The sequence below is a fragment of the Lithobates pipiens genome, unplaced genomic scaffold, assembly GCF_037356315.1.
Source record: "Lithobates pipiens isolate NorthernLeopardFrog02 unplaced genomic scaffold, aLitPip1_a1.2 Scaffold_35, whole genome shotgun sequence".
In the NCBI taxonomy this organism is placed as follows: Eukaryota; Metazoa; Chordata; class Amphibia; order Anura; family Ranidae; genus Lithobates; species Lithobates pipiens.
The window spans coordinates 3122468-3362500 of record NW_027507811.1 but is presented as its reverse complement, the minus strand read 5'-3'; the positions used below and the strand labels follow the sequence as shown (position 1 = coordinate 3362500).

Genomic DNA, 240033 nt, shown 5'->3' with positions numbered 1-240033 from the left:
TGTCCCCGGAGTCTCTATGATCGTTCGGAGGCCGGGCGCGATCTTATGACGTCACGCCCGGCCTCGGTATTCAAATTAACGGCGCCGATCTGGCTAGGAAGCCATGATCGTTTTTTGTTTTTTTTTTATTCTTCCCAGCCTAGAGGTGAGATGTGGGTCTTATTGACCTCCCATATCTCACTGTAAATAGGTCCGATCGTGCCTTATTTCTATTACAAGGGATGTTTACATTCCTTCTAATAGGAATAAAAGTCATCAATTTTTTTTTTTTTTTTTTTTTAAGTGTAAAACTAAAAAAATAAAATAAAATTAACAATAAAAAAAAAAAAAAAAAATTTTTTAAGCGTCCCCTGTCCCCGTGAGCTCGCACACAGAAGCGAACGCATACGTAAGTCCCGCCCACACATGAAAACGGTGTTCAAACCACACATGTGAGGTATCGCCGCGAACGTTAGAGCGAGAGCAATAATTCTAGCCCTAGACCTCCTCTGTAACCCAAAACATGTAACCAGTAAAAAAAAAATTTAAAGCGTCGCCTATGGGGATTTTTAAATACCAAAGTTTGGCGCCATTCCACGAGCGCGTGCAATTTTGAAGCGTGACATGTTGGGTATCTATTTACTCGGCGTATCCTCCTCTTTCACAATATGCCAAAAAAATTGGGCTAACTTTACTGTTTTTTTTTTTTTTTTTTTTTCAAGCATGAAACTGTTTTTTTTTTCTGAAAAAAACGCGTTCGAAAAATTGCTTGCGCAAATACCGTGCGAGATAAAAAGTTGCAATGACCGCCATTGTATTCTCCGGGGTCTTTGCTAAAAAAACATATATATATATATATATATATAATGTTTGGGGGGTTCTATGTAATTTTCTAGCAAAAAAATTAGGAATTTTACATGTAGGATAGAAATGTCAGAATTGGCCTGGGTGCGAAGTGGTTTAACCACTTGCCGCCCGCCCTATAGGCAATTGACGGTGGCAAAGCGGTTTCATAATCCTGACCGGACGTCATATGACGTCCTCAGGATTATGAGCCGCTGCGTGCCCCCGGGGGCGCGCATCGCGGCGATCGTTGTTGCGGGGTGTCAGTCTGACACCCGGCAACTACGATCTCGGTAAAGAGTCTCCGACGGAGACTCTTTACCATGTGATCAGCCGTGTCCAATCACGGCTGATCACAGTGTAAATGGGAAGAGCCGGTGATCGGCTTTTCCTCACTCGTGTCTGTCAGACGCGAGTAGAGGAGAGCCGATCGGCTGCTCCTCTGACAGGGGGGGTCTGTGCTGATCGATTATCAGCACAGCCCCCCCGAGGATGCCCCCACTGGACCACCAGGGACGCCACCAGACCACCAGGGTAAAGGTAATAAAGGTCATAATCCTCCCTAGACCACCAGGGATGCCAGTCAGCACAATGGGTGCCAATCAGTGCCCATAATGGATGCCAATCAGTGCCCACAATGGGCATCACTGATTGGCATGCATTATTGTTTGGCACTGATTGGCATCCATTACTATAGTATAACACCGATGCCGCCTATGAGTGCCCACCTGTGCCGCCTATGAGTGCCCACCTGTGCCGCCTATCCATGCCCACCTGTGCCGCCTATCCATGCCCATCCGTGCCGCCCATCCGTGCCAGCTATCAGTGCCAATTTGTGCCACCTTTCAGTGTCCGTCCGTGTCGCCCATCCGTGCCGCCCATCAGTGCCACATTGGTGCCCATCAGTGCCGCCTTATCAGTGCCCATCAGTGTAACCCCATCAGTGCCCATCAGTGAAGGAGAAAACTTACTTATTTACAAAGTTTTGAAACTGAAACAAAAAAAAACATTTTTTTTTTTCAAAATTTTCGGTATTTTTTTATTTGTAGCGCAAAAAATAAAAACCGCAGAGGTGATCAAATACCACCAAAAGAAAGCTCTATTTGTGGGAAAAAAATGATAAAAATTTCATTTGGGTACAGTGTAGCACGACCGCGCAATTGTCATTCAAAGTGCGACAGCGCTGAAAGCTCAAAATTGGTCTGGGCAGGAAGGTGTTTAAGTGCCCGGTATTGAAGTGGTTAAATATGTTTGTGCGCTCGGCCAATCGGGAAGATGTCGAGGAGCATTGGCCGCACACTGGTCTGCAGGGCGACAGGTCCATATGCTGACGAAAATAAGCGATTCGGGTTTTCGCTGTCAACATTCCCCAGCTTTCATTGTGGAATAAATATGCAAAATAATAATAACGGGTTTTAGTAAATACAGTACATTACACTAGTTCATAATAAAAAAATAAAACGTTCATTTATTTGCATATTTTTTTAAAATATGAAATGTTACAAAAATGTTTCAGATTTACCATTTCCAGCCAGCAGGTGGCCCTCTCCATGGAAATGCATGCTGGCGGCACTACCACTACACTAAAATAGTCATGCCGCGTGGTCTGATCTGCCCTGTTCTTCACCCACAAGGGATTTTCTCCTTGTTAAACCCCCGATTTCCTTATGTGGCGTGCTCAGCCATGCGTTTTTCTGAGGCCCACATCGAGGTGTGCTCCCCATAGAAGACGTGTCCCGCACTTGGGGCACCACTACGCCTCCAGGGTTGCATGGCATCTCTTGTAATGTACAGAAAGATTGGACTTCTGTGAAAAACACTTCCCGCACTCGGGGCAGGAGTACGGCTTCTCCCCCGTGTGACATATCTGATGTTTCACCATATCTGCCTTCCACAGGAAACGTTTGCCGCAGTCCGGGCAGGAATACGGCCGCTCCCCGGAGTGATACCTTTGATGCGTGACGAGCTCCGATCTCAGCAGGAAACGTCTTCTGCAATCGGGGCAGGAGAACGGCTTCTCCCCCGTGTGAGTTCTTACGTGTCTGTAAAGCTGGGACCTCCATGGGTAGCACTTCCCGCACTCGGGGCAGGAGAAAGGCTTCTCCCCGGTGTGAGACCTCAGGTGAGCCGTCAGATCGGGTTTACGCACAAAGTTTTTCCCGCACTCGGGGCAACAATATGGTTTCTCCCCCGTGTGGAATCTTCTATGGACATCAAGAGCGCGTTTGACGCTAAAATCTTTCCCGCATTCTGTGCAGGGAAACCTCTCTGTTTGGGGGAGGGTATGATGCCTCGCTGTCTGAGGTTCCCCGGGATAAGAGGAGTGCGATGGTCCATCTACACTGTGTGGGAACCGGTGGACATTTTTGGTTGAGGGTTCATCTCCTGGGCAATATTGGGAGGTAGCAATGTTTCTAACTGGATGGTTTTGGGAGGTAGTGTGGCTTCCTCTTGGACGATATTGGGGGATAGTGTGACTTCCTCTTGGATGATATTGGGCGGTAGTGGGGCTTCCTCTTGGACGATATTGGGCGGTAGTGTGACTTCCTCTTGGATGATATTGGGCGGTAGTGGGGCTTCCTCTTGGACGGTATTGGGCAGTAGTGTGGCTTCCTCTTGGATGATATTGGGCGGTAGTGGGGCTTCCTCTTGGACGGTATTGGGCGGTAGTGGGGTTTCCTCTTGGATGATATTGGGGGGTAGTGTGGTTTCCTCTTGGATGGTATTGGGCAGTAGTGGGGTTTCCTCTTGGACGATATTGGGAGGTAGTGGGGCTTCCTCTTGGACAATATTGGGATGTAGTGGGGCTTCCTCTTGGACAATATTGGGATGTAGTGGGGCTTCCTTTTGGATGAGATTGGGAGGTAGTGGGGCTTCCTCTTGGACAAGATTGGGAGGTAGCGGTGTTTTCTCCTGGATGAGATTGGGAGGTAGCGGTGTCTTCTCCTGGACGGTATTGGGAGGTAGTGGGGCTTCCTCCTGGACTATATTGGGAGGTAGTGGGGCTTCCTCTTGGAAAAGATTGGGAGGTAGCTGTGTCTTCTCCTGGACGGTATTGGGAGGTAGTGGGGCTTCCTCCTGGACTATATTGGGAGGTAGTGGGGCTTCCTCTTGGAAAAGATTGGGAGGTAGCTGTGTCTTCTCCTGGACGGTATTGGGCGGTAGTGGGGCTTCCTCTTGGATGATATTGGGAGGTAGTGGGGCTTCCTCTTGGAGGATATTGGGCGGTAGTGGGGCTTCCTCTTGGATGATATTGGGAGGTAGTGGGGCTTCCTCTTGGAGGATATTGGGCGGTAGTGGGGCTTCCTCTTGGAGGATATTGGGCGGTAGTGGGGCTTCCTCTTGGAGGATATTGGGCGGTAGTGGGGCTTCCTCTTGGAGGATATTGGGCGGTAGTGGGGCTTTCTCTTGGATGATATTGGGAGGTAGTGGGGCTTCCTCCTGGACTATATTGGGAGGTAGTGGGGCTTCCTCTTGGACAATAATCGGAGGTAGCGGTGTCTTCTCCTGGACGGTATCGGGAGGTAGTGGGGCTTCCTCTTGGATGAGATTGGGAGGTAGTGGGGCTTCCTCTTGGATGAGATTGGGCGGTAGTGGGGCTTCCTCTTGGATGATATTGGGAGGTAGTGGGGCTTCCTCCTGGACTATATTGGGAGGTAGTGGGGCTTCCTCTTGGAAAAGATTGGGAGGTAGCGGTGTCTTCTCCTGGATGAGATTGGGAGGTAGTGGACCTTCCTCTTGGATGATATTGGGAGGTAGTGGGGCTTCCTCTTGGAGGAGATTGGGAAGTGATGGGGCTTCCTCTTGGACAATATTGGGAAGTGATGGGGTTTCCCCTTGGGCAATATTGGGAGGTAGCGGGATCTTCTCCTGGACGATATTGGGAGGTAGCGGGGTCTTCTCCTGGACGATATTGGGAGGTAGCGGGGTCTTCTCCTGGACGATATTGGGAGGTAGCGGGGTCTTCTCCTGGACAATAGTGGGAGGTAGCGGGGTCTTCTCCTGGATGATATTGGGAGGTAGCGGGATCTTCTCCTGGACGATAGTGGGAGGTAGCGGGGTCTTCTCCTGGACGATAGTGGGAGGTAGCGGGGCTTCCTCTTGGACAATATTGGGAGGTAGTCGGGTTTTCTCCTGGACTATACTGTGTGATGTCCTCATCTTCTACTTTACAGTCTGGAGACAAAGTGAGACAATCCTCTGTGATGTCCACTCCATGTACTAAATATAAAAATGATAAAAATGATGGTTAGACACGAGTGGGTTGGTTCACCTACACCGAGGGATGTATTTTTAAAGTGGAACAAAATGAAGGCAATTTTCTCTACAGGTCCCACGTACTTCATTCATTAAGAATAGAGTGAATTAGACAAAGACCGCATTGTAAAGTCTGTGGTTTAGTTATGATTAACAGCCAGGCTGAGCCCCACCAATGGTTGGGGAGTGAGGATGGGGGGGAAGGTGCCCAACCAAGATGAAGACTGGACTGATCCTGAAGACCATCATTGGGTTTATGGCACCTCCATCATTATCACTTTCTATCAAAGCATCCAAAGCATTTCTCATTTTAAACATCATGATGTAAACCTTCCGACCAACATAAGGTGAGGGAATAACCTATGAAAGGTGAAATCTGATTTTCTGTATCTGAGTTATTGTAATAAAGACCAAATTACATTTTACTGCCAGGTGAGCCCCGCCCTACTCTGGACCAATCAGTGAGCAGTATGGGTGGAGGAATGTATTTAGTGTTAATGACCCACCTGTGCTGATCTCTGTAGGAGTGTCCTCCTCTATAAATGTCCCCGTTATTCCATCCTCCTCCATAGACTGCTGATCATCCTCAACATCCTCCTCTTCTGTTTTAACCTCAACTTTTATATCTATCAGATCTTCATCCTAAACCATGAGAAGGATAGAAAATAACATCTTGTAAGGTCCATAGATCTTCTTCACGAGTCACTTTCATATTCTAGATGTTCCGTCCCACCTACCTGATGATGGTGGGGGATGGTGTGACCTTCCTGTGTGGAATCCCGGGAATACAGAGGACGGGGACATCTCTCTGGTGGGTTCCCATTACTGGATCCATCTGTAGGAAACACACACACTGACTGAATACATTGTTTCTATGTGTTTATCAGATGATGGGGGATCTAGGTGGAGCCTCCGTACTGCTCTCTCCTTTACAATAAAGTCTCCTCTTACCCGGTGATGTGAGGGGCGGCTGATTGTCCATCATGACGTCCTTGTAGAGATCCTTGTGTCCTTCTAAATACTCCCACTCCTCCATGGAGAAATAGACAGTGACATCCTGACACCTTATAGGAACCTGACACACACAATGATACAGTCACCATCCAGACACATTCCTTGTCTGTTACTGGATAATGTCCCAGAATTCCCAGAATCCTCCTCACCTCTCCTGTCAGCAGCTCCATCATCTTCTTGGTGACTTCTAGAATCTTCTCCATGTTGTGTCTCTCAGGTTTTAGGGAGTCACATGGAGGCACTGTGATGGTCATATGATCACCGGACTTCACCAGAGGAAATCTCTGTATTGGGGAACCAATAGGAACATCATGTTAGACTCCCAGAATCCTCCTCTCCTCTCCGGTCAGGTCTGTGTTTTATTAATAGGGATAAGAGTGATGTCATGTGACCTCCCAGAATCCTCCTCACCTCTCCGGTCAGGTCTGTGTTTTATTAATAGAGATAAGAGTGATGTCATGTGACCTCCCAGAATCCTCCTCACCTCTCCGGTCAGGTCTGTGTTTTATTAATAGAGATAAGAGTGATGTCATGTGACCTCCCAGAATCCTCCTCACCTCTCCGGTCAGGTCTGTGTTTTATTAATAGAGATAAGAGTGATGTCATGTGACCTCCCAGAATCCTCCTCACCTCTCCGGTCAGGTCTGTGTTTTTATTAATAGAGATAAGAGTGATGTCATGTGACCTCCCAGAATCCTCCTCACCTCTCCGGTCAGGTCTGTGTTTTTATTAATAGAGATAAGAGTGATGTCATGTGACCTCCTCCCAGAATCCTCCTCACCTCTCCGGTCAGCAGGTAGATGATCTCCAGGGTGAGGTTTAGTATCTTCTCAGTCATGTGACTCTCATTCTTCTCCATCCTCATTTGAGCATTGAATAATCTTTAAAATTGTGTAATATATGGGAGGTGAGGCATATATATCATGATTTTCTGTAAAAAGACAGATTTCATACTCAGATTAGGCTCTGCTCTCTTGTCAAAGTTTCTCTTAGACTATGTTAGCTGGACTCTTTGCCTCCTTTATCAACTGAGGTTCTGGAGGTATCTGTGAAGTGTGGTGCCATCAGCCTGAAAACCAGCAACATAACAACCAAGGATGCCCTGGGGCAGTATGCATGGTGTCATTAGTTGCTATGGTGTTAGCGGTCAGATCACTTGCACCATGGCAACTCATTGTGCTGACCCAGGGCAGGCGACACGCAGCTCACAGCATTCAGGAGAGGACGGAAGTCTGGCTCCTCCAGACCTGCTCCACCTCCCTCCCTCTACTGTGCTACTGGAGATAAAAGATAGGACTCTGTTGTGAAGAAGGGATTGTATGATTGGGGGCTCTGTGATGGGATGGGGTGCCTCTGATAAGAAGGAGGCTCTGATGTGATAGGGGTCCTCTCATGTGATGGGGGACCGCTGGTGTGGTGATTGGATCATAGATGTGATGAGGGAACCTCTGATGTGATGGTAGGACCCCTGATGTTATGGGGGACCTCTCATGTATTGGGGTAACCTCTGATGTGATGGGGACCTCTATTGTGATGGGGGGGGGGCTCTGATGTGATGGGCAGACCCCTGATGTGATGGTAGGACCCCTGATGTGATGGGGGACCTCTGATGTATTGGGGTAACCTCTGATGTGATGGAGGGACGTCTGATGTGATGGGGGGGGACCTCTGATGTGATGTTGGGACCTCTGATAAGATGGTGGGCCTCTGATAAGAAGGGGGCTCTGATGTGATAGGGGTCTTCTCATGTTATGGTCGTATGACCTCTGGTGTGGTGATTGGATCTTAGATGTGCTGAGGGAACCTTTGATGCATTGGGTGGGGCCTCTGATGTGATGGGAGGACCTCTGATGTTATGGGAGGGGCATGTGATGTGATGGGAGAGGCATCTGTGATGAGAGGGGCCACTGATGTGACGGGAGGGGCCTCTGATGTGACGGGAGGAATTGTGATGTGATGGGAGGACCTCTGATGTGATGGGGGGACCTCTGATGTGATGGGGGGACCTCTGATGTGATGGGGGGACCTCTGATGTGATGGGGGGACCTCTGATGTGATGGGGGGACCTCTGATGTGATGGGGGGACCTCTGATGTGATGGGGGGGACCTCTGATGTGATGGGGGGACCTCTGATGTGATGGGGGGACCTCTGATGAGATGGGAGGACCTCTGATGAGATGGGAGGACCTCTGATGAGATAGGTGGACCTCTGATGTGATGGGAGTACCTCTCATGAGATGGGGGGACCTCTCATGAGATAGGGGGACCTCTGATGAGATGGGAGGACCTCTGATGAGATGGGAGGACCTCTGATGTGATGGGAGGGGCTTCTGATGTGACGGGAGGGGCCTCTGATGTGACGGGAGGGGCCTCTGATGTGACGGGAGGGGCCTCTGATGTGATGGGAGGGGCCTCTGATGTGACGGGAGGACCTCTGATGAGATGGGAGAACCTCTAATGTGATGAGGGGACCTCTGATGTGATGGGGGTGCCTCTAATGTGATGGGGGTGCCTCTAATGTGATGGGGGTGCCTCTAATGTGATGAGGGGACCTTTGATGTGATGGAGGGGCCTCTGATGTGATAACCTCTAATGTGATGAGGGGACCTTTGATGTGATGGAGGGGCCTCTGATGTGATGGAGGGGCCTCTGATGTGATGGGGGTGCCTCTGATGTGATGGGGGTGCCTCTGATGTGATGGGGGGACCTCTGATGTGATGGGGGGACCTCTGATGTGATGGGGGGACCTCTGTTGTGATAACCTCTAATGTGATGGGGGGACCTTTGATGTGATGGAGGGGCCTCTGATGTGATGGGGGTGCCTCTGATGTGATGGGGAGACCTCTGATGTGATGGGGGGACCTCTGATGTGATGGGGGGACCTCTGATGTGATGGGGGGACCTCTGATGTGATGGGGGGACCTCTGATGTAATAACCTCTAATGTGATGAGGGGACCTTTGATGTGATGAAGGGGCCTCTGATGTGATGGGGGTGCCTCTGATGTGATGGGGGGACCTCTAATGTGATGGGGGGGACCTCTGACATGATGGGGGGGACCTCTGACATGATGGGGGGGACCTCTGACATGATGGGGGGGACCTCTGACATGATGGGGGGGACCTCTGACATGATGGGGGGGACCTCTGACATGATGGGAGGACCTTTGATGTAATGAGGGGACCTTTGATGTGATAACCTCTAATGTGATGAGGGGACATTTGATGTGATGGGGGGACCTCTGACGTGATGGGGACCTCTGACGTGATGGGGACCTCTGACGTGATGGGGGGACCTCTGACGTGATGGGGGGACCTCTGACGTGATGGGGGGACCTCTGACGTGATGGGGGGACCTCTGACGTGATGGGGGGACCTCTGATGAGAAGGGGGGCTCTGATGGGGGATTTCTGATGTTATAGGGGGGCCTCTGATGTGATGGGGGGACCTCTGACGTGATGGGGGGGACCTCTGATGAGATGGGAGAACCTCTAATGTGATGGGAGGACCTTTGATGTGATGAGGGGACCTTTGATGTGATGAGGGGACCTTTGATGTGATGAGGGGACCTTTGACGTGATGGGGGGACCTTTGACGTGATGGGGGGACCTCTGATGTGATGGGCGGACCTCTGATGTGATGGGCGGACCTCTGATGAGATGGGGGGACCTCTGATGAGATGGGGGGACCTCTGATGAGATGGGGGGACCTCTGACGAGATGGGGGGACCTCTGATGAGATGGGGGGACCTCTGACGTGATGGGGGACCTCTGACGTGATGGGGGGACCTCTGATGAGATGGGGGGACCTCTGATGAGATGGGGGGACCTCTGATGAGATGGGGGGACCTCTGACGAGATGGGGGGACCTCTGATGAGATGGGGGGACCTCTGACGTGATGGGGGACCTCTGACGTGATGGGGGGACCTCTAATGTGATGGGAGGACCTCTAATGTGATGAGGGGACCTCTGATGTGATGGGGGATTTCTGATGTTATAGGGGGGCCTCTGATGTGATGGGGGTGCCTCTGATGTGATGGGGGGACCTCTGACGTGATGGGGCACCTCTGATGAGATGGGCGGACCTCTGATGAGATGGGGGGACCTCTGATGAGATGGGGGACCTCTGATGAGATGGGGGGACCTCTGATGAGATGGGGGGACCTCTGATGTGATGGGGGACCTCTGATGAGATGGGGGACCTCTGATGAGATGGGGGGACCTCTGACGTGATGGGGGACCGCTGATGAGATGGGGGGACCTCTGACGAGATGGGGGGACCTCTGATGTGATGGGGGATCTCTGATGAGATGGGAGGACTTCTAATGTGATGGGAGGACCTCTAATGTGATGAGGGGACCTCTGATGTTATAGGGGGCCTCTGATGTGATGGGGAGACCTCTGATGAGAAGGGGGGCTCTGATGGGGGATTTCTGATGTTATAGGGGGGCCTCTGATGTGATGGGGGACCTCTGATGTGATGGGGGGACCTCTGATGTGATGGGGGGACCTCTGATGTGATGGGGGGGACCTCTGATGAGATGGGAGGACCTTTGATGTAATGAGGGGACCTTTGATGTGATGGGGGGGACCTTTGATGTGATAACCTCTAATGTGATGAGGGGACCTTTGATGTGATGGGGGGACCTCTGATGTGATGGGGGACCTCTGACGTGATGGGGGGACCTCTGACGTGATGGGGGGACCTCTGATGTGATGGGGGGACCTCTGACGTGATGGGGGGACCTCTGATGTGATGGGCGGACCTCTGATGTGATGGGGGATCTCTGATGAGATGGGAGGACTTCTAATGTGATGGGAGGACCTCTAATGTGATGAGGGGACCTCTGATGTTATAGGGGGCCTCTGATGAGAAGGGGGGCTCTGATGGGGGATTTCTGATGTTATAGGGGGGCCTCTGATGTGATGGGGAGACCTCTGATGAGAAGGGGGGCTCTGATGGGGGATTTCTGATGTTATAGGGGGGCCTCTGATGTGATGGGGGGACCTCTGATGTGATGGGGGGACCTCTGACGTGATGGGGGGGGACCTCTGATGAGATGGGAGGACCTTTGATGTGATGGGGGGACCTTTGATGTGATGGGGGGACCTTTGATGTGATAACCTCTAATGTGATGAGGGGACCTTTGACGTGATGGGGGGACCTCTGACGTGATGGGGGACCTCTGACGTGATGGGGGACCTCTGACGTGATGGGGGACCTCTGACGTGATGGGGGACCTCTGACGTGATGGGGGGACCTCTGATGTGATGGGCGGACCTCTGATGAGATGGGGGGACCTCTGACAAGATGGGGGGACCTCTGACGAGATGGGAGGACCTCTAATGTGATGGGAGGACCTCTAATGTGATGGGAGGACCTCTAATGTGATGAGGGGACCTCTGATGTGATGGGGGATTTCTGATGTTATAGGGGGGCCTCTGATGTGATGGGGAGACCTTTGATGAGAAGGTGGGGCTCTGATGTGATGGGGGGGGCTCTGATGTGATGGGGAGACCTCTGATGAGAAGGGGGGGCTCTGATGTGATGGGGAGACCTCTGATGAGATGGGGGGGGCTCTGATGTGATGGGGGGGGCTCTGATGTGATGGGGGGGGGCTCTGATGTGATGGGGAGACCTCTGATGTGAAGAGGGGCTTTTGATGTGAAGCTAATTTCATCAAGGCGATTGTGCGCATCGTTTTTTTTTTTTTTTTATGTATTTTAGTCTGGGGGGGCCTAGAGATTTTACTTTTAAAAAAGGTTGAGGAACGCGGCTCTAGGCTCTCCTCAGTTCCCGCCAGTTGGGGTAGAGCTGAGCTGACTACAGCCCACCGCTGGCAACAGAACCGCAATAATACAAACATCCCCTACACCAGCTATCCATATGCAAGACCCATTTATGGGCCTCTGGTGAAGTCATACTGGTACCCAATTGGACTGGTTGGTGAAGTTTCGGATTGGTATGATGAAGGGGGTACCGAGGAGTTTTTTTAGGAAAATCACTGGGGGTCTAGAATCGTAAACAGTTTAGGTAGGAGCTCCTCAATTAATTAAACCCCCCAATCATCCGTTAGTATAAACCAGTGGTGGCGAACCTCGGCACCCCAATGGAACTACATTTCCCGGGATGCTCATGGACTCTAGTGGAGCATCATGGGACATGTAGTTCCAAAACATCTGAGGTGCCGAGGTTCACCATCTCTGGTCTAGACTGATGAGGTGAGAAGGTGATTGGTGGGAAAGGTGACACGTCTCTAAAATTAAGAGAATGTTCCGGCCCCATAAGTGGGGGAATGTTCTGCCCCTGAAGGGGGTAATCTAGGTCTCCACACTATATATGTGTGTATCATCATCTGCTGGAGATAAAAGACGTCACAGTGACTATGGAGGAAGAGGACGGACATGACGGAGGGGGGTTACTGGGTGTAAATAGAAAATAAGATCTTATTACCTCCTCTGTTGCCACTTTCAGCGATGTCTCCGCTCTACTTCCTCCCGACTCACCCGGAACTTCCTGTCTGTAGTTGACATCACTTCCTGTCTTCCATAGAGACTTCCTGTCTGGGTAGAAGTGAGATCCCCACCGTGTGGAGCTCAGAGGAACTGCAGCCCCCGAGAAACGTCTCGTAGTGTGAACACGGCCTTGTGCTGTGTGTGTATGTACTGTATATCCTTATAGATGGGGGTCATCTCCACTCCCACCAAGGGGGGAGAGAAATATATTACTACATACCTGAAGCCTCTCCAAAAAAAAAAAAAAAACTGCAAATGTCCCTCCCCCTCAAGCGTCAAGCTGAACTCAGTTCAACCCAAACCCACAGTCAAGTTGTCACATGATAGCAGGCCATTGGTCCAATCAGCTACAACTTTGGAAGTCTCCTCATGTAACAAAGGGGCAGAGATGTTGGTGACATCATTAACCCAATTTGACCACTTGGCCATTTTCGGTGAATGACATGGTCTAAGACTTGATGTTGTCATTGTCCAAGGTTCAGCCTGGACCCTAGCTTATCCTTAATGCCTTGAGTAAACTGTTTATTTTCTTGGGGGTGGTGGTTCAAAGCCGTTCAGAAGGGTTGAGGTCAGGGCTCTGTGCAGGACATTCCAGTTGAACAGTTTGCTGGGTGGTCTTCAGTTAGTTCCTGATTTTCCGGTGACCTGATCTGCTATAAGACCAATATGACCTGGCTTGCCATTGACCTGTCTTTGGATTCCTGTCTACCTTGGCTTGTGTTTGGACGCATTATCCTACTTCCTGATTCTGTACCTCACTGCCTGGGCTGTTAACTGACGGCTTGCATCCTGACTCAGCCTCTACCCCTTTGCTAATAGCAGGTTGGACCCCCTTAAGCTCCCCCTTGCTAGTAGCGGTTTGGATCCCCTTTATTAGATCCCCCTTGCTAGTAGCAGGTTGGACCCCCTTTATTAGGTCCCCTTTGCTGGTAGCAGGTTGGACCCCCTTTATTAGGTTTCCCTTGCTAGTAGTGAGTTGGACCCCCTTTATTAGTTCCCCCTTGCTAGTAGCGGATTGGACCCCCTTTATTAGTTCCCCCTTGCTAGTAGCGGGTTGGACCCCCTTTATTAGGTCCCCCTTGCTAGTAGCGGATTGGACCCCCTTTATTAGTTCCCCCTTGCTAGTAGCGGGTTGGACCCCCTTTATTAGGTCCCCCTTGCTAGTAGCGGTTTGGACCCCCTTTATTAGTTCCCCCTTGCTAGTAGCGGATTGGACCCCCTTTATTAGTTCCCCCTTGCTAGTAGGGGGTTGGACCCCCTTTATTAGATCCCCCTTGCTAGTAGCGGGTTGGGCCCCCATTATTATGTCCCCCTTGCTAGTAGGGGGATGGACTCCTTTTATTAGGTCCCCCTTGCTAGTAGTGGTTTGGACCACCTTTATTAGGTCCTCCTTGCTAGTAGTGAGTTGGACCCCCTTTATTCGTTTCCCCTTGCTAGTAGCGGGTTGGACCCCCTTTATTAGGCCCTCCTTGCTAGTAGCGGGTTGGACCCCCTTTATTAGCATACTTGCCAATAGTCACGAATTTGCTGGGAAAATCCCGTAAATCCGACCTATGTCCCGATTTTTTATTGTCCCGGCATTTTTCCCAAAAATTGGCTCTTGTCCCATCCCGGGCCGCTGCCGCCATTTTCAAATTTTCCTTATGCCACACCTACAAACGCATGCCCCGCCCCCTAATTATAATATAACCCCCCGCCTACAGCCTAAAAGGTGTCCCAGATTTTTTTTTACAATGTTGGCAACTATGTATTAGGTCCTCCTTGCTAGTAGCGGGTTGGACCCCCTTTATTAGGTCCTCCTTGCTAGTAGCGGATTGGACCCCCTTTATTAGTTCCCCCTTGCTAGTAGCGGGTTGGACCCCCTTTATTAGGTCCCCCTTGCTAGTAGCGGATTGGACCCCCTTTATTAGTTCCCCCTTGCTAGTAGCGGGTTGGACCCCCTTTATTAGGTCCCCCTTGCTAGTAGCGGTTTGGACCCCCTTTATTAGTTCCCCCTTGCTAGTAGCGGATTGGACCCCCTTTATTAGTTCCCCCTTGCTAGTAGGGGGTTGGACCCCCTTTATTAGATCCCCCTTGCTAGTAGCGGGTTGGGCCCCCATTATTATGTCCACCTTGCTAGTAGGGGGATGGACTCCTTTTATTAGGTCCCCCTTGCTAGTAGTGGTTTGGACCACCTTTATTAGGTTCCCCTTGCTAGTAGTGAGTTGGACCCCCTTTATTCGTTTCCCCTTGCTAGTAGCGGGTTGGACCCCCTTTATTAGGCCCCCCTTGCTAGTAGCGGGTTGGACCCCCTTTATTAGCATACTTGCCAATAGTCACGAATTTGCTGGGAAAATCCCGTAAATCCGACCTATGTCCCGATTTTTTATTGTCCCGGCATTTTTCCCAAAAATTGGCTCTTGTCCCATCCCGGGCCGCTGCCGCCATTTTCAAATTTTCCTTATGCCACACCTACAAATGCATGCCCCGCCCCCTACTTATAATATAACCCCGCCTACAGCCCAAAAAGTGTCCCGGATTTTTTTTTACAATGTTGGCAACTATGTATTAGGTCCTCCTTGCTAGTAGCGGGTTGGACCCCCTTTATTAGGTCCTCCTTGCTAGTAGCGGGTTGGACCCCCTTTATTAGGTCCTCCTTGCTAGTAGCGGGTTGGACCCCCTTTATTAGGTCCTCCTTGCTAGTAGCGGGTTGGACCCCCTTTATTAGGTTCTCCTTGCTAGTAGCGGGTTGGACCCCCTTTATTAGGTCCCCCTTGCTAGTAGCGGGTTGAACCCACTTTGGCCTTCATTCTTTATGGTGTAGATACAACAAGGTGTTGGAAACATTCCTCAGAGATTTTGCTCCATAGTGACATGATAACATCACACAGTTGCTGCAGACTTGTCTCCCTTTCCACCACATCCCAAAGGCGCTCTATTGTATGAGATCTGGTGAGTGTGGAGGGCATTGGAGTGCAGTGACCTCATTGTCCAGTGGTGAGATGATTGGAGCTTTGTGACATGCTGCATTATCCTGCTGGAAGGAGCCATCAGAAGATGGGGACACTGTAGTCATAAAGGGATGGACATGGTCAACAACAATACTCAGGTAGGTCGTGGTATTTAAACCATGCTCAATTGGTACTAAGGGGCCCAAAGTGTGCCAAGATCCCCCACTCTATGACACCACCCCCACCAGCCTGGACTGGTGATACAAGGCAGGATAGATCCATATGCCAAATTCTGACCCCACCATCTGAATGTCGCATGGTCCAGGCATCAGACCAGCCAACATTTTTTCCAATCTTCTATTGTCCAATTTTGGTGATCCTGTGCCAATTGTAGCCTCAGTTTCCTGTTCTTAGCTGACAGTAGGGATGGGCCGAACACCCCCCGGGTCGGTTCGCAGCAGAACATGCGAACAGGTAAAAAATTTGTCCGAACATGCAAACACCGTTAAAGACTATGGGACGCGAACGCGAAAAAATTAAAAATGCTCATTTTAAAGGCTTATATGCAAGTTATTGCCATAAAAAGTGTTTGGGGACCCGGGTCCTGCCCCAGGGGACATTTATCAATGCAAAAAAGTCATTTAAAACTACTCACGGCTGTAAAGTATTGCTGGATCCTGGCAATATAGATAAAAATCATTGAAAAAAAAAACAACGGCTTGGGTCCCCCCCCCCCCCCCCCCAGTTCATTACCAGGGCCTTCAGGTCTGGTATGGATATTAAGGGGAACCCTGCACCAAATTTTGTTTAAAAATGGCATGAGGGTCCCCCAGGCACTATATACTCTGAACAACAGTATATATCATTTATGGACTGCGCTATATACTCTGCAGAAAAACTGGGCCTTAGGTGTTGGTGGTGCCAGAACAATGTAACCCCTCACAGTTACTCTTGTTGGGCGCAAGAACAGGCCCTGCTGTTAAATTTTGTATCAAAAATTGCAATAACATGCCCCTGTTAAACAGGGGCCAAAAAATTGGGCATTGGGTGGTGGTGCCCTAAACCAAAAATATTGTTGGATGCTAGCATCATCAAGATTGAGGAGCAATAGGATAGGCAGCATAGGCAGTCTTCAAGGGATCCCAGATCTATAGCAAATTCAATCAGTTACATCAGCATCAGGTGTTTGATAGCTGCCGATCCAGGACTGATTAATTTTTATAAATGTGAGCCTATCAACGGAGTCTGTGGACAGGCAAACGCTTTGATCCATTACAAACCCTCCAGCAGCACTGAATGTGCATTCAGAAAGCATGCTGGATGCAGGAAAGGCCAGGAGCTTGATTCCATATTGAGCACGTTCTGGCCAGTGGCCCATCCTCAAGAGCCAGCAACCCAGTGGATGCTCTGTTGGAAAGGTCTATAATGCAGATGTTGGCGATGGTTGCTTGAACCAATCAGACCTTGACGCTGAGGATTAAAAAATTCTTTAAAGGCATCAGTCAGCAGGCCACCTTCTTCACCGCTCTTCCCCTGACTGAACGAAGCCTCAAGCAACACATTGTCCAGCACCAGGAAATGGTAACCTAACAGGGTCTCGAAATGCGTTACACAAACCTTTCTTCAAGGCCTCCTGAAGATGTTTCATCCTCTGCTCTCTCTGCAAAGGCAGGATGAGTTCTGCAACCTTACCCTTGTAACGTGGATCAAGAAGGGTTGCCAAAAAGAGGCCAAGCTCCCCTGACCCTGTCCTGGTGCCATAATCACACAGGTACTCATTGATGGCCCTCTGCTGTGTGTGCAGCCACTGCAGCATTCCCAATGTTGAGTTCCACCTGGTGGACATGTCACAAATGAGGCGGTTGGTGGGCAGGTTGCATTCCATTTGAATGTCAGCCAGCTGAGCACTGGCATTGTATGACCTGCGGAAATGACCACAGACTTTTCTGGCCTGCCTCAGGAGATCTTGTAAGCCTGGGTACCTGGTCAAGAACCGCTGCACCACCAAATTCAGGACATGTGCCAAACATGGAACACGGTCAAGTGTCCCTGTCGGAAGGCAGAGAGGTTGGTGCCATTGTCACATACAACCATTCCTGGCTGAAGCTGGCATGGCGTCAACCACCCCTGAAGAATATTTGCCCCAGTGTGGCTCCTGTCCCCTGGGAATCTTTTAGCCTGACAGCTTGCTTAGCCCCTTGAACGCTTATGTAGCACTGCTGGTTCAGAGGACAAATCTGCAGAAGAGGCCATAGAGGAAGAAGAAGAAGAGGAGGGGGTGGAAGAGAGAGATGTAGCAGAATCACCACTAGCTTTTTGGAGGTGTGGTGGGGGAACAAGCTCCAACAACACTGAACCATGTCTTGCATCCTTTCCAGCTGCCAGCAGTTACCCAGCACGCTGTGAAGGAAAAGTAATGTCCCTGACCATGCCTGCTGGACCATGAGTCAGCGGTAAAATGCACATTACTGCTCACCGTCCTGTCCAACGAGGCCAAAAAATTGCCTTCCACATGCCGGTAGAGAGCCGGAATGGCCTTCCGTGAAAAGAAATGGCGTTTTGGAACCTGCCACTGAGGTACAGCACATTCCACAGATTCATGAAAGGGGGCAGAGTCTACCAGCTGAAAAGGCAGCAGTTGCAGTGCTAGCAATTTGGCCAAGCTAACATTTAAATGCTGAGCATGTGGATGGCTGGGACCAAATTTATTTTTATAGTTCAGCTTGGCTAGGGAAATTTGCCTGCTAAAATCAATTGGTGGTGTACTGATAGCAGACTGGCTGCAAGTACTTGGGACACCTATTTCTATACCTTCTTTCCTCTCAGTGCAGGTTTTTGAGAGGACTGGAGGTATAGTAGCATTGGAGATCCCAGCTGATGAGGAGCAAGGAGAAGTCCGCCTTTTTCTATGATGTGGTTCTTTCAAGTGCTGTTGCCAATGGATTGCATGGCAGGTCGTCATATGTCTGGTCAAGCATGTGGTGCCCAAGCGGCTGCTGTTCTGGCCACGATTTATCTGCTTCAGACATAGGTTGCAAACAGCAACGGCACACGTTTCGAAAAAGGTCCACACCAGGGGAACTTTTAAAAGTCAGCAGCGCCTTGCACCTGCGGAGCTCTGCGGTGTGATGCAATAGGGTGGCTGCCCTTAAGAGGACAACCTGCCATTTTGGAGTTGTGCCTCCTCCTCGCTTTGCTCCTTTCTTTTCTCAGACACTCAAGTAGAGTCAGTGACCTCATCATCCCCTCCTAGTCACTGGAGAAAACTTGGCAGTATGCTGCGGCTGGGGGAACATGACTGCCAATTTCTTATCCTTCTCGGGCACCCCCTCTCTCTCGGCTCACGTTACTCCCTTCCTCAACCTGGGAACCAACATCAAAAGCCTTCAAATTGCTGTGCATCCTCCGGCAGCATGTAACCGACACTGTGGTCAAATAATTCTGGGGACTCCTCCCTGTATGATGGTGGGGCTACGGAAGGAGTGACTGTGGACAAGGAGGTGGTGGAATAGGCCGCTTTGGTAGCTGCGTTGGAAGGCAAACTACTCTGAGCCTGGGTGACAGAGGATGAGGACAGCTTTGTTATCCATTCCACCAACTCTTCTGCATGTTGTGGCTCAATAACACGGCCAGCAGAATAAAAAAAGGACAAGCTTGCCCCACGGCCACCTGCAGAGGATGCACCATGTCCACGACCAGCACTGTTGACTGTAGACACAAAGCCTGCTTGCCCTCTTTTAGTGGCCTGCGAGCGTCTGCCTCTCCTTGGTGGCCTTCCGGACATGACGTATATTTTTGTTTTGCAACACCGCACTACACTGTATTGTGTACACCACCTGAAAAGTAGTTGCAACTGTACACCACTGAATGCACCGTACAGTGTATATAGGCTACAAAGAATGCAGAGTATATATATGTATGTATGTATGTATGTATATATATATATATATATATATTTTTTTTTTTTTATATATACCGCCTGAAGTATATTAGAAACAGTAAAGTACCGAATGCACGGTATATATAGGCTACGCTGGATATATATATATATATATATATATATATATATATATATATATATATATATATATATATATATATTCAAGCTAACTCAAGCTATCGCTCTGTCCACGCCAACAACACTACAAACGGACGCTATGTAAGCAGCCTTATATAGTGCGGGGTGTAGACTTAGCCCCCTTGAGCCATGATTGGCCAAAGGCACCCCCTGCCTTTGGCCAATTATTTCTCTTTCAGCAGAGCGTGCTGTGATTGGCCTAAGCATGCAGGTCAGGTGCATGCTTTGGCCAATCATCCTACAGCAATGCACTGCGATCTCGCAGTGCATTATGGGGCGTTCCGCGGCGCTCGAATTCCCCCGCGAACGCCCCATAACGCCACTCGCTGGATATTTTCTCTCCCCCCCCCACCCCCCATCATTCTCTGTAATCCTGAGAGATGGTTGCGCGTGAAAATCCCAGAAATCCTCAGACCAGCCCGCCTGCCACCGACAACCACGCCACGTTCAAAGTCCCTTAAAATTCCCTTTTCTTCCCCATTCTGATGCTCGGTGTGAACTTCAGCAAGTCATCTTCACCTCGTCTAGGTGCCTAAATGCATTGAGTTGCTGCCATGTGATTGGCTGATTAGCAATTGGTGTTACCGAGCAACTGAACAGGTGTACCCAATAAGGTGGCCGGTGAGTGTATATAAAGGGAGGCCAGACTTTAGAAGAGGGTGACGGAAGATGGTGGAAGGAGGAGGAGGAGAAACAAATATACAAAGACAGACAATAACGCATTTATTTTGATCCTCATTTATTGGATAGAGAAAAAAAAAAAATTAACTCCGTCCATAATTTAAATGTGAAAGGGTACATCAGAAACTAACATTGTCACGTTTACCATTTTCAGCCAGCAGGCGGCACTCTCCAAGCACATGCATCTGCCTGTGGAAGCTCATAGCACATCTGCTGCACAGAGTTATCACAGCTGCTACATCGTCTGATCTCCCCCTGCTCTTCACCTGCAAGACATAATTAGCTCCTCCCCCCCCCAATAATATTTTCCTTTGAATCTTCTGCTGAAGAGCAGGGAAGATCAGACTACACCTCAGGAGGGACAGCGACGTGTCACCTCAAATAGAGACCAAATTCAGGACCCTCTTCAAGAGGTTGCGTGGGATCCCTGATGTCTGAGAAGATGGCCCCTCTGAGAAAAACTTTTCCCGCACTCGGGGCAGGAGTACGGCTTCTCCCCCGTGTGAGACCTCTGATGTGCGTCAAGATCTTGCTGCCGTACGAAACATTTGCCGCAATCGGGGCAGGAATACGGCTTCTCGGTGGCGTGATATTTTCGATGTATGAGAAGCGTGGACTTCCGCGGATAGCTTTTCCCGCAGTCGGGGCAGGAAAACGGCTTCTCGCCCGTGTGGCACCTCTGATGCTCCGCAAGGCTGGACTTCCGTGAATAACACTTCCCGCAGTCGGGGCAGGAATACGGCTTCTCCCCCGTGTGAGACCTCTCGTGTATCAGAAGCTCTCTTTTGACAAGGTAGCACTTCCCGCACTCGGCGCAGGAGAAGGGCATCTTGCCCGCGTGGATGACTCGATGTTTTAAAATTTGGGACTGCCACTTGAAACGTTCCCCGCACACGGGGCAGGAGTACGGCTTCTCTCCGTTGTGAAATTTCTGGTGCCTGATCAGGTAGGACTTATCCGAAAAACATTTCCCGCACTCGGGGCAGCAATACGGCTTCTCGCCCGTGTGACACCTCCGATGTCTCTCCACGTGATGCTTTGAGATGAAGCATTTCTCACAGTCGGGGCAGAAATACAACCGGTCGTCCTTTACAATCACAGTGTAGGAGGAACTCGATGGTCCATCCACACCATCGGGAACTGGATGGACATTTCCATTAAGGACGTCTTCTCCTGGACTATACTGTGTGATGCCGTCTTCTTCTACTTTACACTCTGGAGACAAAGTGAGACAACGTCAGGATTTTGCTCATCTCCCGTCCATACACAACAACAATACAACTCTTGTACTTGCCGTAAAACATTTTTCTTAGAGGCCACGGAGAGACACAAAAATTTAGAAACAGTTGGGTTATACTGCCAACTAGAGGAGGTCGGGACACTGGCAAACAGCATAATGGCCTCCAATAGGGCTGTGGATAAGAGGGTACCACCAGTCCTCATGTACAGGGCCCAGGCAGCTGAGTGAATTTGATGTGGGCAGGGAGGTTGATTGGCATAGAGGGGGAGCAGTTACTGGAACCAATCCCCTATACGTTTCCCTCTGCAGCAGCTGAAAGCTGGCCTCTTCTCCTCTCCCTCCTTTTGACTTTCAGCTGTTGCAAAGAGCTATACAGGGGCTTGGTTCTAGTAATTGCCAGCCCGCTGTGCCAATCACCTGCCCACATCTGATTCACCCAGCTCAGCATGGCGGGGGGGGGGGCAACTACTAGAACCGATCACCTGTATGGCTCCCTCTGCAGTGGCTGAAAGCTGGCTTCTTCTCCTCTCCCTCCCGCTGGCTTTCAGCTGCTGCACAGAGCCATACAAGGGTTATACTGCCACCTACAGGAGAGTGGGACACTGGCAAACAGCACAGTGTGTGGGGCTTCCAACAGGGCTGTGGATAAGGGAGTACCACCAGTCCTCCCGTACAGGGCCTAGGCAGCTGGGTGACTTTGATGTGGGCAGGGAGGTTGATTGGCATAGAGGGGGAGCAGTTACTGGAACCAATCCCCTATACGTTTCCCTCTGCAGCAGCTGAAAGCTGGCCTCTTCTCCTCTCCCTCCTTTTGACTTTCAGCTGTTGCAAAGAGCTTTACAGGGGCTTGGTTCTAGTAATTGCCTGCCCACTGTGCCGATCACCCTCCCTGCCCACATCTGATTCATCCAGCTCAGCACGGCTGGGGGGGGGGGGGGCAACTACTGGAACCAATCACCTGTATGGCTCCCTCTGCAGCAGCTGAAAGCTGGCTTCTTCTCATCTCCCTCCTGCTGGCTTTCAGCTGCTGCACAGAGCCATACAATGGTTATACTGCCACCTAGAGGAGGTTGGGACTGTGTCCCTCAATGGCTTTGAACAGGGGTGTGGATAAGGGGTTACCACCAGTCCTTCTGTACAGGGCCCAGGCAGCTGGGTGAATTTGATGTGGGCAGGGAGGTTGATTGGCATGGGGGGGGGGCAATTACTGGAACCAATCCTTTGTCCGGCTCCCTCTGCAGCATCTGGAAGCTGGCTTCTTCTCTCCCACCTGCTGGCTTTCAACTGATGCAGAGAGGGCCATAAAGGGGATCAGTTCCAATATTTGCCCCCCCCCCCCCCACACCGTGCCAATCACCCTCCCTGCCCACATCCGAAACATGATATAGCTTGGTTGGGGGGGGGGGGGGGGGTGTTGAATTACCGAAACAGATCCCTTCCACAGCTCCCTCTGCAGCAGCTGAAAGCCGGCGGCTTCTCCTCTCCCTCCTGCTGGCTTTTAGCTGCTGCTATGACAGCCATACAAGGGATGGGTTCCAGTAATTGCCCCCCCCCCCCCAGCCACCACACCCATCACCCTCCCTGTGAACCATAAACTCCCCCCTGCTGCCCAGGCCCCCCTGTTATCCCCCCACCCCGCAGTGCATTGGCTTCACTCCTCTCCTTTCCACCGGCAGCTGCAAGCACACAATAGGATCCTTCAGGATGGAGAGTGGGGCAAGGTTCTGGTAACTATGTCCCATTTACCAGCCCCTTCCTTTCCTAAATGAACACAGTGAGTGATCGGTACCGACAACAGCCAGTGGCCGACCCAGGAGAATGTGGGGAACAGTCTGTAAAGCAGGAGTACCTGAAAGACCGATGCTCAAGTCTACGCAGGATGAGGTGTAACTCTTGCCCAACCAAGGTGAGGCCTCGTGAGGATCAACTTGGTGAGCCAGACCAGGACGGGGGGGAATCAGTTTCAGGCAATGGCTCCCCCTCTTGCTGCTCCAATCACTCCCTCTCCGAACCAGGATCCCCATCATTTGCAGCTTTGAGCCCCCCCTCATGTTTACTATGCTTTAGTTTGTGAATGAACAGGGAGCCTCTGTATAGAATGCTCCCTGTCCATTCATTCTGTAGCAGCTTAGGCTGCAGAGAAAGGGTTGGGGATTTGTCGGTTTCAGGCAATGGCTCCCCCTCTTGCTGCTCCAAACACTCCCTCTCCTAACCAGGATCCCCATCATTTGCAGCTTTGAGCCCCCCCCTCATGTTTACTATGTTTCAGTTTGTGAATGAACAAGGAGCCTCTGTATAGAATGCTCCCTGTTCATTCATTCTGTAGCAGCTGAGGCTGCAGAGAAAGGATTGGGGATTTGTGTCCTCAATCCCTTTCTCTGTCTCAAAAGTGAGAAATCTGGGATCTGTTTAGACCCCTGATATTTCACCAAAATACCCCCCCCCCCCCCCATGGCTATTAATAATGTGAGCCCCCCCCCCCTCATGTTTACTATGCTTTAGTTTGTGAATGAACAGGGAGCCTCTGTATAGAATGCTCCCTGTCCATTCATTCTGTAGCAGCTTAGGCTGCAGAGAAAGGGTTGGGGATTTGTCGGTTTCAGGCAATGGCTCCCCCTCTTGCTGCTCGGATCACTCCCTCTCCTAACCAGGATCCCCACCATTTGTAGCTTTGAGCCCCCCCCCCCTCATGTTTACTATGCTTTCGTTTGTGAATGAACAGGGAGCCTCTGTATAGAATGCTCCCTGTTCATTCATTCTGTAGCAGCTGAGGCTGCAGAGAAAGGATTGGGGATTTGTGTCCTCAATCCCTTTCTCTGTCTCAAAAGTGAGAAATCTGGGATCTGTTTAGACCCCTGATATTTCACCAAAATAACCCCCCCCCCCCATGGCTATTAATAATGTAAAAAAAAACAACAAAAAAAAACAACATCATTTAAAGCTCATCCACACTGTGGTACTTTTGACACATGAATAAAGCATGGAGCCATGTTCGGGGGTCATACACCTGCACGTAGGCTGGGGAGGGGAGGGCCCTATCAGGTAGGCTGTACGGGGCCCCATGATTTCTGATTCTGAGCTTCCCTGGTCCAGAGAAGAACCCTCAGCCTGAGGAGGGAGGGGCAGGAATCTTAGTTACGCCGTTAAAAAAGAAAATTCACCTGATGGGGATCAGGAATGAGGAAGATGTTTGAAGGAACGTCCTCAAGAAGCTACAAATCAGAATGGAGCACCTATCTCCAGGGGATAAGGTCCTGCAAAGACCTCTGGACATTCTCTATCCCATACAGGGGGTACTTGCAGAGGTCTCCCAGCCGACACTCCGGGGAAAGGCAGGGCCCTCCAGCGATAGTCATTTCCTGCAATGCTGGAGATGAGGAGCACTCAGGTGCAGATCTCCCCCGATCTTCAGTGTGGAGGCCACCCATTGAGGAGAACATGATGGTGATACCTTGGCTCTATGGAAGACATTGCGGTCAAGGAGTAGCACACATCCAGTTAAGGGAATCTGGTAGGAGGAAACCTCCCAACCCTTCCCAAGAAGAGAAGATCCGCCAACACCTGAGTGATGTCCAGCAGAGACCAGATCAGAACCCACAACTCAGAGAGAGAGGACGGGGACATCTCTCTGGTGGGTTCCCATTACTGGATCCATCTGTAGGAAACACACACACTGACTGAATACATTGTTTCTATGTGTTTATCAGATGATGGGGGATCTAGGTGGAGCCTCCGTACTGCTCTCTCCTTTACAATAAAGTCTCCTCTTACCCGGTGGATCCCCTGAAGGAGTGGAAACACTCTGTTCGGGGGAAAACCAGACTGAAGCCTCAGCCACTGGGGAACATCAGCATGTGGGGTCCCACCAGGGTGGGGGTGAGACCATCCAATATACCTCAAGAGACTGACAGGTTGCATCAGAGACTTCCCGGTCTGGAGAGATGATTTTGAGGTCTTTCCTTCCTCCAATCCAGGCCCCTAGACCCAGAAGGGGTGGGGGGCTGAAAGTCAACGAGAAAAGAAAGGAGGGGGGTGGGAGCTAAACACCCTACAATAGGGATCTTCAAACTATGGCCCTCCAGCTGTTGAAGAACTACCCACCCATGAGGCATTGTAAAACTCTGACATTCACAGACATGACTAGGCATGATGGGAATTGTAGTTCCTGAACAACTGGAGGCCCGTAGTTTGAAGACCCCCCTGTCCTACAAGCTCTAGAACGGGAGTTTTTTTTTTTTGACAGAGAAAAAAAGGAATCAATGGCCCACAGCCTTCTTTAGTAGGGATGTGAGCTGACCAGCCTCACACATTGGTGATCCACAGTTACCAACACTAAACATACGCGCCAGTCAAAGTTCTCAGGTATTAGGGCCTTCAGAAGGGTTCCGATTGGAAGAGTGCAGAAAACTGGCGCTCTTCGGGGGTGGTCGCCTCGGTATTCCATAATGTGGGTGCCAGGTAAAGGCACTAGGATGGACCTAGGATCCAGGGGTCACAGAAATGCCAGGTCCCGCTGGAGATCCTTATTAGGAGAAGGTGAGTGGAAAAGAACAAAAGAATGGGTACTCTTACCAGAACCAGTGGACCTGTGTATATACACTAGGTCATACGAGGATGTATAGATGGATCATCAGCTCTACGAGGGTTGTACGGCAAATCCCAACAGGTCCATCAGCCCCCTCCACTGGCTGACGGACCTGTGCCGTACAACCCTCATAGAGCTGATGATCCATCTATACATGCTCGTATGACCTAGTGTATATACACAGGTCCACTGGTTCCGGTAAGAGTACCCATTCTTTTGTTCTTTTCCACTCACCTTGATGTCATTGACGTGAAATGCCTTTGGGATCACCTCTTGGTTCATACACTGTGTGAAATACTACATCCGAGTTGCATGTAGGATGACACAAAGTCAAGAGTGAATGAACTGTATCTGCAGCATAGAGAACGAAGATTATTCGAGAAAAAAGGAGAACAGGAAACGCAGTTCGGGATACTGCGTTTCGGGAAACTGCGTTTGGGAAAGTCACCATTCTCAGCCAATATGGTTCCCCACCCTACACTGGACTAGGGATGGGCTCAGGCGTGTTCACATGGAACACGTGCAGAGCCCGATAGGAAGTCGGCGCAGCGCTGCGCTAATCACACGCAGTGAGACATTGCCCGATCTCTGCAGCCACACACCGGGCAATGTCTCACTGCCTGTGATTAGCGCAGCGCTGCGCCGACTTCCTGGCGGGCTCTGCACGTGTTCCATGCGAACATGCCTGAGCTCATCCCTACTCTGGACCAATCAGTGAGCAGTATGGGTGGAGGGGATGGACCAATCAGTGAGCAGTATGGGTGGAGGAATGTATTTAGTGTTAATGACCCACCTGTGCTGACCTCTGTAGGAGTGTCCTCCTCTATAAATGTCCCCGTTATTCCATCCTCCTCCATAGACTGCTGATCATCCCTCACATACCTCTCTTCTTCTTCTGATTTATCCTTCACTTTCATATCTGTCAGATCTTCACCCTAAACCAAGTGAAGGATCAACAATAACATCTATAAATATAAGGTCAACAATGTGAGATCACATAAACACAATGACATCTTGCAGGCTCCACACATCATCCCCGTGATGTCATTTTCATGTTCTAGATGCTTCGTCCCACCAACCTGATAAAGGCGCGAGTAGCTGTGATCTTCCCATCTGGAACTCCGGGAACTCTGGGAATGCAGAGGACGGGCAGATCTCTCTGTTGGGGGGAATATGGTAAGGTGTACGGTGTTAGGTGGTTCCATCATGGGGTCCTTGTGGAGGTCTTTCTGTCCTTCTGAACACTCCTCCATCACCCCATCCTCATCATCCTCCTCTTTTATCTCTTCTTTAACATCAACTTTAGGATCTCTCAGGTTTCCACTCTGAATATATAATAAAAATGACATCAATGGTAACAATGCAGATAATGTACAGATCCTAATGATACTATCAGTGATTGTTCCTCACCTACCTGATGATGGTGGGGGATGGTGTGACCTTCCTGTGTGGAATCCCGGGAATACAGAGGACGGGGACATCTCTCTGGTGGGTTCCTGGTATTTGGTGGCTCCATCATATCCTTGTGTCCTTCTGAAAACTCCTCCATCACTCCATACTCCTCATCCTCCTCTTTATACTCTTCTTTTACAACAATATTAAAATACTCGAAGTTTCCACTCTAAATATTTAATAAAACATTCATTGTAAACAAAATAAAAAAAAAGGCTTGTGTATAAATCATAACTATTAGTGATTATTAATCAACAACCTCTGGTGGGTTCCTAGTATTGGATGTCTCCATCATATCCTCGAGATTCTCTGAAAACTCCTCCATCACTCCATACTCCTCTTTATACTCTTCTTTAACATCAACATTATCATCCCCGAGGTTTCCACTCTGAATATATAATAAAATATTCATTGTAACAATCATGCTGTGTAATAATCAGAACTACCAATAATTGTTCCTCATCTACCTGATGATGGTGGGGGATGGTGTGACCTTCCTGTGTGGAATCCCGGGAATACAGAGGACGGGGACATCTCTCTGGTGGGTTCCTGTATCTGGATGACTCCCCCATGGTGTCCTGGTACAGATCTTTGTGTTCTTCCTCCTTCACCCCATCCTCATCATCCTCCTCTTTTAACTCTTCTTTAACCTCAACTTTAGGATCTCTCAGGTTTCCACTCTGAATATATAATAAAAATGACATCAATGGTAACAATGCAGATAATGTACAGATCCTAATGATACTATCAGTGATTGTTCCTCATCTACCTGATGATGGTGGGGGATGGTGTGATCTTCCTGTGTGGAATCCCGGGAATACAGAGGACGGGGACATCTCTCTGGTGGGTTCCCATTACTGGATCCATCTGTAGGAAACACACACACTGACTGAATACATTGTTTCTATGTGTTTATCAGATGATGGGGGATGGGTGGAGCCTCCGTACTGCTCTCTCCTTTACAATAAAGTCTCCTCTTACCCGGTGATGTGAGGGGCGGCTGATTGTCCATCATGACGTCCTTGTAGAGATCCTTGTGTCCTTCTAAATACTCCCACTCCTCCATGGAGAAATAGACAGTGACATCCTGACACCTTATAGGAACCTGACACACACAATGATACAGTCACCATCCAGACACATCCCTTGTCTGTTACTGGATAATGTCCCAGAATTCCCAGAATCCTCCTCACCTCTCCTGTCAGCAGCTCCATCATCTTCTTGGTGACTTCTAGAATCTTCTCCATGTTGTGTCTCTCAGGTTTTAGGGAGTCACATGGAGGCACTGTGATGGTCATGTGATCACCGGACTTCACAAGAGGAAATCTCTGTATTGGGGAACCAATAGGAACATCATGTTAGATCCCAGAATCCTCCTCACCTCTCCGGTCAGGTCTGTGTTTTATTAATAGAGATAAGAGTGATGTCATGTGACCTCCCAGAATCCTCCTCACCTCTCCGGTCAGGTCTGTGTTTTATTAATAGAGATAAGAGTGATGTCATGTGACCTCCCAGAATCCTCCTCACCTCTCCGGTCAGGTCTGTGTTTTATTAATAGAGATAAGAGTGATGTCATGTGACCTCCCAGAATCCTCCTCACCTCTCCGGTCAGGTCTGTGTTTTATTAATAGAGATAAGAGTGATGTCATGTGACCTCCCAGAATCCTCCTCACCTCTCCGGTCAGGTCTGTGTTTTATTAATAGAGATAAGAGTGATGTCATGTGACCTCCCAGAATCCTCCTCACCTCTCCGGTCAGGTCTGTGTTTTATTAATAGAGATAAGAGTGATGTCATGTGACCTCCCAGAATCCTCCTCACCTCTCCGGTCAGGTCTGTGTTTTATTAATAGAGATAAGAGTGATGTCATGTGACCTCCTCCCAGAATCCTCCTCACCTCTCCGGTCAGGTCTGTGTATTATTAATAGAGATAAGAGTGATGTCATGTGACCTCCCAGAATCCTCCTCACCTCTCCGGTCAGGTCTGTGTTTTATTAATAGAGATAAGAGTGATGTCATGTGACCTCCCAGAATCCTCCTCACCTCTCCGGTCAGCAGGTAGATGATCTCCAGGGTGAGGTTTAGTATCTCCTCAGTCATGTGACTCCGGTCCTCCTCCATCCTCATTCCTGCCGTCATCTATGAAGGTTTCTCTGTAGACAGATAAGATTGACAGGGAATTATCTGGATTGGTATTTGGTTGTACAATATTAGGATGAAGATATCAGGAATTAATATGAAGATATGTACTTTAGAACTATGGCCAGGAGTGGGAACATTCCTAAGATGGATTATTAAACGTTTGCCATGACTTATGTTAGATGCCTCAAAGGCCAAGACCATGTCTATCAGGCCTGTGTGATCTCCTTATACTCCAGAGACTCTACTGATCACATTTCGGGTTAATATCGGGGACTGGGATCATTATGAGAAAATTAACATTCGATCACGGGGCCGGAACATTCTCTTCATATTGGAGACGTGTCACCTTTCCCACCAATCACCTTCTCACCTCATCAGTCTGTACTAATGGGTTATACCACTTTTATCGCATGCAAGTGACGGGAGGGACCATTGTAGATGTGACTTTGGATTCGTATGTCTTTAATGTGACTAGAAACAAAGAGGGAAACATACTCCCCCTTTATTCTATATATGTATCATCATCTACTGGAGATAAAAGACGTCACAGTGACTATGGAGGAAGAGGACGGACATGACGGGGGGTTACTGGGTGTAAATAGAAAATAAGATCTTATTACCTCCTCTACTGCCACTTCCAGCAATGCCTCCTCTCTATTTCCTCCCGACTCACCTCTCACTTGGAACTTCCTATTTATACCTGACATCACTTCCTGTCTTCCATAGAGACTTCCTGTCTGGGTAAGAAGGGAGATCATCACCTTGTGGAGCTCAGAGGAACCTCAGCCTGGGGGGAGCGTCTCGAATACCAGTTTTAACCCTTTACGTTCTTGCATCTTTTAAACATTCCAATTAACCATCCCGAATACATCTGCTAACTAACTACCCAAGTAGACGAGGCAGTGCTTAACTGCCTTTGATGATTTCAAAATCGAGAAAACAGACAGTGAGGTCATCATGTTAGCAGAGAGGTTAGGACGTAGTAAGGGCAGAAGCCCCTTAGCAGATCTGGACGCACCTTCAGACCAGTGATGATACGCTATGATGGAGGACCTAGTAAGGGCAGAAGCCCCTTAGCAGATCTGGACGCACCTTCAGACCAGTGATGATACGCTATGATGGAGGACGTAATAAGGGCAGAAGCCCCTTAGCAGATCTGGACGCCCCTTCAGACCAGTGATGATACGCTATGATGGAGGACGTAGTAAGGGCAGAAGCCCCTTAGCAGATCTGGACACCTCTTCAGACCAGTGATGATACGCTATGATGGAGGACGTAGTAAGGGCAGAAGCCCCTTAGAAGATCTGGACGCCCCTTCAGACCAGTGATGATAGGCTATGATGGAGGACGTAGTAAGGGCAGAAGCCCCTTAGCAGATCTGGACGCCCCTTCAGACCAGTGATGATACGCTATGATGGAGGACGTAGTAAGGGCAGAAGCCCCTTAGCAGATCTGGACGCACCTTCAGACCAGTGATGATACGCTATGATGGAGGACGTAGTAAGGGCAGAAGCCCCTTAGCAGATCTGGACGCACCTTCAGACCAGTGATGATACGCTATGATGGAGGACATAGTAAGGGCAGAAGCCTCTTAGCAGATCTGGATGCACCTTCAGACCAGTGATGATACGCTATGATGGAGGACGTAGTAAGGGCAGAAGCCTCTTAGCAGATCTGGATGCACCTTCAGACCAGTGATGATACGCTATGATGGAGGACCTAGTAAGGACAGAAGCCCCTTAGCAGATCTGGACGCACCTTCAGACCAGTGATGATACGCTATGATGGAGGACGTAGTAAGCGCAGAAGCCCCTTAGCAGATCTGGACGCCCCTTCAGACCAGTGATGATACGCTATGATGGAGGACGTAGTAAGGGCAGAAGCCCCTTAGCAGATCTGGACGCCCCTTCAGACCAGTGATGATACGCTATGATGGAGGACGTAGTAAGGGCAGAAGCCCCTTAGCAGATCTGGACACCTCTTCAGACCAGTGATGATACGCTATGATGGAGGACGTAGTAAGGGCAGAAGCCCCTTAGCAGATCTGGACGCACCTTCAGACCAGTGATGATACGCTATGATGGAGGACGTAGTAAGGGCAGAAGCCCCTTAGCGGATCTGGACACACCTTCAGACCAGTGATGATACACTATGATGGAGGACGTAGTAAGGGCAGAAGCCCCTTAGCAGATCTGGACGCCCCTTCAGACCAGTGATGATACGCTATGATGGAGGACGTAGTAAGGGCAGAAGCCCCTTAGCAGATCTGGAGGCACCTTCAGACCAGTGATGATACACTATGATGGAGGACGTAGTAAGAGGAGAAGCCCCTTAGCGGATCTGGACGCCCCTTCAGACCAGTGATGATACGCTATGATGGAGGACATAGTAAGGGCAGAAGCCCCTTAGCGGATCTGGAGGCACCTTCAGACCAGTGATGATACGCTATGATGGAGGACGTAGTAAGGGCAGAAGCCCCTTAGCGGATCTGGACACCCCTTCAGACCAGTGATGATACGCTATGATGGAGGACGTAGTAAGGGCAGAAGCCCCTTAGCAGATCTGGACACACCTTCAGACCAGTGATGATACGCTATGATGGAGGACGTAGTAAGGGCAGAAGCCTCTTAGCGGATCTGGAGGCACCTTCAGACCAGTGATGATACGCTATGATGGAGGACGTAGTAAGGGCAGAAGCCTCTTAGCGGATCTGGACGCACCTTCAGACCAGTGATGATACGCTATGATGGAAGACGTAGTAAGGGCAGAAGCCCCTTAGCAGATCTGGACGCACCTTCAGACCAGTGATGATACGCTATGATGGAGGACGTAGTAAGGGCAGAAGCCCCTTAGCAGATCTGGACACACCTTCAGACCAGTGATGATACACTATGATGGAGGACGTAGTAAGGGCAGAAGCCCCTTAGCAGATCTGGACGCCCCTTCAGACCAGTGATGATACGCTATGATGGAGGACGTAGTAAGGGCAGAAGCCCCTTAGCAGATCTGGAGGCACCTTCAGACCAGTGATGATACGCTATGATGGAGGACGTAGTAAGAGGAGAAGCCCCTTAGCGGATCTGGACGCCCCTTCAGACCAGTGATGATACGCTATGATGGAGGACATAGTAAGGGCAGAAGCCCCTTAGCAGATCTGGAGGCACCTCCAGACCAGTGATGATACGCTATGATGGAGGACATAGTAAGGGCAGAAGCCCCTTAGCAGACCTGGACGCCCCTTCAGACCAGTGATGATACGCTATGATGGAAGACGTAGTAAGGGCAGAAGCCCCTTAGCAGATCTGGACGCACCTTCAGACCAGTAATGATACGCTATGATGGATCCTCCTTTTTTGGTTCCATATGTCATCCTTGAGAGGTGCTGGTTGGTGGTCATCATCCGTCTCAGGAGATAAATGAGTTTGTAAAATAGATAAATTGAGTTCATTTCCAGCAAGGTGTGTGCACAGATTTGAAGTTGTCCATTAAGTGACTTTGAACGTGGCGTGGTTGTAGGCGCCAGGCAAGCTGGTTCCGAGTATTTCTGGGATTTTCATGCACAACCATCTCTCGGGTTTACAGAGAATGGTGGGAAAAAGAGAAAATATCTGGTGAAAGTCCACCAAACTTTACACTTGCAGTAAGGCAAGTACCGTTCTCCTGGCAACCGCCAAACCCAGACACGTCCATCGTATCGCCAGACAGGGAAGTGTGATTCATCACTCAAAAGAACGCATCTCCACTGCTCTAGAGTCCATCGGCGGCGTGCATTACACCACTGAATCAGAGGCTTCGCGTTGCACTTGGTGATGGAAGGCTTGGATGGAGTTGCTCGGCCATGGAAACCCATTCCATGAAGCTCTCTATGCACTGTTGTTGTGCTAATCTGAAGGCCACACCAAGTTTGAAGGTCTGCAGCTACTGGCTCTGGAAAAAGTTGGCGACTTCTGCGCACTGTGAGCTTCAGCAGGTGCTGACCCCGCTCTATCATTTTACGTGGCCTACCACTTCGTGGCTGAGTTGCTGTTGTTCCCAGTTGCTTCCACTTTGTTATAATACCACTAATGCTCCGTACACACACGATAGGATTTTCCGACGGAAAATGTTCGATGGGAGCTTGTTGTCGGAAATTCCGAACCGTGTGTGGGCTCCATCGGACATTTTCCATCGAAATTTCCGTCACACAAAATTTGCGATCTGATTCTCAAATTTTCCGACAACAAAATCCGTTCTCGTAAATTCCGATCTCGTGTGTACACAATTCCGACGCACAAAGTCCCGCACGTGCTCGGAATCAAACAGAAGAGCCGCACTGGCTATTGAACTTCCTTTTTCTCGTCCCGTCGTAGGTGCTGTACGTCACAGCGTTCTCGCCGTTCGTAATTTTCGACCAACTTTGTGTGACCGCGTGTATGCAAGACAAGTTTGAGCCAACATCCGTCGTAAAAAAAAAAAAAAAAAACATGGGTTTTGTTGTCGGAAAATCCTATCGTGTGTACGGGGCAGCATAACAGTTGACCATGGCATATTTAGTAGCAAGGAAATTTCAAGGATGGACTTATTGCATAGGTGGCCACCTATCACGGTACCACGCTTGAATTCACTGAGCTCCTGAGAACGACCCGTCCTTTCACAAATGTTTGTAGAAGCCGTCTGCATGCCGAGGTGCTTCATTCTATACATCTGTGGCCGTGGAGGTGATTGGAACATCTGAATACAATGATTTAGAGTGGTGTCCCAATACTTTTGACAATATAAGGTGTATATACTATATATATATATATATATATATAATCTCACAAAGGTGAGTATACCCCTCAGTGACATTTGTGTAAATCTTTTCTTCTATCTTTTCATAAGGGAAAATCTCCAAATTGGGGCCCAATTAGCCATTTTCCCTCCCCCGGTGTCATGTGACTCGTTAGTGTTACAAGGTCTCAGGTGTGAATGGGGAGCAGGTGTGTTAAATTTGGTGTTATCGCTCTCACTCTCTCATACTGGTCACTGGAAGTACAACATGGCACCTCATGGCAAAGAACTCTCTGAGGATCTGAAGATAAGAATTGTTGCTCTACATAAAGATGGCCTAGGCTATAATAAGGTTGCCAAGACCCTGAAACTGAGCTGCAGCACGGTGGCCAAGACTATACAGCGGTATAACAGGACAGGTTCCCCTCAGAACAGGCCTCGCCATGGTCCACCAAAGAAGTTGAGGTCACGTGCTCAGCGTCATATCCAGAGGTTGTCTTTGGGAAATAGACGTATGAGTGCTGCCAGCATTGCTGCAGAGGTTGTAGGGGTGGGGGGGGGGGGGTCAGCCTGTCAGTGCTCAGACCATACACCGCACACTGCATCAAATTGGTCTGCATGGCTGTCGTCCCAGAAGGAAGCCTCTTCTAAAGATGATGCACAAGAAAGTCCACAAACAGTTTGCTGAAGACAAGCAGACTAAGGAGATGGATTACTGGAACCATGTCCTGTGGTGTGATGAGACCAAGATAAAGGTATTTGGTGTCAGATGGTGACAAGCGTGTGTGGGGGCAACCAGGTGAGGAGGACAAAGACAAGTGTGTCTTGTCTACAGTCAGGCATGGTGGTGGGGGTGTCATGGTCTGGGGCTGCATGAGTGCTGCCGGCACTGGGGGGCTACAGATCAATCATTGAGGGGACCATGAATGCCAACATGTACTGTGACATACTGAAGCAGAGGATGATCCCCTCCCTTCAGAGACTGGACCGCAGGGAAGTATTCCAACATGATAACCACCCCAAACACACCTCCAACACCACCACTGCCTTGCTAAAGAAGCTGAGGGTAAAGGTGATGGACTGGCCAAGCATGTCTCCAGACCTAAACCCTATTGATCATCTGTGGGGGATCCTCAGACGGAAGGTGGAGGAGCGCAAGGTCTCTAACATCCACCAGATCTGTGATGTCATCATGGGGGAGGGGAAGAGGACTCCAGTGACAACCTGTGAAGCTCTGGTGAACTCCGTGCCCAAGAGGGTTAAGGCAGTGCTGGAAAATAATGGCGGCCACACAAAATATTGACACTTTGGGCCCAATTTGGACATTTTCCCTTAGGGGTGTAAAAGGGTTAAGCTCAGCGCTGTCTTTTAGAAAGCTTGCACCATGTGGCAGTCTCTCCCCTTGTGAATCCCTAGGTGTGCTGATGTAGTCGCTCTCTCCTCCTTGCTCCCACTGCTCATAGGCAAGATTTTTTTTTCTCAAACCATTCTGCTGATACGATCTTCCTAAGCCAGCCTGGGGGTAAAGGCCCCCCCCCCCCCCGAGACCTAGGCCACCGACAGCCTCCTCAGCACTCCATCTTCCACCCCCACTCCCCCTACTAGCCTGAGTCCTCCATATTTAAGGGTTGAACTAGCCACCCTGCCAGGACATTCTGCCTGGGGATTGGGCAAGTTCCCTCAAGTATACAGATCAGTCCCTCCTGGCCCCTGCCCACTAACTTCCAGAAGCTTCTTCAAACTTCTAGATCCAGGGGAAGGTACCAGAGACCTGCATCCGTGAAGCCATCCAGCCTGATCTAGATTCAGAGTCGCATAACCTACTATGAGTCATAGACATAAATATAGACAAAAAAATGTGTAGCGCTAAGGCTTGTAATAACCATAAAAATCAGAAGATGAACAATACAGTGCAATGTGCATATAAAAGTCCAATGACTAGTAAAAACTAGAAAAGTAAGTCAATGTGAGGAACTGAATCCAGATGTGAATCAACCACGGTGTCTCAGAAGTGATGACTGCACAAGGGATTGGTGCAAATGACACGGAGAAGATCAATAATGTGGATACTTAACGAGCTACTCTTACCAGCAGAGGTGGACACACATACCGTCTGGCAGTGGGTCAAATGCGCATAAAGGGTGGTCTTTTGGGTGTGGTACCAAGGTGCCGAGTGGTTGCCTTCGAATGCAATGACACGGTCCCCGATCCCAGGGATATGTTCATGGCCACAAGTGGTCTCTACACACGTCCAAAACTTCAGAATCCACCTAGTCAGTGCTCACCAGTATCGAAAATACCACAAAAAAGGAGGAAAAAAGTGCTCCATATAGTGCAGATCAGCCAATAATGTTTTATTGGAAAATTTCTCGCAAGGGAGGAGACATGAATAAGAACACAAAAATATAATAAAAATGGCATAAAATCGTAAAAAAAAAATAAAGCAGTATGGGACTCTCAGATAGCCATCCCTACGCGTTTCAAATATACCATTTTATTAATCTCCGGTTAGGGCAAAGCCCCGCAATACAGGCTGGAAAACAATCAGAGCCATGAGTACACAGAACAGTATGGTACATAAGAGAGGAAAAAAGAAAAAAACAGAAAACCCATAACAATATGAAAATAACCAGAACAGAGCAATGAAGAAGTCATGGTACATTAGGCGGGTATGTAGTGGAACATCGCTTCCGTAAGCCGTAAAAACAGTGGGTGTTAAAGCTCATTCAAGTGGTACAGGAGCGGGGTTCAATCTCTGTACTCCCTCCCTCCAATTGAGGGGAAGAAACTCAGAGTTGCCGGAGGAGTATGAGGAGTAGGGGAGAGGATTTAGGAGGAAGGGGACAGGGAAGGGAAAAAAAAAGAGGAGGGGGGGAAGGGGTAGAAGAAAGGCAGAGAAAGAATAGGCAGATAGACATGGCGGTGGTTCAGTTTGTCCTCTCCACTGAGGGGATGGGGAGGAGTCAGGGCCTCAGTAACTGTTGGCCTTTAGCGGAGAATATATACAGGCACCAAATGTTCCAGGTCTTTTTAAAGACCTCCTGTTTGTGTTGTGCAGTGAGGATTAGGTCCTCCATTTTCCTTACATCTTCTATTTTTCGCAAGCCAATGCGCCACGGTCGGGGGGGGGGTACGTTGTTTCCAGTATAGGGGGATACACGCTTTAGCTGCATTAAGGAGGTGGCATACAAGTGATCTCCTATATTTTTTAATGGGGGTTCATCCCTACGCGTTTCGACTCAAACGGTCATCTACAGGGGGTGCTGGTAAGAGTACCTCATTAAGTATCCACATTATTGATGTTTTCCGTGTCAAATGCACCACTCCCTTGTGCAGTCATCACTTCTGAGACACCGTGGTTGATTCACATCTGGATACAGGAGTTAACAATATGTATGAGGTACACTGAGGTGCACAGGGGGGTCCTAGAGGATGCAGATACACAGGAACCAGGTGAGCTACACGGGGAGTCTAGGACTGGAAGAATACCTATTGTTACTGGCTGAGGAGAACCCAGCCTGTCCACATGCAGACCAAAGGTGAGGGCCCTTGGGAGGGCCGAGGTGCAGAGTCTAAAAGGAACCACCTGGTCGTCTCCAGTGCTCCTGAAGTTGGAGATGGGTTGCACTACAGACGAACCACCTGAGCAGGCAGCTACTGGGAACTACAGGGATTGCAGGACAGTAGGGAGTACAGCCCAAGCCGGCAGGTATGTATGGAAAGACACGGACAATGGGAACAGGTATACAGAGATAGACACCTGTAGCGCCTTGCTCCTAATGGGCAGACGCTATTATTCTTCAAATTTTGTTGTCTGAAGCTGTAGTTGGGCTCAGGCTAATTTTTCCTAAAAGTTCTGGTTTGTGTGCCAGTCCAGCTGGGTTGCACTGGTTTCCACTTGGCCGTAGGTGTCGCTGTCACCGCCGGTGAGTGTGGAAATGTATTGAATACCACCTCTTGCTCAGAAATAGCTCAGTGAGAGTGGCTTCCCTGCTGCGCATTCTGGGAGAGAATATTTAAGGTACCGAAGCCATTTTTGGTGGTTCTTTTTCCGGGGTCCACTGTCATGACCTCATGGCCCTCCTGGCCTGGGGTCTGTGGTCCTGTGCCCCCGAGGCTTTGCAACTGAGAGGGTAGGCCCAGAGAAGTCTTGGGGCCCTACTGATCCAGGGGTGGTCCTGTGCTGTCTCGCCTGCGGGGAGAAGCCAAGAAAACTGGGAGGATCCAGGGGAGGACTTTTCTAGTAGAGGACCGAGCGCAAGGCTGGTGTCTCTGAAGGAGCCGGGAAACTCAGAGGACGCAACCCGGATCAACACCCGTACAGTATCGTCGGGTCGGCTGAAAGAATCTGTTACTGTATGGTAGTTCTTCTAAACTCTCAAGATTTCTTAGTTTAATTGACAAGTCTGTGGCAGGGACTTTGTTGAGCATCAGGTCAAGTGAGAGGGGCCTATCCGGTGGTTGCCGGATCCAGTCTGTGGAGCTGTTTGTCCTCTGGAACTGACCAATACCTCTAACCCGCAATTACTAGGTGCCTGAACTCCCCCTTTATCCTTCGACCCTCTATTGAAGGACTTTTGTGCTTATCTTGAATAAAGGTTCAAAAAAGGACTAAGTGTCGGATTCAACATAATTTGGGCTACTTTCCAATGGGACCCCTGTGACCGGGTTGCGAGCAGGTGAGGTAACGGTAAGCCCAAATAAAACCAGCAGCTCCTTCGGGGGTCAGTGCTCCACACAGGACAACTGTGAGTGAATTCAAAAGAGACAAACTGGAGTCTCTAGGTGCACCGGGACACAGAGATGGAAACAGACCCTACTGTCAGTACTCCAGCAGTTTACCACCAGTATTTTGACTGCTGATGCAGATGATGCTGTCCAGGAATTGTAATCCAGCAATCAGCTTTCCTGCACCGATTCAAATAGAAAAAAAGCTTTACTTTGGGTCCACTCAAGGTTCTCACATTTAACCGAAGCCCTGATGAAGAGGGACCCCCCCGAAACGCGTTGGCCGCCTTTTAACACAAATATCAAAAAATGAACTTGGGCTCTTATCGCGCCTTCCATATATGCAGGAATTCAGAGGTGAATCACAAACGGGCTGAAAGCTGGCAAAGACAAACAGAGGCACTGTAATGCCGCGCACACGCGATCGCACACTCCGGCAACAAAATCCATGTTTTTTTTGGCTGTTGGCTCAAACTTGTCTTGCATACACACACGGTCACACAAATCTTTTTTCGGAAATTCCGAACGTTAAGAACACGGTGATGTACAAGACGTACGATGAGTCCAATAGCCAGTGCGGCTCTTCTGCTTGATTTCCGAGCATGCACGGAATTTTGTGCGTCGGAATTGTGTACACGCGATCGGAATTTGTTGTGGGAAAATTTGAGATCCAGATCTCAAATTTTGTTTGTCGGAAATTCCAACGGAAAATGTCTGACGGAGCCTACACGCTGTCGGAATTTCTGACAACAAGCTCCAATCGAACATTTCCCATCCGGAAAATCCGAGCATGTGTACGCGCCATTAGAGTCCAGAGCTTACTACGCATGCACCAGTGGCGCGTTGCCGCAAGAGGAAATCCGTGCCAACTGAGCATGCGCCAAAGACGCCTCAGTGCGCCAACCCGCACCTTGTGCAGTAGACTTGATGCAAAAGGGCAGGAAAAACCCCAGGAGGCACACAGGAAGTGACTTCAACCTGATGGGAAAAGGCGGGAAAATGCCCAGGACATGCACATGAAGTGACCTCAACCTGGTGGGAAAGGTGGGTAAATGCCCGGGACGTGCACAGGAAGTGACCTCAACCTGATGGAAAAGGCGGGAAAATGCCCAGGACGTGCACAGGAAGTGACCTCAACCTGATGGGAAAGGTGGGAAGATGCCCAGGACGTGCACAGGAAGTGACCTCAACCTGATGGGAAAATGCCAAGGACGTGCACAGGAAGTGACCTCAACCTGATGGGAAAAGGCGGGAAAATGCCAAGGACATGCACAGGAAGTGACCTTAACCTGATGGAAAAAGTCAGGAAAATGCCCAGGAGGCGCACAGGAAGTGACCTCAAACTTCCCTATATAAGCCCAGCCCAGACACTGCTAAATTACTGGATTATCTTCACTCCCCCCTTGTTCCTGTGTGTAGTGTGTGATCCGTCTAAACTTGTTGTGACCTGGAAACCTATCTGACTACTCTTGATTGCTGCCTGCCATTGACCTTGGATTTGTACCTTGACCATTCTACTTCTTTGCCCCTTTTGTACTCAGCTGCCAGACTGGAACCGACCCCGGCTTGGTTCTCGACCATTCTTCTTCTGATTAACCCTTTTATACTACGTTACCCAACTGGACTTGACCTCGACTCGGATCTCCGACTAAGGCTTGCACGGTGCTCCACACCCCTGGCACCCATGCCACTCGGTGTCCACCAAGTCTCTGTCTCCATCTCCAGAGGCTTCAAGGACCCGAGGTGCAAGGGAGGCCTCCCCACTACTTTGGTCTCACATCAGGTACGTGCCTCTCGTGACAGGCACAAGGACACTTAAATGCTCAGAGGTCACAACAACAGGTACAAGGATACTGGTTGCAAGCAGAAACACATTGAGAGTCACTGGGGACAAATTGGGAGGCACTGGGTACATCATTGGAGTATCCGACTCAAGTAACCCTTAGGGGTGGTTGTCTCTTCCGCCCTGCTTTTGATCCCATGATTACAATGCCACGGCCTCAGAAGGTCCATTGAGGGGGTCAGAGGGATCCCACCCTTCTTCATGTATTTCGGCAGAAGTTGCTCATAGGCTTTTAGAGTCTGATTCCCTTTCAGGCTGTAAGACTCAAATCTAAAGGTCATCTAACCCCTTCTGCATGAAGGTGCTCCAACATCTACATATTTAGGGGGCTAATTGTGCATCTGGATGGGCACACCAGCATCTTGGGTGCAGCAGACAACCCCTTAAGCCCACCGGCTAACCCTTTGTCTCCTTCAGTTGCCCCCTTACTATCTATTTTATGCTACTGCACAAAACAATGCACCTTCCCTGGTCTCCCTGGATTTTACACACCCCTTGCCTCTATACTCCATCTGAGTACTCAGCTCCCTCCAGAGTAGAATTCAGTCCTTACCGTACTGTTAAAATGCCTCATGATGCGTAGTACCCTGCTTCATCCTTGCTCTCCAGAGGGACCCCTTGCCCTACAATGTTGGCCAGAACCAGCTCTGGCAGTCCCCTACCAATAAAAGGGCTGTGCCTCCCAGCATTCTTCGGAGGCACCCGTTACTGGGTGTTGACCCTGATCCTAGTACCCTTTTCTGGCATCCCCATTGTGAGATGCTCAGGAGACCTTCCATGAAGAGGGTCAGCCTTCTGGACCCTTGTACTCTGCTCCCTTCTGAAGGGCCTAACACCTGCAAGATTCACTTAGATAGGGCCTAGGAGGTGTTCAGTGTTGGTAGCTACCTGTCTATGGTGAGCAAGTCTGTCCAGATTAAACCCTCACTAAAGAAGCCTACATCCTGTGTGCCAATGATCTTTTTCCCAAAAGTAAAGAGGTCCACACTTTTCTCCCCGTAGGGCACTGGGGGAACTATCTCTCAGGAGAGCTTTCCTGTCTTCTTAGTCCTTCTCAGCTTCCCCTTCTAATGGATCTAGGCTCTGAGCCAAATATTGTCTTATTAGACTGGGTAGTTCCTGGCCTTACCCATCAGTCTTGCTGTGGCAGGGACCCTTCCTACCACAGATTACCAATACCCAGGGCTTCAGTTTGGCTCTCCGGAACCCCAACTTGGACATAAACTCGGTTCCACTGTGTCTTTGCCCTTTCCGGGAAGATATGGGCGTACTTCCTGCAACAGGACGACACTAAGGGTACTTTTCTCAACCACACTATCTTCCTTAAAGACAATGGATGCTGGCCGCTGAGCGGGTATTTAGCTCCACCTCAGAAGGCTCACGGTGCAGCTTCTTGGGTTCTTGTTTTAGACATAGACTCGGTTCCACTGTGTCTTTGCCCTTTCCGGGATGATATGGGCGTACTTCCTGCAACAGGACGTCACTAAGCGTACTATTCTCAACCACACTATCTTCCTTAAAGACAATGGATGCTGGCCGCTGAGCGGGTATTTAGCTCCACCTCAGAAGGCTCACGGTGCAGCTTCTTGGGTTCTTGTTTTAGACATAGACTCGGTTCCACTGTGTCTTTGCCCTTTCCGGGATGATATGGGCGTACTTCCTGCAAAAGGACGACACTAAGCGTACTATTCTCAACCACACTATCTTCCTTAAAGACAATGGATGCTGGCCGCTGAGCGAGTATTTAGCTCCACCTCAGAAGGCTCACGGTGCAGCTTCTTGGGTTCTTGTTTTAGACATAGACTCGGTTCCACTGTGTCTTTGCCCTTTCCGGGAAGATATGGGCGTACTTCCTGCAACAGGACGACACTAAGCGTACTATTCTCAACCACACTATCTTCCTTAAAGACAATGGATGCTGGCCGCTGAGCGGGTATTTAGCTCCACCTCAGAAGGCTCACAGTGCCCATGTGTTTTTACCTGTGTGCCCATGCTCTCTGTCCGGTGTATCTTGAAACCCGTGATCCTGCCGCTGTACCTGCTACCTGTGAATCTGCCCCCTTCCCCCATTCTGGCCCTTTTGCAGACCCATTTTACCTGCTGTTCTTTGTGCCTCTACCCTGCCCTACTTTTACCTGATCCTGCCTGCTGCTTTGGTCATGTAGCGTAAGAAACTGGGTTCTAGGCTCCCCTTGGACTAACAGAGAATACTATCCAATGCAATGGTCCCAGAAATACAGATAGCTGGTTGACTTACACTGGTCCTGCAAGGAGAAGGTCCTACAGGTAGGTGTCCCTCAGAGAACATTGGAGGGACCTCTGGTTTCAGAGTGACTGCTATGTTTTGTCTATAATTAAATATGAATTTCATGTATGTTTTTTTTGCACAGTTACATTGGTCCAGCTTGAACCAATCAAATATGCACATTCCATACCCGGCTTATAGCCGTGGAGAAGGAGAATTACTGTAGTACCACTATTAGTACACCGATCCTCACTGTCTTTTGGGTCCCATGCCAAGCTGCTGCCCATAATTGTAAATATGGGTAGTTCTAAGTTCCGGGGTGTGCCATTTGATACCACAAACAAGTACAAACTGGTAAACTAAAACTACGAAGACACAAGATTAAGACTAAAACTAAGACCTATGGCAGAGCTCTCCAAGCCCTTTGCTTGCTTTTATCCGGCCCTTGGGGCACTATTCCATCCACTGACTCCAACAATTGGGCATAGGTCCTCCTGCTGACACCAGTAAAGGGGCACAATATCTCCTAAAGACACCAATAGGGCACAACTCTTCCCACTGACACCAATGATGGGGTACTATTCCTCCCATGGACACCAACAATTGGGCATATTTCTTCCCACTGACACCAATGAAAGGGCCCAATTCCTCCCAATGACACCAACAATGGGGTACAATTCTTCCCAATGACACCAACAATGGGGTACTATTCCACCTGTTTGCACCAACAATTGGGCTTAGGTCCTCCCACTGACACCAATGAAGGGGCACAATTCCTCCAAATGACACCAACAATGGGGTAAGTTCTTCCCAATGACGGGGTACTGTTCCTCCCATTGACACCAACAATTGGGCCTATTTCCTCCCACCAACACCAATGAGGGGGCGCTATTCCATCCACTGACGCCAAAAATTGGGCATACTGTATGTCCTCCCACTTACACCAATGAAGGGGCACAATTCCTCCCAATGACGCCAACAATGGGGTACAAATCTTCCCAATGACACCAATGATGGGGTACTATTCCTCCCCCTAACACCAATGAATGGGGCTTGATTCCTCACAATGACACCAACGATGGGGTACTATTCCTCCCAATAACACCAACAATCGGGCATGTGTCTTTCCACTGACACCAATGAAGGGACACGATTCCTCCCAATGATGCCAACAATGGGGTACAATTCTTCCCAATGACACCAATGATGGGGTACTATTCCTCCCACTAACACCAACAATTGGGCATGGGTCCTCCCACCGACACCAATGAATGGGGCTTGATTCCTCCCAATGACACCAACGATGGGGTACTATTCCTCCCACTAACACCAACAATTGGGCATATGTTCTCCCCCTGACACCAATGAAGGGACACGATTCCTCCCAATGACACCAACAATGTGGTACAATTCTTCCCAATGACACCAATGATGGGGTACTATTCCTCCCGTTGGCACCAACAATTGGGCTTATGTCCTCCTACTGACACCAATGAATGGGGCTTGATTCCTCCCAATGGCACCTATGATGGGGCACTATTCCTCCCGTTGGCACCAACAATTGGGCTTATTTCCTCCCACCGACACCAATGAAGGGACACGATTCCTCCCAATGACACCAACAATGGGGTACAATTCTTCCCAATGACAGGTTACTATTCCTCCAGTTGGCACCAACAATTGGGCTTATGTCCTCCTACTGACACCAATTAATGGGGCTTGATTCCTCCCAATGACACCTATGATGGGGCACTATTCCTCCCGTTGGCACCAACAATTGGGCTTATTTCCTCCCACCCACACCAATGAAGGGACATGATTCCTCCCAATGACACCAACAATGGGGTACAAATCTTCCCAATGACACCAATGATGGGGTACTATTCCTCCCACTAACACCAATGATGGGGTACTATTCCTCCCACTAACACCAATGAATGGGGCTTGATTCCTCACAATGACACCAACGATGGGGTACTATTCCTCCCAATAACACCAACAATTGGGCTTATTTCCTCCCACCGACACCAATGAAGGGACATGATTCCTCCCAATGACACCAACAATGGGGTACAAATCTTCCCAATGACACCAATGATGGGGTACTATTCCTCCCACTAACACCAATGAATGGGGCTTGATTCCTCACAATGACACCAACAATGGGGTACTATTCCTCCCAATAACACCAACAATCGGGCATGTGTCTTTCCACTGACACCAATGAAGGGACATGATTCCTCCCAATGACGCCAACAATGGGGTACAATTCTTCCCACTGACACCAATGAATGGGGCTTGATTCCTCCCAATGACACCAACGATGGGGTACTATTCCTCCCACTAACACCAACAATTGGGCTTATGTCCTTCCACTGACACCAATGAAGGGGCACGATTCCTCCCAATGACACCAAAAATGTGGTACAATTCTTCCCAATGACACCACTGATGGGGTACTATTCCTCCCATTGGCACCAACAATTGGGCTTATGTCCTCCTACTGACACCAATGAATGGGGCTTGATTCCTCCCAATGAAACCAACGATGGGGTACTAATCCTCCCACTAACACCAACAATTGGGCATATGTCCTCCCACTGACACCAATGAATGGGGCTTGATTCCTCCCAATGACACCAACAATGGAGTACAATTCTTCCCAATGACACCAATGATGGGGCACTATTCCCTCCCGTTGGCCCCAACAATTGGGCTTATGTCCTCCCACTGACACCAATGAATGGGGCTTGATTCCTCCCACTGACACCTACGATGGGGTACTATTCCTCCCAATGACACCTACGATGGGGTACTATTCCCCCTACTGACACCTACGATGGGGCACTATTCCTCCCAATGACACCTACGATGGGGTACTATTCCTCCCAATGACACCTACGATGGGGTACTATTCCCCCTACTGACACCTACGATGGGGCACTATTCCTCCTACTGACACCCACGATGGGGCACTATTCCTCCTACTGACACCTACGATGGGGTACTATTCCCCCTACTGACACCTAGGATGGGGCACTATTCCTCCTACTGACACCCACGATGGGGCACTATTCCTCCTACTGACACCTACGATGGGGTACTATTCCTCCCACTGACACCAATGATGGGGCATGGTTTACTCCCGCTGGTCTCAGCCTGGCGCCCCCTTGGTCTGAAGGACAGTATACTGCTCCTTTGCTTAGAAAGTTTGGAGAGCCTTGACCTAAAAGAAACAAAGACATAATAATAATAGAAATCTAAAAGGTGGACTTCTCAATCAGCTTATTGAAAGAACACCAAGAACATCTTCATCTTTATTTTATGTCAACAGGGAAACATAAAACCTTTTTTAATCAGGAATTGTCATATTTTTCCACTTTCAACCAGCAGGGGGCTCTCTAAAACAAAGGAAGCTGGCTGGCTGCAGGCTGGTAACTACCACACCTAAGAAGCTTCTGCTGAAGATCAGACTGCACTGAGTACTCTGGTCCGAGTGAGATCCCTGATGTGTGGAAAGATCGGACTTCCCTGAAAAACATTTCCCACACTCAGGACGGGAATAGGGCTTCTCCCCCACCCCCGTGTGAGCTCTTTGACGTGTGGAAAGATCGGACTTCCCTGAAAAACATTTCCCACACTCAGGACGGGAATAGGGCTTCTCCCCCACCCCCGTGTGAACTCTTTGACGTGTGGAAAGATCGGACTTCCCTGAAAAACATTTCCCACACTCAGGACGGGAATAGGGCTTCTCCCCCACCCCGTGTGAACTCTTTGATGTGTGGAAAGATCGGACTTCCCTGAAAAACATTTCCCGCACTCAGGACGGGAATAGGGCTTCTCCCCACCCCTGTGTGAGCTCTTTGACGTGTGGAAAGATCGGACTTCCCTGAAAAACATTTCCCACACTCAGGACGGGAATAGGGCTTCTCCCCCACCCCGTGTGAACTCTTTGATGTGTGGAAAGATCGGACTTCCCTGAAAAACATTTCCCGCACTCAGGACGGGAATAGGGCTTCTCCCCACCCCCGTGTGAGCTCTTTGATGTGTGGAAAGATCGGACTTCCCTGAAAAACATTTCCCGCACTCAGCACGGGAATATGGCTTCTCCCCCACCCCAGTGTGAGATCTTTGATATGTGGAAAGATCGGACTTCCCTGAAAAACATTTCCCGCACTCAGCTCGGGAATAGGGCTTCTCCTCCACCCCCGTGTGAGCTCTTTGATGTGTGAAAAGATCAGACTTCCCTGAAAAACATTTCCCGCACTCAGGACAGGAATAGGGCTTCTCCCCACCCCCGTGTGAGCTCTTTGATGTGTCGAAAGATCAGACTTCCCTGAAAAACATTTCCTGCAGTCAGAGCAAGAAAACAGCTTCTCCCCCCCCCATGGGAGAACTTTGATGTATAACAATCTCCGAGTTTCTTCTATAACGTTTTCCACACTCAGGACAGGAATATGGCTTCTCCCCATACGCCCCCCCCCCCCCCCCCCCCCGCTCTGATGTCTGGAAAGACTGGACTTCTGTGAAAAACATTTCCCGCACTCAGGGCGTGAAAACGGTTTCCCCCCCAGTGTGAGATCTCTGATGTATAAGAACTTCTGGAATTCTTCTACAACATTTCCCGCACTCAGGACAGGAATACAGCCTTCTCACCCGTGTGAGTTCTTTGATGACTAACAAGTTCTGACTTCCCTCGCAAATATTTTCCCGCACTTATGGCAGCAATTCAACTTCTCGCCCCTGTGTGAGATCTCTGATGTCTGGAAAGATGGGGCCTCTGTGAAAAACATTTCCCGCACTCAGGGCAGGAATACGGCTTCTCCCCTGTGTGAGACCTTTTATGTACCAGAAGTTCTGAATTTCGCGCATAACCTTTTCCGCACTCTGGGCAGACATACGGCTTCTCTTCCGTGTGAGATCTCTGATGCCTGGCAAGGTTGGGCTTCTGTGAAAAACATTTCCCGCACTCGGGGCAGAAAAACGGCTTCTCTCCTGTGTGGGTTCTTTGATGTATCAGAAGTTCTGAATTTCGCGCATAACCTTTTCCGCACTCTGGGCAGACATGCGGCTTCTCGCCCGTGTGAGATCTCTGATGTCTGGAAAGACTTGGCTTCTGTGAAAAGCATTTCCCGCACTCAGGGCAGGAATACGGCTTCTTCTTTTTGTGAGATCTTCGATGTCTGGAAAGATTGGACGTATTTGCGAAACATTTCCCGCAATCAGGGCAGGAATATGGCTTCTCGCCTGTGTGAGATCGGTAATGTATGGCCAGTTCCGATTTGTGAAGGAAACATTTCCCGCACTCGGGACAGGGAAAAAGCCTCTTTCCCGTGTGGGATCTCTGATGTACGGCAAGACTTAACGCCGAGATGAAACTTTCCGCACATTCAGGACAGGAAAACGTCTTCTTCCCCTGAGTTCTGGCACCAACTCTCCTAGTACGAGGTTGCTCGGAGTCGGAGGGACTCCATGGTCTATCCACACTGTGAAGTCCACCATTCATAGAGGAGATCATTGTCTTCTCTCCTCCACAATCTCCTGTGATGTCCTCATCTCCCATTCTACAACCTGGAGATAAAGTGAGGAGATCCTTTGAGGGTTTCTCCATGGCGTGTCCTGGAAAAATAGAAAAACATCATCAATAGATATCAGGCCCTACGAGTGAGGAGATGTTCTCTGTGGAGGTCCCAACCAGCCAGGACTCTTCTCCTCTTCAGTCATAGGGCCTGATCTGGATCAGGTAGATATGAGTGAGGAGATGTTCTCTATGGAGCTCCCAACCAGCCGGGACTTTTCCCCCCTCTTCAGTCCTTTGGTCCTCCTCCCCCAACCAGCCGGGACTTTTCCCCCCTCTTCAGTCCTTTGGTCCTCCTCCCCCAACCAGCCGGGACTCTTCCCCCCTCTTCAGTCCTTTGGTCCTCCTCCCCCAACCAGCCGGGACTCTTCCCCCCTCTTCAGTCCTTTGGTCCTCCTCCCCCAACCAGCTGGGACTCTTCTCCTCTTCAGTCATAGGGCCTGATCTGGATCAGGTAGATATGAGTGAGGAGATGTTCTCTGTGGAGGTCCCAACCAGCTGGGACTCTTCTCCTCTTCAGTCATAGGGCCTGATCTGGATCAGGTAGATATGAGTGAGAAGATGTTCTGTGTGGAGGTCCCAACCAGCCGGGACTCTTCTCCTCTTCAGTCATAGGACCTGATCTGGATCAGGTAGATATGAGTGAGGAGATGTTCTCTGTGGAGGTCCCAACCAGCCGGGACTCTTCTCCTCTTCAGTCATAGGACCTGATCTGGATCAGGTAGATATGAGTGAGAAGATGTTCTGTGTGGAGGTCCCAACCAGCCGGGACTCTTCTCCTCTTCAGTCATAGGACCTGATCTGGATCAGGTAGATATGAGTGAGGAGATGTTCTCTGTGGAGGTCCCAACCAGCCGGGGCTCTTCTCCTCTTCAGTCATAGGGCCTGATCTGGATCAGGTAGATATGAGTGAGAAGATGTTCTGTGTGGAGGTCCCAACCAGCCGGGGCTCTTCTCCTCTTCAGTCATAGGGCCTGATCTGGATCAGGTAGATATGAGTGAGAAGATGTTCTCTGTGGAGGTCCCAACCAGCCGGGACTCTTCTCCTCTTCAGTCATAGGACCTGATCTGGATCAGGTAGATATGAGTGAAAGCCAAAGTCTGAACAAGCTGAGAACGTTCCTCTCTTTAATCAAAAGGGCCTTGTGTCCTCATAACTCTCACAATCTCCGCCGGGACCTCTAGAACACCGGGACTTACGGAGTTCCCTCAAACAAAGCCTTTGGTCCTCCTCCCAGATCACTTCTACATTTTACGCAGCCTTGTCAGAGGAGCAGGAACCAATGGGAACTGTGCTCTTTACCACAAGTCATGCTCTCAACCACAAGGCTAGGCACTAGGTCATGGGACAAACAAGAGGTTAAAGTTTAGACTTGTAAACTCTTCACCATAGAACAAACAAGACCATAGGCCTAGGCTTCTGGTGATGGGCAGCAATGGAGGAAGCTTGGAGCCGTATTTTCACCTGGAAAGAGATAAACCTAAGAAAGGCTCAATCTGTGTTATCATATCTGTGCTACTGTAACTAGGAGTGACCCACAACCTAATACTGCCAGCTGAACCACAAATAGGGTATCAGTACAGGGAGGGGACCATCATCAACCTATTATTGGCTGATATCACCCAGCTCCCGCCCTACTCTGGACCAATCAGTGAGCAGTATGGGTGGAGGAATGTATTTAGTGTTAATGACCCACCTGTGCTGATCTCTGTAGGAGTGTCCTCCTCTATAAATGTCCCCGTTATTCCATCCTCCTCCATCGACTGCTGATCATCCCTCACATACCTCTCTTCTTCTTCATCCTCAACTTCACTCATAATCAGATCTTCACCCTAAGCCAACAGAATGGCAGCAGAAATAAGATTGTTGCGCTTAACGTAAAGTCCATTTCTTGGAGTCCATTGAGGAACACAAGAATACAAAAACAGTTGGGTTATACTGCCACCTATGGGATACCGGCACAGAGAAAAATTGTGACCTCTACCCAGCATGCCTCAGTTTTGTGGAGAAGCCACACCAAGGGCAAGAGCACAACACAAAAAGGGGTAGGGCATGTGGCGCTCAATAGGCTCCCAAAAGTAGACTTTACAGTAAGTATAAAAATCGATTCTCTTTCCTCATCTTTTGAGGGACGCAGGAACTCAGTTACAGCCAGAAAGCCCCAAACAGCCTGAATGAAAGGGGTGATCAATAGCCACTAACAGGCCAAAAGGGAACTGGGAACTGTCTGAAGCTCTGAAATATCTGAAGGACCGACTCCTGACTTGGAATCAGATGAGAAGAACCCTCGTGCAAGACATTAGAACATTCCAATAACCATTGGAATCAGATGAGAAGAACCCTCGTGCAAGACATTAGAACATTCCAATAACCATTGGAATCAGATGAGAAGAACCCTCGTTCAAGACATTAGAACATGCCAATAACCATTGGAATCAGATGAGAAGAACCCTCGTTCAAGACATTAGAACATGTCAATAACCATTGGAATCAGATGAGAAGAACCCTCGTTCAAGACATTAGAACATTCCAATAACCATTGGAATCAGAGGAGAAGAACCCTCCTGCAAGACATTACAACATGCCAATAACCATTGGAATCAGAGGAGAAGAACCCTCCTGCAAGACATTACAACATGTCAATAACCATTGGAATCAGATGAGAAGAACCCTCGTTCAAGACATTAGAACATGTCAATAACCATTGGAATCAGAGGAGAAGAACCCTCCTGCAAGACATTATAACATGCCAATAACCATTGGAATCAGAGGAGAAGAACCCTCCTGCAAGACATTACAACATGTCAATAACCATTGGAATCAGATGAGAAGAACCCTCGTTCAAGACATTACAACATGTCAATACCCATTGGAATCAGATGAGAAGAACCCTCGTTCAAGACATTAGAACATGTCAATAACCATTGGAATCAGATGAGAAGAACCCTCGTTCAAGACATTAGAACATGCCAATAACCATTGGAATCAGATGAGAAGAACCCTCGTTCAAGACATTAGAACATGCCAGTAACCATTGGAATCAGATGAGAAGAACCCTCATTCGAGACATTAGAACATGCCAATAACCATTGGAATCAGATGAGAAGAACCCTCGTTCAAGACATTAGAACATGTCAATAACCATTGGAATCAGCTGAGAAAAACCTTCGTTCAAGACATGAGAACATGTCAATAACCATTGGAATCAGATGAGAAGAACCCTCGTTCAAGACATTAGAACATGCCAATACCCATTGGAATCAGATGAGAAGAACCCTCATTCAAGACATTAGAACATGCCAATAACCATTGGAATCAGATGAGAAGAACCCTCGTTCAAGACATTAGAACATGTCAATACCCATTGGAATCAGATGAGAAGAACCCTCGTTCAAGACATTAGAACATGCCAATACCCATTGGAATCAGATGAGAAGAACCCTCGTTCAAGACATTAGAACATGCCAATAACCATTGGAATCAGATGAGAAGAACCCTCGTTCAAGACATTAGAACATGCCAATAACCATTGGAATCAGATGAGAAGAACCCTCGTTCAAGACATTAGAACATGCCAATACCCATTGGAATCAGATGAGAAGAACCCTCGTTCAAGACATTAGAACATGCCAATAACCATTGGAATCAGATGAGAAGAACCCTAGTTCAAGACATTAGAACATGCCAATAACCATTGGAATCAGATGAGAAGAACCCTCGTTCAAGACATTAGAACATGCCAATAACCATTGGAATCAGATGATAAGAACCCTCGTTCAAGACATTAGAACATGCCAATAACCATTGGAATCAGATGAGAAGAACCCTCGTTCAATACATTAGAACATGCCAATACCCATTGGAATCAGATGAGAAGAACCCTCGTTCAAGACATTAGAACATGTCAATAACCATTGGAATCAGATGAGAAGAACCCTCGTTCAAGACATTAGAACATGCCAATAACCATTGGAATCAGATGAGAAGAACCCTCGTTCAAGACATTAGAACATGCCAATAACCATTGGAATCAGATGAGAAGAACCCTCGTTCAAGACATTAGAACATGCCAATAACCATTGGAATCAGATGAGAAGAACCCTCGTTCAAGACATTAGAACATGCCAATAACCATTGGAATCAGATGAGAAGAACCCTCGTTCAAGACATTAGAACATGTCAATAACCATTGGAATCAGATGAGAAGAACCCTCGTTCAAGGCATTAGAACATGCCAATAACCATTGGAATCATATGAGAAGAACCCTCGTTCAAGACATTAGAACATGTCAATAACCATTGGAATCAGCTGAGAAAAACCTTCGTTCAAGACATGAGAACATGTCAATAACCATTGGAATCAGATGAGAAGAACCCTCGTTCAAGACATTAGAACATGTCAATACCCATTGGAATCAGATGAGAAGAACCCTCGTTCAAGACATTAGAACATGCCAATAACCATTGGAATCAGATGAGAAGAACCCTCGTTCAAGACATTAGAACATGTCAATACCCATTGGAATCAGATGAGAAGAACCCTCGTTCAAGACATTAGAACATGTCAATAACCATTGGAATCAGATGAGAAGAACCCTCGTTCAAGACATTAGAACATGCCAATAACCATTGGAATCAGATGAGAAGAACCCTCGTTCAAGACATTAGAACATGTCAATAACCATTGGAATCAGATGAGAAGAACCCTCGTTCAAGACATTAGAACATGTCAATAACCATTGGAATCAGATGAGAAGAACCCTCGTTCAAGACATTAGAACATGCCAATAACCATTGGAATCAGATGAGAAGAACCCTCGTTCAAGACATTAGAACATGCCAATAACCATTGGAATCAGATGAGAAGAACCCTCGTTCAAGCCATTAGAACATGTCAATAACCATTGGAATCAGATGAGAAGAACCCTCGTTCAAGACATTAGAACATGCCAATAACCATTGGAATCGGATGAGAAGAACCCTCGTTCAAGACATTAGAACATGTCAATAACCATTGGAATCAGATGAGAAGAACCCTCGTTCAAGACATTAGAACATGCCAATAACCATTGGAATCAGATGAGAAGAACCCTCGTTCAAGACATTAGAACATGCCAATAACCATTGGAATCAGATGAGAAGAACCCTCGTTCAAGACATTAGAACATGCCAATAACCATTGGAATCAGATGAGAAGAACCCTCGTTCAAGACATTAGAACATGCCAATAACCATTGGAATCAGATGAGAAGAACCCTCGTTCAAGACATTAGAACATGTCAATACCCATTGGAATCAGATGAGAAGAACCCTCGTTCAAGACATTAGAACATGTCAATAACCATTGGAATCAGATGAGAAGAACCCTCGTGCAAGGCATTAGAACATGCCAATAACCATTGGAATCATATGAGAAGAACCCTCGTTCAAGACATTAGAACATGCCAATAACCATTGGAATCAGATGAGAAGAACCCTCGTTCAAGACATTAGAACATGTCAATAACCATTGGAATCAGATGAGAAGAACCCTCGTTCAAGACATTAGAACATGCCAATACCCATTGGAATCAGATGAGAAGAACCCTCGTTCAAGACATTAGAACATGCCAATAACCATTGGAATCAGATGAGAAGAACCCTCGTTCAAGACATTAGAACATGCCAATAACCATTGGAATCAGATGAGAAGAACCCTCGTTCAAGACATTAGAACATGTCAATAACCATTGGAATCAGATGAGAAGAACCCTCGTTCAAGACATTAGAACATGTCAATACCCATTGGAATCAGATGAGAAGAACCCTCGTTCAAGACATTAGAACATGTCAATAACCATTGGAATCAGATGAGAAGAACCCTCGTTCAAGACATTAGAACATGCCAATAACCATTGGAATCAGATGAGAAGAACCCTCGTTCAAGACATTAGAACATGTCAATACCCATTGGAATCAGATGAGAAGAACCCTCGTTCAAGACATTAGAACATGCCAATAACCATTGGAATCAGATGAGAAGAACCCTCGTTCAAGACATTAGAACATGTCAATACCCATTGGAATCAGATGAGAAGAACCCTCGTTCAAGACATTAGAACATGTCAATAACCATTGGAATCAGATGAGAAGAACCCTCGTTCAAGACATTAGAACATGTCAATAACCATTGGAATCAGATGAGAAGAACCCTCGTTCAAGACATTAGAACATGCCAATAACCATTGGAATCAGATGAGAAGAACCCTCGTTCAAGACATTAGAACATGCCAATAACCATTGGAATCAGATGAGAAGAACCCTCGTTCAAGACATTAGAACATGTCAATACCCATTGGAATCAGATGAGAAGAACCCTCGTTCAAGACATTAGAACATGTCAATAACCATTGGAATCAGATGAGAAGAACCCTCGTGCAAGACATTAGAACATGTCAATAACCATTGGAATCAGATGAGAAGAACCCTCGTTCAAGACATTAGAACATGTCAATAACCATTGGAATCAGATGAGAAGAACCCTCGTTCAAGACATTAGAACATGTCAATACCCATTGGAATCAGATGAGAAGAACCCTCGTTCAAGACATTAGAACATGTCAATAACCATTGGAATCAGATGAGAAGAACCCTCGTGCAAGACATTAGAACATGTCAATAACCATTGGAATCAGATGAGAAGAACCCTCGTTCAAGACATTAGAACATGCCAATAACCATTGGAATCAGATGAGAAGAACCCTCGTTCAAGACATTAGAACATGTCAATAACCATTGGAATCAGATGAGAAGAACCCTCCTCGTTCAAGACATTAGAACATGCCAATACCCATTGGAATCAGATGAGAAGAACCCTCGTTCAAGACATTAGAACATGCCAATAACCATTGGAATCAGATGAGAAGAACCCTCGTTCAAGACATTAGAACATGTCAATAACCATTGGAATCAGATGAGAAGAACCCTCCTCGTTCAAGACATTAGAACATGTCAATAACCATTGGAATCAGATGAGAAGAACCCTCGTTCAAGACATTAGAACATGTCAATAACCATTGGAATCAGATGAGAAGAACCCTCCTCGTTCAAGACATTAGAACATGCTAATAACCAAGGGAAGGACACGGAGCCTCAACCTGATGTTCAGACCGAGACAAAAGAGATTACCACCGAGGGGCAGCTACTCCACCTAAAGGAGTGCTGAGAATAAACCAGCCAGAGGCTGAAAAACCAAAAACCCACTGAGACAGGTGGAGCCACATAACTACCCAACAGGGAAGAAATAGACCAATAACGTGGGCAACAGGAAGAAACATCGGGGCAAGTTCCCAAGTAAAAAGGTCACCAGAAGGAACCTTCGGCAAAAAAAAACAAGTCCACAAGAAAAGACCAGCCAATCTACATTGTAGATGTGAAGGCCCAAGCCTCACATTCAAACCCTTAAAATTCAGGGAAGGAAGATGTCAGGAAACGAATACAGCCAATGCTCATTTCCATGCAGCTAATGCTCATACATGTACCAGCACACCGACGAGCTCAGGATGTTCTTTAGCCTTCCATGACCTGTGTTCCTGCTTATGTGGACAGATTTTCAGCTGCTGAACCGGCTAGTTCCGGACCTCACTCAGTGGATTTTGAATACTGAACTCGGCTTGTCTGGCTACTCCCTGCTTACTTCCCTGGTGCTGACCTTGGCCTGCTACTGGACCTTGCTCTCCCTGTTTGCTTGGTACTGACCCCGGCCTGCTACTGACCTCACTCTCTTTGCTTTCCTGGTAGTGACCTCAGCCTGCTACTGGACCTCTCTCTCTGTTTCCTTGGTACTGACCCTGGCCTGCTACTGGACCTCACTCTCTTTGCTTTCCTGGTACTGACCTTGGCTTGCTACTGGACCTCGCTATCCCTGTTTCCTTGGTACTGACCTCAGCCTGCTTCCGGACCCCGCTCTCCCTGCTTACCTAGTACAGACCTAGGCCTGTTACTGGACCTCACTGTGCCCGCTTCCCTGCTACTAACCCCAGCCAGCTACTGGACCTCACTGTGCCTGCTTCCCTGGTACCGACCTCGGCCTGCTACTGGATCTCGTGCTCCGTGCTTCCCTGGTACTGACCTTGGACTGCTACTGGACCTCGCTCTCCCTTCTTCCCTGGTACTGACCTCGGCCTACTACTGGACCTCGCTCTCCCTGCTTCCCTTGTACTGACCTCGGCCTGCTACTGGACCTCGCTCTCCCTGCTTCCCTTATACTGATGACGGCCTGCTACTGGACCTCACTCTCCCTGCTTCCCTGGTACTGACCTCGGCCTGCTACTGGACCTCGCTCTCTTTGCTTTCCTGGTACTGACCTCAGCCTGCTACTGGACCTTGCTCTCCCTGCTTCCCTAATACTGAACTCGGCCTGCTACTGAGCTCCGCTCTCGCTGCTTCCCTTGTACTGACCTTGGCCTGCTACTGGACCTTGCTCTCCCTGCTTCCCTGGTACTGACCTCGGCCTGCTACTGGACCTCACTCTCCCTGCTTCCCTGGTACTGACCTCGGCCTGCTACTGGACCTCGCTCTCCCTGCTTCCCTTGTACTGACCACGGCCTGCTACTGGACCTCGCTCTCCCTGCTTCCCTGGTACTGACCTCAGCCTGCTACTTGACCATGCTTCTGCCTGCTTCCCTGGTACTGACCTCAACCTGCTACTGGGCATCGCTCTCCTTGCTTCCCTGGTACTGACCTCAGCCTGCTACTTGACCAAGCTTGTCTTAGTGTGTATGACCCTGGCTCATCCTGACTATGTCTCTGATCCTGACAGTCACCTACTACCCAGCTACCAGCACCTGTGCCTTTTTAGGCCTTGTATCTCTGTCACCACCTTCAGGGGTGCTCAGACCAGACCTGTAAGGAAAGCCCTCTCGTCAACCTTCGTCGTCGGCCTCCAACCAAGATACATGGCAGAAGATTCCATAGGAAAGATGAGGTTGTCTGGCCAGATATCATACTAAGGATTGCTAAGTGACCTAAAAACTGGTAGAGAACTCAAGGGTACAATTTCTGAAGCCATCCTGACTGAAAAGGACCCTACAAGAACCCTTACCTGACTCTAAATCAGAGATGGTAATGGAGCCAAAGCCTAGCTTGATTTAAGGACTCAGGGCTAGAGAAACACTCTGCAGGCAATGGTGAGGGCTCTATGAGTAGAATGCCCCTGAATGCAATCATCTATGAAGTTCTGAGTGGATGTGAAGGTCCCTGAGGACATAGAGACCAACAGAGCTGAGGAATCCTCTGATGATGATGATGATGACAGCATTACAATAAGGCTTGTCCATGTCAACCAGATTAAAAGGTTCCATTTAATTTTGGGAATACCAGGGAAACACTCCCAGAACGGCTAGGGGAGTTTGGGCTGAAGTCCCCCATGGCAGCAGGACTGTCCTCTTTGTGTTCTTAGTAAAGACTGTGCAGATGTAATGTAACTAGGTAGGAAGACCTAAGGGTACTCCGAAACCTGGGCAGCTGGTGCTGATTGGGGGGGGGGTTTAGGCAGCTGGATACCATACCAGTACCATACCTGCAACCATACCAGTGCTGGTGGAATATTTGAAAATGAGCTTAACGGTGATTGGCTACACTCACCTCTGGAGCTGTACCATGGCTCTGGATCCAAAGAACGCACTGCGGCTAATTAACACAGTACAATAAAGGTCTATAAAAAGTGCCACAATGGAAAGCCCAGAACTCAAAAGGTCTCATTCCAGGGTAGCCCCAACACATCCCATCCAGTAGGGTCGGGTATGACTTCCAAAGCTGTTTCTGAGAAAACGCCGATCCTCAAAGCCACTATACGGGGAGCAGCTCAAGCAACAATGTTAGCGAAGAATCTTTAAAAGTAAAGAAGACTAAAAAGAGTGGAGCTCAAAAGGCGTCTGGCCTCAAGACGCTCGCAAAAAACATAGGCATGCTGTGTACTGAGGGGTCTTATGGGGTACAATTTTTGTTTGCTAATCTCCCACCCTCCTGGAGGTGGCAGTATTAGGGTCAAGGTGGCTCTAATTGTGAGTGGATTCCCCCAGATATTCAATATTTTTTTTTTCTGCAGGTGGCAGCATTACGTACATTTCTGAATTCCTGTAATCTCTCTCAATGGCCAAGAAAGAAAATAATCTGTAACATAGAAGTATTTATGATGTGAGATCACATAGAAAATATCATCTTGTAGAGTCCACACATCATCTCCACATGTCAGAGTGTTCAATCACTTTATGTTCCCGACCCTCAACTCCACCTACCTGATGATGGTGGGGGATGGTGTGACCTTCCTGTGTGGAATCCCGGGAATACAGAGGACGGGGACATCTCTCTGGTGGGTTCCCATTACTGGATCCATCTGTAGGAAACACACACACTGACTGAATACATTGTTTCTATGTGTTTATCAGATGATGGGGGATCTAGGTGGAGCCTCCGTACTGCTCTCGCCTTTACAATAAAGTCTCCTCTTACCCGGTGATGTGAGGGGCGGCTGATTGGCCATCATGACGTCCTTGTAGAGATCCTTGTGTCCTTCTAAATACTCCCACTCCTCCATGGAGAAATAGACAGTGACATCCTGACACCTTATAGGAACCTGACACACACAATGATACAGTCACCATCCAGACACATCCCTTGTCTGTTACTGGATAATGTCCCAGAATTCCCAGAATCCTCCTCACCTCTCCTGTCAGCAGCTCCATCATCTTCTTGGTGACTTCTAGAATCTTCTCCATGTTGTGTCTCTCAGGTTTTAGGGAGTCACATGGAGGCACTGTGATGGTCATATGATCACCGGACTTCACAAGAGGAAATCTCTGTATTGGGGAACCAATAGGAACATCATGTTAGAATCCCAGAATCCTCCTCACCTCTCCGGTCAGGTCTGTGTTTTATTAATAGAGATAAGAGTGATGTCATGTGACCTCCTCCCAGAATCCTCCTCACCTCTCCGGTCAGGTCTGTGTTTTATTAATAGAGATATGAGTGATGTCATGTGACCTCCCAGAATCCTCCTCACCTCTCCGGTCAGGTCTGTGTTTTATTAATAGAGATAAGAGTGATGTCATGTGACCTCCCAGAATCCTCCTCTCCTCTCCGGTCAGGTCTGTGTTGTATTAATAGAGATAAGAGTGATGTCATGTGACCTCCCAGAATCCTCCTCTCCTCTCCGGTCAGGTCTGTGTTTTATTAATAGAGATAAGAGTGATGTCATGTGACCTCCCAGAATCCTCCTCACCTCTCCGGTCAGGTCTGTGTTTTATTAATAGAGATAAGAGTGACGTCATGTGACCTCCCAGAATCCTCCTCACCTCTCCGGTCAGGTCTGTGTTTTATTAATAGAGATAAGAGTGATGTCATGTGACCTCCCAGAATCCTCCTCTCCTCTCCGGTCAGGTCTGTGTTTTATTAATAGAGATAAGAGTGATGTCATGTGACCTCCCAGAATCCTCCTCACCTCTCCGGTCAGGTCTGTGTTTTATTAATAGAGATAAGAGTGATGTCATGTGACCTCCCAGAATCCTCCTCACCTCTCCGGTCAGGTCTGTGTTTTTATTAATAGAGATAAGAGTGATGTCATGTGACCTCCGAGAATCCTCCTCACCTCTCCGGTCAGGTCTGTGTTTTATTAATAGAGATAAGAGTGATGTCATGTGACCTCCCAGAATCCTCCTCACCTCTCCGGTCAGCAGGTAGATCATCTCCAGGGTGAGGTTTAGTATCTTCTCAGTCATGTGACTCCGGTCCTCCTCCATCCTCATTTGATCTATACAGGTCTCCTGTAGACCAATAATTGATGAGAGAATGATCTGGACTGTACAATATTAGGATGGGGGTGTATGGGGGGGACAATATGAGGGTTTCTATCATGGGAGAACAAGGCCCGGAGAGATTGCACACAGAGGAACATTCACTTTAGTGTTTGATAAGGCTTTGGGGAACGGCCCTTCATGTCCAAATAAGACCCCCTATCCTCCGCACATGTTCAAAATGAAGAGAATGCTGTTGCGGCCCCATAAGTGGGGGAATGTTCTGCCCCTTAAGGGGTTAATCTAGGTTCCCACACAAAATTGTTATTATTATTATACAGGATTTATATATCACTGACAGTTTACGTAGCACATTACAACATGAGGGCAGACAGTACCGTTAGAATACAATATAATACAGGAGGAATCAGTAGACATGTGCAGAGTAAAACATTTCGTTTCAGAATTTCGTTTTCGTCCGAAAAATTAATTTATTTAGTTACTCCCGAAATTCGTTTTTATTTATTTTGTTTTTAATCTAAAGTGCTAAATTTAAAGACTAATTTGCAAGTTACTGTCCTAAAAAGTGTTTGGGGACCCGGGTCCTGCCCCAGGGGACATGGATCAATGCAAAAAAAAGTTGTAAAAACTGCAGTTTTTTCGGGAGCACTGATTTTAATAATGATTAAAGTGAAACAATAAAAGTGTAATATTCCTTTAAATTTCGTACCTGGGGGGTGTCTATAGTATGCCTGTGAAGGGGCGCATGTTTCTGGTGCTTAGAACTGTCCCTGCACAAAGTGTAATTTATGCAGGAAAAAAAGTCCTTTAAAATCACTCGCGGCTATTATGAATTGTCGGCTCCGTAATACAGAGAACACTCATTGAAAGTCATTGATAAAAAAATAAATAAATACATTTAAAAAAAAGTGTGGGGGTCCCCCAAATTCAATTACCAGGCCCTTCAGGTCTGGTATGGATATTAAGGGGAACCCTGCCTCAAATTTAAGAAAAAATTTGAACGTGGGGGTCCCCCTAAAAAAAAATACCAGACCCTTTATCCGAGCACGCAACCTGGCAGGCCGCAGGAAAAGAGGGGGGGGGACGAGAGAGCACCCCCCCTTCTGAACCGTACCAGGCCACATGCCCTCAACATTGGGAGGATGCTTTGGGGGTCTGTGACCCCTCAAAGCACCTTGTCCCCATGTTGATGAGGACAAGGGCTTCATCCCCACAACCCTGGCCGGTGGTTGTGGGGGTCTGCGGGCGGGGGGCTTATCAGAATCTGGAAGCCCCCTTTAACAAGGGGACCCCCAGATCCCGGCCCCCCCCCCGTTTGAAATGGTAAGGGGGTACAAAAGTACCCCTACCATTTCACAAAGAAAGTGTAAAAAATAGTTAAATAAGACAAACACACTTTTGAAAAATTCCTTTATTAAAAATAAATAAAAATAAAAAAAAAAGATTCCAGCGGTGCTAATCCACTCTTGCTATCCAGCGACGGACGATCATCTCTCCGGGATCTGAATCAGCGCAGCAAATCCATCCTTCTTCTGTCTCCACGGAGGAGACACTGCGGGGATTCCGGCGGCCTGACGTTTCTTATATAGGGAGGGGGGGGCACCCGTCACCTGACCCTGCCCCCCTCTGATGCAAGGGGAAACCCGGGGTTCCCCGTGACGTATGGGTGACCCCGCACCCCTCTGATGTAACACAGGCAGGTTTCCGTTACATCTGTCGAATATTTTCTCTATATAATCTTGGACTAATAGAGGTAAGGTTAGGCACATTCGACCACAGGTTCTATAGACACAGATTGTTATTGTCAGAGTCACGTCGAATCTCCTATTCTATATCGAACTGTTGTAACAATGAAAACGAAAATAAAGCATTTATTTATGTCGGATCTTTCGTTTTTCGGATTCTGTGCTTTCGTTATCGTTTGTTAAAACGAAAACGAAAATAGCTGAAATTCAGACGAAAATGCATTCGGACGAAAACGAATGTCTAGTGCTGCGTGAAGATAGAAGGATACCTACTCCACCTCCCTTCCATCCACGGAGTCTTGGGGGAGTGGGTCTAGAGAAGGCCACCACGGGAGAGGGAAATCGGAGAAGCAGTGTCGGATTCATGAAGCCAGGTTTCAGTAATGGTGAGTAGGTTTAGGGAATTTGTGATAAAGAGGTCGTGGAGGGCGGTGAGTTTGTTACAGACAGAGCGGGGCATTTTCAGAGGGCACAGGAGAAGAGGAGGCTGGTTTTGGGAAGAAGAGGGGTGGAAACTAAGTTCTGTGGATTGCGGTTGATGCTGCCAGAGGGCATGGGGGTGATGGGAGATTTGGGCACAGTTAAACGATGGAGGTTTGGGGTTTAATCTCCAGAGGTTAGGAGAAGCAAAAGGGTGGGGGAGGTAATATGGGAGTGTGATTTATATGAAGGGACATCCTGGAGATTTTATTAGTATGTGGGTTTAATATTATCAGGCGTCGGTGAGTGCAGGAATAGGGAGAGGACAGAAGTGAGGGGAAAGAACCTCTTTAGTGTGTATATATATGTGTGTATCGTCATCTGCTGGACATAAAAGACGTCACAGTGACTATGGAGGAAGAGGACGGACATAACGGGGGTTACTGGGTGTAAATAGAAAATAATATACAAGGTAATACTGACATATAATCACATACATAGGTTGGAGTTGATGGACTTGCGTCTTTTTTCGACCTCACCTACTAAGCAACATCTCCTCCCGACTTCCCTCTCACCTGTAACTTCCTGTCTGTACCCAACATCACTTCCTGTCTACACTGACATCACTTCCTGTCTTCCATAGAGACTTCCTGTCTGGGTAGAAGTGAGATCACCACCTTGTGGAGCTCAGAGGAACTGCAGCCCCCCGAGAAACGTCTCGTAGTGTGAACACAGCTTTGTGCTGTGTGTGTGTGTGTGTACTGTATATCCTTATAGATGTATGATACGAGTCAGGAACAGCCAGGAACTAGAGCACCTTCTGGTGGCACTGCGGTCCTTGGAACTTGAATGGCGTAGTTCCAATTAGAGCTGCCACCTCATCCCTTTAGACCCCGAATACCTTTGAATTACACGGGTTCTGAGGCTAATTAAATGCAGATAGGGCACCAAGTGAGTTTAACCACTTCCCACCCGGCCAATGCATATATACGGCCGGGTGGGAGCCGTCTACTCCTGATAGGCCGTTTAGGAACGTCCTTCAGAAGTAGCGGGATCGTACGCACATCTCAGATCGGCAGGAGGGCTCTGTGATTGGCCCTCCTGATCACATGACGGCCGTGTCCAATCACGGCCGTCATGTGATGTAAACAAACAGCCGGGTTGCTAGGCAATCGGCTCTCCTCTCCTCACACGGAAGTCATCGCTGAGGAGAGGAGAGCAGATCGCTGCAGCCGGCTGATGATCAGTGAGTATGAGCTGTTTTTTACAGCTTTTTACTCACTGATCACCAGTCTAGTGTCAACACACAACACACCACACAGTACAAACACAGTCCCCACATATGTCCCCAAAACACACATGTCCCCAAATAATAAAAACACATGTCCCCAATAATAAAAACATGTCCCCCACATATGTCCCACTAAAATCACATGTCCCAATGATTATGTGCACACATATGTACGTGATCACCTGCACACATATGTACATGATCATTTGCGTACATATGTCCGTAATCACACAAACCAATTATTATAGACTTAACGGATTTTTTTTTACCAAAAACATGTAGCAGAATACATTTTGGCTTAAATTTATGACAAAATTAGATTTTATTGGATTTCTTTTCAAATAGAAAAAAGAAAATATTGTTTTTTTTCCAAATTTCCGCTTTTTTTGCGCTTATATCGCAAAAAAATAAAAAACGGAGTCGTGAATAAATAACACCAAAATAAATCTCTATTTGTGCGAACAAAATGATAACCATTTCATTTGGGTGCAGTGTAGCACGACCGCGCAATTGTTATTGAAAGCGCTAGAGCGATGAAAGCTGAAAATTGGGCTGGGAAGGAAGGGGGTGAAAGTGCCCCCCGGTATTGTAGTGGTTAATTATCACCTTCATCAGCCACAGAATCCGTGTAATTAAGATGCGCTCGGACTTAATGGGATGGGGTGGCAACCCTCGTTCCAATGTCCACCAGTGGATCTTCTAGCTGGGTCCAGAAATTGATCTTTACCCGATGCTGTTTGCTGGGAGGGTATTTAGCTCCATCACATTGCCCATGCGTTTTTGCGCATGCGTGACCAGTCTGGCCCTATTCTAGACCCATGTGATTGGCTGTTTATAGTAGGTTTGCTTTAACTGAATCTTCCTGTTGCTTTGTATATAACTTAGGTAATAGGTTGTTTATTTTATTTTTATTTTTTTTGTGCCATCTCAGTGAAACCAATAATATCCGTAAGGACCCAAATCAGCTTGTCGCTCAGAATCCCGCTCATACCTTCACATCATTGTGGCAGTTTCTCTTTTATTTTATTTTTTATTTTTTTTATTTCAAATATATTATTTGGGTTATTTTCCATATCAAATTTCAATGTGCTTACCTAACCCAACTATTCTAGTAACATAACATTTCCCCCCATCCTAGTCCCTACATACCCAACCCCCATACCCAACCCCCTCCCTCCTACCCTGTAGACCACCTCTTCAAAAGCTGTTAATCAACACACGTTTGTACCCGTGGGGGGTAGGGTGCCCACTTGTCCCGGATTGCCCGGGACTGTCCCGCAATTCGCATTTGTGTCCCGTGTCCCGGGCATCTTCATTCCGGGACAATACAGTGTCCCGGAATGAAATGAGGACACATAGTCACCCTAATAGAAGATTGCTAAACTGGTTGCTAGGGCCACCCCGCCTGGTGTCTAGCAACCAGTGACCTCACATTTGCAGAGTCTCAGAGCAAGGCAGAGGGGAGCAAGGCCTTTATCCAGAGCTGCCCTTAAAAGGCGAGCAAATGGAACCTGATTGGAGCAGGTCAGATGACAAGTCGGGGCACTGGGGCTGGGGACAGTATGATAAATGAGGCTGACAAAGTGGCCCTGCCTGGGGGGCAATAAAAAATGAGGCTGACAAGTTGGGGGGGACAATAAAAAAATGAGGCTGACAAGTGTGGGGGGGGGGGGGGCAATAAAAAAAATGAGGCTGACAAATGGGGGCAATAAAAAATTAAGCTGACAAATGAGGGCATTAAAATGAGGCTGACAAGTGGGGGCAATACAAAATATATATGTAGAGAATGTATACCATCTGTCTAAACTGGTGACCACTGTTTGCTTTTATTTTTCCAAAAATTGTCAAAAAAAAAGTATCAAAAATCAGCTTTTTTTCGGCTGGCACGAGGGCGTGCGTGCTGGGGGGGGGGGGGGTGTCCCTGAATAGCAGTTTGGAAATGTGGTCACCCTAGTGGGGAGGGGGGGGTTTATGCCCTTAACCCTTCTGCGCTACACCATTTCTTTTTGAATTCTTGCCGGCTCTTCCATTTCACGATCGTATATTTGTTACTCCTCTCTATCCAGGCTATCACATTCCATTTTATAGGTCTCTTCTACAGCGTCGACCCAGTCTCATATTGAAGGCGCCTCCAAACTCCTGCCATTTTTTTGGGATTCGTTTTTTCCCCCCGCATTTACCCCGCCTTCTATACCATGAAACAAAGCTACCCAGGGATCGGCAGGCACCGCGATTTTAGTTATCTTTTTTAATATAGGATAAGATCTTATTCCAGTAATTCTTTATCTTCGGACAGCCCCACCGTAGGTGTGCCACCGTGCCTGCCTCCTTACATCCGCGCCAACATTCCCTAGAACTATCAGGTTGAAATTTGCTATTCTTATCAGGGGTGTAATACCATCTCGTCTAGGGTTGCCAACATGTCCAGGATTCACCCGGACAGTTCGGGTTTGGAATCATGCGTCCGGGTTTCAGACTGCCTGAAACCCGGACACATTATTCAGGCTGGACTATGGCTTCCCAGCAAGGCTGCTGGCTGCAGTTGTCTAAGCCGATAGTGTCTGTTACACCCTCTTTCACACTTCTCAAAGCCAACACTAACAGTCCCCCCCCCCCCCCAACACACACATAGACAGGAGAGAGGGCTCAATCTGCACATCTCCCTCCCGCCCCTACCCCTCTGTGTCTGCCCACACTCAATTCCTCAGCGCTGTGCCTCAGAAAAAGAAAGTGGAGGCCAGAAATTTGAAGTCCAGCAGCCTCAGAAACATCTGGATGAGAGGTGCTGATTGCTAAGGGTTGAGTGAGCTCACCATCCATCCCTGTCTCTGACGGAAGTCTCCCCTCTGCTCTCTCCTGCCTCTGAGTGAGTACACTAAGGTATATCAGGGTTCTCAGAGCACCGCTTACATCAGAGTTCCCCTTTACGCCAAAGGGCGCAGTGTTCCCCCTTACATCAGAGTCCTCTCCATACATCAGAGTTATCAGGGTTCACAGAGCATCCCTTATGTTAGAGTCCCCAGAGTTCTCCCTTACATCAGAGTCTGCAGAGTCCCCCCTTACAGTGAAAGGGAACTCAGATCTAAAAGGGCAACTCTGAGTATTCAGATGTAAAAGTGGAACTCTGTGGACTCTGACGTAAAAGGGAACTCCTGTGATTAAATTCATATGATTAGATATGCTATTTAATAGCAAAATATATGTATAGTTTATACTATAAAAACAAAAATTGCTGTGCGCCGCAAAAGTGTTCGGGTTTGACTTGAAGAAAAGGTGGCAACCCTAATCTCGTCAGACATTTATAACTCATCTCTGCCGTTTTAGAATCCGTGGCCCCGAGCTATGAACCAGTTTAAATATTTTACACGTTACGTTACATTATCCTTTTGTGTACCTAGTTTCCCTTTCCCATCTTTTGATGAATGGGGGGTACTCCCGACCAGGGCCGTCTTTAGGGCAGGGGCAAAAGGGGCAGCTGCCCTGGGCCCTGTCATTGTTGTGGGGCCCCAAAGCAGCTGCCTCATACTTGCCAACTATCCCAGTTTACATTCTCTTGTCCCTTGAAGTTTTAGTCCTGTGCTGTGTCCTGATATCTCAGTGTGAAGTGCTACTACTAATGCTGCCCAGCTTTGCCCTATTGTTGTGTACAGATGACTCACCTGCAGACCCTGTGTTTACATGTAAATACTGGCATTCATATGTAAATAGCTGAGGCCAACTGCATTGATATGTAAATAAAGGCAGCATTCATAGGTATATCATGCCCCCCTGCAGTGAGGAGAAGATGTACTGTAACCTATAGCAACCAGTGAGCAGTATTACAGTACAGCAATCTCTAGCAGCCAATCAACAAGCAGAAATGTGCTGTAACCTCTAGCAACTAATCAGCGATCCTTAAGGAGTGTTGTAACCTCTAGCAACAAGTCAGTGAGCTGTAATGTGTGCTGTAACCTCTAGCAACAAGTCAGTGAGCTGTAATGATATGCTGTAACCTCTGGCAACCAATCACAATCGCTGCCCGATCTGATACAGTAAACTGATTTTAAGTCTAGCTGCTATTTATTGTATGTCTCAGAGCAGGTGGAGAGCGAAATTGCATGGGGGGAGGAGGGGGGCCCTAAGAAAATTTTTGCCCAGGGCCCAATCAATATTAAAGACGGCCCTGCTCCCGACCCCCCCTCCCGATAGCAAGAACTTATACCACCTTGAGACAATCCCCTTGGAGTTCTTTGATATACATAATTGTTCCGATGGGGTCAATTCATCTGCCGCTCGAATCGGCTGCGGTCGTTTTTTTTTACAAAATGGGAGAGCCGAGAGTATCTCCATCCATCAATCACCATGTTTGTTTTATTTCGTGAAATGGTGCTATAGCTCCATTCCTAATTACATCTTTTAAAGAGGAAGTAAACCCTGATGGGTTTACTTCCTCTTTCATTCCCTGCAAAGGCAAAGCATAATGGACTACTATACATCGCATCGCATCACATAGCATCGCATAGTAGCCCATTATGTGTCACTTACCTGACACAGGAGCAAGCGAAGTCGCCGCTGTCCCCTGTAGTCCGCCGCATCCATCTTGCTGGTGGCGTCTCGCAGCTCCGGCGCTGTCATTCGGCGGAGCCGCGATGACGTCACTCCCGCGCATGCGCACGGGGGGAGCCGACACGCGCGGCAGATCCATTGTTGGAAATGCCGTCTTCAGGCAAATATCTCCTAAACCGTATAGGTTTAGGAGATATTTCTTGGACCTACAGGTAAGCCTTAATCTAGGCTTTACCTGTAGGTCAAAGTGGTTTGTAAGGGTTTACAACCACTTTAACTGTGCTTCGTCCTTCACCCAATTGCCACCTATCTCTTTACACCCTAATAAAAAGTACTCATTATCCTTTAGTGCTATAAGAGATGAATTATATTTCCCGTTAACTTGCCTATATACTTTATCCCAAATTCGAAAAAGTGTTACGTGTTATATTGTTTCCTTCTAAGGGCCGGTTCACACCGCAGGCGATGCGAGGCGACACCGACTTGCCTCGCCGCGACCTGCCGCGACCTCAGCGGCAACTTGCAGATGACTTCTGTATAGAAGTCAATGCAAGTCGCCCCGAGGTCGCCCGAAAGTAGTACAGGAACCTTTTTTCTGAGTCGGAGCGACTCGAGTCGCTCCTCTCAGAACGGTTCCATTGTACAGAACGGGGGCGACTTGTCAGATTGCGGCGAGGCGAGTCGTGTCGCCTCGCATCGCCCGCAGTGTGAACCGGCTCTTAAGGAGATTCTCCTCTTTTGTGGTGGGGGGGTTCCATATTTGCTTTCCTAATTGTGCTCCACAACTTACGTGCTCAAGATTTACCCACCTCTTTTATCCATATTAAACCCTCTTAGTCCATTCGCTCACCCTGGATAAGACAACTGCGTTGTAGTAGGTCTGTATGTCTGGGATCGCCAACCCACCCCTGTTTTTTGGTTGTCGCAAACTGGCGAAAGGCTAGTCTTGCTTTTTTATTCTTCCATATAAATTTCATTAGCACCGATTTTAATTTTCCCCAAATAAACATTGGGAAGTGCTATCGGTAGCATCTGAAACCTGTACAGTATTTTAGGAAATGTTGTCATCTTCACTGTATTAATACGCCCTAACCATGATAATGGTCTATTACTACATCTTTTGCATTCCGCCTGAATTTCATCAAGTAAAGATAAGTAATTAATGTGATACAGTGTCTTCTCGGACTTTACCAGCTTTATTCCTAGGTATTTAACCAGTTGAGACCCGCGCTATAGCCAAATGACGGCTACAGCGCGGACCTCCTTTGCCGGGACTACGTCTATTGACGTCGTCCCATGCACGAGCGGCCTGCGCGCCCCCTGAGGGGCGCGCGCGGCGTGCTCTGTGATCGGCGAGTCTGTGAGACTCGCCTGATCACGGATCCGAGCAAGGGGTCGATCCCGACCCCTTGTAAGGTAAGTGCCCATCAGTGCCGGTAATCGGCTATTATTTCCTCCTCGCGCTAAGAGCGCGAGGAGAGAAAATAAAAAGCCGATCACCGGCGGCCGTGATCGGGACATCAGTTCCGATCATGGCCAGCCCTGCCAGTGCCCACCTGCCCGCTGCCAGTGCCACCCATCAATAAATAAGTGCCCCCCGTCAGTGCCACCCAGCAGTGCCCATAGTGCCACCCAGCAGTGCCCACAGTGCCACCCAGCAGTGCCCACAGTGCCACCCAGCAGGGCCCGCAATCTGCCTCAACAACGGTGCTGCACCCCAGTGCCACATATCTGTGCCCATCAGTGTCATCTACCAGTGCCCATCAGTGCCGCCCATCAGTGCCCAGCAGTGCCACCTATCAGAGCCACCTATCAGTGCCCATCAGTCCCATCTATCAGTGGTACCTATCAGTGCCCCTTAGTGCCACCCATCTGTGCCACCCATTCGTGCCACCCATCCGTGCCATCTTATCTGTGCCCATCTGTGCCCATCAGTGCCGCCTTATCTGTGCCCATCAGTACTACCTTATCTGTGCCTATCAGTGCCACCTTTTCTGTGCCTATTGGTGCCACCTTAACTATGCCTATCAGTGCCCACCAGTGCAGCCTATCAGTGCCCACCAGTGCAGCCTATCAGTGCCCACCAGTGCCGCCTCATCAGTGCACTTCAATGAAGGAGAAAAATGACCCGTTTGCAAAATTTTATAACAAACTATTAAACATGATTTTTTTTTGCATCTTTTTTTGTTTGTTTAGCAAAAAATAAAACTCCGAGCTGTAATTAAATACCACCAAAAGAAAGCTCTATTTGTGGGAAAAAAATGATAAAAATTTAATTAGGGTACAGTGTTGTATGACCGCGTAATTGTCATTCAAAGTGCATCAGCGCTGAAAGCTGAAAATTGCTCTGGGCAGGAGGGGGGTTTAAGTGCCCGGTAAGCAAGTGGTTAAGTTCCTTCCGCCACGGGAAGCTCCATTCCCCGCTGGCATATTTGCGCCTCTACTCTGTTAACATTGATGTTCAGTATCTCAGATTTGAGCCGATTTATTTTGAAATTGGATACTTCCCCATATTGTTCCAGCATCCTTATTAAATTTGGCACGGTTATCTTAGGGTTATTTATGTAAAATAGTACGTCGCCTGCGAATGCGGATAGTTTATGTTCTTCTTTCCCGATTTTTACACCTGCTACCCTGTTTCCCCCTAAAATAAGACCTAGCATGAGTGTTGGTGATGGCTGCAATATAAGCCCTACCCCCCCAAATAAACCCCATCCTCTTTCCCCAAAAATAAGCCCTACCCTGAGAATAAGACATAGAAGTACTTTAACTAGGGCTTATTTGGGGGGTAGGGCTTATATTGCAGCCATCGTCGACAATCACGCTAGGTCTTATTTTAGGGGAAAACAGGGTATATCTGGGCTTTCCCGAATTGACGCAAGGAGGGGGTTCCAACGACAACACAAACAGGAGTGGCGACAATGGGCACCCCTGTCTTGTACCCCTTTTCATTTCGAACAGGGCTGACTCCTGTCCGTTAACTTTTATCCGAGCCGTTGGCTGATTATATAGGACTCTCACCTTCTGAATCATTTTCGGGCCTATCCCCATCTTTTCTATTGTATGGAACATGAACCCCCCAGTCTACTCTGTCAAAGGCCTTCTGCGCGTCCGTTGACAAGAGCAGGCTGGGGGTCCCCCCTCCTCCCCGTCGCATCTGTTGGAGCAGGAGGAGTGTTCTTACACCGTTGTCTCTTCCCTCCCGTCCTGGTACCAAACCCACCTGGTCTGGATGAACTAAAATCGTCATCAGATCCCTCACCCGCTCTGCTAAGACCTTGGCGTATAATTTTGTATCTGTATTTAGCAACGAAATCGGCCTGTAACTAGTGCATGGTGTTGGATCTTTCCCCTCTTTCTGGATGAAGGTAATTGTAGCCGTTAACCCTTCACTACTCATTTTGTACTGCGGGTTGTTTCATTGGTCATGTTTTACTGGTGTTTGGAGGTGTACAAGTGTGTGTATATTGTACTGTATATATTAGGGTTGCACAGATACCAGATTTTTATCGATAAGTACTAGAGCTGCAACTAACGATTAATTTGTCTGTCAACTAATCTATCGATTATTTTTTCGATTAGTCAATGACTATCCGATTATTATTTTTTATTTAGATTTTTTAATGAATCTAGTGTTTGTTTTTGATTAGCTAATTAATCCTTTGGTTAACCTTGAGAGTATTGTATTGCAGAGTATTGCATTGCAGAGTATTGTATTGCAGAGTATTGTATTGTATTGGCGGGCAGAGTATTGTATTGTATTGACTGGCAGAGTATTGGCGGGCAGAGTATTGTATTGTATTGACTGGCAGAGTATTGACGGGCAGAGTATTGTATTGTATTGGCTGGCAGAGTATTGGCGGGCAGAGTATTGTATTGTATTGGCTGGCAGAGTATTGGCGGGCAGAGTATTGTATTGGCTGGCAGAGTATTGACGGGCAGAGTATTGTACTGTATTGGCTGGCAGAGTATTGTATTGTATTGTATTGGCGGGCAGGGTATTGTATTGTTTTGCATTGCAGAGTATTGCATTGCAGAGGCTGGCAGAGTATCGGGCTGGCAGACTCGAGTATCGGCTGGGTATGGAGGGATGGCTGCTTCCATCTGACCTCTCCCCTCCACTGCACAGATCAGTACAGAGAGGGGAGAGAGAAACCGGCGTCATGTCATGACGCCGGTTTGTTTACAAGTGATCGCTCCGTCAGAGTGATCACATTGTAAACGCCTGGGTGTAGAAAGATGGCCGCCGCTTCGGAGCTAGGCCGAAGCCGCGGCCTCTCCTAAGGCCGAGACCGCGGAGCGCTCCGCGGATTGCAGCATGTGCGCAAGGATCGGTGACGATCCGTTGCACCCCTAGGGACGGCGGCACAGCGGGGGAGAAGAGAGGGGGATGGCGGCACGGAGGGCAGCGCTAGATACTAAGCACTGCCACCAATGTGACGCATCGACGCATAGAACGCACGTCGACGTATTTTCTTAATCGATTACGTCGACGCGTCGTGGCAGCTCTAATAAGTACGAGTATGGATACTTTCTGTTAAGAAATTACCAAAACCGAGTACCAATACCTTTTTCTGGTAGGAATTGTAACTGGAGTCCTCTTCCCCTCCCCCATGATGACATCACAGAGCTGGTGGATGTTGGAGACCTTCCCCTCCTCCACCTTCCCTCTGAGGATGCCCCACAGATGATCAATAGGGTTTAGGTCTAGAGACATGCTTGGCCGGTCCATCACCTTTACCCTCAGCTTCTTTAGCAAGGCAGTGGTCATCTTGGAGGTGTGTTTGGGGTGGTTATCATGGTGGAATACTTCCCTGCAGCCCAGTCTCTGAAGGGAGGGGATCATGCTCTGCTTCAGTATGTCACAGTACATGTTGGCATTCATGGTCCCCTCAATGATCTGTAGCCCCCCAGTGCCGGCAGCACTCATGCAGCCCCAGACCATGACACCCCCACCACCATGCCTGACTGTAGACAAGACACACTTGTCTTTGTCCTCCTCACCTGGTTGCCCCCACACACGCCTGACACCATCTGACACCAAATACCTTTATCTTGGTCTCATCAGACCACAGGACATGGTTCCAGTAATCCATCTCCTTAGCCTGCTTGTCTTCAGCAAACTGTTTGTGGTCTTTCTTGTGCATCATCTTTAGAAGAGGCTTCCTTCTGGGATGACAGCCATGCAGACCAATTTGACTGTGCAGGCCAGTCAAGTTCCTCCACCCCAAACTCGCTCATCCATGTCTTTATGGACCTTGCTTTGTACACTGGTGGGCAGTCATGTTGGAACAGGAAGGGGCCGTCCCCAAACTGTTCCCACACAGTTGAGAGCATGAAATTGTCCAAAATGTCTTGGTATGCCGACGCCTTAAGAGTTCCCTTCACTGGAACTAAGGGGCCAAGCCCAACCCCTGAAAAACTACCCCCACACCATAATCCCCCCTCCACCAAATGATTTGGACCAGTGCACAAAGCAAGGTCCATAAAGACATGGATGAGCGAGTTTGGGGTGAAGGAACTTGACTGTCCTGCACAGAGTCCTGATCTCACCCCGATAGAACATCTTTGGGATGAATTAGAGCGTAAACTGTGAGCCAGGCCTTCTCGTTCCTCTATCGGGTTGAGGTCAGGACTCTGTGCAGGCCAGTAAAGTTCCTCCACCCCAAACTCGCTCATCCATGTCTTAATGGACCTTGCTGAAATCAAAAATTCCTTTAAATATAGTGCCGGGGGGGGGTTTTGTAAAGAAGTGTCACACCTGTACAGTGTATAGAACCTGCTGCAGTAAAACTGAAATTTATAATGAAAAAAAAATGACATTTAAATTGCCGGCAATATAAATATGTTAAATAAAAATGGCTTTTTGGGTCTGGTATAGATTTTAAAGGAAACCCCACACCAAAAAAAAAATAAAAATGACGTGGTCCCCCTAAAATCTATACAAGACCCTTATTCGAGCATGGAGCCTGGCAGGCTAGGAAAGGGGGGGGAATACCCCGAACCATACCAAGCCACATGCCCTCAACATGGGGGGGTGTTTTGTCCCCCCACCTCAAAGCACCTTGTCCTAGGGTTGTCACTTTTTCATCAAGCCAAACCCCAACACTTTAGCTGCGCACAGTAAATATTTTGTCTTTAACCACTTGCTTACCGGGCACTTAAACCCCCCTCCCGCCCAGACCAATTTTCAGCTTTCAGCGCTGATGCACTTTGAGTGACAATTGCGCGGGCATACAACACTGTACCCAAATGACATTTTTATCATTTTTTTCCCACAAATAGAGCTTTCTTTTGGTGGTATTTAATTGCAGCTCGGAGTTTTATTTTTTGCTAAATAAACAAAAAAAGATGCAAAATAAAAAAATAAAAAAATCATGTTTAATAGTTTGTTATAAAATTTTGCAAATGGGTAATTTTTCTCATTCATTGAAGTGCGCTGATTAGGCGGCACTGATAGGCTGCATTGGTGGGCACTGATGGGCTGCATTGGTGGGCACTGATAGGCTGCATTGGTGGGCACTGATGGGCTGCATTGGTGGGCACTGATAGGCTGCACTGGTGGGCACTGATAGGCATAGTTAAGGCGGCACTAATAGGCACAGATAAGGCGGCACCGATGGGCACAGATAAGGCGGCACTGATGGGCAAAGATGGGCACAGATAAGATGGCACGGATGGGTGGCACGGATAAGTGGCACGGATGGGTGGCACGGATGGGCACTGATAGGTACCACTGATAGATGGGACTGATGGGCACTGATAGGTGGCACTGATAGGTGGCTCTGATAGGTGGCACTGCTGGGCACTGATGGGCGGCACTGCTGGGCACTGATGGGCGGCTCTGGGGTGCAGCACCTTTGAGGCAGATTGTGGGCACTGTGGGTGGCACTGCTGGGTGGCACTGTGGGTGGCACTGTGGGTGGCACTGTGGGCACTATGGGCACTGCTGGGTGGCACTGACGGGGGGCACTTACTTTTATTCAGGATGGCACTGCAGGCGGCATGTGGGCACTGGCAGGGGGCAGGTGGTCGCTTGTATTGCTGGCCGTGATCGGGACTGATGTGATTTTTTTTTCTCCTCGCGCTGTCAGCTCGAGGAGGAATAATAGCCGATTACCGGCTCCGTTCTATCACATGATCAGCTGTCATTGGCTGACAGCTGATCACGTGATAAGGGGTCGGGATTGACCCCTTGCACGGATCGGTGATCAGGCGAGTCTCATGGACTCGCCGATCACAGAGCACGCCGCGCGCGCCCCTCAGGGGGCGCGCAGGCCGCTCGTACACGGGACGACGTCAATAGACGTAGTCCCGGAAAAGTAGGTCCGCGCTAATGCCGTCATTTGGCTATAGTGCGGATCTCAAGTGGTTAATATACACTATAGGATTGTAACAGACCTGGGACACCTTTGGGTGCTCCAAAGAGAATAGTAATGCAGCGCACATAGTGCCCCCTCACCCTTCTGTCAAGCTCTGTTCCAAGTCACATTCCTGTCTGAATAATGTGTCTGGGTTTCAGGGGGACTGAAACCCAGGCACATGCCTCAAAAGCCGGACTGTCCGGGTGAATCCTGGACAGGTGGCAACCCTACCTTGTCCCCATGTTGATGAGGACAAGGACCTCTTCCCGACAAACCTAGACGGTGGTTGTTGGGGGCTTATCGGAATCTGGAAGTCCCCTTTAACAAGGGGGCTCCCCCTATGTGAAAGAGTATGGGGTACCCTATTTGAAAGAGTATGGGGTACGCTTTTTTTGGTGAATCGGTAGGGGTACACATTGTACCCCTACCGATTCACCAAAAAAGCGTAAAAAATTATTTAAAACAATCCCTCCAATCCATACCAGGCCTCATGCCCTCAACAGCACCTTGTCCATATATGTTGATAGGTACAAGGGCCTCTTCCCCACAACCCTGGACCACAACACTTTGGGGGACAGAGTTTTTGACAATTCCTTTGTTAAAAAGGAAAAAAAAATAAAACCAATGTCTCCTGATGTAGCTCCATCTTCAAAAAAGAAAAAAAAGCTGTGCCCGTGACGAAGGCTGACTGCCAAATGCCTGCTCCACCATTTGACAGTTCTTCGATGGGTAAGGGGCAGACGTCGCCTGGTGGCACCGCCCAGCCGGGTGACATCACCAATCGTTGCATGCTGTTTCGGGTTGATGTCACGCGTAGGCGGTGCCACCAGGTGGCTCTGCCCCTTACCCATTTAAGAACTGTCAAACAGCAGAGCAGGCAGTCGGCGATAAGCCCTTTTTTTCCTCCTTTTTTTCGGGTGTGGCGGGCCTTGTGATTGACGATGGATCTACATTGGGGGAAATCGTTTTTATTTAAGGAATTCTCAAAAACTGTGTCCCCCAAGTGTTGTGGTCCAGGGTCGTGGAGAAGGGGCCCTTGTCACCATCAACATGTGGACAAGGTGCTGTTGAGGGCATGAGGCCTGGTAAGGATTGGGGGAGACCCCTACGCAATTTTTTTGCCGGAATTTTTTTTCTCCACTCAGCTGTCAGCGGGGTAGCCCTTTGACGGCTGATGACTCATCCGGTTGTTAAGGATGCAACGGCCAGCTTCCCAACTCCGTTCCTCAACAACCAGCTATGCAGCACGCAGTGCATTGTGGGGCGCTCGGTGGGGCAAACATCCCGCACATTCAGGTGTTCGCCGAACGGGCGATGTTCAGGTCAAACTTATTCTCGGTCCGAACCGCTCGCCCAACACTATTTTGATAAAGACAAGGACCTCTTCCCCATAACCAATGGCTAAAAAAATAAGGGGACACCCAGATACTAGAAATGTGCAATTCGTTTAGTTCCAAATTCGCTTAACGAATTTTGATAAATTTGTTAATTCTGAAATGTCCGAAAATTCGAAATTTCGAAAATTTGGAACTTCAAAATTGCCGAATTTCGGACTTCTGAAAGTTCAGAAACTTGAAAACTCTGAACTTCGGAAACTTGAAAACTAAAAAATTCGGAAACTTGAAAACTCTAAAGTTAGGAAACTTGAAAACTCTGAAGTTCGGAAACTTGAAAACTCTAAAGTTAGGAAACTTGAAAACTCTAAAGTTCGGAAATTTGAAAACTCCGAAGAATTTTTTTTCTCCATTCAGCTGTCAGCGGGGTAGCCCTTTGACGGCTGATGACTCATCCGGTTGTTAAGGATGCAACGGCCAGCTTCCCGGCCCCGTTCCTCAACAACCAGCTATGCAGCACGCAGTGCATTGTGGGGCGCTCGGTGGGGCAAACATCCCGCACATTCAGGTGTTCGCCGAACGGGCGATGTTCAGGTCAAACTTATTCTTGGTCCGAACCGTTCGCCCAACACTATTTTGATAAAGACAAGGACCTCTTCCCCATAACCAATGGCTAAAAAAATAAGGGGACACCCAGATACTAGAAATGTGCAATTCGTTTAGTTCCAAATTCGCTTAACGAATTTTGATAAATTAGTTAATTCTGAAATGTCCGAAAATTCGAAATTTCGAAAATTTGGAACTTCAAAATTGCCGAATTTCGGACTTCTGAAAGTTCAGAAACTTGAAAACTCCGAACTTCGGAAACTTGAAAACTCCGAACTTCGGAGACTTGAAAACTGCGAACTTCGGAAACTTGAAAACTCAGAAGTTCAGAGACTTGAAAACTCAGAAGTTCGGAGACTTGAAAACTCTGAAGTTCGGAGACTTGAAAGCTCCACCCCAAACTCGCTCATCCGTGTCTTTATGGACCTTGCTTTTTGCACTGGTGGGCAGTCATGTTGGAACAGGAAGGGGCCGTCCCCAAACTGTTCCCACAAAGTTGGGAGCATGAAATTGTCCAAAATGTCTTTGTATGCTGACGCCTTAAGAGTTCCCTTCACTGGAACTAAGGGGCCAAGCCCAACCCCTGAAAAACTACCCCACACCATAATCCCCCCTCCACCAAATGATTTGGACCAGTGCACAAAAGCAAGGTCCATAAAGACATGGATGAGCGAGTTTGGGGTGAAGGAACTTGATTGGCCTGCACAGAGTCCTGATCTCACCCCGACAGAACATCTTTGGGATGAATTAGAGCGTAAACTGTGAGCCAGGCCTTCTTGTTCTTCTATCGGGTTGAGGTCAGGACTCTGTGCAGGCCAGTAAATTTCCTCCACCCCAAACTCGCTCATCCATGTCTTAATGGACCTTGCTGAAATCAAAAATTCCTTTAAATATAGTGCCGGTGGGGGGGAGGGGGGTCCCCTTAGTCTTTCTGTAAAGTGTCACACCTGTACAGTGTATAGAACCTGCTGCAGTAAAACTGAAATTTATAATGAAAGAAAAATTACATTTAAATTGCCGGCAATATAAATATGTTAAATAAAAAACGGCTTTTTGGGTCTGGTAGAGATTTTAAGGGAAACCCCACACCAAAAAAAAATTAAAAATGACGTGGTTCCCCCCAAAAACTATTTTGATAAAGACAAGGACCTCTTCCCCATAACCAATGGCTAAAAAAATAAGGGGACACCCAGATACTAGAAATGTGCAATTCGTTCAGTTCAAAATTTTTACAAATTTGTTAATTCTGAAATGTCCGAAAATTCAAAATTTTGAAAATTTGGAACTTCAAAATTGCCGAATTTCGGACTTCTGAAAGTTCGGAAACTTGAAAACTCCGAAGTTCGGAAACTTGAAAACTAAAAAATTCGGAGACTTGAAAACTCTGAAGTTTGGAGACTTGAAAACTCCGAAGTTCGGAGACTTGAAAACTCCGAAGTTCGGAGACTTGAAAACTCCGAAGTTCGGAGACTTGAAAACTCAGAAGTCCGGAAACTTGAAAACTCCGAAGTCCGGAAACTTGAAAACTCCGAAGTTCGGAAACTTGAAAACTCCGAAGTCCGGAAACTTGAAAACTCAGAAGTCCGGAAACTTGAAAACTCAGAAGTTCGGAAACTTGAAAACTCAGAAGTTCGGAAACTTGAAAACTCTAAAGTTCGGAAACTTGAAAACTCTAAAGTTCGGAAACTTGAAAACTCTAAAGTTAGGAAACTTGAAAACTCTGAAGTTCGGAGACTTGAAAACTCTAAAGTTCGGAGACTTGAAAACTCTAAAGTTCGGAAACTTGAAAACTCTAAAGTTCGGAAACTTGAAAACTCTAAAGTTCGGAAACTTGAAAACTCTAAAGTTAGGAAACTTGAAAACTCTAAAGTTAGGAAACTTGAAAACTCTAAAGTTAGGAAACTTGAAAACTCTAAAGTTCGGAAACTTGAAAACTCCGAAGTTCGGAAATTTGAACATTTCAGAAGTTTGGAAATTTCGGAAGTTTGGAAATTTGAAAACCCAAAAATAAGAATGAAAGAATGAAAATGCGAAAACCTGAAATAATTAACTAATAACTATTAAATTATAGGTATTGGAATTTCCTTTCAAACTAGTGAACGTAATGAGTACGAATTTATCCAAAGTTACGAATTATCTGAAATAACAGATGCCGTATCTAAACGAATGGAACGATCCAATAATAATAACAATAATAAAACCTTTTTATTATTATTATTTATTATTAATTTGTTCCATTCCATTTGTTTAGGTGCGGCATTCGTTTTTTCGGATAATTCGTAAACTTCGGATAAATTCGTATTCGTTACGTTCACTAACAGCCAAATTTGACATGAAATTCCCATACCTATAATTTAATAGTTAGTTATTATTATTAGTTAGTTATTATTTCGAATTTTACTGATTTTCTTTCAGATTTTTACATTTTCGGATTTTCGAATTTTTCTAATTCCGAAAATTTCGAAAATCCGAAAATCCAAATTTTCGGATTTCCTAATTCTGAATTTCCGAATTTCCAAAAAAAAAAGCAAAAAAAAACAATGAAACGAAAACAAACACATTTTTTTTGTTAGTGCACCAGATACCTCGCCACATGTCAATGAGCACTCACCAAAGAAAGTGAAAGTAAATAAAAACACACAAAACTTTTGAAGTAAGTTTAATATATTAAAAAAAAAAAGTCCAACAAAGTAAATTCACCGTACATCACATTTTCCATCTACCGTATATACTAGAGTATAAGCCGAGATTTTCAGCCTCTTTTTTGAGGCTGAAAGTGCCCCCCTCGGCTTATACTCGAGTCATCGCTGTCTGCCTGCTCGATCAGCGTGTCGAGCAGACAGACAGCGGCCATTCTATTCAAAAGCCGCGCCTCCGGCTCCGCCTTCGCCTGTGATAGGCGGAACACTGAATTTCCCAGCAGCCTGTGTTCCGCCTATCACGGACATCGTATCATCCTCGTACTACGGACGAGGATGATACGACGTCTGTGATAGGCGGAACACAGGCTGCTGGGAAATTCAGTGTTCCGCCTATCACAGGCGAAGGCGGCGGCGCAGCTTTTGAACTTTACAATGGCCGCCGACGAAGAGGGCACGGGACGGAGGCAAGGGAAGGCACGGCACGGGACGGGACGGGACGGCGGCGGCAAGGCAAGGCAAGGCACGACACGGGACGGATGCAAGGAGGCAAGTCACGGCACGGGACGGAGGCAAGGAGGCAAGGCACGGGATGGAGGCTCGGGACAAAGGTAGGCTGGACACACACACACACACACACACACACACACACACACACACACACACACACACACGGATGGAGACACACACAGGGATGGATGGATGGATGGAGACACACACACAGGGATGGATGGATGGATGGATGGAGACACACACACACACAGGGATGGATGGATGGATGGATGGAGACACACACACACAGGGATGGATGGATGGATGGACACACACACACACAGGGATGGATGGACGGACACACAGGGATGGACGGACACACAGGGATGGACGGACACACAGGGATGGACGGACACACACACAGGGATGGACAGGCATGTCTCACCCTCGGCTTATACACGAGTCAATAAGTTTGCCAGTTTTTTTGGGGGTAAATTGGGGGCCTCGGCTTATATTCGGGTCGGCCTATACTCGAGTATATACGGTATACTGATCCACATCAATCATTATGAACGAGGAGCACCGACCTGCCAACCGTCAGCCTCGTCCTCTCCTGACAATGGATGACAGCTGAGTATGAAGAGAAGGAACGGGGGTCTACTGGGTGACCTCTTTGACCAAATGTGGACATGACCATATCTGGTCAGTGATGTCATGGGAATTCTGCAAGTGGATCCCAAAAGAGTCGAGTTTAGAATTTTGGGGGGAGCCCCCACTTAATAAGCAAAATTCCAAACACAAGTTTGGACTGGACCAGGAGCTCAGCACAGCGTTACCTAATAGAGAAACGCAATTGTTGTTTTTGATACAAGCGTTAATGTATATACACTATATTACCAAAAGTATTGGGACACCTGCCTTTACACGCACAAAAACTTTATTGGCATCCCAGTCTTAGTCCGTAGGGTTCAATATTGAGTTGGCCCACCAGTAGGAGGTGTACACAGTGCTGTGGTCTCTACGATGGTCAATCATTAGCCAATCCTCATGGTAATGAGCCATAATAGAGGTGAAATAAAATAATACAGGTGGGGGTAATCTAGAGATAAGAGGTCCAATTATATATCTAATCTAATATGCACTATATTACCAAAAGTGCTACCCAGTCTTAGTCCGGAGGGTTCAATATTGAGTTGGCCCACCATTTGCAGCTGTAACAGCTCCAACTCTTCTGGGAAGGCCGTCCACAAGGTTTAGGAGGTGCGTCTACGGGAATGTTTGGCCATTCTTCCAGAAGCGCATTTGTGAGGTCAAGCACTGATGTTGGAGGAGAAGGCCTGGCTCGTAGTCTCCTCTCTAATTCATCCCCAAAGGTGTTTTATGGGGTTGAGGTCAGGACTGAGTTCCTGAACAACTGGAGGGCCATAGTTTGGAGACCCCCCGGTCTATGTTTTGACCATTCTTGGACAAGAAGGCCTGACCTGCAGTCTCCGCTCTAATTCACCCCAAAGGTGTTTTATGGGGTTGAGGTCAGGACTGAGTTCCTGAACAACTGGAGGGCCATAGTTTGGAGACCTCCCGGTCTATGTTTTGACCATTCTTGGACAAGAAGGCCTGACCTGCAGTCTCTAATTCACCCCAAAGGTGTTTTATGGTGTTGAGGTCAGGACTCTCTGCAGGCCAGTCAAGTTCTTCCACCCCAAACTCGCTCATCCATGTCTTTATGGACCTTGCTTTGTGCACTGGCCCAAATCTTTTGCTGGAGGGGGGGGGGGGGTTATGATGTGGGGTTGTTTTCCAGGGGTTGGTCTTGGCCCCTTAGTTCCAGTGAAGGGAACTCTTAAGGCGTCAGCATACCAAGACTGCAGACCAGGCCTTCTCGTCCAAGAATGGTCAAACATGGACCCCATAGACCGGGGGTCTCCAAACTACGGCCCTCCAGTTGTTCAGGAACTACAGTTCCCATCATGCTTAGTCTTGTCTGTGAATGTCTGAGTTTTTACAACCCCTCGTGGGACGTGTAGTTCCGCAACAGCTTGAGGGCCTTCGTTTGAAGATCCCTCCCATAGACACACTCCTAAACATTGTGGACAGCCTTCCTGGAAAAGAGTTGAAGCTGTTCCTTTAGAGATTCTCCCTCCCGGGGGAGATCAGACTACACTGCTAGAGGGACTCAACCAGCAGCGACACCCCCTCCCCCTTCTCTCTCCCAGGACAGTCAACCAGACAGAACTTTGAAGTCTTTTATTGTCTCTTATTAAAGGATTCCTTCAACGATGAAGATCAGAGGAGCGCTCAGCCACGTGTTTTCTGAGGTGTCTATCAAGGCGTGCTTCTTCCCAACCAAACGCGATCCGTTTAGAAGACATTTCCCTGGACCCAGGACACTAATGCACCTCGGGGGGTGTGTGGGTTCTCTGGTGTTTGGTAAGAGAAGACTTTTGTGAGTAACTTTTCCCGCACTCTGAGCAGAAATACGGCTTCTCTCCCGTGTGAGATCTTTTATGCCTGAAAAGTTGGGACTTGTCGGTGAAACATTTATCGCACTCAAGGCAGGGAAACGGCTTTTCCCCCGTGTGAGACCTGAGATGTACAACGAGTTGCGAATTCCTCGCAAAACCTTTCCCGCACTCGGGGCAGGGATGCGGCTTCTCCCCCGTGTGACACCTCTGATGCCTGAAAAGGCTGCACTTCTCTGTAAAACATTTCCCGCACTCGGGGCAGAAAAATGGCCTTTCCCCCATGTGAGATCTTTGATGTCTGACAAGTTCTGATTTGTGTGAAAAACTTCTCCCGCACTCGGGACAGGAATGACGGTCCTCCCCCGTGTGGGATCTCTGATGTAAGATGAGACTTAATGCAGAGCTAAATCTGTACCCACACCGAGGACAGGAAAATCTCTTCTCCCCCTGAATCCCGGCGCCATCCCTGACAGTACAAGGTTGCTCGGAGTCGGAGGGACTCCATGGTCTATCCACACTGTGAAGTCCACCATCCATAGTGGAGATCGTTGTCTTCTCTCCTCCACAATCTCCTGTGATGTCCTCATTTCCCATTCTACAACCTGGAGATAAAGTGAGGAGATCCTTTGAGGGTTTCTCCATGGCGTGTCCTAGAAAAAATAGAAAAACATCATCAATAGATATGAGAGGGTTAGTTCACTTCCATCAAGATCCCATCTGGATCAGGTAGATATGAGAGAGGAGATGTTCTCTGTGGAGGTCCCAACCAGCCGGGACTCTTCTCCTCTTCAGTCATAGGACCTGATCTGGATCAGGTAGATATGAGTGAGAAGATGTTCTCTGTGGAGGTCCCAACCAGCCGGGGCTCTTCTCCTCTTCAGTCATAGGGCCTGATCTGGATCAGGTAGATATGAGTGAGAAGATGTTCTCTGTGGAGGTCCCAACCAGCCGGGACTCTTCTCCTCTTCAGTCATAGGACCTGATCTGGATCAGGTAGATATGAGTGAGAAGATGTTCTCTGTGGAGGTCCCAACCAGCCGGGACTCTTCTCCTCTTCAGTCATAGGGCCTGATCTGGATCAGGTAGATATGAGTGAGGAGATGTTCTCTGTGGAGGTCCCAACCAGCCGGGACTCTTCTCCCCTTCAGTCATAGGACCTGATCTGGATCAGGTAGATATGAGTGAGAAGATGTTCTCTGTGGAGGTCCCAACCAGCTGGGGCTCTTCTCCTCTTCAGTCATAGGGCCTGATCTGGATCAGGTAGATATGAGTGAGAAGATGTTCTCTGTGGAGGTCCCAACCAGCCGGGACTCTTCTCCTTCTTCAGTCATAGGGCCTGATCTGGATCAGGTAGATATGAGTGAGGAGATGTTCTCTGTGGAGGTCCCAACCAGCCGGGGCTCTTCTCCTCTTCAGTCATAGGGCCTGATCTGGATCAGGTAGATATGAGTGAGAAGATGTTCTCTGTGGAGGTCCCAACCAGCCGGGACTCTTCTCCTCTTCAGTAATAGGGCCTGATCTGGATCAGGTAGATATGAGTGAGGAGATGTTCTCTGTGGAGGTCCCAACCAGCCGGGACTCTTCTCCTTCTTCAGTCATAGGACCTGATCTGGATCAGATAGATATGAGTGAGGAGATGTTCTCTGTGGAGGTCCCAACCAGCTGGGACTCGTCTCCCCTCTTCAGTCAAAGGGCCTGATCTGGATCAGGTAGATATGAGTGAAAGCCAAAGTCCGAACAAGCTGGTAATGTTCCTCTTCCTAATGAAAGGGCCTTGTGTCTTCATACCCGTTACCGTACTCTCACAATCTCTGTCACGACCTCTAGAACACCTACTTTCGAAATCCCTACCAGAACTTACAGAGTTCCCTCAAACAACATTGGTCTAGTCCTAGAGGACTTTGAACCCCATTGTCTATCAGAGATCACATCGCCCAGTGCCTAGGCTTGTGGTTGGGTAAAGAGCATGCAGCCCCCACCAGAAGTCTCGGCCTATGGTTTTTCCATGGGGAATGTTTTTCAGGATTTCAGGATGTTTTCAGGATTTCCCTCAAATGAAATGGCTGTGGTAATTACTAAGGCAGTGGAACTGATCAAATCACCGGTGCAAAATAATGGAGAGCCTGAAAACATGACCTGTTGGGGGCTCCTTGAGGACTGGAGTTGAGAAACACTGCTCTAGAACACCAACTTTCACAGTCCCTGCCAGGACTTACAGGGTTCCCTCATACTTTGGGCTAGTCCTCTAGGACCTAGGTCCTCAGCTCTTAGGTTTCAACATCGATCTGTCACGAGCGGCTCTGCTTGTGACCCATTGATGGGGAAAACCTAAGGGCTGCAACCTGGCGTCAGCTAGCAGCAAAGACAGTCAAGAGAACTGGGGTTCCAGCCTGTCTCCAGCATCAGGAGCTCTGGTGAAGACCAAACTCAAACTTAGACTCTATGCCTTGGGGGGAGCCAAAGCCACCTGCCAGACAATTCTCCCCAAAAAAATTTCCAGATCACGTCTACATTTACACAGCCTTGTCAGAAGAGCAGGAACCGCAAGCCTAGGCACTGGGTCATGTGATCTCTGATAAACAAGAGGTTCAAAGTTCAGACTTGCAGACCCTTCCCCATGGAACAACCATAGGCCGAGACTTCTGGTGATATGTACCACTGGAGTGACACACAACCTGAAACTGCCAGCTGAACCCCAGGATGGGTATCAGTACAGGGAGGTGACCCTTATCATCCCATTATTGGCTGATATCACTGAGCTCCTGCCCTCTGGACCAATCAGTGAGCAGCATGGGTGGAGGAATGTATTTAGTGTTAATGACCCACCTGTGCTGATCTCTGTAGGAGTGTCCTCCTCTATAAATGTCCCCGTTATTCCATCCTCCTCCATAGACTGCCGATCATCCCTCACATACTTCTCTTCGTCTTCACCCTCAACTTTCATGTTCATCAGACCTTCACCCTAAACCAACAAGATGGCAGCAATTACATCTATTACTTGGAGTCCATGGAGGGACACAGAAATTCAGAAACAGTTGGGTTTTACTGCCACCTACAGGAAGCCGGGACAATTGCAAACAGAAAAAAATTGTAAGCCAGGCCTCAAATAACCCCTTCTCTACCCAGCATGCCTCAGTTTAAAGAAAACCAGTACCAAGGGCAAGAGCAAAAACAGAAACGGGCGTGAGAGCGGTGTCCCTCAATGAACTCCAAGAAATAGATTTTTAAGTACAAAAATCTTTTCTTTGTCGTCCCTTGAAGGACATATAGAAATTGAGACTTCCTGCCCATCAGAAGCAGTCTGAGGAGTAGGAAGCAGCTGCTGAAAAGGACCAAAAGGGACTGGAAACTATCTGCAGGTCAGAACTACCTGAAGGACTAATGCATGAATGAATTTAAACCAGATGAGAAGAAGCCCCATACAATACAGAGCATGAGGCCAACAACCCAGGAAAGACCACAGATGATCAACCTGATGCTTAGACCAGGACAGAAGAGATTTCTGCCAAAAGGGGTAATGACTCCACCTGAAGGAACACAGAACCAGAACCAGCAAGAGGCTATGAAACCAAAAACACACCAAAAACAGATGGAACTACATAACTACCCAATGAGGAAGAAACAAACCACCAACGTGATGTGGTCAATGGAAAAAAAAAAAACACTGGGACGTGTCCTAAAGTAAACAGATCCCCAGAAAACACCTTGGAAAAAACCAGATCCACAAGAAAAGACTACGTGTGATGGTCCAAGCCTCCCACTCCCAACTCCTTCAGGATTCAGGGAAGGAAGTTTCCACAATAAAGGATGAGGTTGTCAGACCAGACAACTAATCCCGCAAATAAGATATGTGATCATGTTTCTCACATCCTTGGATAATATCCCATTACTGACTGGTAGTAAACTCGAGGTTCCCAACCGGTCCCAACCGTAAAGTCAGCCTGATTGAAAAAGGATTCAACAAGCAGTACCCCTACATAGCCAGCAATAACCCCGGCGCATTAATATACCTTGGGCACCACACAATAGGAGACCCTTTAGCACAACACAAAAAATGTCGACCAGAACGGCACACTAAGTAAACCTCAGCACAGCAAAATAATTATGCCCCAGCATGGTAAAATATTTAACCCCAGCATTGTACAATAGTTAACCACCAGCACGGAACAATAATTCACTCCCAGCACAGAACAATAATTCACTCCCAGCACAGAACAATAATTCACTCCCAGCACAGCACAATAATTCACTCCCAGCACTGCACAATAATTCACTTCCAGCGCAGTACAATAATTCACTCCCAGCACAGCTTAAAACTAATAGAACTAATAACTCTCAACATTTCAAAACAATTAACCCCCAGAACTGCACAACAATTTTGGAATGTGAGGGTGAGGACTATGTACAATATTATTTGCTTACCTTGATCATCAGTGCTCGGTGCTCCCATTTACAGTGGTGATGAGTGCTTAGTGGGCCTCCTTACATTAGTGGCCAGTACTTGGCGCTCCTCTTTACAATGGTGGTTGGTTCTCAGTGTGCGCCCTTTACAATGGTGGTCAGTACTCAGTGGGTTCCCTTTACATTTTGGTCAGTGTGTTCCTCCTACATTGGTGGTTAGTGATCTCCTCTACATTGATGGTCAGCATTCAAAAATACTAAGTGCAGTGCTAGACCTTCAACTGCACCTACCTGATGATGGTGGGGGATGGTGTGACCTTCCTGTGTGGAATCCCGGGAATACAGAGGACGGGGACATCTCTCTGGTGGGTTCCTGGTATTTGGTGGCTCCATCATATCCTTGTGTCCTTCTGAAAACTCCTCCATCACTCCATACTCCTCATCCTCCTCTTTATACTCTTCTTTAACATCAATATTATCATCCCCGAGGTTTCCACTCTGAAAGATCTAATAAAACATTCATTGTAATAAACACTGTGTAATAATCAGAACTACCAATAATTGTTCCTCACCCACCTGATGATGGTGGGGGATGGTGTGACCTTCCTGTGTGGAATCCCGGGAATACAGAGGACGGGGACATCTCTCTGGTGGGTTCCCATTACTGGATCCATCTGTAGGAAACACACACACTGACTGAATACATTGTTTCTATGTGTTTATCAGATGATGGGGGATCTAGGTGGAGCCTCCGTACTGCTCTCTCCTTTACAATAAAGTCTCCTCTTACCCGGTGATGTGAGGGGCGGCTGATTGTCCATCATGACGTCCTTGTAGAGATCCTTGTGTCCTTCTAAATACTCCCACTCCTCCATGGAGAAATAGACAGTGACATCCTGACACCTTATAGGAACCTGACACACACAATGATACAGTCACCATCCAGACACATCCCTTGTCTGTTACTGGATAAGCTCCCAGAATTCCCAGAATCCTCCTCACCTCTCCTGTCAGCAGCTCCATCATCTTCTTGGTGACTTCTAGAATCTTCTCCATGTTGTGTCTCTCAGGTTTTAGGGAGTCACATGGAGGCACTGTGATGGTCATATGATCACCGGACTTCACAAGAGGAAATCTCTGTATTGGGGAACCAATAGGAACATCATGTTAGAATCCCAGAATCCTCCTCACCTCTCCGGTCAGGTCTGTGTTTTATGAATAGAGATAAGAGTGATGTCATGTGACCTCCCAGAATCCTCCTCACCTCTCCGGTCAGGTCTGTGTTTTATTAATAGAGATAAGAGTGATGTCATGTGACCTCCCAGAATCCTCCTCACCTCTCCGGTCAGGTCTGTGTTTTATTAATAGAGATAAGAGTGATGTCATGTGACCTCCCAGAATCCTCCTCACCTCTCCGGTCAGGTCTGTGTTTTATTAATAGAGATAAGAGTGATGTCATGTGACCTCCCAGAATCCTCCTCACCTCTCCGGTCAGGTCTGTGTTTTATTAATAGAGATAAGAGTGATGTCATGTGACCTCCCAGAATCCTCCTCACCTCTCCGGTCAGGTCTGTGTTTTATTAATAGAGATAAGAGTGATGTCATGTGACCTCCCAGAATCCTCCTCACCTCTCCGGTCAGGTCTGTGTTTTATTAATAGAGATAAGAGTGATGTCATGTGACCTCCCAGAATCCTCCTCACCTCTCCGGTCAGGTCTGTGTTTTATTAATAGAGATAAGAATGATGTCATGTGACCTCCCAGAATCCTCCTCACCTCTCCGGTCAGGTCTGTGTTTTATTAATAGAGATAAGAGTGATGTCATGTGTCCTCCCAGAATCCTCCTCACCTCTCCGGTCAGGTCTGTGTTTTATTAATAGAGATAAGAGTGATGTCATGTGACCTCCCAGAATCCTCCTCACCTCTCCGGTCAGGTCTGTGTTTTATTAATAGAGATAAGAGTGATGTCATGTGTCCTCCCAGAATCCTCCTCACCTCTCCGGTCAGGTCTGTGTTTTATTAATAGAGATAAGAGTGATGTCATGTGACCTCCCAGAATCCTCCTCACCTCTCCGGTCAGGTCTGTGTTTTATTAATAGAGATAAGAGTGATGTCATGTGATCTCCCAGAATCCTCCTCACCTCTCCGGTCAGGTCTGTGTTTTATTAATAGAGATAAGAGTGATGTCATGTGACCTCCCAGAATCCTCCTCACCTCTCCGGTCAGCAGGTAGATGATCTCCAGGGTGAGGTTTAGTATCTTCTCAGTCATGTGACTCCGGTCCTCCTCCATCCTCATTGGTGCCGTCATTTGATCTATACAGGTCTCCTTGTAGACGGATAACTTTGGGAAATGAAAGTAAGAATTATTTGGATGGTGTTGGTCACACAATAATTGGATGTTGGGGGAGGGGTAATAGGAGGGTTGCTGTACATTTAAGCACTACTACCCCCCATGGGAACACATTTATTCTGTACAGTTTAGCTACATTTTCGAGGTCTCGGGACCTTCTTGACCTGTTGGATTAGAAATTCCCTTCTTTCTGTTGGATTTGTTTTCATCTTGACAACTCTCTCTCTTATCCAGTCCTTATCAACTCTTTTCTACCTTTAAGTATCATCCACGACTCCCACCACCCACTAATCCATTCCCTGCCCAAGACTTAGCACTTCAAAAACATTTTTGACCGTTTCCACAGAGGAGGTTGCTAAACCTTTCTCTGAAGCCCACGCAACACCCCCCCCCCCCAGCGACCCCATTCCCTCACACCTACTCCAGTCTACCTCTTTAATGGTCTCTTCCCCAACACTCTAAAACATGCTCTGGTCACCCCCTGTACTTAAAGTGGAAGTAAACGCATGGATTTAAACAGTTAAAAAAAAAAAAGGCATGCCGGGAATGCTAACTGCACATTGGCCGTGCTCTCAGCCAAACTATCAAACCATCCAATGGCTGGTGTCATAACGAATCACATGTGCAGCACCATAGCAGTTGAAGATTAAACAGAGGCAAAGATGGCAGCTTCCTTGGCTGAAAACGATAGGGGAGTTTACTTCCACTTAAAAAAAAAGCTCTAATTAGATCCCACGAGTCGGAACAACTTAAGGTCCATCTCATTGTTCCCGTTGACCTCCAAACTCCTAGATAGTGATGGGCCGAAGACACCCCTGGGTTCAGTTCTACACCAGAACGTTTCGACCAGAACCCTATTAAAGTCTATGGGACCAGAAAGACTATGGGGGTCCGGGTACTGCTCTGGGAGACACGTATCAATGCAAAAAAAAAAAAAACTTTAAAAAAAAGATTGTTTTTAAAGGAGCTTTCACTTTTAATGATGCCTGAAATTAAACAATACAAATGAAAAATTCATTTAGATATAGTATAGTATATATTTTTTTCTTTATATAAATGTCAGTTTTGCTGCAGCAGGTTCTATACATGGTACAGATGTGCCACTTTACAGGCAGACCCACCGCGTGCACCGCCAGTGGCGCGCACGCCGATCGGGACCCCCGTGAGTCCGGTCACAGGTCCCGTGGACTTGATCGCCGCGGGGATACCTGCGATCGTCTCACGGGGAGGCTGAACGGGGAGATGCCGATGTAAACAGCATCTCCCCGTTCTGCCTAGCAACAAGTGACACTGATCTCGGCTCCCTGTGATTGGAGCAGAGATCAGTGTTCACTAACACACAGCCACACCCCCCACAGTTAGTAACACACCCCTAGGACACACTTAACCCCTACACTGCCACCCCTGGTTAACCCTTTCACTGCCAGTGTCATTTGCACAGGAATTACTGCATTTGTATATAGCACTGATTGCTGTATAAATGACAATGGTCCCAAAAATGTGTCAAAAATGTCCGATGTGTCCGCCATAATGTCGCAGTCACAATAAAAAAAAATCTCTGATCGCCGCCATTACTAGTAAAAAAAAAAATTATTAATAAAAATGCCATAAAACTATCCCCTATTTTGTAAACGCTATAAATTTTGCGCAAACCAATCAATAATCGATTATTGCGATTTTTTTAATCCAAAATTATGTAGAAGAATACGCATCGGCCTAAACTGAGGGAAAAACATGTTTTTTTATATATATTTTTAGGGGATATTTATTATAGCAAAAAGTAAAAAATAATGCGTTTTTTTTTCAAAATTGTCGCTCTATTTTTGTTTACAGCGCAAAAAATAGAAACCGCAGAGGGCAATCAAATACCACCAAAAGAAAGCTCTATTTGTGGAAAAAAAAGGACGTCAATTTAGTTTGGGAGCCACGTCGCACGACCGCGCAATTGTCCGTTAAAGCGACGCAGCGCCGAATCGCAAAAAAGTGGTCTGGTCTTAAGCCAGCAAAATGGTCCGGGGCTGAAAGTGGTTAAGCAGTCCCACTAATAACCAAATAAGGACCCCGTCTCCACCCCCCAATAAAAGTGGTATAATCCATTAGTTTAGACTGAGAAGGTGATTGGTGGGAAAGGTGACACATCTCCAAAATAAAGGGAGTGTTCCGGCCCCGTAAGTTGGGGAATGTTCTGCCCCTGAAGGGGGTAATCTAGGTCTCCACACTATATATGTGTGTATCATCATCTGCTGGAGATAAAAGACGTCACAGTGACTATGGAGGAAGAGGACGGAACATGACGGGGGGGGGTTACTGGGTGTAAATAGAGAATAAGATCTTATTACCCCCTCTACTGCCTCTTCCAACGGTCTCCTCTCTACTTCCTCCCGACTCACCTCTCACCCAGAACTTCCTGTGTGTGCCTGACATCACTTCCTGTCTGTGCCTGACATCACTTCCTGTCTACCATAGAGACTTCCTGTCTGGGTAGAAGTGAGATCACCACCTTGTGGAGCTCAGAGGAACTGCAGCCCCGAGAAACATCTCGTAGTGTGAGCACAGCCTTGTGCCTCATCTCCACTGACTCCCACCAAGGGCATAGTTGCCAACATTGCAAAGAAATTAATAGGGACACTTTTTTTTTTCTGTAGGTGGAGTCTTAATATAATTAGGGAGTGAGGCACTCCTTTTAAGGTGTGGTGTAGAAGCTCTAATTCATCCCAAAGGTGTTCGATCTGGTTGAGGTCAGGATTCTGTGTAGACCAGTCAAGTTCCTCCACCCCAAACTTGCTCATCCATGTCTTTATGGACCTTGCTTTGTGCTCTGGTGGGCAGTCATGTTGGGACAGGAAGGGACTGTTCCCACAAAGTTGGGAGCATGAAATTGTCCAAAACGTCTTGGTATGCTGACGCCTTAAGAGTTCCCTTCACTGGAACTAAGGGGCCAAGCCCAACCCCTGAAAAACAATCCCCCCCCCCCCCCCCACCAAATGATTTGGACCAGTGCACAAAGCAAGGTCCATAAAGACATGGATGAGCGAGTTTGGGGTGGAGGAACTTGACTGGCCTGCACAGAGTCCTGTCCTCAACCCAATAGAACACCTTTGGGATGAATTAGAGTGGAGACTGCAAGCCAGTCTTTTTTTTGGGTCCACCAACAGCCAGGTAACCTGAATGATGGACATCAGGTCCTATGTTATTTAAGATTTTGGTTCGATATACTGTACCTTCTGTATGTCTATGTACCCTGTGGAATCTTTCATATGAAGATGATGACCTTGTCTGTCAGAACTGTACTCCTATGGGGGTGTTTCTTTTTGTTGCCATGTGATGGCGCACTTTTTGTAAAAACTGGCCTTGTCTTTTTGGAATAATAATGTAGCTATAATTTCCATGATTGCTCAATAAAAATGTATTGAAACTGAAAAGGCCATCAAGGCAATCTCTAGGATTACATATGTGGTCCTCCCATCGGGATTTTGTCTTGGTGCTTGTGCCCCACACACTATAGACAGAGATACATGTAGAAAGGTTTGGAATCCATATTCTACTCATCATGACCTCACGTGTGTGGAGGAAGCTCCCCGTTGGGGATCCATGACTGCCCCAGTCTATAAGATGACTCATCTACATGTTTCCACCAAAACTTGGTCAGTATGGAGATAACTCAACAGAGACACGTGGAGGAAGGCTTGGAGTCCATGCTCTTCTCATCATGACCTCACCTGTGTGGAGAAACTTCTCATCTGGGGATCTGTAACTATTAATCTGTAAGGTGACTCATCTACATAGTTCCACCAAAACATAGTCAGCATAGAGACAAACCAACAGAAACCCACAGAGAATGGCTTGGGGTCCATCTTCTGCTCATCTTGACCTCACTTGTGTGGAAGAACTTCTCATCTGGGGATCCATGACTATTCCAATCTATAAGGCGACACATCTACACATTTCCTCCATCACTTGATAGGAAGAAATTACCCAAAGACACATACACAAAGGCTTGTGAAAAAGAATCTTACCAACTCAAGTCACTGGTTGACATATCTTCTGGGCACTCTTTACCCTATTGGGGTTCATTTACTACAGAGTGGAATGAATCATTGTCAAGGAGCTTAGTTGATGCTGGATCTCAAAGGAGACTCGAAAAAAAGAGATTGCGAGTACAGGGCTTACAGGGTCCTCTCCCCTCCCAAAGCCCCTCCAGCCCAAATCCTGTGGGTAAGAGGATTTGGGCTGGGGGGTGCTTTGGGAGGGGAGAGGACCTTAAATCTCCCCACCCCCAGCACAAATCCTCTCCCCTCTCTATCATCACTCCTTTATGTGTGCTGTGGATACACAGTGACAGTCCCCACACCATCAGCCAGCTCTAGCAGTGCAATGTCCCCCCTCCCCCGTCTATAGTAGCTCGGTGTGGTGTGCAGGCTGTCCTGTTGGGGCCCGGGCCTACTATATCTGTACTGGCTGCCCCCCACCGAGTTTGTCTCACCCAATTTCTGTAATAAGAACTGTCACTGCTCAGCACGTGCTGCTTCCCGCTGGCCCCTCCACTCTTCTTGTCCATCCGAGGTGATGTCATGTACAAGCACCTGGGGTGGACGGGAGGGAAGGAGGGGCCGGCGGGGAGCAGCGTGCACCGCGCGTGACAGTTATTATTACAGGAGCTTCCTGCGCTAGGTTTCGTGTGTTAAGGAGCCTCTCATGGGGCCCCCCAATGGCCCTCGGGCAGCGCTGCCTTGGACAATTTAGTAGGAGCGGATGCAAAAAATGGCAGGACCTTCAACCAATGCTGCACACATTGGCCTTCTTATCTGTGCTGAAGGACCTTATCACAGGGCTGAACCTTACCAACTCAAGCCATTGGTTGGCATATGTTATGGGCACTCTTTACGTTATTGGGTTTAATTTACCAAGGGGTGGAATAAATCATTGTCAAGGAGCTTGGTTGATGCTGGACCTCAGAGGAGACTCTGAGCATAGGGATTGCGAGGTCAAGATCTACACAATTTTTGCTGGTTACTAAAGTCTCTTAGCTCACTATGACATGAACCAGGGCTGACCTAAGGGGTAGGTAGAAGAGGTGGCCGCCTTGGACAATTCAGCAGGAGATGCATAAACGGCAGGACTTTCAACCGATGCTGCACACATTGGCCTTCTTATCTTCTGTGGTGAAGGACCTTATCACGGGGCTGAACCTTACCAACTCAAGCCATTGGTTGATTGGTTGACATATCTTATGGGCACTCTTCATACTATTGGGGTTAATTTACTAACGAGTGGAATGAATCACTGTCAAGAAGCTTGTTCGATGCTGGACCTCAGAGGAGACTCAGAGAATAGGGTTTGCGAGTACAAGATTTACACAATTTTTGTTGGTGACTAAAGTCTGTTAGCTAACCATGACATGAACCAGGGCTAGGCCAAGGAGTAGGCAGAAGAGATGGTAGCCTTGGACAATTCAGCAGGAGACGGATGAAAAATAGCAGGAACTTCAACTGATGCTGCACACATTGGCCTTCTTATCTTCTGTGCTGAAGGACGTCATCACAGGACTGAACCTTACCAACTCAAGCCATTGGTTGTCATAACTCATAGGCACTCTTTACGCTATTGGGTTCAATTTACCAAGGGGTGGAATGAATCACTGTCAAGAAGCTTGGTTGATGCTGGACCTCAGAGATTTAGAGAATAGGGATTACGAGGTCAAGACCTACACAATTTTTGTTAGTTACTAAAGTCTCTTAGCTCACCATAACACGAACCAGGGCTGAACTAAGGGGTAGGTAGAAGAGGTGGCCGCCTTGGACAATTCAGCAGGAGATGGAAAAACGGAAGGACCTTCAACCGATGCTGCACACATTGGCCTTCTTATCTTCTGTGGTGAAGGACCTTATCACAGGGCTGAACCTTACCAACTCAAGCCATTGGTCGTCATATCTTATGCACACATTGGCCTTCTTATCTTCTGTGCTGAAGAACCTTACCAACTCAAGCCATTGGTTGTCATATCTTATGGGCAATCGTTACGCTATTGGGGTTCATTTACTGAAGCGTGGAATGAATCAATTTCAAGAAGCTTGGTTGATGCTGGACCTCAGCGGAGACTCAGAGAATATTGATTCCGAGTACAAGATTGACACAATTTGTGTGTCTTACCAACTCAAGCCATTGGTCGTCATATCTCATGGGCACTCTTTACGCTATTGGGTTTAATTTACCAAGGGGTGGAATGAATCACTGTCAAGAAGCTTGGTTGATGTTGGACCTCAGAGATTTACAGAATAGGGATTACAAGGTCAAGATCTACACAATTTTTGTTGGTTACTAAAGTCTCTTAGCTCACCATGACATGAACCAGGGCTAGGTCAAGGGGTAGGTAGAAGAGGTGGCCGCCTTGGACAATTCAGCAGGAGATGCATAAACGGAAGGACCTTCAACCGATGCTGCACACATTGACCTTCTTATCTTCTGTGTTGAAGGACCTTATCACAGGGCTGAACCTTACCAACTCAAGCCATTGGTTGTCATATCTTATGCACACATTGACCTTCTTATCTTCTGTGTTGAAGGACCTTATCACAGGACTGAACCTTACCAACTCAAGCCATTGGACGTCATATCTTATGCACACATTGACCTTCTTATCTTCTGTGTTGAAGGACCTTATCACAGGACTGAACCTTACCAACTCAAGCCATTGGACGTCATATCTTATGCACACATTGACCTTCTTATCTTCTGTGTTGAAGGACCTCATCACAGGACTGAACCTTACCAACTCAAGCCATTGGTTGTCATATCTTATGCACACATTGGCCTTCTTATCTTCTGTGTTGAAGGACCTCATCACAGGACTGAACCTTACCAACTCAAGCCATTGGTTGTCATATCTTATGCACACATTGGCCTTCTTATCTTCTGTGTTGAAGGACCTCATCACAGGACTGAACCTTACCAACTCAAGCCATTGGTTGTCATATCTTATGCACACATTGGCCTTCTTATCTTCTGTGTTGAAGGACCTTATCACAGGACTGATATAGGAAACGGTGTAACCACAGGTTGTCCAATCCAAGATATCACCAGCACACCATGTGTAGATAAACAGATAGGAAAGCAGAAAGTATATTTACACCACAAAATGTACTCAGCCAATAAAAGGTAAGGACTCCATTTTTATTTTTCTACTGCTATCAATGGCCGACACGGTACAACACCACATTGATGTCCTTGGAGAAATCTAATCTACTTATGAAGGTTTCTTACATGATGAAGATCAGCCCCGTATTTTCGGAGGTGAATATCAAGGTGGTCTTCTTCCCAGTGTGAGATCTCGGATGTACGGCAGATTACGATTCATATAGAACACATTTCCCACACTCGGAAATCTAATACACTTCAAGAATTGTGCGTGTTCTCTGGAGTAAGACAAGACTACTGCGAAAAACATTCCCCGCACTCAGGGCAGGATTATGGTTTGTATCCCCATGTGCAGTCTCTGATGTCTGTAAAGATTGGACCTCTCTGAAAAACTTTTCCCGCACTCATTACAGGAATACGGCTTCTCCCCCGTGTGAGACCTCTGATGTCTGTAAAGATAGGACTTGTCTGAAAAACATTTCCCGCACTCGGGACAGGAATATGGCTTTTCCCCCGTGTGTGATCTCTGATGTATGTCCAGTGCAGATTTATGAACAAAACATTTTCCGCAATCGTGACAGGAATGCGAATTTTCGCCCCTGTGCAGTCTCTGATGATTGCAAAAAAGGAACTTCTCTGAAAAGCTTTTCCCGCAGTCAGGACAAACATACGGCTTCTCACCTGTGTGAGACCTCTGGTGTTTCTCCAGGGCGTGTTTATGAAAAAAACATTTGCCGCACTCGGGACAGGAATGCGGCTTCTCACCCGTGTGCAGTCTCTGATGTGTACACAGATTGGACTTCTCCAAAAAACATTTTCCGCAGTCGGGACAGGAATATGGTTTCTCACCCGTGTGCGATTTCTGGTGTCTGCAAAGTTTGGACTTATCTGAGAAAGATTTCCCGCACTCAGGACAGGGATGCGGCTTCACTCCCATGTGAGACATTTTATGTGCGATAAGTTTTGCATTACGTACAAAACATTTTCCGCACTCGAGGCAGGCAAATGGCTTTTCCCCTGTGTGAGACCTCTGATGTCTGTAAAGATGGGATGACTCGGAAAAACATTTCCCGCACTCAAGGCAGGAATACGGCTTCTCCCCAGTGTGACACCTTCGATGTTTAGTGAGATCCGCTTTATGTAGGAAACGTTTCCCGCACTCAGGGCAGCAATGTGGCTTCTCACCTGTGTGAGATTTTTTATGCACATAAAGGCCAGATTTAAAACGGAAAGACTTTCCGCACTCAGGACAGGGAAACCTCTTATCTTTTGGAAGGGCGGCACCATCCCGCACAGTCTGAGGTTCCTCGGGATAAGAGGAATACGATGGTCCGGCACCGTCCCGCACAGTCTGAGGTTCCTCGGGATAAGAGGAATACGATGGTCCGGCACCGTCCCGCACAGTCTGAGGTTCCTCGGGATAAGAGGAATACGATGGTCCGGCACCGTCCCGCACAGTCTGAGGTTCCTCGGGATAAGATGAATACAATGGTCCATCTACACTGTGTGGTGCCGGATGGACATTTGAGGTAGTCGGGTTTTCTCCTGGACTATACTGTGTGATGTCCTCATCTTCTACTTTACAGTCTGGAGACAAAGTGAGACAATCCTCTGAGGTTTTCCTCATCTCCCGTCCATCTACTAAAATAGAAATACAAAGATTATTACTAGACATCAGCTGATTGGTTCCCCTAACCAACCAAGATAAAGACCAGGCTGATCCTGAGGACCCCCATCATTGGGTTATTGACTCCTCCCCCATTATCACTTTCTGTTTAAGATTACATAGTAGGTGAGGTCGAAAAAAGACACAAGTCCAACCTATGTGTGTGATTATATGTCAGTATTACATTGTATATCATGTATGTTGCGGTTGTTCAGGTGATTATCTAATAGTTTCCTGAAACTATCGATGCCCCCCGCTGAGACCACCGCCTGTGGAAGGGAGTTCTTCCTGAGGACTGGTGCCCAGAACTGGACAGTATACTCCAGGTGCGGCCGGACCAGAGTCTTGTAGAGGGGAGAATTATCCTTTTATCTCTGGAGTTGATCCCTTTTTAATGCCAATATTCTGTTTGCTTTGTTAGCAGCAGCTTGGCATTGCTGAGCCCATCATCTACTAGGACCCCCAGGTCCTTCTCCATCCTAGATCCCCCCAGAGGTTCCCCTCCCCCCAGGTCCTTCTCCATCCTAGATCCCCCCAGAGGTTCCCCTCCCCCCAGGTCCTTCTCCATCCTAGATCCCCCCAGAGGTTCCCCTCCCCCCAGGTCCTTCTCCATCCTAGATCCCCCCAGAGGTTCTCCCCCCAGGTCCTTCTCCATCCTAGATCCCCCCAGAGGTTCTCCCCCCAGTCTATAGATTGCATTCAGATTTTTGCCACCTACATGTATTATTTTACATTTTTCTACATTGAACCTCATTTGCCATGTAGTTGCCCCTCCCCCCAATAATTTGTTCTTCTTGCAGGGTTTTCACATCCTGCGGAGAAGTTATTGCCCTGCTTAGCTTAGTATCGTCCGCAAATACAGAGATTGGACTGTTTCCCCCATCCCCATCCTCCAGGTCATCTATGAACACATTAAATAGGATTGGTCCCAGCACAGAACCCTGGGGGACCCCACTACCCACCCCGACCATTCCGAGTACTCCCCATTTATCACCACCCTCTGAACTCACCTTGTAGCCAGTTTTTAATCCATGTACTCACCCTATGGTCTATGCCAACTGACCTTATTTTGTACAGTAAACGTTTATGGGGAACTGTGTCAAATGCTTTTGCAAAATTCAGATACACCACATCTACGGGCCTTCCTTTATCTAGATACACCACGTCTACGGGCCTTCCTTTATCTAGATACACCACGTCTACTGGCCTTCCTTTATCTAGATACACCACGTCTACAGGCCTTCCTTTATCTAGATACACCACGTCTACGGGCCTTCCTTTATCTAGATACACCACATCTATGGACCTTCCTTTATCTAGATACACCACGTCTACAGGCCTTCCTTTACCTAGATACACCACGTCTACGGGCCTTCCTTTATCTAGATACACCACGTCTACGGACCTTCCTTTATCCAGATACACCACGTCTACGGGCCTTCCTTTATCTAGATACACCACGTCTACGGGCCTTCCTTTATCTAGATACACCACATCTACGGACCTTCCTTTATCCTGATACACCACGTCTACGGACCTTCCTTTATCCAGATACACCACATCTACGGGCCTTCCTTTATCTAGATACACCACGTCTACGGGCCTTCCTTTATCTAGATACACCACGTCTATGGGCCTTCCTTTATCCAGATACAACACGTCTACGGGCCTTTCTTTATCTAGATACACCACATCTACGGGCCTTCCTTTATCCAGATACACGTCTATGGGCCTTCCTTTATCTAGATACACCACGTCTACGGGCCTTCCTTTATCTAGATACACCACGTCTACGGGCCTTCCTTTATCTAGATACACCACATCTACGGGCCTTCCTTTATCCAGATACACCACGTCTACGGGCCTTCCTTTATCTAGATACACCACATCTACGGGCCTTCCTTTATCTAGATACACCACGTCTACGGGCCTTCCTTTATCCAGATACACCACGTCTACGGGCCTTCCTTTATCCAGATACACCACGTCTACGGGCCTTCCTTTGATGGCAACTCCCCTCCTCATAGAAGGTTAGTACTGCTAATGAGATTGTTCTCATTACTAAAATCTTGTATATAGTCCCTTATCATCCCCTCCAAGAGCTTACATACTATTGATGTTAGGCTAACTGGTCTGTAATTCCCAGGGATGTATTTCCCAACGATTCTTCATGAATCCAAGTGTTTACATACTATTGACCTGTGATTGCTGTTTCCTAAATTGCCCCGTATTTACACATCCGTGATCAGTTCTGTATTGTTGGTAATCAGTAGGTCTAGTAACTCTTTGTTTCTAGTTGGTGCATCTACCATCTGACCCATAAAGTTGTCCTGCAAGACATTTAGGAACTGGCGAGCCTTAGATGAATGCACGGTTCCCTCCGCCCATGTCTGGATAATTAAAATTCCCCCCTCCTCAGGTTAGGGGGTCTATAGCATACTCCCAGCATTATTTCCCCCTTAGCTTCATCCCTTTGGAGCTCTACCCATAAGGATTCCACCTCCTCTCTAGCTCCCTCGGTGACGTCATCTCTCACAATTACTTTTGATATATAGGCATACCCCTCCATCTTTTTTTACCCTCTCTATCCCTGCGATAAAGGGAATACCTTTGAGTGGTTGTCAGCCAATCATGAGAGCTGTTGAACCAAGTCTCTGTAATTCCTACAAAATCCAAATCCTCCTCATACAACAGTATCTCTAGTTCACCCACCTTGTCCGCCAGACTCCTGGCATTGGTGAACATGCCACATAGTTTAAACCGGTCGCATACTATCTCCTTGTTGGGTGCTCTGGAGTTGCAAATAGGACTTGTTACTATACTTACCTCGGGTTTATGTGCTTTAGTCAACCTATCACTAATGCCCCCAATACTACCCTCTGGAATATGTTCCTTGTTTACTATCTCTACCTCTGGACCCTCCCCCTGTTGCCTAGTTTAAAAACCCCTCTAACTTTTCGCCTATCTTCACTCCCGGGAGATCTTCCCCATTTAGGTGCAGTCCATCCCTTCTATAGTACTGGTTATCAACTGAGAAGTCACCCCAGTTCTCCAGGAACCCAAACCCCTTCTTTCTACACCAGCTCCTCAGCCACTTGTTTACTTCCCTAATATCTCTCTTCCTTTCTGGTGTGGCTCAAGGTACTGGTAGTATTCCTGAGAATACAACCTTGCAGGTCCTTTTCCTCAATTTAGCTCTTAAGTCCCTGAAATCGTTCTTTAGGACACTCCATCTGCCTCTGACTTTGTCATTGGTGCCAACGTGCACCATGACATCTGGGTCTTCCCCAGCCCCTCCCAGTAATCTGTCCACCAGATCTGTGATGTGCCGAACCCGAGCGCCTGGTAGACAAAATACAGTTCGGCACTTCAGGTCTTTGTGACAGATTGCCCTTTCTGTCCTTCTAAGCCCTTGTACACACGGGTCGGAGATTCCGACAACCAAATCCGTTGGATTTTGTCCGAAACTGTTGCATACACACGGTCGGACAAAGTTGTCGAAAAATCCGATCTTTCAGAACGTGGTGACGTAATTTCGTTACGATGGGACTATGTTCAAGGTTAGTAGCCAATAGCTTTGATGTAGGAATTTGATCTGAGCATGCGTGGCACTTTGTCCGATCGAAATTCTCTACACATGATCGGAGTATGTCCTATCGGACCAGTTTGTCGGAAAATATTTCCAGCAAGTTGTTAAATTTGGTCCGACGGAAACAGTCCGATGCAGACCACACACAGTCGGATTATCCGACAACACGGTCCGATAAGACGCATTCCGACGGATTCTACGACCGTGTGTACAAGGGATAAGAATTGTGTCCACCAGAATCTGTCTTTCCTTTCCTTTGGCTTTACCCCCGCCCTCACTGGAGGAGTTATTCCCCCGGCAGCTAGGGGAGTCACTCAGCTCCAGCAGTGCTGGTCTCTCACTGGTTTCACCAATGTCACTCAATGGGGCATACTTATTGGGATGTTCCAGCCCAGGACCGGCCGCCCTGACTGTTTTCCCCCTAAAATGTTGAGTAGATTGGTTCCCTTAAACCAGGACTCAGTCCACATCAGGCAGTAAAATCAACTTATTGCTTTATTCCATAAAAAGCATATGAGAAACCGCACTTCACCAAAAATGGGCTAGCAGGTAGCTGGTCTATCCCTGTGAGCAAGCCCGTTCTGGGCGAAACACGTGTGGGGCGTGTGGTTTTTTGGGTAGAGACATTATGTATGTATGATGCAACCATCTCTTTTTTCTTTCATGGAATACAACTATAGGTTGCTTTTACTACTCGGTGTGACTCTCATCTAGTGTATACTTCAAATGTTGGAGTGGAGACCGCTCATTGGCGTCAGCATTATAATAGTCCATCAATGACCCACCTGTGCCGATCTTTGTAGCCGTGTCCTCCTCTATAATTATCCTTATTATTCCATCCTCCTCCATAGACTGATCATCCCTCACATACCTCTCTTCTTCTTCTTCTTTAACCTCAACTTTTATATCTATCAGATCTTCACTCTAAACCAAGAGAAGGATCAACAATATCATCTGTAAGATATAAGCTTTAATATTGTGACATCACATAAGCAAAAAAATAAATAAAAATTCCACACATCATCTCCAAAAGTCCATATTGTTGATACTCCGTTCCACCAACCTTGTAACGGTGAGGGCTGGTGTGACGATCCTGTGTGGAATCCCGGGAATACAGAGGACGGGGACATCTCTCTGGTGGGTTCCCATTACTGGATCCATCTGTAGGAAACACACACACTGACTGAATACATTGTTTCTGTGACAGACCCAACCAGGACAAGGGCTTTTGGAGGGGACTGCAGTATAGCCTCTTGCCTACTATGGGCCCTGGTGATTGAGGGGGCTCTATTCTTTGGGATGTGTGTGCCTGGGGGACCTCTGGAGTAGTTTTACTTTGAATTCAAGTCCATGTCCCCCCCGAATCACGCAGAATCTGAGATCAGGAGGACCCGGATACAGATTTGGGGCCTCTGTTTTGCTGGGGTATAGACGGCCCACACCAGCATTGACTGCTTCATCTCCCTCCTAGACTCAAAGCAGAAGATTTGGCTCAAATCAACCTGATGTTGGTGTCTCCTGACGTTATGTGTAATCTGTTTATTAAGGTGTTATGCGTTTACTGTTATAACATGTACCTGCATTTGCCTATCCTGTCTAGGTGTGAAGTGTATTCCCATTGTTAATTGAGTCACCTATTGTTTCTGTTTGTTTGCTAATCCTCCTGGAGATTCCTACATCATGTAATTAGTCTTGTGCCAACTTTACCTTGCTATCTAACCATCGTGGCACGTTTACCCCAATGTGCAATATTTGTTTTTATTGTTTCCTGAGGGGACTTTCCCTGTTTTTGAAGTGTATAAAAACCGGAATTTCTGTTCAATAAAGTTATTCCTTTGGTTTTATCCCAACATCTTGTCTGCGTACAATGCTTGGGGTAAAGGGCTGATATTAGCAACCGGTCTGCTGGAATTGTTTAGTGCAAGGGTCTCAGACTGGTGGCCCTCCAGCTGCTGCCAAACTACAAGTCCCATGAGGCATTGCAAGGCTGACCGTTACAAGCATGACTCCCATAGGCAGAGGTATGATGGGACTTGTAGTTTCACAACAGCTGGAGGGCCACCAGTTTGAGACCCGTGGTTTAGAGGGCAGGAGGCACCCAGTCAGGGTGCAAGGTGGTCTGTCACAGTTTCTATGTTCATTAGATGATGGGGGATCCAGGTGGAGCCTCCGCACTGCTCTCTCCTTTACAATAAAGTCTCCTCTTACCCGGTGATGTGAGGGGCGGCTGATTGTCCATCATGACGTCCTTGTAGAGATCCTTGTGTCCTTCTAAATACTCCCACTCCTCCATGGAGAAATAGACAGTGACATCCTGACACCTTATAGGAACCTGACACACACAATGATACAGTCACCATCCAGACACATCCCTTGTCTGTTACTGGATAATGTCCCACAATTCCCAGAATCCTCCTCACCTCTCCTGTCAGCAGCTCCATCATCTTCTTGGTGACTTCTAGAATCTTCTCCATGTTGTGTCTCTCAGGTTTTAGGGAGTCACATGGAGGCACTGTGATGGTCATATGATCACCGGACTTCACCAGAGGAAATCTCTGTATTGGAGAACCAATAGGAATATCATGTTAGAATCCCAGAATCCTCCTCACCTCTCCGGTCAGGTCTGTGTTTTATTAATAGAGATAAGAGTGATGTCATGTGACCTCCCAGAATCCTCCTCACCTCTCCGGTCAGGTCTGTGTTTTATTAATAGAGATAAGAGTGATGTCATGTGACCTCCCAGAATCCTCCTCACCTCTCCGGTCAGGTCTGTGTTTTATTAATGGAGATAAGAGTGATGTCATGTGACCTCCCAGAATCCTCCTCACCTCTCCGGTCAGGTCTGTGTTTTATTAATGGAGATAAGAGTGATGTCATGTGACCTCCCAGAATCCTCCTCACCTCTCCGGTCAGGTCTGTGTTTTATTAATGGAGATAAGAGTGATGTCATGTGACCTCCCAGAATCCTCCTCACCTCTCCGGTCAGCAGGTAGATGATCTCCAGGGTGAGGTTTAGTATCTTCTCAGTCATGTGACTCCGGTCCTCCTCCATCCTCATTGGTGCCGTCATTTGATCTATACAGGTCTCCTTGTAGACGGATAACTTGGGGGAAATGAAATTAAGAATTATTCGGATGGTGTTGGTCACACAATAATAGGATGTGGATGTGAGGAGGGAATAGGAGGGTTAATTTAGGTTTCTACACTATATAGGTGTTTATCATCATCTGCTGGAGATAAAAGACATCACAGTGACTATGGAGGAAGAGGACGGAACTGACGGGGGTTACTGGGTGTAAATAGAAAATAAGATCTTATTACCTCTTCTGCTGCCCCTTCCAACAATGACTTCCTCCCGACCCACCTCTCACCCGGAACTTCCTGTCTGTACCTGACATCACTTCCTGTCTTCCATAGAGACTTCCTGTCTGGGTAGAAGTGAGATCACCACCTTGTGGAGCTTAAAGGAACTGCAGCCCCCCCAAGAAACATCTCGTAGTGTGAACACGGCCTTGTGCTGTGTGTGTCTATGTACTGTAGATCCTTATAGATGGGGTTTCATGTCCAGCTAGTAGAGTTGCCACCTCACCCCTTTAAACCCAAACACATATAAATTACACAGGTTCTGTGGCTAATTGAAGCTAGGTAAGGCACTAAGTGAGTTTAATTACCACCTTAAATAGCCACAGAACCTGTGTAATTAATATGTGTTCGGATTTAAAGGGATGAGGTGGCAACCCTGCCAGCTAGCACTTCTCTTCAGGCTGCTGTGCTATGACATGAGTCAAGTGTCACTTTGTGCACTTCACATAAAGTTAAAAAAAAAAAAAAAAAAAGGAGCAGTGTGATGCAATAACATAAGCAACCAGACTGCTCCCTGCTGCATGCCAGAGCGGATTGCTGCCCACAAACTAAAACCCTCCGTATTAGTGTGATCAGAGCCTTACTCACAAGTTTCTAATGGTTCCATTTCAAGCCCTTCGTACCCTGCCCCAGCGTCCCTTTAACCCCTTTTACTGCTAAGTCCGTATATTGTATGGACCTGACAGCGGAGGGTTCTACACACATCGTGTATAAATCTGATAAACAGACCCCAGCCTGGCAGGTGGAAGCATTAAGGCAGCTGCGTTGCCCCCCCCCCGAGTGCTTCCACACAACCCCCCGGTAAAATGCCCCCCCTGCGTGCCCATCCCACGTACGCCCATGCCATGTATCCCGGGATCTACTTGCCTATCTGCAGGCCTAGGACCAGCATTGTGGGTTTGGGGGAGGGAGCTGAGTGGACACACATCTGCTCCCCTCCCCGCCTTGTTGCGGACCCGGAAAGCGACGTGTTTTTTCGGGTCCATGCCTCTCGGTGTCCCCGGTTTGGCCGGGAAAGAATGTAACGCAATGCAATCTGCACTGAATTACATTCAGGGGAGAGCAGAGGAGACACCCCCAGCATATAAAATCCCGCCTACATACACACGAATGAAGGTAAACGCACGCATTTATTTCTTTACTAAAATTTTGTGTTTCCTAGATCTCTGCGGTACGTGAAATAAAAAAATTGGAACGACTTCTATTTTATTCTCTAGGGTAGTGATGGCGAACCCATGGCAAGCAGAGCCATCTCTGTGGGCACGCAGAGAGTCCAGGTTTGGTGACGGTGAGAGCGCGGCAGCAACCAGCGGCGAGGTGCGGGACTCTATGTGAGCGGACGGCCCCGCAGCCTCTGCGGGGAAGATGAACAGAACTGAGAGCCCGGGAGGGAGAGAAGAGCTTCACCACCTCCTTGACCCCAAAGAGGCTAGCAGTGGGGGCAGCATCCCCGACGCCTTCCGGATTCTGGACTCCACATAACCTCCTCTTCAACAGTGAGGCTGAACGGGGGCGGCAGAAGATGAGGATGGGGGAGGCGTGGGCTGCGAGGGAGCTGCTGAAAGGAACAGAACACAGAGCCCCCCCCCCGGATCAAGGATGGAGACTGGCATGGAAGATACTGGGCAGACTATCTGGGACAGGGGGCAGAGCTAGATGTCTCTCTCTCATCTCACTCTCCTCTCAACCCCCCCGTCTGTCTCTTCCCCCTCACTCTGTCAGCCCCCCTCTCTCTCTCTCTCTCACCCGCCTCTATCACTCTCTCTCACACACAACCCCACTTTCTGATTCCCCTTTGTGTGTCCCTCTCTCTCATCCCCCTCTCTCACTCACACCCCCTCTCTGTCATACCCTTTTCTCTCTCTCACCCCCCTCTCTCACACCCCCTTTCTTGCACCAACCTCTCTCTCACACACCCCTCTTTCTCTCATGCCCCCTCTCTCTCTCACGCCCCTCTCTCTCACACATCCTCTCTCACACATCCTCTTTCACACCCTCTCTCTCTCTCTCACACACCTCTCTCTCTCACACACACCTCTCTCTCACACACACCCCATCACTCTCTCTCTCTCACACCCCATCACTCTCACCCCATCACTCTCTCTCACACCCCATCTCTCTCATACACCCCCTCTTTCTCTCTCACATCCACCCTCTCTCTCACACGTCCCCCTTCTCTCTCTCTCATATCCCTCTTCTCTCTCTCTCCCCCCCTCTCTCGCTAAATGTTGGCACTTTGAAATAAATAAGTTGGTTTTGTGTTCCAGTTTGGGCACTCAGGCTCAAAAAAGGTTCGCCATCACTGTTTCTAGGGTGTCTGCTTTCAGAAAATATAGAATGTTTTGGGGGGTTTATGTAATCTTCAGGCCTAAAACGTTTTTTTTAAACATGTGTGAAAAAAGTCTCTGGCAGCAAAAGAGTGCTGAGTTCACAGCTGCGCTACATACAGAGTGCTGAGTTCAGGAGTGCATTATGTACAGAATGCAGCAGTTCATTATGTACAGAGTGCAGAGTTCAGGAGTGCGCTATGTTCAGAGTTCAGTATTATGTTACGTACAGAGTGCAGAGTTCAGGGGTGCGTTGTACAGAGTGCAGAGTTCAGGGGTGCGTTGTGCAGAGTTCAGGGGTGCGTTGTGCAGAGTTCAGGGGTGTGTTGTACAGAGTGCAGAGTTCAGGGGTGCGTTGTACAGAGTGCAGAGTTCAGGGGTGCGTTGTGCAGAGTTCAGGGGTGTGTTGTACAGAGTGCAGAGTTCAGGGGTGAGTTATACAGAGTGCAGAGTTCAGGAGTGCGTTGTACAGAGTGCAGAGTTCAGGAGTGCGTTGTACAGAGTGCAGAGTTCAGGAGTGCATTGTACAGAGTGCAGAGTTCAGGAGTGCGTTGTACAGAGTGCAGAGTTCAGGAGTGCGTTGTACAGAGTGCAGAGTTCAGGAGTGCGTTGTACAGAGTGCAGAGTTCAGGAGTGCATTGTACAGAGTGCAGAGTTCAGGGGTGAGTTGTACCGAGTGCAGAGTTCAGGGGTGAGTTGTACCGAGTGCAGAGTTCAGGGGTGAGTTGTACAGAGTGCAGAGTTCAGGGGTGAGTTGTACAGAGTGCAGAGTTCAGGAGTGCGTTGTGCAGAGTTCAGGAGTGCATTGTACAGAGTGCAGAGTTCAGGAGTGCGTTGTACAGAGTGCAGAGTTCAGGAGTACATTGTACAGAGTTCAGGAGTACATTGTACAGAGTGCAGAGTTCAGGAGTGCATTGTACAGAGTGCAGAGTTCAGGAGTACATTGTACAGAGTTCAGGGGTGCATTGTACAGAGTGCAGAGTTCAGGAGTACATTGTACAGAGTGCAGAGTTCAGAAGTACATTGTACAGAGTGCAGAGTTCAGGAGTACATTGTACAGAGTGCAGAGTTCAGAAGTACATTGTACAGAGTTCAGGGGTGCATTGTACAGAGTGTAGAGTTCAGGAGTACATTGTATAGAGTGCAGAGTTCAGGAGTGTGTTGTACAGAGTGCAGAGTTCAGGAGTGCGTCGTACAGAGTGCAGAGTTCAGGGGTGTGTTGTACAGAATGCAGAGTTCAGGAGTGTGTTGTACAGAGTGCAGAGTTCAGGAGTGCATTATGTTCAGAGTTCAGGATTATGTTATGTACAGAGTGCAGAGTTCAGGAGTGCGTTGTACAGAGTGCAGAGTTCGGGAGTGCATTATGTTCAGAGTTCAGGATTATGTTACGTACAGAGTGCAGAGTTCAGGAGTGCGTTGTACAGAGTGCAGATTTCAGGGGTGCACTATGTACAGAGTGTAGGAATTCATTATGTACAGAGTGCAGAGTTCAGGGGTGTGGTACATACAGAGTGCAGAGTTCAGGAGTGCATTGTACAGACTGCAGAGTTCAGGAGTGCATTATGTACAGAATTCAGGAATTCATTATGTACAGAGTACAGAGTTTAGGAGTGCGTTACATTCAGAGTTCAGGATTATGTTACATACAGAGTGCAGAGTTCGTGTGTTAGGTGCAAAGTTCAGGGGTGCCCTAGATACAGAGTGCAGAGTTTAGGGGTGCATTATGTACAGAATTCAGCAGTTCATTATGTACAGTGTGCAGAGTTTAGGGGTGCAGTACATACAGAGTGCAGAGTTCAGGAGTGCGTTGTACAGAGTACAGAGTTCAGGATTATGCTACGTACAGAGTGCAGAATTAAGAAGTGTGTTACATACAGAGTGCAGAGTTCAGTAGTGCATTACATACAGAATTCAGGTGTGCGCAATGTACAGAGTGCATAGTTCAGGATTATGCTATCTACAGAGTACAGAATTAAGAAGGGTGTTACATACACAGTGCAGAGTTCAGGAGTGCGATACATAGAGAATGAAGGGTTTAGGGTTACACTACATACAGAGTGCAGAGTTCAGGAGTACGCTATGCACAGAGTGCAGAGTTCTGGGGTGCACTTTATAGAGAATGAAGGGTTGCAGAGTTCCGGATTAAGCTACGTACAGAGTGCAGAATTAAGAAGTGTGTTACATACAGAGCGCAGAACTCAGGAGTGCATTAGATACAGAGTGCAGAGTTCTGGGGAGCGATACATAGAGAGTGCAGGGTTTAGGAGTGTGTTACATATAGTGTGCAGAGTTTAGGGGTACGATATGTACAGAGTGCAAGCTTAAGCCCTTGTACACACGGTCGGAGATTCCGACAGAATGTGTCCGATCGGACCGTTTTGTCGGATATTCCGACTCTGTGTGGTCTACATCGGACTGTTTCCGTCTGAGTATCCGACGGACCAAGTTTTCCAACTTGTTGGTAAAATTTTCCAACAAAATGCTCAGATCGGACATACTCCGATCATGTGTAGAGAATTCCGATCGGACAAAGTGCCACGCATGCTCAGATCAAATTCCTACACCAAAGCTATTGGCTACTAGCGTGAACGTAGTCCTGTCGTAACGGAATAACGTCATCACGTCATTTTCCGACAACTTTGTCCGACCGTGTGTATGCAACAGTTTCGGACAAAATCCGACGGATTTGGTTGTCGGAATCTCCGACCGTGTGTACAAGGGCTTAGGCTTTCTTGCATCCCTAGTCTATCCTACCTGGCCTGGCTCTAGTAGGAGCTGGAGCGGAAATGTGCCTGGAAGGGCGGTTTCAGTAGGGACTATGTTGAGCTGCCTGACAGATACTGGGGGCCGACCAATGGTTTAGTCTGAAGCCGCCTGGAAGGGTGCTCCTGGTGAGGATGGATGCTGCATTGGGTCTGGCCAGAGGGTCGGGTCCCTGGCCTTCTAGCCTAGATTGGGGTAGTTCTAGCTACGGTCAGTTTTTCGGGAGAGAACACCGGCTCCTCCATTAAGGGGGGGGGAGTGGTTAGTATCTCCTGAATGTAATTAGGTAGGAGTGATGGGAGCGAGGGTTGAGTCTTCATCCAGGGCTCTCCCCAAGCTGCCAGAACTTCAGGCCTTTCTGGCTGGGGTGGGGGCTGCTCTGGCCTGGGCTGTTGGTCAGGGCTGGGATGAAAAGCCTGTGGTGAATGTGCCCGTGAAGTGGCAGGTCAGGGGTGCCGAATAATCACTGTGAGTGAGGGTCACTTCACCAACACGTTTTTCACACCTGCCTCTAGGGCCGAGCCTTTTGGCTAGGACCAGGGGAAATTTTTATTCCTGGCCGAAGGGCTGACCATTGTATTGTACAATGGCCACTTTTCACTTCTCCCACTTCCTTTTCCCCTACTTTCTTTTTATTACCTTTGTTTGTCACTTTTTTGTATGTTTTGGTTGATTGTTACATTTTTTGTCACTACGTGATGAGTAGGGTGTGGGTCCTCGGGCTTACTCTGAAAGTCTTGGGATGGGGTCTCCCTTTGCACCGAGTACTTGGATTTCGGCAGACCTTCCAGAGAAAGGGGATCCCTCTGGTTTTCGGCCAGATGGACCCAAGTGAAATACCTCAGTCCCGATTAGGAGCCTAACGCCCCGGGGGATCGGGGTAAGGTCCTTCCTAGGGAGGACTAGTGTAACACCCGTTGCACGATTTGTGTCACCTCTTTATGCGTGTGCACTTTTTTTTTTTGGCAACGGGTGGAGTTTTTGGGTGTGTTTCACACGCCACGGGCTTTTCAAAAATAAAAAAGGAGGAGGGGGCTACAAGTAACTACATTTTTTTTTAATGATCCTTTGTTCTGAGGTTTATGTGTGTCTGTGAGACACATGGCACAATAATTAGGAGTATTTAACAAATAATTATATATATTTTTTGAATGATCCTTTGTTCTGAGGTTTATGTGTGTCTGTGAGACACGTGGCACAATATTTAGGAGTATTTAACAAATAATTATATCATATTTTGAATGAGCCTTTGTTCTGAGGTTTATGTGTATCTGTGAGACTGGTGGCACAATAATTAGGAGTATTTTACAAGTAATTTGATTTTTTTTTTTATGTTCCTATGTTCTGATGTTTATGTGTGTCTGTGAGACACATGGCACAATAATTAGGAGTATTTAACAAATAATTATATATATTTTTTGAATGATCCTTTGTTCTGAAGTTTATGTGTATCTGTGAGACTGGTGGCCCAATAATTAGGAGTATTTTACAAGTAATTAAATTCTTGTTTTTAAATATCCCTTTGTTCTGAGGTTTATTTCTGTCTGTGAGACACGTGGCACAATATTTAGGAGTATTTAACAAATAATTATATCATATTTTGAATGATCTTTTGTTCTGAGGTTTATGTGTATCTGTGAGACTGGTGGCACAATAGGAGTATTTTACAAGTAATTAGATTTTTTTTTTTTTATGTTCCTATGTTCTGATGTTTATGTGTGTCTGTGAGACACATGGCACAATAATTAGGAGTATTTAACAAATAATTATATATATTTTTTGAATGTTCCTATGTTCTGAGGTTAATGTGTATCTGTGAGACTGGTGGCACAATAATTAGGAGTATTTTACAAGTAATTAAATTCTTGTTTTTAAATATCCCTTTGTTCTGAGGTTTATGTGTGTCTGTGAGACTTACTTGTTGGGGATTAATAATGTTTACATATTGTTTTTTTTTTATATTATTCTTCAAAATATCAATAAAGAAAGAAATCCCGTATTGTGTACACAGGAAGAGAAGACGCACATCGAGCCGTCGTGAGGGGGGTTTCGTGTCTATTCGGTAACTTACATATTCAGTAATAAATAGGGAGAAGAGATAAGGTTAGACCACGTTTTAATTGCCTGAGATGGAATACACTTCTATGCCTAGCAACTAAAGTTAGTGTTGGCTGCGTGCCAAGAAATAACGAATATAATCTCAATTATTCCTCACGAGAGCGAAGCCGAAGCAAAGAAACTTTAAAGGAGAACCCCGCCTGTAAAACAAATATAAAATGGAGTCTCTAAAGCATAACTCTGAACGAGGCCAACGTCCTCAGTCAGTAAATTTTCTATTTTTATGCCAGAAAAAAAAAGTTGTGGGGTTGATCATCCTACCCTGAAGGTTCCCTTCTATAGTTCCACACAATATACACTCACCGGCCACTTTATAAGGCACACCTGTTCAGTTGCTTGGCAACACAAATGGCTAATCAGCCAATCACATGGCAGCAGCTCAATGCATTTAGGCATCTAGACGTGGTGAAGACGACTCGCTGAAGTTCAAACGCGGGCATCAGAATGGGGTTAGAAAGGGGATTGAATCGACTTTGAACGTGGCATGGATGTTGGTGGCAGGCGGGCCGGTCTGAGCATTTCTAGGATTTTCACACACAACCATCTCCCAGGTGAATGGTGGGGAAAAGAGAAAATATCCAGTGAGCGGCAGTTGTGTGGAGGAGACTGGCTCCAGACAATTGAAAGACAACAGTAACTCCAACAACCACTCGTTACATCCAAGGTATGCAGAATACCATCTCTGAACACACAACACATCCATGGTGGGGTCAGAACTTGGGGTATGGATCCAGCCTGCCTTGTATCACCGGTTCAGGCTGGTGGTGGGGGTGTAATGGCGTGGGGGATGGGGTTTAATCACCACGACCTACCTGAGTATTGTTGCTGACCATGCCCATCCCTTTATGACTACAGTGTCCCCATCTTCTGATGGCTCCTTCCAGCAGGATAATGCAACACGTCACAGAGCTCCAATCATCTCACCACCGGACAACGAGGTCCCTGTCCTCCAATGGCCTCCACACTAATCCAATAGAGCACCTTTGTAATGTGGTGGAACGGGAGATTGGCATCACGGATGGGCAGTATGGAGCAAAATCTCTGAGTTGTTGTTGTATCTATGCCACCAAGAATGAAGGCCAAAGGGGGTCCAACCCGCAACTAGCAAGGAGGACCTAATAAAGGGGGTCCAACCCGCTACTAGCAAGGAGGACCTAATAAAGGGGGTCCAACCCGCTACTAGCAAGGAGGACCTAATAAAGTGACCGGTGAGTGTATATGTGTGTATCATCATCTGCTGGAGATAAAAGACATCACAGTGACTATGGAGGAAGAGGACGGACATGACGGGGGGGGGGTTCCTGGGTGTAAATAGAAAATAAGATCTTATTACCTCCTCTACTGCCACTTTCAGCGACGCCTCCTCTACTTCCTCCCGACTCACCTCTCACCCAGAACTTCCTGTCTGCACCTGACATCACTTCCTGTCTCTATGGTAGAAGTGAGAAGATCTCCATCTTGTGGAGCTCAGAGGAACTGCAGCTCCCGAGAAACGTCTCGTAGTGGGAACACGGCCTTGTTCTATGTGTGTATGTACTGTATATCCTTATAGATGGGGTTATCTCCACTCCCACCAAGGGGGAGAGAAATATATTACTGCCTAGTCCAGCCTTTCTCTCTCCAAAGGTTTCTAGGGGTTCCCCGAGCAATTAATGTCCCTTAGTTGCCATTAGTGATGTGTAAGAGAGGCAATCTTCCCACTGACCACTGATATAAGGGGGCCCTTCACCCATTGATCATCAATGTAAGAGACCACCACACTGACCACTGATATAAGGGTGTCTTTCACCCATTGGTCACCAATGTAAGGGACCACTGATATAAGGGGTCCTTCACCCATTGGCCACCAATGTAAGGGACCACTACATTGCCCACTTATATAAGGGGGTCTTTCTCCCATTGGTCACCAATGTAAGGGACCACTACACTGATATAACGGGGTCCTTCTCCCATTCATCAACAATGTAAGGGACCATTACACTGACCATGATATAAGGGGGTCTTTCTTCCACTGGTCACCAATGTAGACCACCACACTGACAAGTGATATAAGGGGGTTCTTCACACATTGGCCACAAATGTAAAGGACCACTACACTGCCCACTGATATAAGGTTGGTCTTTCTCCCATTGGTCACCAATGTAAGGGACCATTACACTGACCACAATATAAGGGAGTCTTTCTTCCATTGGTCACCAATGTAGACCACCTCACTGATAACTGGTATAAGGTGTCCTTCTCCCATTGGTCACCAATGTAAGGAACCATTACACTGACCACTGATATAATGGGTCCTTCTCCCATTGGTCACCAATGTAGGAGACCACCACACCACCACTCATTGGTCCCCCCACCATGGTTCCCAGGCAACGCGATGCCACCTGCAGGCCTGGAATTGACATGACAGGTGATACCACGCAGAGGGGAAGAAGACACCCACGAACATCTAACAGAAAGGCAGTCGCTTTAGCCACTTTCTTATTTGGAAGCATACGAGTTGGGTTAAAAAAAATTTAAAAAAAAGTTAAACTTATGCCCAAACACTTAAATCCCCTCCCCCAAAATATCTGAGCCCCCCCCCCCCCCACATACATATGAGCAAAAACGCACATGTTGCAGGAACCTGCCAATGGAAACGTCGATGGCGTTACCCACGTTACATATTCCTGTGCGACCCGACAACAATCCCACACCCGATATTCACCATGACCTCTAAACTGACGACCTGTGAAGGATTTGTGTCCCCTATGGAGCAATTGTTGGCCACTGATGTTTGTAGTCATTCCACCGACACACACAATTTATTTTTCCTTCAATACACTTTAATTATAATTTTATTTTTATAAGATTTGCAGTCCTAAGATCAGGAAATAGTGAAAGGTGGAAATTTTATTGGTCAGGATGACGACTTGCCTGGAATGTGGAGGCGGAGTTGTACAATACAATACACAACGTGTTACATTATTATAACAAAGTATTGTAGAAAATATCACACCATAGAAAATAGGGGGGGGGGGGGCGGGGATAAACCCGGATATGAAGAGGAAATTTATGTATGAAAAAAACCTTAACAACCACCACCATTTTATTCTCCAGGGTCTCTGCTTTCAGATAATATATGTTTGGGGGTTTTAACTAATCTTCAGCCCCCAAAATCTGCATTTTACCATGTGTGCAAAAAAAGCAAAACGTTAACGTGAGCCAGATGGGATCACTCTGTTGTGGTCGCACATTAGAGCTCCCCCTAGCTGCAGCCTGGTAATAACATCGCTTGGGAGGTCTATTCATGTATCTGCTACATGCTTCCCGTCTTTATATAAACCTTTCCTGATAAGTTTCTCAATAGTACAAGACTTCAGATGCCTGGTATGATTGGACTTGTCTGAAAAACATTTCCCGCACCCAGAACAGGAAAATGGCTTCGCCCCCGTGTGCATTTTCATGTGCCTGTAATGACTGGACCTGTCTGCAAAACGTTTCCCGCACTGAGTACAGAAAAACGGCTTTTCCCCCGTGTGCACTCTCTCATGTGTGTAGAGAACATACTTGTCAGAAAAACATTTCCCGCACTCTGAACAAGAATACGGCTTCACACCTGTGTGAGAGCTCTGATGCATGAGAAGTTGTGATTTGTCTACAAAGCATTTCCCGCAATCAGGACAGGAATACGACTTCTGCCTTTTGTGCGATTCTTGATGTTTTTTAAGATTGTTACTCAGTGAAAAACATTTCCCGCACTCAGGACAAGAAAACGGCTTCTCACCTGTGTGGGATCTTTTATGCACATCAAGAAAGTAACTGCAACTGAAACACTTCCCGCACTCAGGACAGGAAAACTTCTCAACTTTTGGAAGCACGGCATTGTCCCGCACAGTCTGAGGTTTCTCAGGATAAGAAGAATACGATGGTCCGGCACCGTCCCGCACAGTCTGAGGTATCAAAGTATAAACGTAATACAATGGTCCGGCACCGTCCCGCACAGTCTGAGGTTCCTCGGGATAAGAGGAATACGATGGTCCGGCACAGTCCCGCACAGTCTGAGGTTCCTCGGGATAAGAGGAATACGATGGTCCGGCACCGTCCCGCACAGTCTGAGGTTCCTCAGGATAAGAGGAATACGATGGTCCGGCACCGTCCCGCACAGTCTGAGGTTCCTCAGGATAAGAGGAATACGATGGTCCGGCACCGTCCCGCACAGTCTGAGGTTCCTCAGGATAAGAGGAATACGATGGTCCGGCACCGTCCCGCACAGTCTGAGGTTCCTCAGGATAAGAGGAATACGATGGTCCGGCACCGTCCCGCACAGTCTGAGGTTCCTCAGGATAAGAGGAATACGATGGTCCGGCACCGTCCCGCACAGTCTGAGGTTCCTCGGGATAAGAGGAATACGATGGTCCATCTACACTGTGTGGTGCCGGATGGACATTTGAGGTAGTCGGGTTTTCTCCTGGACTATACTGTGTGATGTCCTCATCTTCTACTTTACAGTCTGGAGACAAAGTGAGACAATCCTCTGAGGTTTTCCTCATCTCCCGTCCATCTACTAAAATAGAAATACAAAGATTATCGGAGAGAGAAATCCAGGAATACAGGACGGGGAACACAGCTCAGGAAAGTGACCAGGGGATTACAGGCTGATATCACCCAGCCCCCGCCCTACTCTGGACCAATCAGTGAGCAGTATGGGTGGAGGGATGTATTTAGTGTTAATGACCCACCTGTGCTGATCTCTGTAGGAGTGTCCTCCTCTATAAATGTCCCCGTTATTCCATCCTCCTCCATAGACTGCTGATCATCCCTCACATACCTCTCTTCTTCTTCTTCCAGCTCAACTTTTATATCTATCAGAACTTCACCCTAAACCAAGAGAATAGCAGAAAATATCATCTTGTAGAGTCCACATGTCAGAGTGTTCAATCACTTTATGTTCCCGACCCTCAACTCCACCTACCTGATGATGGTGGGGGATGGTGTGACCTTCCTGTGTGGAATACAGAGGACGGGGACATCTCTCTGGTGGGTTCCTGTATCTGGATGACTCCTCCATGGTGTCCTGGTACAGATCTTTGTGTTCTTCCTCCATCACCCCATCCTCATCATCCTCCTCTTTTATCTCTTCTTTAATCTCAACTTTAGAATCTCTCAGGTTTCCACTCTGAATATATAATAAAAATGACATCAATGGTAACAATGCAGATAATGTACAGATCCTAATGATACTATCAGTGATTGTTCCTCATCTACCTGATGATGGTGGGGGATGGTGTGACCTTCCTGTGTGGAATCCCGGGAATACAGAGGACGGGGACATCTCTCTGGTGGGTTCCCATTACTGGATCCATCTGTAGGAAACACACACACTGACTGAATACATTGTTTCTATGTGTTTATCAGATGATGGGGGATCTAGGTGGAGCCTCCGTACTGCTCTCTCCTTTACAATAAAGTCTCCTCTTACCCGGTGATGTGAGGGGCGGCTGATTGTCCATCATGACGTCCTTGTAGAGATCCTTGTGTCCTTCTAAATACTCCCACTCCTCCATGGAGAAATAGACAGTGACATCCTGACACCTTATAGGAACCTGACACACACAATGATACAGTCACCATCCAGACACATCCCTTGTCTGTTACTGGATAATATCCCAGAATTCGCAGAATCCTCCTCACCTCTCCTGTCAGCAGCTCCATCATCTTCTTGGTGACTTCTAGAATCTTCTCCATGTTGTGTCTCTCAGGTTTTAGGGAGTCACATGGAGGCACTGTGATGGTCATATGATCACCGGACTTCACAAGAGGAAATCTCTGTATTGGAGAACCAATAGGAATATCATGTTAGAATCCCAGAATCCTCCTCACCTCTCCGGTCAGGTCTGTGTTTTATTAATAGAGATGAGAGTGATGTCATGTGACCTCCCAGAATCCTCCTCACCTCTCCGGTCAGGTCTGTGTTTTATTAATAGAGATAAGAGTGATGTCATGTGACCTCCCAGAATCCTCCTCACCTCTCCGGTCAGGTCTGTGTTTTATTAATAGAGATAAGAGTGATGTCATGTGACCTCCCAGAATCCTCCTCACCTCTCCGGTCAGGTCTGTGTTTTATTAATAGAGATAAGAGTGATGTCATGTGACCTCCCAGAATCCTCCTCACCTCTCCGGTCAGCAGGTAGATGATCTCCAGGGTGAGGTTTAGTATCTTCTCAGTCATGTGACTCCGGTCCTCCTCCATCCTCATTGGTGGCATCATTTGATCTATACAGGTCTCCTTGTAGACGGATAACTTTGGGAAATGAAAGTAAGAATTATTTGAATGGTATTGGTCGCACAATAATAGGTGTGGGGGGTGGGGGGGGGGTAATAGGAGGGTTGCTGTACCATGAAGAACTACTACCCCCATAGGAACACATTTAGTTTGGACTGTTTAGTGTTTTCTACATTTTCAGGAACCCTCTTGGCCTGCCGGATCAGATTTTCGCTTTTCTCTGTTGGGTTTGTTTTCTTAACTGGATTTGATTAGTATTATATCTGCAGACAAGGAATGATAAATACGATCCTTCCTGTGACTTGTTTGCTCTGAGGTAGTGCTGTGAGGTCAATGAAGGGTCATCATGATGTCCAGGAAGGGGAACTTTTGGTCAGAGTTTCTGGCTAATCAGAATAATTGTCAGAACTCCGGCTGCAAGGTACCAAACTCCGGCAGCCTGCTGGCATGACGGGGAGGGGGGGGGGGGGGGGGTTACTGGGTGTAAATAGGAAATAAGATCTTATTACCTCCTCTACTGAAACTTCCAGCGACGTCTCCTCTCTACTTCCTCCCGACTCACCTCTCACCCGGAACTTCTTATTTTTACTTGACATCACTTCCTGTCTTCCATAGAGCTTTCCCTTCTCTATGGTAGAAGTGAGAAGCTCACCACCTCATGGAGCTCAGAAGAACTGCAGCCCCCGAGAAACGTCTCGTAGTGTGAACACGGCCTTGTGCTGTGTGTGTATGTACTGTATATCCTTATAGATGGGGTCATCTCCACTCCCACCAAGGAGGAGAGAAATATATTACTGCCTAGTCCAGCCTTTCTCAGCCAGGGTTCCTCCAAAGGTTTCTAGGGGTTCCCTGAGCAATGAACAATTTCTGTCTCTCAGTAACAACTGACATCAATGATCTGTAAGGGGGGGCAGTCTTCTCACTAATGATGATGTAAGAATGTCCTTCTCCCACTGAGCACTGATATAAGGGGGTCCTTCTCCCATTGGTCACCAATGTAAGGGACCACTACCCTGACCACTGACATAAGGGGGTCCTTCTCCCATTGGTCACCAATGTACAGGACCACTACATTAACTACTGATAGTAGGAGGTCCTTTTCCTATTGGTCACTATTAGGGATGAGCTTTCTGTTCAGGTCGAACATGAGTTTGACTCAAACATTGGCTGTTCGTCCGTTCATCGAAAAACCAAACATTATGGGCTGTTTGTGCCAAATTCAAGCAGCGGTGTACCATGACCAGCATGCTTTGGCCAATCACAGCGCCCTCAGCTAAGAGAGACATAATTGGCCAAAGGCAGGATGCCTTTGGCCAATCATGGCTCAGGGGGACTAAGTCCATGGCCCACACTATATAAGGCTGTCTGCACGTCAGCCTTGTGTAGTGTGTCGTTGGCGTGGATGGAGAAAGAGTGTCATTTATATTGAGCAGGCAGGCAGGTTATTCAGTTAGCTGCAGTGTATTTAATATGTATATATACAGTCAGTCTCGTATATATTGTACAGGACGCCAAGGTTGGGTCCTGGGCGGGTACTATGTGGCGCCTATATTCAGGATGTGGTCCCTTTAAGGGAATCATGGTAGGCCTCAGGGGGTCACCCAAAAATGGGTGACAGATTCCGGGTATAGTTTTCGGGAGAAGACTGATTCGCGGTCCTCTCTATATTTTAAGAAGATAGTTGGGACCCGGAATTTGGGAGGCTCTAAAGTGACATTTGGGTGGGAAAGAGCCTCCCTCCCTGACCACAGGGGGTTAACGGCCTCCAGGAAGACAGACAGCCTATAAGACAGGAAGTAGTAGAGAGGTGGTGGTGAGGAGGAGAAGGAGATGAACACCTGTCTGAGGAGCTGTCTGCCTGTGTTGGTTTGCTGTTTGCTGTTTTGGAGGCTGCAAAAAGATCTCTGCAAGGACTCTTTTTGGTGAAAGACCTGTCTACAGAACTGTAGGTGCTTTTCTTTTTGTATTATTTTGTGCTGAAGATAAGCGGACTTTAATTTACGGTTTTTATATGCTGAAGAAAAGCTTTATTTTTGATTTAATTATAAATAAATATATTTTGGTTTCACCTGACAACGGTTTATGCACTTAATCCCGCGGAGCTAGTATAACTTCACAACTGGTGGAGAATGCGGGCAAAAGTGCATTTGCAGCCGCAAAAAACGTTTAAAAACTGACATTTAAAAGAGACTGTACAAATTGCATGTCTTGGGTGAAGCCAGCCCAGACGCTGCAAGCGGCAGGCAAAGACATGGAGGAGGTCATCAGGGCTTTGGCACAAGCCACCGTGACCCAGCAGCAAGCTTCAGCAGACGCAAACCGTCGCCATGAGGAAGCGATGGCTCAGCAGCAGCAGGCCCTGGCACAGGCCATAGCTGCACAACAGGAAAGCACACGGCTGCTAGCCGCCCAGTTTACTGCTCAGCAGGAGTCCACTCAAGCACAGGTGGCTGACTTGCAGGAGGCAGTACAGCGGCTGGCTCAGGGACGTGACGAAGTGGCTGTTGCCGCTGGCAACCAGGTGTCTGTGAGGGCCAGCCATTTTTTACAAAAATTAATGCCCAGCGATGATGTAGAGGCCTTTCTCACCACCTTTGAGAGGATAGCAGAAAGAGAGGGGTGGCCCCGTGACCAATGGGCCGGCATTATCTCCCTTTTCCTCTCCGGTGACCCGCAAAAGGCCTATTTTGACCTCCCAGCGGAACATATCAGTGACTGAGCGTCTGAAGGCAGAGATCCTGGCCCGCCTAGGAGTGACCACAGCTGTCCGGGCTCAGAGGGTGCATCGCTGGCGGTACAAGCCTGACCGACCACCCAGGTCGCAAATGCATGAACTGGTTCAGCTGGTTAAAAAATGGCTGCAGCCAGAAAAACTGTCAGGCCCACAGATGGTGGAACGAATAGTGATGGACTGGTACCTGCGGTCCCTGCCAGATGACCTACAGCGCTGGGTAAGCCATGGAGACCCCACAACCGCTGACCAGCTGGTGGAGTTGGTGGAAAGGTACACCATGGTGGAGGACCTGCTTGGGCCTGCCAGACGTAGGGAACCCACACCAAGGGCAACCAGACCAGCCATAGCGCCTAGGAGAGAAGCCCTGCTAGACGCTGGGATCCGCAAAACCGCATCATCTGCTACAGAACCTCGAAGGGTGGTTCCTGTCCCAAGAATAGGAGACCTACAGTGTTGGCGATGTCGGTCCTGGGGACATACCCGGGCGCAATGCCAACTTCAGGAGGAGCCTATGGACTGCGGAATTGGTCGGAGAAGCTCCTTCTACATGCAAAGAGTCTGCACCACTCACCTGGATCCAATCGCAGGTCAGTTTGAATGTGAAGTGTGGGTGAACCACCTTCCTGCCAGGGCGCTACTGGACTCTGGTAGCATGGTAACATTGGTACATGCCAGGGTGATTGGGAGACTTGGCCCTGTAAGGAAAACCCTACGGGTAGTGTGCATCCATGGGGACGCCAAGGAATACCCCATGGTTTCGGTGACTGTGTCCTATGGCCACACCTCAGTGACCCAAGAGGTCGGGGTAGTGAGAAGTCTAATACATGACATTATAGTGGGGCGGGACTGTCCACTATTTTTCGAACTGTGGAGCCAGGTACAGATTGACAGCCAAGAGAGTCTGAGGAACCTGGGCCTGAAACCCCCACAACCCACCCCACTGATACAGAGATACCCATTATGGATAATGATACTGTAGAGAATATTAAGTTGAAGGATGTGTCTGTTTCAGATTGCAAAACCGAGTTAAACTCTGAGGGGGGGGGAAGTCTTCCCGTTACAGGTTATGCTGGGGGAGGATGACGAGGAGCTCTCCCCATTGCAGTCCCCGGTTGAGGAAAGTGAAGGGGAAACATCCTCAAGGCCAGTACACCCAGATCTAGATGTACCTAGGGGTGCGTTTGGCACCGCCCAGCTTCGGGATCCTACCTTGTTAATGCCCGAGAGCAGGTTTCTGTTGTGGATGGGATCTCACAAATGCCAGGAGCAGATCAGAGGTTTCCTCATTTTGCCTTAAAGGGGGACTTGCTTTATCAAGTGACTGAAAGCCGTAGGGAAACTATAGAGCAGTTGCTGGTTCCCCAACCATATAGGCGGATGCTACTCGACGCACTGGGAGGACACTTAGGGGCAGAGAAAACAGAGGCCAGGATAACTGACCGGTTTTACTGGCCAGGGGTAAAAGTTGAGGTTAAAAGATATTGTGCATCTTGTCCGTTTGCCAGTTAACTGCCCCAGTGCCCCACTATAGAAGCCCTCTGGTACCCTTGCCAATTATTGAGGTTCCATTCGAGCGGATCGCCATAGATCTCGTGGGACCCCTGGTAAAATCGGTAAGAGGGCACAAGTATATATTAGTCATCCTAGACTATGCAACCAGGTACCCAGAAGCAGTTCCTTTGAGGAAAACTTCCTCTAAAGCCATTTCCCGAGAACTATTTCAAATGTTTTCGCGAACTGGTTTTCCCAAAGAGATATTAATGGACCTGGGCACCCCTTTTATGTCAAAGGTGATGGCGGACCTGTGCAAACTGTTTCAAATTAAGCAGTTGCGGACGTCTGTCTATCACCCGCAGACTGATGGCCTAGTGGAGAGGTTTAATAAAACTTTGAAGACCATGCTAAAAAGAGTCGTCCAGAAGGACGGGAAGGATTGGGATATATTACTCCCTGCCCTCTTGTTTGCCATCCGGGAGGTTCCACAAGCATCCACGGGCTTCTCCCCATTTGAGCTAGTGTATGGGCGACGGCCTCGGGGGTTGCTGGATCTGGTAAAGGAAACGTGGGAAAGTAAGTCCTCACCACACAAAACCATAGTAGAGCATATCTCTCAAATGCGAGAGAGGGTGGCTAAGGTGATGCCGCTGGTGAGGGAGCACATGCAGAAGGCTCAGGAAGCCCAAAGAAGGGTGTATAACCGGTCTGCGAAAGTCAGACAGTTTCAAGTAGGAGACCGGGTGGCTGTCCTAATACCCACCGTGGAGAGCAAGTTCTTGGCCAAGTGGCAAGGTCCATTTGAGATAGTGGAAAAAGTGGGGGAGGTAAACTACAAGGTACACCAGCCAGGGAAAAGCAAACCATACCAGATCTACCACGTGAATTTGTTGAAACCCTGGAGAGACAGAGACCAGGTATCCACGGTGGTAGCGGTACAGTCAGGAGACCATGCAGGGATCGACCTGGTGCAGGTGGCTGCTACCTTAACTAGACCCCAAACCCAGCAAGCAAAGGAGTTTCTTCAAAGAAATAGGGACATGTTTTCAGGGTTGCCAGGACTCACCAATGTCATCGAGCACGACATTGTAACTGACCCCAAGGTAAAAGTGCAGTTAAAGCCTTACCATATCCCAGAAGCTCATAGAGTGGCAGTGTCCGAAGAGGTGAAAAGAATGCTCGAGCTTGATGTCATTGAGGAATCGCAGAGAGAGTGGTCGAATCCAATCGTGTTGGTACCCAAACCCAACGGCACTCTTCGCTTCTGCAATAATTTTAGAAAACTGAATGAAATCTCCAAGTTTGATGTTTATCCCATGCCACGGGTAGATGAGCTCATTGAGAGGTTGGGGCCTGCCAGGTATATTACCACGCTGGACCTCACGAAAGGGTACTGGCAGATTCCCCTGACCAAGGAAGCTAGGGAGAAAACGGCCTTCTCTACCGCGGAAGGCCACTTCCAGTACAAACGAATGCCGTTTGGTTTACACTCTGCCCCCGCTACGTTCCAAAAGGCCATGGACAAAACTTTGCGTCCACATCATCGGTACGCTTCGGTTTATTTGGATGACATTGTCATCTTCAGCCCTGATTGGGAGTCACATCTTCCCCGAGTTCAGGCAGTCGTAGACTCCCTGAGAAGAACAGGATTCACCATAAATCCAGAAAAATGTGCAGTTGGGGTGGAGGAAGCCAAGTACCTAGGGTACATTGTGGGTAGAGGGCTGGTAAAGCCCCAAATGAGTAAGGTGAAAGCCATACAGGACTGGCCCCGTCCCCTAACCAAGAAGCAGGTCAGAGCGTTTTTGGACATAGTTGGCTACTATCGGAGGTTTATCCCCAACTTTGCCACCATTGCTGCACCCTTGACGGACCTGACCAAAGGTAGAAAGTCGGTGATGATAAAATGGAATAACGAGGCCAAGAAAGCTTTTCAGAAGCTTAAGACGGCATTGTGCCAGGATCCGGTGCTCGTTGCTCCAGACTTTAATAAAGATTTTGCAGTACAGACAGACGCTTCAAATGAGGGGCTAGAAGCAGTCCTGTCGCAGGTAATCAACGGGGAAGAGCACCCCATAGTTTTCCTGAGTAGAAAGCTGACAGCAGCGGAGAAAAACTATGGAGCGGGAGTGTCTTGCCATTAAGTGGGCCTTGGACTCCTTGCGGTATTTCCTCCTAGGCAGAAGGTTTTGCCTGGTATCCGACCACGCCCCGCTGACCTGGATGAGGCAAAATAAACACATGAATGCCAGAGTAACGAGGTGGTTCCTGTCTCTCCAGGAGTTCAATTTTGTGGTTGAGCACAGACCCGGGAGACTACATCAGAATGCCGATGCCCTCTCCCGGGTCCACTGTATGGTGTCAAATGGTGCCTCCAACACCTCCGCATTGAGGCAGAGGGGGGGGATATGTACAGGACGCCAAGGTTGGGTCCTGGACGGGTACTATGTGGCGCCTATATTCAGGATGTGGTCCCTTTAAGGGAATCATGGTAGGCCTCAGGGGGTCACCCAAAAATGGGTGACAGATTCCGGGTTTTTCGGGAGAAGACTTATTCGCGGTCCTCTCTATATTTTAAGAAGATAGTTGGGACCCGGAATTTGGGAGGCTCTAAAGTGACATTTGAGTGGGAAAGAGCCTCCCTCCCTGACCACAGGGGTTTAACGGCCTCCAGGAAGACAGACAGCCTATGAGACAGGAAGTAGTAGAGAGGTGGTGGTGAGGAGGAGAAGGAGATGAACACCTGTCTGAGGAGCTGTCTGCCTGTGTTGGTTTGCTGTTTGCTGTTTTGGAGGCTGCAAAAAGATCTCTGCAAGGACTCTTTTTGGTGAAAGACCTGTCTACAGAACTGTAGGTGCTTTTCTTTTTGTATTATTTTGTGCTGAAGATAAGCGGACTTTAATTTACGGTTTTTATATGCTGAAGAAAAGCTTTATTTTTGATTTAATTATAAATAAATATATTTTGGTTTCACCTGACAACGGTTTATGCACTTAATCCCGCGGAGCTAGTATCCCCAAACTTCTCAATATATATATATATATATATATATATATATATATCTCCACTGTATCCAGTTTAGCTACATCTGACTGCAGCCCATTCCTGGTGTACTGTTTCTAATATACTTCAGGCGGTGTACACAGTACACAGTGCTGTGCACCCATAGTGCAGTTGCTCATACTTTTCTGGTGGTCAATACAGTACACCTATAGTTGTTATTACACTTCTGTTGGTGTACACAGTACCGTGCATCCCTAGTACAGTTGCTACTACTTTTCTGATGGTGTACACAGTACACAATACAGTGTAGTGTTTTTTTGCTAAACAAAATTTACAGCATATCCGGAAGGCCACCAAGGAGAGGCAGATGCTCACAGGCCACTAAAAGAGGGCAAGCAAGCTCTGTGTTTACAGTCAACAGTGCTGGTCATGGACATGGTGCATTCTCTGCAGGTGACCGTGGGGCACGCTTGTCCCTTTTTCCTGCAGCTGGCCGTCTTATTGAGCCACAACATGAGGAAGAGTTGGTGGAATGGATAACAAAGCCCCCCTCATCCTCTGTCACCCAGGCTCAGAGTAGTTTGCCTGCCAATGCAGCTGCCAAAGTGGCCTATTCCATTGGCTCCATGTCAACAGTCACTCCTTTCCTAGCCCCACCATCATGCACGGAGGAGTCCCCCGAACTATTCGACCACAGTGTCGGGTACATGCTGCAGGAGGATGTGCAGTGATCTGAAGGCTCCGATGATGGTACCCAGGTTGAGGAAGGGAGTAACGTGAGCCTAGAGAGAGGAGTTGCCCAAGAAGATCAAGAAACTGGCAGTGATTTTCCCCCAGCTGCAGCATACTGCCAAGTTTGCTCCAGTGACGAGGAGGGAGGGGATGATGAGGTCACGGACTCAACTTGGGTGCCTGATAGAAGAGAGAAGGAGGCACATCTCCAATGAGGTAGGATGCCCTCCAGGGGGCAGCTTAAGGGCAGCCACCCCATTGCATCACACCGCAGAGCTAAGCAGGTGCAGGGCGCTGCTGACTCCCCACATATTTTGAAAAGTTCTTTGGTGTGGGCCTTTTTTTACACGTGTGCAGCAGATCACACTGTTGCTGTTTGGATCGTATCAAGCGTGGCCAAAACAGCAGCCACTTGGGCACCACATGCTTGACCAGACATATGACAACCTCCCATGCAGTCCGTTGGCAACAGCATGTAAAAGACCCACATCAAAAAAAAGGCGGACCTCTCTTTGCTACTCATCAGCTGGGATCTCCAACCCCACTATACCTCCAGTCCTCTCAGAAACCTTCACTGAGAGGAATGAAGGTATAGAAATAGGTGTCCCAAGTACTTGCGGCCAATCTGCTAGCGATACACCTACATTGGATTTTAGCAGGCAAATTTCCCTACCCCAGTTTCTAAACCGTCGAAAGAAATTCGGTCCCAGCCATCTACAAGCTCAGCATCTGAATGCTACCTTGGCCAAATTGCTAGCACTGCAAATGCTGCTTTTTCAGCTGGTGACTCTGCCCCTTTTGTGAATTTGTGGAATGTGCGGTACCTCAGTGACAGATTCCCAAACACCATTTTCACGGAAGGCTCTCTACTAGCATGTGGAAGGCAATGTCTTGGCCTCACTGGACAAGGTAGTCAGCGGTAAGGTGCATATTACCGCTGACTAATGGTCCAACAGGCATGGACAGGGACGGTACCTATCTTTCACCAGGTGACTCTGCTGGCAGCTGGGAAGGATGCAGGACAGGGTGCAGTATTGTTGGAGCTCGTTCCACCACCACGCCTCCAAAACACTAGTGGTGATTCTGCCACAGCTCTCTCCTCCACCCCCTCCTCTTCTTCTTCCTCTATGGCCTCTTCCTCTGCAGATTTCTCCTCTGAACCAGCGGTGATCTGTAGGCGTTCATGGGGCTACGCAAGCACTCAGGCAAAAAGATGTTATGCGGTGCTTGAGTTGGTCTGCTTAGGGGACAGGAGCCACACTGGGGCAGAGATTCTATCAGCAGGGGCAGGCTCAGAGGTAGTTGACGCCATGCCAGCTTCAGCCAGAAATGGTTGTATTACGACAATGGCACCAAAGGCCCCCTTTATCCAGATACTAGTATTCCTGCAAGCGTGCCGATCACACAGGAAGCAGAAGAAGAGAAGGAGGATTGTGTCAGCATGGAGGTGGAGGATAACACTCAGCATCAGCAGCAGTCTTCAAGGGATCGTTTGCAGTCCCCAGAAACCCATGGAGTTGTACGTGGCTGGAAAGAGGTGGTTGAGGATCATGTGATCCTTAGTGACCCAGAGGACTCACGATCGAATGCCTCAGCAAACCTTCGCTGCATGGCCTCCCTGATCCTGAAAAGCCTGCAAAAGGACCCTAGGATTTGTGGTATCAAGGAGAGGGATCATTACTGCCTGGCAACCCTTCTTGATCATCGTTACAAGGGTAAGGTTGAAGAACTTATCCAGCCTTCGTAGAGGGAGTAAAGGATGAAACATCTTCAGGAGGCCTTGCAGAAAAGTTTGTGCAATGCGTTTCCAGAGCCTGGGAGGTTACAATTTCCTGGTGCTGGACAGCGTGTTGCTGAGGCTTCATTCAGTCACAGAAAGAGCGGTGGAGAAGGTGGTCGACTGACCGATGCCTTCAGGCAATTCTTCAGTCCTCAGCGCCTATGTCTGATCAGTTTCAGCAACCATCGCCAGAGTCTGAATTACATGGTGCAGGAATATCTAGGGGCAAGATCAGACTTGGAGACCTTTCCACCAGAACATCCACTGGGTTACTGGGTCTTGAGAATGAACCACTGGCCAGAGCTTGCTCAATATGCAATTGAGCTACTGGCCTGTCCTGCATCCAGCATTCTTTCTGAACGCACATTCAATGCTGCTGGAGGCTTTGTAACTGATCACAGTGTGCACCTGTCCACAGACTCTGTTGATAGGCTCACATTCATAAAAATGATTCAGTCTTGGATCACCAGCTACCAAGCACCTGATGCTGATGTATCCAAATGATTTTTCTATGGATGTGGGATCCCTTGAAGACTGCATATGCTGAGTGACTATCCTATTATGCTGGGTGACTATCCTATTCCTCCTCAAATGACATGATGATAGCTTCTAATGCCGCGTACACACGATCAAACAAGCGGGTGGAAAAGTCAGGCAAACTGAAGTCCGCCAGACAATCCCCCAGTGTGTAGCCTCCGGCATACTTTTTTGACCCGAAAGTACGGCGGACTTAGAAAGTAGTTTTGCACTCCAATCTTCCCGCCGGACTCGCATTTCGGCGGACAATCCGGCCGTGTGTATGCCAGTCCGCCGTACTTTCCCGCCCGGAGAAAAGTCCGCTCATTTCGAGCGTGTCTGCAGGTAGGCGGGGCCCGCGAAGGAGACGCCGCTGGCCCCGCCACCTGGTATGGACTTAGAAAGGGGAACCCCAACGCCGAAAAAATCGGCGTGGGGGTCCCCCCCAAGTCCACAACAGACCCTTGTGCGAGCACGCTACCCGGCCGGCCAGGAAAGGAGGGGCGAGCGAGCGCCCCCCCTCCTGAAGCGTACCAGGCTGCGTGCCCTCAACATGGGGGGTGCCTTGAGGAAGGGGGGGCCGTGCGGCCCCCCCACCCCAAAGCACCTTGTCCCCCATGTTGATGAGGACAAGGGCCTCTTCCCGACAACCCTGGCCGTTGGTTGTCGGGGTCTGCGGGCGGGGGGCTTAATAAGGGGGCCCCCGGATACCGGCCCCCCACCCTATGTGAATGAGTATGGGGTACAATGTACCCCTACCCATTCACCTGTAAAAAAAAAAAATAAATAAAAATAAAAAACACAACACACAAGATAAAATAATTTATTGCACAGCTCCGGGGGTCTTCTCGCCGGACTCCTCCGCTATCTTCTTGTAGCTCTTTTACTAGCGGAGGAGCCCGGCTTTCTTCTTCGTCGCCGCAGCCTCTTCTTCTGACTTCGGGGGTCTTGTTCCCATCTTTGGTTCTTCTGCCGGGCCACCGCGCCTTCTTATAGCTCTTTTACAGGCGGTTGCCCGGTCTTCTGTCGCCGCCGCCGCCGCCTTCCGTTCTTCTTCTCCTGGAGATGTTGACTCGACGTTCTCTCCGGCCGCAATGCCAGGGATGCGCTGCGCTGCGACTTATATAGGGACAAGGGGCAGTGTCACATGGGTTGATGTCACATGGGTTGATGTCACATGGCGACCCCGCCCCCTTACGATGTCACAGTCCCGGAGGATGCTGGGACTGTCGCCATGTGACATCAACCCATGTGACATCAACCGATGACACCGCCCCTTGTCCCTATATAAGTCGCAGCGCAGAGCGTCCCTGGCATTGCGGCCGGAGAGAACGTCGAGTCAACATCTCCAGGAGAAGAAGGAGAAGAAGAAGAAGAAGAACGGAAGGCGGCGGCGGCGGCGACGGCGGCGGCGACAGAAGACCGGGCCACCGCCTGTAAAAGAGCTATAAGAAGGCGCGGTGGCCCGGCAGAAGAACCGAAGAGGGGGACAAGACCCCCGAAGTCGGAACAAGAGGCCGCGGCGACGAAGAAGAAAGCCGGGCTCCTCCGCTAGTAAAAGAGCTACAAGAAGATAGCGGAGGAGTCCAGCAAGAAGACCCCCGAAGACGGAAGACCCCCGGAGCTGTGCAATAAATTATTTTATCTTGTGTGTTGTGTTTTTTTTTGTACTTTATTTTACAGGTGAATGGGTAGGGGTACATTGTACCCCATACTCATTCACATAGGGTGGGGGGCCGGTATCCGGGGGCCCCCTTATTAAAGGGGGCTCCCAGATTCCGATAAGCCCCCCACCCGCAGACCCCGACAACCAATGGCCAGGGTTGTCGGGAAGAGGCCCTTGTCCTCATCAACATGGGGACAATGTGCTTTGGGGTGGGGGGGCCGCGCGGCCCCCCCTTCCCCAAGGCACTCTCCATGTTGAGGGTACGCGGCCTGGCACGGCTCAGGAGGGCGGGGGACGCTCGCTCGCCCCCTCCTTTCCTGGCCGGCCGGGTAGCGTGCTCGCACAAGGGTCTGTTGTGGACTTGGGGGGGTTCCCCTTTAAGTCCATACCAGGTGGCGGGGCCAGCGGCGTCTCCTTCGCGGGCCCCGCCTACCTGCAGACGCGCACAAAATGAGCGGACTTTCCTCCGCGTGTGTGGGCGAGTCCGTTCATTTCAAAAGTAGGGCGACTAGTACGCCGTATTAGTCCGCTGAAAAAATGCCGTGTGTGAGCAAGTAGCCCGTTCGGAAAGTCCGACGGACAGTCTGGCGGGGAGTCCGCCAGACTAAGTCTGTCTGATAGACGGCTACGTGTGTATGCGGCATTAGAATATTTTCAGTTCAGAGCACCACCTCCATTACCTAAGGCCCAATTTTTCTGCCCCTGTTTAACAGGGGTGCGTAATTAAAATTTTTGATCAAATATTTAACAGCAGGGCTCGTTCCTGCGCTCAACAAGAGTATCTGTGAGGGGTTGCAGTGTTGTGCCACCACCACCACCACCGCCTAAGGCCCAATTTTTCTGCCCCTGTTTAACAGGGGGGCACGTAATTACAATTTTTGATCTAATATTTCACAGCAGGGCCTGTTCCTGCACTCAACAAAAGTATCTGTGAGGCTTTACAGTGTTGTGCCACCACCGCCGCCTAAGGCCCAATTTTTCTGCCCCTGTTTAACAGGGGCATGTAAATACAATTCTTGATATATTTCACAGCAGGGCCCATTCCAGCACCCACCAAGAGTAACTGTGGGGGCTTACAGTGTTCTGGTACCACCAACATCTAAGGCTCGCAGAGTGTATAGGGCAGGCCGTATAGTACATACAGGCGGTTCCCTACTTTCAAACATCTGACTTACAAATGACTCCTTCTTACAAATGGAGGGAGACAACAGGAAGTGAGAGGAAATCTACCCCTAGGAAGGGAAATTCTCTCCTGTAAGAGTTAATATGGGAAAAAGGTGTCTCCTCTCCACTGATGCTTTATCCTTGTTTCGCTAATAACCCTAAATTTTCTAAATGCAATTGTCATTGGGACAGAAAGTGAGGTGAAATCTTCTGAACAGGGGCACAGACAGCAAAACAAATGTTACAGGGGTGATAACCCTTCCCTATGTTATCTGAAAAGCTTAAAAATGTATTTTTGAACTGGAGCTACAGTTAAAAAATTTACCTGTTCCAAATTAAAAACAGATTCGACTTAACAACAAACCTACAGTCCCTGTCTTGTTTGGACCGCCGGTATACTGCTGTTCAGAGTATATAGGGCCTGGGGGCCACACGCATTTTTTTTTCATTTAGGTACGGGGTTCACCTTAATATCCATACCAGACCCAAAGGGCCTGGCAATGGGCTGGGGGGAGGGGCCCATGCCGTTTTTCTCAATGATTTTTATCTATATTGCCGGGACCCGACATTACATTACAGCCGCAAGCAGTTTTAAATGACTTTTATTCCTTTAGAAATGTCATTTTGTGCAGGGACTGTTCTAAACATGGGAAACACGCACCACTTTACAGACATACTATAGACACCCCCCAGGTACGATATTTAAAGGAATATTTAACTTTTATTGTTTCACTTTAAGCATTATTAAAATCCCTGCTCCCAAAAAAACGGCCATTTATAAAACTTTTTTTATTTGCATTGATACATGTCCCCTGGGGCAGGACCCGGGTCCCCAAACACTTTTTATGACAATACCATGCATATTAGCCTTTAAAATGAGCACTTTCGTTTTTTCACATTCGAGTCCCATAGACTTTAACGGGGTTCACATGTTCGCATAAATTTTTGGTCTGTTCGCATGTTCTGGCCGCGAATCGGGGGGTGTTTGGCTCATCTCTAGTCACTATTATAAGGGACCACTACACTGACCACTGATATAAGGCAGTGTCATGAATTAGTAAGACCAGACAGTGTGGATTGCACAGAGAGAGCCAAAACGCATGTAAGTGAATAATTAAGTTTATTTAAAGATAAGTAATAACAATATATAAACACCTCCAATACAAACAGTGAACAACCAACCCAACAGTGACCCACAAACAACAACTACCGTATTTATCAGCGTATAACACGCGCCGGCGTATAACATGCACTCCAAGTTTAGGAGGGAATTTTAAGGAAAAAAACTTTTAGTAGGGAAGTTTAGGGAAAAAAAACTTACATTTAAATGCCCATCAATGCAGCCTTGTCAGTGTAATTTGCAGCCTTGCCCCAGTGTCCATTGCAGTCTTGCCCCAGTGTCCATTGCAGCCTTGCCCCAGTGCAGCCTTGCCCCCAGTGTCCATTACAGCCTTGCCCCAGTGCAGCCTTGCCCCAGTGACCATTACAGCCTGGCCCCAGTGCAGCCTTTTCAGTGCAGCCTTGACTCAGTACAGCTTTGCCCCCAGTGTCCATTACAGCCTTGCCCCAGTGCAGCTTTGCCCCCAGTGTCCATTACAGCCTTGCCCCAGTGCAGCCTTGTCAATGCAGCCTTGCCCCAGTACAGCTTTCCCCCCAGTGTCCATTACAGCCTTGCCCCAGTGCAGCCTTGCCCCCAGTGTCCATTACAGCCTTGCCCCAGTGCAGCCTTGCCTCCATTGTCCATTACAGCTTTGCCCCAGTGCAGCCTTGCCTCCATTGTCCATTACAGCCTTGCCCCAGTGCAGTCTTGCCCCAGTGCAGCCTTGCCCCCAGTGTACATTGCAGCCTTGTCATGAATTTAAAATTGGCGCCACCGAGATCGCCACTGAGACTGGGCGGAGCGAACTCCACCGAGATCGCAAGGACTAGGCGGAGCCAAGATACACATAGCCGAGTGTACTCAGCTCTGCTCACAGTCATGCCCAGTCCCACCCTATGATGGACATAACACAGGACCAATGGCGGGACTGGGCGTGACTGTGAGCGGAGCCAAGAGCCGAGCGCACTCGGCTATGTGTATCTCGGCGGTAATCGCTCCGCTCTGCTCACAATCAGCGGAGATTTAACGGGGATCGGTGTATAAAACGCACCCACGATTTTCCCCTGATTTTAAGGGAAAAAAAGTGTGTGTTATACGCCGATAAATACGGTATATAAAATATAAGGGAAGTACCGCAATCTTAAATGTAGCCAGGCTAGGGTTATTCACAAGAGATCAGTAGATAAACAAGGGCAGTTCCAGAATCACAAACGTAAGGAAAGCCGGGGTCATACATAGGGAATCAGCAGATGGGGGAAGGTGCAAAGGGATCAGTCTACAGGGCAGGGACGCAAGGTAACAGGAGGAACAGGATCAGATGCACAGGGTAACAGGATCAGGAACACAGGTTACAGAATCAGGTTCACAGGTAGCAGGTACGGATCAGGGCACAAGGAAGATACCAAGGCGATGAGAGCAATCATCAGCCGAGTATTTATATGAATGCCTGTAATTAGCTTCAAGTGACACCTGAACGCAGGAAGTGCTGTCTGCTCCACAGTGCCGGGAAACACCCGCTGGCGGACACCGGTACTACAGCCCAAGGAACCAACAGTGCCACTAACAGGTGAATCCCTCCACTACAGATCCTGAGTGTTGGAAGACACCCGCTAGTGGACACTGGTACTGCGTTTCAAGAGACTGACAGCGCCACCAATGGGAGAACCCTTTGCTGACAGGCAGTCTGTAATAGTTGGGGGAGTTTGGATCACTAGCTAGCTGATCTCCAAGTCTCGGAATTTCAGGACTCATATGAAGTTTTAACAATGCACTTTACTGGTTCACCCGGGAGCCCTCAACATGCATGGGTGAGAACTCCAACTGTCAATTGTTGTCTCCCTTAAAAGGCACCACAACCCTAACACTGGGGACACATATCTCCGTTCCAGGACCCATCCTTAGCATCTTGCACATATTCCCCTCTTTCTGCATTAACACAAAGGTGTCCGAGGTGATGTGGGACACTGCAGTGTACCCTAGAGAGGGCAACGGCATTCTGGTGTTGTTTTCCAGGCCTGTGCTCTACCACAGAACACAGGCCAAGGAGAGGAGTACAGCCAGAGGAGGAAGTTGTCCTCATTTTTGTTGTTCTTCAAGTCAAGTTGGGCATCCCATAACCCCCTTTACCCTATCCAAGTTGAAATCCCTAAAAAAAATCCTAAAAACCAAGCCCATGGACTGACTGTTCCTTGTCTCTGGTTGAGAGTTGAAAAAGAGTGTGGCCTGGCTGGGGACCCAAAACTCAGCGGCTCCTAAGGAGATAGCACTAGATGTGGTAGATTTAAGGCGTTTACTTGCCAGGTTGGTGTTCCTTATCAATTACCTCCTCAGACTGTCCTTGCCACTTGGCTAGGAACTTACTCTCTTTGGTTGGTATAAGCACAGCCAGCCAGCCCACAACTTGGATCTGTATGAGCTTTGTGGACCGATTCTACACTCTTCTCTGTGATTCTCGACCCTCTCGAAATGCTTCTTTACCAGAGGCATCACCCTAGCGATTCTTTCCCTCATTTGGGTGATATGCCTCAACATTGTCATATGTGGAGAAGATTGGCAAGCAACCCGTACACCAACTCAGATTGGGAAAACCTGGCAGATGCCTGAGGTACCTCTCTGATGGCAAACATCAGTTCGGGGAGCGAGCAGTCTCGATCTTTTCTATCTCTTTGTACAACCCTCTGGAGCAGGGGTGTCAAACTCCATTTCAACAATGTAAGAGACCACTATACTGACATAAGGGGGTCCTTGTCCCATTTGTCACCAATGTAAGGGATCACTACACTGACCATTGATATAAGGGGGTTCTTCTCCCATTGGTCACCAATGTAAGAGACCACTGACATAAGGGGGTCCTTCTCCCATTGGTAACCAATGTAAGGGACAACTACACTGACCACTGATATCAGGGGGTCCTTCTCCCATTTGTCACCAATGTAAGAGACCACTGACATAAGGGGGTCCTTCTCCCATTTGTCACCAATGTAAGAGACCACTACACTGACCACTAATATAAGGGGGTGTCAGGAACCATGAAACAGACAGAGACAGAAGTACAATCAAATCACACTTGTTTATTAATAAAAATAAAAAGGTAAATAGGAAAAAGCGTAGTCAAACATAGCCAGAGTCCAGTAGCCAGATCGGGTAGTCAGCCAGTCCAAAGTTCATAAACCAGATCGGGTAATCAGCCAGGCCAGACGTCAGGGATCCAAGGAGAGCAACCGCAAGCAGGATGGAAGCCAGGAGGGATGTAGCAAGCAGCAAAAGCAGAAGGTTCCTAGTGATGTGACCAAACGTGAAGGCAACGGAGAAATGAGCTGGAAGACTTTATATAGGCAGGTCAGACGAGCATCATCGGGAACAGCTGGTAACTGAAGAGAGAGAAGAGAGCTGGCAATTAGCCGACAGCTGAGCGGCCAGCCCAGAGGAGGAAGGGCTAAGCCAGCCCTGACAGGGGGTCCTTCTCCCATTGGTCACCAATGTAAGGGACCACTACACTGACCACTGATATAAGGGGGTCCTTCTCCCATTTGTCACCAATGTAAGGGATCACTAAACTGACCACTGATATAAGGGGGTCCTTCACTCCTTGGTCACCAATGTAAGGGATCACTAAACTGACCACTGATATGAGGAGGTCCTTCTCCCATTGGTCACCAATGTAAGGGACCACTACACTGACCATTGATATAAGGGGGTCCTTTACCTATTGGTCACCAATGTAAGGGACCACTACACTGACCACTGATATAAGAGGGTCCTTCTCCCATTGGTCACCAATGTAAGGGACCACTAAAATGACCATTAATATAAGGGGGTCATTCACCCATTGGTCACCAATGTAAGGGATCACTAAACTGACCACTGATATAAGGGGGTCCTTCTCCCATTTGTCACCAATGTAAGGGATCCCCAAACTGACCACTGATATAAGGGGGTCCTTCTTCCATTGGTCACCAATGTAAGGGGCCACTACACTGACCACTGATATAAGGGGGTGCTTCTCCCATTGGTCACCAATGTAAGGGACCACTACACTGATCACTGATATAAGGGGGTTCTTTTCCCATTGGTCACCAATGTAAGGGACCACTACACTGACCACTGATATAAGGGGGTGATTCTCCCATTGGTCACCAATGTAAGGGACCACTACACTGACCACTGATATAAGGGGGTGATTCTCCCATTGGTCACCAATGTAAGGGACCACTACACTGACCACTGATATAAGGGGGTGATTCTCCCTTATATCAGTGGTCAGTGTAGCAGTCCCTTACATTGGTCACCCCACCCCCACCCTTAGTTTTTAGATCTGCAGACAAGGAATGATAAATACGATCCTTCCTTTGACTTTTTTGCTCTGAGGCAGTGCTGTGAGGTCAATGCAGGGTCCAGGAAGGGAAAGTTGCTGAATTTTGGCCTGTAGTTGCCGACTAATCAGGATAATTGCCTGCTGGCATGACGGGGGGGTTACTGGGTGTAAATAGAAAATAAGATCTTATTACCTCCTCTGCTGCCACTTCCAGCGATGTCCCCTCTCTACTTCCTCCCGACTCACCTCTCACCCGTAACTTCCTGTTCTTATTTGACATCACTTCCTGTCTACCATAGAGACTTCCTGTCTGGGTAGAAGTGAGATCCCAACCTTGTGGAGAACTTCAGCCCCCGAGAAATGTCTCGTAGTGTGAACACAGCCTTGTGCTGTGTGTGTATGTACTGTATATCCTTATAGATGGGGTCATCTCCACTCCCACTAAGGGGGATAGAAATATATTACTGCCTAGTCCAGCCTTTCTAAGCCAGTGTTCCTCCAAAGGTTTCTAGGGGTTGCCTGAGCAATTAACAATTTCAGTCTCTCAGTAACAACTGACATTAACGATCAGTAAGAGGGGCAGTCTTCCCACTGATAACAATATAAGAATGTCCTTTTTCCACTGACCACTGATATAACGAGGTCCTTCTCCCATTGGTCACCAATGAATGGGACCACTACACTGACTACGGATATAAGGGGGTCCTTCTCCCATTGGTCACCGATGTAAGGGATCATTACACTGACCACTGATATAAGGGGGTCCTTCTCCCATTGGTCACCGATGTAAGGGATCATTACACTGACCACTGATATAAGGGGATCCTTCTCCCATTGGTCACCGATGTAAGGGATCATTACACTGACCACTGATATAAGGGGATCCTTCTCCCATTGGTCACCAATGTAAGGGACCACTACACTGACCACTGATATAAGGGGATCCTTCTCCCATTGGTCACCAATGTAAGGGATCATTACACTGACCACTGATATAAGGGGATCCTTCTCCCATTGGTCACCAATGTAAGGGACCACTACACTGACCACTGATATAAGGGGATCCTTCTCCCATTGGTCACCAATGTAAGGGACCACTACACTGACCATCAATATAAGGGGCGTCCTTCTCCCTTTGGTCACCACCCCTTGCCATGTTTCCCAGGCTCCGCTTTGCCACCTGCAGGCCTGGAATCAGCATGGCAGAGGATACCACACAAAGGGGAGGAAGACCTGCAAACATCAGATAGTTTATCACATGGGGGGGGGGGGTAATGGTTTGTTATTTGGAAGCATTATGCCCCGTACACGCGATCGGAAATTCCGCCAGCAAAAGTCCGATGAGAGATTTTGGTCGGAAAATGCGACCGTGTGTACGCTCCATTCGACTTATTGCATGGCGGAATTCCAGCCAGCAAAATATTGAGAGCATGTTCTCAATTTTTTTTCGGTCGGAAAAATTTTCGATCGGAAATTCCTATGCATGCCCGGAAACAATTCGACGCATGCGCGGAAGCCTTGAACTTCCTTTTCTCGGCTCCTCGTAGCGTTGTACGTCACACCGCCTTCTTCACAGTCGAAAGTTCAGAAAACTTTTGTGTGACCGTGTGTATGCAAGCCAAGCTTGAGCGGAATTCCATCGGAAAAAAAAGACATCCAAGATTGTGCCTGTCGGAAAATCCGCTCGTGTGCACGCGGCGTGAGAGTTAGGTGGGGGGAAAAAAAATGTAAAAAGTTAAACTTACGCCGAAAAATGTAAACCCCCTCCCCAAAATGTTTGAGCCCAGACATACAGTTAGGGCCATAAATATTTGGACAGTGACACAATTTTCGCAAGTTGGGCTCTGCATGCCACCGCATTGGATTTGAAATGAAACCTCTACAACAGAATTCAAGTGCAGATTGTAACGTTTAATTTGAAGGGTTGAACAAAAATACCTGATAGAAAATGTAGGAATTGTACACATTTCTTTACAAACACTCCACATTTTAGGAGCTCAAAAGTAATTGGACAAATAAACATAACCCAAACAAAATATTTATTTATTCAATATTTTGTTGCAAATCCTTTGGAGGCAATCACTGCCTTAAGTCTGGAACCCATGGACATCACCAAACGCTGGGTTTCCTCCTTCTTAATGCTTTGCCAGGCCTTTCCAGCCGCAGCCTTCAGGTCTTGCTTGTTTGTGGGTCTTTCCGTCTTAAGTCTGGATTTGAGCAAGTGAAATGCATGCTCAATTGGGTTAAGATCTGGTGATTGACTTGGCCATTGCAGAATGTTCCACTTTTTTTTGCACTCATGAACTCCTGGGTAGCTTTGGCTGTATGCTTGGGGGTCATTGTCCATCTGTACTATGAAGCGCCGTCCGATCAACTTTGCACCATTTGGCTAAATCTGGGCTGAAAGTATATCCCGGTACACTTCAGAATTCATCCGGCTACTCTTGTCTGCTGTTATGTCATCAATAAACACAAGTGACCCAGTGCCATTGAAAGCCATGCATGCCCATGCCATCACGTTGCCTCCACCATGTTTTACAGAGGATGTGGTGTGCCTTGGATCATGTGCCGTTCCCTTTCTTCTCCAAACTTTTTTTCTTCCCATCATTCTGGTACAGGTTGATCTTTGTCTCATCTGTCCATAGAATACTTTTCCAGAACTGAGCTGGCTTCTTGAGGTGTTTTTGGGCAAATTTAACTCTGGCCTGTCTATTTTTGGAATTGATGAATGGTTTGCATCTACATGTGAACCCTTTGTATTTACTTTCATGGAGTCTTCTCTTTACTGTTGACTTAGAGACAGATACACCTACTTCCCTGAGAGTGTTCTGGACTTCAGTTGATGTTCTTCACCAAAGAAAGTATGCAGCGATCATCCACCACTGTTGTCTTCCGTGGATGCCCAGCCCTTTTTGAGTTCCCAAGCTCACCAGTCAATTCCTTTTTTCTCAGAATGTACCCGACTGTTGATTTTGCTACTCCAAGCATGTCTGCTATCTCTCTGATGGATTTTTTTCTTTTTTTTTTCAGCCTCAGGATGTTCTGCTTCACCTCAATTGAGAGTTCCTTTGACCGCATGTTGTCTGGTCACAGCAACAGCTTCCAAATGCAAAACCACACACCTGGAATCAACCCCAGACCTTTTAACTACTTCATTGGTTACAGGTTAACGAGGGAGACGCCTTCAGAGTTAATTGCAGCCCTTAGAGTCCATTGTCCAATTACTTTTGGTCCCTTGAAAAAGAGGAGGCTATGCATTACAGAGCTATGATTCCTAAACCCTTTCTCCGATTTGGATGTGGAAACTCTCATAGTGCAGCTGGGAGTGTGCACTTTCAGCCCATATTATATATATAATTGTATTTCTGAACATGTTTTTGTAAACAGCTAAAATAACAAAACTTGTGTCACTGTCCAAATATTTATGGCCCTAACTGTACACCCGATATTCATTATTACCTCTAAACTGATGACCAGTGAAGGCTTCTAATGCGTCTCCGATGAGAAAATATTTTGGATAGCAATATTCGCCATCATTCCACCGACCCACACCATTTCCTTTATTTCTTTTTTTGTTCGCTACAATTTTTTATTATACTTTTTCTTTTAACAAGATTTGCAGTCATAAGATCAGGAATTTGTAAAAGGTAGAAATTTTATTGGTCAGGAAAATGACTCGTCTGGAATGTGGAGGTGAAAAGGGTTAGTGTGAGCTAGATGGGATCACTCTGCTGTGGTCACACCCTAAGCATTAGAGCTCCCCCTAGCTGCACCCTGGTAATAACATTGCTAGGAGGTCTATTCATTTATCCGCTACATACTCCCGATCTTTATATAAACGTCTCCTGACAATTCCCTCACTCAGAAGAAGAAAGTGTCTTCTCCCCCGTGTGAGATCTCTGATGTCGGTCGCGGTTGGACTTGTCTGAAAAACGCTTCCCGCACCGAGAACATAAATACGGCTTCTCCCCCGTGTGCAATCTCAGGTGCCTGTGACGACTGGACTTGTCGGCGAAGCATTTCCCGCACTCACTACACTGATACGGCTTCTCGCCCGTGTGCAGTCTCTGATGCGTGTAAAGGACATACTTCTCGGAAAACTGCTTTCCGCACTCCGAACAGGAGTACGGCCTCACGCCTGTGTGGGATCTCAGATGCGTGTTAAGAGTGAACTTCCTTGAAAAACATTTCCCGCACTCCGAACAAGGATACGGCTTCTCGCCCATGTGCAACCTCTGGTGTCTGTAAAGATGGGACCTATCTGAAAAACGTTTGCCGCACTCGGAACAGGAATACGGCTTCTCCCCCGCGTGAGAGCTCTGATGTGTGACAAGTTGTGATTTTTCTACAAAGCTTTTCCCGCAATCGGGGCAGGAATACGACTTCTCCCCCGTGTGCAATCCCTGATGTTTTTTAAGACTAGACTTACGTGTAAAAGATTTCCCGCACTCTGGGCAGGAATGTGGCTTTTCCCCTGTGTGAGATCTTTCATGCTCATTAAGACGGTATTTTAAACTGAAACACTTCCCGCACTCAGTACAGGAAAACCTCTTGACTGTTGGAAGTACGGCACCGTCCCGCACAGTCTGAGGTTCCTCAGGATAAAAGGAATACGATGGTCCGGCACCGTCCCGCACAGTCTGAGGTTCCTCGGGATAAGAGGAATACGATGGTCCGGCACCGTCCCGCACAGTCTGAGGTTCCTCAGGATAAGAGGAATACGATGGTCCATCTACACTGTGTGGTGCCGGATGGACATTTGAGGTAGTCGGGTTTTCTCCTGGACTATACTGTGTGATGTCCTCATCTTCTACTTTACAGTCTGAATCTCTGAACGCCATAGAAGTGTCGTCCTCGATTACTATCCTTATTATCCCATCCTCCTCCATAGACTGCTGATCATCACTCACATACATCTCTTCTTCTTCTTCTGCTTTAACCTCAACTTTTATATCTATCAGATCTTCACCCTAAACCAAAAGGATGATAGGAAATATCATTAAAATATATCGTTAATGATGTGAGACCATATAGAAAAATATCATACATCATTTCCACGAGTCATTTTCATGTTCTAGATGCTCCATTCCACCAACCTGATAATCTTCCCATCTGGAATCCCGGGAATACAGAGGACGGGGACATCTCTCTGGTGGGTTCCTGGTATTTGGTGGCTCCATCATATCCTTGTGTCCTTCAGAAACCTCCTTCATCACGCCATACTCCTCATCCTCCTCTATAAACTCTTCTTTTACAACAATATTATCCTTGGGGTTTTCATTCTGAAAGATATAATAAAACATTCATTGTAACAAACATGACTGTATATAAATCATAACTACCAATAATTCCTCATCTACCTGATGATGGTGGGGGATGGTGTGACCTTCCTGTGTGGAATCCCGGGAATACAGAGGACGGGGACATCTCTCTGGTGGGTTCCCATTACTGGATCCATCTGTAGGAAACACACACACTGACTGAATACATTGTTTCTATGTGTTTATCAGATGATGGGGGATCTAGGTGGAGCCTCCTTACTGCTCTCTCCTTTACAATAAAGTCTCCTCTTACCCGGTGATGTGAGGGGTGGCTGATTGGCCATCATGACGTCCTTGTAGAGATCCTTGTGTCCTTCTAAATACTTCTACAAAGAGAAATAGACAGTGACATCACTTAGGAACCTGACACACACAATGATACAGTCACCATCCAGACACATCCCTTGTCTGTTACTGGATAATGTCCCAGAATTCCCAGAATCCTCCTCACCTCTCCTGTCAGCAGCTCCATCATCTTCTTGGTGACTTCTAGAATCTTCTCCATGTTGTGTCTTCTAAGGATCAGGGATGGAGGTGGTGGGATGGTGATGGGATTCTGGGTTCTAGAGGATCTTGTCTCGTCTTTAGTAGATTTCTTCATGACTACTGTACAGTTCTGTGTTGTAGAAAGATGAATATCACTCTCCCATAATCCCTCACCTCTATATTTATTCTCCAGGGATTGGCCACAGTGTTCCCGATTCAGCAAAGGACAGACATCTCCATCCAATGATATGATTACAATGTGGTCAGATTTATAGCTCCTTCTAGAAAAGTCTTATAACAGAGTCACTAATGTTTTACGAGTAATGTCATTGACCCACCAGGAAATGGTACCTATGGATTTAGTGGTCAGTGGGTGTGGCATGCTGGTAATCACCGGTTCCACTGATTGGACTAAACCTAAAATTGTACTCTTCTATAAGCAATGCCACCATCTTGTGCTATAACCAAATATCATAGAGTACGTACACTTCATGTATTCATAGTACTTGTGTGGTTGTCGTTATTGATTAGAAGAACATCAGAAGACTTTTAAAGTGACTCTGAATACATCCCAGTGTACAGCGGAGTCAGATTTACCCTTCATTACACTCACCTCTCCAGTCAGCAGGCTGAGGATCTCCAGGGTGAAGTTCAATATCGTCTCATTCCGGGGAAATTCCTTCCTTGGATTGTCCATCATGACGTCCTTGTAGAGATCCTTGTGTCCTTCTAAATACTCCCACTCCTCCATGGAGAAATAGACAGTGACATCCTGACACCTTATAGGAACCTGACACACACAATGATACAGTCACCATCCAGACACATCCCTTGTCTGTTACTGGATAATGTCCCAGAATTCCCAGAATCCTCCTCACCTCTCCTGTCAGCAGATGGACCATCATGGTGGTCAGTTCCAGGATCTTCTGCTCTTTGCTCCTCTCAGGTATGGGAGAAGGAGGGGGAGGCACCATGGTGGGGCTCTGGGTCCTTCTGCATCCTCCTGAGATTGGCTCCCCACTAGACTTCTTCACCACAACATAATCCTACAGATCGGGAGAAAGATAAACCGACATCAATCATCTGACATCATCTACATGTCTACAAGAAGAACATGGTCTACTGACCAGACTAGACCAGAGTGATGTCATGTGACCTCCCAGAATCCTCCTCACCTCTCCGGTCAGGTCGGTGTTTTATTAATAGAGATAAGAGTGATGTCATGTGACCTCCCAGAATCCTCCTCACCTCTCTGGTCAGGTCTGTGTTTTATTAATAGAGATAAGAGTGATGTCATGTGACCTTCCAGAATCCTCCTCACCTCTCCGGTCAGGTCTGTGTTTTATTAATAGATAAGAGTGATGTCATGTGACCTCCCAGAATCCTCCTCACCTCTCCGGTCAGGTCTGTGTTTTATTAATAGAGATAAGAGTGATGTCATGTGACCTCCCAGAATCCTCCTCACCTCTCCGGTCAGGTCTGTGTTTTATTAATAGAGATAAGAGTGATGTCATGTGACCTTCCAGAATCCTCCTCACCTCTCCGGTCAGGTCTGTGTTTTATTAATATAGATAAGAGTGATGTCATGTGACCTCCCAGAATCCTCCTCACCTCTCCGGTCAGGTCTGTGTTTTATTAATAGAGATAAGAGTGATGTCATGTGACCTCCCAGAATCCTCCTCACCTCTCCGGTCAGGTCTGTGTTTTTATTAATAGAGATAAGAGTGATGTCATGTGACCTCCCAGAATCCTCCTCACCTCTCCGGTCAGGTCTGTGTTTTATTAATAGAGATAAGAGTGATGTCATGTGACCTTCCAGAATCCTCCTCACCTCTCCGGTCAGGTCTGTGTTTTATTAATAGAGATAAGAGTGATGTCATGTGACCTCCCAGAATCCTCCTCACCTCTCCGGTCAGCAGGTAGATGATCTCCAGGGTGAGGTTTAGTATCTTCTCAGTCATGTGACTCTGGTCCTCCTCCCTCCTCATTGGTGCCGTCATTTGATATTTACAGGTTTTTGCCTAGATAGGTCAAAAATATTTTTGATAATGAATATACATATATATAAGTGGGGAAGTGTTCTGCCCCTGAAGGGGGTAATCTAGGTTCCCACACTATATATGTGTGTATCGTCATCTGGACATAAAAGACGTCACAGTGACTATGGAGGAAGAGGACGGAACATGACGGGGGGTTACTGGGTGTAAATACAAAATAAGATCTTATTACCTCCTCTACTGCCATTTCCAGCTTTGTCTCTTCTCTATTTCCTCCCGTCTCACCTCTCACCCGGAACTTCCTGTCTGCATGTTACATCACTTCCTGTCTGTATCTGATATAATTTCCTGTCTTCCATAGTGACTTCCTGTCTCTATGGTATAAGTGAGATCACCACCCTGTGGAGATCAGAGGAACTGCAGCCCCCGAGAAACGTCTCGTAGTGTGAACATGTCCTTGTGCTGTGTCTATGTACTGTATATCTTTATAGATGGGGGTCATCTCCGCTTAGGGTTGCTACCTGTCCAGGAGTCATCTGGACAGTCCAGATTTACATCATGTGTATGGGTTTCCAACTGCCTGACACTCGTACACATTATTCTGAAGCTTGCCAGTGAGATGTCCTCAGTGCCTGCCACCAATGTGTCTTCCCCTCACCTATGTACCCAGTCCAAACTCCAGAGACCACAAACTGTCCACACTTCTCTGCTTACTACTGCTGGCCTCTGTCCCCCTCACTGATGTTAAGTTTACACATCAAGGCTTTATGTGTCCAAAAACATTAAGGACAGACCACCAGCAGCTCCTCACTGTACACCAGACTACTGCCCCCCATTCCACTCTGCTACCCTCCAGTCCACTCCCCCATCCATCTCACCGCACCCCTGTCCACTCAGCTAGTGATACCATTGACTGCTATGTACCCTATACTCATCCATGAATGGAATGGTATCTGGAGGCCCTTTTAATATCAAGCAGGGCTAAAAAAAAAAAAAAGAAAATAAGGCTCCACAACAACAGGAACGATCCAACATGATTTATATATATATAAAAAAAAAAAAAAGTCAAATGACAACCACCAAGACAATGACACAGGACCCAGGAGGTGACACGCTTCACACTGTCGGCAGTTCTTCTTCAAACCCGATCACCGGTGGTGGCATGCCGTGGTTTTTCAACTTGCATCCAAACACAGGAAACCGGTCCTTGGGCTTGTTTTTATCTTTTATTTTGAGGGATAATAAACTTGGATCGGAATAACAGGTTATGGGAGAAGTGAGTTCAGCAACAACTTGGAGGACAACTTCTCTATGCATAACTTGCAGCAAAATGGATCTTAGACCGAAACTCCCTCTGGAATGATGTCATTCCTTAATGGATCAGTAGCAAATGTCCCATCTCTTTTCAGGAGCTCTGTGTCCCCATAGTAAGAATTGCAAAGTCCCAACTGTACGCAGGAGCTCTATTGCCCCTTAGTCGAAAATAACGAAGGTTCAACTGTATGCTGGAGCTCTACGTCCCCTTATTAGAAAATAGAGAAGTCCCAACTGTATGCTGGAGCTCTACGTCCCCTTATTAGAAAATAGAGAAGTCCCAACTGTATGCTGGAGCTCTACAGTATGTCCCCTTAGTAGAAAAATAGAGAAGTCCCAATGGTATGGAGGAGCTCGGAGTCTTCTTAGTAGAAAATAGAGAAGTTCCAATGGTATGGAGGAGCTCGGAGTCTTCTTAGTAGAAAATAGAGAAGTCCCAAAGGTATGGAGGAGATCTGAGTCTTCTTAGTAGAAAATAGCAAAGTCTAAACTGTATGCAGGAGCTCTATGTCCCCTTGGTAGAAAATAAGGAAGTCCTAACTGTATGCGGGAGCTCTATGCCCCCTTAGAAAATAGAGCTCCAGCATGCAGTTATGAATACTCTATTTTCTAAGGAGACATAGAGCTCCCGCATACAGTTTAGACTTTGCTATTTTCTACTATGAAGACTCAGAGCTCCTCCAAACCTTTGGGACTTCTCTATTTTCTACTAAGGGGACATAAAGCTCCTGCATACAATTGGGACTTCTCTATTTTCTACTAAGGGGACATAGAGCTCCAGCATACAGTTATGAATACACTATGTCCCCTTAGAAAATAGAGAAGTCCTAACTGTATGCAGGAGCTCTATGTCCCCTTAGTAGAAAATAGAGAAGTCCCAATTGTATGCAGGAGCTCTACAGTATGTCCCCTTAGTAGAAAATAGAGAAGTCCCAACTGTATGTAGGAGCTCTATGCCCCCTTATTAGAAAATAGAGAAGTCCTAATGGTATGGAGAAGCTCTGAGTCTTCTTATTAGAAAATAGAGAAGTCCCAAAAGGTATGGAGGAGCTCTGAGTCTTCGTAGTAGAAAATAGCAAAGTCTAAACAGTATGCAGGAGCTCTATGTCCCCTTAGAAAATAGAGAAGTCCTAACTAGTGATGGCCGAACGGTTCGCCCGGCGGTCGTTTCACGGCGAATTTCGGCCGTTCGCGGTCCGCTCGCCTATTGCCGTCGTTCGCCCCGGCGGACTTACGTGTTTAATGTGTAAAAGAACTTTGACCTATGATGACACATCCATCATGGGGTACAGGACAGCCAATTGAGACATTACAGCACATGGACACTTGGACATTCCCCCTAACCTATAAATACACCCGATCCGGTGGCCATTTTACATTCTTTCTTCTGTCACTATAGGGAAAGGTTGCTGTGTGGAGTAGGGAGAGATAAAACGCTAGCTATTTGGTACACAAAAGTTCTTTTCAGGACTGGTATAGGTGTTAGGTGTATATAGGTTTGCTGTGCTACTGATTGTTGCAGCAGCCTGAGTGTCTTTTGTCAGTTTAGAGAAAGGGACAGAGCGCTGTGTGCTGCTGTAGGGACAGTCAGTTTAGTCATCATCATCATTAGCTGTTACTATCAGGTCCACAAAAGTGCTATTCCAGTAACCAGTAATTGTTCCAGCAGCCTCTGTTTTGTCAGTTTATATAGGGACAGGAAGGAAGCAGTGTGTCAGGCAGTGAGGGTCAGTTTAATCAGTAGCTGTTACTATATTAGTTCCACAAAGGTTCTTTTCAGGACTGGTATCAGTGGTATGGTAATAGGCTTGTACACGTATAATATTCTTTCTTCCAAATATAGAAAGAATATTATACTTGACTGCTGCCCTTCTGCTGCAGTCTGCTAATCATTCACAACTCACTTGTTCCACAAAGCTCTTTATCAGGACTGGTAACTTGGTCTGTGTAGGGTGCTACAGTACATAGGGTTGAGTGAGGTACAGTCTGCTGTTCTATAAGGACTGCTATCGGTCCACAATAGATAGGGTTGAGGTGCACCACTGCTGACCGCTGCCCTATACTGCAGCAGTCCTTCAGCAGTATAGGGACTGATGTACAGTCTGCTAATCACTAACACACAACCTGCTTGGTCCACAAAAGTTCTTATAAGGACTGGTAACTTGGTCTAGGGTGCTACAGTACATAGGGTTGAGTGCGGTACAGTCTGCTGTTCTGTAAGGACCGCTATTGGTCCACAATAGATAGGGTTGAGGTGCACCACTGCTGACCGCTGCCCTATACTGCAGCAGTCCTTCATTGGTATAGGGACTGACATACAGTCTGATAATCACTAACACACAACCTGCTTGGTCCACAAAAGTTCTTATAAGGACTGGTAACTTGGTCTAGGGTGCTACAGTACATAGGGTTTAGTGAGGTACAGTCTGCTATTCTATAAGGACTGTTATCGGTCCACAATACATAGGGTTGAGGTGCACTACCTTCTTTCTTCATTTGGCTCACTTCCTTGTCCCAAAAAAGCACACCGTACTATATGCCCCTACCCTCCTCTTTGAAGAGGTTGAGTGGTGTCATATTTCTACTGGGGCTGCTTATGAGGGGATCACACCATCCCTGTGCTGAGTTTCTCCTGGGCCTGCTTATTATGAGGGGATCACACCATCCCTGTGCTGTGCTGACTTCCTCCTGGGGGTTCTTATTATGAGGGGATCACACCATCCCTGTGCTGTGCTGACTTCCTCATGGGGGTTCTTATTATGAGGGGATCACACCATCCCTGTGCTGTGCTGAGTTTCTCCTGGGCCTGCTTATTATGAGGGGATCACACCATCCCTGTGCTGACTTCCTCCTGGGGGTTCTTATTATGAGGGGATTACACCATCCCTGTGCTGTGCTGAGTTTCTCCTGGGCCTGCTTATTATGAGGGGATCACACCATCCCTGTGCTGACTTCCTCCTGGGGGTTCTTATTATGAGGGGATTACACCATCCCTGTGCTGTGCTGACTTCCTCCTGGAGCTGCTTACGGTGCTGCTGTCAGTGCTGTATATCACGGTGCTGATGTCAGTGCTTAATGTCACGCTTCTGATGTCAGTGCTCTCTATCACGGTGCTGCTGTCAGTGCTGTATATCACTGTGCTGATGTCAGTGCTGTATGTCACGCTTCTGATGTCAGTGCTCTCTATCACGGTGCTGCTGTCAGTGCTGTATATCACGGTGCTGATGTCAGTGCTGTATGTCACGCTGCTGATGTCAGTGCTCTCTATCACGGTGTTGCTGTCAATGCTGTATGTCACGGTGCTGGTGTTAATGCTTTATGTCACGCTGCTGATGTCAGTGCCCTCTATCACGGTGCTGTTGTCAGATGACTCTATCACGGTGCTGGTGTCATTGCTGTATGTCACGCTGCTGGTGATCATCTCCTGCACCCTCTTCTTTGCCTACCCTGGTCCCTGACCTTCCCTCTCCTCCATTGCCTTCATGCGCTCCATAGTCCTGAATTGTCAGAACAATTTCCCATATAAAAAAAGAATGCTTGTAGTTATCGATCCCAAATTCACCTCATACATGTATTATGTCATTGGCCATGTGGTGGGACTATGTTTGCCCAGCTAATAATTATCTCGTGGCTGCAAATTTGACCTAAAGGTTGGCGAAGTTCGCCTCCCATTGAAGTCAATGGGGCCCGCGGCGAACGTTCGGTTTCGCGAACGGTCGGCCTCGTTCGCGGTCCGCGTTCGCGAAACGTCCCGTCGGAAGTTCATCCATCACTAGTCCTAACTGTATGCAGGAGCTCTATGTCCCCTAAGTAGAAAACAGCAAAGTCTCACGTTATGCAGGAGCTCTATGTCCTCTCAGTAGAAACATCCAGGGCCCAGGAACAGGTGAGCTATGTCCTGCAGTGCCTGAGGGTGCTGCCACTAAAGACCAAGCCATCCCACCAGAGCAGTCAGCTGCTGAAGTCCACCCCATCACCTCCACTCGGAAGGAGCCGGATTGTGATGACTACTTGTTGTCAGATGAGCCAGTGGTGAGTGACATCGGAGGTAAGAGAGATTGGTGAGTCACTCAGACTTTGGGCTCCCAGTGTCAGAGTTCGAGCAGTACATACCTCCCAACTTTTCAATTTCAGAATGAGGGATACATGGGAGGGAGCAGAGTGACCATGAGCGTCCTCGGGGCACTGCAGGGAGCATTTATCCCACCTCTCTTGGCGGCAGGAACAGCCTTCAGGCAAGACCCGGAGTCAGGGGCAGAGCCTAGGCACAAGGAGCAGGAAGTTAAATCTTCCTCCAGCTCGCTCTGAATGCTGGGACCCGCTCTCCTTCTCGTCATGATGTCACTGGTTGCTAGATGCCAGATGGGCAGTGTCTAGCAACCAGTCATTTAGGCAGTGAGCCAGGCAGCACCTGGGGGTGAATAATAAAGCAGGTCTCGGCCAGGAGAACACCAGGCAGTGAGGGACAGCGGTGATGCAGCAACATTTTTAGGGGGCATCAGATCGGCCCAGGGGGCAATTCCAGGACATTGTATTGCCCCTGAATGAAGGTGCCCAGGATGCGGGACATACCTCCCAAGGTGGGACTTTCACGGGCAATCCAGGATGGTTGGGAGGTATGTGAGTGGTCTCTGGCCAGTGAGTTGGACCCAGAGTGGGACGTTCATAAAGAAACAGAACTGGAAGCAGGACAGCCTGAGAGGGTAGCAGAACAGTCAGGGAAATCAGAACAGGCTGAGTGGGCAGTGGAGGTGGAGCAGCTGCTATCCTGTGCAGAGGAACATTAGCTGGAAAAAGCCTATGCCCAACACTGGGTCCAATCTGGACCATCGGGCACTTGGGCCAGGACCCAGGCCCAGAACATTGCCTACAAGAATTAGATTGTTAGGTCCTCACAGGCGTGTGTTCATCCTGGACAACGCAGGCTGAGGGAGCTTCCAAGGTTCTCCCAGTTTCAATGTGAAGTGCAGAAGAGGACCACCTTGGAGTTGGGGTTGGACCATCCCTCCCCCCCCCCCCCCCCCAAGGATATTATGGTCACCATCGGGGACCTCCCACACCCAGTGGGAAGAGGTTGTGTGGAATTTTCGGCATGTTCCCAAGCAACAGAGGAGGCCTCACAACCAAAAAGCTTGGGCCCTGATTCCAGGATTCAAGCTTTTCTTCCTCTCTCCTCAGCTCCAGCTTGGAGGCTGAGCCCACCAGCCCCGGAGTCCCCTCACAACTCCAGCTTCAACATTCCACCTGACAGCAACAACCCTGCTGGCCAGGCTCTTCTATATTTATGAGCCCACCATCCAACCACCTTGCCAGGCCTCCTGCCTGGGTAATGGTCAGATTCTCACAAATATGCAGATCATTGACCCCCCTCACCTCCGCCTACTAGCATCTAGAACTTTCTGGTGGTTTCCAGAACCGGGGGGCAGTGCCTGTTGAGCCCTCCAGCCTGATCTACATCTGAAGCCAAAGCAATTACCCATACTCGTTTAAGCTACAAGGAGCCAGCTAAATTTTCACCTTTGCACACTAGAGGGTGCTACAATTAAAAGGGGCTTCCAAATTCTGATAAGCCCTCTGCCCATGGAGCCCCCACAACCACCAGCCAGGGTTGTAGGAAAGAGGCCCTTATCTTCATCAACATTGGAAATGCACAACCTTGGTTGACGGCGTGCTACCTAGTATGGTTTAGGGCACATTTGACCCCCATTTCTTGGATAGGCAGGCTGCTTTTTTTTAATGCAATACAAAATAATAAGAATACAAAAGCACATCCAAAAATTGTTGTAGAGTAAGAACATATAAACACGTGCAAGACACAAAAGTACAGTATACAACACAGCATAACTAGCAAACAGTCCCTTTAAAAGGGATATAGGCGGCTCTGTTGGCACACATACCGACTAGTGAGAATATATACAGAATATCAGGCAAAACCAGGGGTGAGCCCCGACAAGTCTACTGTACTCATAAGTGTATGGGTAGAATATCTCCGGGGGTTTGATGGAAACCATGACTGATGACGGGAACCAAGGGGTCAATGTACAGAAGCTTTGTTGGACGAGTGTGACGAGCATGAGCCCAGATGTGATCAATTCTGGCCGTATTGTATCTGAGTGATTTCCTATGATTGTCAGCTCCATCTAGTGGCCACAATGAAGTATTTTTCCTGAAATACCTCCATCTGTAAAAATATTGTGATTCAGAATTATGGACACTAGATGGAGGCAATGATCATAGGAAATCACTGAGTTATTGTCAGGGCTGGGCTCTTCCTTCCCCTCCTTCTCTGAGCTGGGCGGCCAACTGCCAGCTCCTATCTCTCCACAGTTACTCAGCTGTTGATGATATCCTGCTCAGCAGTACTGCCTACTTAAGCCGTCCAGCCCAGAGGATGTGTGCCTTCGCCTTGGTCAACATCACAGAGACTATCTCCTGCATTCCTGTTAAAAGACTTGCTTGGCCGACATCCCTTCTTGCTCCAGATCCTGCTTGCTGTTTTACTACGCTCATCTCCGGCTCCCTGATGTTTGGCTTGTCTGACTATCCGTTCCGGTTCCTGAACTCTGGCTATGTTTAGACTAAGTTTGTTCTATTTACTTTTATTATTAAACAAGTGTGATTTAACTGCACTTCTGTCTCGGTCTGATTTCATGGTTTCCGACAGTTATATCAAATATGGACAATATTCGTCACGGCTGGGCAGACCTGTGCCACATTCCATCAACTATTTGTTTTCTTATTCATAATAGACCTCTAAGTCTCCATACCACAGAATGTACTCAGCTAATGAGCGGTAATGACTCAATTTTTATTTTAAAAGGCCTAGAGGGCTGCCTTTTAAGTGGTGGGGCTAACGTGTTTCGTCCTGGAAGACGACTTGAGAAAACAGACCTCTTGCAAGAGAATAATAGACCTCTAAGTCTCCATACCACAACATGTACTCAGCCAATGAGAGGTAATGACTCCATTTTTATTTTAAAAGGCCTAGAGGACCGCCTTTTGAGTGGTGGGTTTAACGTGTTTCGTCCTGGAAGACGACTTGAGAAAACAGACCTCTTGCCAAAGTTTACACCACAAAATGTACTCAGCCAATGACTCCATTTTTTTTATTCTCCTGCTATCAATGGCCGACACGGTACAACACTTCATCTATGTCTTTGGTGATCTCTGATCTCCTTATCAACAGTTTCTTCCATGATGAAGATCAGCCATGGAGTATATCTGAGGTGTATATCAGGGTGTGCTTCTTCCCCACATGTCCAGCAACATTCATATACAAGACATTTCCCGCACTCACTAATACACCTCGAGGGTTGTGTGGGACCCCCTGATGTACAGGAAGACAGGACTTCAGTGAGGAACATTTCCCTCACTCAGGACAGGAATACGACTTCTCCTCTGTGTGCAATCTCTGATGTCTGTATAGGTCGGCCTTATGTGAATAACATTTCCCGCACTCAGGACAGGAATACGGCTTTTCACCCGTGTGAGATCTCTGATGTCTGCAAAGACTGGACTTTTGTGAAAAACATTTCCCGCACTCAGGACAGGAATATGGTTTTTCCCCCGTGTGCAATGTCTGATGTATGTAAAGATTCGGCTTTTTTGAAAAACATTTCCCGCACTCAGAACAGGAATACGGCTTCTCACCCGTGTGTAATCTCTGGTGTTTGTCAAGATTGGACTTGTCTGAAAAACATTTCCCGCACTCACGACAGGAATATGGTTTTTCCCCCGTGTGCAATCTCTGATGTGTGTACAAAGTGGGCTTTTTTGAAAAACATTTCCCGCACTCAGAACAGGAATACAGCTTCTCACCCGTGTGAGATCTCTGGTGTAATGCAAGATGTGATTTGTGTACAAAACATTTCCCGCACTCAGGACAGCAATACGGCTTTTCCCCCGTATGCAATTTCTGATGTGTGTAAAGATTGAACTTCCGTGAAAAACATTTCCCGCACTCAGCACAGGAATACAGCTTCTCACCCGTGTGAGACGTCTGATGTAAGACAAGCTGTGATTTGTATACAAAACACTTCCCACACTCAGTACAGGAAAATTTCTTATCTGTTGGAAGGAAAGCACCGTCCTTCACAGTCTGAGGTTCCTCAGGATAAGAGGAATACGATGGTCCGGCACCGTCCCGCACAGTCTGAGGTTCCTCCAGATAAGAGGAATACGATGGTCCGGCACCGTCCCGCACAGTCTGAGGTTCCTCGGGATAAGAGGAATACGATGGTCCGGCACCGTCCCGCACAGTCTGAGGTTCCTCGGGATAAGAGGAATACGATGATCCGGCACCGTCCCGCACAGTCTGAGGTTCCTCGGGATAAGAGGAATACGATGGTCCGGCACCGTCCCGCACAGTCTGAGGTTCCTCAGGATAAGAGGAATACGATGGTCCGGCCCCGTCCCTCACAGTCTGAGGTTCCTCGGGATAAGAGGAATACGATGGTCCGGCACCGTCCCGCACAGTCTGAGGTTCCTCAGGATAAGAGGAATACGATGGTCCGGCACCGTCCCGCACAGTCTGAGGTTCCTCGGGATAAGAGGAATACGATGATCCGGCACCGTCCCGCACAGTCTGAGGTTCCTCGGGATAAGAGGAATACGATGGTCCGGCACCGTCCCGCACAGTCTGAGGTTCCTCGGGATAAGAGGAATACGATGGTCCGGCACCGTCCCGCACAGTCTGAGGTTCCTCGGGATAAGAGGAATACGATGGTCCGGCACCGTCCCGCACAGTCTGAGGTTCCTCGGGATAAGAGGAATACGATGGTCCATCTACACTGTGTGGTGCCGGATGGACATTTGAGGTAGTCGGGTTTTCTCCTGGACTATACTGTGTGATGTCCTCATCTTCTACTTTACAGTCTGGAGACAAAGCGAGACAATCCTCTGAGGTTTTCCTCATCTCCCGTCCATCTACTAAAATAGAAATACAAAGATTATTACTAGACATCAGCTGATTGGTTCCCCTAAACCAGGACTCCGCCCACATCAGGCAGCTTTGTCTCTGAGGATCTTACAATTCCCCCCTCAAGGTAACTAGTAAATGGGTCCTCTGATCTCCCACCAGATCATTTCTTTATTCATGGACCTTAGTCAGAGAGTGAGGAAACAACGAGAATTGTCTTCTATAGGAGTGACAAAAAAAAATGGCGGATCCATTGAAAACTTGGAAAACATATGATTTCAATGGATCAACCATTTTTAGATTATACAAACCTGGTGTTGAAACAGATTTGCCTGAACAATAATGTCCCATTTCACAAAACAAAGAAGATATTTTCCTATCTTTGGTGGGTAAAGAAAAGCGACAGACAGCCTTAGACAAAAGGGTTATACAGACTGTTATCACGTAGAAATCACCCTCGTCCAGCAAAACCCATTGTGTTAGATTTTAGGAGCTGTGTAGATACCTAATCCATCTCTAAATATCCACTGAGTTTGTCCAAAGTTCACTTCAAATGGTGCAGTCAGTATTGTGTTTAAAATACATGTGGTTATAAGTCATTCAAATTATACATATTATATTCCAGGCCACAGATACGATTACAATTTTAGTATCTACTGACCTAATGATAATTCTGTTATAAGGTAAAAATATAAAGGTTGTGACTTAGGACAAATTATAAGTAGAATTGTTTAACCACTTCAGCCCCGGACCATTTGGCTTATTATTACTAGACATGAGCTGATTGGTTCCCCTAAACTTAGACTCCGCCCACATCAGGCAGCTTTGTCTCTGAGGATCTTACAATTCCCCCCTCAAGGTAACTAGTAAATGGCTCCTCTGATCTCCTACCAGATCATTTCTTTATTCATGGACCTTAGTCAGAGAGCGAGGAAACAACGAGAACTGTCTTCTATAGGAGTGACAGTGATGAGGGGATTATAGGATGAGTGTCCCCTCCCCCTCTATCACTCATTGCCATCTTCCCAACACAAGAAGTCCTGCACTTCCTTATTTACTCCATGATTTAGTCATGAATAACAGCGGGGCTGAGCCCCACCAGAGAACTCCAATCAGGATGCAACGCATCAGACAGTTCTTACATAGGTAAGCGGCGTCACAAGGGGGGGGGGGGGGTGCCACCAGGTGATGTCACCAGGTGGCCCCTTACCTATTTAAGAACTGTCAAACAGCGGAGCAGGCCTTTGGCGGTTAGCCTTCATCACGGGCCAGACCCAAAGGGCCCGGTATTGCTAGAAATGTAAATGTCATTTATTTTTCTTTATAAATGTCAGTTTTGCTGCAGTAGGTTCTATACATGGTACAGATCTGCCACTTTACAGTCAGAGTAAGGGGACACCCCAGACACTATATTTAATGTGATTTTTCATTTTTATTGTTTCGATTTAAGCATTATTAAAATCACTGCTCCTTTTAAAACATTGATATATGTCCCCCGGGCAGCACCCGGACCCCCCATACCCCTTTTTATGGCTAATAACTTGCACGTAAGCCTTCAAAATGGGTAGATAGATTTTTCAAGTTCAGGTCCCATAGACTCTAATAGAGCAAATAGTGTAGGGGTCAGGAGTATGTAATGTACAACAGATTATATAGTGCAGGGGTCAGGACTCATATTAGTGGCTGAAATATTTACTGGAGACAAGTTGCAGAGGTCCCACACCGCTGCCTCCCATCTCCTGAGACTGCACTCGGTGACTTGGGTCTGAGACTATACAGACATATCCCTCCACCCGGCACAGCCAGCAAATAACAGAGCAAGTAACCCCGGGGGGGAATTGTTCTGTCAGAGATCTTGCTAGACCCAGGCATGGGGCAAAAGACTCAAGATACATACCCCAGGTGTCTAGGCTAATGTCTATGGTGAAAATCAACATTTTGCTGCCAGCTGAACCCCCAGAATCTCCATAAATCCAGTCTAGATACATAAATTGTCTCGGCAGCACAGAGAAGGAAGATTATCGGAGAGAAATCCAGGAATACAGGACGGGGAACACAGCTCAGGAAAGTGACCAGGGGATTACAGGCTGATATCACCCAGCCCCCGCCCTACTCTGGACCAATCAGTGAGCAGTATGGGTGGAGGGAGGTATTTAGTGTTAATGACCCACCTGTGCTGATCTCTGTAGGAGTGTCCTCCTCTATAAATGTCCCCGTTATTCCATCCTCCTCCATAGACTGCTGATCATCCCTCACACACCTCTCTTCTTCTTCTTCTGATTTCACCTCAAATTCTATATCCATTGGATCTCCACTCTAAACCAAGAAAATGAGAGAAAATATCATCTGTAAGATAGAAGATTTATTATTGTGACATCACATAGAAAATCCACACATCATCTCTAGGAGTCCATGTTTTAGATGCTCCGTCCCACCAACCTTGTAACAGTGGGGGATGGTGTGATCTTCCTGTGTGGAATCCCGGGAATACAGAGGACGGGGACATCTCTCTGGTAGGTTCCTGGTATTTGGTGGCTCCATCATATCCTTGTGTCCTTCTGAAAACTCCTCCATCACTCCATACTCCTCATCCTCCTCTTTATACTCTTCTTTAACATCAATATTATTTTTTTCATTCTGAAAGAGGTAATAAAATATCAATTGTAACAAACATGCTTGTAGATAAATCATAACTACCAATAATTGTCCCTCATCTACCTGATGATGGTGGGGGATGGTGTGACCTTCCTGTGTGGAATCTCGGGAATACAGAGGACGGGGACATCTCTCTGGTGGGTTTCTGTAGCAGGGTGACTCCACCATGGTGTCCTGGTACAGACCTGTGTGTCCAATTGGAATCTCTGACTCTTTCATCACCCCATCCTCATTATCCTCCTCTTTTATCTCTTCTTTAACATCAACCTGTGTGGAATCCCGGGAATACAGAGGACGGGGACATCTCTCTGGTGGGTTCCCATTACTGGATCCATCTGTAGGAAACACACACACTGACTGAATACATTGTTTCTATGTGTTTATCAGATGATGGGGGATCTAGGTGGAGCCTCCGTACTGCTCTCTCCTTTACAATAAAGTCTCCTCTTACCCGGTGATGTGAGGGGCGGCTGATTGTCCATCATGACGTCCTTGTAGAGATCCTTGTGTCCTTCTAAAAACTTCTACATAGAGAAATAGACAGTGACATCACTTAGGAATCCGATACTTTATAATGATACAGTCACCATCCAGACACATCCCTTGTCTGTTACTGGATAATGTCCCACAATTCCCAGAATCCTCCTCACCTCTCCTGTCAGCAGCTCCATCATCTTCTTGGTGACTTCTAGAATCTTCTCCATGTTGTGTCTCTCAGGTTTTAGGGAGTCACATGGAGGCACTGTGATGGTCATATGATCACCGGACTTCACAAGAGGAAATCTCTGTATTGGGGAACCAATAGGAACATCATGTTAGAATCCCAGAATCCTCCTCACCTCTCCGGTCAGGTCTGTGTTTTATTAATAGAGATAAGAGTGATGTCATGTGACCTCCCAGAATCCTCCTCACCTCTCCGGTCAGGTCTGGGTTTTATTAATAGAGATAAGAGTGATGTCATGTGACCTCCCAGAATCCTCCTCACCTCTCCGGTCAGGTCTGTGTTTTATTAATAGAGATAAGAGTGATGTCATGTGACCTCCCAGAATCCTCCTCACCTCTCCAGTCAGGTCTGTGTTTTATTAATAGAGATAAGAGTGATGTCATGTGACCTCCCAGAATCCTCCTCACCTCTCCGGTCAGGTCTGTGTTTTATTAATAGAGATAAGAGTGATGTCATGTGACCTCCCAGAATCCTCCTCACCTCTCCGGTCAGCAGGTAGATGATCTCCAGGGTGAGGTTTAGTATCTTCTCAGTCATGTGACTCCGGTCCTCCTCCATCCTCATTGGTGCCGTCATTTGATCTATACAGGTTTCAGTCTAGATAGGTATACATAATAATTGATTATGAAAATATATATATAAGTGGGGGAATATTCTGCCCCTGAAGGTTTCCACACTATATATGTGTGTATCATCATCTGCTGGAGATAAAAGACATCACAGTGACTATGGAGGAAGAGGACGGACATGACGGGGGGGTTACTGGGTGTAAATAGAAAATAAGATCTTATTACCTCCTCTGCTGCCTCTTCCAGGGATGTCTCCTCTCTACTTCCTCCCGACTCACCTCTCACCTGGAACTTCCTGTCTGTAGATGATATCACTTCCTGTCTGCGGTTGACATCGCTTTCCATAGAAACTTGCTGTCTCTATGGTAGACATAAGATCCCCATCTTGTGGAGCTCAGAGGAACTGCAGCCCCCCAGAAACGTCTCCTAGTGTGAACACGGCCTTGTGCTGTGTGTGTATGTACTGTATATCCTTATAGATGGGGTCATCTCCACTCCCACCAAGGGGGAGAGAAATATATTACTGCCTAGTCCATCCTTTCTCAGCCAGGGTTCCTCCAAAGGTCTCTAGGGGTTCCTTGAGCAATGAACAATTTCTGTCTCTCAGTAACAACTGGCAATCTTCCCACTGATGATGATATAAGGGGGTCTGTCTCCCGTTGGTCACCAATGTAAGAGAACACTACACTGACAACTAGGACTTACTCCAAGTTCTAGTGAAATTACTGTTACCTGCTCTGAGCCCCGCTATAAGGCTGCTTTCACACTTCACACTGCCCTTAAGATCTCTTCTTTAATGCTTCTGGCACCACTCTGGAGACCACTCGCCGGGATAAGAGATGGAGTGCCGTTGGTATCACTCCACATGGGACAGGAACCAGAACTACAGAGGAGGCCTCAGCTTATCACTCTGCATGGGACAGGAACCAGAACTACAGAGGAGGTATCGGCTTATCACTCCGCATGGGACAGGAACCAGAACTACAGAGGAGGCATCGGCTTATCACTCCGCATGGGACAGGAACCAGAACTACAGAGGAGGCATCAGCTTATCACTCCCCATGGGACAGGAACCAGAATTACAGAGGAGGCCTCGGCTTATCACTCCGCATGGGACAGGAACCAGAACTACAGAGGAGGCATCGGCTTATCACTCCCCATGGGACAGGAACCAGAACTACAGAGGAGGCATCGGCTTATCACTCCCCATGGGACAGGAACCAGAACTACAGAGGAGGCCTCGGCTTATCAGTCCAAATGGGACAGGAACCAGAACTACAGAGGAGGCATCGGCTTATCACTCCGCATGGGACATGAAACCAGAACTACAGAGGAGGCCTCGGCTTATCACTCTGCATGGCACAGGAACCAGAACTACAGAGGAGGCCTCGGCCTATCACTCCGCATGGCACAGGAACCAGAACTACAGAGGAGGCCTCGGCTTATCACTCCGCATGGGACAGAAACCAGAACTACAGAGGAGGCATCGGCTTATCACTCCACATGGGACAGGAACCAGAACTACAGAGGAGGCATCGGCTTATCACTCCACATGGGACAGGAACCAGAACTACAGAGGAGGCATCGGCTTATCACTCCACATGGGACAGGAACCAGAACTACAGAGGAGGCCTCGGCTTATCACTCCACATGGGACAGGAACCAGAACTACAGAGGAGGCCTCGGCTTATCACTCCACATGGGACAGGAACCAGAACTACAGAGGAGGCCTCGGCTTATCACTCCACATGGGACAGGAACCAGAACTACAGAGGAGGCATCGGCTTATCTCTCCACATGGGACAGGAACCAGAACTACAGAGGAGGCATCAGCTTATCACTCCACATGGGACAGGAACCAGAACTACAGAGGAGGCATCGGCTTATCACTCCACATGGGACAGGAACCAGAACTACAGAGGAGGCCTCGGCTTATCACTCCACATGGGACAGGAACCAGAACTACAGAGGAGGCATCGGCTTATCTCTCCACATGGGACAGGAACCAGAACTACAGAGGAGGCATCAGCTTATCACTCCACATGGGACAGGAACCAGAACTACAGAGGAGGCATCAGCTTATCACTCCGCATGGGATAGGAACCAGAACTACAGAGGAGGCATCGGCTTATCACTCCGCATGGCACAGGAACCAGAACTACAGAGGAGGCATCGGCTTATCACTCCACATGGGACAGGAACCAGAACTACAGAGGAGGCATCGGCTTATCACTCCACATGGGACAGGAACCAGAACTACAGAGGAGGCCTCGGCTTATCTCTCCACATGGGACAGGAACCAGAACTACAGAGGAGGCATCGGCTTATCTCTCCACATGGGACAGGAACCAGAACTACAGAGGAGGCATCGGCTTATCACTCCGCATGGGACAGGAACCAGAACTACAGAGGAGGCATCGGCTTATCACTCCACATGGGACAGGAACCAGAACTACAGAGGAGGCATCGGCTTATCACTCCACATGGGACAGGAACCAGAACTACAGAGGAGGCATCGGCTTATCACTCCACATGGGACAGGAACCAGAACTACAGAGGAGGCATCGGCTTATCTCTCCACATGGGACAGGAACCAGAACTACAGAGGGGGCCTCGGCTTATCACTCCGCATGGCACAGGAACCAGAACTACAGAGGAGGCATCGGCTTATCACTCCACATGGGACAGGAACCAGAACTACAGAGGAGGCATCGGCTTATCTCTCCACATGGGACAGGAACCAGAACTACAGAGGGGGCCTCGGCTTATCACTCCACATGGGACAGGAACCAGAACTACAGAGGAGGCATCGGCTTATCACTCCACATGGGACAGGAACCAGAACTACAGAGGAGGCATCGGCTTATCACTCCGCATGGCACAGGAACCAGAACTACAGAGGAGGCATCGGCTTATCACTCCGCATGGGACAGCAACCAGAACTACAGAGGAGGCCTCAGCTTATCACTCCACATGGGACAGGAACCAGAACTACAGAGGAGGCCTCGGCTTATCACTCCACATGGGACAGGAACCAGAACTACAGAGGAGGCATCAGCTTATCACTCCGCATGGGACAGGAACCAGAATTACAGAGGAGGCCTCGGCTTATCTCTCCACATGGGACAGGAACCAGAACTACAGAGGAGGCCTCGGCTTATCACTCCACATGGGACAGGAACCAGAACTACAGAGGAGGCATCAGCTTATCACTCCACATGGGATAGGAACCAGAACTACAGAGGAGGCATCGGCTTATCACTCCGCATGGCACAGGAACCAGAACTACAGAGGAGGCATCGGCTTATCACTCCGCATGGGACAGGAACCAGAACTACAGAGGAGGCCTCAGCTTATCACTCCACATGGGACAGGAACCAGAACTACAGAGGAGGCCTCGGCTTATCACTCCAAATGGGACAGGAACCAGAATTACAGAGGAGGCCTCGGCTTATCACTCCACATGGGACAGGAACCAGAACTACAGAGGAGGCATCGGCTTATCACTCCACATGGGACAGGAACCAGAACTACAGAGGAGGCATCGGCTTATCACTCCACATGGGACAGGAACCAGAACTACAGAGGAGGCATCGGCTTATCTCTCCACATGGGACAGGAACCAGAACTACAGAGGAGGCATCGGCTTATCACTCCACATGGGATAGGAACCAGAACTACAGAGGGGGCCTCGGCTTATCACTCCACATGGGACAGGAACCAGAACTACAGAGGAGGCATCGGCTTATCTCTCCACATGGGATAGGAACCAGAACTACAGAGGAGGCCTCGGCTTATCACTCCACATGGGATAGGAACCAGAACTACAGAGGAGGCATCGGCTTATCTCTCCACATGGGACAGGAACCAGAACTACAGAGGAGGCCTCGGCTTATCACTCCACATGGGACAGGAACCAGAACTACAGAGGAGGCATCGGCTTATCACTCAACATGGGACAGGAACCAGAATTACAGAGGAGGCCTCGGCTTATCACTCCACATGGGACAGGAACCAGAACTACAGAGGAGGCATCGGCTTATCACTCCGCATGGCACAGGAACCAGAACTACAGAGGAGGCATCGGCTTATCACTCCACATGGGATAGGAACCAGAACTACAGAGGAGGCCTCGGCTTATCACTCCACATGGGACAGGAACCAGAATTACAGAGGAGGCCTCGGCTTATCACTCCACATGGGACAGGAACCAGAACTACAGAGGAGGCCTCGGCTTATCACTCCACATGGGACAGGAACCAGAATTACAGAGGGGGCCTCGGCTTATCACTCCACATGGGACAGGAACCAGAACTACAGAGGAGGCATCGGCTTATCACTCCACATGGGATAGGAACCAGAACTACAGAGGAGGCATCGGCTTATCACTCCACATGGGATAGGAACCAGAACTACAGAGGAGGCCTCGGCTTATCACTCCACATGGGACAGGAACCAGAACTACAGAGGAGGCATCGGCTTATCACTCCACATGGGACAGGAACCAGAACTACAGAGGAGGCATCGGCTTATCACTCCACATGGGATAGGAACCAGAACTACAGAGGAGGCCTCGGCTTATCACTCCACATGGGACAGGAACCAGAACTACAGAGGAGGCATCGGCTTATCACTCCACATGGGACAGGAACCAGAACTACAGAGGAGGCATCGGCTTATCACTCCACATGGGACAGGAACCAGAACTACAGAGGAGGCCTCGGCTTATCACTCCACATGGGACAGGAACCAGAACTACAGAGGAGGCATCGGCTTATCTCTCCACATGGGACAGGAACCAGAACTACAGAGGGGGCCTCGGCTTATCACTCCGCATAGCACAGGAACCAGAACTACAGAGGGGGCCTCGGCTTATCACTCCGCATGGCACAGGAACCAGAACTACAGAGGAGGCATCGGCTTATCACTCCACATGGGACAGGAACCAGAACTACAGAGGAGGCCTCGGCTTATCACTCCACATGGGACAGGAACCAGAACTACAGAGGAGGCATCGGCTTATCTCTCCACATGGGACAGGAACCAGAACTACAGAGGAGGCATCAGCTTATCACTCCACATGGGACAGGAACCAGAACTACAGAGGAGGCATCGGCTTATCACTCCGCATGGCACAGGAACCAGAACTACAGAGTAGTGATGGCCGAACGGTTCGCCCGGCGGTCGTTTCGCGGCGAATTTCCGACTTTCGCCGTCCGCGGGTTCGAACGCCTTTTTCCGTCGTTCGCCCCGGCGGACTTACGTGTTTAATGTATACAAGAACTTTAACCTTTCGTGACACGTTTATCATGTGTTACAGGACAACCAATTGAGACATGACAGCTCATGGACACTTGGACATTCCCCCTAACCTATAAATACACCCGATCCGGTGGCCATTTTACATTCTTTCTTCTGTCACTGTAGGGAAAGGATCCTGTGTGGAGTAGGGACAGAGAAAACGCTAGCTATTTGGTACACAAAAGTTCTTTTCAGGACTGGTATAGGTGTTAGGTCAGCAGCCTGAGTTTCTTTTGTCAGTTTAGATAAAGGGACAGAGCGCTGTATGCTGCTATTTTAGGGACAGCTCAGCCAGATTAGTCTTTCTTCATCATCATCATCATCATCATCATTAGCTGTTACTATCAGGTCCACAAAAGAGCTGTTCCAGCTAATCGTTCCAGCCTACTCTTTTTTGCCAATTTGTATAGGGACAGGCAGGAAGCAGTGTGTCAGGCAGTGAGGATAATTTTAAAGACTTGCTGTTACTATTAGTTCCACAAAGGTTCTTTTCAGGACTGGTATCAGTGGTACGGTAATAGGCTTGTACACGTATAATATTCTTTCTTCCAAATATAGAAAGAATATTATACTTGACTGCTGCCCTTCTGCTGCAGTCTGCTAATCATTCACAACTCACTTGTTCCACAAAGCTCTTTATCAGGACTGGTAACTTGGTCTGTCTAGGGTGCTACGGTACATAGGCTTGGGTGCGGTACAGTCTGCTGTTCTGTAAGGACCGCTATCGGTCCACAATAGATAGGGTTGCCGTGCACTACTGCTGACCGCTGCCCTATACTGCAGCAGTCCTTCAGCGGTATAGGGACTGACGCACAGTCTGCTAAACACTAATACACAACCTGCTTGGTCCACAAAAGTTCTTATAAGGACTGGTAACTTGGTATAGGGTGCTACGGTACATAGGCCTGAGTGCGTTACAGTCTGCTGTTCTGTAAGGACTGCTATCGGTCCACAATACATAGGGTTGCCGTGCACTACTGCTGACCGCTGCCCTATACTGCAGCAGTCCTTCAGCGGTATAGGGACTGACGCACAGTCTGCTAAACACTAATACACAACCTGCTTGGTCCACAAAAGTTCTTATAAGGACTGGTAACTTGGTATAGGGTGCTACGGTACATAGGCCTGAGTGCGTTACAGTCTGCTGTTCTGTAAGGACCGCTATCGGTCCACAATACATAGGGTTGCCGTGCACTACTGCTGACCGCTGCCCTATACTGCAGCAGTCCTTCATTGGTATAGGGACTGACGTACAGTCTGCTAATCACTAACACACAACCTGCTTGGTCCACAAAAGTTCTTATAAGGACTGGTAACTTGGTATAGGGTGCTACGGTACATAGGCCTGAGTGCGTTACAGTCTGCTGTTCTGTAAGGACCGCTATCGGTCCACAATACATAGGGTTGCCGTGCACTACTGCTGACCGCTGCCCTATACTGCAGCAGTCCTTCATTGGTATAGGGACTGACGTACAGTCTGCTAATCACTAACACACAACCTGCTTGGTCCACAAAAGTTCTTATAAGGACTGGTAACTTGGTATAGGGTGCTACGGTACATAGGCCTGAGTGCGTTACAGTCTGCTGTTCTGTAAGGACCGCTATCGGTCCACAATACATAGGGTTGCCGTGCACTACTGCTGACCGCTGCCCTATACTGCAGCAGTCCTTCATTGGTATAGGGACTGACGTACAGTCTGCTAATCACTAACACACAACCTGCTTGGTCCACAAAAGTTCTTATAAGGACTGGTAACTTGGTATAGGGTGCTACGGTACATAGGCCTGAGTGCGTTACAGTCTGCTGTTCTGTAAGGACCGCTATCGGTCCACAATACATAGGGTTGCCGTGCACTACTGCTGACCGCTGCCCTATACTGCAGCAGTCCTTCATTGGTATAGGGACTGACGTACAGTCTGCTAATCACTAACACACAACCTGCTTGGTCCACAAAAGTTCTTATAAGGACTGGTAACTTGGTATAGGGTGCTACGGTACATAGGCCTGAGTGCGTTACAGTCTGCTGTTCTGTAAGGACCGCTATCGGTCCACAATACATAGGGTTGCCGTGCACTACTGCTGACCGCTGCCCTATACTGCAGCAGTCCTTCATTGGTATAGGGACTGACGTACAGTCTGCTAATCACTAACACACAACCTGCTTGGTCCACAAAAGTTCTTATAAGGACTGGTAACTTGGTATAGGGTGCTACGGTACATAGGCCTGAGTGCGTTACAGTCTGCTGTTCTGTAAGGACCGCTATCGGTCCACAATACATAGGGTTGCCGTGCACTACTGCTGACCGCTGCCCTATACTGCAGCAGTCCTTCAGCGGTATAGGGACTGACGCACAGTCTGCTAAACACTAACACACAACCTGCTTGGTCCACAAAAGTTCTTATAAGGACTGGTAACTTGGTATAGGGTGCTACGGTACATAGGCCTGAGTGCAGTACAGTCTGCTGTTCTGTAAGGACCGCTATCGGTCCACAATACATAGGGTTGCCGTGCACTACTGCTGACCGCTGCCCTATACTGCAGCAGTCCTTCATTGGTATAGGGACTGACGTACAGTCTGCTAATCACTAACACACAACCTGCTTGGTCCACAAAAGTTCTTATAAGGACTGGTAACTTGGTATAGGGTGCTACGGTACATAGGCCTGAGTGCGTTACAGTCTGCTGTTCTGTAAGGACCGCTATCGGTCCACAATACATAGGGTTGCCGTGCACTACTGCTGACCGCTGCCCTATACTGCAGCAGTCCTTCATTGGTATAGGGACTGACGTACAGTCTGCTAATCACTAACACACAACCTGCTTGGTCCACAAAAGTTCTTATAAGGACTGGTAACTTGGTATAGGGTGCTACGGTACATAGGCCTGAGTGCGTTACAGTCTGCTGTTCTGTAAGGACCGCTATCGGTCCACAATACATAGGGTTGCCGTGCACTACTGCTGACCGCTGCCCTATACTGCAGCAGTCCTTCATTGGTATAGGGACTGACGTACAGTCTGCTAATCACTAACACACAACCTGCTTGGTCCACAAAAGTTTTTATAAGGACTGGTAACTTGGTATAGGGTGCTACGGTACATAGGCCTGAGTGCAGTACAGTCTGCTGTTCTGTAAGGACCGCTATCGGTCCACAATACATAGGGTTGACGTGCACTACTGCTGACCGCTGCCCTATACTGCAGCAGTCCTTCATTGGTATAGGGACTGACGTACAGTCTGCTAATCACTAACACACAACCTGCTTGGTCCACAAAAGTTCTTATAAGGACTGGTAACTTGGTATAGGGTGCTACGGTACATAGGCCTGAGTGCAGTACAGTCTGCTGTTCTGTAAGGACCGCTATCGGTCCACAATACATAGGGTTGCCGTGCACTACTGCTGACCGCTGCCCTATACTGCAGCAGTCCTTCATTGGTATAGGGACTGACGTACAGTCTGCTAATCACTAACACACAACCTGCTTGGTCCACAAAAGTTTTTATAAGGACTGGTAACTTGGTATAGGGTGCTACGGTACATAGGCCTGAGTGCAGTACAGTCTGCTGTTCTGTAAGGACCGCTATCGGTCCACAATACATAGGGTTGACGTGCACTACTGCTGACCGCTGCCCTATACTGCAGCAGTCCTTCAGCGGTATAGGGACTAAGAGTTTTGTCACAGGGTGATTTAAAAAATGACAGGCAGAGGAAGAGGCAGGCCCTTCCGCAGGGGTGGTAGGGGTAGGGCAGGAGCAACAGCCTTGAGCCAAAGTGGGAAGTTGCAGAAGGTGCGTTCAATTACTTTAAAGGACGCACCAGACTTGGTTGAGTGGCTCACTCAGCCTTATTCTTCTGCACCCTCCTCATCCTCTCGATCTGCACCCTCTTCTTCACTCTCTGCTATGTGCACCCCCAAAGACACTACCACCAACAACACCACCACCACCACATACCTTCCGCTTGAGTGCAAATGGGGGCCTTCATGCTCCAGTGTTTTAATAGGGACCCCCGTATAAAAAGCATGAGGGTCAAGGACCAGTACTGGGTGGCAACGTACTTAGATCCCCGGTACAAACACAAAATGGCGGAAATGTTACCGCCGTCGCAGAGGGCTGTCAGAATGCAGCACTTCCAGGCCTTGCTTCGAGAAATGCTGCATTCTGCTTTTGCGTGCGCTGGCAGAGGAGCAATTCCCACTCCCAGAGAAGGATTTGCGGGTACCAATCCAACAGCGCCTGCAAGAAGAGGCCGGTTTGAAGATGTGTTGGTGACTTCGGATATGAGGTCATTCTTTCAGCCGACCCATCGACAGGTGTCATCCGGATCCAGCATCAGGGAACGCCTAGACCGTCAGGTGTCCGACTACATTGGGTTAACGGCCGATGTGGACGCTCTGAGGAGTGATGAACCCCTAGACTACTGGGTGGGCAGGCTTGACCTCTGGCCAGAGCTTGCCCAATTTGCAATCGAACTGTTGGCTTGCCCCTCATCCAGTGTCCTGTCCGAAAGGACGTTCAGCGCAGCAGGGGGGATTGTGACCGATAAGCGTACTCGCCTAGCTCACGACAGTGTTAACTACCTCACATTTCTAAAAATGAATGAGGCATGGATCTCGGAGGAATTCAACACATGTGATCAGTAGACCATGTATATGTCTATAAACAATTTTTGGAATCAAGCACACAGACCTTCTTAATTCATTTGGCTCACTTCCCTGACCCAAAAAAGCACACCGTACTATATGCCCCTACCCTCCTCTTTGAAGAGGTTGAGCGGTGTCATATTTCTACTGGGGCTGCTTATTATGAGGGGTTCCCACCATCCCTGTGCTGTGCTGACTTCCTCCTGGGTGTTCTTATTATGAGGGGCTCCCACCATCCCTGTGCTGTGCTGACTTCCTCCTGGGGGTTCTTATTATGAGGGGCTCCCACCATCCCTGTGCTGTGCTGACTTCCTCCTGGGGGTTCTTATTATGAGGGGATCACACCATCCCTGTGCTGTGCTGACTTCCTCCTGGGGCTGCTTACGGTGCTGCTGTCAGCGCTGTATGTCACGGAGCTGCTGTCAGCGCTGTATGTCACGGAGCTGCTGTCAGCGCTGTATGTCACGGAGCTGCTGTCAGCGCTGTATGTCACGGAGCTGCTGTCAGCGCTGTATGTCACGGAGCTGCTGTCAGCGCTGTATGTCACGGAGCTGCTGTCAGCGCTGTATGTCACGGAGCTGCTGTCAGCGCTGTATGTCACGGAGCTGCTGTCAGCGCTGTATGTCACGGTGCTGCTGTCAGCGCTGTATGTCACGGAGCTGCTGTCAGCGCTGTATGTCACGGAGCTGCTGTCAGCGCTGTATGTCACGGAGCTGCTGTCAGCGCTGTATGTCACGGAGCTGCTGTCAGCGCTGTATGTCACGGAGCTGCTGTCAGCGCTGTATGTCACGGTGCTGCTGTCAGCGCTGTATGTCACGGAGCTGCTGTCAGCGCTGTATGTCACGGAGCTGCTGTCAGTGCTGTATGTCACGGAGCTGCTGTCAGCGCTGTATGTCACGGAGCTGCTGTCAGCGCTGTATGTCACGGAGCTGCTGTCAGCGCTGTATGTCACGGTGCTGCTGTCAGCGCTGTATGTCACGGAGCTGCTGTCAGCGCTGTATGTCACGGAGCTGCTGTCAGCGCTGTATGTCACGGAGCTGCTGTCAGCGCTGTATGTCACGGAGCTGCTGTCAGCGCTGTATGTCACGGAGCTGCTGTCAGCGCTGTATGTCACGGTGCTGATGTCAGTGCTCTGTATTACGGTGCTGCTGTCAGTGCTCTGTATCTCCTGCACCCTCTTGTTTGCCTACCCTGGTCCCTGACCTTCCCTCTCCTCCATTGCCTTCATTAGCTCCATAGTCCTGAATTGTCAGAACAATTTCCCAAATAAAAAAAAAATGCTTGTAGTTATCGATCCCAAATTCACCTCATACATGTATTATGCTATTGTCCAGGTGGTGGGACTACGTGCTACCCCCTAATAATTACCCCGTGGCCGCAAATTCGACCTAAAGGTTTGCGAAATTCGCCTCCCATTGAAGTCAATGGAGCCCGCGGCGAACGGTCGTTTTCGCGAACGTTTGTGCCCGTTCGCGTTTCGCGTTCGCGAAACGTCCCGTCGGAAGTTCGTCCATCACTACTACAGAGGAGGCATCGGCTTATCTCTCCACATGGGATAGGAACCAGAACTACAGAGGAGGCCTCAGCTTATCACTCCACATGGGACAGGAACCAGAACTACAGAGGAGGCATCGGCTTATCACTCCAAATGGGACAGGAACCAGAATTACAGAGGAGGCCTCGGCTTATCACTCCACATGGGACAGGAACCAGAACTACAGAGGAGGCATCGGCTTATCACTCAACATGGGACAGGAACCAGAATTACAGAGGAGGCCTCGGCTTATCACTCCACATGGGACAGGAACCAGAACTACAGAGGAGGCATCGGCTTATCACTCCGCATGGCACAGGAACCAGAACTACAGAGGAGGCATCGGCTTATCACTCCACATGGGATAGGAACCAGAACTACAGAGGAGGCATCGGCTTATCACTCCACATGGGACAGGAACCAGAACTACAGAGGAGGCATCGGCTTATCACTCCACATGGGATAGGAACCAGAACTACAGAGGAGGCCTCGGCTTATCACTCCACATGGGACAGGAACCAGAATTACAGAGGAGGCCTCGGCTTATCACTCCACATGGGACAGGAACCAGAACTACAGAGGAGGCCTCGGCTTATCACTCCACATGGGATAGGAACCAGAACTACAGAGGAGGCATCGGCTTATCTCTCCACATGGGACAGGAACCAGAACTACAGAGGAGGCATCGGCTTATCACTCCACATGGGACAGGAACCAGAACTACAGAGGAGGCATCGGCTTATCACTCCACATGGGACAGGAACCAGAACTACAGAGGAGGCATCGGCTTATCTCTCCACATGGGACAGGAACCAGAACTACAGAGGGGGCCTCGGCTTATCACTCCGCATGGCACAGGAACCAGAACTACAGAGGAGGCATCGGCTTATCACTCCACATGGGACAGGAACCAGAACTACAGAGGAGGCCTCGGCTTATCACTCCACATGGGACAGGAACCAGAACTACAGAGGAGGCATCGGCTTATCTCTCCACATGGGACAGGAACCAGAACTACAGAGGAGGCATCAGCTTATCACTCCACATGGGACAGGAACCAGAACTACAGAGGAGGCATCGGCTTATCACTCCGCATGGGATAGGAACCAGAACTACAGAGGAGGCCTCAGCTTATCACTCCACATGGGACAGGAACCAGAACTACAGAGGAGGCATCGGCTTATCACTCCAAATGGGACAGGAACCAGAATTACAGAGGAGGCCTCGGCTTATCACTCCACATGGGACAGGAACCAGAACTACAGAGGAGGCATCGGCTTATCACTCCACATGGGACAGGAACCAGAACTACAGAGGAGGCATCGGCTTATCACTCCACATGGGACAGGAACCAGAACTACAGAGGAGGCATCGGCTTATCTCTCCACATGGGACAGGAACCAGAACTACAGAGGAGGCATCGGCTTATCACTCCACATGGGACAGGAACCAGAACTACAGAAGAGGCCTCGGCTTATCACTCCACATGGGACAGGAACCAGAACTACAGAGGAGGCATCGGCTTATCACTCAACATGGGACAGGAACCAGAATTACAGAGGAGGCCTCGGCTTATCACTCCACATGGGACAGGAACCAGAATTACAGAGGAGGCATCGGCTTATCTCTCCACATGGCACAGGAACCAGAACTACAGAGGAGGCCTCGGCTTATCACTCCACATGGGACAGGAACCAGAACTACAGAGGAGGCATCGGCTTATCACTCCGCATGGCACAGGAACCAGAACTACAGAGGAGGCATCGGCTTATCACTCCACATGGGATAGGAACCAGAACTACAGAGGAGGCATCGGCTTATCACTCCACATGGGATAGGAACCAGAACTACAGAGGAGGCCTCGGCTTATCACTCCACATGGGACAGGAACCAGAACTACAGAGGAGGCATCGGCTTATCACTCCACATGGGATAGGAACCAGAACTACAGAGGAGGCATCGGCTTATCACTCCACATGGGATAGGAACCAGAACTACAGAGGAGGCCTCAGCTTATCACTCCACATGGGACAGGAACCAGAACTACAGAGGAGGCCTCGGCTTATCACTCCAAATGGGACAGGAACCAGAATTACAGAGGAGGCCTCGGCTTATCACTCCACATGGGACAGGAACCAGAACTACAGAGGGGGCCTCGGCTTATCACTCCGCATGGCACAGGAACCAGAACTACAGAGGAGGCATCGGCTTATCACTCCACATGGGATAGGAACCAGAACTACAGAGGAGGCCTCGGCTTATCACTCCACATGGGATAGGAACCAGAACTACAGAGGAGGCATCGGCTTATCTCTCCACATGGGACAGGAACCAGAACTACAGAGGGGGCCTCGGCTTATCACTCCGCATGGCACAGGAACCAGAACTACAGAGGAGGCATCGGCTTATCACTCCACATGGGACAGGAACCAGAACTACAGAGGAGGCCTCGGCTTATCACTCCACATGGGACAGGAACCAGAACTACAGAGGAGGCATCGGCTTATCACTCAACATGGGACAGGAACCAGAACTACAGAGGAGGCATCGGCTTATCACTCCACATGGGACAGGAACCAGAACTACAGAGGAGGCATCGGCTTATCACTCCACATGGGACAGGAACCAGAATTACAGAGGAGGCCTCGGCTTATCACTCCACATGGGACAGGAACCAGAACTACAGAGGAGGCATCGGCTTATCACTCCACATGGGACAGGAACCAGAACTACAGAGGAGGCATCGGCTTATCACTCCACATGGGACAGGAACCAGAACTACAGAGGAGGCATCGGCTTATCGCGCCCAATGGGACAGGAACAGAACTACAGAGGAGGCATCGGCTTATCACTCCACATGGGACAGGAACCAGAACTACAGAGGAGGCCTCGGCTTATCACTCCACATGGGACAGGAACCAGAACTACAGAGGAGGCCTCGGCTTATCACTCCAAATGGGACAGGAACCAGAATTACAGAGGAGGCCTCGGCTTATCACTCCACATGGGACAGGAACCAGAACTACAGAGGGGGCCTCGGCTTATCACTCCGCATGGCACAGGAACCAGAACTACAGAGGAGGCATCGGCTTATCACTCCACATGGGATAGGAACCAGAACTACAGAGGAGGCCTCGGCTTATCACTCCACATGGGATAGGAACCAGAACTACAGAGGAGGCATCGGCTTATCTCTCCACATGGGACAGGAACCAGAACTACAGAGGGGGCCTCGGCTTATCACTCCGCATGGCACAGGAACCAGAACTACAGAGGAGGCATCGGCTTATCACTCCACATGGGACAGGAACCAGAACTACAGAGGAGGCCTCGGCTTATCACTCCACATGGGACAGGAACCAGAACTACAGAGGAGGCATCGGCTTATCACTCAACATGGGACAGGAACCAGAACTACAGAGGAGGCATCGGCTTATCACTCCACATGGGACAGGAACCAGAACTACAGAGGAGGCATCGGCTTATCACTCCACATGGGACAGGAACCAGAATTACAGAGGAGGCCTCGGCTTATCACTCCACATGGGACAGGAACCAGAACTACAGAGGAGGCATCGGCTTATCACTCCACATGGGACAGGAACCAGAACTACAGAGGAGGCATCGGCTTATCACTCCACATGGGACAGGAACCAGAACTACAGAGGAGGCATCGGCTTATCGCGCCCAATGGGACAGGAACAGAACTACAGAGGAGGCATCGGCTTATGCAGCTCTTTCTCCCTACTACAGCTTCGACTTTACAAGTAGTCTCTTTGCAATGAACTTTGATGCTCTGGAATTGTGGGTTAGCAGGCCCAGATCAACATCTACCAGTCACCTGGTCGCGGTCTGCTGGTAGATCACGCTCTACACATTGCGGACCCTTGCTTTATCCCATATTGTAGAACACTTGCTGGTTGCTCAGTGGTCAGGATGTTATTGAAGATCTTCCCGGAGGTCGGCTGTGTGTAGAAAAGCATATCTGATGGAAGAGTTCCATTTATACCAATGGTTGTGCTGAGGTTTGTGTGTGTCTGTTAGACTCTCTATTGTGGCTCAGTCATTGAAGTCTGTATTGGGTCACCTCCGGGTTTAGTTCTAGAATTCTTGACCGCTGTGAGCAGAGGAGTTGTGAATGGAGAAGCTATAAATGAAGAGCAGTCTGCTCTTCATTACCTTCGGTGGAGGGCAGGAGAGACATTAGGGACCTAATAGAATCTCATTAAAGAGAACCTGTCACAACAAAATTATAACATATGGGGGGGCTATTAGTTCATTATTTTTGGAAATAAAGTAAAAAAAAAAAAAGCAAAACATTCAAGTTACCCCCAAACACTTAAACTACCCCCCAAAATATTTGAGTCCCCACATATATAAACGCCATGTCACGGGCACCTACATACCAAATATTGATTGCGCTAATGGCCAAATTCAGTATTTTGGTTTTGATTCAGTTTAATATTGTTGGTTTATGTTCTTTGATGTCTACTGTAGTCATAAGTGTATGGGTAGAATATCTCCGGGACTTGTAGGAAACCATGACTGATGACGGGAACCAAGGGGTCAATGTACAGAAGATTTGTTGGACGAGTGTGACAAGAATGAGCCCAGATGTGATCAATTCTGGCCGTATTGTAATTAACTGAGTGATTTCCTATGATTGTCAGCTCCATCTAGTGGCCACAATGAAGTATTTTTACTGAAATTCCTAAAGCTGTAAAAATATTGCTATTAAAAATTATGGACACTAGATGGAGGCAATGATCATAGGAAATCACTGAGTTATATAAGATATGGACAATATTCGTCACGGCTGGGCAGACCTGTGCCACATTCCATCAACTATTTGTTTTTTATTCATAATAGACTTCTAAGTCTCCATACCTCAGAATGTACTCAGCCAATGAGAGGTAATGGCTCCATTTTTATTTTAAAAGGCCTAGAGGGCCGCCTTTTAAGTGGTGGGGTTTAACATGTTTCGTCCTGGAAGACGACTTGAGAAAACAGACCACTTGCAAGAGAATAATAGACCTCTAAGTCTCCATACCACAAAATGTACTCAGCCAATGAGAGGTAATGGCTCCATTTTCATTTTAAAAGGTCTAGAGGACCGCCTTGTAAGTGGTGGGGTTAATGTGTTTCGTCCTGGAAGACGACTTGACAAAACAGACCTCTTGCAAGAGAATAGAAGACCTCTTAGTCTCCATACCACAAAATGTATTCAGCCAATGAGAGGTAATGACTCAATTTTTATTTTAAAAAGCCTAGAGGGCCACCTTTTAAGTGGTGGGGTTAGCGTATTTCGTCCTGGAAGACGACTTGAGAAAACAGACCTCTTGCAAGAGAATAGAAGACCTCTAAGTCTCCATACCACAAAATGTATTCAGCCAATGAGAGGTAATGACTCCATTTTTATTTTAAAAGGCCTAGAGGATGTCAGGAGTACCAAAACAATGAAGGGCTATTTTAAGGGAAAAGGGAGGGGATCAAAAGAAACCAAGGTTTCACATACCTCTATGACAAATTGTATTCTCCTATGTATGTATGCTGCATTGTGATTTCTGTTTGGGTGACTGATAAAGGGATACTGTATTGTGTTTCAATAAAACCCTTTTTGATTTAAAAAAAAAGGCCTAGAGGGCCCCCTTTTAAATGGTGGGGTTTAACGTGTTTCGTCCTGGAAGACGACTTGTGAAAACAGACCTCTTGCAAGAGAATAATAGACCTCTAAGTCTCCATACCACAAAATGTACTCAGCCAATGAGAGGTAATGGCTCAATTTTTATTTTAAAAGGCCTAGAGGGACGCCTTTTAAGTGGTGGGGTTTAACGTGTTTCATCCTGGAAGACGACTTGTGAAAACAGACCTCTTGCAAGAGAATAATAGACCTCTAAGTCTCCATACAACAGAATGTACTCAGCCAATGAGAGGTAATGGCTCCATTTTTATTTTAAAAGGCCTAGAGGGCCGCCTTTTAAGTGGTGGGGTTTAACGTGTTTCGTCCTGGAAGACGACTTGTAATAGACCTCTAAGTCTCCATACCACAAAATGTACTCAGCCAATGAGAGGTAATGACTCCATTTTTATTTTAAAAGGCCTAGAGGGCCGCCTTTTAAGTGGTGGGGTTTAACGTGTTTCGTCCTGGAAGACGACTTGTAATAGACCTCTAAGTCTCCATACCACAAAATGTACTCAGCCAATGAGAGGTAATGACTTAATTTTTATTTTAAAAGGCTTAGAGGATGTCGTGACTACCAAAACAATGAAGGGCTATGTTAATGGAAAAGGGAGGGGATCAAAAGAAACCAAGGTTTCACATAGCTCTATGACAAATTGTATTCTACTACGTATGTATGTATGCCGCATTGTGATTTCTGTTTGGGTGACTGATAAAGGGATGGGGATGCAGGATGTAACGACATGTCTATATGATGCTGTATTGTGTTTCAATAAAAACCTTTTTGATTTAAAAAAAAAAAAAAAAGGCCTAGAGGGCCCCCTTTTAAGTGGTGGGGTTAATGTGTTTCGTCCTGGAAGACGACTTGAGAAAAGAGACCTTTTGCAAGAGAATAATAGACCTCTAAGTCTCCATACCCCAAATGTACTCAGCCAATGAGAGGTAATGACTCAATTTTTATTTTAAAAGGCCTAGAGGGCCCCCTTTTAAGTGGTGGGGTTAACGTGTTTCGTCCTGGAAGACGTCTTGAGAAAACAGACTTCTTGCAAGAGTTTACACCACAAAATGTACTCAGCCAATGAGAGGTAATGACTCCATTTTTATTTTTCTCCTGCTATCAATGGGCGACACGGTACAACACTTCATCCATGTCTTTGGTGATCTCTGATCTCCTTATCAACTGTTTCTTCCATGATGAAGATCAGCCATGGAGTATATCTGAGGTGTATATCAGGGGGTGCTTCTTCCCCACATGACCAGCAACATTCTTGTTTAAATACTTTTATTGGTGTGTAAAAAGGGGTAACATACAGAAAAAAAAAAAACCTTTTCAAGACAACCCCAAGGGAAAGGGGGGTAAAACAAGGTGCACAATACGCACCAAATGGATTGGGACGCAGCCCTCAAAAGCGAGATAAAAGAAGTTACAAGAGCAGAGATGTTAAAGATTTACGACTGTAGCACAGTATAATACACTATGACACCAAAAGTATTGGGACACCTGCCTTTACACACACATGAATGTTAATGACATCCCAGTCTTAGTCCGGAGGGTTCAATATTGAGTTGGCCCACCCTTTGCAGCTATAACAGCTTCAGCTCTTCTGGGAAGGCCATCCACAAGGTTTAGGAGGGTGTCCATGGGAATGTTTGACCATTCTTCCAGAAGAGCATTTGTGGGGTCTGTACTGATGTTGGACGAGAAGGCCTGTCTCACAGTCTCCACTCTAATTTATCCCAAAGGTGTTCTATCGGGTTGAGATCAGGATTCTGTGCAGGCCAGTAAAGTTCCTCCACCCCAAACTTGCTTATCCATGTCTTTATGGACTTTGCTTTGTGCACTGGTGGGCAGTCATGTTGGAACAAGAAGGGGCCGTCCCCAAACGCCATTGACAGTTCCATTCACTGGAACTAAGAGGCCACGTTCCAACCCCTGGAAAACACCCCCACACCATAATCCCCCCTCCACTAAATAATTTGGACCAGTGCACAAAGCAAGGTCCATAAAGAAATGGATGAGCGAGTTTGGGGTGGAGGAATTTGACTGGCCTGCCCTCAACCCGATAAAACACCTTTGCGGTGTGGCGATTTCGGCCGGTCATTTCCAGCCTGTTCTCTATTTAAAGAGTGCTTGCGTTTGGCCACAGCGCCTTTGATGACGTCAGATTATGACGAAACGCGTAACCCCACAATGTAAGCACGTCATGTCGGGCCATCTTTAACATTGTTTGACGTGCTGTTTTTTTTTTTTTTAACTTATCCTTGTGAATACAATACACTTTAAATAAATTAGCGCTATGAGCATTTAGTCATACTACACCATTGCTGTATTATTTGCATCCTTCGAGGTAAAAGCCACTGCTATTGAATAAGTCGGTGTGAGTGGGAGCTTTCTGCCCCAGGATTGCGGGAGATATTCCTCTACAGGAACCACAGTGACGGACAACGCAGCCGGTGCCATATGCAAGTTGCTGATCCACCCAGGCTTGTTTCTACACGTGTGGTTATGGACCGCTCTATAACTCGGGGGTCCACTTGTTCTGGTAAGAGGGCCTCCCCCCTACTGGTGACAAGCTTCTTCACATTTCTTCTCGCAGCAGTTGGCGTGGGGACTCTTTTATTGTCTTTATTTGTGGACTTTTTATGAAGTGTTTGGAGGACTTTCTGGAAGACTTAGTTGGCACTGCACCCCCTTGTGTTGTAGATTGATGGTTTGCTTCACAGCGATAGTGACCTGCAGGAGAACCTTCTAAAGGTTTTTTTTTTGTTGAGTAGGGCTGTGTGCGGGACCAGATCCAAAGAACCATTAAAATTATACATTTCAGCCTAAAATGCTGGAGCTGGTGGGCAGGACCACCAGATATGGTGACGTGTGCCCGTATCTGAAAGCAGGTGGGGGGTGTCGTTTGGAAGAGATTTGGCGATCTGGGCAGGATGTCCAGCAACATTCACATAGAAGACATTTCCCGCACTCAAGGCACCAATACGCCTTGAGGGTTGTGTGGAGCCCCGATGTACAGCAAGAAAAATTCCCTCACTCAGGACAGGAAAGCGGCTTCTCCCCCACCGTGTGCAGTCTCTGATGTTTGTAAAGATGGGACTTACTAGAAAAACATTTGGCGCACACAGGACAGGAATATGGCTTCTCCCCCGTGTGAGACCTCTGATGTGTGACAAGTTGTGATTTTCGTACAAAACATTTCCCGCACTCACGGCAGGAATGCGGCTTCTCCCCCGTGTGAGATCTCTGATGTCTGTAAAGATGAGACTTCCTTGAAAACCATTTCCCGCACTCTGGACATGAATACGGCTTCTCCCCCGTGTGAGAGCCCTGATGCGTGGCAAGTTGTGATTTTCGTACAAAACATTTGCCACACTCAGGACAGGAATACGGCTTCTCCCCCGTGTGAGATCTCTGATGTGTGTTAAGATGGGCTACCTGTGAAAAACATTTCCCGCATTCAGAACAGGAATATGGCTTCTCCCCCGTGTGCAATCTCTGATGTCTAAAAAGACTGGACTTCAATGAAAAACATTTCCCACACTCAGAACAGGAAAATGGCTTCTCCTCTGTGTGAGATCTCTGATGTGTGACGAGTTCTGATTTTGTTGCAAAACTTTTTCCGCATTCAGAACAGGAATACGGCTTCTCCCCTGTGTGCAATTTCTGATGCCTAAAAAGACTGGACTTCAATGAAAAAAATTTCCCGCACTCACCACAGGATAATGCCTTATCTTCTGCGTGAGACCTCTGATGAGTGAAAAGTTTGGATTTTTCTGAAAAACATTTCCTGCACTCAGAACAGGCGAATGGCTTCTCTCCTGTGTGAGACATTTGATGAGTCACAAGTTGTGATTTTTCTAGAAAACATTTCCCGCACTCAGGACAGGAATACGGCTTCTCCCCAGTGTGAGATCTCTGATGTCTATTAAGACCAAACTTCCCCGAAAAACATTTTCCGCACTCAGAACAAGAATACGACTTTTCTTCTGTGTGAGATCTCTGATGTAGGGAAAGATGGGCTTTCTTTAAAAAACATTTCCCGCACTCAGGACAGGAATGCCGCTTCTCAACTGTGTGAGATCTTTTATGATCATCAAGATTGAATTTAAAATGGAAACATTTCCCGCACTGAGTACAGGAAAACCTCTTGTCTGTTGGAAGGACGGCACCGTCCCGCACAGTCTGAGGTTCCTCAGGATAAGAGGAATACGATGGTCCGGCACCGTCCCGCACAGTCTGAGGTTCCTCGGGATAAGAGGAATACGATGGTCCGGCACCGTCCCGCACAGTCTGAGGTTCCTCGGGATAAGAGGAATACGATGGTCCGGCACCGTCCCGCACAGTCTGAGGTTCCTCGGGATAAGAGGAATACGATGGTCCGGCACCGTCCCGCACAGTCTGAGGTTCCTCGGGATAAGAGGAATACGATGGTCCGGCACCGTCCCGCGCAGTCTGAGGTTCCTCGGGATAAGAGGAATACGATGGTCCGGCACCGTCCCGCACAGTCTGAGGTTCCTCGGGATAAGAGGAATACGATGGTCCGGCACCGTCCCGCACAGTCTGAGGTTCCTCAGGATAAGAGGAATACGATGGTCCGGCACCGTCCCGCACAGTCTGAGGTTCCTCAGGATAAGAGGAATACGATGGTCCGGCACCGTCCCGCACAGTCTGAGGTTCCTCAGTATAAGAGGAATACGATGGTCCGGCACCGTCCCGCACAGTCTGAGGTTCCTCGGGATAAGAGGAATACGACGGTCCGGCACCGTCCCGCACAGTCTGAGGTTCCTCAGGATAAGAGGAATACGATGGTCCGGCACCGTCCCGCACAGTCTGAGGTTCCTCAGGATAAGAGGAATACGATGGTCCGGCACCGTTCCGCACAGTCTGAGGTTCCTCGGGATAAGAGGAATACGATGGTCCGGCACCGTCCCGCACAGTCTGAGGTTCCTCGGGATAAGAGGAATACGATGGTCCGGCACCGTCCCGCACAGTCTGAGGTTCCTCAGGATAAGAGGCATACGATGGTCCGGCACCGTCCCGCACAGTCTGAGGTTCCTCGGGATAAGAGGAATACGATGGTCCATCTACACTGTGTGGTGCCGGATGGACATTTGAGGTAGTCGGGTTTTCTCCTGGACTATACTGTGTGATGTCCTCATCTTCTACTTTACAGTCTGGAGACAAAGTGAGACAATCCTCTGAGGTTTTCCTCATCTCCCGTCCATCTACTAAAATAGAAATACAAAGATTATTACTAGACATCAGCTGATTGGTTCCCCTAAACCAGGACTCCGCCCACATCGGGCAGCTTTGTCTCTGAGGATCTTACAATTCCCCCCTCAAGGTAACTAGTAAATGGGTCCTCTGATCTCCTACCAGATCATTTCTTTATTCATGGACCTTAGTCAGAGAGGGAGGAAACAACGAGAACTGTCTTCTATAGGAGTGACAGTGATGAGGGGATTATAGGACGAGTGTCCCCTCCCCCTCTATCACTCATTGCCATCTTCCCAACACAAGAAGTCCTGCACTTCCTTATTTAGTCCATGATTTAGTCATGAATAACAGCGGGGCTGAGCCCCACCAGAGGTCAGAGAGTGAGGATGGGGGGAGAACAACCAAGATGAAGACTGGACTGATCCTGAAGACCATATATACTGTTTAGGAAGTCTAATCAGGATGCAACGCTTCAGATGGGTGTGGTTCAGTGTGCGTGTCTATTTGTGCGCATTGTGTAGATATAATTTATTTTGTGTTAGCATAAGGGAGCACATATATTATAGCTTTATATTTTATCTCACCAATGTATTGGTGCATTATTTATGCACTTTATTGAGCAGGCCACTTTTCCAGTATTTGCTTTAGGGTTTGTTCACGAGGAGTGCTGTGCTATATTTTTTTTTAGAATAGACAAAATAAAAGTATATAGTGCAGGGGTCAGGAGTATGTAACATGCAATATATACCGTAATTACTGTATATAGTGTAATGGTCGGGACTCATAATATTGGTATTCAGTAATCAGTGGAAGATGAAATGTTTACATGAGACAAGTTGCAGAGATCCCACACCGCTCCTCCCATCTCCTGAGACTGCACTCAGTGACTTGGGTCTGAGACTATACAGACATATCCCTCCACCCGGCACAGCCAGCAAATAACAGAGCAAGTAACCCCGGGGGGATTGTTCTGTCAGAGGTCTTGCTGGACCCGGACATTGGGCAGAAGACCCAAGGTACATACCCCAGGTGTCTAGGTCATGCAACATTTATAAAGAAAATTAACATTTTGTCAAACCCCAGAATCTCCATAAATCCAGTCTAGATCCATAAATTGTGTCGGCAGCACAGAGAAGGAAGATTATCGGAGAGAAATCCAGGAATACAGGACGGGGAACACAGCTCAGGAAAGTGACCAGGGGATTACAGGCTGATATCACCCAGTCCCCGCCCTACTCTGGACCAATCAGTGAGCAGTATGGGTGGAGGAATGGATTTAGTGTTAATGACCCACCTGTGCTGATCTCTGTAGGAGTGTCCTCCTCTATAAGTGTCCCCGTTATTCCATCCTCCTCCATAGACTGCTGATCATCCCTCACATACCTCTCTTCTTCTTCTGCTTTCACCTCAAATTCTATATCCATTGGATCTCCACTCTAAACCAAGAAAATGAGAGAAAATATCATCTGCAACTTAGAAGCTGTAATATTGTGACATCACATAAAAAATCCACACATCACCTCCACCAGTCTATGTTCTAGATGTTCCATCCCACCAACCTTGTAACAGTGGGGGATGGTGTGACCTTCCTGTGTGGAATCCCGGGAATACAGAGGACGGGGACATCTCTCTGGTGGGTTCCTGGTATTTGGTGGCTCCATCATATCCTTGTGTCCCTCTGAAAACTCCTCCATCACTCCATACTCCTCATCCTCCTCTTTATACTCTTCTTTTACAACAATATTATCCTTGGGGTTTTCATTCTGAGAGATATAATAAAACATTCATTGTAACAAACACACTTCTATAACAATTTTAACTACCAATAATTGTTCCTCATCTACCTGATGATGGTGGGGGATGGTGTGACCTTCCTGTGTGGAATCCCGGGAATACAGAGGACGGGGACATCTCTCTGGTGGGTTCCTGTATCTGGATGACTCCTCCATGGTGTCCCGGTACAGATCTTTGTGTATTTCCTCCATTGCTCCATCCTCATCCTCCTCTTTTATCTCTTCTTTCACCTCAACTTTAGAATCTCTCAGGTTTCCACTCTGAATATATAATAAAAATGACATCAATGGTAACAATGCAGATAATGTACAGATCCTAATGATACTATCAGTGATTGTTCCTCATCTACCTGATGATGGTGGGGGATGGTGTGACCTTCCTGTGTGGAATCCCGGGAATACAGAGGACGGGGACATCTCTCTGGTGGGTTCCCATCACTGTATCCATCTGTAGAAAAAAAACACACAATGTCAGGAACCATAAACCAGGCGAAGACAGAAAGTGGTAAAAAAAATTAAAAAATCACACCTTTAATGAAACAGCAAAAATAACAGAGTTCAGGAACGTAGTCAAAAACAAAAGCCGGAAATAGGATGCCAGACGGGTAATCAGATGAGCCGGGATCAGGAAACCAGAAGTCAGCATAGTCAGGAGCAAAAATTGAGAACAGGAATAGGAAGAGAATAAGCCTGGGCAAGTTATCCACAGGAACACACTGGAGATCATAGAACATGCAAGGGCAAGAAGGGAATGACACAGTTCTAGAACATATTTAAAAACAGAAGCCAGGGTTTAGAAGTTTAGAAGTCAGACTGGGTAATTTAGATGAGCCAGGGGCAGGAGACCAGAAGTCAGCGTAGTCAGAAGCAAAAATCAGGAACAGGTATCGGAAAATAAGTCAGCCAGGCCAAGTCATAGACAGGAACACACTGGAGATCATAGACCACGCAAGGGCAAGGAGGAAATGAGCTAAGCTGCTTAAATAGTAAAAAGGGGCTGGCTGTAGGCTGGACTAATGAGGCAGGTAATAGTAACCAGGTGAGTCAATGAGTGGCTGTTAGTTAACCAACAGCTGAGCAGCTTCTGAGCACTGGAAGAAAAGAGCTGCTCGTTAATTGGCAGGAGCCCAGCCCTGACAGTACCCTCACCTCCCCCCTCGGAGGGGCTCCAGGCTTGAGGGGAAAACATAAATGGAAAGCACGGAGGAGAAGCAGGAGCATATATGCCTGAGGATGAGATCCAAGAGCGCTCCTCCAGACCGTAATCCCTCCAGTGAGCTAGATATTGTATGCATCCACGAAACCTATGGGAGTCAATGATAGATTGCCTCTCATATTCCTCATGGCTGTCAACCTCAAGTGAACGAGGCCGTTTGTACCAAGGTGGTATAGAAGTAACACATAAGGAAACATGGAATATGTTGTAAATAGGCATGTTGGATAGAAGATCTAATGCGTAGGCCACTGGGTTAACCTTACGGAGTATGCAGAAAGGCCCAATATACCAATGTGCCAGTTTTAGTGAGGGAACACAGAGTCGGAGGTTATGGGAAGACAGCCAGACCCCTCCTGACATGCCGGGCTTCATGCTCGGAAAAGGGTCTCATATGGATATTAGGGGGAACCTCACACTGTTTTTTTTTTTGTTTTTTGTTTTTTTTACATTTTGCCGTGGTATGGATTGGAGGAGACCCCACAGTGTTTTTTTTTTTTTTTTTTTTGTATTACCAGCAATTACATATTTTTCCTTCTTTAAAAAAGTCATTATTGCTGCAGCAGGTTCTATACATGGTACAGATGCGTCACTTTACAGGGGTTTGACCAGAGAAAAGAAATTACAAATACATTTCTGATAATAATTGGCAATGCCAAGAAAATGTTGTAGAGGATGTAGACCTATGGGTCGAAGCCACGGTAATGCCGCGTACACACGTTCGGAAATTTTGGCCAGAAAAATTCAGATGAGAGCTTTTAGTCAGAAAATGCGACCGTGTGTAGGCTCCATCTGACTTTTGCTGGCGGCATTCCAGCCAGAAAAAGATTGAGAGCAGGTTCTCAATTTTTCTGTCGGAAAAAGTGCAGATCGGAAATTCCAATCGTCTGTAGCAATTCTGACATGCAAAAATTCCTACGCATGCTCGGAAACAATTTGACGCATGCTCGAAAGCATTGAACTTAATTTTCTCGGCTTGTCGTAGTGTTGTACGTCACTGCGTTCTTGACGGTCGAAAGTTCAGCGAACTTTTGTGTGACGTAATTTCGTTACGGTGGGACTACGTTCAGGCTAGTAGCCAATTGCTTTGATGTAGGAATTTGATCTGAGCATGTGTGGCACTTGGTCCGATCAAAATTCTCTACACGTGATCGGAGTATGTCCGATCCTATATAAGTTGGAAAATTGGGTCTGACGGATATCCCGACGGAATCAGTCCGATGCAGACCACACACAGTCGGATTATCCGACAACACGGTCCGATAGGACACATTCCGACGGATTCTCCGACCGTGTGTACAAGGGCTAAGAGTGGTAGTCTTAGAGGCGGCTGCCTGAGCAGAGACTGGAGCGTCAGCAGGCATGGCTTCCAACACTGGATGTACCGGAGCAGCCGAAGTAGGAGGATCCAGATGAACAGTTCGAATCAGGAGCGTTTGCAACGCTATGGAAAACTGATCCATGCGGTGGTCCTGCTCGTCCATTCTGGAAAAAATATTACAACTAGGTGGATTGCCTGCATCTTCTGAATTCATGGCCCTTGCGTAATGTCAGGAACCATAAACCAGGCGCCTTAAATGAAATAGCAAAAATAACAGTTCTAGAACATATTTAAAAACAGAAGACAGATTTTAGAAGTCAGAGCGGGTAATTTAGATGAGCCAGGAGACCAGAAGTCAGCGTAGTCAGAAGCAAAAATCAGGAACAGGTATCGGAAAATAAGTAAGCCAGGCCAAGTCATAGACCACGCAAGGGCAAGGAGGAAATGAGCTAAGCTGCTTAAATAGCCAAAAAGGGCTGGCTGTAGGCTGGACTAATGAGGCAAGTAATGGTAACAAGGCGAGTGACTGTGGTAATGAGTGGCTGGTAATTACCAGACAGCTGAGCAGCTTCTGATCACTGAAAGTAAAAAGCTGCTTGTTAAGTAGCAGGAGCCCAACCCTGACACACACTGACTGAATACATTGTTTCTATGTGTTTATCAGATGATGGGGGATCTAGGTGGAGCCTCCGTACTGCTCTCTCCTTTACAATAAAGTCTCCTCTTACCCGGTGATGTGAGGGGCGGCTGATTGTCCATCATGACGTCCTTGTAGAGATCCTTGTGTCCTTCTAAATACTCCCACTCCTCCATGGAGAAATAGACAGTGACATCCTGACACCTTATAGGAACCTGACACACACAATGATACAGTCACCATCCAGACACATCCCTTGTCTGTTACTGGATAATGTCCCAGAATTCCCAGAATCCTCCTCACCTCTCCTGTCAGCAGCTCAGTGATCTTATTGGTTAGTTCCAGGATCTTCTGGTCACTGTCCCCCTTAGGTTTCAAGGACTGAGGAACCGTGATGGTGAGATGATCACCAGACTTCGCCGGAGGAAAACTCTGTATCAAAAAAGTATGATATCATGTGACCTCCCAGAATCCTCCTCACCTCTCCGGTCAGGTCTGTGTTTTATTAATAGAGATAAGAGTGATGTCATGTGACCTCCCAGAATCCTCCTCACCTCTCCGGTCAGGTCTGTGTTTTATTAATAGAGATAAGAGTGATGTCATGTGACCTCCCAGAATCCTCCTCACCTCTCCGGTCAGGTCTGTGTTTTATTAATAGAGATAAGAGTGATGTCATGTGACCTCCTCCCAGAATCCTCCTCACCTCTCCGGTCAGGTCTGTGTTTTATTAATAGAGATAAGAGTGATGTCATGTGACCTCCCAGAATCCTCCTCACCTCTCCGGTCAGGTCTGTGTTTTATTAATAGAGATAAGAGTGATGTCATGTGACCTCCCAGAATCCTCCTCACCTCTCCGGTCAGCAGGTAGATGATCTCCAGGGTGAGGTTTAGTATCTTCTCAGTCATGTGACTCCGGTCCTCCTCCATCCTCATTGGCGCCGTCATTTGACCTATACAGGTTTCTGCCTAGACAGGTAAGGATGAAAATTGATAATGAAAATATATATGTAAGTGGGGGGAATTTTCTGCCATTGAAAGGGGTTAATCTAGGTTCCCGCACTATATATGTGTGTATCATCATCTGCTGGAGATAAAAGACATCACAGTGACTATGGAGGAAGAGGACGGACATGACGGGGGGGGGGGTTACTGGGTGTAAATAGAAAATAAGATCTTATTACCTCCTCTACTGCCACTTCCAGCGGTCTCTTCTCTACTTCCTCCTGACTCACCTCTCACCCAGAACTTCCTATTTATACCTGACATCACTTCCTGTCTTCCATAGAGACTTCCTGTCTCGGTAGAAGTGAGATCACCACCTTGTGGAGCTCAGAGGAACTGCAGACTGGAGACGTCTCGTAGTGTGAACACGGCCTTGTGCTGTTTGTGTATGTTCTATGTTACAGAGTAGGGATGAGCCAATATTTCCATTCAAACCTTGGCTGTGTCACTCCCCCACCTTCATATTTGGGCAATATTGTGATAACTATCCCCACGCCTTAGCTTTTATAGCTAATGACAGCTCAGGGTGCTATTGTTCAGCTAATGGTACCATCAAGTACACTGTACTCCATACTCATTCATGTGGAGGGGGGGTGCTGGTATCTGGAGGCCCTCCTATTATTAAAATGGGGGTCCAGATTCTGATAAGCCCTCTGCACACAGACTCCCCACCCCCCCACACACACAACCACTGGCCAGGGTTGTTGGAAAGAGGCCCTTATCCTCATCAACATTGGGACAGGGTGCTTTGCGAGGAGGGTCCACTCTGGAGGGGCACCTCCTATGTGGAGGTCCTGTGGCCTAGTATGGTTTAGGACACACTCGCCTTCCCCTTTCTTGGTCAGCCAAGCTGGATATTTGGATTAAGGGTCTGGTATGGATTTCCTGGGAGACCTTAAACTTTTTTTTTGTTGTTTCTATGTGGGGAACCCCTTAAAATTCATACCGGACTCAAAGGAGCTCCTCGGGGCACTTTGCCATTCCACCACCAATGCTAATTTTTTTTATACCTAATAGAAAATTGATGGACTGAACTCAAAGCAGTTCGGTTCATCACTAGTAGAGAGCTGATAGATGCCTGACCACCGCACTCTGGGCTGTATATAATATATTCCTTTGCCCTCTGTACCCTGGGCTGTATATGATATACTCCTAACCACTGCACTCTGTACACTTGGCTGTATATGATATACTCCTGACCACTGCACTCTGTTCCCTGGGCTGTATATAATATACTCTGGACCACTGCACTCTATACACTGGGCTGTATATGATATACTGCTGACCACTGCACACTATACACAGGGGATGTATATGATATACTCCTTACAACTGCACTCTGTTCCCTGGGTTGTATATGATATACTCCTGACCACTGAACTCTATACACTGGGCTCTATATGATATACTCCTGACCACTGCACTCTATACAGAGGGATGTATCTGACATACTCCTGACCACTGCACTCTGTATCCTGGGCTGTATATGATATACTCCTGACCACTGCACTCTGTATCCTGGGATGTATATGATATACTCCTGACCACTGCACTCTGTATCCTGGGATGTATATGATATACTCCTGACCACTGCACTTTATACCCTGGGCTGTATAGGATATACTCCTGTGTAGGGATGAGCTTCGTGTTCGACTCGAACATTGGCTGTTCGTCCGTTCGTCGAAATCCGAACACTTGGTCCGTTCGCGTCAAAATTCGCATGGCGCTCACGGCCCACAATGCACTGCGATGGCGCAGTGCATTGCTGGCTCATGATTGGCCAAGCATGCACTGTGACCCCGCATGCTTGGCCAATCGCAGCGCCAGCAGCGAGGAGAGCCATGATTGGCCACAGGCAGGATGCCTGTGGCCAATCATAGCTGAGGCTGTGTAGTGCACGCCCCACACTATATAAGGCCGCCATTGAGACGGCCTCGTGTAGTGTGTTGGCATCTGAAGCAGTGGGTGTTCTGTGTACCTTCAACACAGTACACACCGATCGTTTTTGGCTGATTTCCTATCTTGCTGTTGTGTAGTGGTTACTGTCTGTGCCCTGACCGCAGTATACACCACTATATTCACTATTCACTTCACTATATTTATATATCTTTAATAATAGAGCTTGCAGTCAGTAGTGTTAGGAGATAGTGCGTGCTGTCTGCGTGCTCTGTACCCAGTACATACCGCTATATCCACCTACATAGCTCTTCTCTATTTGAGCCCAATTGCCATCTGCAGGAGTTATTGGAAGTTGTGTGTGCCTCCAGCACAGCACAGTATACATCTGTATATACCCCTTTATCTCTGGTGTTCTATAATAAAGGCATCTGCAGGAGTTAGTGGGTGTTGTGTGCCTCCAGCACAATATAAACTACCCAACTGCTGTTTTACCCAACTCCCTTCAGGCCATTACCATGTCTGGAAGGCCAGCAAGGAGAGGCAGACAGGCGCGAGCCGATAAAAGAGGGCAAGCAGGCTCTGTGTCTAGAGACAACAGTGCTGGTCGTGGACGCGGTGCATTGTCATCATCAGCACGTGGCCATGGGACACGCTTGTCCTTCTTTTCGGCAGCTGGACATGTTGAACCGCAACATGCCAACGACTTGGTAGAGTGGATGACCAAGCCCTCTTCATCCTCCTCATCCTCTCTCACCCAGTCTCAGGGTACTAGCAAAGCAGCTGCCAACGCATCGTCTTCCCTCCTCTCAATGTCATCATCAGTGACTCCTTACCTAGACCCACCACGTCCTCCTGAGGAGTCTCCTGAACTCTTTGAGCACAGTGTTGGGTACATGCTCCAGGAGGATGCCCAGTGTTTTGTAGGCTCTGATGATGACACTCAGCTAGAGGAAGGCAGTAGCGTGAGCGCAGAGAGAGGGGATGCTCAAGAAGCACAGCAATCTGGCAGTCATGTTCCACAAGCTGCAGCATACTGCCAGGTTTGCTACAGCGATGAAGAGGGAGGGGATGATGAGGGCACTGACTCCACGTGGGTGCCTGGTAGGAGAGAGGAGGAGGCACATCTCCAACGAGGCAGGATGCCCTCCGGGGGCCAGCTTAGGGGCAGCACACCGACTGAATCACACCGCAGAGCTCCGCCTGTGCAGGGCGCTGCCTCTGCACGTTATGCTAAAAGTTCTTTGGTGTGGGCCTTTTTTGAGACGAGTGCATCAGATCACACCGCTGCTATTTGCAACATATGTCTCAAGCGTATCTCACGTGGCCAAAACATCAGCCGCTTGGGCACCACATGCTTGACCAGACATATGTTGACCTGCCATGCAGCTCGTTGGCAAGCGTACCTCAAAGACCCACACCAAAGAACAAAGCGGACCTCTCCTTGCTCCTCATCAGCTGGCATCTCCAACCACACTAGACCTTCAGTCCTCTCTGAAACCTGCTCTGAGAGGAATGAAGGTGTAGAATTAGGTGTGTCACAGCCAAGTGCTTCCGGGAACTCTGCTAGTGGTACACCCACGTCCGATTATAGCAGACAAATGTCCCTGCCCCAGCTGCTGGACCGGCGGAAGAAGTTTACTCCCAGCAATCCACATGCCCAGCGGTTGAATGCTAGCTTGGTTAAATTGCTAGCACTTCAACTGCTGCCTTTTCAGTTGGTAGACTCGGCCCCCTTCCGTGAGTTTGTACAATGTGCGGTTCCTCAGTGGCAGGTCCCCAAACGCCACTTTTTCTCACGGAAGGCGATTCCGGCTCTCTACCGGCATGTGGAAGGCAATGTCCTTGCCTCGCTGGACAGGGCGGTCAGCGGTAAGGTGCATATTACCGCTGACTCATGGTCCAGCAGGCATGGACAGGGACGTTACCTGTCTTTCACGGCCCATTGGGTCACTCTTCTGGCTGCTGGGAAGGATGCAGGACAAGGTGCAGTAGTGTTGGAGGTTGTTCCGCCATCACGCCTCCAAAATGCTACTATTGGTTGTGACACACCTCTCTCTTCCACCCCCTCCTCTTCTTCTTCCTCCATGGCCTCTTCCAGTGCTCTGTCCTCAGAACCAGCGGTGCTCCGTAGGCGTTGCAGGGGCTACGCAAGTACGCAGGCAAAACGATGCCATGCCGTGCTTGCGCTGGTTTGTTTGGGGGACAGGAGCCACACTGGGGCAGATGTTTTGTCAGCTCTGCAGGGGCAGGCCGAGAGGTGGTTGACGCCACGCCAGCTTAAGCCAGGAATGGTGGTTTGCGACAATGGCACCAACCTCCTCTCCGCCCTCCGACAGGGACAACTGACCCATGTGCCCTGTGTAGCTCACGTCCTTAACCTGGTGGTGCAGCGGTTCTTGGGCAGGTACCCCGGCTTACAGGATGTCCTGAAGCAGGCCAGGAAAGTCTGTGTGCATTTCCGCCGATCATTTAATGCCTGTGCTCGGCTGGTTGAGCACCAAAAGGAGTTGAACCTGCCCAAGAACCGCCTTATATGTGACATGCCCACCAGATGGAACACAACATTGACTTTTAAAATAGTGACACTTACCTGTCCAGCGCGCCCGCGATGTCGGCACCCGAAGCCGATCTCTCGATCGTCTCTCGGGTGCTGCCGCCGCCATCTTGGGTATGGGAATCAGGAAGTGGAGCCTTTCCGCTTCATTTCCCGGTTCCCTACTGCGCATGCGCGAGTCGCGCTGCGCAATAAGGATGGAGCCGCTGCCTCTGGGATCTTTGTGTTTCCCAGCAGACAGCGGGGGACTTTCTACGCCCCTTTCCGCAGAGAGCCATCCCGGAAGTGGGTGCAGATACCTGTACTGTACAGGTATCTGCACCCCCCTCCCCCCTGAAAGGTGCCAATTGTGGCGCCGGAGGGGGGGAGGATTCCAGTGAGCGGAAGGTCCACTTTAGGGTGGACCTCCGCTTTAAACTGTGCTACACCATAGCCTGCTTGACGCTTTTCTTTCCCTCGTCTCATTAGAGGCACTGTGGCCGGGAGAAGCTGTGAATGGAGCCCATTCTGCTCTTCATTATCTTCAGTGGAGAGCAGGAGAGACAGGGTGGGTCTAATAGACTCTCATGAAAGAGAACCCGTCACCACAAAATGCTAACATTTGGGGGGCTATTAGTCCATTATTTTATAGCAATAAACTTCAGTGAACATAAAGTTGGAAAACATTCAAGTTACTTCCAAAGACTTAAACTCCCCCCAAAATGTTAGAGTCCCCATGTACATGAACGCCATGTCGCAGACGCCTACATACGGAATTTTGATTGCGCTAATGTCCAAATTCAGTATTTAATTTTTGAATCAGTAGTTGGTTTATATTCTTCAATGTCTACTGTATTCATAAGTGCATGGGTAAAATATCTCTGAGATTTGTAGGAAACCATGCCTGATGATGGGAACCAAGGGATCAATGTGCAGAAGATTTGTTGGACGAGCGTGACGAGCATGAGCCCAGATGTGATCAATTCTGGCCGTATTGTAATAAGCAGAGTGATTTCCTATGATCGTCAGCTCCCTCTAGTGGCCATAGTCAAGTACTTTTCCTGAAATTCCTCCATCTGTAAAAATATTGCGATACAGAATTATGGACACTAGATGGAGGCAATGATCATAGGAAAGCACTGAGTTATATAAAATATGGACAATATTCGTCACAGCTGGGCAGACCTGTGCCACATTCCATCAACTATTTGTATTCTTATTCATAATAGACCTCTAAGTCTCCATACCACAAAATATACTCAGCCAATGAGAGGTAAGGACTCCATTTTTATTTTAAAAGGCCTAGAGGACCGCCTTTTAAGTGGTGGGGTTAACGTGTTTCGTCCTGGAAGACGAATTGAGAAAACAGACCTCTTGCAAGAGTTTACCCCACAAAATGTACTCAGCCAATGAGAGGTAATAACTCCATTTTTATTTTTCTCCTGCTATCAATGGGCAACACGGTACAACACTTCATCCATGTCTTTGGTGATCTCTGATCTCCTTATCAACTGTTTCCTACATGATGAAGATCAGCCATGGAGTATATCTGAGGTGTATATCAGGGGGTGCTTCTTCCCCACATGTCCAGCAACATTCATATACAAGACATTTCCCGCACTCACTAATACACCTCCAGGGTTGTGTGGGACGCCTGATGTACAGGAAGACAGGACTTCAGTGAGGAACATTTCCCTCACTCAGGACAGGAATATGGCTTCTCCCCCCGTGTGAGTTCTCTGATGTCTGGAAAGATCGGACTTCTGTAAAAAACATTTCCCGCATTCAAGACAGGAATACGGCTTCTCCCCCGTGTGCAATTTTTGATGTGTGTAAAGATGGGACGTCTGTGAAAAACATTTCCCGCACTCAGGACAGGAGTACGGCTTCTCCCCCGTGTGAGATCTCTGATGTGTGACAAGTTTTGATTTATCTATAAAACATTTTCCACATTCAGGACAGGAAAGTGGCTTCTCCCCTGTGTGAGATCTCTGATGTCTGTAAAAATTGGACTTATCGGAAAAACATTTCCCGCACTCAAGACAGGAAAGTGGCTTCTCCCCCGTGTGAGATCTATGATGCCTGGAAAGATGGGACTTCCTAGAAAAACATTTCCCACACTCAGGACAGAAGTACGGCTTCTCACCCGTGTGAGATCTCTGATGTGAGACAAGATGATATTTTCGTACAAAACATGCCCCGCACTCAGGACAGGAATATGGCTTCTCCCCCGTGTGTAAAGACTGATGTCTGTAAAGATGGGCTATCTGTGAAAAACATTTCCCACACTCAGAACAGGAATATGGTTTCTCACCCGCATGCAATCTCTCATGTCTATAAAGATTAGACTTCACTGAAAAACATTTCCCACACACAGAACAGGAAAATTGCTTCTCCTCCGTGTGAGACCTCTGATGTATGACAAGTTTTGATTTAACTGTGAAACATTTCCCACATTCAGAACAGGAATGGGGTTTCTCTCCCGTGTGAATTCTCTGATGTACTGAAAGACTGGACTTCACTGAAAAACATTTCCCGCATTCAGAACAGGAATACGGCTTCTCAACTGTGTGAGATCTTTTATGCACAATTAGTTTGGAGAGAAATTGGAAACACTTCCCGCACTCAGTACAGGAAAGCCTCTTATCTGTTGGAAGTTCGGCACCATCCCACACAGTCTGAGGTTCCTCAGGATAAGAGGAATACGATGGTCTGGCACCGTCCCGCACAGTCTGAGGTTCCTCGGGATAAAAGGAATACGATGGTCCAGCACCGTCCCGCACAGTCTGAGGTTCCTCGGGATAAGAGGAATACGATGGTCCGGCACCGTCCCGCACAGTCTGAGGTTCCTCGGGATAAGAGGAATACGATGGTCCGGCACCGTCCCGCACAGTCTGAGGTTCCTCAGGATAAGAGGAATACGATGGTCCGGCACCTTCCCGCACAGTCTGAGGTTCCTCAGGATAAGAGGAATACGATGGTCCGGCACCGTCCCGCACAGTCTGAGGTTCCTCAGGATAAGAGGAATACGATGGTCCGGCACCGTCCCGCACAGTCTGAGGTTCCTCAGGATAAGAGGAATACGATGGTCCGGCACCGTCCCGCACAGTCTGAGGTTCCTCGGGATAAAAGGAATACGATGGTCCGGCACCGTCCCGCACAGTCTGAGGTTCCTCGGGATAAGAGGAATACGATGGTCCGGCACCGTCCCGCACAGTCTGAGGTTCCTCAGGATAAGAGGAATACGATGGTCCGGCACCGTCCCGCACAGTCTGAGGTTCCTCAGGATAAGAGGAATACGATGGTCCGGCACCGTCCCGCACAGTCTGAGGTTCCTCGGGATAAGAGGAATACGATGGTCCGGCACCGTCCCGCACAGTCTGAGGTTCCTCGGGATAAGAGGAATACGATGGTCCGGCACCGTCCCGCACAGTCTGAGGTTCCTCAGGATAAGAGGAATACGATGGTCCGGCACCGTCCCGCACAGTCTGAGGTTCCTCGGGATAAGAGGAATACGATGGTCCGGCACCGTCCCGCACAGTCTGAGGTTCCTCAGGATAAGAGGAATACGATGGTCCGGCACCATCCCGCACAGTCTGAGGTTCCTCGGGATAAGAGGAATACGATGGTCCGGCACCATCCCGCACAGTCTGAGGTTCCTCGGGATAAGAGGAATACGATGGTCCGGCACCGTCCCGCACAGTCTGAGGTTCCTCGGGATAAGAGGAATACGATGGTCCGGCACCGTCCCGCACAGTCTGAGGTTCCTCGGGATAAGAGGAATACGATGGTCCGGCACCGTCCCGCAGAGTCTGAGGTTCCTCGGGATAAGAGGAATACGATGGTCCATCTACACTGTGTGGTGCCGGATGGACATTTGAGGTAGTCGGGTTTTCTCCTGGACTATACTGTGTGATGTCCTCATCTTCTACTTTACAGTCTGGAGACAAAGTGAGACAATCCTCTGAGGTTTTCCTCATCTCCCGTCCATCTACTAAAATAGAAATACAAAGATTATCGGAGAGAAATCCAGGAATACAGGACGGGGAACACAGCTCAGGAAAGTGACCAGGGGATTACAGGCTGATATCTCCCAGCCCCCGCCCTACTCTGGACCAATCAGTGAGCAGTATGGGTGGAGGAATGGATTTAGTGTTAATGACCCACCTGTGCTGATCTCTGTAGGAGTGTCCTCCTCTATAAATGTCCCCGTTATTCCATCCTCCTCCATAGACTGCTGATCATCCCTCACATACCTCTCTTCTTCTTCTGATTCAACCTCAACTTTTATATCTATCAGATCTTCACCCTAAACCAAGAAAATGAGAGAGAATATCATCTCTAAAATATAAGTTTAAATATTGTAAGATCACGTAAAAAAAATCCAAACATTGCTTCTAGAGATCTTGTTCTAGATACTCCGTCCCACCAACCTGGTAATGGTGAGGGATGGTGTGACCTTCCTGTGTGGAATCCCGGGAATACAGAGGACGGGGACATCTCTCTGGGGGGTTCCTGGTATTTGGTGGCTCCATCATATCCTTGTGTCCTTCTGAAAATGACTCCATCACTCCATACTCCTCATCCTCCTCTGTAAATTCTTCTTTTACAACAATATTATCCTTGGGGTTTTCATTCTGAACGATATAATAAAACATTCATTGTAACAAACATGACTGTATATGAATCATAACAACCAATAATTGTTCCTCATCTACCTGATGATGGTGGGGGATGGTGTGACCTTCCTGTGTGGAATCCCGGGAATACAGAGGACGGGGACATCTCTCTGGTGGGTTCCTGTATCTGGATGACTCCTCCATGGTGTCCTGGTACAGATCTTTGTGTTCTTCCTCCATCACCCCATCCTCATCATCCTCCTCTTTTATCTCTTCTTTAACCTCAACTTTAGGATCTCTCAGGTTTCCACTCTGAATATATAATAAAAATGACATCAATGGTAACAATGCAGATAATGTACAGATCCTAATGATACTATCAGTGATTGTTCCTCATCTACCTGATGATGGTGGGGGATGGTGTGACCTTCCTGTGTGGAATCCCGGGAATACAGAGGACGGGGACATCTCTCTGGTGGGTTCCCATTACTGGATCCATCTGTAGGAAACACACACATTGTCAGGAACCATAAACCAGATGAAGACAGAAAGTGCAGTTAAAAAAAAAAATCAAAAAAAATCACAGCCTTAACAAAATAGTAAAAAATAACACAGTTCAGGAATGTAGTCAAAAACAAAAGCCAGGAACAGACGGGTAATCAGACGAGCCGGGATCAGGAAACCAGAAGTCAGTGTAGTCAGGAACAAAAATTGAGAACAGGAATAGAAAGAGAATCAGCCAGGGCAAGTCATCCAGAGGAACACACTGGAGATCATAGACCATGCAAGGGCAAGAAGGGAATGATCTAAGCTGCTTAAATCGCAAAAAGGGTCTGGCAGTAGGCTGGACTAATGAGGCAGGTAATGGCAACCAGGTGAGTCACTGTGGTAACAATGAGTGGCTGGTAGTTATCCGACAGCTGAGTAGCTTCTGAGCACTGAAAGAAAAAAGAGCAGCTTGTTAAGTAGCCGGGAGCCCATCCCTGACAGTACCCCCTCCTCGACGACCCCTCCCCTTCAGGAGGGCACCAGGCTAGAGGGAAAATCGTAAGTGGAAAGCACAGAGGAGGTCTGAGGATGAGACCCAAGAGCCGGGTTGTGAAACTGGTGGCCCTCCAGCTGTTGTGAAACTACAAGTCCCATCACGCCTCTACCTGTGGGAGTAATGCTTGTAAATGTCAGCTGTGCAATGCCTCATGGGACTTGTAGTCCGCCTCAGCTGGAGGGCCGCCAGTTTGACACGTGTGCCCAAGAGCGTTCCTCCGGACCGTAACCCCCCCCAGTGAACTAGATATTGTATGTGTCCACAAAACCTACGGGAGTTAATGATAGATTGTAAAAAAAAAAAATATATATATCTAATTCAAAAACTCACGCTGGAGAGTTAGCTCAAATAGTGAAATATGAATAAATAAAAATGAATATGAAGACCGCAGCTGCTGCACAAAAGGTGCTACAACTTTAAAACAATGAAAAATATATAAAACGGAGCTAGCAGCCTAAATCAAGCAATATACATCCTAATAAACGAGAAAACAAAAAACATAAAATCTCAAAGTGCTCAGGTGCTCCAAAACGTTTGAGTGGGTGAAGCCGCTCCCCCTTTGGTGTCCCCGCCCACCAAAACGATTGGACCCTCAGCTTCGCGGCCTGGGATCAAAAAGGCATTGATCACATGATCTGGGGATATGCTGGATGGTTCCTCAGTAAAATCTTGCAGGGAGACTTTTTTTAGACAGGAAGGATATACCACACTCCATGGATGGGGAAACAGAGAGAGAACTCATAGCGAAATAACGTCTGGCATCAATTATCACGCGCATTCAATGTGCAACTTACAGGATTTTTGGCAAAAAACAGGCATCGGTAACAAAGCCATCCGAGTTCGCCGGTGAATGGCGCGAGTTCCACGGAGTCGGAAGTTTTCGCCCGGAAGTACGGCGACGCGTTTCTCCCCCCTCCTCCAAAGCGTCATCAAGGACCTTATGTTGTAGAGGACGTAGCCCGCTGGGTCGAGGCCACTGCAAGACTGCAGGTGGTTTCTGTGGGCCCAGCAAAAAACCCAGCGGCAGAAATGACTTAACCGAAAATTTTACCTGCAACACGTACTTCTCCAATGTGCAATACAGCTTGTTCCCTCTTTCAACCTCTGTAGCACACAGGAGACGTCTGTGTGGTGGTTGAATGAATGAATGAAATACTTGTATAGCGCACAATGCGAACTGAATCGCCTCTAGGCGCTGTGGCGAGCTTTGATCATCTGCTAAAAGAGGAAGGTCTTGAGTTTTTTCCTAAAAGCCAGGTGATTTTCTTCCAGGTGGATGTTGATTGGTAGAGCATTCCATAGCCGGGGCCCTTGGACAGCGAATCTCCGATCCCCCTTGGATTTATACCGGGCTTTGGGCACGAGGAGGAGGTTTTTGTTGGCTGATGGAAGACTGCGGTTTGGTGTGTAATGATTTATTTTCTCCATTAGGTATTGCGGAGCTTCTCTATGCACGCATTTGTGGGTGAGGCAAAGGGTCTTGAACGTGATCTGATTTTTTTACGGTTAGCCAATGTAAGCTCCTCAGTGAAGGAGAGATGGATTCCCAGGGTTTTTTTCCTGTTATCAGCCTTGCCGCCGTGTTTTGGATCAGTTGTAATCGCGCAATTTGATATTGTGGTAATCCTATGTAAAGCAAGTTTGCGTAGTCCAGTCGTGAATTAATGACTGTTCCAACTACCACTGCTTTGTCATTCTTTGGGATAAAAGGGAGGAGTCTGCGAAGCATGCGCAGCAGATGGTGAGATCCACTGACTACGGCTCCTATTTGCGCATCCATTGACATTTGTGCGTCTAAAATAACCCCGAGACTCTTCGCTTTGGTCTTTGGGGAGATAGTCTGCCCAAAGACGGTTGGTGGAGACCAGGAGGTTTTGGTTGCGGGCTTATGATTTGGGTGTAAGATAAGAAGCTCTGTCTTTGATTCGTTCAGCTGGAGGGAGTTAGTGGTCATCCAATCCTCTATTGATTTGAGGCAGTTTTCAAGTTGTTGTTGGTGATCTTTTTTTCCATTGATCCAGAAATAAAGTTGCGTGTCGTCAGCGTAAGAGTGGAAGCAGAGATCTGAGCATCTGATGATTTGAAGGAGTGGGCGAATGTAAATGTTGAAGAGAACGGGTGACAACGGAGAGCCTTGAGGGACTCCGCAGGTGACTGCCCGAGTTTCGAAGAGGAATTTTCCTAGTTTCACTGTCTGTGACCGATTTCCTAGGAAGGACGCGAACCATTGGAGATCTATGTCTTGGACTTCGGCTACTTCTGTGAGACGGACGAGTAGAGTATTGTGATCTACTGTATCAAACGCTGCACTTAGGTCTAGCAGTACGAGGAGACACGGCTCTCCGTCATCTGCTGCTTCGAGGGCGTCGTCCCAAATCTTGAGGAGAGCTGTTTCTGCTCCATGACCGGGGCGGAAGCCTGATTGCAGCGGGTCCAGGAGTTTGTGAGTATCCAGGTGAAGTTGTAGCTGATGTACTACAGCTTTCTCCATGATCTTAGAAATGGTGTTGAGGCTTGTAATTGGCCTACGGTTGTTTGGATCCTGAGGGTCCAGGTTTGGTTTCTTGAGTAGAGGTTTGACGATGCCTTGTTTGAGGATGCTGGGAACAATCCCTTCGTGGAATGATCGGTTTATGAGGTGGGTTATGGTTGAAGCCACGATGTCGGAGCATTCTTTCAGTAGTTTTGTGGGGATGATGTCAATAGGTGAGCTACTGTCACGCAGTTTATTAATGATGTTTTTTGTGGTGTCTACGGTAATTGGGGATAGTGAAAATTTTGGCGGTTGCGGTATGTTGGTGCAGACATCCTCTTTATGTATTTGCTGGCTGAGGTCCGATGTTTTTCTTTCTGGTTCTCTAGCTATTTTCGAATATGTGATAATATCATCAAGGGAAACCACCACACATTGCTGACGCCTATCTCGGAGGTCATTGTTAATCAATCCCTGCGTTGTAGAGACCAAAGTCCATTAGGAGGTATTTCTAGCGTACAGTCCTAGAATTAAATGCAGTTTTCCCATTCATGGCCCTCTTTAAGCCGAAGTAGGGGGATCCAGATGATCAGTTTCAATCAGGAGCGTCTGTAAGGCTATGGCAAACTGATCCATGCGGTGGTCCTGCTCGTCCAATCTGGAAAAAATATCAAAAAGTAGGCGGAATTGCCTGCATCTTCTGAATTCATGGCCCTTGCGTAATGTCAGGAACCATAAACCAGACGATGACAGTGCAGTTAAAAATCACACCTTTAATGAAATAGCAAAAAAGTAACACAGTTCAGGAACGTAGTCAAAAGAGCCGGTAATCAGACAAGCCAAAGTCAGGAGACCAGAAGTCAGCGTAGTCGGAAGCAAAAATCGGGAACAGGTATCGGAAGAGAAGTCAGCCAGGGCAAGCCATACACAGGACCACGCCAGAGATCATAGACTATGCAAGGGCAAGGAGGAAATGAGCAAAGCTGCTTAAATAGCCAAAAAGGGCTGGCTGTAGGCTGGACTAATGAGGCAGGTAATGGTAACCAGGTGAGTGACTGTGGTAATGAGTGGCCCGTAACCGACAGCTGAGCAGCTTCCGAGCACTGAAAGAAAAAAGCTGCTCGTTAGGTAGGAGGAGCCCAACCCTGACTGAATACATTGTTTCTATGTGTTTATCAGATGATGGGGGATCTAGGTGGAGCCTCCGTACTGCTCTCTCCTTTACAATAAAGTCTCCTCTTACCCGGTGATGTGAGGGGCGGCTGATTGTCCATCATGACGTCCTTGTAGAGATCCTTGTGTCCTTCTAAATACTTCTACAAAGAGAAATAGACAGTGACATCACTTAGGAACCTGACACACACAATGATACAGTCACCATCCAGACACATCCCTTGTCTGTTACTGGATAATGTCCCACAATTCCCAGAATCCTCCTCACCTCTCCTGTCAGCAGCTCCATCATCTTCTTGGTGACTTCTAGAATCTTCTCCATGTTGTGTCTCTCAGGTTTTAGGGAATCACATGGAGGCACTGTGATGGTCATATGATCACCGGATTTCACAAGAGGAAATCTCTGTATTGGAGAACCAATAGGAACATCATGTTAGAATCTCAGAATCCTCCTCACCTCTCCGGTCAGGTCTGTGTTTTATTAATAGAGATAAGAGTGATGTCATGTGAGCTCCCAGAATCCTCCTCACCTCTCCGGTCAGATCTGTGTTTTATTAATAGAGATAAGAGTGATGTCATGTGACCTCCCAGAATCCTCCTCACCTCTCCGGTCAGGTCTGTGCTTTATTAATAGAGATAAGAGTGATGTCATGTGACCTCCCAGAATCCTCCTCACCTCTCCGGTCAGGTCTGGGTTTTATTAATAGAGATAAGAGTGATGTCATGTGACCTCCCAGAATCCTCCTCACCTCTCCGGTCAGGTCTGTGCTTTATTAATAGAGATAAGAGTGATGTCATGTGAGCTCCCAGAATTCTCCTCACCTCTCCGGTCAGGTCCGTGTTTTATTAATAGAGATAAGAGTGATGTCATGTGACCTCCCAGAATCCTCCTCACCTCTCCGGTCAGGTCTGTGCTTTATTAATAGAGATAAGAGTGATGTCATGTGACCTCCCAGAATCCTCCTCACCTCTCCGGTCAGGTCTGGGTTTTATTAATAGAGATAAGAGTGATGTCATGTGAGCTCCCAGAATCCTCCTCACCTCTCCGGTCAGGTCTGTGTTTTATTAATAGAGATAAGAGTGATGTCATGTGACCTCCCAGAATCCTCCTCACCTCTCCGGTCAGGTCTGTGTTTTATTAATAGAGATAAGAGTGATGTCATGTGACCTCCCAGAATCCTCCTCACCTCTCCGGTCAGCAGGTAGACAATCTCCAGGGTGAGGTTTAGTAACTTCTCAGTCATGTGACTCCGGTCCTCCTCCATCCTCATTCGTGCCGTCATTTGATCTATACAGGTTTCTGTCTAGACAATTGATAATGAAAATATATATGTAAATGGGGGGAATGTTCTGCCCCTGAAGGGGTTAATCTACGTTTACACACTATATATGTGTGTATCATCATCTGCTGGAGATAAAAGACATCACAGTGACTATGGAGGAAGAGGACGGACATGACGGGGGGTTACTGGGTGTAAATAGAAAATAAGATCTTATTACCTCTTCTACTGCCTCTTCCATCTTTGTCTCCTCTCTACTTCCTCCCGACTCACCTCTCACCCATAACTTCCTGTCGTGTACCTGACATCACTTCCTATCTGTTCCTGTCATCACTTCCTGTCTGTTCCTGACATCACTTCCTATCTTCCATAGAGATTTCCTGTCTCTATGGTAGAAGTGAGAAGATCACCATCAAGAAACGTCTCGTAGTATGAACACGGCCTTGTGCTGTGTGTATGTACTGTATATCCTTATAGATGGGGTCATCTCCACTCCCACCAAGGGGGGTAGGAATATATTACTGCCTAGTCCAGCCTTTTTCAGCCAGGGTTCCTCCAAAAGTTTCTAGAGGTTCCTTAAGCAATGAACAATTTCTGTCTCTCAGTAACAACTGACATCAATGATCTGTAAGGGGGCAGTCTTCCCACTGATGACGATATAAGGGGGTCCTTCTCCCATTGGTCACCAATGTAAGGGACCATTACACCGCCAACTAGGAATTACTCCAAGTTCTAGTGAAACTGAAAAGTTATTTGGCTGAGATGAAAGTATTACTATCACTGATAAATGACAGCTTGATGCTCAGTCTAGTTGTTAAAGAGAAGGGATGAGCCGAGCAAGGTGCTTTGCAAGAGGGGTCCAGCCTGGAGTGGCACCCCTTATGTTGAGGTCGTGTGTCCTAGTATATTTAGGGCAAACTACCCTTCGCCTTTCTTGGTCAGCCAAGCTGCATATTTGGATTAAGGGTCTGGTATGGATTTCCTTGGGGGCCTCAAGCTTTTTTGTTTGTTTCTTTTTGGGGATCCCCTTCAAATTTATACCAGACTCAAAGGTGCTCCTCAAGGCACTGGCCATCCCACTCTGTATGGTGGGCTATATATAAGATACAAAGAAAAAAGAAGAGAACTGCGCAATCCCCAATATTTCTATTAGGATTTAAACCAATCTACCTTAAACAGGTGTATCTTGTGATCTATAACTCTAACACACCAAACTTATAACTAAATAAACCATAAAACATTACTTATAATTGTATACAGTGAATATATATGCTCCCTCATAGGCTATGAACCAAAAAGGAAAAAACATGTGCAATTCAAAGAAAAAAAGGCATATAAAGTAAACTCAAACGGTTCTAAAACTATATGTGATAACATAAAGTCCATAAACAGTCCAACTGGAGAGACACCCTGTGTGGAAGGGATCTTATTCAATCGTAAAGCTTTTCAATCAGCGTGAAGAAAAACCAGGTGCACCTCCACCAGACAAGTAATAATAGCCCCTTACCAGATGTCCCGGTAGGGAGCGCTTAATCACAAAATGGGTCTGCAGATGGATCAAACTTGAGCCCTCCAAATGGAACACTATCGTAAGGCAGGTTAGGAGATACAACAGTCATAAACCGTCCAGCATGGGAAGACACTGTTTGAAGCGGGTCTCAGATGTATAGCATTGTAGAATCGAGGAGGGTTCACCATAGGGAGGAAAAAAAGCGCTCCAAATAGTGTAAAATCATTTATTAAAACGAATATAAAAAACAAGAGATGCACTTACAAACATGAAAGAACATCGGGCATATCATCAAACTGGGCAAGCGTCGGCCGATCGCGAACACCAATCGATATCCCTTCTAGTACCGGTTCACATGAGGCAAGTAAGCGTGTCACGCCACCCAACGCGTTTCGTGAAAAATTCACGTCGTCTGGGGTATGGGTGACACGCCATATTGCCTCCATTAAATAGTGAGTGTTGGAACAAGCCACCTCCTCCGCTGTTTGAGAGTCTCTTTCACTTCCAGGGTCAAAGGGCCAAGCCTCACTCCCATATCCAATAGAATGCGAGGTCAAAGGGCCAAGACAGCGGAAGTGATGCTCCCATGTCCAATGACGTGCAAGATCAGGGGGCCAGGGCGGCGGAAGTGATCCATGCAATCACCCGCCCCTCTCTGTTTACGTCCGAAAAAAAGGCGCTCCTTACGACGGCGTGACAACACGCCGTACGTAACGAGCGGATGACGTCACGTCGTGGATCACGAGCGGATGACAACACGACGTGCGTAGCGAGCGGATGGGCGGCGCACACCACCCACTACAAGGAAGTGTGTGCGCTCCATCTGATACCATGTCTCGCTTTCAATGTAATGGGCGTAACGAGCGGATGACACCGCACCGTACGTAGCAGACGGATGAACGGCGCTCATCACCCCTTACATGGAAGTGTGTGCGCTTCATCTGGTGCCACGTCTCACTTTCAATAAAGCGTGGTAATAACTACGGGCCTCCATAGCAAATAAATCTTCCTACTTACCCCAAAGGAGGAAGATATATATAGGAGGAAGATGTATGTACCTCAAATAAAACTAAATTAAGACAGGGGAGGAGGGGACTGGTCCAACCACAGAATTAAAAATTATTAACTGACAATTAATAGTCAAAAATAGATAAAACATGCAAGGCACTTTATAATGCATATCTAACTCATTATGTGGTTAAACACTCCGTAATGATAAAATAGCGGTATTGAATCAACTACAAAGTTCACCCACAACAAAAAGTGGAAGGGACATACACAACTGTATTATATGGAACTCAATGTATTGTGAGATATAAGATATTTCTCTCTTAGAATAGAAAAATGGGAGCTTACAAGAACAACCATCAGACGCTAAAATAAGGTAGGGGAATCCACAGATATCTAGATCCCACGATGTCTGATGGAAAAGTCATATCTGTTTAGCGTCTATACCTAGAACACTGACATAGACAACACGCTAAGCATTATTAATAAATGCATTAACGTCTGTATCTGTATTCATACCGTAAGGGGTGTAAGTTTTTAGTCTATGGATCCAAGACATCTCCAACCGTGAGATCTCTCTGACCAGAGCTCCCCCCCTCCAGTGGGGTTTGTACTTATCAATCCCCATGTACAAGGTGTTGGACGGATCCCTTCTATGTTTCTCGTCATAGTGTCTAGAAAGGGGATGTTTGTCAAAACCCCGTTTAATGTTGGCGATATGCTCAAGGTCAGATTGAATGAGCATATCGCCAACATTAAACGGGGTTTTGACAAACATCCCCTTTCTAGACACTATGACGAGAAACATAGAAGGGATCCGTCCAACACCTTGTACATGGGGATTGATAAGTACAAACCCCACTGGAGGGGGGGAGCTCTGGTCAGAGAGATCTCACGGTTGGAGATGTCTTGGATCCATAGACTAAAAACTTACACCCCTTACGGTATGAATACAGATACAGACGTTAATGCATTTATTAATAATGCTTAGCGTGTTGTCTATGTCAGTGTTCTAGGTATAGACGCTAAACAGATATGACTTTTCCATCAGACATCGTGGGATCTAGATATCTGTGGATTCCCCTACCTTATTTTAGCGTCTGATGGTTGTTCTTGTAAGCTCCCATTTTTCTATTCTAAGAGAGAAATATCTTATATCTCACAATACATTGAGTTCCATATAATACAGTTGTGTATGTCCCTTCCACTTTTTGTTGTGGGTGAACTTTGTAGTTGATTCAATACCGCTATTTTATCATTACGGAGTGTTTAACCACATAATGAGTTAGATATGCATTATAAAGTGCCTTGCATGTTTTATCTATTTTTGACTATTAATTGTCAGTTAATAATTTTTAATTCTGTGGTTGGACCAGTCCCCTCCTCCCCTGTCTTAATTTAGTTTTATTTGAGGTACATACATCTTCCTCCTATATATATCTTCCTCCTTTGGGGTAAGTAGGAAGATTTATTTGCTATGGAGGCCCGTAGTTATTACCACGCTTTATTGAAAGTGAGACGTGGCACCAGATGAAGCGCACACACTTCCATGTAAGGGGTGATGAGCGCCGTTCATCCGTCTGCTACGTACGGTGCGGTGTCATCCGCTCGTTACGCCCATTACATTGAAAGCGAGACATGGTATCAGATGGAGCGCACACACTTCCTTGTAGTGGGTGGTGTGCGCCGCCCATCCGCTCGCTACGCACGTCGTGTTGTCATCCGCTCGTGATCCACGACGTGACGTCATCCGCTCGTTACGTACGGCGTGTTGTCACGCCGTCGTAAGGAGCGCCTTTTTTTCGGACGTAAACAGAGAGGGGCGGGTGATTGCATGGATCACTTCCGCCGCCCTGGCCCCCTGATCTTGCACGTCATTGGACATGGGAGCATCACTTCCGCTGTCTTGGCCCTTTGACCTCGCATTCTATTGGATATGGGAGTGAGGCTTGGCCCTTTGACCCTGGAAGTGAAAGAGACTCTCAAACAGCGGAGGAGGTGGCTTGTTCCAACACTCACTATTTAATGGAGGCAATATGGCGTGTCACCCATACCCCAGACGACGTGAATTTTTCACGAAACGCGTTGGGTGGCGTGACACGCTTACTTGCCTCATGTGAACCGGTACTAGAAGGGATATCGATTGGTGTTCGCGATCGGCCGACGCTTGCCCAGTTTGATGATATGCCCGATGTTCTTTCATGTTTGTAAGTGCATCTCTTGTTTTTTATATTCATTTTAATAAATGATTTTACACTATTTGGAGCGCTTTTTTTCCTCCCTATGGTGAACCCTCCTCGATTCTACAATGCTATACATCTGAGACCCGCTTCAAACAGTGTCTTCCCATGCTGGACAGTTTATGACTGTTGTATCTCCTAACCTGCCTTACGATAGTGTTCCATTTGGAGGGCTCAAGTTTGATCCATCTGCAGACCCATTTTGTGATTAAGCGCTCCCTACCGGGACATCTGGTAAGGGGCTATTATTACTTGTCTGGTGGAGGTGCACCTGGTTTTTCTTCACGCTGATTGAAAAGCTTTACGATTGAATAAGATCCCTTCCACACAGGGTGTCTCTCCAGTTGGACTGTTTATGGACTTTATGTTATCACATATAGTTTTAGAACCGTTTGAGTTTACTTTATATGCCTTTTTTTCTTTGAATTGCACATGTTTTTTCCTTTTTGGTTCATAGCCTATGAGGGAGCATATATATTCACTGTATACAATTATAAGTAATGTTTATGGTTTATTTAGTTATAAGTTTGGTGTGTTAGAGTTATAGATCACAAGATACACCTGTTTAAGGTAGATTGGTTTAAATCCTAATAGAAATATTGGGGATTGCGCAGTTCTCTTCTTTTTTCTTTGTCTCTATATGTATATTACACTTTGGGTATATATTAGAACTGCTGCATCACACATTTTCGTTAAGTACACACTGTAGCGCAGATTTCCTCTCCTTTTTTTCTATATATAAGATACTCCTGACCACTGCATTCTGCACCCTGTGCTGTATATGACATACTCCTGACCACTGCACTCTACCCTGGGCTGTATATGATATACTCCTGGCCACTGCACTCTGTACCCTGGGCTGTATATGATATACTCCTGACCACTGCACTCTGTACCCTGGGCTGTATATGATATACTCCTGACCACTGCACTCTGTACCCTGGGCTGTATATAATATACTCCTGACCACTGCACTCTGTACCCTGGGCTGTATATGATTTACTCCTGACAATCACACTCTGTACACTGGGCTGTATATGATATACTCCTAACCACTGCACTCTGTACACTGGGCTGTATATGATATACTCCTAACCACTGCACTCTGTACCCTGGGCTGTATATGATATACTCCTGACCACTGCACTCTGTGCCATGGGCTGTATATGATATACCCCTGACCACCGCACTCTGTATGCAAAGTGTACAGAGTATTGTTAGTATGAACACACGATCTGTCTCCCCTCCCCTGAGAACCGGAATTCTCGCTCTGTCACAACCTTTTGCGGGTGCTTGTCGGTCATCGAGCACGCCGGGCACTCGCATCGGCTCCGGCGTGGCGCCGCCGGCCCCCTAGTGGTCAAAAGGCGAACCGACGTACAGTTACGTCAGTTTGCCCAGGGGAGCCAACCTGCCGCAGTACAGCTGCAGAGGCTGGTCGGGAAGGGGTAAAGGACATTATTTTCGAGCACTGCACCTTTTTCCCTATTACAGACATTGCTCTTCATCCAATTTTGTGCTGGCTGCTTGAACGATTACTCGTTTTTTCACCTATTGAGTTGTACCATTTTATATTATTTGGATATTCAACCAGCGCAGCAGAACTCTTTTTAAGTGTAACTTCTATATCGGGAAGTCGGGAAGATGCTGGAGAGTTTAATAAAAGATGAGTTCTTGCTGGAAAATGTTTACAGTGATATGGAACGTCCCACACTCCGCTTGAGTGTTTCCGTCCTATACCGCTTCCTCCTATCTGAATAGAGATATTATATATTATAGCCGCATATTACAACCAAGAACTAGGCAGGACTCGTTTGGCTGCAAGGCTGGTACTGTTTATTTGAACAAAGGCACACAGAGATATACACTCGAGACAATCCCCCCTCCATTGCATAATGACTCAGGGCGGGGTAAACTTTACCTCCACCAATAGCATGACACAGGTGTATTCAACTTTATAATAGTAGCCCCACCTTTGGGAGGGGCTGTTGGAGAAATCTCCCTCCCCCTCCTCTCTCACAGCTAATCCACATAGACATATGCATCCCATAATAGGTTGCTCCCAAGGCAGACAGAAACAATAGAACAATGGGATACAGCCACACCTCAAACAATCTAGTAAAGAGTCTACAACAGCATATGAGACAATATACATATATATATATATATATATATATATATATATATATATATATATATATATATATATATATATTACAATATTCCAGTGTAGCTGTACAGTGAGTCTGATTAGTGCAGATCGGACTGGGGTCCTCGGTCACTCTGTGCCCCTAATAGACACAGGGTAACTTACACATAGGAGGGGCCGGGGGAGCTGGACAAGGAGATTCCAGTGCTCTCCAAGGTAAGCTGGGTTCCACAAGCCCCCCGCCCAAAGTGACTCCCGCCACAGACAGCATGGATTCATGAAAGTCAGAAGTTTTCAGACAAACCTGATTTCATATTATGAGGAAAAACCTTTGACAAGAGGGGTGGCTGTGGACGTGGTATACTTGGACAGAGGGGTGGCTGTGGACGTGGTATACTTGTACAGAGGGGTGGCTGTGGATGTGGTATACTTGGACAGAGGGGTGGTTGTGGAGGTGGTACACTTGTACAGAGGGGTGGCTGTGGACATGGTATACTTGGATAGAGGGGTGGCTGTGGACATGGTATCATTAAACAGAGGGGTGGCTGTGGTATACTTGGACAGAGGGGTGGCTGCGGACGTGGTATACATGGACAGAGGGGTTGCTGTGGACATGGTATACTTGGAGAGAGGGGTGGCTGTGGATGTGGTATGCAAGCCGACCACAATGCACTGTTTCATTGGGCAACTATGTGGCAAATGAGGTTTAATTTTGTTTATGTAAAGTTTTGCACGTGGGGCCAAAGAATATGCATCATACATGGTGGAGAAGGATCTGGGGGAGTCAATGGCGGAGAAGGATCTGGGCATAGTCAGTGGTGAAGGATCTGGGGGAGTTAGTGGTGAAGAAGGATCTCGGAGAGTCAATGGTGGAGAAGGATCAGGGAGAGTCAATGGTGGAGAAGGATCTGGGGGAGTCAGTGGTGGAGAAGGATCTGGGGGAGTCATTGGTGGAGAAGGATCAGGGAGAGTCAATGGTGGAGAAGGATCTGGGAGAGTCAGTGGTGGAGAAGGATCTGGGGGAGTCAGTAGTGGAGAAGGATCTGGGGGAGTCAGTGGTGGAGAAGGATCTGGGTGAGTCAGTGGTGGAGAAGGATCTGGGGGAGTCAGTGGTGGAGAAGGATCTGGGAGAGTTAGTGGTGGAGAAGGATCTGGGGGAGTCAGTGTTGGAGAAGGATCTGGGGGAGTCAGTGGTAGAGAAGGATCTGGGGGAGTCAGTGGTAGAGAAGGATCTGGGGGAGATAGTGGTGGAGAAGGATCTGGGGGAGTCAGTGGTGGAGAAGGATCTAGGAGAGTCAGTGGTGGAGAAGGATCAGGGAGAGTCAGTGGTGGAGAAGGATCTGGGAGAGTCAGTGGTGGAGAAGGATCTGGGGGAGTCAGTGGTGGAGAAGGATCTGGGAGAGTCAATGGTGGAGAAGGATCAGGGAGAGTTAGTGGTGGAGAAGGATCTGGGGGAGTCAGTGGTGAAGGATCAGGGAGAGTTAGTGGTGGAGAAGGATCTGGGAGAGTCAGTAGTGGAAAAGGATTTGGGAGAGTCAATGGTGAAGGATCTGGGGGTTTTGGTAGAATGTGCAATGCCAAGCTGCGGTTTCCAAAGCGAGCAACGTCCTTTCCTGTATAAGAGAGGTATGGACTCCAGAGAGAGAGATATCATCTGTACAAATCATTAGTAAGACCTCATCTGGAATATGCAGTTCAGTTTTGGGCTCCAGTTCTCAAAAAGGATATCGGGGAACTGGAGAAAGTGCAGAGAAGAGCAACCAAACTGATAAGAGGCATGGAGGAGCTCAGCTATGAGGAAAGATTAGAGGAACTGAATTTATTCACTCTTGAGAAGAGGAGATTAAGGGGGGATATGATCACCATGTACAAATATATAAGGGGGAAAGTGAACTTGGTGTTGAGATATTCACTTTAAGGTAAGCAAAGAGGACAAGGGGGCACTCTTTACGTCTAGAGGAAAAGAGATTTCATATCCAAATACGGAAAGGTGTCTTCACAGTAAGAGCTGTGAAAATATGCAATAAACTTCCTCCAGAGGTGGTTCTGGCCGGCTCAGTAGATTGCTATAAGAAATTTCTGGATTATTTCCTTAATATACAGAATATAACTGGGTACTGACATTTACAGGTAAAGTTGATCCGGGGAAAATCCGATTGCCTCTCGGGGGACCAAGAATTATTTTTTTCCCCTTCTATAGCAAATTTGGTGATGCTTTGCTGGGGTTTTTTTTTTCCTTCCTCTGGAACAACTGTGGGTGTCGGATCGTGTATATGGGATTGTATGATATTATTTTTCTTTTATTGGTTGAACTAGATGGACTTGTGCTTCTTTTTTTCCACTTGACTAACTATGTAACCAGAGAACGTGCGCTCGCTGATCACCCCTATGAATGAACCCGGAAGTGATGTGTATGGGGTCACTTCTGGGTTTAGTTCTATCATTCCTGTGGACGGAGAAGCTGGGAATAGAGCCCAGTCTGCTCTCCATTATCTTCAGTGGAGGGCAGGAGAGACGTGAGGGACCTAACAGAATATTTTTTCCTGAAATACCTCCATCTGTAAAAATATTGTGATACAGAATTATGGACACTAGATGGAGGCAATGATCATAGGAAATCACTGAGTTATATAAAATATGGACAATGTTCGTCACGGCTGGGCAGACCTGTGCCACATTCCATCAACTATTTGTTTTCTTATTCATAATAGACCTCTAAGTCTCCATACCACAGAATGTACTCAGCCAATGAGAGGTAATGACTCAATTTTTATTTTAAAAGGCCTAGAGGGCTGCCTTTTAAGTGGTGGGTTTAACGTGTTTCGTCCTGGAAGACGTCTTGAGAAAACAGACCTCTTGCAAGAGAATAAAGAGACCTCTAAGTCTCCATACCACAAAATGTACTCAGCCAATGAGAGGTAATGACTCCATTTTTATTTTAAAAAGCCTAGAAGACCACTTTTTAAGTGGTGGGGTTAACGTGTTTCGTCCTGGAAGACGTCTTGAGAAAACAGACCTCTTGCAAGAGTTTACACCACAAAATGTACTCAGCCAATGAGAGGTAAGGACTCCATTTTTATTTTTCTCCTGCTATCAATGGCCGACACGGTACAACACTTCATCCCTGTCTTTGGTGATCTCTGATCTCCTTATCAACTGTTTCTTCCATGATGAAGATCAGCCATGGAGTATATCTGAGGTGTATATCAGGGGGTGCTTCTTCCCCACATGTCCAGCAACATTCATATACAAGACATTTCCCGCACTCACTAATACACCTCGAGGGATGTGTGGGACCCCCTGATGTACAGGAAGACAGGACTTCAGTGAGGAACATTTCCCTCACTCAGGACAGGAATACGGCTTCTCCCCCGCGTGAGATCTCTGATGTATATAAAGATGGGGCTTCTGTGAAAAACATTTCCCGCACTCAGAGCAGGAATACGGCTTTTCCCCCGTGTGCAATCTCTGATGTCTGCAGAGACTGGACCTAAATGAAAAACATTTCCCGCACTCAGAGCAGGAATATGGTTTCTCTCCCGTGTGAGATCTCTGATGACTAAAAAGATTGGTCTTCCATGAAAAACATTTCCCGCACACAGAACAGGAAAATGGCTTCTCCTCCGTGTGAGATCTCTGATGTGAGACAAGGGCTGATTTTATTACGAAACCTTTCCCGCATTCAGAACAGGAATGCAGTTCCTCCCCCGTGTGCAATTTCTGATGCATAAAAAGATAGGCCTTCGAAGAAAAACATTTCCCGCACTCAGAACAGGAAAATGGCTTCTCCCCCGTGTGAGACATTTGATGTGCAACAAGATATAATTTTTGTAAAAAACATTTCCCGCACTCGGAACAAGAATACTGCTTTTTTTCTGTGTGAGATTTCTGATGTTGGTAAAAATGGGATTTCTTTAAAAAACATTTCCCGCACTCAGGACAAGAAAATGGCTTTTCTTCTGTGTGAGATCTCTGATGTTGGGAAAGATTGGCTTTCCTTAAAAAATATTTCCCGCACTCAGGACAGGAATGTGGCTTCTCAACCGCGTGAGATCTTTTATGCTCATCAAGATTGAATTTAAAATAGAAACACTTTCCGCACTCGATACAGGAAAACCTCTTATCTGTTGGAAGGACAGCACCATCCCGCACAGTCTGAGGTTCCTCGGGATAAGAGGAATACGATGGTCCGGCACCCTCCCGCACAGTCTGAGGTTCCTCGGGATAAGAGGAATACGATGGTCCGGCACCGCCCCGCACAGTCTGAGGTTCCTCGGGATAAGAGGAATACGATGGTCCGGCACCATCCCGCACAGTCTGAGGTTCCTCGGGATAAGAGGAATACGATGGTCCGGCACCGTCCCGCACAGTCTGAGGTTCCTCGGGATAAGAGGAATACGATGGTCCGGCACCGTCCCGCACAGTCTGAGGTTCCTCGGGATAAGAGGAATACGATGGTCCGGCACCGTCCCGCACAGTCTGAGGTTCCTCGGGATAAGAGGAATACGATGGTCCGGCACCGTCCCGCACAGTCTGAGGTTCCTCGGGATAAGAGGAATACGATGGTCCATCTACACTGTGTGGTGCCGGATGGACATTTGAGGTAGTCGGGTTTTCTCCTGGACTATACTGTGTGATGTCCTCATCTTCTACTTCACAGTCTGGAGACAAAGTGAGACAATCCTCTGAGGTTTTCCTCATCTCCCGTCCATCTACTAAAATAGAAATACAAAGATTATTACTAGACATCAGCTGATTGGTTCCCCTAAACCTGGACTCCGCCCACATCAGGCAGCTTTAATGAGAGAGACACTTTTATAGTCTTTTTCCAGTATTTGCTTTAGGGTTTGTTCATGAGGAGTGCTGAACTACTTTACTTTAAAATGTACAACATTGAGTATATAGTGCAGGGGGTCTATGTAACGCACAATATAAAATGGTTTATGATAGGTTTAGCAACGCCTATGACAAAAATGAACATTTTGCTGCCGGCTGATCCCCAGAATCTCCATAAATCCAGTCTAGAGACATAAATTGTGTCGGCAGCACAGAGAAGGAAGATTATCGGAGAGAAATCCAGGAATACAGGACGGGGAACACAGCTCAGGAAAGTGACCAGGGGATTACAGGCTGATATCACCCAGCCCCCGCCCTACTCTGGACCAATCAGTGAGCAGTATGGGTGGAGGGAGGTATTTAGTGTTAATGACCCACCTGTGCTGATCTCTGTAGGAGTGTCCTCCTCTATAAATGTCCCCGTTATTCCATCCTCCTCCATAGACTGCTGATCATCCCTCACATACCTCTCTTCTTCTTCTGATTTCACCTCAAATTCTATATCCATTGGATCTCCACTCTAAACCAAGAAAACGAGAGAGAGAATTTCATCTGTAAAATATAAGCTTTAATATTGTAAGATCATATAAAAAAAAATCAAAAAAATCCAAGCATTGTCTCTGTCAGGGCTGGCTTAGCCCTTCCTTCTCTGGCCGCTCAGCTGTCGGATAATTGCCAGCTCTCTTCTCTCTCCACAGTTACCAGCTGTTCCCGATGATGCTCGTCTGACCTGCCTTCTTAAAGCCTTCCAGCTCACTTCACCTTTGCCTTCGCGTTGGTCACATCACAAGGAACCATCTCCTGCTGTTTGTTTCAAGACTGGATTGCTGACATCCCTTCTGGCTTCTTATCCTGCTTGCGGTTGCTCTCCTTGGATCCCTGACTTCAGGCCTGGCTGATTACCCGATTTAGTTATTGAACTTTGGACTGGCTGACTACCCGATCTGGCTATGCTTGACTACGCTTTTTTCTATTTACCTTTTTATTTTTATTAATAAACAAGTGTGATTTGATTGTACTTCTGTCTCAGTCTGTTTCATGGTTTCTGACAGTAGGCGAAGGCCATGAATTCAGAAGATACAGTCAATCCACTTGTTGGTAATATTTTTTCCAGATTGGATGAACTGGATCACCGCATGGATCAGTTTGCCTTGGCATTACAAACACTCCTGAATCGCACGGCTCACCTGGAATCCCCCACGGTGGCTGCTCCGGTACAACCTGAGTCGTAGGCCGTCCCTGCTGCTGCGCCAGTCTCTGTGCAGGCACCCGCCTCGAGTATTACCTCTATAAGAGGTATTTCTGGTTCTGCTCCGCTTCCCCAGCGATTTGGGGGCGATCCAGTTCAATGCAGAGGTTTTCTTAATCAGGTTGAGATATACTTTGAAATGCTGCCCCAGGCGTTTCCCATGGTCAGAAGCAAAGTAGGTTTTGCGATATCTTGGCTTTCTGAGAGAGCCTTGGCCTGGGCTAACCCTCTATGGGAGATGCAAAAACCTGTTGTCTTGAGTTACCCTCAGTTTGTGGCCTCCTTTAAAAGGGCATTTGACGTTCCCGCATGCTCCGCTTCTGCTGCCAAGTGCCTCATGTCCATCAAACAGAGTACGAGAACTGTTGCCGAATACGCCATTGAATTCAGCAGCAGAGGTTGCTTGGAACAATGAGGCCCTCGTGGCTGCTTTTTCTCATGGTCTCTCGGATTCCATCAAGGATGGGATAGCAGCCCGAGATATACCCACTGAGCTGGAGAGCTTGATCTCGTTTGCCATCCTCATTGACTCCAGACTCAGAGAAAGACTTTCTCTTAAGGAGCGCTTGCGGAAGCCTCCTGTACGTTTGTCTCCGAGCTTTGCAGTCCCACCCATGCCTCCCTCACCTCCTATGCCTCCCTCACCTCCCGTGCCTCCCTCACCTCCCATGCCTCCCTCACCACCCATGCCTCCTGGTACCGAGTTGGTCAGTGAAGATGAACCCATGCACCTGGGCTTCACGCGCCTCTCTGCGGATGAGAGAGCCTTTAGGAGGAGGGAGAGATTGTGCCTTTATTGTGGCCAGGCAGGTCACTTTTTGAAGTCTTGTCCTACCCGTCCAGGGAACGCCCAAACCTTGAGGTCCTGTCATGGCGTTGTTTCGTCCCTAGTTATCTAGGATAAGCCCCTGGTTTCGGTCACCCTTTCTTGGGCTGAGTCGTCCATCGAGATACAGGCTCTAATCCACTCTGGGACTGCAGGCCTGTTCATTGATGCTGCATTTGTTTTGCAGCACTCGGTTCCGCTGCAGCTGCGTGACAATCCACTTGCCATTGAGGCTCTTGACAGGAGACCTTTACAGCCTGCCCATGTGACTCATGAGACAGTTCCGTTGTCCATGGTCGTAGGGGCTCTTCACCATCAGATAATCCAATTCCAAGTTATTTCCTCACCCAGATTTCCGCTGGTTATTCTTGGTTACAGAGGCACAAGCCCTCTTTTGATTGGCTCCGTGCTGAGGTTCTCTCCTGGTCACCACAATGCAGTGAGATATGCTTCCTGAAGGTATCCAAGGTCTTGTGCACCTCTTCACTCCCCTCCCTGCCGGAGGGGTACTGTGATTTTGGCGATGTCTTTGATAAAGGTCAAGCCGGTAGTTTGCCTCCACACCGGTTTTATGATTGCGCAATTGACCTTCAACCTGGTGCCATACCTCCTCGTGGCCGGGTTTACCCTTTGTCGGATAAGGCCATGGAGGAGTATGTTGCTGACCCACTTTATCGAGGTTTCATCTGCAAATCCTCGTCTCCTGCTGGTTTCTTCTTTGAGAAAAAGAAGAGCGGTGAACTGAGACCTTGTATAGATTATAGGGGTCTCAATCGTGTCACAATTAAGAATGCCTACCTGATTCCATTGATTACAGAGTTATTCGACCGCCTCAAGGGAGCAACAGTTTTCACAAAGCTTGACTTGAGAGGGGCATACAATCTTGTGTGCATTAAGGAGGGCAACGAGTGGAAAACTGCATTTAATACCAGAACAGGCCATTATGAATACCTGGTAATGTCTTTTGGCCTTTGTAACTCCCCGGTAGTTTTCCAAGAATTTATTAACAATGTCCTCCGAGATTTGTTGCAGTTATGTGTGGTGGTTTATCTCCATGATATCCTCATATTTTCCAAGTCCCTGGAGAGCCACCACACAGATGTCTGTCGTGTGCTTCAGAAACGAAGAGAGAACAATCTCTATTGTAAACTGGAGAAGTGCGAGTTCCATCGTGAACAGGTTACATTACTGGGCTATGTCATTTCCACTGCTGGTTTTTCGATGGACCCAGAGAAACTTTCAGCAGTCCTACAGTGGCCTCGACCCGTGGGTTTACATCCTCTGCAGCGTTTCCTGGGCTTTGCCAACTACTATCAGAAGTTTATTTGTAACTTTTCGTCTCTGGTCAAGCCTCTGACCGATATGACCAGAAAGGACGGTAACCCACAGAGTTGGTCTCCGGAGTCCATTAAGGTCTTTGAGACTCTCAAGGCTGCCTTTGTTTCTGCTCCTGTGTTGGCACATCCTGATCCTACGTTGCCTTTTATCCTAGAAGTTGATGCTTCTGAGACTGGAGTTGGCGCCCTTCTGTCTCAACGTCCTAACTCTGAGAGCGCTATGCATCCGTGTGGTTACTTTTCCAAGAAATTGTCACCTGCTGAGTGCAATTATGAGATTGGTGACAGAGAGCTGTTGGCGATCATTTTAGCCCTGAAAGAGTGGAGACATCTCCTTGAAGGTACCACTGTGCCCGTTCTTATTCTTACTGACCATAAGAATCTTACATTCTTGTCTGAGGCTAAGCGACTCTCTCCCAGAAGGTGCGATGGGCTCTTTTCTTGTCGAGCTTTAATTACATTGTCTCATTCTTACCCGGTACTAAGAATGTAAGGGCTGATGCCTTGTCACAACAATTTTCCTCCACTTCCAAGTCGGAGTCGGTTCCTATGATTCCTCCTGATCATATGTTGGCTGAGGTTCGCACCAGTCTTACTTCTCCTTTGGGTGACAAAATTCTTGCTGCTCAGGTCCATGCTCCTCCTGATAAACCTTGTGACCGCTGCTTTGTCCCCGAGAGTCTCCGTACTGCAGTGCTCCAGACTTACCATTCTCCCAAGGCAGCTGGCCATCCTGGGAAGAATCAACTCATTTGGGCCATTTCCCAACAATTCTGGTGGCCTAGTCTACGGGCTGATGTTACTGCCTTCGTAGCTGCCTTTCCCGTGTGTGCTCAGAGTAAGACTCCACGACACCTTCCAGTGGGCCTCCTACAACCCATACCCAATGGAGAGAGGCCCTGGACTCACCCGTCTATGGATTTCATTGTGGAATTGCCCAACTCCCAAGGCAACACTGTTATCCTTATGGTGGTTGACCGGTTCTCAAAGATGTGTCATTGTATTCCACTTAAGAAGTTGCCCACCTCTAAGGAACTGGCTTCCATTTTTGCTCGGGAGATCTTTCGCTTACATGGGCTACCCAAGGTGATTGTCTCGGACAGGGGCAGTCAGTTTGTCTCCCGGTTCTGGCGAGCCTTTTGTGCACAGTTGGGATCCAGCTTGCGTTCTCTTCTGCGTATCACCCGCAGTCTAATGGGGCCGCAGAACGAGCCAATCAGTCCTTGGAGCAATTCCTACGTTGCTATATTTCTGACCATCAAAACAACTGGTCTGACCTCTTACCTTGGTCAGAATTTGCTCACAACAGTGTCTTGAATTCTGCCTCCCGATTGTCTCCATTTATGGCGAATTATGGTTTCCAACCTTCCATGTTGCATGACTCGTTTGTTCCACAGAGTATTCCTGCGTTAGAGGAGCCTCTCCGTGGTCTTCGTTACACTTGGTCCAGGAGGCTTTGCGTCATGCTAATGATAGGTACAGACTCCATGCTGATCGCAGACGCCTGCCTGCGCCTTCCTACCAGGTTGGGGACAGGGTCTGGCTGTCATCTCGCAAACCTCCGGCTTCGTGTTCCCTCAATGAAGTTTGCACCTCGGTTTATTGGGCCTTTCCGTATCCTTTGCAGGATTAACACAGTAGCTTACGCGTTGGACCTTCCTCCTAGTATGCGCTTCTCAAATGTGTTTCATATCTCCTTATTGAAACCGTTGGTCTGTACCGATTTACCACCTTGGTGCCACGTCCTCACCCTATTCAGGTTGAGAACCATGAGGAGTATGAGGTACAATCCATTGTTGACTCCCATAGGTTCTGTGGGCGCATACAGTACCTGGTGCATTGGAAGGGATACGGTGCGGAGGAACGCTCCTGGGTTTCATCCTTTGACATACATGCCCCTGTCCTCCTCCGCGAGTTCCATAGACGGTTTCCCCTCAAGCCCAGTGGCCCTCTGAGGGAGAGGGGTCATTGAGGAGGGGGTACTGTCAGGGCTGGCTTAGCCCTTCCTTCTCCGGGCTGGCCACTCAGCTGTCGGCTAATTGCCAGCTCTCTTCTCTCCCCACAGTTACCAGCTGTTCCCGATGATGCTCGGCTGACCTGCCTACTTAAAGCCTTCCAGCTCACTTCACCTTTGCCTTCGCATTGGTCACATCACAAGAAACCATCTCCTGTGGTTTGTTTCAAGACTGGCTTGCTGAAATCCCTCCTGGCTCCTTATCCTGCTTACAGTTGCTCTACTTGGATCCCTGACTTCAGGCCTGGCTGATTACCCGATCTGGTTATTGAACTTTGAACTGGCTGACTACCCGATCTGGCTACTGGACTCTGGCTATGCTTGACTACGCTTTTTCCTATTTACCCTTTTATTTTTAATAAACAAGTGTGATTTGATTGTACTTCTGTCTCTGTCTGATTCATGGTTTCTGACAGTCTTCATGTGTCCTACCAACCTTGTAATGATAAGGGATGGTGTGACCTTCCTGTGTGGAATACAGAGGATGGGGACATCTCTCTGGTGGGTTCCTGGTATTTGGTGGCTCCATCATATCCTTGTGTCCTTCAGAAAACTCCTCCATTACTCCATACTCCTCATCTTCCTCTTTATACTCTTCTTTTAAAACAACATTATCCTTGGAGTTTTCATTCTGAAAGATGTAATAAAATACTCATTGTAAAAAACACACTTGTATAGTAATCATAACTACCAATATTTGCTGCTCACCTACCTGATGATGGTGGGGGATGGTGTGACCTTCCTGTGTGGAATCCCGGGAATACAGAGGACGGGGACATCTCTCTGGTGGGTTTCTGTAGCTGGATGACTCCACCATGGTGTCCTGGTACAGATCTTTGTGTTCTTCCTCCATCACCCCATCCTCATCATCCTCCTCTTTTATCTCTTCTTTAACCTCAACTTTATGACCTCTCAGGTTTCCACTCTGAATATATAATAAAAATGACATCAATGGTAACAATGCAGATAATGTACAGATCCTAATGATACTATCAGTGATTGTTCCTCATCTACCTGATGATGGTGGGGGATGGTGTGACCTTCCTGTGTGGAATCCCGGGAATACAGAGGACGGGGACATCTCTCTGGTGGGTTCCCATTACTGGATCCATCTGTAGGAAACACACACACTGACTGAATACATTGTTTCTATGTGTTTATCAGATGATGGGGGATCTAGGTGGAGCCTCCGTACTGCTCTCTCCTTTACAATAAAGTCTCCTCTTACCCGGTGATGTGAGGGGCGGCTGATTGTCCATCATGACGTCCTTGTAGAGATCCTTGTGTCCTTCTAAATACTCCCACTCCTCCATGGAGAAATAGACAGTGACATCCTGACACCTTATAGGAACCTGACACACACAATGATACAGTCACCATCCAGACACATCCCTTGTCTGTTACTGGATAATGTCCCAGAATTCCCAGAATCCTCCTCACCTCTCCTGTCAGCAGCTCCATCATCTTCTTGGTGACTTCTAGAATCTTCTCCATGTTGTGTCTCTCAGGTTTTAGGGAGTCACATGGAGGCACTGTGATGGTCATATGATCAACGGACTTCACAAGAGGAAATCTCTGTATTGGGGAACCAATAGGAATATCATGTTAGATCCCAGAATCCTCCTCACCTCTCCGGTCAGGTCTGTGTTTTATTAAGAGAGATAAGAGTGATGTCATGTGAGCTCCCAGAATCCTCCTCACCTCTCCGGTCAGGTCTGTGTTTTATTAATAGAGATAAGAGTGACGTCATGTGACCTCCCAGAATCCTCCTCACCTCTCCGGTCAGGTCTGTGTTTTATTAATAGAGATAAGAGTGATGTCATGTGAGCTCCCAGAATCCTCCTCACCTCTCCGGTCAGGTCTGTGTTTTATTAATAGAGATAAGAGTGATGTCATGTGACCTCCCAGAATCCTTCTCACCTCTCCGGTCAGGTCTGTGTTTTATTAATAGAGATAAGAGTGATGTCATGTGACTTCCCAGATCCTCCTCACCTCTCCGGTCAGGTCTGTGTTTTATTAATAGAGATAAGAGTGATGTCATGTGACCTCCCAAAATCCTCCTCACCTCTCCGGTCAGGTCTGTGTTTTATTAAGAGAGATAAGAGTGATGTCATGTGACCTCCCAGAATCCTCCTCACCTCTCCGGTCAGCTCTGTGTTTTATTAATAGAGATAAGAGTGATGTCATGTGACCTCCTCCCAGAATCCTCCTCACCTCTCCGGTCAGGTCTGTTTTATTAATAGAGATAAGAGTGATGTCATGTGACCTCCCAGAATCCTCCTCACCTCTCCGGTCAGCTCTGTGTTTTATTAATAGAGATAAGAGTGATGTCATGTGACCTCCCAGAATCCTCCTCACCTCTCCGGTCAGCTCTGTGTTTTATTAATAGAGATAAGAGTGATGTCATGTGACCTCCCAGAATTCTCCTCACCTCTCCGGTCAGGTCTGTGTTTTATTAATAGAGATAAGAGTGATGTCATGTGACCTCCCAGAATCCTCCTCACCTCTCCGGTCAGCAGGTAGATGATCTCCAGGGTGAGGTTTAGTATCTTCTCAGTCATGTGACTCCGGTCCTCCTCCATCTTCATTTGATCTATAAAGGTTTCTGCCTAGACAGGTACGGATGATAATCGATAATGAAAATATATATATGCAAGTGGGGGGGAATATTCTGACCCTGAAGGGGTTAATCTAGGTTTCCACACTATATATATGTGTATCATCATCTGCTGGAGATAAAAGACGTCACAGTGACTATGGAGGAAGAGGACGGACATGACGGGGGGTTACTGGGTGTAAATAGAAAATAAGATCTTATTACCTCCTCTGTTGAAACTTCCAGCAACGTCTCCTCTCTACTTCCTCCCAAATCACCTCTCGCCCAGAACTTCCTATTTATAGCTGACATCACTTCCTGTCTTCCATAGAGACTTCCTGTCTCTATGGTAGAAGTGAGAAGATCACCATCTTGTGGAGCTCAGAGGAACTGCAGCCCCTGAGAATCGTCTCATAGTGTGAACACGGCCTTGTGCTGTGTGTGTATGTACTGTATATCCTTATAGATGGGGTAATCTCCACTCCCACCAAGGGGGAGAGAAATATATTACTGCCTAGTACACCCTTTTTCAGCCAGGGTTCCTCCAAAGGTTTCTAGAGGTTCCTTTTTTTCTTTATTCAAGTATTTCATAATTTTTGCACAATATATCAAATCAGACATTTCCTCCAAGGCCCAACCTCCCTCCCCAATGCTTTCTGCCCTCAAGATAGGCAGTAAGTATAACCTAGGTTACCCCCGCTTGGCTGGTTCTTCCACGTCTAGGGGTTCCCAGTGTTAGTACCCAACACTTTGGACGCTGACACCATAAAAGTCCATTAGAAAAGGTTTTTATTTGCAGGGGTAACATCCAACACAGTCTCATATGGGAACAGAGGATAAGGGTGAAGAAACTCAGGCACCTTGAACTGCTAATAGCAGCAAGTCTCTAGTACCACCCAGAGAGTAGCCTCTCGCAGCTGGGCGCTTCAAGGCTGAACAGATCTCTAGCCAGAGATTATGGCAGTCAGCACTTTGATCCAGAAATTGTGAAATCTTCGACCTTGAGTAATTGGTAACAGAAATGAACAGGAACCTTTTTCCTCAGTACCTGGAACGTTCTCTGTCTCCTTGTCAGTCCTGGAAAAAGCGTGAATTCGTCAATGTCCTTCACAACTCAGCAACCAGGTACTTCTCAGGATGCAAGCTTGTTGGCCCTCCTCCGAAGAGTCCTCCCCCGGTCACTTACATGAGCTGCGGTGCCCCTCCAAGGCGAGAGCACACCCGGACGCCTTGAATATTCCTCAGTTACTGCGCCTCGGACCAGCCGGTTCCGAGACTCGGGAACAGACGGACCCTTACCCCAGACCGGGCGGGTCCACTGAGGCTAGCCAACCGAAGCATGTTGTGGAGCGACGAATGCTCCTATGATCGGGACCCCTTGCGGGGCTACCCGGGTCCGGAATCAGGAACAGACCGCTAAGGCCTCACGAACGAACTAGAACACGTGACTTCAACATCTTAAGTACCCCTCCCCAGACTCCTCAGTGGTGCCCGACGCACCCACTGATTGGCTCCGGGAAAGCCGATACCTAAAACATCCAATCAGGCCTGGTTCTGAGCCTGTCATGTGCACCTCACTGTACATAACTACATAATTAACAAATTAGGCAAAAACTAAATTTGTACCTGACAAACACTTTGTCCAAAGTGTCATCGCTACACACATTAATCCTTCGTTTCCAAATCAAATCATATTTCTTTAGCGCCCCTTGCTTTATATATATCGATTTCTCCTTGAGAATTACCCCATTCCTACTATTCAGCCATTCCCCATTGGACAGAGGCCACTCCGACTGCCATCAGATTCCTTGCTTGGAATAAGCATCTCATGACTGCTACCTGGTAACAACTGACATCAATGATCTGTAAGACTTCCCACTGATGACGATATAAGGGGGTCCTTCTCCCATTGGTCACCAATGTAAGGGGCCACTACACTGATGTATCACCCTGGTGTTTAGGCAGGGTTGCTAACCAATTTAGTTTGCCAGGTAGTAATTGTCCTGGCTAATTGTTAGGAGATCCACTGCTTTCCCCCTAATTCTAGAATTGCTGCACTTCTCTCTTCTGTCACTAGGTGGATGGTCAATTAGTGGTGACATCAGATAGACAAGGGCATAGCAAGGACAGATTATGAATGGATGGGATGTCTCAGCAAATGGGCGTTTCTTTAAGCCCCTTGGACTGCTGGGAGAGCCTATGTATTTTGGTGGAGTCAGGTGATCAGGGTTCTGTGCCACCTGGACAGATATCTAGGTGGACGTGTGTTATGTCGCCCCGGGTTGCAAGGCCAGAAACCTAAGGCCTATCACCTGGTAGACATGTGCGATTCGTTTTGTACGAATCTCAAATTCGTACGAATTTTCCAAAATTCGTACATTCGGGAGGATCCGAAATACGAATTGCCATGCGTCCGAATTCTGTACGCAATACGAACTTTTGTTTACGAATTTCGGATCAGTTGTCGTCACATCGATGACGACTCAGTCATTATGCTTATTTTGAGGGGCTCCCACCATCCCTGTGCTATGCTGACTTCCTCCTGGGGCTGTACCTCTGCTGTGCATATTATGAGGGGCTCCCACCATCCCTGTGCTGACTTCCTCCTGGGGCTGCTTATTATGAGGGGCTCCCACCATCCCTGTGCTGACTTCCTCCTGGGGCTGCTTATTATTAGGGGCTCCCACCATCCCTGTGCTGTGCTGACTTCCTCCTGGGGCTGAACCTCTGCTGTGCATATTATGAGGGGCTCCCACCATCCCTGTGCTGACTTCCTCCTGGGGCTGCTTATTATGAGGGGCTCCCACCATCCCTGTGCTGACTTCCTCCTGGGGCTGCTTATTATGAGGGGCTCCCACCATCCCTGTGCTATGCTGACTTCCTCCTGGGGCTGCTTATTATGAGGGGCTCCCATCATCCCTGTGCTATGCTGACTTCCTCCTGGGGCTATACCTCTGCTGTGCATATTATGAGGGGCTCCCACCATCCCTGTGCTGACTTCCTCCTGGGGCTTCTTATTATGAGTGGCTCCCACCATCCCTGTGCTGACTTCCTCCTGGGGCTGCTTATTATGAGGGGCTACCACCATCCCTGTGCTGTGCCGACTTCCTCCTGGGGCTGTACCTCTGCTGTGCTCAGTATGAGGGTTTTCCACCATTCCTGTGCTGTACTGACATACTGAGCACAGCAGAGGTACAGCCCCAGGAGGAAGTCAGCATAGCACAGGGATGATGGGAGCCCTTCATAATAAGCAGCCCCAGGAGGAAGTCAGCACAGCACAGGGATGGTGGGAGCCCCTCATAATAAGCAGCCCCAGGAGGAAGTCAGCATAGTACAGGGATGGTGGGACCCCTCATAATATGCACAGCAGAGGTACAGCCCCAGGAGGAAGTCAGCACAGCACAGGGATGGTGGGAGCCCCTCATAATATGCAAAGCAGAGGTACAGCACCCGGAAGAAATCAGCATAGCACAGGGATGGTGGGAGCCCCTCATAATAAGCAGCCCCAGGAGGAAGTCAGCATAGCACAGGGATGGTGGGAGCCCCTCATAATATGCACAGCAGAGGTACAGCCCCAGGAGGAAGTCAGCACAGCACAGAGATGGTGGGAGCCCCTCATAATAAGCAGCCCCAGAAGGAAGTCAGCACAGCACAGGGATGGTGGGAGCCCCTCATAATATGCACAGTAGAGGTACAGCCCCAGGAGGAAGTCAGCACAGCACAGGGATGGTGGGAGCCCCTCATAATAAGCAGCCCCAGGAGGAAGTCAGCACAGCACAGGGATGATGGGAGCCCCTCATAATAAGCAGCCCCAGGAGGAAGTCAGCATAGCACAGGGATGGTGGGAGCCCTCATAATAAGCAGCCCCAGGAGGAAGTCAGCACAGCACAGGGATGGTGGGAGCCCCTCATAATATGCACAGCAGAGGTACAGCCCCAGGAGGAAGTCAGCACAGCACAGGGATGGTGGGAACCCCTCATAATATGCACAGCAGAGGTACAGCCCCAGGAGGAAGTCAGCATAGCACAGGGATGGTGCGAGCCCCTCATAATAAGCAGCCCCAGGAGGAGCAGGCGCAAACTGGACCAGCAGTGCATGGCAGACAATCCGCTTCTCTCTTTCTCATCTAATGAAACTTCGTATTTCGGATAGCAAATTCTTCAACGGAATTTCGTATTTCGGATAAAAACCAAACTTCCATCTGCATCGACTGTCATATTGAGGTATATTTTTGCCTTTAAATTCATCGTAAAGAACGTTCGTACACGTTAACGAACCTAACGACAATTCATATTTCGTACGAAACTAAACGGAATTTCGGACACGAAATACTAATTAATTTTAATACGAATCGTAACGGAATGAAACAAATTTATTGACGGCACCCATGTCTATCACCTGGCTGCCTGAGGCCTATCCAGGAGCAGGAGAAGCAGCGTAGGGTTGGGACTGTAGGATTGGAGTTCCTAACCGAGTTGAGAAGGTTCAGCCGGATGAGGAACCAGTTGTGGTCGGAGGTAGAAGGGGAAGCTGTCTCCACTAATGGACCAACCACCTTGTTACCGGAGACTACTGTGAGTAAGCTGAAGTACCTGAGCAGCCTCCTCACCAACCGGGGACGGTGAAAAAGGGAGAAAGCAGGATAGCGGGGGTGACACTTGAGGAGTGCCAAGCCAGGGACCCAGCAGGATAGCGGGGGTGACGCTTTAGGAGTGCCAAGCCAGGGACCCAGCAGGGGCGACGCTTGAGCAGTACAAAGCTAGGGACCCAGCAGGATAGCGGGGGTGATGTTTGAGGAGTGCCAAGCCAGGGACCCAGCAGGATAGCAGGGGTGACGCTTTAGGAGTCCAAAGCCAGGGACCCAACAGGGGCGACGCTTGAGGAGTACAAAGCTAGGGACCCAGCAGGATAGCAGGGGTGATGTTTGAGGAGTGCCAAGCCAGGGACCCAGCAGGATAGCGGGGGTGACGCTTGAGGAGTGCCAAGCCAGGGACCCAGCAAGCTAGTGGGGGTGACGCTTGAGGAGTGCCAAGCCAGGGACCCAGCAGGATAGCGGGGGTGACGCTTGAGGAGTGCCAAGCCAGGGACCCAGCAGGCTAGCGGGGGTGATGCTTGAGGAGTGCCAAAACAGGGACCCAGCAGGTTAGCGGTGGTGATGCTTGAGTATACAGCGGAATAGATGCAGTGACGACTGGGATCTGGAGGTCTAGTGAGAGACTGGGAGCTCAGGGAGTGAAGATCTACAGTGGGACACTGTTCTGTGTAACCAAGATTTCTGTACAACTACCTTTAGTGACTGTTGCAAGATTAGTTGCCATAGGAGACAGCGGTCCTACCTACATGAACGCCATGTCACGGGCGCCTGCATACGAAATATTGATCGCGCTAATATCCAAATTCAGTATTTTGGTTTTGAATCAGTGGTTGGTTTAATATTGTTGGTTTATGTTCTTCGATGTCTACTGTAGTCATAAGTGTATGGGTATAAGATCTCCGGGACTTGTTGGAAACCATGACTGATGACGGGAACCAAGGAGTCAATGTACAGAAGATTCGATGGACGAGTGTGAAGAATGAGCCCAGATGTGATCAATTCTGTCCGTATTGTAACACAGTGATTTCCTATGAGTATCAGCTCCATCTAGTGGCCATAATGAAGTATTGTTCCTGAAATTCCTCCAGCTGTAAAAAATATTTTGATACAGAATTATGGACACTAGATGGAGGCAATGATCATAGGAAATCACTGAGTTATATAAAATATGGACAATATTCGTCACGGCTGGGCAGACCTGTGCCACATTCCATCAACTATTTATTTTCTTATTCATAACGGACATCTAACGCCCTGTACACACGGATGGACATTTCGACCACAAAATCTGTCTGATTTTTGACGAAACTTGTGATGCATGCACACAGTCGGACAAACTTGACGGAAAATCCGATCGTTTGGAACGAGGTGACGTTTGTTACGTACGACGGGACTACGTAGAGGCCAGTAGCCAATAGCTTTGGTCTCGTAACTTAATCTGCGAACGCGTGGCACTTTGTCCGTCTGAATTCTCTACAAACGATCGGAAAAAGTCAGATTTTGTTGTCGGAAAATATTAGCTCCTGCTCTCAAACTTTTTCCGTCTGGCTTTTCCGACCGAAAAAGTCCGATAGAGCCCACACACACGATCGGATTTTCCGACAACATAATCCGATCGGACCCTTTCCGTCGGAATTTCCGACCGTGTGTACAGGGCATTAGTCTCCATATCACAAAATGCACTCAGCCAATGAGAGGTAATGACTCCATTTTTTATTGTAAAAGGCCTAGAGGACCGCCATTTAAGTGGTGGGGTTAACGTGTGTCGTCCTGGGTGACAACTTGAGAAAACACACCTCTTGCAAGAGTTTATACCACAAAATGTACTCAGCCAATGAGAGGTAAGGACTCCATTTTTATTTTAAAAGGCCTAGAGGACCACCTTTTAAGTGGTGGGGTTAACGCGTTTCGTCCTGGAAGACGACTTGAGAAAACAGACCTCTTGCAAGAATTTACACCACAAAATGTACTCACGGTACAACACTTCATCCATGTCTTTGGTGATCTCTGATCTCCTTATCAACTGTTTCTTCCATGATGAAGATCAGCCATGGAGTATATCTGAGGTGTATATCAGGGTGTGCTTTGTAATGAAACGTCGGACACTCCACTTGAGTGCTTTTGCCATGTATCGCTTCCTCCCAGTCTGAATATAGATATCAGATATTTCAACCGCTGACAACCACAAACTAGGCAGTACTCATTCGGTTGCTCAACACAAACACCAAACAAGTCCTGCCTTGTTCCTGGTTGTAATATTCAGCTGATATCTTCTATCTGTTCTCAGACTGCAGGAAGCGGTATATGATGAAAGCACTCAAGCGGAGCGTGGGACGTTTCGTTACATGCTTCCTCCCCACATGTCCAGCAACATTCATATACAAGACATTTCCCCGCACTCACTAATACACCTTGAGGGTTGTGTGGGACCCCTGATGTACAGAAAGACAGGACTTCAGTGAGGAACATTTCCCTCACTCAGGACAGGAAAGTTACGTATTCCTTGTGTGAGATCTCTGATGTTTGTAAAGATTGGAACGATCTGAAAAACATTTTCCGCACTCAGGACAGGAAAACGGCTTCTCCCCCGTGTGAGATCTCTGATGTTTGTTAAGACTGGACTTCTGTGAAAAACATTTCCCGCATTCAGAGCAGGAATACGGTTTCTCCCCCGTGTGAGATCTCTGATGACTAACAAGATTGGTCTTCCATGAAAAACATTTCCCGCACACAGAACAGGAAAATGGCTTCCCCGTCGTGTGAGATCTCTGATGTGAGACAAGGGTTGATTTATTTACGAAACCTTTCCCGCATTCAGAACAGGAATGCAGTTCCTCCACCGTGTGCAATTTCTGATGGATAAAAAGACAGTCTTTCGATGAAAAACATTCCCCGCACTCAGAACAGGAAAATGGCATCTCCCCCGTGTGAAACATTTGATGTGCAACAAGATCTAGTTTTTGTAAAAAACATTTCCCGCACTCAGAACAAAAATACATCTTTTTTTCTGTGTGAGATTTCTGATGCTGGTAAAATTGGGTTTTCTTTAAAAAACATTTCCCGCACTCAGGACAAGAATATGGCATTGCTTCTGTGTGAGATTTCTGATGTTGGAAAAGATTGGCTTTCCTTAAAAAATATTTCCCGCACTCCGGACAGGAATGCCGCTTCTCAACTGCGTGAGATCTTTTATGCTCATCAAGACTGAATTTAAAATTGAAACACTTTCCGCACCCGGTACAGGGAAATCTCTTGTCTGTTGGAAGGATGGCACCCTCCCGCACAGTCTGAGGTTCCTCGGGATAAGAGAAATACGATGGTCCGGCACCGTCCCGCACAGTCTGAGGTTCCTCGGGATAAGAGGAATACGATGGTCCGGCACCGTCCCGCACAGTCTGAGGTTCCTCAGGATAAGAGGAATACGATGGTCCGGCACCGTCCCGCACAGTCTGAGGTTCCTCAGGATAAGAGGAATACGATGGTCCGGCACCGTCCCGCACAGTCTGAGGTTCCTCAGGATAAGAGGAATACGATGGTCCGGCACCGTCCCGCACAGTCTGAGGTTCCTCGGGATAAGAAGAATACGATGGTCCGGCACCGTCCCGCACAGTCTGAGGTTCCTCGGGATAAGAGGAATACGATGGTCCGGCACCGTCCCGCACAGTCTGAGGTTCCTCGGGATAAGAGGAATACGATGGTCCGGCACCGTCCCGCACAGTCTGAGGTTCCTCGGGATAAGAGGAATACGATGGTCCGGCACCGTCCCGCACAGTCTGAGGTTCCTCGGGATAAGAGGAATACGATGGTCCGGCACCGTCCCGCACAGTCTGAGGTTCCTCGGGATAAGAGGAATACGATGGTCCGGCACCGTCCCGCACAGTCTGAGGTTCCTCGGGATAAGAGGAATACGATGGTCCGGCACTGTCCCGCACAGTCTGAGGTTCCTCAGGATAAGAGGAATACGATGGTCCGGCACCGTCCCGCACAGTCTGAGGTTCCTCGGGATAAGAGGAATACGATGGTCCGGCACCGTCCCGCACAGTCTGAGGTTCCTCAGGATAAGAGGAATACGATGGTCCGGCACCGTCCCGCACAGTCTGAGGTTCCTCGGGATAAGAAGAATACGATGGTCCGGCACCGTCCCGCACAGTCTGAGGTTCCTCGGGATAAGAGGAATACGATGGTCCGGCACCGTCCCGCACAGTCTGAGGTTCCTCGGGATAAGAGGAATACGATGGTCCGGCACCGTCCCGCACAGTCTGAGGTTCCTCGGGATAAGAGGAATACGATGGTCCGGCACCGTCCCGCACAGTCTGAGGTTCCTCGGGATAAGAGGAATACGATGGTCCGGCACCGTCCCGCACAGTCTGAGGTTCCTCAGGATAAGAGGAATACGATGGTCCGGCACCGTCCCGCACAGTCTGAGGTTCCTCGGGATAAGAGGAATACGATGGTCCGGCACCGTCCCGCACAGTCTGAGGTTCCTCAGGATAAGAGGAATACGATGGTCCATCTACACTGTGTGGTGCCGGATGGACATTTGAGGTAGTCGGGTTTTCTCCTGGACTATACTGTGTGATGTCCTCATCTTCTACTTTACAGTCTGGAGACAAAGTGAGACAATCCTCTGAGGTTTTCCTCATCTCCCGTCCATCTACTAAAATAGAAATACAAAGATTATTACTAGACATCAGCTGATTGGTTCCCCTAAACCTGGACTCCGCCCACATCAGGCAGCTTTAATGAGAGAGACACTTTTATAGTCTTTTTCCAGTATTTGCTTTAGAGTTTGTTCATGAGGAGTGCTGAACTATTATTTTTTTAAATGTACAACATAGAGTATATAGTGCAGGGGGTCTATGTAACGCACAATATAAAATGATTTATGATAGGTTTAGCAACGCCTATGACAAAAATCAACATTTTGCTGCCGGCTGATCCCCAGAATCTCCATAAATCCAGTCTAGATCCATAAATTGTGTCGGCAGCACAGAGAAGGAAGATTATCGGAGAGAAATCCAGGAATACAGGACGGGGAACACAGCTCAGGAAAGTGACCAGGGGATTACAGGCTGATATCACCCAGCCCCCGCCCTACTCTGGACCAATCAGTGAGCAGTATGGGTGGAGGAATGGATTTAGTGTTAATGACCCACCTGTGCTGATCTCTGTAGGAGTGTCCTCCTCTATAAATGTCCCCGTTATTCCATCCTCCTCCATAGACTGCTGATCATCCCTCACATACCTCTCTTCTTCTTCTGATTTCACCTCAAATTCTATATCCATTGGATCTCCACTCTAAACCAAGAAAATGAGAGAGAAAATATCATCTGTAAGATAGAAGATTTATTATTGTGACATCACATAGAACAAATACACATCCTCTTCAGAAGTTCATGTTCTAGATGCTCCATCCCACCAACCTTGTAACAGTGGGGGATGGTGTGACCTTCCTGTGTGGAATCCCGGGAATACAGAGGACGGGGACATCTCTCTGGTGGGTTCCTGGTATTTGGTGGCTCCATCATATCCTTGTGTCCTTCTGAAAACTCCTCCATCACTCCATACTCCTCATCCTCCTCTTTATACTCTTCTTTAACAACATTATTCTTGGAGTTTTCATTCTAAAAGATAATAAAATACTCATTATAACAATCACGCTTGTATATGAATTATAACTACCAATAATTGTCCCTCATCTACCTGATGATGGTGGGGGATGGTGAGATCTTCCTGTGTGGAATCCCAGGAATACAGAGGACGGGGACATCTCTCTGGTGGGTTCCTGTATCTGGATGACTCCTCCATGGTGTCCTGGTACAGATCTTTGTGTTCTTCCTCCATCACCCCATCCTCATCATCCTCCTCTTTTATCTCTTCTTTCACCTCAACTTTAGGATCTCTCAGGTTTCCACTCTGAATATATAATAAAAATGACATCAATGGTAACAATGCAGATAATGTACAGATCCTAATGATACTATCAGTGATTGTTCCTCATCTACCTGATGATGGTGGGGGATGGTGTGACCTTCCTGTGTGGAATCCCGGGAATACAGAGGACGGGGACATCTCTCTGGTGGGTTCCCATTACTGGATCCATCTGTAGGAAACACACACACTGACTGAATACATTGTTTCTATGTGTTTATCAGATGATGGGGGATCTAGGTGGAGCCTCCGTACTGCTCTCTCCTTTACAATAAAGTCTCCTCTTACCCGGTGATGTGAGGGGCGGCTGATTGTCCATCATGACGTCCTTGTAGAGATCCTTGTGTCCTTCTAAATACTCCCACTCCTCCATGGAGAAATAGACAGTGACATCCTGACACCTTATAGGAACCTGACACACACAATGATACAGTCACCATCCAGACACATCCCTTGTCTGTTACTGGATAATGTCCCAGAATTCCCAGAATCCTCCTCACCTCTCCTGTCAGCAGCTCCATCATCTTCTTGGTGACTTCTAGAATCTTCTCCATGTTGTGTCTCTCAGGTTTTAGGGAGTCACATGGAGGCACTGTGATGGTCATATGATCACCGGACTTCACAAGAGGAAATCTCTGTATTGGGGAACCAATAGGAATATCATGTTAGAGTCCCAGAATCCTCCTCACCTCTCCGATCAGGTCTGTGTTTTATTAATAGAGATAAGAGTGATGTCATGTGACCTCCTCCCAGAATCCTCCTCACCTCTCCGGTCAGGTCTGTGTTTTATTAATAGAGATAAGAGTGATGTCATGTGACCTCCCAGAATCCTCCTCACCTCTCCGGTCAGGTCTGTGTTTTATTAATAGAGATAAGAGTGATGTCATGTGACCTCCCAGAATCCTCCTCACCTCTCCGGTCAGGTCTGTGTTTTATTAATAGAGATAAGAGTGATGTCATGTGACCTCCCAGAATCCTCCTCACCTCTCCGGTCAGCAGGTAGATGATCTCCAGGGTGAGGTTTAGTATCTTCCCAGTCATGTGACTCCGGTCCTCCTCAATTCTTACTCGTTCTGTCATTTGATCTATACAGGTTTCTGTCTAGACAGATAAGGATGATAATTGATAATGAAAATATATAAAGGTAGGGTTGACAGCTCATACCTTTAAACCTGAGCATATATGAATTACACAGGTTCTGTGGCTGATTAAGGTGATAATTAAACTCACTTGGTGTCTTATCTGCATTTAATTAGCCTTCAGAACCCGTGTATTTCATAGGTGTTTGGGTTTAAAGGGATGAGGTGGCAACCCTAACTACAAGGCATCTAGGTTTCCACACTATATATTGTTACCTCTTCCCATGCTCGCCTTCAAGAAGTCTCCAAAGCCTCTCCCATCCTCTGGAACTCCCTGCCCCAGTCTGTCTGATCAGACCATAACCTGTCCACCTTTAGAAGATTCCTGAAAACTCATTTATTCAGGGAAGTTTATCCCAGATCCACCTAACAACTGTCCCCGAGCCACCCCCCATCAAACCATTCTCTACAGCTATTACCTTTTGTACCACCACCCCCTCAGAATGTAAGCTCTACAAGCCGGGCCCTCCTGTAACTTTTGTATTGAACTGCAATTGTGTTGCCCCCCCCCCAATACATTATAAAGCGCTGTGTAAACTGTTGCCATTATATAAATCCTGTATAATAATAATATATGTATCATCTGCTGGAGATAAAAGACGTCACAGTGACTATGGAGGAAGAGGACGGACATGACGGGGGGTTACTGGGTGTAAATAGAAAATAAGATCTTATTACCTCCTCTACTGCCAATTGCAGCGATGTCTCCTCACTACTTCCTCATGACTCACCTCTCACCCGGAACTTCCTTTTTATATCTGACATCACTTCCTGTCTGTATCTGACCTCACTTCCTGTCTTCCATAGAGACTTCCTATCTCTATGGTAGAAGTGAGATCACCACCTTGTGGAGCTCAGAGGAACTGCAGCCCCGAGAAACGTCTCGTAGTGTGAACACGGCCTTGTGCTGTGTGTGTATGTACTGTATATCCTTATAGATGGGGTCATCTCCACTCCCACCAAGGGGGAGAGAAATATATTACTGCCTAGTCCAGCCTTTCTCAGCCAGGGTTCCTCCAAAGGATTCTAGGGGTTCCTGGAGCAATGAACCATTTCTGTCTGTAACAACTGACATTAATGATCTGTAAGGCTGTATTCACACCTATGCATTTTTAATGCTTTTCGCATTTTGCAGATTTGCACTACAGAATGCGTTCCATAGGAAACCATGTTAAATGTTCTGTAGTGCAAATCTGAAAAATGCAAAAAGCACTAAAACTGCATAGGTGTGAATCCAGCCTTCGGGGGTTCAGTCTTTCGACTGATGACGATATAAGGGGGTCCTTCTTCATTGGTCACCAATGTAAGGGACCACTATACTGACCACTGATATAAGGGGGTCCTTCTTCATTGGTCACCGATGTAAGGGACCACTACACTGACCACTGATTAGATGGAGTCCTTCTCCCATTGGTCATCAATGTAAGGGACCACTACACTCACCACTGATATAAGGGGTCCTTCTTCATTGGTCACCAATGTAAGGGACCACTACACTGACATAAGGGGGTCCTTCTCCGACCGAGTCCTGGCTCCCGTGGCCTCCCTCCCCTCTTGCTGTAGTGCGGCACTATTATGGACAGCAGTAGTTTGGGCGTGCTTGGCCGAGGTGGGTGGAGTAACTGGCATCCCCATAAGCGGCCGGTGAATGGCTGCATTCCATTTGACTGGCAGAGCCTAATACTTCACCTATCCTCCTCCGTGCGGATTTGGTTCACTGGCTGCATCTTCTCCCCAGCCCGGGTGTGTGTGTGATGATAGGAGGAGGAGGAGGAGGAGAGAGGAGCATGAGGGGATCCCCAGGCAGTGGCCAGGACAGCAGGTGAGAACGTATCTCTATTACTCGACGAGAAATGAGCAGCTCTAATTTCTAGACATGTGCGATTCGTTTCCTACGAAATTCGTATGAATCCGAAATACGAATTTTTATGCATATTAATTGCATTCGAAACACGAAATTTCATTTACAAATTTGGTATCCAAATTCGTAACGAAAAATTCGTAATTGTTACGAAAAGGTAACAAACCTAAAAGTTAAAAACCCGGGAAGTCAGCACAGCACAGGGATGGTGGAAACCCCTCATAATGGGCACAGCGGGTGTACAGACCCGGGAACTCAGCACAGGGATGGTGGGAACCCCTCATAATGGGCACAGCGGGTGTACAGACCCGGGAACTCAGCACAGGGATGGTGGGAACCTCTCATAATGGGCACAGCGGGTGTACAGACCCGAGAACTCAGCACAGGGATGGTGGGAGCCCCTCATAATGGGCACAGCGGGTGTACAGACCCGGGAACTCAGCACAGGGATGGTGGGAACCCCTCATAATGGGCACAGCGGGTGTACAGACCCGGGAACTCGGCACAGGGATGGTGGAAACCCCTCATAATGGGCACAGCGGGTGTACAGACCCGGGAACTCAGCACAGGGATGGTGGGAACCTCTCATAATGGGCACAGCGGGTGTACAGACCCGGGAACTCAGCACAGGGATGGTGGGAGCCCCTCATAATGGGCACAGCGGGTGTACAGACCCGGGAACTCAGCACAGGGATGGTGGGAACCCCTCATAATGGGCACAGCGGGTGTACAGACCCGGGAACTCAGCACAGGGATGGTGGGAACCTCTCATAATGGGCACAGCGGGTGTACAGACCCGGGAACTCAGCACAGGGATGGTGGGAGCCCCTCATAATGGGCACAGCGGGTGTACAGACCCGGGAACCCAGCACAGGGATGGTGAGAACCTCTCATAATGGGCACAGCGGGTGTACAGACCTGGGAACTCGGCACAGGGAGGGTGGGAGCCCCTCATAATGGGCACAGCGGGTGTACAGACCCAGGAACTCGGCACAGGGATGGCGGGAACCCCTCATAATGGGCACAGCGGGTGTACAGACCTGGGAACTCGGCACAGGGAGCCCCTCATAATGGGCACAGCGGGTGTACAGACCCGGGAACTCAGCACAGGGATGGTGGGAAAACCCTCATAATGGGCACAGCGGGTGTACAGACCCGGGAACTCAGCACAGGGATGGTGGGAACCTCTCATAATGGGCACAGCGGGTGTACAGACCCGGGAACTCAGCACAGGGATGGTGGGAGCCCCTCATAATGGGCACAGCGGGTGTACAGACCCGGGAACTCGGCACAGGGATGGCGGGAACCCCTCATAATGGGCACAGCGGGTGTACAGACCTGGGAACTCGGCACAGGGAGGGTGGGAGCCCCTCATAATGGGCACAGTGGGTGTACAGACCCGGGAACTCAGCACAGGGATGGGGAACCCCTCATAATGGGCACAGCGGGTGTACAGACCTGGGAACTTGGCACAGGGATGATGGGAACCCCTCATAATGGGCACAGCGGGTGTACAGACCCGGGAACCCAGCACAGGGATGGTGGGAACCTCTCATAATGGGCACAGCGGGTGTACAGACCCGGGAACTCAGCACAGGGATGGTGGGAACCCATCATAATGGGCACAGCGGGCATACAGACCCGGGAACACGGCACGGGGATGGTGGGAACCCCTCATAATGGGCACAGCGGGTGTACAGACCCGGGAACTCGGCACAGGGATGGTGGGAACCCCTCATAATGGGCACAGCGGGTGTACAGACCCGGGAACTTGGCACGGGGATGGTGGGAACCCCTCTAAATGGGAACAGCGGGTGTACAGACCCGGGAACTCGGCACAGGGATGATGTGAACCCCTCATAATGGGCACAGCGGGTGTACAGACCCGGGAACTCGGCACAGGGATGGGGAACCCCTCATAATGGGCACAGCGGGTGTACAGACCCGGGAACTCAGCACAGGGATGGGGAACCCCTCATAATGGGCACAGCGGGTGTACAGACCAGGGAACTTGGCACAGGGATGATGGGAACCCCTCATAATGGGCACAGCGGGTGTACAGACCCGGGAACCCAGCACAGGGATGGTGGGAACCTCTCATAATGGGCACAGCGGGTGTACAGACCCGGGAACTCAGCACAGGGATGGTGGGAACCCATCATAATGGGCACAGTGGGCATACAGACCTGGGAACACGGCACGGGGATGGTGGGAACCCCTCATAATGGGCACAGCGGGTGTACAGACCCGGGAACTTGGCACGGGGATGGTGGGAACCCCTCTAAATGGGAACAGCGGGTGTACAGACCCGGGAACACAGCACAGGGATGATGGGAACCCCTCATAATGGGCACAGCGGGTGTACAGACCCGGGAACTCGGCACAGGGATGGAGGGAACCCCTCATAATGGGCACAGCGGGTGTACAGACCCGGGAACTCAGCACAGGGATGGTGGGAACCCCTCATAATGGGCACAGCGGGTGTACAGACCCGGGAACTCAGCACAGGGATGGTGGGAACCCCTCATAATGGGCACAGCGGGTGTACAGACCCGGGAACTCAGCACAGGGATGGTGGGAACCCCTCATAATGGGCACAGCGGGTGTACAGACCCGGGAACTCAGCACAGGGATGGTGGGAGACCCCTTAGCTAGAATGAAGTGTATGGGGTCACTTCCCGGGGATTAGTTCTACCACTGTGGATGGAGAACCTGTGATTGGAGCCCAGTCTGCTCTTCATTACCTTCAGTGGAGGGCAGGAGGGACCTAAAAGACTCTCATAAAAGAGAACCTGTCACAACCAACAATACTAACATATGGGGGGTTAGTAGTCCATTATTTTTGGCAATAAAGTTAAGTGAAAAAAAGATGAAAAACATTCAAGTTACCCCCTTAGCACTTAAACCACCCCCCAAAATGTTTGAGTCCCCCCCATGTACATAAACACCATGTCACGGGCGCCTACGTAGGAAATGTTGATCGCGCTAATGGCCATATTCGGTATCTTGGTTTTGAATCAGTGGTTGGTTTAATATTGTTGGTTTATGTCCTTCGATGCCTACTGTAGTCATAAGTGTATGGGTAGAATATCTCCGGGACTTGTAGGAAACCATGACTGATGACGGGAACCAAGGGATCAATGTACAGAAGATCTGATGGATGAGCGTGACAAGCCCAGATGTGATCAATTCTGGCCGTATTGTAATTAGAGTGATTTCCTATGATTGTCAGCCCCATCTAGTGGCCATAATGAAATATTTTTTTCTGAAATACCTCCATCTGTAAAAATATTGTGATAGAGAATTATGGACAGTAGATGGAGGCAATGAGCATAGGAAATCACTGAGTTATATAAAACATGGACAATA

General features: G+C 47.9%; 14 protein-coding genes and 1 pseudogene across 17 annotated transcripts in view; all 15 read right to left on the bottom strand.

Moving 5' to 3' along the window:
* LOC143955672 (uncharacterized) overlaps positions 1-12642 on the bottom strand; it is a 30815-nt gene extending 18173 nt beyond the window's left edge. The window contains exons 1-2 of the mRNA XM_077465780.1: positions 12546-12642; positions 6875-7024 (exon numbers count right to left, since the gene is read on the bottom strand). Coding sequence (XP_077321906.1) covers positions 6875-6958 — 84 coding nt within the window. The 5' untranslated portion in view covers positions 6959-7024; positions 12546-12642. The remainder of the gene's footprint in view (positions 1-6874; positions 7025-12545) is intronic.
* LOC143955448 (uncharacterized) overlaps positions 1-28292 on the bottom strand; it is a 119796-nt gene extending 91504 nt beyond the window's left edge. Inside the window, exons 1-5 of the mRNA XM_077465493.1 lie at positions 28041-28292; positions 27833-27961; positions 27536-27742; positions 27201-27446; positions 26915-27056 (exon numbers count right to left, since the gene is read on the bottom strand). Coding sequence (XP_077321619.1) covers positions 26915-27056; positions 27201-27446; positions 27536-27742; positions 27833-27961; positions 28041-28277 — 961 coding nt within the window. The 5' untranslated portion in view covers positions 28278-28292. The remainder of the gene's footprint in view (positions 1-26914; positions 27057-27200; positions 27447-27535; positions 27743-27832; positions 27962-28040) is intronic.
* Positions 2264-29726, bottom strand: LOC143955579 (uncharacterized). Its single transcript, XM_077465661.1, has 4 exons — positions 29615-29726; positions 5817-6377; positions 5586-5721; positions 2264-5043 (listed from the first exon to the last, which is right to left on the bottom strand). Exons 3-4 carry the CDS (start codon positions 5647-5649, stop codon positions 2576-2578), a joined length of 2532 nt encoding a protein of 843 aa, XP_077321787.1. The 5' UTR covers positions 5650-5721; positions 5817-6377; positions 29615-29726; the 3' UTR covers positions 2264-2575.
* A 16856-nt stretch (positions 29727-46582) lies between these two features.
* On the bottom strand, positions 46583-47604 carry LOC143955447 (uncharacterized; annotated as a pseudogene).
* Positions 47605-47778: 174 nt separating this feature from the next.
* LOC143955866 (uncharacterized) lies at positions 47779-48977 on the bottom strand. Its single transcript, XM_077465985.1, has one exon. The coding sequence runs from the start codon at positions 48887-48889 to the stop codon at positions 48008-48010; it is 882 nt and encodes a 293-aa protein (XP_077322111.1). The 5' UTR covers positions 48890-48977; the 3' UTR covers positions 47779-48007.
* Positions 48978-59329: 10352 nt separating this feature from the next.
* LOC143956012 (uncharacterized) lies at positions 59330-60657 on the bottom strand. The gene is made up of 2 exons (XM_077466143.1): positions 60557-60657; positions 59330-59695 (listed from the first exon to the last, which is right to left on the bottom strand). Exons 1-2 carry the CDS (start codon positions 60638-60640, stop codon positions 59345-59347), a joined length of 435 nt encoding a protein of 144 aa, XP_077322269.1. The 5' UTR covers positions 60641-60657; the 3' UTR covers positions 59330-59344.
* A 20794-nt stretch (positions 60658-81451) lies between these two features.
* LOC143955446 (uncharacterized) lies at positions 81452-232656 on the bottom strand. Its single transcript, XM_077465492.1, has 7 exons — positions 232645-232656; positions 230532-231029; positions 221558-221692; positions 221256-221468; positions 88240-88446; positions 86374-86509; positions 81452-84197 (listed from the first exon to the last, which is right to left on the bottom strand). The coding sequence occupies exons 1-7, from the start codon at positions 232654-232656 to the stop codon at positions 83473-83475; spliced, it is 1926 nt and encodes a 641-aa protein (XP_077321618.1). The 3' UTR covers positions 81452-83472.
* Positions 88527-92700, bottom strand: LOC143955997 (uncharacterized). Of its 2 annotated transcripts, XM_077466125.1 has the most exons (3): positions 92639-92700; positions 90162-90290; positions 88527-89085 (listed from the first exon to the last, which is right to left on the bottom strand). In XM_077466125.1, exons 2-3 carry the CDS (start codon positions 90255-90257, stop codon positions 88735-88737), a joined length of 447 nt encoding a protein of 148 aa, XP_077322251.1. In that variant the 5' UTR covers positions 90258-90290; positions 92639-92700; the 3' UTR covers positions 88527-88734. The 2 variants fall into 2 exon arrangements, with proteins under 2 accessions (XP_077322251.1, XP_077322252.1); XM_077466126.1 differs by lacking the exon at positions 92639-92700 and having other exon boundaries at positions 90162-90584.
* On the bottom strand, positions 97449-146841 carry LOC143955337 (uncharacterized). The gene is made up of 13 exons (XM_077465406.1): positions 146061-146841; positions 145736-145852; positions 144710-144877; positions 144445-144621; positions 143797-143961; positions 143606-143671; positions 143229-143306; positions 142529-142610; positions 142114-142474; positions 141886-142056; positions 123465-123489; positions 116632-117845; positions 97449-98647 (listed from the first exon to the last, which is right to left on the bottom strand). Exons 1-13 carry the CDS (start codon positions 146073-146075, stop codon positions 97753-97755), a joined length of 3534 nt encoding a protein of 1177 aa, XP_077321532.1. The 5' UTR covers positions 146076-146841; the 3' UTR covers positions 97449-97752.
* LOC143955338 (uncharacterized) lies at positions 104053-114857 on the bottom strand. Its single transcript, XM_077465407.1, has 4 exons — positions 114593-114857; positions 105663-105791; positions 104968-105243; positions 104053-104223 (listed from the first exon to the last, which is right to left on the bottom strand). Exons 2-4 carry the CDS (start codon positions 105756-105758, stop codon positions 104053-104055), a joined length of 543 nt encoding a protein of 180 aa, XP_077321533.1. The 5' UTR covers positions 105759-105791; positions 114593-114857.
* Positions 152849-160286, bottom strand: LOC143955586 (uncharacterized). Its single transcript, XM_077465668.1, has 8 exons — positions 160233-160286; positions 159919-160035; positions 159365-159499; positions 159166-159238; positions 158778-159049; positions 158499-158696; positions 158231-158375; positions 152849-156070 (listed from the first exon to the last, which is right to left on the bottom strand). Exons 2-8 carry the CDS (start codon positions 160012-160014, stop codon positions 154512-154514), a joined length of 2478 nt encoding a protein of 825 aa, XP_077321794.1. The 5' UTR covers positions 160015-160035; positions 160233-160286; the 3' UTR covers positions 152849-154511.
* Positions 178245-188813, bottom strand: LOC143955538 (uncharacterized). 2 transcript variants are annotated; one of them, XM_077465586.1, is made up of 9 exons: positions 188532-188813; positions 188200-188316; positions 187654-187782; positions 187442-187565; positions 184530-184627; positions 184231-184440; positions 183946-184149; positions 183681-183822; positions 178245-182397 (listed from the first exon to the last, which is right to left on the bottom strand). In XM_077465586.1, the coding sequence occupies exons 2-9, from the start codon at positions 188293-188295 to the stop codon at positions 180200-180202; spliced, it is 3201 nt and encodes a 1066-aa protein (XP_077321712.1). In that variant the 5' UTR covers positions 188296-188316; positions 188532-188813; the 3' UTR covers positions 178245-180199. The 2 variants fall into 2 exon arrangements, with proteins under 2 accessions (XP_077321712.1, XP_077321713.1); XM_077465587.1 differs by lacking the exon at positions 184231-184440.
* LOC143955544 (uncharacterized) lies at positions 193760-198267 on the bottom strand. Its single transcript, XM_077465594.1, has 5 exons — positions 197805-198267; positions 197503-197715; positions 197218-197421; positions 196952-197093; positions 193760-196778 (listed from the first exon to the last, which is right to left on the bottom strand). Exons 1-5 carry the CDS (start codon positions 197919-197921, stop codon positions 194485-194487), a joined length of 2970 nt encoding a protein of 989 aa, XP_077321720.1. The 5' UTR covers positions 197922-198267; the 3' UTR covers positions 193760-194484.
* LOC143955771 (uncharacterized) lies at positions 213344-221172 on the bottom strand. Its single transcript, XM_077465893.1, has 2 exons — positions 220980-221172; positions 213344-214996 (listed from the first exon to the last, which is right to left on the bottom strand). The coding sequence occupies exons 1-2, from the start codon at positions 221035-221037 to the stop codon at positions 213624-213626; spliced, it is 1431 nt and encodes a 476-aa protein (XP_077322019.1). The 5' UTR covers positions 221038-221172; the 3' UTR covers positions 213344-213623.
* A 1058-nt stretch (positions 232657-233714) lies between the features above and the next one.
* LOC143955990 (oocyte zinc finger protein XlCOF8.4-like) lies at positions 233715-235914 on the bottom strand. Of its 2 annotated transcripts, XM_077466115.1 has the most exons (3): positions 235482-235914; positions 234649-234765; positions 233715-234299 (listed from the first exon to the last, which is right to left on the bottom strand). In XM_077466115.1, exons 2-3 carry the CDS (start codon positions 234742-234744, stop codon positions 233949-233951), a joined length of 447 nt encoding a protein of 148 aa, XP_077322241.1. In that variant the 5' UTR covers positions 234745-234765; positions 235482-235914; the 3' UTR covers positions 233715-233948. The 2 variants fall into 2 exon arrangements, with proteins under 2 accessions (XP_077322241.1, XP_077322242.1); XM_077466116.1 differs by lacking the exon at positions 235482-235914 and having other exon boundaries at positions 234649-235456.
* Positions 235915-240033: the final 4119 nt, after the last annotated feature.

Bases quoted from the DNA above. Each gene is read 5' to 3' on its own strand.
- LOC143955538 (XM_077465586.1), bottom strand. From the start codon at position 188,295: ATGACGGCGCCAATGAGGATGGAGGAGGACCGGAGTCACATGACTGAG. The intron at 184,441-184,529 runs GTAGATGAGGAA...TTATATATTCAG, and splicing joins CCATCCCCCACCATCATCAG to AGTGGAAACCTGAGAGATTC. The intron at 182,398-183,680 runs GTGGGTCATTAA...TTTCTATTTTAG, and splicing joins TCCTACAGAGATCAGCACAG to TAGATGGACGGGAGATGAGG.
- LOC143955586 (XM_077465668.1), bottom strand. From the start codon at position 160,014: ATGACGGCACCAATGAGGATGGAGGAGGACCGGAGTCACATGACTGAG. The intron at 159,500-159,918 runs GTGAGGAGGATT...TCCCCAATACAG, and splicing joins TCTACCTGCTGACCGGAGAG to AGATTTCCTCTTGTGAAGTC. The intron at 158,376-158,498 runs GTTGGTGGGACG...TTCTTGGTTTAG, and splicing joins CCATCCCCCACTGTTACAAG to AGTGGAGATCCAATGGATAT.
- LOC143955544 (XM_077465594.1), bottom strand. From the start codon at position 197,921: ATGTGTGTGTTTCCTACAGATGGATCCAGTAATGGGAACCCACCAGAG. The intron at 197,094-197,217 runs GTTGGTGGGACG...TTCTTGGTTTAG, and splicing joins CCATCCCTCACCATTACCAG to GGTGAAGATCTGATAGATAT. The intron at 196,779-196,951 runs GTGGGTCATTAA...TTTCTATTTTAG, and splicing joins TCCTACAGAGATCAGCACAG to TAGATGGACGGGAGATGAGG.
- LOC143955866 (XM_077465985.1), bottom strand. From the start codon at position 48,889: ATGGAGAAACCCTCAAAGGATCTCCTCACTTTATCTCCAGGTTGTAGA.
- LOC143955771 (XM_077465893.1), bottom strand. From the start codon at position 221,037: ATGTCCCCATCCTCTGTATTCCACACAGGAAGGTCACACCATCCCTTA. The intron at 214,997-220,979 runs GTTGGTAGGACA...TTTCTATTTTAG, and splicing joins CCATCCCTTATCATTACAAG to TAGATGGACGGGAGATGAGG.
- LOC143955337 (XM_077465406.1), bottom strand. The intron at 143,962-144,444 runs GTGAGTGTAATG...TCTACAACACAG, and splicing joins TCAGCCTGCTGACTGGAGAG to AACTGTACAGTAGTCATGAA. The intron at 142,611-143,228 runs GTTTCTGAAGGA...GAGGAACCTCAG, and splicing joins AGTATGGCGTGATGAAGGAG to ACTGTGCGGGACGGTGCCGT.
- LOC143956012 (XM_077466143.1), bottom strand. From the start codon at position 60,640: ATGAGGATGGAGGAGGACCGGAGTCACATGACTGAGAAGATACTAAAC. The intron at 59,696-60,556 runs GTGAGGAGGATT...TCCCCAATACAG, and splicing joins TCTACCTGCTGACCGGAGAG to AGATTTCCTCTTGTGAAGTC.
- LOC143955446 (XM_077465492.1), bottom strand. The intron at 221,693-230,531 runs GTAAATAAATCA...ATAAACACATAG, and splicing joins CTGAATGCGGGAAAGGTTTC to AAACAATGTATTCAGTCAGT. The intron at 221,469-221,557 runs GTAGATGAGGAA...TTATATATTCAG, and splicing joins CCATCCCCCACCATCATCAG to AGTGGAAACCTGAGAGGTCA.
- LOC143955990 (XM_077466115.1), bottom strand. From the start codon at position 234,744: ATGACAGAACGAGTAAGAATTGAGGAGGACCGGAGTCACATGACTGGG. The intron at 234,300-234,648 runs GTGAGGAGGATT...TCCCCAATACAG, and splicing joins TCTACCTGCTGACCGGAGAG to AGATTTCCTCTTGTGAAGTC.
- LOC143955338 (XM_077465407.1), bottom strand. From the start codon at position 105,758: ATGACGGCACCAATGAGGATGGAGGAGGACCGGAGTCACATGACTGAG. The intron at 105,244-105,662 runs GTGAGGAGGATT...TCTCCAATACAG, and splicing joins TCTACCTGCTGACCGGAGAG to AGATTTCCTCTGGTGAAGTC. The intron at 104,224-104,967 runs GTATTTAGAAGG...CTTAATAAACAG, and splicing joins TTCTCCATGGAGGAGTGGGA to ATTACACATAACGTCAGGAG.
- LOC143955579 (XM_077465661.1), bottom strand. From the start codon at position 5,649: ATGGAGGAGGATGGAATAACGGGGACATTTATAGAGGAGGACACTCCT. The intron at 5,044-5,585 runs GTGGGTCATTAA...TTTTATATTTAG, and splicing joins TCCTACAGAGATCAGCACAG to TACATGGAGTGGACATCACA.
- LOC143955997 (XM_077466125.1), bottom strand. From the start codon at position 90,257: ATGACGGCACCAATGAGGATGGAGGAGGACCGGAGTCACATGACTGAG. The intron at 89,086-90,161 runs GTGAGGAGGATT...TCCCCAATACAG, and splicing joins TCTACCTGCTGACCGGAGAG to AGATTTCCTCTTGTGAAGTC.